A 271,824-nucleotide genomic window follows, 5' to 3' on the forward strand; every position below is an offset into this window, starting at 1 on the left:
CAAAGGCATTGCTGGGTCAGCACAGACTCTGGGAATGACCTTTTTCTCAGGGGTGGGAAGTCTGTGGGGCCCTCTAGAAGCTGGACTCTGATTCCCATTGGTCTCAGCCAGTATGGCCAGTGGTCAGGGGTGAGGGAAGGGGTAAAAAGTTAGCCTAACCCTCTCTCTATAATTGAAGCACAATATGCTGTGGGTGAGGGAAAATGGAGGAAACTTTGCAGGTATCTCGGGCATAGTGGGTCCGGGCGCATATTCTTGGTTTATCGTAGTGTCTGCAGCAGAGAAGCTTAAACTTTTGAGGAGCTGTTCCCTGCCAACGGCCACCTCCTGATGGGTTTTGAATTCGGGACCCCGAGTGTGAAGTCCAGCATTTGCAGGGTTGTTGTTTTTTAAAATATTATTAAATGCTGGCGCATGTTCTTCTTCCTGAGATGCGTTATTTTCAGGAGAAAATCGGATAGGGGGTTATTTCTCCATTATGGTGCTTCAGTTACCAGAAATGCGAGGGGGTGGCCTCCGATTCTGACGAAGCCACTAGAATGTTCCTCGTAGGGCAGAGTCTATGCAGGGTCTCGCTTTATGGAAGGGGACTCAGAAGGCTACAGAGCATTGCTTGGCACGCTGTTAACGTGATTAGCTCTCCTATAAAACAGCGTTGAATAGTTTGGCGAGTGTAACTGTTGCGTTTAGAGCCTCACTGTTGGGTACAGCGAGTTTGCATTTCCTAAGTCTCCTCTTTCCACCTGGTGCTCTGATCTGGTTCCCTTGTTTCGTTGCCTTCTTTGGGAAATAATTTGGGGACCTTGAATTCTTCAGCCTTTTTAGCGGGGTCTATCCAGTGGCTACTCCCCTTCATTCAGCACAGCATTGCTGCATACAATTCTGCGCTGCCAGTCCTTTCCTTCCTTCCGGATTTTGCTATATGGCCCCGAAATTCCTTCATTTCAAATACGTCCCTTGAGGTCATTTCCCTAGATTAAGAGTGCCTATCACTGTTAGCCAGGAGGGTGGGATGCGTACAACTAGGTCGTCATCTCTCTGATCTCGCCTCTCTACCTTTTCGTAAGAGCCGTAGATGGCGTGGGAATCTTGATGCATGCCATTATTCTAGACAAAAAACTAGAAGTCTCCCAGATGCTGCTGGACTACAGTTCCCATCAGCCTTGGCTATGGGCTGGGGCTGATGGGAGCTGGAGTTGCAACATCTGAAAGGCCCCGGGCTCCTCAGCTGAAGAAGCTATTGCTGAGTTTCACCCTGTGAACGAGGCTGTGCACTCTTATGCGGCTGAATGCAAAAAGCCCCAGCTGCCCATTTAGGACGAGGGTGATCTTTCAGCAGGGGAAGAGGACAGGAGATAGGAAGGGTTATTAAATGCCCTTTCTCCCCTTCGCCCCCCTGACGGCCTGAAAGGGGAGGGGGGCACAGAATCCCTTGCCTGGGACTTAAAGATGCATTCAAAGCCATTTGTAACTATGCTCCTCTGTCGCCAGAATCCGCTCCGTGGCTTTCCTTCACCTCCATGAGGACTAGAGACGGAAACTGTGTATGCCTCTGTTTGAGGGCTGTATCCCAGCAAGCTGTTTCTGCATTTGAAGCAGCCATATTCTGCCATGTGGCTTTAACAGCTTGCTGGACTTTCTTTCTGGGTGTTTTTGGCTTTTTTAACAAGCCATGGGGCCAAGCCATCATCGCCGCCACCACCCCACCGCTTTCTAAAGCGCTCTGGTTTGCTGTACACCGGGAACAGAGGTGCCTTTCTAAGCTTCATCCATCTCTCTCTCTCTCTCTCTCTCTCTCTCTCTCTCTCTCTCTCTCTCTCTCCCTCCTCTGTATTTGGCATGTTCTCTAATGCTGCCAAGCGTAGAGCTAATTTGCTACTAATTGCATCAATTATGTTATTAGCAACACAGCAGTAATATTGAGATCCTGCCATCCTGAGTTTTGGCCTGGGCTGACGGAAAACATAAACAGCCTTAATTCCCCTTGAAACTCTTCTGGGGCCCTGCCTGCCTTCCTTCCTTCCTGGGCCCCTTAAAGCCACCAGCAGAGAGCTTCACAGAAAGCAGGGTGAAATTTCTCCAGCTGGTAGTGCCTTTAAGCTGGCATCCTCGCTGAGCTCTGCCAACCCCACAAAGCCAGGAGGAATGGCAGGATTCCCTCTGGGTCCTATCTTCCCCTCTGCCTTCCAGGTCCTCCAGGGCGCTCTCTTGCCTGTGTACCCAACTGCAATCTATGGAGCCATGGCAATGGCTATTTCCTGCCTTTGGGACTGGAGAGAGACGCCCCCAAGCCATATCGCTGCCAGTGGCTTTGAGTGTCTTCCCAGCCACTGTTGCACCAAGGAATTGAACCCTGGGGGAAGGGAACATGCAGAAAGAAGGTGCTTTAGTCACTAAGTGACTCCTCTGGAGATTATCCAACTATCTTGGATGCAAAAGGGGTAGGGGGTATTGGAGGCTTAGCCCTGGCTTATTAGGGGTGTTTGTGAGGTGCATCCTTTGGCTTCCTCCCATATCAGTTGCGTCCTTGAATTCACCCAGAGAGAGAAGCGTTTGCAGCAAGGGAGCGAGGGGAACCAGCCCATCACCTCTTAAGTGCCCGTAGCCCAGCTCCCTCTCCTAGAAACCCCATGGTGTGGGACAGTTTTCCTCCGCACCATATCTTGCCTGCCGTACAAAGAAAGTCTAATCCCATGGCTCTCAAGAAACGGAATTCAGAGAGTAGGGCTCGGTTCTAAGTAGCAAACTTGCGTCCCCATCGAAGCTGGGACAGAGATTCTGGATGAATCAGGAGGGAAGGGCCGGGTTTAAGAAAGGAAATAGCGTGTCTCCTGGGGAAACTTAAAATTATTTTGCAAGGGGCTGGCTTGGGAAAGGGGGGGGGTGTTTGTAATCCAGCGAGATAACTTATTGTGCCTTTGTCTTACGCTAAAACATGGGGAGATAGAGGCTTAGTACCTCCACAAAGCTCTGCTGTCTGCTATAATCCCCTTGAACATCCACCAACCATGTTAGGAGGCAGAATGTTTCTATTGTGTATTCGAGGGATGCGGATGTTGTGGTGATGGGTACCAGCCCTTCATAGCAAGCATCCAATAAAGGACCCGTCCACCTAACACGGAAAACTCATGTTCCAAAGGTGATCTCCACGCTGCCCACTGCTTAACTTCATCGCCTGCCTGGCCCCCAGTTTGATCTGCCGTTCCTCTATGTAAAAGTGCTTTGTAAATAAGTGAAAATAAAATCAGGATGCGGGTTGGGAGGGAGAGAGAAGGTAAACTTGCCTGGTCTTGTATATAAGCATTCAGACGGTTGCTGGAAACCATCAGTTAAAAAAAAAAAAAAGCGCAAATTGTTATTCGTCAGAGAAATCGCAGGGCAGCTAACCCTGCCTCTCCCCAGACCATTTGTAAAAGCTAGAGAATGCATGCGTTGTTTTCCCTCCCCTCCCTGAGCGTACGCACAAGCAATCTCTTATATGACGCACACTTTAAAATATAGGATGGGGTTCACCTAAGGAGCAGCATCAGCACAAGCCTTGTACAAGGGCGTGAACTTGTGCAACAGGACTTTCCCCTCCCCTGGCATCTTCCAATATTGACTGGGGGGCGCTTCAGGAGAGGGGTCCCCCCCCAAAAAATGGGCCCCCCCCCAATAATTCCATCTGGCAAGGTTAGTGTTTGTGCTGATGAGACATTCGCCATTGTGGGGTGTTGAGTTCCACCCATGGTGTAAAACTACTTTTTGGAAATGTAAAGTAGGGGATCCATTTAGTGTTTTGCATGTGTGTGTGTTTCCCTACCTCCAATTTTTGGTTTCCTGTGGCCTCTTGCTTTTTTACTTTTTTTTTTAAAAAAAGTGGGGGCAACAGAATCGTAGGCCTTTCTGCTATTGGATGAAAAGCTGCCCTGAAAAGGCCCTCTGAATTTAAGTCTCCAGTCACTGTAGATTGTAAAAAGATGAAGAAAAAGATGGTCTTCTGCTGGTTAAAGATCCGGCCATTAATGCTATGCATCTCATGACCCACACATTGGAACTCTCTACTTAGTATGTTTCTCACTAGTATTTATTGTTTAAACCAGTATGTCATTACAACAATTATACTATAAATAAAAGAAGACAGAAACTATGTTATCAGCAGTCTCAGTCTCTCTCTCTCCCTCTCCCTGTATTTGTGTTTAAACCACTAGCATCCACAAAACGATACACATTTTTTCTCCTGGTTTTGTAAGAGGTGGACTATAATCAATAAAAAATCAGGTATAGTAACATCTTAACATCTCACTCTAAAATAAACTTAGCAAATGTTTTCTGCAACCTTTGAACAACCGCAAGCCTGACTGTAAGAAATTTGTGTTGGCTAGGCAGCACGCAGCATTGCAAATACTTCTATTAGGCTTCGGAATATAAAGAACAATAAAATAACTAGTGACAGCATTTTTACCCTACAGGCGCCAGAGGTAAACAGATGCTGTTCTACCAGTATAGTTTGGTATCTCAGCAGCAAAAATGCCTTGTGAAAAGGACCGTCTCTTAGAAAGCACAAACGGGGGGAGAATAATGAGTTCTGAATTGTCCCTAGATCTTTTTGAGAATATGCACATGGGTACGGGCCAAAGCAAAAGCCAACTCCTTTGCACCTTGTGGGATTCAATCTAACACCAACATTTGCTTTTTGCGATTATGCCCTGCTGTTCTGCTGACGCACAACTTCAGCTGCTCCCAGCAATTCTTGGGAAGCCGATGTGAAGGAAGTCCTGAATTGGTTGTAATGTTTCAGGTACAGAGCCCTGGCCGCTAGCCGAAAAGGACGCCTGGCAAAGCGTCTGCACACACACGCGGAGCGGTTTGTGCTTGCGATTTAGCGCTTCTGTGCATGCGCGAGCGACAAACCCAGAAGTAACCTGTTCCGGTACTTCCGGGTTTGCTGCGGACGTTCGCTGGAATGGATGCTAGACAAGGCGGACGTTCGCGGAGGTATTATTGCAGTGATTAGGCCAAAAGTTGGATCAGAGACCCGCGGTACAATGGTACCTTGGGTTAAGTATTTAATTCGTTCCAGAGGTCTGTTCTTAACCTGAAGCACCACTTTAGCTAATGGGCCCTCCTGCTGCCGCCGCCACACGATTTCTGTTCTCATCCTGAAGCAAAGTTCTTAACCTGAGGTCTATTTCTGAGTTAGCGGAGTCTGTAATCTGAAGCGTATGTAACCTGAAGTGTATGTAACCCACTGTACCACTGTAGTATAATGCACTGTAGTATATAATGCTCCTTAGGAAAACATTGGGTACTAATAAATATTTGTCCGATACAAAACATGTCCATAGTAAACTTAGTTTTTTTTTAAACTACTGGCTTGTATTCCCAGCTTTGTAGGGAAAGTTTTGACACCTTCACAAACAATATTTTGCAATGCTCATCACATCCTGGCAGATCCCCATTGAACCCATTTCACAGATATGGAATTGAGGCTGCAATGGTTGTGCAGCCTCACAAGATGCAATGGGCCCTCGTCAGAATCCGAACTTTGAATTCTGCTCTGCAAAAGACAGATTCCCATTGCAAAACCTCCAATGGTGGACCTGAGCAAAGAATTGGGACCCTGTGCATGTGTTTACTTCCAAGTATACCAACTTAATAAAACCGGAGCACATATTTGTTACGAAAGCTCCCCCCTTCTCTGAAAAACACAAGAAGACCTCACTTGTGTGGAATGTTCTTTTCCACAAATACATGACTATCATTTGTGAACTTGAAAGATAAAATGGCAGTGACAGCTAAAGAACCCAACAGACTGTTTGCAAATTCACACTGTTGTCCCTGTTCTGAAAAGTGATACTTTACTGAGGGGAGTTGCAGTGAGCTTAGTTTGTGAGCTGTCGGATCTCTGGTTCATGTAATCTTAGCCATGCACTCCCTTGATGAGTTTGAGTGAACATTTCTTTCAGCCTCAGCCCTACCTATGTGAGAATTCCAGAGATAATTTGTGAAATGCTTCGTGCCCCCAAATGATGTATTGACAAAAGTTAAGAAATCTGGCAATTTCCAGACAGAATCTTATAGCAGGTCATGCATGCTCTCTGCCTGCCTCATGTTGGGCAGGCAATTAAGAACGTGAATCTCACCTAGGGAAGCATATCTAACTTTTAAATTACAGAAATCTAGGCAAGTCCAGTCAAAGCAGTCTGAAAATAAAGGGATGCCCTCTAGTGGTTGAATTCTGTAGTTTAATGGTTTTGCATATCTTTCCTGCGAGAGCTGAGCTTAGGAATTCGGCCTTGAATGTTTTAATATACGGTACCTCCAGCTTTTCCCCAGTAGTGATGTATGGAAGTGAGAGCTGGACCATAAAGAAGGCTGATCGCCAAAGAATTGATGCTTTTGAATTATGGTGCTGGAGGAGACTCTTGAGAGTCCCATGGACTGCAAGAAAATCAAACCTCTCCATTCTGAAGGAAATCACCCTGAGTGCTCACTGGAAGGACAGATCCTGAAGCTGAGACTCCAATACTTTGGCCACCTCATGAGAAGAGAAGACTCCCTGGAAAAGACTCTGATGTTGGGAAAGATGGAGGGCACAAGGAGAAGGGGACGACACAGGACGAGATGGTTGGACAGCGTTCTCAAAGCAACCAGCATGAGTTTGACCAAGCTGCGGGAAGCAGTGGAAGACAGGAGTGCCTGGCGCGCTCTGGTCCATGGGGTTACGAAGAGTCGGACACGAATAAACAACAACAACAAACCTCCAGCTTGCCTGACCTAGTGAGTCCCCTGGATCTCTGTGTGACTTCCCCAATACACATGCATTTTAATCAGACTGCAAAACTAGAAGGACGTCATCCTTTTATCATCCTTGTTCCAAGGGCAAACAGAGAACCACCATATCGGGTGGCTAAGAATTGTGCCCAAGGCAATGCAAGATAGGCAGGTCAGATCATGGAATTGGACCTAGAACTCTGGCACATATGATTACCCACTAAAAAGTGAAAGTGATGGGGGGGATGGGTTTGTGGGAGAGCCCCTGTTTGCATATACTGTGGGGTTTTGTTTACTAGATAAATCTTAAGCTCTTGCAGATACGTAGTTTGTGGGGGTTTTCCTGTTGTATTTTGCTGCTGTGTTTAGTTTGCTAATTTGTGTTTTGATAGATGGACCCCTGTCGCTTTTGTTCTTGGTTTTATATTTGTAAGCCACTTTGAGCAACTGCCATGGGGTGGGGAGGGGAAGCAGCATATAAATGTTAATAATAACAACACCGTATTTTCCTGTGTATAAGATGATGTTTTTTGCTAAAAAAAAAAATTCAGGCAAAATTTTGGGGTTGTATTATATATGGATAGTGAATGTAGAGGGGGGATGAGCGGGTGATCGGCGGCAGCGAATGGGCGATCAGCAGCTGTGGCAAGAGGGTGATCAGTGGTGGTAATCTCCCCCCCCCCCCCAAAATGTATAGGGGTCGCCTTATACATTGGGTCATCTTATACACAGAAAAATACAGTGGTGGTAATAATAATAATAATAATAATAATAATAATAATAATAATAATAATAATAACAACTCACCCTGTATAGACTTACCCTACACAGCTACTTTAAAACTGCACTCTTGTACAGTGGTACCCTGGTTTACGAACTTAATTCGTTCCGGGAGTCCGTTCTTAAACCAAAACCATTCTTAAACTGAGGTGCGCTTTCCCTAATGAGGCCTCCCACCGCCGGTGCCCTTCCACTGTTTGGCTTCCGTTCTTAGACCAAGGTAAAGTTCTCAAACCGGGACACTATTTCCGGTTTTGCCGAGTTTGTAAACCGAATTGTTCTTATACTGGATCATTCTTAAACCGGACTGTTCTTAAACCGAGGTACCACTGTACACACTTACCTAGGAGTAAGCCCCATCGGATTCTGAGGAGACATGGTCATGCAGTATGTCTTTCATCACTGGCAAAATGAAGGAAGAACATGGTAATGTCATGGTAAGACCTTATCCTAGCAACTAGGATTGCGATCTCTGCAGTTGGGACGGGTGTTAAATGGGGTTAAAGAAGAGTGAGAGTCAATTAGGGAGAGAAATTTTGGTGCGGTGCTTGGAAGAGGAGAAGAGAAGAGGCGGTGAAAAACTGGAGAGGAAGTGGTCTGGCAAAGAAGGAAAAGGAGAGAAGGGAACAAACCAATTAAGAGTAGGCAGCAGAAAGTAAAGTGAGCTCCAACCAGCCGAGAAGACAAGGCAGAAGCTGCTACCCAAACAGTAGCCATTATCAGACATCATAACCTACCTCAGGGGTTCCCAAACTGTGTCCTCAAGCTTCATTCAGCCGGTGTTTGGATTTGCGACTGAACACGGCAGATGGCACATCCATTGCATTAAATACTCTCATTGATTTTTGATAGCCTTTTGATTGATTGTTTCTTATATATTGCCTGGCACTTATAAAATATATAAGAAATGAAAGAAGCCATCAAAACACAATTAAAGATTGTGTAGCAGCTAGCATAGCACGTTACAATCACTACCAGAGGGAGAAAAATCATTAAGTGGTCCAGAAAGACCCTCAGCAATTTTCAAGAAGTCCGTGGGAAAAAGAGGTCTGAGAAACCACTGACTTACAGAGTCGGTGGAAGAAGATTGGAAGAAATTTAAAGTTTATTTACAGAAACATTGCAAAATTAAGGAATGTTAGAAGGATGTTGGAATGAAGTTATGTGGTTTTAGCAGAAATGTTATAAAGGTTTAAGTAAAAATAGATTGCTAATTGGTGAGAATGTAAAGTTATATTATATTAAGATAAATTATTAGGACAAAAACAAAGATGGAAAGGATTTGCTGAAATAGCTAATTGAACTAGAATACAAAAAAAGTGAGGTGTGAGGAGGTCAAAGAAACAAGCAAATGAAAGATAAGTTATGGAAGGTTTGTTTTTTAATTGTTTCTATTTTTCTCTTTTCTCTATTTTATTTTTTATTGTGATGTGTTGTCTTGTTTTTGCTTAATTTGGTATTTTTTCTTTTTGTAACCTTTAAAACTTCAATAAATATTATTTTTTTTTTTAAAAGAGAAACCACTGACTTACTTCACAACATTGACCCAATTAGCCAAGCATTTCTCTGAGCCCAGTGACTGGTAATTGATTTAGGGTTGGGACATTATTTATTAATAGTTACAGTTGCTCATTTATTGGATGAGTCTAGTTGTTCTCTAATTTTATGAGATGCTTTGATGCCCTTTGACTCTTTAAGTGATTGGTGAAGATCCGTCCTGCCTCTTTCCCGATAGCAAGAGCCTTGAACTGTTTACTTTCCCTTCCCACTTCCTATAAACCCTTCGTCTCCATCTGCTAGGACAGGGGTCAGCAACCTTTTTTAGCCGTGGGCCGGTCCACTGTCCCTCAGACCATGTGGTGGGCCAGACTATATTTTGAAAAAAATAAATGAACGAATTCCTATGCCCCACAAATAACCCAGAGGTGCATTTTAAATAAAAGCACACATTCTACTCATGTAAAAACACCAGGCAGGCCCCACAAATAACCCAGAGATGCATTTTAAATAAAAGGACACATTCTACTCATGTAAAAACACGCCGATTCCCAGACCGTCCCTGGGCCGGATTGAGAAGGCAATTGGGCCACATCTGGCCTGCAGGCCTTAGGTTGCCTACCCCTGTGCTAGGGTCTCAGGACAAACCTGGGCACCTGAACCACAGAGATATTTGGGCCCCAAATCTGACCCACATCAGGCATCCTTTTAGATAAGGACACGGTTCAGCTCAGAGACATGCCTCTAGTGCTTTTACTGCTCTGATCTCCTTCGCACATGCAGTGGCGTAGCGTGGGTTGTCAGCACCCGGGGCAAGGCAAGTAATTTGCGCCCCCTAACCCGTGGATTTGCGCCCTCTAACCCGTGGATTTGCGCCCCTAACCCTAACCCCAAGATGTTGCGCCCAGTGCGGCTGGCCCCCCCTGCACCCCCCACACTACGCCACTGCGCACATGGTCCCTATAATGCAGGCATAGGCAAACACAACCCTCCAGATGTTTCGAGACTACAATTCCCATCATCCCTGACCACTGGTCCTGTTAGCTAGGGATGATGGGAGTTGTAGTCCCAAAACATCTGGAGGGCCAAGTTTGCCTATGCCTGCTATAATGGATAGGATATCCAGTGTTGGTGGTTGTTATTATTTTTTCTTCTTAAAAATAATTTTATTAGGATTTATGAAGAGAAAAACAAAGCTTAATATCAGTTTTTTTGTGCAAAGTGAAAACATTGATCTAAATACAGTAAGAACATAGAAAAAAAGACAGAAAAAGAAAAGCAGGAAAAATAGAATAGAATATTTCTTTTAAAATATCTATTTCGGAGGGGAGAGGTAGAATGGTAGTCACTATGTGACATTCTGAATGTGTATGTTTATGTCCTTTCCCAGTTCTAAAATGTAAATAATTGAAAATTTAAATATCCCTCTCTGTGGGTTTTTTTTGTGTGTTTCTTTTGCGGTGAGCATGTCCAAACCGATTTATTTTTTTATCATGACAGCCAAGTACAATATTTGTCCTAAATCCATAAAAATAAAAATTCTTAAAAATATTCAAAATTAAAAGCTTCTTATTAATATGGGGGAGATTCCCCTTCCCATCATAGAATAAAGTCTGCAGCTGGTTCTAACAGCTGTACCCCAACCAATACTGTTCAAGCGCGAGCCAGGAACACTTAGTACTATTTGTATGTGGAATCATCCACGTCACAACTTTTCGGCTGCAGCTCTGCAGGAATGGCAGATGCAGCCTTCGCTAATCCCTTCCCTCCGAGAGCACAGGACCAAAAGAGAAAACTCATCCCATTTGTTAATCCCGCTGTCCGTCTGCTGGCTTGCTCTACAGAGCTCATCTCTGCACATACAAATGCAAGCACGGTGGGTACCCTTTTGCCTTCCTGACCTACCTGCACTTCATCCAAGCGGCAGACAACGCCTGCTTGCCCTGGCTGCTCATCCCTATGGGCTGACAAACCCACATCAGATCAAGTCCCTGCCGGGTTTCTAGACGAAGCCACTGGGAGCTCCTCCACCAAAGGGATTACAACCATGTTCTCTGCACACAATTCATCATCAAATTCAGCTGCTGTAAAGTCTTGAATGACCATGCATGTGCTTCCATGTACTTGCACCTCCCTGCCATCGCGTTTCAATCAAGCCCTACATTTTATCTGAGGCTTGGATTGGCACAGGGACAAAATGAAACTGCCTTGAACTCTTAGTGTTGTTGTAGTTTCCACGCCTGTATGTTATATGGCTTTATGGGCCTTATATATGTACTGCCAGAGCACTTCCTCTTTTTTAAATGTACAGGGGTATATTCTCCACCTCCGGTCTTCGAGTGAGTGAAGTTCCGTGAGGATAGTTTATCTGGAATGTTTCTTCACTGACGTACAATTTATTTAGGACATTTACAGTGTGTCCTCCCTCCCTTCTATCGTGGAATAATAATAATGATAATAATTTTTTATTTATATCCTGCCCTCCCCAGCCGAAGCCGGGCTCAGGGCGGCTAACAACAATAAAATAATACAACATTCTAAAATAATTTCATTATAAAATTAATTCAAATCAAATTGATGGCAACCATTGGGCTAGAGTTCTGTGAAGATTGCCAAAGGAGGGAGTCAGGCTGTGCCCTGGCCAAAGGCCTGGTGGAACAGCTCTGTCTTGCAGGCCCTGTGGAAAGATGTCAGGTCCCGCAGGGCCCTAGTCTCTTGTGGCAGAGCGTTCCACCAGATCGGAGCCACAACCGAAAAAGCCCTGGCTCTGGATGAGGCCAGCCTAAACTCTCTGTGGCCTGGGACCTCCAAGATGTTTTTGTTTGCAGACCGTAAGGTCCTCCATGGGGCGCACCAGGAGAGGCAGTCCTGTAGGTACAAGGGTCCTAGGCCGTATAGGGCTTTAAAGGTTAAAACCAGCACCTTAAACCTGATCCTGTACTCCACCGGGAGCCAGTGCAGCTGGAATAGCACTGGGTGAATGTGATCTCGCAGTGAGGACCCCGTAAGGAGTCTCGCTGCAGCATTCTGCACCCGCTGGAGTTTCTGGGTCAGTCTCAAGGGCAGCAGTACAGTGGAACCTTGGTTCTCGAATGGCTTAGTTGCAGAACAAATCGGCTGCCGAATGCCGCAAACCCAGAAGTAATTTTTCCGGTTTGTGAATGTTTTCCGGAAGCCGAATGTCCGACACGGCTTCCACTTGAGTGCAGGAAGCTCCTGTAGCCAATTGGAAGCTGCGCTTTGGTTTTCGAACGGTTTCGGGAGTTGAATGGACTCCCGGAACGGATTAAGTTCGAGAACCAAGGTTCCACTGTACAAGGTTTCTCTAGCAGTCTCCCTCCAAGCACTCAGCAGGCCCAGAGCACTTTAGCTTCAGCAAGGTTGCTGCGGCAAGGGACTTCAGACCACAAAACATCAGGTAATGAGGACATGTCCATCTGAAACCCCTGGCTATTGCAAGGACCGTGTGCTCTTTCAGTCCCAATCAATTTCAATTCCTTCCAAGTGTGAAAAGACACCAACCACTTGTTCTGTTTCGTAACTGACTAAATTTTAGCCACTAATATAATAAAAAGGTAAAGGGACCCCTGACCATTAGGTCTAGTCGTGACCGACTCTGGGGTTGTGGCACTCATCTCGCTTTATTGGCCGAGGGAGCCGGCGTACAGCTTCCGGGTCATGTGGCCAGCATGACTAAGCCTCTTCTGGCGAACCAGAGCAGCGCACGGAAACGCCGTTTACCTTCCCACTGGACCGGTACCTATTTATCTACTTGTACTTTTACGTGCTTTCGAACTGCTAGGTTGGCAGGACACTAATATAATACTCGGATGCATATGCAGAGCAGGGGAAAATAAGCTTGCTCCGTCCTCAATGTAACAACCTTTTCGATATTTGAAGATGGCTATCATGTTCCGTCTAAGTCTCCTCTTCTGCAGGCTAAACATACCCAACTCCCTCACCCGTTCCTCAAAAGGCTTGGCTTCCAGACCGTTGATCATCTTGGTCGCCCTCCTCTGCACACGTTCCAGCTTGTCAACATCCTTCTAAAATTGCAGTGCTCAGAATTGGACACAGTACTCCAGGTGTGAGCTGACCAAGACAGAATAGAGTAGAACTATTACTTTCCTTGATCTGGACATTATACTACTGTTGATTAAGCCTAGAATAAGATTAGGTTTTTTTGCTGCTGCATCACACTATTGACTCATGTTAAACTTGTGGTCTACTAAGACCCCTAGATCCTTTTCACGTGTTCCTCATCTTATATTTGTGCAGCTGGTTCTTGCTGCCTAAGTGTAGAACCTTACATTTGTCCCTGTTGAAATTCATTTTGTTTGGGCCCAGTTCTCGGATCTGTTAAGGTCATCTTGAACCCCAATTTGGTCTTCTGTGGCATTAGCTACTCTTCCCAGTTTTGTGTCATCTGCAAATTTGATGAGCATTCCCTCAATTCCTTTGTTCAAGTTGTTTATAAAGACGTTGAACAACAACGGGCCCTAGACAGAACCCTGTGGCACGCCACTTGTCACTTGACAAGGAACCATTAATGAGTGCTCTTTGGGTTTGGTCAGTCAACCAGCTACAAATCCACCTTAGAAGTACCTCATCCAGTCCACATTTCCCAACTTCTCTGCAACAATATCATGGGGGGCTTTGTCAACAGCTTTACTAAACTCAAGATACACTGCATCCACAGCATTCCCCTGATTCACCAAGTTTGTAACTTTGTCAAAAAAAAAGAGAGAAATGGTTAATGGTTTTTTTAAAAAGGTATATTCCGTCTTTCCCCTCCACAAAGGAGTTGCCCAAAACAGATTGTTGGCTAAGAAGAAAACCCAAAGCAGCCTACAAAAATAATAACAAACACAACAACAACTGCAATCCAACCATTAAAACACAAACTACTGAACTAAAAATAATTGTTACTTTCAGCATCTTTCCCTTTAGCTCAGGTATGGAGAACCTTTGCCTCTCCAGAAGTTGCTGAGCTACAACTCCCATCACTCCTGGTCATTTAGTATGCTTGCTGGGACTGATGGAAGTTTTAGTTGCACACGTCTACTCTGGATCTTCCCTCAGCTAAATCTGTCTGTCTCCTTCAACCTGTCTTTCTGTGCAGGCAGCAGTGTCTATAGGCCTAGTCAAACAAGTATCCCACCCTCCTCTCAGGGGATCAATAACAGGCTGCTATCTAATTCTCCCAAAGCATTATGGCAGGGGAGCTGAACCATATGCCACTGGTGGGAAGGTGCAACCACAAATGTGAATTTTAAGATGGGCAAGTTGTTTCTACACTGTTTCTTCCATTTAAGGAAACAAGGATGTAGTCAAACCAAGCAAAAACACTTGGGCCAGTGAGGGATGTGGTCTGGGGAGAGGGTATGTGGCCTGAGGAGTGTCCCAGAGGCCAGACGAAAAAGGCCTGGAGGGTTGCATTTGGCCTGAGGTTCCTTATCCTTGCATTATGGGAACCAAGCAGATCCAAAAGATTCCAGGGATGAACCATATGAACTGGCTATGTGTCCTGGGGGGGGGGGGAGCCGTGAGTCCACAAACCCCTTAAATCAGGCAGTTAGTAGGCGATGACAATGGCTTACTAGCCATGCCACCAGCCACATAAGATCACCAGAATCCTGCCCTTTGCAGAGAGGCAAATCCAATGTGTTTCCTTTAAACGATGTGTTAGGCCCAAAACTATCTGGGACGACCCTAAGGTTGACCTGGAAACGATGAAGTCCGGAGCAAAACCAGAGGCAGGATCTGCCCAGATGCTAAGGTCCTCTAACAACACAAAGGTGGGAGTTTTGGAGAATCCACTGAGCCCGAATGGCACACAGATAGCATCCCCAGCTGGCCTGTCCCCAGAAACACACCACACAAGCCAGCCACTGTTGACACCCATTATCAATATTCTGCCTATTCTCTTTATCAGGCAGTTCCATAAGAGAATGCAGTTTCTGTATTTTGAGTGGCGGGGACTTTTTGTAGGAGGGCTCTTATTAACGCAAAAAAGATGCCGTGAATAGGGAATTTGTGGCTGTACCTTTTTAGTTGTTGAGAGTCTTGGGATATGAAATATCCTAAAGAGCGCCCTAAAAACATCTTGTGACACTGAGATAAAACGCAGACAAATGCTCAAATGGTTCAGGATAGCAAGTGAAAGGAAGATCAGTACATTTTGGGGGGCTTAAATAAAATATTGGGGGGCCCAGGTAAGCTCCATCTCGTTAAATAATCGATCACATGACACTTGCCATTTGAATGACAATGCCCATCAACTTGGGGGGGCTGTCCCCCTCAAATATTTTATTGGCTCCTATGTTAGGGGAGATCCAGTTAACATCGAAAGCATCCCGCCTGCGCTAGCCGGCTACTTCACACCGGGAGAGTAAGCCCAGACAAACTCACCTGCTTTCAACAGCGGCAGCGACGAAAACCCCGAAATGGAAACTATATACAGTACATATATATTTAGATAGGGAACACTTTCCAAATACGAATCCAAAGGGATTATATAACCAGCTGCGCCAGTTTGTCGCATCTGTGCGACCGTGCAGGGAGAAAAACGGGCAGGAAGGAGGAATGCAAAGCGCTGCACGGGTTAGGGAGGTCGGGGAAGAAAATAAAAATTGCTTTCCTCCCGGAACAGGGAACGCGGGACGCGAGATGTTCCAGGTCAACCTGACACTTCGAATCAGCTTCACAGCCCAGGGAAGACCTTGCGGGGCAACCGGGGGTCAAAGCTGAGAAGGTGTGTATTAACCGATTCTGGTGAGTCATTTTGCAAGATTCCCAACAGGTCCGCTGGAATCGTGTTTCGGGGATCCGGGCGCGGAGTGGCGGTGGGGGAAAAGAGAGATCGGGGAGCTCGGTGCCGCTGGGGGGCGCAGCGGGACCTCACTTGAGCAAAGGTTACAGCGCGAGTCCTGAAGGCATGTGCCCGGGCGCGGGAGCGAGCGCCCCCTTCAGAGACCCACAAGAACCCTCCACCGCTCGCGCGCCCCGCTGAGAAAAGTGCTGTGCTGCCTTTTTTATTATTTTATTTTAAGGTATTTATTTTTTATTATTTGCTTCCCGGTCACCCCCATGCCGTGCAACGAGCGGAATCGCGGCTTCCTCTCCCCTTGCAAGGATTGCACCTGTCCCGCGATCCCTTGCACCCTCGCGGAGGGTGGGGAAGGAAGAGCCCTCTGAACCCGTCCCACGTGCTTTCGCAGCCACCCGGCCCGGGCACGGGAGGGTTAAAGTCGGCGAAGTGATCCGCAGCCGAGCGTGCGCTGAGGCTCCGTACGGGCGCATCTCTCACTTCCCCAAAAGCCATTGCTGCGTGCCCTTCCGCCATCGGGTTCCTAACACAAAATAAGTGCCCGCTCCCTCCTTTTTTTCCCCCTTTCCCTTCCTCCCCTCTTCCGTCCCCCCCGCCGTCTCGAGGCAAAGGCGAAGGGGTGGCTTCAGACCGGATCTCGCCCAGGATCCCCTCTGCCTTTTCCGAGGGGGAGAAGAGGCGTCCGGAGAGAAGGAAGGGGGACAAGTCCCTGACTCCGGGATCCCACCCTCCCCTCGCGCAGAAAGAGGAGGAGGGAGGGGGAGGTTAAGCAAACCCGGAGCTGGCCCAGCAGGACCTACTTTCCTCTCTGAAAATGGCTGCCTCGGTGAACACTTTCTGTTCCATTCCTTGAAGCCCTTCGTTGTGGGTGGGTGCGGGGGGGCGGAAGCCGAGCGGGGGGGTGTTAGAGACCAGCCAGCGATGCTGCTTCGGAGCCCCCTCCTCCTCTGAAGCTGAGGATTAGGGTGCAAACGGGGGGGAGAAGGGGAGAAGTTTAGCGGGGGGAAGAGAAAAGAAAGGAAGAGGAGAGAGCGAAACAGGAAAAGAAAGAGAGGAGGCCTGGAACAGAAGGTAGGGAGGAGGCTAACAGCGGGAGGGTTGAGGTGGTGGTGGTGGGGAGAGACGAGAAGACCCCTCCCCAGCCGAAACAAGGGTGTGTTGGTTGCAAGCCACCCTTCCGAGGGAGGCTGCGGCCGGGCGTGTTTAAGCTCTGTTCCGTGTAGCAAATAATAAGAAACGAGGATGGTGAGCTGAGGCTCCGGGTTAGTTTTAGTTGCGTGTGTCTTGCCGGGAAAGAGAATCTGCGCGGCGGGGGAGAGGCGAGGAAAAGTATGAACGTTCCATCGGGAGGGAAACTCTGAACGTTCTATTTCAGGCCCCCCCCCCCGTCCACTCTCCTCCATTCGCTCTCTTTCTCCCTCCCCCCACCCCCCGGGAGCCTTCAACGTTCCATCCGGCCTAGAAGTGAGTGTTCGAAACGTTCTGTTCGGGGCGCCTCCTGCTAAGAGCAAGGGGGTAAGCGGGAGGGTGCAAGGGGCGGGCAGGCGGTGGTGGTGGGGGGACGGGGGACCCCGAGAGAGAATCCCGGAGGCAGAAGTGAGCGAGGGGACGCGCCGGCAGAAAGGCCTTCTCCGTCGGATGCGGCTGCTTGAAGATCAAAGGCAAAACCGGAGCTCCCTTTGTGTGTCGTCCTAGGGATCTTGCTGCTTCGCTCTTCCCTTTGGGCTGATTTTGGAACCCTGAACTGCCGTGGTGGAAGGAAGCAAAGCTCACCCGTCCCCTACTCTCCAAAGGGGGCTGGGCAGTCTCTTTTTTCCTGAGTGGAGAGAGCCTCGGATATTGGAACTAGCATCCTTCCCAAACCTTTTTGTTTTGTTTTGTTTTGCTTGTTTTATCCCCCCTTCGCTCTCCGGGTGGCTGTAAATAAAAGTCCAGCAGAAATATATATCTATATATAGTTTTTTTTGTTTTGTTTTTTTAAAGGAAGGGAACAAATGCAAACCCTTCCTTTTCCTCCCTTCGTGATTTTTTGGATAATGATTTCTGCTATATCTTGCCGATGGATTTTGCCGGGTGAGGATTTCTGGATCGCCTTGTAGAAGAGAGGTAGGTGAGGACTCCCCATTTTCCTAGATCTAGAAAAAGGCAAGCGGAAGACAAGCTCTAATCTCCTGGCCTTTTTTGAATGTCAAATGTACTGAGGGTGCATTTATGTCGGAATTTTATGTGGCATTCTGGTGCATGAGAAATTCTGTTGTGTAAAAGCAGTTGGGCAAGGGAAGGCGGTGGAGGGCCGCTGGTAGCAAGCCTACTGAATACATTCCCCCCCACCCAAGAGCCTAGGCCTCTGTGTTTCTTTCGCCTTTATAAATTAGCGATTGGGAAGGGGGAAATGGTTTTCACATCCTTCCTGTTGGGAAGAACAGAGCTGCCTTAATTTTGGGTCAAAGGAGGACGTATTCATTTCTTTCCCTTGCCCTAAGAAACACAAGTATCTATTGGTATGTTTTGCACAATGATGGAATCCGCAGGGAACTGTATTTGTTTGGGACCAAATCTGACTTCTCTTCTTGAATTGTGCTAAAGGGGGATGGAGGGGGGGGAGTGTTTGTTAACAACTCATTAGAGCTTTGTCGTTATTACCCCCCTCCCTTTGCCAGCTTTCCTTCCCAAGCGTCCCCCATTCCCCCCCCCACTTACATTCAGTTTCACTTGGGATTAAAAGGCAGCTTTAATTTGGTAGATTGCAAGGAGAGACAACGTCACATTACAAATAGGTGTTTCTCTCGACAGGACTGTTGCATTGTGAGGTTTCTGGAAAATGGAGGGCTCTCTAAGGCCCCAGTCTGATTGCAAATGTTCCTTACACCAACACCCCCCTTTTAAAATGTAGGGGGCTTCTTTCTTTTGAATTAGGTTAGGGTACTGCATTCTCTCTCCTATAAACATACAAAGTGGCAAGGCCTACTTTGCCCAGAACGCAGCTTGCATGGGATTATGGAGGAGTCCAGAGGGATTTGCTGAGAGATTGGGGGGGGGGGGATGTTGAAGAGGAGAATTGTGTTGGCATATTCTCTCTCTCCCTGCCAGTGTTCTTCTAGGTCTAGGTGATAGCATGCTTGGAGACAAAGCTGGGATCGGGGGTGGGGTGGGCAGGGTTGGTGCTGGCCATGGCATCGCAAAACAACTCTTTTTTTAAGATGCTGAGATCCATATATGCAGTTGGCTGCTGTTGAGGAGCAATTGCAGAGGTGATCAGAATTTCCTGTTCTGTTATAAGGGGGCCTGGGGAGGGTGGCAGAGTCTGGCCGGTGAGTTTTGTCCCTCAGTGAAATACAGACACCTTCCTTCACCCTGTGGCTGTCAGAGAGGGGACTTTGTGGGCCACACCTGTTGCACACACTCTAAACCAGTTGCCTCTCCGAAGAAGAGCAGAACTTCTCATTTTCTTGACAGTGGGGAGAGACAGAGAGCAGCTGAATGGCAACTGGCTTTGCGGAGGGCAGTGATACATGTGTGGCCCCTTTCATGCACAGGTGGGCAACCTCAGGCCCTTCAGAGGCTGCTGAGACTGCGGCTCCCGTTTCCACTTCTGACCATGGGCCTTGCTGTCTGGCTCCAATGGGTTTGGGGAGTCCAGCAACATCTGGAGGGATGCCTCTCCCCCGCTCTGGTTTAATAAGACATTCCACATCAAAGGGCAAAGCTCACCTGCAGTGTGCTGCACGATCCAGATGGTGGTTTAAAATCCTGTTATTTACATTATTTAGTTACATAAATATATATATTTTCAGCGAAGACAGTGCTCCTACCCGGGATTGCTGGATCTTTGATCTTGCTGCACATATCTTGTTGCAGCAAACTCTGCAAAGGGTGTGTTTTTGCAGCTGTGGGAGATTTGCAGTTGTCACTGATATTTGGCTACCCAAATAATTACAGGACTTTCTTATTGTGTGATGTTGCCTCAAATGGTGATAATAGAACCAGAACTTCTTGCAAGGGGAAGGACTTCTGTGTTTGCATCAGTTGCACTTGGGACTTCCAAAATGAATTCCTCACACGCTTTAACCCTTATTGCTTAAGAAGCTCTTTATATCATTTGATTTCCTTGTGTAACTGCTGAGTTGTAATGATAATTGCAAGAAGAGATAAGAGATGGATTTGCCCCTATTGCCTCACTGTCAGCCACCAGCTTTCATTGAGGATCAAAAACAGCCGTAACCAAAGTGTCCAGTAAGACTCCTTGCCCTAAAACAAAAATATTTTTGAATTTCTCAAGAAAACCAGCAACTCCTACCTTATTTTTGTGACTACAGGCCTTGCCTCAATCCAGACCTGTTAAAGCTGTATGTATGCGTGTACACTAAAATCTAGGGTCCCCAAGATCAGCTGTTGAGGCAGAAAGTTTGAGCTGAAGCCTAAAGATCTTGTTGGTAAATGGTCACTGTTCTGTTAACCAGGCAAGAACTGATGAGCAGGATCCTAGTATCTCAACTTTACTGGGCCAATCCAGATGTTTCAGATTGCCTGGCAGTAGCAGGGCCTTGTGTTACTCTCCATTCCCACCTGTGCCTGTTGAGAGCGCCGAAGGCTAAGCGTTTGCAGATCTAGGTGGTTTGCTATGCCATGTATGTCTTACTTTCTGGTTCAAGCCCTGGGATCCCTGATTCATAGATCCCACCATGAGGGTTTTGTCTTTGTTCCAGGCCTCATCTGCTGGGTCTTTCAAACTTGGCCACTGCAAACACCTGTTGCCCCATTATAGAATTTTGCACAGATTACAGCAACCGTATATCCTCCCCCCCCCTTTAATGGGTTTTTAATTTATTTTGCTTTCCCCATTTTGTAAGTTTTGGCGGTGAGTGAGGGTGGTTTGCTTCTTCATCTTAATTGATTTCCGTGAGCCTATAGAATGGATTGCCCTTTTCATTTTATTTATTTAATTTTTTCCCAGATAAGGCAGAGGTAGATTTGACAAGGGACAAGAGCTGCTTGGCAAGGCTAAATAGGAAATTAGAATCGACACCCAGTGCTTTGTCCAGTGATGTGTTTTGCCTTTTTTTGGTCGGCAAAAGTGTACCATAGAAAGGGCTAGAGAGAACAAATGGATTTGGCTTGAGATTTGAGGAGATTCTAAATTCTGTTTTAGCACTTATTTTTCAGTGTGGCTAAATGGATTTGAGGGGAAGTTTTGGCCCCTCCAGTCAAAGTCCTAGCTTACATGGCCAGGGATTGGGGATGATGCGAGTTACAGTTCAACAATTACTGGAAGGCCACAGGTTCCCCACCAATGGGCTATGTCAGTGCTAAAACCAGCTAATAGTTGTGGCTTCTCATCTCTCCCTTTCCTATGGGGAGATGAAGGCAGGGGATTTCAGTTTTGTGTTGAAGATCTTGTCACCACGGTGTCACAGTTTCTAGTTTTCTGTAGTGATGGGGGCAAGGGGGGGAGCTGTGAGGTTTATACTAGCTGAAGTATGGAGTGTAGACGTGTTGGTGTCTAACTTTATTTGTAAAATGCCACAAATAAATAAATAAGCCAGGCTCCAATTGGCTTCTTAAACAAAGCTTACAGTTGCCAGAATGGAATACTGAGTTGCCATCTTTTGACCCCGATGGCTCGAACGTCGTATTTTTCAATAACGACTTTTTGGTTCCTGAAATTTTCTGATTGTGCAGATGCAATATAATGGACAGAATTCGACAGGGTGTGCTGCTAGTGTGTGAAAACGGTCAAGATCCAAGGACTCCCTCAGGCACGCACCTCCGGGTGAGCGAGACCTTCCTGGTGCCCAGGCATCTTTGCTTGGTCGCAAGTGGCCGATAAAGCAATTTAAATTTTTTAAAATGTATTTGCGTGGAGGCAAAAGCATAAGGCTTGGCACCTCAAGTGATGCTCGGGACAAAAGAGCGTTCCTTAAGTGGGGTGCCACCACTGTAGAGGCCATTTCTCTGATTACCACTCACCTCAAGAGGTTAGCTGTCCAGAGAAAAGCCTTTGGAGACAAATCTTGGGCAAGTTTTGTGTGGGAGTTGGCATTGTGTGTGAGCACTTTAAAAAACAACAATGTTTGCTTGTGATTTAACTCTAGATTTGATGCCCTAATCCGAACATCAAGGATCAGGAGTTGCACAGTCTTTGGTCTTCTTTAAACCACCTGGCTGGATTTCCAGACCAGTTTTTGTAGGGGAGTCTTTGGAGAAGCAGCAGGAGTATAATGCAGGAGGTTTTTGAACCTTTTTGAGTCCCTTGACCAACTACATTCTTTCTGTGGTACCCCTGTGGGGCTCAGGAGCCCCAGTCACCCCTTGCTCGCGGAGCCAGCAGCCCCTCACCCATTTTTGAACACCCTCCCATGTGGGTGCAGTGGCGTAGCGTGGGGGGTGCTGGGGGGGCCGGCCGCACCGGGCGCAACATCTGGGGGTTAGGGTTAGGGGGCGCAAATCCACGGGTTAGGGGGCGCAAATTACTTGCCTTGCCCCGGGTGCTGACAACCCACGCTACGCCACTGGTGGAGTGTTCCCTCAGCCTCCTCTCCTCTCTCCTGGCCAGCCCCAGAGGCACCATTCGCCTGCGGTGCTTGTAGCCAGGGCTGCTGCTGCAAAAAACAGCTGTGTAGGCCTTTGGGAGGCAGAGATACAAGAGGGCATCAGAGGAGGGAGGGGGGGAAAGAGGGATACAGGCCAGTGTTGCCTGTGACACCCCTGACCATCATTCAAGGCACCCCAGGGTTACAGCACACTGGTTGAAACCCCCTGGTGTAATGTAAAGCATGTGCATGGTTGAGTCTTGTGGGCTGTAGTTTGTGTATAGACTTGCGGTGCAGGGGACTCTCAGCAAAGAGATTTCTGAGTACAGTGGTACCTCGGATTACATATGCTTCAGGTTACAGACGCTTCAGGTTACAGACTCCGCTAACCCAGAAATAGTACCTCAGGTTAAGAACTTTGCTTCAGGATGAGAACAGAAATTGTGTTTGGGCAGCGCAGCGGCAGCTGGAGGCCCCATTAGCTAAAGTGATGGTTCAGGTTAAGAATGGACCTCCGGAATGAATTAAGTACTTAACCCGAGGTACCACTGTACCAGAACTGAAGAGAGCTCAACAGTCCTTCCACGCAAAGTTCCATTTTTGCTTATCCCAAGCTTTCTTAATTTCATTGGTCTAATACAGGTGTGTGTGTGTGTGTGTGTGTGTGTGTGTGTGGTCATATTTTTTTTTGAAATAGTTAAAAAACTGGGAGTTGGAAATCGTTGGCGATCTATTGCATGTCATTCTGTAGCTATTGCATGTCATCAATCTTACTGTTTGCCCGTTCCTGACACAAAGGCGTATGTGGCTGAGGCAGAGGTTTCTTCTTTTCCTCGTAGGCCTGAAAGACGTGACTTGCTTTTTTGCACTGTAATTTTTATTATCCTCCAGTCATAGATATGAATCCTAGATGCCCTTTGACATGGTGGCTCTGAGAACCATCACTGTGCCATACCCAATATCCCCATTTTTCTTCAAAGTCAATAAAAACTCCTGTCCTATTGTGAGGCTATATGAAAATACTTAATACTCTGTGCTGCTGAAAGGGACATACATAAGTCATTAAAAGATATATTTTCAGTCACATGCAGCGTTCAAAATTTGCCAGGCGTCTTTTGCACCTGGCTATCAGTGGCACTGTGGGTTAAACCACAGAGCCTAGGACTTGCCGATCAGAAGGTCGGCGGTTCGAATCCCCGCGACGGGGTGAGCTCCCATTGCTCAGTCCCAGCTCCTGCCCATCTAGCAGTTTGAAAGCACGTCAAAGTGCAAGTAGATAAATAGGTACCGCTCCGGCGGGAAGGTAAACGGCGTTTCCGTGTGCTGCTCTGGTTCGCCAGAAGCGGCTTAGTCATGCTGGCCACATGACCCGGAAGCTGTATGCTGGCTCCCTTGGCCAATAAAGCGAGATGAGCACCGCAACCCCAGAGTTGTTCACGACTGGACCTAATGGTCAGGGGTCCCTTTACCTTTACTATCGGCCACATGTGACCAAGAAGATGCCCAGGTGCCAGGATGCCATCGAACGCCTCTACCATCTGGAGGTGCATGTCTGGGGATCCTTGGATCTTGACTGTTTTCACACACTAGCAGTACATTCTGTAGAATTTTATTCATTATATTGTATCTGCACAATCGGAATGAATTTCAGGAACCAAAAAGTCCTATTGAAAAATACGACTTTTGAACCGTCTGGCCCCAAAATGGCAACTAGGTAAGGCATCCCGTTTTAGCGACTGTAACCCTTGTTTAAGGAGCCATTTGGCACCTAGCTTATATATCTGAGTTTCTAACACTGGTCGTGTGTTAAGGTCAACCCAACATCTTCGGTATGAAACAGATAAAGTGTTAAACATTGCAAATTGGCAGACTGCGTGCTTGAACAAACCCTGTTTTAATCCTTAAAGCAAGTTGTGATCTATAAAGGCCGCTTCACATATTGCATAAATGGTTTTCGTGTAGTCGGTCCACAACATACGTAGTTATGTTGTCACAGAAGATTGCTGAAACTCTTTCATCAGCGCCTTGATAATGCAATCCTGTGTGTTTCTGCTTGCAGGTATTTCTCATTGCATTCAATAGGCCTTGCTTCCAGTTTACAGTTGCAGCCTGAGTGCATTTGCTACTGTGTTGGCAAAAGTTGGCACTGCAGAAAGAACCAAGGCATATATAGATAGTTTTATTTGTATGCTCAAATGTTTAAATGTACCGTATTTTTCGCTCTATAAGACGCACAGACCACAAGATACACCTAGTTTTTGGAGGAGGAAAACAAGAAAAAAAAAATATTCTGAATCTCAGAAGCCAGAACAGCAAGAGGGATCGCTGCGCAGTGAAAGCAGCAATCCCTCTTGCTGTTCTGGCTTCTGGGATAGCTGTGCAGCCTGCATTCGCTCCATAAGACGCACACACATTTCCCCTTACTTTTTAGGAGGGAAAAAGTAAGTCTTATAGAGCAAAAAATACGGTATGTTCAAGCCTTTGCTCAAGGTGGCTTGCGGCATGAGAATAAAAATCACCTAACTACAAATGTAACAATATTATTAAATGTAACAAAATTATTAAAAATCAATAAATAAAACATGAAAAGTATATAGCCAAATTAAACAATTTCCACATAAATCATACTAAGATCTAAAATAAAGATACAAAGATTAGTATCAATTACAGCAGCAGCAACACCCAGCCTAAGAGTCTGTTCCGCAACCTCAGATTTTGTAGCTGGAGTCAGTCCGGGCCCCGGCTTCCCAGGCCAGGTGGGGAAAGGCCTGCAAGGCGGGGAGCAGGTCTTCCAGGACTCGCAACCAAGATAAGTTTACTTGTTACTAGCAGCGTTGAAGCTGTTGGTCAGTTAGATTAATTTATTTAAGAGCTTTGGATCGGTCAAAAAGTGACCCCTAATTAATCATCCATCAGATTATTAGAAATGGTTTAATTATTTTTAATGCAAGGACCTCACCAAAATGTAAGGAGGGAACGCTTCCTCTTTCAAAGATGGTTTGTGATGTGGTACGTCAACATGTTTGCGTCATCCATAAAATGATGGAAAAATTATTTTTTTCCCCAGGACGAGTTTATATTTATTCAAGGATACGAAGGTGTGTTTTATTAAGAAGCATCTATTTCCATCAGCTAAAGACTTCTTTAACTGTGTGGTGGCCTTCCTAGAAGCTATTTTAGGCTATGGAGGTTTTGTGCAAAAGACAGCTCCAGTATTGCAGTTTACAGTCTAAGAAGCGAGGCAGGTCCAGGCTGGGGGGGGGGGGGCAAAACAGGCATTTTTTCTCTTTTCCCCCCTTCCATTAAACTTGGCAAGGGGAAGGCTGGATCTTTGGGGTTGAGGTTCCCAGGAGGGGCAGGTTTTGTGTATCCTTCTTCTCTTCCCTGTGCTTTGGGGAAGTTTTCCTCTGTGTCATTCCCACATGGGTAAGAATTAAGCTTCCCCTTTTGGAAAATGTCGCTGTCTGCCTTCTTTAATGGAAGATCTGAACCTGGATTTTGGGAACAAGGCTTAAGTAATTTTGAGAAGCATCATCCTATATAAGCACCCCCACAAAGGTTGCCTTACACCCGATCTATCCATTTCCCCATCTAACCCAGCAGTGCATACTCTGACTGACAGCAGCACTTCAAGATCTCAGGCACATGGCCCTTCGCAGTGAATGCTCTCTTTATCTTTTCAGCAAGGGGTGCCCAAGGATTGACTCTGGGCAATGCAAGTCCTCTATCATTGAGTCATGATCCCTCCTCTGTTTGTTAGCAAAACACCCTGCTAGAAATTTCGTTGCTAAATTCTGTGCCAACAATGGCCTTTGGAAGTCAGACTGTGCTCACAGGCCACATTCACACCATCTATTTAAAGTGCTGTGGTATCACCTTATAAACAGTCACTGCTTCCCCCAAAGAATTCTGGGAGCTGTCGTTTGTTAAGGGTGCTGAGAGCTGTTGGCAGACTCCCGTTGCCCATCAAAAAGAGTTCCCATAGTTCCTTGGGAAGAGGGGATTGATGGTTAAACCACCCTGGGAATTGTAGCTCTAGGAGGAGAATAGGGGTCTCCTAAGAACTCTGAGCACCTTTAACAAACTACAGCTCCTAGAATTCTTTGGGGAAGAATTGCAATGATAAAGATGAGTGTGTTACCGAAGATGCTGTTTTTGTTTCAAACAATTCCGATAATCAAAGGGGCGGCAATATTTAAAGAGTGGCAAAGAGCAAGGTGTATCTGGCAGGGTAAGAAGCCGAGAATAAAATTCAAGTTATTGACTGATGCGAAAGATAGAGGAGGCTTCGCCCTGCCAGACCTGAAATGATATTAGGAACATTTAAAGTGGTATCATAGCACTTTAAATGTGTAGTGCTAATGTGCTCATTGTTTTCTGGTGGTTCTAAGAGATGCTTTGATTCAGGCAATGAATGTATGGTGTAGGGCAGTCTATTATTATTATTATTATTATTATTATTATTATTATTATTATTATACCACCCTATACCCAGAGGTTTCAGGGCGGTTCACAGAAAAGATCAACATAAAAACCACAATATATATAATCAAAATAAAAACAACAACCCAATAACAGCCCCCACTACTGTTGTCGGGTGATCGCTCCCTGCACCCTTGTGGTGTAAGCTCTCTCTAAGTCTTTTGGATGTGCTCTGCTGTTCTTGGAGATGTTAGTAGACAAGATGGCGATTCAGGTAGGTAGAGCTTTGAATTTTATAGGCTGAATTCGGTATCTTATATTCTGCCCCAAAGAATATACTAAGGATATATAGATATAGCAAGGATTAGGAGTCTATTGCATTCCAGGTATTGCTGGACTACAAATCCCATCATCTCAGCCATGCTTGGCTGAGGGGAGGTGGAATGCAGCATCTAGAAAACCACACAAGTCCTCCCTTTCTGAGCTATAGAGAGACACTGCACTGATTTTTAAATACGGTCGTACCTTGGTTCTTGAACATAATGCGTTCTGGGAGTCCACTCAACTCCTGAAACCATTCAAAAACCAAAGTGTGTCTACCGATTGGCTGCAGGAGTATCCTGCAGCCAATCAGAAGCTGCGGAAGTCGCGCCGGATTTTCAGTTTCTGAAAACCATTCAAAAACCGTAAACTTCGCTTCTGTGTTTTGATCGTTTGGGAGCCGATTTGTTTGGGAGTCCAGGCGTTTGAGATCCAAGGTACTACCGTAAAGGAATCAAAGGTATTACATTGAGGCTGAAGTCCTCACACATTACCTGGGAGGAAGCTGCCTAGACACAGTGGGAGTTGCTTCCAAATCAACCTGTATGGGATTGTGCTGTGTGTAGCTCAACCTTGAGAGAGTGAAGAAAACTTGAATTCAAGAAGACTTTTTGATGTTTTATGGAACCTTTGATTCCGGAACAGAACCCGGTCCTGGTTCCCGTTAACTTCCTTTGCTCCAACTTACCGTGTCCTTGAACGGGTTGTGATCCCAAAGAGAATCCGGTTTTCTGCCATCTGATGGAAGGACAGACATTGCTAGCGGAGGAGTTTCTGGGCAGAAGTGAGCAATAGTCTTTCGTTCTTCAGGCAAAGCAATGATATGTCTTATCAGCAGGGATGCCATATTTTGAAGAGCGAAAAAAAGAGGATGTTGCGATGACTCTCATTTTAAATCCCCCTACTATATGTAGGCTGTAGAAGCTGTGATATATTGCTGAGGGTGGGGGGCAAGAGAAGAGAAGAGGAAAGCAAGTCTTCAACCACCAATTATGTCTATGTCTCATCCAGGAAGTATAGCCAGAAGCATTTTGTCAAATTAAAAAAACCCACCCAGACAGAAATTTTACCCCTGAAAAAGAGGATGTGTCCTGGGAAAAGAGGACACATGACAAGCCTGGTTCGCTGAAATTTAGGCTCTCCCTTTTCTGTTATACCGTTAAACACCAAAGAGAATGTGAATGAGTCAATAAAGGCAGTGATCTTCATTCCTTTCCGACCTGGGATCCACCATTAACCCCAAGCGCCAATATTCACAATACAGTGGTACCTCGGGTTACATACTTAATTCGTTCTGGAGGTCCGTTCTTAACCTGAAGCACCACTTTAGCTAATAGGGCCTCCTGCTGCCGCTGCACTGCCGGAGCACGATTTCTGTTCTCATCCTGAAGCAAAGTTATTAACCCAAGGTACTATTTCTGGGTTAGCGGAGTCTGTAACCTGAAGCATATGTAACCTGAGGTACCACTGTATGTTTAACCATGTGCCAGTGTTTTGCCCCATGTGTCTATCTTTAGGTCTCGTTCTCTCCCACCCCCCATTTTCTCTTGAATTTGAAAAAGCAAAAGGCGTTATTGGCGTGGCCCACTTTTGTGTGGAGTGTTCCTCAGATTGTGGGTCATAACCACCAGCTGAAGTCCAATGGCTTGGCTCCTGTACACAAGGGGGATATCCTTTGGTTATAAAAGAATGTAGCATTCCCTAACCTGGTTCCCTCTTTGGGTCTCAGAGGTTGACTGGTGCGTGGGGCAGTTCTGGACACCTGTCCTGCCTGCTGAGCATACCAGGAGGGGCAGGTGAGTTTGCCTACTGACACGCCACTGATGTGAGCCCAGCTGCACGATGCCACAGATTCCAACTTTCTCCAGCCCCAGCGATGAGGAGTTTTAGTGCAACATCTCTGGGGTTGGGTCCAAATTGGGGAAGTCTAGGATAATGCGTCCACCTGCACACCCGCTTGCTAGTTTGCTAGGGCTCAGAAGTCTCACAATGCAAGTGAGAATATCTTGTGCGAATTCACAAGGTGAAACTGAGAAATCCACCTTGACAGGGAGAGCCAACATATTCTAGATTGATGGAGGGCAGCTCTTGGGCTTGGGCAGGGGAAAAGATGGATGCCTTCTTAAAGGGTTAAAAGACTTCTCTCCAGGGAAGGGGACTACCATTTGCAGGAGACAGAGGTTCCGCAGACGCTATGGCAACAGGTTCCAGCCACCAGGGAGCAGACATCTTCTGAAGGGGAGGCCAGAAAGTGAGGAGCACTGTCAGTTGGGTCAGAAAGTTGGAAGTGGTGCAATTTGGTCAGGAGAAAGAGGAGACACAGTCTGGCCTCCTCTTCTCCGCTGGAAGTGGGGTGGCCTAGCTGGAAGCAAATGAAGGTTTTGGAGTCTCCCTCGTTCCTGGACTGAAAAGTAAAGATTTGGAGAAAGTCACCTTCTTCCCTCCAGAATGACTTTAAGCAGGAGCTCCTAAATGCATATTCCATAGTGAGCCCCTTTGGGTGTCTTGTTCTAACTCGGCAATAGGCCACCCCCAAAACAGAGGAACGGGAGGCTTAGTTGAGGAGGAGCACCCAGAGTCCTGAACCTTAGGCCTGGCCCTTCCTTTAATCACCTTTGCTTAACTTCTGGCCCAAAACGCCACTTTTGGATTTGTCGCGTGGCCTCCTTTTTGGTGGGTGGTTCCGGATGCAGTCCCTGGTTCTCCTGGGAGCTTGTTGTCTTGTGGCTACTTTCATGCGTCCCTATTTTCTCTTTTGAACCTGGCAGATTATAGAGAGGCCTTTTCTCAGACATCTTACTAGATGTTTGCTGTTGCCACAGCTGCTTTCTACCCCTCTGAATGTTTTGAGTGAGGTCAGTCTGTGTAAATGTCAGTGGACCTCTTCCTGCTTTACAGGATGATGATGACAATGACGATGATATTTCTATGCCACCCATCTGACTGGGTTCCCCCAGCCACCCTGGGCGGCTCCCAACAGAATATTAAGAACACAACAAAACATCAGACAATAAAAACTTCCCTATACAGGGCTGCCTTCACATGTCTCTTAAAAGACATATGTTTATTTCCTTGACATCTGATGGGGTTGCATGGGTTGGGTGCCACTACTGAGAAGGCCCTAGGCCTGGTTCCCTGCAACCTCGCTTCTTGCCATGAGGGAACCACCAGATGTCCAGGCTGCCCCAGATAATTCTTTGATGACTTATTCCACTTAGGGAGTGAGTAAAGTACAGTGGTACCTCGGGATAAGTACTTAATTCGTTCTGGAGGTCCATTCTTAACCTGAAGCACCACTTTAGCTAATGGGGCCTCCTGCTGCTGCCACGCCCCCGGAGCACGATTTCTGTTCTCATCCTGAAGCAAAGTTCTTAACCCGAGGTAATATTTCTGGGTTAGCGGAGTCTGTAACCTGAAGCGTCTGTAACCTGAAGCGTATGTAACCCGAGGTACCACTGTATTCAGTAAAGCTCCGTGTGATCTGGGGTGTGTGTGGTACTTAATTTTGAGGGGAGTAACGAATTTGGATTCTGCATGAATTCAGTGGGGCTATTTTTACTACATATTGGGGGAGTGTATGTGACGCTTTGGAGAATCCTTTACACTGTAAGAAACACTGGGTTTTCTTGGTTGCCCCAAAATAACTTTGGGCTGGGCCCGTCAAGGACAGCGGTGAAACCCGTTAAGGGTTTTGCCAAGGAATCAGGTGGGGAGGCCTCACGGGAGGCCTCAAATGTCACATGGTTGCAATAATTTAGAAGGCCATTTCTAAATGGAATTGCAGAATGATATCTGAAGGCCATTGGCAACCAAAGAGATGCAAGTGTGCCCACCAGTGCCCCCTTCACACACGCCCCCCCCCCCGAAAATATATTTTGATTGGATAAGATTCTTGTTGCTTACAGAGTTTGGATTTGGTAAATCCAGAGGTTCTGTCTGTCGCTGTTCATCGGAAGAGACTAGGTACTGAAAAACCTGAATTAATGGAGCGTTTCTGTGTCACTATTGATGTGCGATCAGATTCCCCACCCCCCTTTAAAGTGCTCCGTGTGACCTTTAATATTGCCAGCATTTGCACAGACTGCTCTTCGCTTTTGCTTCCTGTGTTTCCGTGGGGCGAGAACTCTGGTTTGTTTTTAAAAACGGGGTTGGGTGGTTTTGCAGTTACTTTTAGTACTGTTGCTGGTTTGGGAAATTGAATCTTGGCTTTGTTTTGGATTTATTCAATGCCGCTGTAGTGAAATTTTGGAGTGACGGCCACAGGATTGAAAAGAGATGCAAAATCTCTGCTCCCTTAAAACCCCATAGCCTTCAAAACCCACTTGCACAGGTGGTGATCTAGACATGTATTTACATCGCTCGAGGTTTCTGTATCTTCTGTGTTGGTTGTGCAACATGGAGCAATTGCACCTTTGTACAAGGGGCTTGTGAGATCTGGTTTTATGGTCATAGCTTTTGAATTAATGAGCGGGGGAGGGAAGCATTTCCATGTCAACAAGGCCAGGCCTCTCATCACTAGACCTTAAAATTTATTTTCTTTTCTGCTTGGGCTGGAAGAAAGCTAAACACTGGAATTACAAAGTTGTTAAATTCCTGTTAACATTTGACAGTAAAGAGATAAAATACCCTGTGCGCCATAGAGCTGGGTGTTTTTGCTAGGATAATGCTTATTACAGTTTAATTTTAGACGCCTTTTTGCAGAGGCTTCAAGGAGTCGAAGTGTGTTAAGAAATTGGGAAGCAAATTGTCGAAGTATTTAGAGCCTGACATCATTTTCAGTTAACTGGAGATGTTAACCATCGTTAGGGTGTCCCAAATCTTAAAACACCATCCTGTGATATTGGGGTGGAGGTGTTTTATTTTTCCAGTGTATTTGAAATAAAGCTGCTGTTAAATTAATCAAATATATTCAAATTGGGTGGGGGCGGGAGGAAGAGAGAGAGAGGTGCTCTAACAATATTGTTAGAGGTTCCAAAGGGATGGAATATCCTTTGATATATGTGATTTGTACCCACTGCCTTTTGTGTTTTACAGCAAGCTCCACTGCCCCAATTATTGGGGGGGGGGGGGAGGAGAGAGAGAGAGAGTTCACTGTGCCACAATTTCCCCAGTGTAACTTAGAATAGTCTGAGGATTTCCTACAGCTCCGGACCCCGATGCTCTTCGGTTAGGCAGAAGCCATTTTACCTATTCCCATTTGTTGGAAAAATGAGAGAGTTCTTGGAAATGGGAGTTTGGGGGCGGGGTAGAGAGAAGCAGGCTTGCTTGTTTTTACGTTACCTGAGCTTAATTGGGGGGGGGGGGATAGTTGCATTTATTACAATCTGGAGAAAGTTGTTTTTCCCATTTTATTCCTAATGTTGGCCCTCTTTGATGCATAGTGAAGTTTAGCAGTGTGCAAGCAGAAATTCTTAGGATGCTATTGATCTGGGCATCTAGTAGGTCACTGCCCTCCTCCTCTCCTGGCTCTTGCACAGCCTCTTCTGCCTGCCTCCATCCCTCCCAGAGCCCCAGTGCTTGCCTCCAAGAGCCATTGATTCAGGAAGAGGAGTAGATCTTACAAAACAAGTGCATGTAAATGCAGATTCTGTGCCTTGAGTGCAGAACCTGGTGTGTGTCAACATGTGAAGTTTTCCTTTCTTTCATTTGTTGGGCTTTCAGTCTCGTCTTAAATGCATTTGTTGTTTCCCCATGTTTAACAGTTTTTAATGATCTTATGTGTACAGTCGTACCTTGGTTCTTGAACGGAATCCGTTCTGGAAGTTCGTTTGACTTCCGAAAATGTTCAAAAATCAAGGCGCGGCTTCCGATTGGCTGCAGGAGCTTCCTGTACTCAAGCGGAAGCTGCGTCAGATGTTGGGCTTCCATAAAAGTTCGCAAACTGGAACACTTCCGAGTTTGCGGCGTTCGAGATCCAAGGTACAACTGTACATCGCTTTGAGATGGTGGTTTGGAAGGTGGTTAATAAATTGATAGTAACAGTAAATAATGGGGCTTGACCACAACATGGCTTATGTGGCACCGTTTAAACCCTAGTGAGAGGCTAAGAAGAAAACAGGGCTGGGGAGAAGGAAGTTTCCTGAACTGTTTTCCTTCTTGCCTAGGTCTCTTGGATACAGGATGGATGATCAGAAGCCACCTGGTGAGGACAAAGACTCTGACACACCAGGTAGGTGCCTCAGTTTGGCGTCTGTTGATGAGTAGTTTGCCTCCACAAGAGGTTCAGATTCTGTGGTCACGAGAGAGGAGAGATCTCCAGAGCTCTCCTCTGCTTTCAAGAACACAGCCTTCCAACCTACCCAAGTGACGCTGACAGAACACCCCCCACATACACTAAGTAAAAGAATGTGTTTTATCACACCTCCCTCTCCTTCCTGTCTTTCCCCCTAACCTTACACAGTGGTACCTCAGTTCTTGAACGTCTCCGTTGACTAATATTTTGGTTTTCGAGTGCCGTAAACCTGGAAATAAATGCTTCAGTTTTCAAACACTTTTCGGAAGACAGACATGCCGCGCGGCTTCCGTTTTGAGTTTTCCGTATTGGGTTTTCCGTTTTCGAACTTGAATGGTCTTCCAGAACGGATTACATTTGGAAACAGAGGTACCACTGTACTGCATGCAACGCTAATGTCTCACAACAAATGTAATTGATCTGTATAAAACACAACCTGAACAAAAGAGACAATGGAAGTGCATTTGTAAACCATGAAAATCTTTAATAAAAATTACTTAATTTTTTTAAAAAGTCTTTATTCCAGCAAGCATTTTCACCAAAGCCTGGTTTTATAGTTTTCATCCAATTTTTATCTTTTCTGTCTTTTTATTTCTTGATAGATAAATTGTTTAAATGAATGAGGAAAGGTAAAGATAAAGGACCCCTGGGTGGTGCTGTGGTCTAAATCACTGAGCCTCTAGGGCTTGCCGATCGGAAGGTCAGTGGTTCAAATCCCTGCAACAGGGTGAGCCCCCGTTGCTCTGCCCCAGCTCCTGCCAACCTAGCAGTTTGAAAGTACACCAGTGCAAGTAGATAATTAGGTACCGCTGTGGCGGAAAGGTAAACGGCGTTTCCGTGCACTCTGGTTTCCGTCGCGGTGTTCCATTGCACCAGAAGCGGTTTAGTCATGCTGGCCACATGACCCGGAAAGCTGTCTGTGGGCAAACGCCGCCTCCCTCAACCTGAAAGCGAGATGAGTGCCGCAACCCCATAGTCGCCTTTGACTGGACTTAACCGTCCAGGGGTCCTTTACCTTTTTACAAGAGAAAAGGCCAACTCAAATAATAAAAGAGTTTTTGTCAGAAACCAAGGATTGGCCATTTTCATATTTTTAAGGAAATGTAACACCAAAAAAAGAAGAAAAAGAATACAGCCTTCCAGAATTAAACACAACAGAGTGGTAGTTTTTCTTGCCTTTGCAGTCTAGGGAGGAACTATGGGTGACACAGAATATTGGGCTGCCGTTGAACACAGGAGCAGTGTGCTGAGTTCCCTCTCCGATGTGCAGTTTTGCTGGCTGTGCGCCTTGACATCATGGCAGTGTGCGATAATCCCACCTCTGTCGGCCATCATTGACTGCACTCTAGGGAGGCCACGAATCACCCCTTGTAGCCACATCAGAACACATTGGAGTAGATGCTATGCATGGGAGAACTCAACATGCGGCCGTCTTTTTGTGTGTGTCGCAAACCAATGTTTTCATTTGTTTAGCAACTTGCAAATCTTGTTAACCTGAGAGATTGACGTTAAAATGACGGATGAGCGTCAGAGCGGAAGACTACCTACATTCTGCTCTCTCCCAAATAGAAATAAAACCAGCATCAACAGAAATATAAATATACGCGTTATGAAATAGTGTTGCGTTTTAAAGTACACGTCATCCATCTGTATCTATGTAGGCTTGGTAAAGCAAATAAAAAATCAGCAGGAGCCTTAAAAACAGTAGAGTCAATGCGCCTGCCTAATCTCAATCAGCAGGGAATTCCAGAGTGAGGAAATATGAAATATTGCCTTTGTGCAAGTATGGAAAAAACATTACGTGGCATTTTGCAAAAGTGCCAGCTCTGCAGGTTGAAGCTGTCAGGTGAACATATTATGGTAAACTGGTCTTGAGCTGGGTCTCATTTCTGTCAGCGGTATCAGTATTGGTGTCAAACTTTTATTTTAGTCACAGACCAGCGTAAAATAAAACATGCAGATAAACGGAACACATAAGACTTAAAACAGGCAAGGGATAAAAACTAGTAGGTGGTTATATCTAAAGGTAAAGAGACCTCTGACCATTAGGTCCAGTCGTGGCCGACTCTGGGGTTGCGGTGCTCATCTCACTTTATTGGCTGAGGGAGCCGGCGTACAGCTTCCGGATCATGTGGCCAGCATGACTAAGCCGCTTCTGGCAAACCAGAGCAGCGCACGGAAATGCTGTTTACCTTCCCGCCAGAGCAGTACCTATTTATCTACTTGCAATTTGACGTGCTTTCGAACTGCTAGGTTGGCAGGAGCAGGGACTGAGCAACGGGAGCTCACCCCGTTGCAGGGATTCGAACTGCCAACCTTCTGATCGGCAAGTCCTAGGCTCTGGTTTAACCCACAGCACCACCTGCATCCCATATATAACTTAAAAAGATAGAAACAAGGACAAACGGTTAAAAGCGACTTTAAAGGAGGGAGCATGAAGGAGCACGGGTCTTGCATTTTGGGCCTACCATCCTTCGACGAATATCCATAATAGCAGCACAAAATCTAGTAACTGAGTATGTAACATCTGGGTTTTCATCTTGAAGTAGCAGGGAGACATTAAGTTGTTCTGTGCGACCTGGAAATTTATGTTAGTGTAGGCAAGATGAACTTAGCTCGTATATCTGTATGGTACTGGCAGTGAAAAAAGGCATGTTCCATCGCTTCTCAGCCTTTTGGCTAAGATCAAGCGTAGCATCTATTCCTGTCAGCAATTGTGCTTGATAATGCATATATTCCCCCTAGACACATGAAGGTCTGTGGTGGGGTGGGGCGGGACCCAGAAAAATGTGGAGGGAGGGGAGATTTCCTCCCCCCCCAATCATTTCCCCCCTCGAGCCTTCATCTCTCGTATCACTCCTCTGTGAAGTCCTCAGTTTGGGCAGGGAAAGTGACACGAGCGATGCACTTCCTACCCGGTTGCCCGGCTTTTTACAAAATACCCTCTTTCAGCAGCAGATGGAATTGTGTCCTTGGAGGAGCAGGGCAGCGTGGAAGCTGATCCTTTGAAGCCACCAGAAGAAGGCCCTGCAAAAGAGGCATTGGAAGAAGTGGAAGCGAAAGCAGGGCCACCCCCGACCTGCAGGTGGGAGACCTTCGGCGGTGTTTCCCCCCCCCTTCCTTCACTTGGAGCTCTTTTCTTCTGAATGGGGAGGCTCTCGAGGGTTCAAGGTTAACAAACCGTAGTAGGAGAATCCGGGGAAGAATTTGAAGGGGAATCCGGAGCCTTTGCTTGGCATCGGATGGGCACAGAGCATAGCTGTCAACCGTCCCTTATTTGGCGGGAAAGTCCTTTATCCCAGCGCCGTGTCCCGCTGCTGTCCCTTATTGATGATGTCCCTTAAATTTCCCGGGTTTCAAAGGAAGCAGCTCCTCTCCTTCCCTCCCTGCCGGCCAGGGAGGAGGGAGGCTCCAACTGTGTTGCTTGGCTGCGTTGCTCACCCAATAAGGAGTCTAAGCATGACTGGGGGGTGGAGCTTGCATGCCTTGTGCCGATCAAATCGGCCGTGTTGCCTGGGGACTTGCCTTTGCTCAGTGCTTCCCAGCGGAGAGGTGACGGTGATTTTCCATTCTGCATCCCCTTTGCCGGGTTGCTGCGCTGTGGGAACCACTGCTTGAGGCTTCGTTTGGCTGTTGGCTGGGCTTTCTGCCTTTGGTTCGGAGGGTCTCAGAAGTCGAACATACCTGTGCTGGGAAAATCCCTTATTATGGCTGCTGAGCCCTTATTTTCGAGGCTGCTGGTCCCTTATTTTCAAATCTGTAAGTTGACAGCTATGGTACAGATAGTCCATCATGGATGCCCAAATGGGACTGGAGGACAAGAAGGCCTGGATCCTGCATGCTTCCAGATCAAAGTGGCCCCTTGTGATATTTTGGGTGGGAGCACCCTTGCGGGTTGGAAGGGGGCAGATTTTCCTTGCAACGGTGAGCACATTCTCATCTCCTCCTTCCTCCCACCCTCCCAGCTCCCCACCCAAGCGCTGCGCATTCTGCAACTGCAGCAAGTGGAGCCTTCACGGGCAGCGAGAGCTGTTGCGCTTTGATCCGGCGCCTGGCTGGGCGGATGAGCTTTCGGAGCCGCAGGAAGGGAAGCAGCCTGGCTCGGCAGAGGCTGGAGGCGACGACCTGACCCTGATTGGCTTTGCGGATGGTGTGGCAGTGCGAGAGGTGTTTGAGCCAACAGGTGAGCCCAGGAGGTGCTGAGGAACCTGGGCCTAGCCTGGCACCCCTCCACCTTACCCCAGCGCCATTATGCCCTTGACAAAGCTCCCTTTCCTGATGTCTCTGTGCAGCCTAGAAATCTTATTTTTATATAAAGAAAATCTTTATTAATTTTCACATAGACAAATATACATTACATATAATACAAAAGACGATACAAATGAATAAAAACAATAAAGTAAAAAAAGAAAAACATAATCAAACACAGTATATTACGCTTAAATAACAAATTAAAATATGTAACTTCCAATAATTCTCATTATACTAATGTTATCTGTATTCCTTGCACAGATTCATATTATTTTATTTTGTATATAGATATATAATCCACTGTTATGTTTTGAATAATTCTTGGTTATCGGTATCACTCTATTTCTGCAAGTATCTTATTCATACAGTACATTTTTAAGTATTCTTTATATATTTTCTATTCCCTAAATACCTTTTGGTTTGGCATTCCTCTAAGTTTCCCAGTCAATTTTGCTAGTTGCAGGTATTCTATCATAAGAATTTGCCACTCTGTGATCGTTGGTAAGGTTTCGTTTTTCCAATTTCTTGCCACTATTATTCTGGCTGCTGTAACTGCGTACATAAACAATGGTCTTATATATTTTTTTATTTCCATTGGTAGTATTCCTAATAGAAAAATTTCTGGTTTTTTAGAAATGTAAATTTGAATACATTTTTAAATTCACTGTAAATGTTGTTCCAAAATTCACAGATATCTTAAAAGCTGGTTTGCTTCTGATTTAGCAATACATCCCTCTTTCTTTTTTATCAGGAGGGCTTAGGTTAGAGTAAATCGGGAGGGTTAGGGTTTGCAGACTTGAATCTTTTGTTTTTCTTTTTGTACTGGTGTGGTAAGAATTTACTTCTGCAGCACCGTGTTCATTACCCAGGTGAGGGAACGCACCACAGAACCAAGGAAATAAAATGGGTCCAGCACCTGGGAGGGACTGCGTGTTTATTGAAGCTGTTGCAATAGGACAGCCTTGCCAACCAGCTGTTCATGAATGCTTGCACACAAATGCATGCACACGCAGGAACACAAACTGGGTACCTTGCCAACCCGAGATGCCATGCATTTATTAAAGCTATTGCAGTAGGACAGCCTTGCCAACCTGAGATGCACACATGCACACAGATACACAAAACCAGGGACCTAGTAGTGACTTGAGAGCATACACTTAGACTTAAAGAGCAGATTAACTCCTGGAGCTAAGCACACATGCTTAGATGTTAGATATAGCTGCCGAGACCATATAGCACTGGTCTTGAAACTCCTACATTGGCTCCCAGTACGTTTCCGGGCACAATTCAAAGTGTTGGTGCTGACCTTTAAAGCTCTAAATGTCCACAGCCCAGTATACCTGAAGGAACATCTCCACCCCCATCGTTCTGCCCGGACACTGAGGTCCAGCTCTGAGGGCCTTCGGGCGGTTCCCTCCCTGCGAGAAGTGAGGTTACAGGGGACCAGGCAGAGGGCCTTCTCTGTAGTGGTGCCCACCCTGTGGAACACCCTCCCATCAGATGTCCAGAAAATAAACAACTATCTGACTTCTAGAAGACATCTGAATGCAGCCCTGTTTAGGGGTGTTTTTAAGGATTGATGTTCTGTTGAGTTTTTAATATTCTGTTGGGAGCCACTCAAAGTGTCTGGGGAAACCCAGCCAGACGGGCGGGAAACAAACAAACAAATACCTTTACTACTACTATACTATTATTACTACTACTACTATTACAGTATTGGCCCGAATATAATCCGCACCTGAATATAAGCTGCACCTTTCAAATTCAAGGGGGCGGGGAGAAAAAAAGACAATACCCGAATATAAACCACTCACGTAAAAATTCCACAGGCAGTCATACCTGTTCTGTTTCAGCAGCGATATCGTAAAAGCCAATTTTTGTAAGGTCGCAAATTTAAGCTGCACTTTAACTTTTCATGGTCGGAATTTTTTGGGGGAAATGAGGCTTATATTCAAGCCAGTACGGTGTTGTTGTTATTAATCCTAATTCCCCAGGCTCCTGAGTGTGTGCCTGTGATGAGATTTGCTTTGCTGTCCTGTTGACTGTTTTCCTCTTCCTGTTTATGCAGGTCACTTCTGGGCTCATCACTGGTGCGTGGTGTGGTCGGCCGGAGACTTGCGTTCGGAAGGGTCATGGTTGAGCCTCGTGAACAAAGCTGTCATCTCAGGGATTGCACAGGTTTGTCGGGGCTCAGCTGTATTGGGAGGGCTAGCTCTTGTGTGGGGTGGGCCAGGAATATATGGGGTGCGCTAGGACAGTCCTCCCAGAGCAACGTCCTAGGCAAAGCTCTAGGAACCGCTTTCCTCACGGAGCACAGAATACACCCTTAAGAGATACTATAATCCTCTGAAGGGATGCGGGTGGTGCTGTGGTCTAAACCGCTGAGCCTCTTGGGCTTGCCAATCAGAAGGTCAGCGGTTTGAATCCCTGTGATGGGGTGAGCTCCTGTCCCAGCTCCTGCCAACCTAGCAGTTCAAAAGCAGACCAGTGCAAGTAGATAAATAGGTACCACTGTGGCAGGAAGATAAATTGTGTTTCTGTGTGCTCTGGCTTCCATCACAGTGTCCTGTTGCACCAGAAGCGGTTTAGTCATGCTGGCCACATGACCCAGAAAGCTGTCTGTGGACAAACACTGGCTCCCTCGGCCTGAAAGCGAGATGAATGCCGCAACCCCATATTCGCCTTTAACTGGACTGAACCGTCCAGGGATCCTTTACCTTTACCTACCTTATAATCTTACATTGCAGGGGATTGGACTGGATGACCCTCAGGGTCCCTTCCAACTCTGCAATTCTATGATTCTTTTGAAATACATTTCCTCACCCTCAAGTTACATCCTGATGCAGTCCTTAAATATGTTGGGAATTAGTAACCTGTGGGGTTTCCCCTCCCGTTGTCTGGGGAAAGGACCAGAGACAAATTCTTCGTGCCCTAATTCCTGCTGCAGCAGATCCTGTTGAAGGAGCAGAATAGCACCCTGGTCATAAGAAACGGCTGCCACATGCCTGGAATTTCTTGGACGTAGCCAGGATTCGGTTGTCATAAACAGCATCCGGGCAGAAATGGCTGAGATGTACGGGAAAATCCAGATGTAGGGCAATCCATGTCGGGAGTGTCGATTTTGGTGAATTTCCTTAAAAATAGCTCCAAAACTACATTTTAAAAAAAGAGATTTTTGCAGAAAAAGCTCAACGTCTTTTTTGTCAGGGTTTTTACTTTTTGAAATATGACAACCCTAGCATAAGAGAAGTTAAACTGTAATAGCCATATTTGCTAGAATGGTTGCGACTTGAGAGTGAATACAGTGGTACCTCGGGTTACATACACTTCAGGTTACAGACTCTGCTAACCCAGAAATAGTACCTCGGGTTAAGAACTTTGCTTCAGGATGAGAACAGAAATCGTGCTCCTGCGGCGTGGCAGCAGTGGGAGGCCCCATTAACTAAAGTGGCGCTTCAGGTTAAGAACAGTTTCAGGTTAAGAACGGACCTCCGGAATTAATTAAGTTCTTAACCCAAGGTACCACTGCACTGGAATCCAGTGATTAAAACGCAAAGTTTCATTCAACATGTAGCTACCAAGTGGACACTCCTCAACCCTCAAGTATACTTTCGCGTGAGGACCAGAGAATTGCACAAAGCCTCTCACCCCTTTTCACCCTCTGACCAACGGAGCACAAACATGCCAAACCTTCCTCCTTTTTTTCTCCCGGAAAACACTCCTGAATCCCGGCTGTGTTGCATTGCATTCACACTAGGTTGGCGAATCCAACTTTCTCCCAGTTTGTGGCTTTCGTTTCATTAGCAGAAGCTTGAGATTTTTTGTTTTTAAGTGTTATTCCCCAAAGCCCTTGCCGGTCCCCCCCCCTTTCTTTTTTGCAGCGACTGAGGACCTGGAAGGGAAGCTCTGGGAACAATAAAGAGCTCAGGAATGCTTTCAGGATAATTAGGCTGTGTGTATACACCGGGGCTGGCAGACTTCAGCCTCGCGGGATCCACTTTGTTTTTTTACTAGAACCCCCAAAACCCACCAGACCCAAGCCTGGTACAAAAGGCATGTACTTAGAATTAAAGAGGATGAGCCTAGGGATTTGGTTATAGTAGCAGAACTGAAGGAAGCTTTCAGTTCTCCTGCGTATTCCCACCTTTCTCCATTTCATCAGTATAATTTAATGTGGGTGGTATTTTGTTATTAAACGAGTTGAAAATCCTTGCCGGCCTACTGGAAATCAACCAGAGATCTGCCATTAGATCCCTGTCCACTTCCTGTCCACTCCTGCTCTACAGCCTCTTTAGGTTTGCCTTGGACCAGGCTAGAGATCTGACAGCTGGACAAGAAGTTTGTGTTTAAATGAGTTGATGCGACTGGGTACCAGCCCTGCACAAAAGTGAATTCCAGTTTTGGAAACTGCTGTGCAGCGCAGGTGAAGGTCGGGTGGGTGCTCAGAAGCGTCCAGGTCCCACAGGCAATTTGCCAGAGTGAATTAAGCAGGTCTCTCGATCTTAAGGGACGCGGGTGGCGCTGTGGGTTAAACCACAGAGCCTAGGACTTGCCGATCAGAAGGTTGGCGGTTCGAATCCCCGTGACGGGGTGAGCTCCCGTTGCTCAGTCCCTGCTCCTGCCAACCTAGCAGTTCAAAAGCACACCAGTGCAAGTAGATAAATAGGTACTGCTCCGGTGGGAAGGTAAACAGCATTTCCGTGCGCTGCTCTGGTTCGCCAGAAGCGGCTTAGTCATGCTGGCCACATGACCCAGAAGCTGTATGCCAGCTCCCTTGGCCAATAAAGCGAGATGAGCGCCGCAACCCCAGAGTCGGCCATGACTGGACCTAATGGTCAGGGGTCCCTTTACCTTTACCTCGATCTTAAAGGTGGCTGTTCCTCAGCCATAGTCTGAACAATGAGTGGTTCCTGTCTTTGGTGGCAGCTGTATCTCAGCTCTGGGTGTTCTGACCTATCTAAGGCTCCCATTCTCTGCAGGAAGAGAAGTTCTCCCCACCCCCTCTTTCTGAACCTGTGTTTATTTTATATCCTTTATCAGAAAATTTAAAAAGTACAAAAGTACAAGTGCATAGAGTAAGATGAGATGCAGAGAAGAAGAAACAAGAATTAGTACCCATATAGAAAACAAAACAACAACACCAAAAAAAAAAAGAAAAAAAGATATGGCCTGGCTTTCAATTTGAACTTAGCCTGATCTTTTATTCCCCTTCCTTCCCTCCCCCTCCCCTTTTTATGAAGATTACCCGCTCTGGATCCCACAGGTAATTCTCTCCTGGTCTCCCCGCTGGCCCAAATAGGACTAATTTAGCCAGCTAGCCCTGGTGATCCTCTAATGTTCATTGGATGGATTTCCCCCCAAATTGATTTTTGAATTCTGAATTTATTGTTATCCATGTTTTATACTGTATTTTATTCTGTGGTTTTTTTTTGTTGCATTAATTAAGTGTTTTAAATTTGTTGTTAGGCACCCTGAGCCCGGTTTTCTGAACCGGGAAGGGCGGAGTATAAATAAAAAATTATTTAATTATTATATTTATTACGAAAAGGGGGAAGGGGATGTTATTGTAGTTAACCAGGCCTTATTAGGGTATTTATGAAAAATGAACCTCTTTTTGAACCCGCGACGTCGTCTTCTTCCTTCCAGAAATGTGAACACTGTAAGAGACGGGGTGCTACCATTCCGTGCCATGCAGAGGGGTGCCAGCGCCACTATCACTTCCCCTGCGCGGCGACTAGTGGCTGCTTCCAGTCTATGAAGAGCTTGAAGCTGCTCTGTCCTGAGCACCTGGACCAGGCAGTACAGATGGGTAAGTGTTGGCGGTGTGGCTTTCTGGAATGGGAGCCTTTTCTATCCCAGTGATTCTGTGAGCAGCATGGTACTTAAACAGAAGTGTGTGGTTTTTTGTTTTTGCTTTTTAAAATGCTTCATTGAAATTAGAGAAAAGTAACATTTAACAAAATTACCCATAGAAACATTGTATCATGTTCTTCTTAAGATTCCCATGACTTCCAGTCAGTTTTCCCCCTTCCTCCCTCCCCTGTAACCCCTCCCCCCAAAAAATTGTTCTCTCTTCAAATATTTAACCATGTGCACAGATTATTCATTCTAATTTGGACGCTTGGGTTGGCTTCCCCCTGTGCTATCTAATTCCTATAACTTGTCCATTTATTCAAAAAAAAAAAAACCTGACATTTGTTTTCCCATGTATCTTCCGTCATTACCTGTTCAAATATATCAGATTGTATATATTCAAAAACATAGTCATTCCGTTTTTCCATTGTCCATTTATCCTTTTCTTTCCATCCTGTTGCAATAACGAGCATACCAGCTAAGATCATCATTTTATACCAATCCTGCTCTTTTCTTTGTATTTAACCATTCCCCAGTATTCCTGAGATAAGCATTTCTCTATTGACTTCTATCTCAACCTGAAATACATCGGAAATAACCTTTATAATCTTTTGCCAATATTCCTTTACACAAATACACTCCCACCACGTATGTTCATATACCCCTAACTCTTGACCGCACTTAAACAGAAGTGATCTTTAGCAGGTAGAGCAGCTGGGGCCTGGAACCTGGGATTCTGAGCGGTTATCTCTGGATTTGCAGGGTCAAGAAAAGGGAGGCCCGTGTGTGTGTTTGTGTGTGTGTGTTTCTCAAATGTAGCTTTCTCTCCAGCTGTCGTTGGACTACAACTCCCATCATCCCTAGCTGCAGCGAGGCTCCTCACAGGGTCTCTGCCATGGGAGCATATTCACACAATGCTTTTCCAGCTGCACTGGCTCCCGGTGGAGTACAGGGTCTGATTTAAGGTGCTGGTTTTGACCTTTAAGCCCTTCACGGCCTCGTACCTACGGGACTGCCTCTTCTGGTATGCCCCACGGAGAGCCTCAAGGTCCATAACTAGCAACACCCTAGAGGTCCCAGGCCCTAAGGAAGTCAGATTAGCCTCAACCAGAGGCAGGGCCTTCTCAACACTGGCTCCAGCCTGGTGGAACGCTCTGCCTCATGAGACCAGGGCCTGTAAGACAGAGTAGTTCCACCTGACATTTGGCTTGGAGCCAATTTGATTCCCTCCCCCTCTTTCTTTTTCCTCTTTCCTTTCTCCTCCTGTGATGAGGCTGCTTTTTAATATTTTATTGTTTCAATATTTTAATGTTGTATTTTAATCTTGTTTTTAGGTTTTATTCATTATTATTGCTTGTTAGCCGCCTTGAGCCCAGCCTTGCCTGGGGAGGGCGGGGTATAAATAAAAATTATTATTATTAGCTAACAGGTCAGGGATGATGGGAGTTGTAGTCCAACAACTGGGACCTAAATTTGAGAAAAACAGTGTTGTTTGTGTTTGCTGCTGCTGGACTCTGGGCCAATGAGGGAGATGGTTTGGTGGATTTCGTCCCAGAGTGCCCTTCTTCCCTCCTTACAGAGGACTCTCGCTGCATGGTGTGTGACGCCCCCGGGGAGTTGCGCGACCTACTCTTCTGCACTAGCTGTGGCCTGCACTACCACGGCGCATGCTTGGAGATCACGGTGACGCCACGCAAGCGCTCGGGCTGGCAATGTCACGAATGCAAAGTTTGCCAAACCTGCAGGTGAGTGTGAAAAAGCCCCTCGGAGGCGGGGATGGGAGGGGGGGACCCCTGTTGAGCACCCCAGAAAGGCCTGTTGCCAGGGATGCCTCGATTCACTGGTCGCCTGTGGCATCTCTCCTTTGCAGGCTGTCTGGGGAGGACAGCAGGATGCTCGTGTGTGAAGCTTGCGAGAAATGCTACCACACCTATTGCTTGAAGCCAGCCATCGAGAGCCTTCCCACCGACTCCTGGAAGTGCAAAGTAAGTCCCTGCGCACGAGTCTGAGCTGAAAAACCAAAAACTCAGTGTTGAGGTAATTCAAGTTGCCCTTTGCAAAGAGAGTGAGTTCTGCAATCTCTTCAGTATTAAGGAAATGGGCCTATACAGTGGTACCTTGGGTTACATACGCTTCAGGTTGCATACGCTTCAGGTTACAGACTCTGCTAACCCAAAAATAGTACCTCGGGTTAAGAACTTTGTTTCAGGATGAGAACAGAAATCGTGCTCTGGCGGCGCGGCAGCAGCAGGAGGCCCCATTAGCTAAAGTGGTTCTTCAGGTTAAGAACAGTTTCAAGTTAAGAACAGACCTCAAGAACAAATACAGTTCTTAACCTGAGGTGCCACTGTATTTGCTTTACAGTCAAATCTCATGTTACGTTTGCTTCATGTTTCGTTTTTTCAGGTTGTGTCCTGCGGCGACCCGGAAGTACTGGAAAGGGTTATTTCCGGGTTTTGCTGCTTGCGCATGCGCAGTAGCCCTAAATTGCGCTTTGCGCATGCACACAAGCCCTAAATCACGCTGCGCACCTGCGCAGATACGGCGCTTCAGATTGCGGGCTTTTCATGTTGCGAATAGGCCTCTGGAACGGATCCCGTTCGCAACCAGAGGTACCACTGTACTCTGTTTCCAACAGACATGGGGTGAGGGGAAGTTGCCAACTGAAGGCCAGTTGAAATGCTATTCGGCCTCCCCTGTGTTTCTGAGGCATCCATTACCTAGGGACTTGCCTTTTTCCTTTTAAAAAATGATGGCATGTTTTCATGGCGGTAGATTCTGTACTGAGCCGACGCTTGGAACAGAATGCCCATAGCCCTGCCCGCCCGCAAGGAATCCTCCACCACTTGCTTTCACATAGCGATACAGTGGTACCTCGGGTTACATACGCTTCAGGTTACATAAACTTCAGGTTACAGACTCCGCTAATCCAGAAATATTACCTCGGGTTAAGAACTTTGCTTCAGGATGAGAACAGAAATCGTGCAGCAGCGGGAGGCCCCATTAGCTAAAGTGGTGCTTCAGGTTAAGAACTGTTTCAGGTTAACAACAGACCTTCGGAACGAATTAAATACTTAATCCGAGGTACCTTGTACAGTGGTACCTTGTTTCTTGAACTTAATCCATTCCGGGAGTCAGTTTGACTCCCGAAACTGTTCGAAAACCAAGGCGTGGCTTCCAGTTGTCTGCAGGAGCTTCCTGCACTCAAGCGGAAGCTGCGTGGGACATTCAGCTTCCAAAAATCATTCGCAAACTGGAACACCTCCGGGTTTGCAGCATTCGAGAGCTGATTTGTTAGGGAGCCAAGCCATTCGAGTACAGTGGTACCTCGGGTTACATACGCTTCAGGTAACAGACTCCGCTAACCCAGAAATAGTGCTTCAGGTTAAGAACTTTACCTCAGGAAGAGAACAGAAATTGTGTTCTGGCGGCGCGGCGGCAGCAGGAGGCCCCATTAGCTAAAGTGGTGCTTAAGGTTAAAAACAGTTTCAGGTTAAGAACGGACCTCCAGAACAAATTAAGTACTTAACCCGAGGTACCACTGTACCAAGGTACCACTGTATTCTGGAAGAAGTCGAATGCCAGCCTTGGGCATTTCTTTCCCCATTTCTTCTTCTGTGTTCCTCTCTAGTTATGGCAGCCACAATTCAACATTAGCCTTCAGAGAACTAAACAAAACCTTGGTGATTTTCTCTGAACTAACCTAATATTTTTTATACCGCTGTGACCAAGTCCAGGGCCTCTTAGTTTCTATGAATTGTTAGCATTCAACACATACAAACAAAACAAAAACAATTGCTAACAGTACAACCCTAAGTAGATTTGCTCAGGTACTAGTCCCACAGTGTTCAGTGTTCAATGTTTAAGGTTGCAGGCAAAATTTGGAAGCTGGTTGATAATAACTTCAGGTTACTCGTTACCCCAGAGACGGCTCACCTGTGGCCCTGCAGATGTTTAGGATTCCAGCTCCTATCAGACTTAGGCAGTCTGCTCAGGGATGATGAGCATTGTATTCCATTAACATCTGGAGGTGCACAGCTTAACAACCCCTGATTTATCTGCTTTAAACCCATATCATGCTCTGGTAAGGCTATGAGGAGACTGGCAGCACCCCATTCCTGCTTTTAAAATAACCACAGTTATTCAGTCGCGTCTGAAAAGGACAAACCGTGGTTAACGTTAACCATGATTGATTGAAACGAGCTAGGATCAAACCATCTGGCATCACAGATTGTAGTTTCAACTAACCACAGTTACTGTAGCGGTAAACTCTGGTTATTTCAAACCACCCAGCCCTGCGTCTCACCCCCGCCCTTTCCAGCTTTTCCAGTTTAGTGTCTGCAGTCTTGGGGCAAGCAGGTAAGATTTTGGCAGTGTCGGAAAGGCCCTCGGCTTCCTTTCCCCTCTCCTGAGTGCCCATCTCTCTTCCTCTTCCTCCAGAGCTGCCGTGTTTGTTCTGACTGTGGCTTCCGCCCTTCTGCCCTGGATCCCAGCAGCCAGTGGTACGAGAACTACTCTCTCTGTGAAGGATGTCAAGAGCAACGTCGCAAGAGCGCAAGTAGCACGGAGGCCGTACAGCACAGCCAGGAGTGAGTAGCTTAGGTTGGGGAAATAATAATGGGTGTCCCAGCTCACAGTGTAGGCTGGGGTATCCCCTGAAATCGCTGATGTTAAGCGTGACTGTAGTAGGTAGGTAAAGGTAAAGGGACCCCTGGCTATTAGGTCCAGTCGTGGCCGACTCTGGGGTTGCGGCGTTCATCTCGCTTTACTGGCCAAGGCGTACAGCTTCCGGGTCATGTGGCCAGCATGACTAAGCCGCTTCTGGCGAACCAGAGCAGCGCAGGAAACGCCGTTTACCTTCCCGCCGGAGTGGTACCTACTGATCTACTTGCGCATGACGTGCTTTCGAACTGCTAGGTTGGCAGGAGCAGGGACTGAGCAACGGGAGCTCACCCCGTCGAGGGGATTCGAACCGCCGACCTTCTGATCGGCAAGTCCTAGGCTCTGTGGTTTAACCCACAGCGCCATCCGAGTCCCTCTGACTGTAGTGGGACTCAGTGGTAAATGGGAGGTCTCAGGCTCGCACATTGCCTCTGCCCCAAAACTCATCAGGGGGCCTTGGGGAAGCCACTGCCTCCCACCCCTGCAATTTTCACAATTGCCTACCTCTCAGGGTTGTTGTAGAGATTATTGAACACTTCTTAAATTCTAAGGATAGCAACTTCTGGTCTCAACTGGCCTTTTTCTTTTCAACGAACCAGGCAAACTGCCCCAGCCAGCAGCAGCAGCAGCAGCAGCAGCAGCCTCATCACAGCAGATAAGCCAGTGTCCCCCAAACCACTGGAGGAAGCTTGTGCAGCCAGCAAGGAGCAAGCGGAAAGCAGCTGCTGCAGCAGTTTGCACCAAGAAGAGCAGGTGCCTTTGGGTTGTGATGAGAAACCGACTGGTGAGTTGATCTTTGCTTACACACACACACACACACCCACCCACACCCCCTTGCGTTTTGTTAGAAGATTGTGGGTTTTTGGTTTTGCCAAATGATCAACAGCTGATACTGTCTTAGCAGGGGGAGAAATATATTTTAAACTGTTTTTGTTTTGATTTATTTATGTGTTTAGTTTAATGGGATTGGGTTGGGGTTTATATTATTTGTATACTGTATTGTATTGTGGTGTTTTTTCACTTTTTTGTTTTCTTTCTTTCTTATTTTGCCTTTAAATTTTCTTTTTCTCTTCTTTTTTTGTAACCTTTAAAAGCAATAAATATTATTTTATTTTAAAAAAAGAGAGAGAAATATCTGTGCATACCTTCCATAACTTGTAGCTCAACTTGTGAGCTATCTTGTCCACACTTTTATCATGAACGCCAGTTGCATTTTACAGCTGTTTGCAAGCACCCTAAAACAACAGAGAGTCTTGTGGCAACTTAAAATAGAGTTGGAATCAGGCTTGTGGGAAACAATTTCTTTTTATTAGGACCCTAATAGATATAATCATAATCATAAATATCAACAACAAAATATTTATATGCCACCCATCTGAAAGGGTTGCCCCAGCCACTCTGGGTGGCTCCCAACAAAAATAATAATAAAAACACGATAAAATATCAAACAGTAAAAACTTCCCTAAACAGGGCTGCCTTCAGATGTCTTCTAAAAGTCACATAGTTGCTTATTTCCTTGACATCTAATGGGAGGGCGTTCCACAGGGCGCACGCCACTACCGAGAAGGCCCTCTGCCTGGTTCCCTGTAACCTCACATCTCGCAATAAGCGAACCGCCAAGAGGCCTTCAGAGCTGGATCTCAGCATCCGGACTGGATGATGGGGGTGGAGATGCACCTTCAGCCATCCAGCAGCCAGAGCCTGGTGGAAATGAAGGAATGAGAGAATTCTGAGCCCGGGACTTGGTTTGAGCATCAGAACCGAGCTAGCTGTCGTTTTGCGCACAAATCTGCTCCCAGTTATTGCAAGTGTTCTTAGTTTCTGCAGTGGAACTAAAAGGGGGGGGGGTGAGGGTACGTCACGGAGCGGATTTGAACTTGTTTGCAAGGACCGTTTGAACGAGCTGTCCCCTTGTGTCTTTTCCAGAAGCAGACAAGCCGTTAGAGCTGTCCGATGTTGATCCGGAAGCCCCTGCAGGGCAGGAGCAGATGGAAGTAGAGACGCCATTAGAACCTGAGAAGGCCCCCTCTCCGCCACCCCCTCCCCCAGTGCCACCAGGTGAGCTAAAATAGTGTTGCCGTATTTCAAACAGTGGAAATCCAGACAGAAAAGTTGTTGAGCTATTTATTTTATTTTATTTTTTTTGCAAACTTGTTGAGCTTTGAGGGGTGGGACACAGTTGTTGAACTTCTGTTGGTTTTGCCCTAAGCTGTGCTTTTTGGGCGAAAACACAAAGGAAAATAGAAGCTATTTTTGAGCAAAAATTGGTAAAAAAACTGGCACTGCCGACGTGGATTTTCCTGGACGCTCGTCCGATTTCCACCCGGACACTGTTGCCGATTGCGGTATTCCGGGTTTGTCCAGGAAATACCAGACATATGGCAACCCTAGCTAAAGGGCCATAGCCATAAAGCAGGTTATGTATCAAGTATTGTCTGTATGCGCACACATTCTTCTTGTTGTACCTCAACATTATCTTGTCGAAGTCAGCAGTGTAGATATTGCTGCACCCCACAGTCCAGTTGTACAACATTGAGCCGTGTGTTAGGACTGGTGCATAATTCTTTTTTTTAAAAAAAAATTCAATTTCTTTTAAAATACAATCAGATCAAATCTCACATATCGATTGGCTTCCCATCCATTCTTCCATGGTGTTCCTTTAGTCCCTTATAAAGCTGCCATGTTACTTACATTTTATCCATTATATAGTTACTTCTAAATTATTAAACTACAAATTCTCATCTGGTGCCATAATTCAAATCCTTTTTAACATAACCAAATTGTGGTTTTAATATAACCACGATTAAAAATAATAATAATAATAATAATAATAATAATAATAATAATAATCACAAAATACTTTCATTCTTCAAGAATTATTTTTCTCATTTTGTTCTCTTAATTCTCACAGTTTGTGTAGCTATCTAAACATGTTCATCATCTTCACAAACCAGGGACTTTTTTATCTTTCCATTTTTGCACATCGACTATTCTTGCCATCGCCACAGCGCACATGAACAGATTAAACAGTTCCTCCGAAAGCTCTAGTCCAGTTAATACCTAACAGAAAGGCCTCAGGTTTCTTTGGAATAATCACTTTAAATGTTTTTTTCTAAAAAACTTATTACAGTCATACCTTGGAAGTCGAATGGAAGTCCATTCGACTTCCAAAATGTTCAGAAACCAAAGCACGGCTTCTGATTAGCTGCAGGAATAGTTTGCAAACCGGAACAGTCACTTCCGGGTTTGCGGTGTTTGGGAGCCAAAACATTAGAGAACTAAGCTGTTTGAAAACCAAGGTACGACGGTATAAATCATTTCCCAATAGCCTTTTGCCTTTCTTTTTTTTAAATATATATTTATTAATTTAAAATAAATACATTTATGAAAAAAGATGTACATACAAGTACTGTAAACAAACATACAATCAAACAAACAAACAAACAAACAAACAAATAACAAAAGCAAACAAACCACCACACTATAAGATGTAAGAAGATTAATATAATTATCATCATATGTACTCCTGGTATTGAACACAATTATAAAATTTATAGAAAAGAAATTTAAAACTGACTTCCAATTAATCTCATTCATTAATTTCTAAGGCTAAAGGACTGGTGCACGATTCTGATCTTGTTGGTCTCTGCTTAGGCTGAGGAACGCTGCTTCCCTTTTCCTATGTCTGGGAATGGCTCTTTCCTGCCAAAGGCTTATATGTCTCCCCTCCTGCTCCCTCGCTCTCCCCTTCCAGATCCAGCCTCACCCTCCCACCCCGAGGAGCCCCCGCTCGGTGCCAAAGAGCATCCTGCTTTTGAGTTGCCGCCCGCAGAGCCAGAACCCACAGAGAGCCATACTGAGGCGGCACCCCCAGCCCCGGAAGGGCAGGCCTCTCCAGCAAGCCCTCGGCCTGGCTCACTCAAAGCTGCTTCCCCCCAAGCCGCCGAGGAAGGAGAAGCCCACGAGGAGCCCATGGACACGGGGGTCGAGAGCCTGGCGCTGGACAACCCCGCCGGCGGCCGAGTACAGCCTAGCCAAGAGGACGAAGAGGATGAGGAGGAAGAAGAGGACGAGGAGGCCGGAGGGGCAGCTCCGGCGCCCAAGATGGAGCTGGAGGAGAGATTATCCCCTCCGCTGAGCGAGGCAGAGGCTCCGGACGAGGACGGGCCTGCTGCGTTGGGGCCTGAGCCCCCCGAGGAGAGCCTCGGCTTTGCCCGCGAACCCAAGCGCTCCCCTTCGCCCGTGGAGGCGGAGTTGCTGGGGGGCACCCCGATGGAGGCCTACGGGGCTGGCCACCCGCAGGAGGGAGGGGCGAGCGGGGAGGAGGAGGCCGGGCCGGCGCCCTTGAGGCCCCACCACTTGGTGAAGTCGGATATCGTGAACGAGATCTCGAACCTGAGCCAAGGCGACGCCAGCAGCTTCCCGGGCTCGGAGCTCCAGTTCGCCTCGCCGTACCACGAAGGCGGCGGCTCCATGTCCCTGGAGATGGCCGGCCTGACCTCCACAGATGTCAGCCTCCAGAGGGACGACGGGGCCTCCTTGCCGCCGGGCGAGATGGACGACTCCTTGCCTTTTGACATGAAAGGGGAGTGTGAGAAGGGGCGGCGGCGGAGCTCCCCGGCCCGTTCCCGCGTCAAGCAGGTAACCCGAAGGCCCGTTGTCTCCTTCCTTCCTTCCCCTCTGAGTAGCCCCCCCGTCCCTGTCAGAGGTGGGGAGTACCAGAACAAATGGGCGGCCATGTTGTTTGAATGTTCCCTGGTGTGTGCATCTATGTTCTCCCCTCTCTCTGTCATTTTATTTTTGACCCTCTCTCTCACTCTGTTTCCTTCTGGTCGTAGGGTCGCAGCAGCAGTTTTCCCGGGAGGAGACGGCCTCGGGGAGGGTCCCACACAGGCCGAGGGCGGGGCCGATCACGGTTGAAATCCACCACTTCTTCCATCGAGACATTGGCGGTAGGGGCAGCTTTAGCAGGCAGGAGAACGCTCGGGGAGCGGGAGGGGAAGGGGCTCGAGTGGTTTGCCCTCCTCCCCAGGGCAGGAGAAGCCATAGCGGCGGTACGTAGGGAGGTTGGCCTCTAGAGCTGGGCGATAGATCGGTATCATCATCCAAATCCAGTTTGAAGTCCATATCGAGGCATCATTTTCATCCTTTTAGACCTGGCGATATATCACGAATCATGATGTGTGTTAGGGCTGGGTGATAATAGCGTTCAAAACTGGTTTGAAGTCCATGTTGTGATACTGGTTTCATAATTTTTGACCTGGCAGTGTATCATGAATTTCGCGTGTGCGTTTGTGTGCTATTAAAAATCACGATGTGGGAAAAACCACGAAGCCAGCCATAGCTCCATCCTTATTTCAGACATTGTGATATATCAGCATATCACAATGTTTAGCTGGTGATATATTGCAGTGTCGAAAACCAGGCCCTGCTGTTCGCCTCTGCATAGTTCCATCCTTATTTCAGATATTGTGATATAGCGATATATCACAATTGTTTAGCTGGTGATATATTGCAATGCTGGAAACCAGATATCGCCCAGTCCTATTGGCCTCCCCAAAGGCGGCATTTCAGGCAGCGGATAGCCCCCCCCCCCCCCCGTTTGGATAGATGCGTGGTTCTGGTCTCAAGACGAGAGCACCCCCTTTCCTGCAGCTCCCAGTTAGTGCACCTTGGCTGGGGCCGTATCCTTATCCATAGTGCTTGGAGGCAGTGGGTCCGACCTTCCCCTCCCCTCCCTTTCATTTGAATGGATTGTCGAATCGTTCCCTCACGACGTAGGCTTGCCATATTCTATCAGTGATGGGGCTTCTCTCCCTTTAAGTGCTTCAAAGCGGGGCATTGTTCAGCAGATGTAGTTTTCCCTCTTGCCGCGACGCTGAGAAGCTGCACCTGTGGAATCTCTGCCTTCCTCTGTGCTCTTAAAAGGGTAGGAATTCTGTCCCTTTTGGAGCATGGTCGACCTACCAGGAATTATTAGCCAGTGGGGATATTTGTGGGTGGTGGGGCATATAAACGGGAGGGCTGGGGGTTATACACAGAATCTGGCAAGGGGACTGTAGGCCTTCTCCCCTGCAGCACGGGCAGCGATTCAAGGGTGTAGCTGGTAGGCTGAGGAGACTGTAGCTTTGTGCGTCTGCATTTCCCCCTCTTGTGTGTCGGGAGCAGCGAAAGACGGCAGTTTCACCTCGTCCCTTTGGTCCCTTCCCTTCCAAGCTCGCTGATATCGACAGCTCCCCGAGCAAGGAGGATGATGACGATGACGACGACACGATGCAGAACACGGTGGTGCTCTTCTCCAACACGGACAAGTTTGTGCTGATGCAGGTGGGTACAGACACGAGGGCGGCAAACGTCTGACAGTTTTCTGATTGCACCAATTTCAATGGATGTGAGCGGTGAGTTTCTCCTGGAGCAGCTAGTTGGGGCTTGCAAAGAGCGTAGACTTTGGGCTGTCCCACAGCCAGGTGCATCTGTTGACTGGTTCCTAGCCGCCCCAAGAGGATAACAGTTTGCCTTTCTAGCTGAAACTCTGGCTCCTTCTAATAAGAAGCCCCACAGACAGCTGTAGCTCAAGGATGGGGGCACAGTGGGTGTTGTTGAACTACAACACCCATCACCCCAAATGTTTGGTTGGAGTCAAGCGAGATCTGGGGGTTGCCCAGCCCTGCTGTAGCTGGTAGCACCCAGCTGAAGTCAACAATGGGGTACATCTTTGAAACCTAGATTTCACCTAGTATGGATAGGCCTTGAACTTGCTTATTGCTGAAAGTCCTGTGGCTCAGGTGTGTTACACCTTTTGCCAAGATTCCTTTTGGTGGATAGCTGCGAACAATAAGCTTTATTCCTTTTGCCCCGGCTGGGAGCTTGCAAATTCATTAAAATTATTCAGTCACTTTAAAAGAAAAGGAAAGCTAAGAGTGTTTATAAAGTATCGGTTAGCAGCCTTAGATTACTTCTTTTAGGGAGGGGGGCGAATTGTGGTTGCATGTTACCTTGCATCTGTAGAACGGTTGGAATATTTATATTAAAAAATGGAGGTTGTTTCTCTGAGGCATTGCAAGGCCTCTTTTAACATGCCTCTCCCTCCTTGACAGGATATGTGTGTGGTGTGTGGTAGCTTTGGCCGTGGTGCTGAGGGCCACCTCCTGGCGTGCTCCCAGTGCTCTCAATGTTACCATCCTTACTGCGTCAACAGCAAGGTAAGGCCTGCTCTGTGTGAGGGAGCACCCCCTCTCCCCATTATTATTTTTAAAATAATGATTCCTCTCTTAAAGGACCCACGGCTTCTCACCGTGCTCAATTCTTGAGCTAAATATGTCCCGTGTTGCCTGATAATCTGATAATCTAATCTAATAGAGTGTGACACTCCTAATTTAGATGTTAGTGGAATTTGGTGGGGCGGACCCATCTGAGAGGCTTGGCTTTTGTTTCTTTCCTTTCAAGTGGTTGGGGGGGTCATTGAATATGTGTGCATAGGGACAACAGTCATGCAGGAATGGGTGTAGGAAGGAAGTAGGAAGCTGAACCTGCAACTGTCCTGATCTATGAACACCCTGTTTTCTCTCCTGGGATCTGAAGTGTATGGAATCTGCAAAGTTTGGTTCCTGACAAGGAAACGGCAAGCTCTTATAGGTTAATTTACACAGGAGGAGGAGTTGTCATTTTGCCCTATTCTCAGCAACAACGAAAAAAGGGATGTGGATGCTGCTGTGGTCTAAACCACTGAGCCTTTTGGGCTTGCCAATCAGAAGGTCAATGGTTTGAATCCCTATGACGGTGTGAGCTCCCGTTGCTCTGTCCCAGCTCCTGCCAACCTAGCAGTTCAAAAGCACACCAGTGCAAGTAGATAGATAGGTACCACTGCGGTGGGAAGGTAAACGGCGTTTCCGTGTGCTCTGGCTTCCATGACAGTTCTCCGTGTGCCAGAAGCAGTTTAGTCATGCTGGCCACATGACCTGGAAAGCTGTCTGCGGACAAATGCCAGCTCCCTGGGCCTGAAAGCGAGATGAGCACCTCAACCCCATAGTCGCCTTTGACTGCACTTAACCGTCCAGCGGTCCTTTACCTTTACCCTATTCTCAGCAACCTTGCCCAGGTAGCAGGCCTGAGATTGACACTCCCGTAGGGGAGGCAGCTGTTCTAAAGAGCCATAGAGGAATCAGGCTTGACGAAGAAGGGTTGTGCACACAACCACAGCTCTCCTCGCATCTCCGTAAGCACTCAGGGCTCCCCCCCTTTTTTAAACATCTTTGTTCCTTCTTCCCCCCTTTTTAAAAAGATTACCAAGGTGATGCTGCTAAAGGGCTGGCGCTGCGTGGAATGCATTGTGTGCGAGGTTTGTGGCAAAGCGTCGGACCCGTCCCGCCTGCTGCTCTGCGATGATTGTGACATCAGCTACCACACGTATTGCCTGGACCCGCCTCTCAACACCGTGCCCAAGGGCGGCTGGAAGTGTAAATGGTGAGAGAGACGACATAAGACTGCTTTCAAGGGGCAGCGCCCTGTGTGCGGCAAAGAAAATCAAGAGAGCTGGCTCTCTTGTTTTCGACTTCTCATGTCGGAATGAATTCAATTCCCTGTATTTTGGCCATGCTGTTTTTGCTGCAGTTAAACAAATAACAGAAAAGAAGAGGCTCGGCACTGCCGTTTTGGTTTTGAACTCTGATGGTGTATCTAACAAATAATAATCTGACTGAGGGAATTACAGGAATGTGCAGTCCTTTTTTCCTGGGGGGACGCATACCCCTAAACATTTTGTGAATCTAAGTTTGTCCTCTTTGAGGGGCGGTATTTCAGTATGAGTAGGAAAATGAGAGTACCCCTAAACATTTTTTTTAAGAAAAAAAAAGCGCTGGGAATGTGACTTATGCTAAGCATAGGTTCTTTGAACAATTTTATATTGTAAGATGTTACACAGCAGATGTGACCTATTGATTTCTTTTTTTATATAAACATCTGAAATATTTATTAAACACATTTCACAAAATTTTACAACAATATACAGTGGTGCCTTGGGTTACATACGCTTCAGGTTACAGACTCCGCTAACCCAGAAATAGTACCTCAGGTTAAGAACTTTGCTTCAGGATGGGAACACAAATCACACAGAGGCGGTGCGGCAGCAGCTGGAAGCCCCATTAGCCAAAGTGGTGCTTCAGGTTAAGAACAGTTTCAGGTTAAGAACAGACCTCCGGAACGAATTAAGTACTTAACCCAAGGTACCACTGTTCTATATTACAATTTATATCTCGTCCCATATATATATATATTTTTAAAAAAGAATGCACTGGTTTTGTATTGGCTGCACTCGGTTGCAGTTCATGTGCTGGCACTTATCCGTAGAGCCCTAAATGGCATAGAGCCAAGATATTGGAAGGATGGCCTCTTTCCGAATGACCCTGCCCATAGATTGAGATCACCTTCTGAGGCCCTGCTGCATTCCTCACTGCTAAAAGGTTCGGTTGTGGGAACGCGAGACGCAGCCTTTTCTGTGGTTGCACCCAGGCTATGGAAATCCCTCCCAAAGGTGGTTAGGCTGGCCCTATCCCGGAAGACTTGCAAGCAGGCAGCAAAAAGACACTTTTTTAAAAAATAAAATTTTTATTAAGGTTTTTGCATTACAAAAAATAAAGAAAAAGAAAAAATACAAAATACAAAATAAAAATTGTTAAAAACAAAAAGACACTTGTTATCCTGCTTTGTTTTTAATCATTTTTGGTGTGAGGTTGAAGGTTTAAAACCCCACTCTTCTTGGTCTTTCAATCCTCTGTTTTACTTTTGTTATCGTTTAAGCTAGCTTTGTCCTATTTTCTGCCTCAGTGGCGTTGGTGTCCTTGTTAGAATCGAAAGGTCGTACAGAAACGTATTATTTAATAAATCAAAAGCAGGTTGTGCTCTTGCTCAAGGTAGAGTTGAATGTACAGTGGTACCTCGGGTTACATACGCTTCAGGTTACAGACTCCGCTAATACAGAAATACTGTAGTACCTCAGGTTAAGAACTTTGCTTCAGGATGAGAACAGAAATCGTGAGATAAAAAGAAAGGATTGTAAATTCTTTCAATATGCAGTGACAGCCACAAGAGTGTTACTGGCCCAAAAATGGAAACAACAGGAAATACCGACAGTGGAAGACTGGAGAATGACTATGCGGAGTTGGACAAATTGACAGGGAAGATTAGATATTTAAGAGACCAAAAGTTCACCGAGGACTGGGGGAAATTTGTGGAATATCTGGAAAATATAAGTGAGGGACAGATAACGCTAGAGGGATTTAAAGAAGCACTGTGAAAAATTAAGAAGTATTGTCTAAAGGGAATAGAAAGAAAGATATAAATAATGTCAATATAAACCTAAGGAATGCGTAATTTAAATAATGACTATGGATGATTTACGGAAAAGCTGAAGGAAGTCCAGAAAAAGAAGAATTTGTGAAAAATTCGATGTGAAATTAATACGTGTTTTTGTTTTTGTTGTAAACCAATAAAAATTATTATTAAAAAAAAGAGAACAGAAATCGTGCTCTGGTGGTGCAGCAGCAGCAGGAGGTCCCATTAGCTAAAGTGGTGCTTCAGGTTAAGAACAGTTTCAGGTTAAGAATAGGTCTCCGGAATGAATTAAGTACTTAACCCGAGGTACCACTGTATGTGATTATAGGTCACATTCAAGTTGAGTAATTCTGGCCTGCCGTTCCTAGGGCATCTGCGTTGTTTTTGGTTCGGGGCGGGGGGATAGATTGGATTGCAGAATCGGTGTTGATTCCTTGCCCCCACCCCTCTTTGACAGGTGCGTATGCTGCGTGCAGTGTGGGGCAGTCTCTCCTGGCTTCCACTGCGAATGGCAGAACAACTACACCCACTGTGCTCCCTGCGCCAGCCTTGTCACCTGCCCCATCTGCCATGTGAAGTATGTGGAGGACGACCTCTTGATCCAGTGCCAGCACTGTGAGAGGTAAGCCCCAGTTTTCCTTAACCCACCCGGTATTTCACTATTGGCCATTGTAATCTTCACGTCAACAGATGCAGGCAACGTTGGATACCGCCTGTAAGTGGCTGACTCTCCCCCTGTACATTTCCATCTTGCGGGGGGAGAGGGAGGGCAAGGTTTTGAGATGTCGGAGAATTCCCTTCCCCAGACTTAATCTGCAAACTCTCTCCGTATGTGCGTTGAAACCCTTTTGTGTGCTTCCCAGGTGGATGCATGCCGTGTGTGACAACCTATTCACAGAGGAAGAAGTCGAACAGGCAGCAGACGAAGGATTTGACTGTACCTCCTGCCAGCCCTATGTGGTCAAGCCCGTTGGTGAGTTCTGGACAGGTGTGAGACCTGCGAACCAAATTCATTTCAGAAAGATGCATCAGCAATTGCAACAGCAAGTCTCATTGCAGAAGCCTGCCCTGGTGTTATTTCCTCGCAGTTTTGAGTGCCAGGGTTTCAGACAGTGATCTTTTTATGCTTCCCCCTGGGGCTGGGCGACATATCAGTCAATTGCCCCAAACCAGTTTGAAGTCCGTATTATGATACCGGTTTTCATAGCTTTTGACCTGGCAACATATTGTGAATCCCGATGTGTCTTAGGGCTGGGCAATATATCATCCAAAACCGGTTTCACGTCCATATCGTGATATTGGTTCATAATTCTTGACCTGGCAACAGAACACGAATCATGCGCTGTGTGCTCCATGAAAAAAACACCATGTGGGGGAAAAGCATGAAGCCTTCCAGCGCTGTGGTCTAAACCACTGAGCCTCTTGGGCTTGCCGATCAGAAGGTCGGCGGTTCGAATCCCCGCGACGGGGTGAGCTCCCGTTGCTCTGTCCCTGCTCCTGCCAACCTAGCAGTTTGAAAGCATGTCAAAGTGCAAGTAGATAAATAGGTACCACTGCAGCGGGAAGGTAAATGGCGTTTCCATGCGCTCTGGCTTCTGTCACGGTGTTCCGTTGCACCAGAAGCAGTTTAGTCATTCCGGCCACATTACCCGGAAAGTTGTCTGTGGACAAACACCAGCTCCCTCGGCCTGAAAGTGAAATGAGCGCCGCAACCCCATAGTCGCCTGTGACTGGACTTAACCGTCCAGGGGTCTTTTACCTACATAGTACCACCCTAAACATTGTGATATATCAGTACATCACAATGTTTAGTTGGTGATATATCACGATGGGGAAAACCAGGTATCACCCAGCCCTACTTCCCACAATTCCTCCAGCATAGTGTTGCTGCAATGAATTGTGGGAAGCTGCCGCTCCTAGCTGCTACCACCTAGTGCGCATTAGTGTGCAGCCACTTCTGCTGTCCACCCTTACAGCTCTCAGATGACTAAAGCCATCAAGGGGCCCACTAACCCACCAAGGACACTGTGCCAGCGGGACCCTCAAATCCTGAGCTGGCTCAGGGGAGGATTCCATGATGTTCAAAATTTGAGAGGGCAGCTTAGGTCTACTTCCTTTCTGCTTCCCTTATGCATAATAATAATAATAATAATAATACAGGTTGAGTATTCCTGTGGTTCTATATCCTGAACCACACCACCCACACAGAAGAGGGATGTGTCGGAATACTTGATTTGCAGGTGTTCAGGAAATCTTTACGGGGAAAACACTTAAGGGTGCATAAAGACCCCAAACATCCCCGTAATCACTGAATGGCAAGGAATGTCGAGAAATAATAAAATGGACGACAGAGTGTGGGTTGAGGGAATAGAATGGAGAAGCTCAAAGAGGAGGACCATGAAACATAGATATATACAAAGGGAACATAGAACCATCTCTGTGTTTGGATAGGCTGCTTCCTAGTTTAGCAGTTTCCCAGCGTCATGGAAAAGAGAGCTGCCCTAGACAGCAGTTGAGGAAGCCAAGAATTGGATGTGGAATAGTGTAACCCGGGATTGTCAACCTGGTCTCTACCGCCCATTAGTGGTTGTTTCAGGAATCTAGGTGGGCAGTAGGGGGTTCTATGCTACAAGCTGAATCTTCCTTCCATCGAGCACTGGTGGACAGTAAGGAAATTTGACTACCCCTTGTATAACCTGTAGGCTTGCCCTCCAAATGTTGGTGTGCAAGAGATTCCCATTGTCAGTTAATGGTAGCTGCTTCTTTTGAAATGGAAATCGGAACAAGTAGATAAGCCATTGCTGCATGAGGACTGCAGCAATATATTTTGGGGTGGGTGGGTGTGAAACAGTGGAAGATACGTGGGGCAAAGGGGCTGAGGATGGCAGTCAGCTGGATGTGGTAGAGAGGTTTGTGGATATTATGGCGCAATGTAATACCACTGAGATTGCTTGGGGTTGGGTGTAGAAAAGATATGGCTGTATTTCAGGCGCATGGGGAATGCAGGTGAAGGAGCAGATTAAGGGTAAAAGGTTGAGTGAATAAATGATGCACTTTTTTTGGGGGGGTTATCCTATTATTATTATTTTCAATTTTATACATTTCAATAATTTTACAATCATTTCAGCATTTCAAAGCTCGACTTCCTTCCCCCTCTTTCTGCAGTTCCTTAAATAAATTTCCAACATTTTCTGTATATCCAAATTAACTTAATTTTCTCGTTTATCCATCTACTTTAAGTAGATACTCTTATAAAGAAAGAATTATGCGTCCTAAATGTTGTGGGAAGTACACACAGACACAAAATACTGAATACATACCCTTTCTAACATCCCTTTTTGGGGGTCTCTCTCTCTCTATCTCTATTTAAAGTTCCGGTCCCCCCTCCAGAAATTATTCCAGTGAAGATCAAGGAGCCAGGTAAGTTTCTTTCTCATTCGTGCTCTATAATCTCAGGCACTGCACCCAGATACCGTGCTGATCTTATTTCTGAGTCTGGAATAAATGTAGGATTGGGTCCTTCTGAATTACTGTGGGGGGGGGGGGTGTCAAAAAAGAAAAAGGGGGGTTATGTAGTAGATGAAAGGAGGGGAAGAAATTAATGCTCAGGCTGGTTCTCTACAAAGATGCATGGTGGCACCATGCTGGTTTGGCCCTGCCTGCCAAGTTTCACCCTCTCCCCCACAGAGCCCCAGTATTTTCGCTTTGAAGGCGTCTGGCTGACAGAGACGGGCATGGCGGTGTTGCGGAACTTGTCCTTGTCGCCACTGCACAAGCGCCGGCCGCGCAAGACCCCAACGACGCCAACAACGCCACGGCCACTGGGTGCGCTCAATGGCGAAGGTGTCCTGGATGGGGTTGACCCCTTGGGCCCCGAAGAGAAAAAGGAGGGCGACGTGGAGGGAGACGAGATCCTGAAAGCTGAAGGTTTGTTCCATCCCCACCACCTTCAAGGGAGTGTGGGGTAAAGTATTGTGGAGGGAAGTTCTTAATTGTTTGGTACTTTAGTCTGCCCAGAATGGCTGGGGCAACGCAGTGTGAGGCTTCAGGGAATTGACTTCCTCCCCCTTGGCAGTAGATAAGCAGAACAAAGGAAATTGAGTCTTCTTACCAGTTAGAATCTTTAATAACCCCAGCAAGAGACAACAGAACGCAACTCTCTACCATGGCAGTGCTCCCAATTAAGGTCACTCCCCTCTCCGTCCCTATTAATCTGCGTCACTCCTACGTCTTGTAACCTGAGTTTGTACCCTCTGTGCTTTCTGTTCTGCCACTTTCTCAGCTCTCCTTGACCTTGGGGAGAGTGGATGAATGCTTTCCAGAGACAGTGAATCTGTTAACTCTCTCTCTCTCCCCCAGTGTTTTTTCTGGTAGCTGTTCCCCATCCAGTATTTCCCAGCTTCTGCCTTCTGAACTATGCCCCTCTGCAAACCACTGTTCCAAATCTATACCGTCCTCCTGCTCATGGGAAGATGCAGGATTAGGATCAAGAGGAGGGGGTGACTCCCACCATTCTCCCTCAGTGCAGCCCTCCTCAGCATGGTCCCTGACACCCAGTCAGATGAGCGGCAAGCAAGCAAACAACAAAAACAAATATTGTTAATATTAATATTAAAGCTCCAGTATACTTATACTGCGAGGGACGCGGGTGGGGCTGTGGGTTAAACCACAGAGCCTAGGACTTGCTGATCAGAAGGTCGGTGCTTCAAATCCCCACAACGCGGTGAGTTCCTGTTCCTCAGTCCCAGCTCCTGCCAACCTAGCAGTTCAAAAGCACGTCAAAGTGCAAGTAGATAAATAGGTACCGCTCCGGCGGGAAGGTAAATGGTGTTTCCATGCGCTGCTCTGGTTTGCCAGAAGCGGCTTAGTCATGCTGGCCACATGACCCAGAAGCTGTAGGCCGGCTCCTTCGGCCAATAAAGCAAGATGAGCGCCACAACCCCAGAGTCGGCCACGACTGGACCTAATGGTCATGGGTCCCTTTACCTTTTATACCTATACTGCAGTACTGATTTGGATGACAATATAGTCAGTACTGCCAACCCTGGCTGGTGATACAAGTTAGAATGCGGTTCTCTGGGGGCTTGGGCTCTAAGTTACTTCCTCGCGCAATGAAGAACGGGCGCTCTCCAAACTGGTGGTTTTGGGGAGGTGGAATCTGGGTCTTATTACTGAGCCACAGTTCCTCCTCTTCCAAACTTGGTAAAAAAAAAACCCAACATGATAGATCAACGACTGCTTGTAATCTGTATTACGTAATCTCTTGAGAATTAATATGTTTATAGCTTAGTCATAATCTGGGAGACAGCACAGGTGTCCTGTTCCAGACATTGACTAGTGTGGGAAAGTTGTTGTTGTGATGGAGCGTATATGATGCAGAAATCTAGGTGATGGTCGTTAATTGTGGGGTAGAAGCAGATTTGGGGTGCCTTTGTAGATCAAGTTGTCCGAAGTCCCGTATTACAAGAAACTGATAGCCCAGAAGTGTTGCTTTTACGGACCTTGGAACTATTTGGGGAGGAATACAGGGGGAGACACTATCTGGTAACCTTCCACAAAGTGTTCCTGTGTTGGCAAGTTTTGTGTGTGTGTGTGTGTGTGTGTGTACATGTGCAAATGTATGTGAGAGTTCAGTTAGGTGCCTGTGCACAACATACAAAGGCGCATGCGTGATGGAACAGAAGGGAGGACTGGTGCTCGTGCGGAATCATATTCCATGGGGAAAATTATACTGAGGTTCCTTTTGCTAAGGAATATTGCATTCACCCATATTCTCATTCCTTGTCCGCTTGCAGTCAGCGTCGAACACATGGAGTGCGAGATCAAATTGGAAGCCCCTGCTACCCCGGAGAGGGAAGCTGCAGCCGAGGCCGATTTGGCGAAGGGTCTTCTGGAAGACTCTGAGGAGGTTAAGAAGCGGAAGCGGAAGCCATATCGCCCAGGTGAGTGTTGTGTGCCTGGGCCAGGCCCACGGAGGAGAAATGGTCCCTTCTCATCTTGTTGACTCATCTCTCCCCTGCCCTGGGACAGGTATCGGAGGGTTCATGGTTCGGCAGCGGAAATCCCACACCCGCTTGAAAAAGGGCTCGGCCGCCTTGGCAGAAGCCTCTCGTGAGTCAACAGGAGCTGAGGGGCATCCAGAGGAGGGTAAGGGCATTGCTTGTATATGTTGTTCCCCTGTATTCATTGTGGCGCTGTGGGTTAAACCACAGAGCCTAGGGCTTGCTGATCAGAAGATCAGCGGTTCGAATCCCGTTGAGCTCCCGTTGCTTGGTCCCTGCTCCTGCCAACCTAGCAGTTCAAAAGCATGTCAAAGTGCAAGTAGATCAACAGGTACCGCTCTGGCGGAAAGGTAGACGGCGTTTCTGTGCGCTGCTCTGGTTTGCCAGAAGCGGTTTAGTCATGTTGGCCACATGACCCAGAAAACAGCTGTATGCCGGCTCCCTCAGCCAATAAAGCGAGATGAGCGTCACAACCCCATCTCTGATGAGCCCCATCCAGCAGCTGTCAGGGATGATGGGGGTTGATCTATTTTTTAAAAAAATCATTTTTTAATTAGTTTTACATAAAGATTGTACATACAAAACAAAACAACAACAAAAACCAGGAAAAGGTTTTCTTGAACCTTCAGACCTCCCTCCCTCCATCCCTCCATAGGTTCTGTTTCTAAATTTTATTCCCATATCTTTTACTGTAGTCTGTCTATTGTATATCCATCATATCCAGAGTTCATGTTACTTTACAAGTGCAGTCATATTCCTGCCAATGATTTCAACTGCTTACAGTGGCCTCTCGGATATGTTAAAAAGTTATTCCAGTCTTGGTTTTCCTGGTTTCTGATATTTCCCGTCAGACTTGCCATTTCAGCATATTCCATCAGTTTGGTCTGCCATTCTTCTGTGGTCGGTACTTTTTCTTTTTTCCATCTCTGGGCTAAAAGCATCCTTGCTGCTGTCATTGCATACATAAACAGTCTTTTCTTTTCCTTTTTTAAATAAATCTTTATTAAAATAAAAACATACAATGAAGGTAGGTATAACAAAGTTATGTACAAAAAACCCCATCACGACGTAAAAACAAGAAAAAATTTGAAAAAAGAAAAGAGAAACAAAGATTTATACATCATGTTCATCAAATACATTTTTATTTGACATTCTTTTCTTTTCTTATGGTAGTTCCACACCTATACTTCCTAACAAAAAAGCCTCTGGTTTTTTGACAAAAGTTATCTTAAACCTTTTTTTTCAATTGTATATTATTTCCCAGAATGCTTTTACCACCCTACATGACCACCACATACGATAGAAAGCACCTTCTTTCTTTTTACATTTCCAACACACATTTGAACTGGTTCTGCACATTTTTGCTGCTTTACTAGGTGTCAAATGCCAACAGCACATCATTTTCATAGAATTTTCTTTCAACGGGCAGCAGGCTGTCAGTTTCAAATCCGATGGGGGTGGTGGTCTAGCCCAGTCTGGAGGGGGCCGCAGGTTCCCCACCGCAGCCGTAAAAGTAGCCTGAGATCCCGCTGGTTCGCTCCCTGCTCCCACCCTTGCTTATCTGAAATTAAAAAGACGCTCATATCTGCTCAAACTTGCCTCCACGCCAGGGGCTCAACCCAACCCGCCTGCTGAAGTCCCCGCGGAGGGCATCGTTGAGCAGGGGGTGGTTGAGGGTGACGAGAAGAAGAAACGGCGAGGCAGGAAGAAGAGCAAGCTGGAGGACATGTTCCCTGCCTACCTTCAGGTAAGGGGGACATGCAGGTTGATTGGTTACCTTCGTGGACTGGGGGAGAAAACGCTTCTCTCTTAAGTGCGGCCGGGTGCTGTTTTGCTTCTCGGTTTCCTTCTGAAGCTCTGCTGCCCAAACTGGGAAGGGGAGGAAGTTCTGGACAGTTGTGCGGTGAGATGTTTGGCTGCAGACTGAAGGTTCGCAAAAGCAGAGTAGAATAATAGAATCTTCAGAGTTGGGTGGGACCTCCTGGGTCACCTAGTCCAGCCCCCTGCAATGCAGGAATCTCGGCTAAATCATCCAGGACAGATGGCCAGCCAACCTCTGCTTAAAAACTTCCAAGGAGAGTCCGCAGCCTCCCAAGGTAGACCGTTCCACTGTCAGAAAGCTCTTGCTCTTATTAGAGTTGCTGAATAATAATTATATAAGTGAGGTACAGGCTGCAGTGAGGTACAGATCCCTAACCCAAAATGTATAATATTGATTGAATTCATATACAGTGGTACCTCTAGTTACGAACTTAATTCCTTCCGTAGGTCCGTACCGCCCTGTACCAGGAGGCCTCAGGGTGGTTCACAGAACAGAAATAAAATATGCAACCACAATACAGTCATACCTCGGGTTACAGACACTTCGGGTTGTGCGATTTCGGGTTGCGTACCACGCCGAACCCGGAAGTACCGGAATGGGTTACTTCTGGGTTTCGGCGCATGCGCAAAAGTGCTACATCGTGCTATGCACAGAAGCGCCAAATCGTAACCTGCGCAGACGTGGCTCTGCGGGTTGCGAACGTGCTTCCCGCACGGATCACGTTCACAACCCGAGTGTCCACTGTATATATATCATCAAAATAAAAACAGCAACCCAATGACAGTATAGTGTCATAATTGGGCTGTAGAATCTTGTCTTTTGGCAATTTATCTTTAAAAGACTGCTATGGAGAATGAGGCTAGCAACACCTTGCCATTTGTGTGAGTTGCTGCTGCTGCTAATCAATAATACTGTGTCAAGCCTACAGATACAATTTCATTCTTGCAGTTCAATCCCAAGGCTGGGTGTGGGGGGGTGGGTCTGGCAAGCGCAGAATAGAGGGAGAAGAAATAGGATTTAATTTTGCCTAATACAGTGGAACCTTGGTTCTCGAATTTAATCCGTCCTGGGAGTCCGTTCGACTCCCGAAACCGTTTGAAAACCAAGGCGCGGCTTCCGATTGGCTGCGTCGGCTTCCCAAAAACATTTGCAAACTGGAACACTTCTGGGTTTGTGGCATTGGGGAGCCAATATGTTCTAGAGCTAAGCTGTTCAAGAACCAAGGTACCACTGTATGAGCAAATAGCGTTTGGGTGTGTGCTTTTGTTCATTTTGGGCCAGGCAGGTTGGAGGTTAGCTTTCCAGGGAGGCCCAGTTTTTTTACTCAGAAAATCCCATCTCATTCTGTTTCTTCTGTTCCTTCTCCCACCTCTTTTGACAGGAAGCCTTTTTTGGAAAGGCCCTCCTAGACCTGAGCAGAAAGGCACTCCTGGCAGCTGGCGGTGTGGGTGGGGATGGAACTGCCCACCCTCCCGTTGGCCAGGGGGCTCCCAGGCCCAAGGTGGATTGCAGCATGCCTCAGAAAGGGCCGGTGGATGGGAAAGACCCTTCGGTTCAGCCCAAAGGTATGAGCTGTGCTTATTTGACTTGTCAGTGACTTGAAACGTAATGGTCTCCAAGTCCAAGGACAGAACATTTAGAGACATAAGCTGAAATAACTTACCAGACACTCCTGAGATTCAAAAGAAGCAGGAGCAATTAAAAAAAATGCCAACATTCTGCTACCTGAGCTTCAGCTCAGCCAAGTTACACAGCTTTGTGTAACCTAAGAGGTGAGGAACTGGATTCAGTACCCAGGCTTTACCCTCAAAAAGCAGATCTCTAGTTGATTGCAGTAGATTTATTAGAATAGATTTAGCTTTTTTATTTTTGCTGTATCACACTGTTGACTATAGAAAGCTTGAGGTCCACCGAGACCCCTAGATCCTTTTCACAGGTACTGCTAGTAAACCAGGTATCCTCTATCCTATATTTGTGCATCTTGTTCTTCCTGCCTAAGTGCAGGACCTTACCTTTGCCCCTCACCAGTTGGAGAGCAGTCAAAACTTTCCTGGGGCACTTCACGATAACCAAACAACAGACAAGGCTTGATCCCAGATTGATGGGTGTCTAGCCACATACGCCTCAGTCGTTTGCCCCGGCGTCAGATTAAAGCGTTCAGCGAATCCATTGGTCTGCTGGCAGTAAGCAGAAGATGCTCGCTCCAGCTGCCCACCACATCTTTGGGGTCAGCTTGGCCGTGAGTCCCAGACCTTGGTTCGATAAAAAACCCTCTTCTTCCAGGGGATGAATGTGTTGACGGCAGGGAGGCAGTAGCCCCGGAAAACAACTTGAAAACTGCTGATGCCAAGACTGAAAATACCGGTGAGTACGAGTTCTTCAGAAGAACGTAAAAGCTGGGGGGGGGGGGTATGCTTCTGCTTTATGAGGGGGCAGTGCTAGGTTGCTAGGAAGAACACGAAGCAGCTCCTTTTAGCACATTTAGTCCTATGTTAATCTGCACAGTGTAATGCAATTGTGGTTTAGGTAACAGTAAAGGACCCCTGGACGGTTAAGTCCAGTCACAGTTGACTATGTCAAAGGTGGGAATGCGGGTGGCGCTGTGATCTAAACCACTGAGCCTCTTGGACCTGCCAGTCAGAAGGTTGGCGGATCTAATCCCCATGGCGGAGTTGCTCTGCCCCAGCCCCTGCCAACCTAGCAGTTCGAAAGCAGACTAGTGCAAGTAGATAAATAGGTACCACTGCGACGGGAAGGTAAACGGCATTTCCATGTGTTCTGCCTTCCGTCACGGTGTCTCATTGCACCAGAAGCGGTTTAGTCATGCTGGCCACATGACTGTCTGTGGACAAACGCCGGCCCCCTTGGCCTGAAAGCAAGATGAGCGCCGCAACCCCATAGTTGCCTTTGACTGGACTTAACCGTCCAGGGGTCCTTTACCTTTTTTACCTTTAGTTGTAATTTGCTTTGCTAAAATCTCAAAAGTCAACCAGAGCGGGGTTAAGTCTTGTCTCCCCGAACCCTGATAATGCTCTGGGTTTTTAGGTCTTGTGTATATGAGGTGAATAAATTTTGTGGCTGTGTATAAACGAGCTCATATTTTAATTGGCATGTTCAAAACCCTATGATTTCCCTTGTCTAAATCCAGTTGTGGCAGACTGACCGTAGAAGGTGCCAGGGAGGGACTTGTCCTTGTTCTGAAGTGACAACTTCCTTGCACTTTTGAGAATCTCGAATTGCCCTGTGTTGGGTCAAACATGTTGGTCCACCTGTCTCAGTATGGTGTACCCCAGATTCTATTGAACCTCTTACTCCTAACTGCACACTCCAGGTCTCCCCCACCAAAGCCATTTGCCTTGTCCAAAACCGGGTTGGGGAATTGCTGTTAATGCCCTGGGAAGGAAGTACTGCTTTAAAATGCTGCTAAAATAAACCTTAAAATGAAAACCGGAAATGTGATGCAAGTTTTAAAACATACCAATAAACTGCATCCCCAAATCCACCATATCCAGTAAAATAAATTTTCACGTATTTCCAGTGTTGACGTAATTTTATAATAATTGGAATTATGTAGTGTGCTCTGGTGTTCTCCTCCCTTCTTCTTTTGATTCCGTCGGGAAGGCAACACACAGCCAAAGGAGTCACTTAGGGAAGCACCGCCCATATCATGTTGCCAGCAGCCCAACCTCATTGGGAGGAATTTTCCGCTGATGCAAAAAGGAGCAGAGATCAGTCGAGAGAGCCTCGTATCAGAGCACCTGATTCTTGCCATTGCTAATGGTCCCTCCCTTTTTGAAATAATTTTTATTTGATTCTACCAATACAAATTAATTACAACACCAAATACACATCCATAAAATGAGATTTCTCTGAATCTCGAGACTCCCCACCCCGTGGGTTCTATTGCCAACCTTCCCAACTGCATATTATTTCATTGTCTATGTTTTGTACCTATCCATATCGTCCATAGTGTTTGTTACAAGCGAGATTAAAACCCTGCTAACGTTTTCAACTTCTCACAGTGATCTCCTAAATAAATTATAAACTTTCCCCATTCTTTTTTGAATTTCTTGCCTTCTTGGTCTCTGAGTTTCCCGGTCAGTTTTGCCATTTCACCATAGTCTAACAGCTTAGTTTGCCTTTCCTATCTGGTAGGGACTTTTCCTTCTTTCCATCTCTGGGCTAGTAGCATCCGTGCTGCTGTTGTCGTATACATAGTCTTTTCTGTTCCTTTGGAATGTCGGTACCTATAATTCCTAATAGAAAGGCTTCTGGTTTTTTTACTTGCCACGTCAGAAGGGAGTGCCTCGCTTCCTTGGCCTATGTCAGCTGCCACGGTAATGATGCCAAGCTGCAAGCGAGGTGGGAGCAAAGTTACCTGGGTTTCTTCCCATATTGCTGCACGTGTAGCGAGGCGGGTTTATCTCCCTGCTTCCAGCGGAGGAGATGATCCTTCCCGACGCGTTTTTGGGAGCGCAGTCACCTTCCCTGTCCCTGCGCTGATGGGCTTGGCGGCGGTCTTCTTGTTTTTGCTCCTGCAGGCACAGAAGAGCAGATGGTGCCCAAGACCTCTCCAGACCCTACAGGTGCCGAGAACCCAGCCACACCCCCGGGGGAGGGGGTGCTCAGCTCCGACCTTGACAAAATCCCTACTGAAGGTCAGGCGGGCCCTTTGAATAGACCCTTCTGCCCCCCATCTCCCTGCCAAGGATCTACCCCTCCGTGGAGAGCAAGGGAGAGGCCGGGAAGCCCCGGCTTCCTCTCCGCTCTAGAATGGGGGGTAGATGCTAGCGGCTACGAAAAAGAAGCACGGTCGCTGCTCCATAACCGGCGCACCTCTCTCTCTATTTTAACCACCCCTGCTTGCAATTCAGCCTGCCCTTACTGGAGACCGACGGGTTCTGCCACCCAGCTGAGGTGGTTGCTCTCTTGGATGGGCTTTTGCCGCCTGTCGTTCCACTGTGGCTTTCCCGCCCCCTTTTCCCAACAGAGCTGCCCAAAATGGAGAGCAAGGACGTCCAGCAGCTCTTCAAAGACGTCCTGGGGTCTGCGGAGCGAGAGCAGCAACAGCAGCAGCAGCAGCTCAACTGCATTGGGGCGGAAGCTGAGGCCGGAGGCCTTCGGGACCCGAGCCGCTCGCAGCTGGGCCAGAGGCCTTTCCTGCAAGGTGAGCTTCCACGCCCAGGTTGGTGGGCCACGGGTCACATTTTCCTCTCTGTCTCTCCCGCCCCCTTCAGATGTTTTGCTTAATGTTACTTTTATGTTCCGGGACACGGGTGGCGCTGTGGATTAAACTACAGAGCCCAGGACTTACCGATCAGAAGGTCGGCGGTTCGAATCCCCGCAACGGGGTGAGCTCCCGTTGCTCGGTCCCTGCTCCTGCCAACCTAGCAGTTCGAAAGCACGTCAAAGTGCAAGTAGATAAATAGGTACCACTCCGGAGGGAAGGTAAACGGCTTTTCCATGCGCTGCTCTGGTTCGCCAGAAGCGGCTTAGTCATGCTGTACGCTGGCTCCCTCGGCCAATAAAGCAAGATGAGCGCTGCAACCCCAGAGTCGGTCATGACTGGACCTAATGGTCAGGGGGCCCTTTACCTTTACTTTTATGTTGCTTAGTATTGAAAAATATCTAAGCCACATACAAATATAAAAGAAATTTCACAGAAGTGGTGATGCAACATAAAAACCAGCTCAGCTTTCTTTCTATCTGCTCTGTATATTGTGACGGGTGGCACTGTAGTCTAAACCACTGAGCCTTTGGGGCTTGCCAATCAGAAGGTTAGCAGTTTGAATCCCCGCGATGGAGTGAGCTCCCGTTGCTCTGTCCCAGTTCCTGCCAACCTAGCAGTTCAAAAACACGCCAGTGCAAGGAGATAAATAGGTACCCCTGTGGCGGGAAGGTAAACGGCGATTCTGTGCTCTCTGGTTTCCGTCACAGTGTTCTGTTGCACCAGAAGCGGTTTAGTCATGCTGGCCACATGACCCGGAAAGCTGTCTGCGGACAAACGCTGGCTCTCTCAGCCTAAAAAGCAAGATGAGCGCCGTAACCCCATGGTCGCCTTTGACTGGACTTAACTGTCCAGGGGTCCTTTACTTGTTTACCTTACATTGTGATGTCCAAAAGTATTGGTGTTTTAGTTTCACTTTTGGACTTAGGCAGCCGTTATACTCAAGACCTTTTCAATAATATCAGCCAGCCGTAGCTATAGTACATCGCTAGGGCTGGTAGATGGAAGGAAGTTATTTCAACTTGGCTGGTAAATAGGAAGTGGGTATTTGCATGTGGTATATGAGAATTTTATTCAAGTAACCAGGCAAGGCAAGTTTTTGGGTGGTTTGAGTGGTGGTGGTTTTGTTGCTACATCATAAGTGTTCAAATGGGTTGTTTGTTTTTTGCGGGCTTTTTAGCACTTCAGCCACTTCAGCCCAAAGCACCTGCACTTTGTGTGCTTGGAAGGCTTTGTTTTTTGTGAAAGGGCTGCGGTTCGGTGGTAGATTGTGTGCCTTTTGTACCGACGGTTCCAGGTTTGATCCCCGGCGGGACTGGCAACACCTCTTGCGTGAAACTGCTGCTGGACAGAAAGCAGTGTGTCTTTGGGGTTGTGGGTGTTTTGGTGCACTGCCAAAATAAGCTTGAAAGAAGCCTTGAAGCACGGCCTTGAAACGCATCCTTGAGGCACGCTTGGCAACATCTGCTTAGCAACCAGAATTCTGGCCGTCCACAGGTGTCCTTATCAGGGCTAGTCTGGAGGAGGAGAGATGCAGTAGTGTGAGAGGCAGTCAGTGATGGTCCGTGAGCCTGTCTCTGGCCGGATACCTGAAGGGAGGAGAGATCTGTATATCGCTCGGCTGCTTATTTTATACGTAGACCCATTGCGCTATATGCAACTTGTGAATAATAAAAGACTTTAGAGGAGAATTGGGAAGGGGAGGGTGTTATTCCTGTCTTGGGAATTTACCGGACTCTGCTGCTGCGAAGATGCAGGGAGACTTTCTGAGTTGCTTCTGCTGAGACGAAGAAAGGAACCCGTTGAGAGTTTGCAGCGCACCCTAACAGTGGGGAGGAGAAGCACCTCCAGCTCTGTGATCCATCTCTTCTTGTTTCTAGGTGGCGCCGGGGTCTCCCTTGGGCCACTTCAACCCGCTGTGCCGATGGAGACCTACTCAGGGGTTTGCCAGTCCCCATTTCTTGATAGCAGGTAGGTCACCCGCACTGGCGTCTTCTCTCTTAGACCACCGGCGGTGGAGCCTTCTGGAAGTTGCTGGGCTCCAACTCATTCTTGATCTTGTTTGTGATGGCTGGGGTGGTGGTGGAAGTTGGGCTCCAACCGCACCTGGAAGGATTCCCCCCACCCCTTGGGTTTAGGCACCGCTCCTATTCCATTCAAAGGGACGCGGGTGGCGTTGTGGGTTAAACCACAGAGCCTAGGACTTGCCGATCAGAAGGTCGTGGTTCGAATCCCCGCGACAGGGTGAGCTCCCGTTGCTCGGTCCCTGCTCCTGCCAACCTAGCAGTTTGAAAGCACGCCAAAGTGCAAGTAGATAAATAGGTACCGCTCTGGCGGGAAGGTAAGCGGCGTTTCTGTGCGCTGCTCTGGTTCGCCACAAGCGGCTTAGTCATGCTGGCCACATGACCCGGAAGCTGTACGCCGGCTACCTCAGCCAATAAAGCGAGATGAGCGCCCCAACCCCAGAGTCGTTTATGACTTGACCCAATGGTCAGGGGTCCCTTTACCCTTTACCTTTACCTATTCCGGTATCCCTAAATCTTTTATCCAACATGCATTGTGTTTCTCTCCTTCCTCCCCCCTCGCCCATGTAGGGAGAGGAGTGGCTTCTTTAGCCCAGAGCAGTGTGAGCCAGAGAGCCCTTGGGCCAGCAGCTCTGCGGCGTCCACCCCCACCACGCCCACCACGGAGGGGGAGAGCGACGGGCTGTCGTACAACCAGCGGAGCTTGCAGCGCTGGGAGAAAGATGAAGAGCTGGGAGAGCTCTCCACCATCTCGCCCGTCCTCTATGCCAACATGAACTTCCCCAACCTCAAGCAAGACTACCCAGGTGGGTGGCTTTTTCTTTTCCTTTCTTTCTCTCTCTTTCTCTCTCCTCCCTGTTTAGAGAAGTTTTTAATGACTGATGTTATAATGTATTTTCAATCTTTTGTTGGAAGCCGACCAGAGTGGGTGTGGAAACCCAGCCAGATGGGCAGAGTATAAATAATAAATTATTATATTATTAATATCCTGCCCACTTTCTCTCCTGTGGCATAACAACAACAACTTATTACAGTGGTACCTCGGGTTACATGCGCTTCAGGTTACACACGCTTCAGCTTACAGACTCCACTAACTCAGAAATATTACCTTGGGTTAAGAACTTTGCTTCTGGATGAGAACAGAAATCGTGCAGTGGCGGCGCAGTGGCAGCAAGAGGCCCCATTAGCTAAAGTGGTGCTTCAGGTTAAGAACAGTTTCAGGTTAAGAACGGACCTCTGGAAGGAATTAAGTTCTTAACCTGAGGTACCACTGTATTTATACCCCGCCCATCTGACTGAGTTTTCCCAGCCACTCTAAATAATAATAATAATAATAATAATAATTATTATTATTATTATTAAATAAATAAAGCGCTAGAATATCAAATATTAAAAACTTCCCTAAACAGGGCTGCCTTCAGATGTCTGCTAAAAGTCAAATAGTTGTTTATTTCATTGACATCTGATGGGAGGGCGTTCCACAGGGTGGGTACCACTCCTTAGAAGGCCCACTTCCTGGTTCCTTGTACAGTGGTACCTCGAGTTACATACGCTTTAGGTTGCATACACTTCAGTTTACAGACTCCGCTAACCCAGAAATATTGCTTCAGGTTAAGAACTTTGATTCAGGATGAGAACAGAAATTGTGCTCCGGCGGCGCGGCAGCAGCAGGCAGCAGCAGGAGGCCCCATTAGCTAAAATGGTGCTTCAGGTTAAGAACAGTTTCAGGTTAAGTACGGATCTCCGGAACGAATTAAGTACTTAACCCGAGGTACCACTGTAACTTCGCTTCTCGCAGTGAGGGAACAGCCAGAAGGCCCCCGGAGCTGGACTTCAGTGTCCAGGCTTGAATGATAGGGCCGTTCAGGGCTTTAAAGGTCAGCATCTTGGCGGCCACTCCCAGTCACCAGTCTAGCTGCCTAGACTGATGATGCTATTATTTCATGTGCTGCCCATCTGACTGGGTTTCCCCAGTCACTCTGGGCAGCTTCCAGCACATACAAAAACGTAACAAAACTTCCCGATAAACTTCCCTAAACAGGGCTGCCTTCAGATGTCTTCTAAAAGTCAGAGAGTTGTTTATTTCCTTGACATGTGAAGGGAGGGCGCTCTGCAGGGAGGGTGCCACTGCTGAGAAGGCCCTCTTGGTTCCCTGTAGCTTCATGTCTCGCAGTGAGGGAACCGCCAGAAGGCCATAGGAGCTGAACCTCACTGTCCGGACTTGATGATGGATTTGCACAGATTTGCATGTGGGTCTTGAAACCACACTGGCCTTTCTAGAAGCTTCTGTCTGTCACTTTGCCTTCTTTCCCTCAGCTTTATATCAAACCGGTGTTCAAAATCTCTGGACTTGGAAGGTCTTGGGCCTGCGTGTAAGCCTTGTTCTCTCTCCTCCTTTTTCCCCATCCCTCCACAGATTGGTCCAGCCGTTGCAAGCAGATCATGAAGCTCTGGAGAAAGGTGCCGGCCCCAGACAAAGCCCCATACTTGGTACGTGGCCCCTGAATACAGGATTCAGTTTAATTTCAAGGGGATGGCCTCCTGTTTGTAAGAAGAATTAAATTAATTCGCACTCTGCAAATTACTCTGCAAGTCACAGTCCTTGGCCTGAAAGCGAGATGAGCGCCACAACCCCATAGTCGCCTTTGACTGGACTTAACCGTCCAGGGGTCCTTTACCTTTTTAAAAGTTATTTTTATCTTATACATTGGTACCTCGGGTTACAAACGCTTCAGGTTACAAACACCACTAACCCAGAAGTAGTACCTCGGGTTGAGAATTTTACCTCAGGATGAGAACCGAAATCTCATGGCAGCAGCAAGAGGCTCCATTAGCAAAAGCGCGCCTCAGGTTAAGAACGGTTTCGGGTTAAGAACGGACCTCCGGAACGAATTAAGTTCATAACCCGAGGTATCACTCTATGTAAAATCAAAGTGAAATGATGACACTTTTTTTAAAAAAAGTGGCCAATTATGTGATTTAGGAAAGGAGCATTCATCCAACCTTGGGTGGGGGTGTTTTTCCTGCCAACCTTTCTCATTTTGGGTTTTTCTCTGCAGCAAAAGGCCAAAGATAACCGGGCAGCCCATCGCATCAACAAGGTGCAGAAGGTAAGCCAAGGGCAGTGGCGTAATCAGTAGATAGGGTAGCATGGGCTGAGCAGGAAAACCCAATGGGGAAGCTGTGCCAGAACCACCGTGTAATTGTCTGTGGAACTAGTTCCTACGCCAAGAAAAATCTAAATTGTTTGTGTGGCCTTCGTGTGTAGGATTCTTATGTGATAGGTTTTCTTGTTAATCAGTTCAGAAGCCTTGATAGCAGAGAGACAGGAGTTAGAAATACATACGTGGGATTTTTTGTCTTTAAGGGCCCCCCCCCCCAGATTCTTTGCATTGCTGCAACAGACTAGCACAGGTACTTTTCTGGAACCCCTGTAAAGAGGGCAGAAACTCTAGGTCCTCTCTGAGGTTCCTTTGGGTGCATCTCAGATGATTTCCCTCCTGTCCCTGAGAGCAGAATATATCCCATGACCTGGGTTTCCCCCCGTTTCTTCCCTTTTCACCGTGTGTGTGAGAAGGTGTCACCAAATGGGTGTCTTGTGTGCTCGGGTGTTGACGGCGCCCTTTTGACGCTCCGCCTCTTCCTCTGTCTTTCTCAGCAAGCCGAGAGCCAGATCAACAAGCAGACCAAAGTCGAGGTGCTGCGCAGGCCAGACCGGCCGGCCCTACACTTGCGCATCCCGCCCCAGCAGGGGGCGCTGCCCACCGCGGCCCCCCAGCCGCCTCCTCCGCTGCCCCCTCCTCCTACCGCCGCCTCTGTGCCAGGGCAGCCGCTCTACGTCAGCAACACCGCAGCTCTGCCCAGCGGGTCCGGCGGCGTCGAGTCGCCCAGCGAGCTCTTCCTCAAGCTCCCCTCTTCTGCCGCCAGTGCCCAGCCCCCCGCTCCAGTGCCTTTGCACGAGCCCTACGGCGTGGCCTGCCCCCCGCCGGATTCAGGTTTCCCCTCTCCCTCCTCGGTGGGCCAGAGCCCGACAGTGCCTGCTGGCTTTGCTTCGTCCTCGTCCTCCTCCTCTTCCTCCGGACAGTCTCCGCTCCTACCGAACCCTCGCCCGGCCCCACAGCCCGGGGACTTCCAGCCCACCCCTCCGGGGACCCCGAGGCACAAGCCTTCCACGCCAGACCACTTCCTCAAGCCCCGCTGCCCCACCGGGTCCTTGGAGAACCTATCGGTGCCCGGGAGCCCTCAGCGGTCCGCCCTGCTTCTCTCGCCTCCGCCTTTTGGGGAGCTGAAGAAAGGGTTGGACATCAAGAAGGAAGAGGCCGGGCCGGGGATCTGCTCCCCCAGCTATGGCTGCAGCTACGGCGACTCGCCGTCCGGTGCTCACCACCTGGCCGAAATGAAGGCTCCGGATGTTTTCAAGGCCCCGCTCACTCCCCGCCAGTCTCAGGTCGAGCCGCAGAGCCCGGGCTTGGGGCACCGGCCTCCCGACGCCCACCCTCTGGCCGCGTCTCCCCCCAGCCAGGCTGACCTCTACCGCCAGTCGCCGTACCCGGACCCCTACGCTCAGCCTCCCCTGACGCCGAGGCCTCAGCCCCCACCCCCGGAAAGCTGCTGTGCCCTGCCACCCCGCTCCTTGCCCTCCGACCCTTTCTCCCGCGTCCCCGCTAGCCCCCAGTCCCAGTCCAGCTCCCAGTCTCCCCTCACGCCCCGGCCGCTCTCCAATGAGGCCTTCTGCCAGTCCCCGGTGACCCCCCGCTTCCAGTCCCCGGACCCCTACTCCCGCCCCCCTTCACGGCCACAGTCGCGGGACCCCTTCGCGCCCCTGCACAAACCCCCTCGCCCCCAGATGCCGGAGGCCGGCTTCAAGCCCATGCCCGGCTCCCATAATACCCTTGCCTCCGGGGGCTTCCCGGCAGGGCCGCCCTCCTCCGAAGCCCCCCCTAAGCCTGGCCCACAGCCCCAATTTGCTCGCTCCCCTGGGGCAAGCGTCTTCCCGAGCACTCAGGCCCAGCAGATGCGCTTCACCTTCCCACCCAGCGAACCACTCAAGAGCTCCCCTTCCCACGGCATCAACAGCCATTTTGCCCCCGGCAAGCCCCAGAGCACCAGCTATGTCTCCTCACCGGGGTTCCACCAAGCTGGCAGCCCCCTCGGCCCTGGCAAGGGCACCGCGGACTCCTACAATGTCTCTCCGCTGCGCCCGCCCTCAGCTCTGCCCCAGCCGCCGCCGCCGCCTCAACAAGATGGCTCCTTGGCCTACCTGCCGCGGACAGGCCTGGTGCCTCCAGGCGACAAGAGGGAAGAGGGAGCGGTCGGAGCTGCCAACCGGGAGCTGCAGGAACTGCCAGCCAGCCAGGAGGGGACGATGGGCAGCAATGCCACCCAGACAGAGATGGAGAAAGTTCGGCAGGTAAGCAGGGCTGCTACTTGGCTTCAGGTACGATATGATAATCTTTATTGTCATTGTCCCATACAGAACAACGAAATTGAAAACAATCTACAGCAGACATTCAAAAACCAAGAAGCCTGCTATCCTAGCTATCCCAGCCTGGTTAGCCCCTTAAAAACTCTGATACCCCATAACTGAAAATGGGAGAATCTGGTGCTTAGAATGATAGAGGAGACAAAACAGGGTTTTGTTTTGTTTTTTAAATTATAATAGCAAATGTAAGAGGAACAAACAAACAAAGGATAAGTTTAGAAGAAAGTTACTATTAAGTTAATTTGGAGATGGTATTTAATACCGGTAAGATTAAATCAACTAAACCAGGAATATTTGGTGTTATGTTGGAAGGGATGCCAAGAAACCGGACAAGGATTTTTTATTTAAAATTTACGTTTAAAATTGGTGGGCATCTTATACACGGATAGTGCGTTGGGGGGACGTGTGATTGGTATCTCAACAGCTCTGGGCAATCTCCCCCCATTTTCTGAATTTGGAGTCCCCCAACTGACACATGTGGTGGGGGGGGGGCGTGTAAATAAGCACAATTTTTTTTGCAAAGGGTGTTTAAAGAGATAACAGAAATCAGAAAAAAAAGCTGACTGAAAGTCCAGGGGTAGTATTGTCAATTTACGATGGGGTGGAAGGCTCACAGGCCAGGAAGAACTTGCTCACAAATTTATCTACAGCTGCACGAGTTATAGCTAGGAAGTGGAAGGGGCAAGGGAAATATAAAATGCAAGAATGGTATGAAGGGGTGCGGGATGTAACTATTAATGGTAAATTAACATGTGCTATTAAGGCAAGATGGGGAATATGTGGGAGAAATTATTTTGAGGAGAGGTGGAAAGTATTTGTAGAATCTGTACTGTTAAAACGGTAAGGGGTCAAACCATCGCAAGAGGTGTTGAAATTTTGGGAGGCTGGATAGTTACGATGGAATGGTGTCTCGTGGGCGGTGGTGCAATTATTTATTTATTTATTTATTATTACTTTGTCAAAATAAAAAAGTAATAATAAAAGGGAAAGAGAGAGAAAATAACATAAAACACAGCCAGCTTACATTAAGAACACAATGACCACCAATGCATCCATCTTAAATTAAACAGGTAAGTTGGCGTAAGCCCTTCAAATGTCTAAATAGGTTATTTCCTGTAATGGAATAGGGTACTTGGCCTTTAAGCTCGAGTGAAACCCTCCCATAGAATAAGTAGAAGTTTGGGATCGAGATGGGGAGGTCATGGGACAGGCAGGCCCATGCCTTGTAGCATCCTTTTCTCTACGGGGGCAGGCCTGATCCTGGAGCAGAAACTGGGCCAAGGCCTGAATCCTGAGAACATTTTGATGTCTTGTGATATCATTTCATAAAGCAGGCAACCCTTGAATGCAGGCCAGCGTTGCCCTCATATTGCAGATTACAGGAACTAGGGCTGAGAGAGAGGCCAGTCTTAACTACAGTGAGCTTACTCAGTTTTTTAGCTAAGGGTAAGGTTCAAACCGGGACGCGGGTGGCGCTGTGGGTAAAACCTCAGCGCCTAGGACTTGCCAATCGCATGGTCGGCGGTTCAAATCCCTGCGGCGGGGTGCACTCCCGTCGTTCGGTCCCAGCGCCTGCCAACCTAGCAGTTCGAAAGCACCCCCGGGTGCAAGTAGATAAATAGGGACCGCTTACCAGCGGGAAGGTAAACGGCGTTCCGTGTGCTGCGCTGGCTCGCCAGATGCAGCTTGTCATGCTGGCCACGTGACCCGGAAGTGTCTGCGGACAGCGCTGGCTCCCGGCCTCTAGACTGAGATGAGCGCACAACCCTAGAGTCTGGCAAGACTGGCCCGTACGGGCAGGGGTACCTTTACCTTTACCTTTTTTAAGGTTCAAACCAGGGAGTACCCAGCTGCAGTTTGGATGCTATGCCATGCTAATCCTCCAATGGGTTGTCAGCCACAAATTCACTAGGTTCCGTCCCTAAACCCTAATGACGGCAATGATCTGAATTTGGTATACAGTATATTTCATTCTTTGCATCTTAAATGATGATGATGATGATTGACCTAGTGACACAAAGTTCTTCGTGAAAACAGCTGAGCTTCACATTACATCAAGTGCATTTGTACGATCGTCAAACGCCATTGATTTGACACTCTTTTATCAGAGTCTCCCACACTTTCCCCAGCCATTCTGGTTTTGAAGGCTTCTCCTTACATTTCCAGCGATGAGCAAAAACCATTCTATCTCATTCATGACCACCCAATGTTTCTTTCTAAGAGCAAGGGTGCAGACCTAATCCCACTTAACACGGGAGTAAAGCTCCCTTGAAGTCAGTAGGAATGAACTCTTGAGTAGCCAGGGTTCTGATTGCACAGTAAATCTGGAGTAACATTTAAGAAGGCCCAGAAATGCATTAACATTAGTAAGGGGTGATATTGCTTGAAGTTGCACAATCATTTTTTGCAAAACATGTGATGAGCGTTTGGTAACATGGCAACCACATGTGGAAGCAGCCTGCTTTTTGTGTGCGTGTTTTTTTTGGCACCGTATCAACTACGTCCAGCTTTTGAAATCTTAGGTTCAGAGGTATTAAGTGCCATCGCATTGCCATTTTCATACCATTCTCTCTCAATGTTGAGCTCGCAATAAACTGAATTCCTGGTCCCGAAATAACACCTCAGAGGGATGCAGGTGGCGCTGTGGTGTAAACCACTGAGCCTAGGACTTGCCAATCGGAAGGTCGGTGGTTTGAATCCCTGCGGCGGGGTGAGCTCCCGTTGCTCAGTCCCGGCTCCTGCCAACCTAGCAGTTCAAAAGCACACCAGTGCAAGTAGATAGATAGGTACCGCTCCGGCAGGAAGGTAAACAGCATTTCCGTGCGGTGCTCTGGTTTCGCCAGAAGTGGCTTAGTCATGCTGGCCACATGACCCGGAAGCTGTACACCAGCTCCCTTGGCCAATAAAGCGAGATGAGCGTCGCAACCTCAGAGTCATTTGCGACTGGACTTAACTGTCAGGGGTCCCTTTACCTTTAAATAATACCTCACACCTGCAGCACTATTGCATATTAAAGCAGAACATATTTTAGAAAAGATTTGCATACATAATCAGTTTTTAGGAATATGTTGGATTCCTGAGAAGTGGATGTTTTCTGACTTGTGTGATTGCCTAAATTGTTTACATAAATATTTTCATAAACCAAAAAACTGAATACAGAACCCTGGCCCTTTAACCACCTGCACACTGCAGGCCAGACTGGCTATATATTACGATTTGATTTACTTGCACCCTGTTTGGCTTATAGATCCTGCTCCTTCCAATTAATCATTGCTTGCCTGGCCTGTACTTATTTTCCTTTGTGGTGCCACACTTTGGGCTGCCTTGATGTACAGTCCGGCTGCCCCTTTTGAGACCCTCAGACTAACAGCCTGCTCCCTCTCTCTCCGGTTACCTCCCATCAGCGGCAGAGACTCCGCGAGTTCCTCATCCGCCAGCAGATCCAGAGGAACAACTTGAGGCAAGAGAAGGAAAGTGCGGCCGCAGCCGCCAACAACGCCCAGGCGTCGTGGAACCCGGAGAGTGGCGGGCAGGCCTTTGAGCAGATGAACCGGAGCATGACTCCTTATCCAGCAGTGCAGGTAACGCGTGAGGCCGGGGCATATTATGGGTTTCTTAGAGAGGCCCTCTACCTCCCCACCCCACCCCCCAGAAATAAACTATGCTGTCAAAAAAGCAACTGACATCCACATGGGTCTGTCTTCCCCTCTCCCTTTTCCCAGGACAAAGGAATGCTTGGCAGCCTGGGGGGCACCCCAGTGGGGAGCAAACTTCCCAGTGGAGTGATGGGGCAAGGGCCCTACGTGCAGGACGAGCGACTTGCCCGCCCCCCTCCATCAGCGACCCCTTCTACCATGGATATCAATGGCAGGTGAGTCGTGTGGTGCCATTTAGGAGACCAGACTACAGGGGCTGGATAACCAAGGGCAGGTTCTCTGTCGGTGTGCGATCCTCCCATGGAGACCTTGCTCTGACCTGTTTTACAGTGGTACCTCTGGTTACATACTTAATTCGTTCCGGAGGTCCGTTTTTAACCTGAAACTGTTCTTAACTGGAAGCACCACTTTAGCTAATGGGGCCTCCTGCTGCCGCTGTGCCGCCGGAGCACGAGTTCTGTTCTCATCCTGAAGCAAAGTTCTTAACCCGAGGTACTATTTCTGGGTTAGCGGAGTCTGTAACCTGAAGCGTATGTAACCCGAGGTACCACTGTACTGCATTCACCTGAGGCAGATTATCAGTGTTTCCCAACCCTGGGTCTCCAGCTGCTTTTGGACTACAACTCCCATCATCCCTAGCTAGCAGTACCAGTGGTCAGGGATGGTGGGAAATGTAGTCCGAAAACAGCTAGAGACCAAAGGTTGGGAAACACTGGATTAGATTCCCATGCTTTGCTTGGAAACAAAGGGTGCCTGCAGGAGTAATTCCTCTGGAGCGTGTGTACCATTGATGAACGAAACGTGACAGGCCCCTGCCCCAGAGAGCTTACAGTGTTGGCCGTGAAAGAAGGGAAAGATGACAAAGGGCTACCCTAAAAGATCAGAACTTCCCCAGAGCAGAGTAGGCCAGGTGGTTGACAGCAGCTCAGGGAACTTCACTAAAGGTTACAAGCCATAGCTTGGTCAGTAGAGGATCTTAATCTCAGGGTTATGGGTTCGAGTTCCACACTGGGTAAGAAGATTCCTCGTCGCAAGGGGTGACCAACTTTCCAGTTATTTGATTCCGTGTGCCTGACAGGCTGTTGTCTTGGAGGCGGGAGGTGCAATTGCAGGCCATGTGGCCTTACTTCAGTAGGCAAATGTGGTTTGTTTGGGAAGGGTGTCCCCATTGTGGTTTTCAAGCAGCGTGGAAAGTGGCCTTCTGTCAGAAGTGATTATGAGGCACCTCTACCTGAGAGTCCCCACTTGTGTCCCATAGCTGACATTTATCTCTCTCTCTCCTTCTTTGTTCCTTCCTCTTCCAGGTCTTCGGTGGCTGCCGCGCAGCCATTTTATCCCCGCGGTGTCTTCCAAGCCCCGTCTCCACAGCAGCAGATGTGGCAGCAGCAGCAACAGCAGCAGCAAGCTGTGTCCATGCGTCTCTCTGTCCCTTCGCGCTTCCCCCAGCCCCCCACCCAAGACTTGAGCCGGCAAGCCCTAGCAGGCCTTGCCCCACGCCTGCCAGGCCCCGGAGAGCAGATTCAAGCCTCGACCAGCTCTCTGGGAGCCCAGTTCATTGAGCTGAGGCACAACATCCAGAAGGGAGTGCTTGGGAGCGGTGCAGGGCCCCCCTTTGTCCAGCAGAACCCACAGGCTCGAACCAGATTCTTCATACCCGGGAATGACGGTGCCAGCCAGGCTTTGAAATCTCCCGTTATGCCCATGCAGGCTCCTGTCCTGGGAAGCCAAGGCCTGCAAGCCCAGAAGATGTCTGTCCCTATGTCATCCTCTCCTCAGCAGGGGGCAGAGATGAGCAACAACCACCATCCCCATGCCAAGGCTGTGTCCCAGTTGATCCTGCCCCCTGGAAACTTGGAGATGCAACACATCCCGCCCCGACCTCTCTCCTCATCCGGCCCTAAAGATGTGCCCATTACCTCAGCTGCCACTGATGCTGCCCCAGCTGCTGGCAGGAATCAGCTAGGCCTGGCCGGCAGGCAGCTACCCTGTGAGGTGCCGGTGGAGCCGGACTTAGACGACGACTTTGATTCCCACAAAGACCTGGAGGACGACGACGACTTGGCCAACTTGAGCCTGGACCCGGACGTCGCCAAAGGCGACGACGACCTGGGGAACCTGGATAACTTGGAAACCAATGACCCGCACCTCGACGACCTGCTGAATGGAGATGAGTTTGACTTGTTGGCCTACACCGACCCGGAACTGGACACCGGGGACAAGAAGGACATCTTCAACGAGCACCTGCGGTTGGTGGAGTCGGCCAACGAGAAGGCCGAGCGGGAAGATCTGCTCAAGAAGGAGCCCTCGGCCGGACCCTACCCCAAGGAAACGCCCTCGGCCGGCGTCGGGAAGCCAGGTGAGCCAAGGGCACCATCGATGCCCAGAGATGAGGTGCCCAAGGCGAAAGAAGGGCTCGGCCTGCTCCACGTTCCCTGCCCATCCTCTGCCTCAGGGGTGCCACCGCCCTCCCCCATCCTTTCAACGCTCAAGGCCCACAGCGACGTGCTAGATAGTAAGCTGGTCAGCCTGCCAGCCGATATCAAACCCAAGATAGAGGAAGGCTGCCTGAAGCCGTCGCCTTGCCAGTTCAACACCGGCGCCCCAGAGAAGCTTCCTATCAAGTCTGAAGGGGCCGAGAAAATGGCAGCTGCCTTGGCGGTCAACATCAAACCCGGCCAGGGCCTCATGAGCCCCGGCGGAGTCCGGCTGGGCATGACGTCGTTCCACGGCAACAGCCACACTTCCATCTCCGACAAGGTCCTCTACGGTGCCCCCGGCCGGCCGCCGCTGGTCCCCGTGCAGATGGCCAACGCCGGCAACTCCATCCTGGAGAAGTTTGAGCTGGACGGAGGGCCCCTGAGCCTGGCCAACTCTCAGCAGCATTCTCCTGCTGATGACCTCGACAAGATGGAGAGCTCGCTGGTGGCCAGCGAGCTGCCTCTGTTGATCGAAGACCTGCTGGAGCACGAGAAGAAGGAGCTGCAGAAGAAGCAGCAGATGTCAGCCCAGATGCCCGGGGGCTCCCAGCAGCACCTCCAGGCTCACACCATGTTGGCTCACTCGGCTCCCCCTCCCCAGTCTCACGACGGGCAGTTGGTGAGCTCCCAGCAGCAGCTGCAATTGGGCATGGTGGCCAGGCAGCAAGGGATGGTGGCCAACCAGCAGCTGATGCAACAGCAGCAGCAGCAGCAGCAGCGACTGGCTGGTCCCCAGCAAGGTCAAGTCCTGGCCCCGCATATGGGGGTGGCTCAGAACCAGGCTCATATGCTTGCCGCCCAACATAGCATCCAGGCAGCGCATGGCCAGCAGAACCAACAGCAGGTCTTGGCCCAGAAGCCCATGCCGGGGGTCCAGCAGCAACAGCAACAGATGATGGGGCTCAAGCCACAGCAAGTCGTGATGCAACAACAACAACAACAGCAGCAGCAGCAGCAGCAATTGGCTAACAGCTTCTTCCCAGATACAGGTAGAGTTATGAGACGGCTTTTGTTCACCAGCCTCTTGTTTTTACCAGGGCGGTGTGAGTTTTTATGGATAGGATTGAGTGGAGCTTAAAACAAAGGTTTAGGATTTGGCACTTCATTGACTGGACGGGCCTGTCTGGAAAGGAGGACTCTAGATCAGGCCTAGGCAAACTCGGCCCTCCAGATGTTTTGGGACTACAACTCCCGTCATCACCAGCTAACAGGACCAGTGGTCAGGGATGATGGGAGTTGTACAGTGGTACCTCAGGTTAAGAACTTAATTCGTTCTGGAGGTCTGTTCTTAACCTGAAACTGTTCTTAACCTGAGGTATCACTTTAGCTAATGGTGCCTCCCGCTGCTGCCGCCGCACCAGTGTTGCACGATTTCTGTTCTCATCCTGAGGTAAAGTTCTTAACCCAAGGTACTATTTCTGGGTTAGCGTCTGTAACCTGAAGCGTCTGGAACCCGAGGTACCACTGTAGTCCCAAAACATCTGGATGGTCGAGTTTGCCTATGCCTGCTCTAGATATATAATGAAATAAAAAGGATGTTTAAAATAACCTTTGTAAAAAAAAAACAACCTAGAAGCTTTTCTTTTGGGAATTACAGGGACAGAACTACCTAAAATTTATAGAAACTTATTCATGTATGCTGCTACAGCGGCAAGAATGTTACCCGCCCCAAAATGGAAAGAAGCAGAGGTCCCAGCAAAGGAAGAATGGGTACAAAAACTTATGGAATATGCAGAAATGGTGAAACTTACCGGAAGAATAAGAAATCAAGAGAACATATTTTAAAAATAAAAGAATGGAAATGGTTTATTGAATATTTACAGATAAATTACCGTATTTTTTGCTCTATAAGACTCACTTTTTCCCTCCTAAAAAGTAAGGGGAAATGTGTGTGCGTCTTATGGAGCGAATGCAGGCTGCGCAGCTATCCCAGAAGCCAGAACAGCAAGAGGGATTGCTGCTTTCACTGCGCAGCGATCCCTCTTGCTGTTCTGGCTTCTGAGATTCAGAATATTTTTTTTCTTGTTTTCCTCCTCCAAAAACTAGGTGCGTCTTGTGGTCTGGTGCATCTTATAGAGCGAAAAATACGGTATAAACAGATAAAAACATTGGGAGGATTATTGTAATAAGCTGCAGTTTCATAAGTGTATATATTTAAAAAAGATGAATAAATGAGTAAATTAAGTTAATTTGGATATGCAGAAGATATGAAAAACAAATTTAAGGAACCGCAGAAAGAGGGAGAAGGAAGTCAAGTTTTGAAATGTCAAAATGATTGTAAAATTAGTGAAATGTATAAACTTGAAAAGTACAAAATAAAAATACGTAAAATGGAAAGAAGGAGATGGAGGCTGAGCAGTTTGCATCTCCCACAGATGCACCAGCTGTTGACTTAAAGCAGTGTTTCCCAGGCTTGGTTCTCCTGCTGTATTCGGACTACAGTTCCCATCATCCCTGAACACTGGTGTTGCTAGCTAGGGATGATGGGAGTTGTAGTCCCCCCCCAAAAAAAAATCTGGAGGCCTAAGCTTGGGAAACACTGACTTAAAAAGGAACTGCGCAGCCATGAACACGTTGGCTCGCTGGTAGCCTTCCTCCTGGTTGTGCCTCGGCCCCACATTCTAGGAGATTATGGTTTCAAGGGGCCAGCTGTGTGCTGGCAGATCTCACGCAGCAAACGAATGAGGCTTGGTTGTGAAGCGGCCATGTCTGGCCTGATCACTTCTTGATCTCCTCCCCTCCCACAGATCTGGATAAATTTGCTACCGAGGACATCATGGACCCCATCGCCAAGGCCAAGATGGTGGCTCTGAAGGGTATCAAAAAAGTCATGGCGCAGGGCACCATTGGAGTGGCTCCGAGCATGAATCGGTAAGTACCCCGGGCAGGAGGCCCAGGAGCCTGGATAATGTGTAGTTCGCTTTTGCTTTCGTTTAGCTCAGAGGGCCTTGCTCCGGACTCTGGATTTAAGGTTTTCTGGAGTCTGCTTCTCAGGCCAACACTGGCTCCCTTCATTCTGTTCCCCTTCTTCCCCCAGGCAACAAGTCTCCTTGCTGGCTCAGAGGTTGTCCGGAGCGTCGTCTTCATCTGAAATGCAGAACCACACCCTGCCTGGCTCTGGAGGACAGGTGAGCAGGGATTTGGCAGGCCCTCTTCAGTTTCCCCACACTTTTTTAACGGATGGGTTTGGGGAGTGCTGGCTCTTTTGGTTGTGGGATCGGGGGGGGGGGGGACTGTGGCAGGTACCACTGCAGATATTCTGATTCTTTCAAATCCCTTGCAGGAACGGAGCAATGACCCAGCACAAGCTCGACCAAACCCACCCACTTTTGCACAAGGTGTCATCAGTGAGTAGTTGGCAGAAACCAGTCCTGAAAGGGCTGTGGTGTTGCTTTTCCTTGGGTAATGCTCCTGCCCACCTGGGCTTTTTGCATACATGGCCTCATAAGCCATCTATTCCACATTGCTTAGATCTGGATTAAGGACTTCCTCCTGCTTCCAATCGCAATTCCTAAACTGGTAGCGTTTTGCTGACAGCAGAGGGTGAACTCTGTTCTCTTTGTTAGTGCTTTTTAACCACCTGGCAGCTTTGGATAATAACAAAGAACAGATAAGTTGTGTGTGTTGTTGAACGTGCAAGAAAGTACAGTGGAACCTCGGTTTTCGAACGTAATGAGTTCCGGAAGACCGTTCAACTTCTGAAATGTCCGAAAACTGAAAGCAGAATCGTCAGTACAATAGGGAAACTCAAAATGGTAGCCACGTGGCATGTTCGGCTTCCGAAAATTGTTCAAAAAACGAAGCAGTTACTTCCGGGTTTTTGGCGTTCAGGTTCAGAAATGTTTGTCTATGGAGACGTTCGAGAACCGAGGTTCTACTGTGGTTGCGTTGCAACGGAGAGGCTCTGAGTTGCAGCAGATGCAAGCTCCCATGTTGCAGGCAGGATAGATTGCATTTCAGGGGCGCATGGGTTGTTGTAGCCATGCATGGTGAAGAATCGCTGGCGAGGCTGGTTCTGTGATTGGGTGAAAGGTTGCAGGAATGAAGATGTGCCTTTTGTGGCTCCAGCACAAAATTGGGGATGTCAGTGGAGGTTATTGGGTTTTTTTTGTTTTGATTATGTATTTTGTGCTTTTATATTGTGCTTTTATCTTGCAAACCACCCTGAGACCTGAGAGTATAGGGTGGCATACAGATTTAGTAAAAAATAATAACAATTTATCCGTGGGTTGCAAGTTCTGCAGAATCTCAGAGTCTGAGGACTGGAGGGCCTTGCATAGCCTTCGTGGGCTAGTACGGAAATTATTAAGTGCCAGAGGCAAGGCGTTTCAACTTTTCCTCTATGTCTGCCAAAGTATATGGCCTGACCTGTCTTGCATGTCTCCAGCTTCCAAAACCCAGTGTTTCTCATCCCCCCCCCACTCCCCCCCAGATGAAGCTGATCAGCGCCAGTACGAAGACTGGCTCCTCCATACGCAGCAACTCCTCCAGATGCAGCTGAAGGTGCTGGAGGAGCAGATAGGGGTGCACCGCAAGTCCCGCAAGGCCCTGTGCGCCAAGCAGCGGACGGCGAAAAAGGCCGGCCGGGAGTTCCCCGAGGCTGATGCCGAGAAGCTCAAGCTGGTGACGGAGCAGCAGAGCAAGATTCAGAAGCAGTTGGATCAGGTAAAGCACCCAGATTAGCTTGCGTCCGTTTTAAGTCCAAAGGCCACTGCTCTCGGCACGACCGAGAAAACTAAAAAGGGGTCTGTGGAGGACCGGAGGACTCGCGATGGAGGCAAAACGAACCCCACCCCGCAGTGGTTTCCTGGCTCTTCCTGAGTGATGAGATGCTAGGAGGGAGAGAGTCAGGTCTTGCATTAGCACAGGGTGCTGGAGTCGGGGAGGTGCTAAGGAAGAAATGTGGGTGGCCAAATCAGGACACGGGTGGCGCTGTGGTCTAAACCACTGAGCCTCTTGGGCTTGCCGATGGGAAGGTTGGCTGTTCGAATCCCCGCAACGGGGTAAGCTCCAGTAGCTCTGTCCCAGCTCCTGCCAGCCTAGCAGTTCAAAAGCACACCAGTGCAAGTAGACAAATAGGTACCCCTGTGGCGGGAAGGTAAACAGCATTTCCATGCGCTCTGGCTTCTGTCACAGTGTCCCGTTGTTCCAGAAGTGGTTTAGTCACGCTGGCCACATGACCTGGAAAGCTGTCTGTGGGCAAACACCAGCTCCCTCAGCCTGAAAGAGAGATGAGCGCCACACCCCATAGTCGCCTTAACTGCCCCAGGGTCTTTCACCTTTTACCAGCAGTCCATGACACCTGGTAGGGATGGAATATTCACCTGGGCAAGGGGTGGGTGGGAGAGATTGGAGGAGTCTATCTGCTCTGTGCAAGTTTCTGTGCATTTTATGCTTCGGCAGAAATGTCGGGTCTTAAGAAGCATCCAAGTATCCTCAGCTGTCCAAATTCCCTTTTTCTAAAAAACCTTGGGGAAGAGCTGTAGGTCCATGGAAGAACATCTGCTCCCCCTGCAGGAAGGTTCCAGATTCTACCCCCAACATCTCTATGTGGGACTGTGTGAGACTCCTGCCTGAATGGGGTTCCCCTGCCTGCCAGTCAGTGTAGAGAATATTTGGCCAGATGGACCCAGTGGTCTAATTCAGGCGGGGGAAAGCAGATTCCCACATTCCTGTGAGTTTCCAATTCTTATAAAACATGCTTTTGCTGCCGGGCTGGTTTTCAGCATCACAATATATCACCAGCTAAAGATCTCAGTACAGTGGAGCCTCAGGTTACGTTACCTTCGGGTAACGTAACTTTCAGGTTGCGAGCACGGTGTATACTTTCGGGTTTTGCCGCATGCGCAGAAGCGGTGCCTCTATATGCGGACTTTTCGTGGTACGTACGTACTCCCGGAATGAATCTGGAGGGTCCACTGTATATCACAAGTGTCTGATAAAAGGATGGAGACATTGACGGGCTTCACATTTTCTCCTGCATTGTGATTTTTGCATGGCGCGCGCACAAATACACACACACCATGATTTGTGATATATTGCCAAGTCAGAAATTATGAAACTGATACCATAATCTGGACTTCAAACCGGTTTCGGGCGGTACAGTGGCACCTCGGGCAGCTGTTCTTAACCTGAAGCACCACTTTAGCTAATGGGGCCTCCTGCTGCTTCCGCGCCACCGGAGCACGATTTCTGTTCTCATCCTGAAGCAAAGTTCTTAACCCGAGGTACTATTTGTGGGTTAGCGGCGTCTGTAACCTGAAGCGTACATATATAACCCGAAGCATATGTACCCTGAGGTACCACTGAATTGTTACAATAAAAAAAATGGCTCCCTTTCCCATATGGGGTGTTCCGGAGCCCGTATAGAGTCCTTAAGTGGGTTTCCTAATGGTAGGAGAAAACAGGTGCACCCCTCCTTGTTGTTTGCTGCGCTTACGTTGCCTCTGCCACCTCTTTCTCTCTGACAGGTTCGGAAGCAGCAGAAGGAACACACCAACCTCATGGCTGAGTACCGCAACAAGCAGCAGCAGCACCAGCAGCAAAGCTCCGCCGTCTTGGCCCTCAGCCCCTCGCAAAGCCCCCGCCTGATGGCCAAGCTCCCTGGCCAGCTCCTCTCCGCGCACGGCCTCCAGCCGGGGCCGCAGGGTCTAGCAGGCCAGGCCGGCTTGCGCCTCCCTCAGGCCGCTGCCGTGGCTGTGCAGCAGGGTTTACCCTTTATGGGAGGGCAGCAGCAGCAACAGCAGCAGCCATCGGGCGCTTCGGCCCCCAACAGCTTCTTCTCCAGCAACCGCCTGTTGCAGGAGCGGCAGATTCAGCAGCAGCGGCTGCAGCTGGCGCAGAAGCTGCAGCAGCAGCAGCAGAACCTCATAGGGCAAGTGTCCATGCAGCAGCAGCAGCAGCAGCAGCAAAGTCACATGGGACAAATGGCAATGCAGCAGCAGCAAAGCCTTATGGGGCAGATCTCGGTGCAGCAGCAGCAGCAGCAAAGCACGATGGGTCAGGTGGGCTTGATGAGCCAGCCCCCGCCTCCGCCACCCACGCCCCAGCCGAGCCAGAATCTGCTCCCCAAGCAGCAAGGACTGCTGGGAAACCAGGCGGGAGTCCTGGTCCAGCAGCTCTCTCCGCAGCAACAGCAGCAGCAGCAAGCCATGCTGGGACACTCAATGCTGCAGCATCAGGGCGTGATGGGGCACCCGGCATCCCAGAGGCAAATGTTGTTGGCCCCACAGCAGCAGCAGCAGGGGCAGCAGCACCGAGTGCCTCAGCAGCTGGTGCAGCAGGCGCAGGGCATGATGGGGCATCGGCTACTTTTGTCACCGCAGCAGCAGCAGCAACCAGGGCAGCAGCAGAGGACGTTGCTGAGCCAGCAACAGCACCAGCTTCTCCTGGGCCAGGGGCCGGCTTCCCAGCAGGGCGCCCTGAGCCAGGGGCCGGGCGTGGGCGCCGAACCTCTCCAGCACTTTGCGCAGCACGGGTCTCTGAACCAGCAGCTGCACTCCTCGACTCAGGGAATGCAGACAGCCCAGCAGCAGCAGCAGCAGGGGTTGGCTGTCAAGGAGCAGCAAGGAGGGCCAGAAGGCGGCACGGCCATGCTGCCTCCCGAAGGGGCGGACGGTGCATTGCAACAGCAGCTAAGACCCCACATGGTGGGCCCAGAGATGGGAGGGCAGCTGCAGATGAGCACTCAAGAGCAGCAGCAGCAGCAGGGGCTGAGCGGCCACGGGGCTCCTCTTCCGGAGCAGCCGTCTCAGCTGATGCTCCAGCAGCACGGGGAGCAGCAGAAGCAGTCAGCTGAGCTGGGCCAAGCCCAGCACTTGCTCTTGGGCCCCCAGCAGCAGAACATGCTGGGCTCCCTGCAGCTACGGATGCAGCAGCAAAACAGCCACTTGCAGCAGCAGCAGCAGCAGCAAAGCAGCCACTTGCAGCAGCAGCAGCAGCAGCAAAGCAGCCACCTGCAGCAGCAGCAGCAACAACAACAACAGAACAACCTCCTCCAGCAGCCATTGCGTTCTCACCTGCCTATAGACGGCATTCTGCAGCAAGAGCTGTCGCAGCAGCAGCAGCAACAGCACCATCGAGATGCAACTCAGGGCCCCCATTTGCTCAACCAGCAGATGGAGCAGCAAGGCCAAGTGCAAAGGATGATGGGACAGAACCTGGAGCAGCCTTCCAAAGGTTTGCCGGGACAGCACCACCTCCAGCAGCAGCAGCAGCAGCAACAACAGCAGCAGCAACAACGCCTTCAGAGCCCAGCCGGGCCCTCGAAAACACCAGGGCTGATGATGCAGCAGCAGCAGCAGCAGCAACAACAACAACAACAACAAAGCATGATGCTGCAGCAGTCCTCCCCGCAAGGACAAAGCATCCTGTCCAGCCCTGTGATGGGCCAGATCCGTGCCCAGCTGCAGGGCGTCATCTCCAAAAACCCTCAGCTGCGGAACCTGACTCCGCAGCAGCAGCAGCAGCTGCAGGCCCTGCTAATGCAGAGGCACCAGCAGAACCTGCTGCAGCAGCAGCAGAACCAGGTGCTGCGGCAAGCCAGTCCCTACCCGGGGCAGGCGGCCCCCGAGCAAGGCCAGCAAGCTGCTCAGCACCTCTCCCTGCCGGGCGCTGTGGGGCAGCAGCCGCAGAGGCAGCCACCCCTGGCGGTCTTCCAGATTCGTCCGGACCAGGGTTTCGGTGCCTCGGTGGAGCAGCAGCAGCAGCAGAGGGTCCCGGTGAGCCAGCAATCCGCTGTCTGTCCCCAGCAGCAGGGGATGGTGAGGCTCCCCACCCCTCAGGCTCCCTCTGTCCCCTTGAGCGTTGCCGGCATGGCATCTGGGCAGCAGACGCCACTGCAGCATCCGAGCCCTCCAGAGCCAAAGAGACCGTCTCCTTTGCTCTTGGCTAAAAGCCCTGAGCAGCAGACGCCGCCACAGCAGCAGCAGCAGCAGACTCCCACCCAGAGGCACCAGCCTCCTACTCCCAGCTCCCTGCTGCTCTCCACCCCAACACCCCCAAGCGCGGGAGAAGTGACTCCCGGGACGTGCAGCCTCCGAGACTCCGAGTGCCACACCACCAAAGAGGCCACAGAGACTGGCACGGCCAACGGGCAGGTGGTAGAAGCTGCTTCTCCCTTGGCGGGAAGGGTGCCCCCGCCGCCAGGAGACCTTCCCCTTGTTTGCATCAAACAGGAGCCCAAGGAGGAAGCCTCCCAGTGTGCCCTGATGAGTGGAACCCAGCCCGTCAAGCGGGAGGCGAACGGGGACCCTGTCTTGGCCCCTTCCGCCGCCGTTCCAGCAACCACCAACAGCCTCACCCGCACCGAAGCCGGACACCTCTTGCTGCAGAAGCTGCTGCGGGCCAAGAACGTCACTCTTGCGACGCAGCGCTCAGGCGATGTCAACGGGCACGTGGATGGCAAGATCGCCGGGGCGGAGGGCCGGTTGCAGCCGGTGCCAGATGTGCGAGAGGTAAGAGTGCAGGGAAGGAGGAGGAACGGCGGGCAGGGACGTCAGAGGGGGCGTTGGGTTGGATTTCACTTAGGAGGGGGAGCATTCGGAAATAAATCTAATAATAATAACAACTGCTACTACTTACTGCTACTACAACAAATTTATTATTTATACCCCGCCCATCTGCCTGGGTTTCCCCAGCCACTCTGGGCAGCTCCCAACAGAATATTATTAATAATTTTTAAAAAATGATCAAACATTAAAAGCTTCCCTAAACAGGGCTGCCTTCAGATGTCTTCTAAAAGTCAGATAGTTGTTATTTCCTTGACATCTGATGGGAAGGTGTTCCACAGGGCGGGTGCCACTACCGAGAAGGCCCTCTGCCTGGTTCCCTGTAAACTCACTTCTCGCAGTGAGGGAACCGCCAGAAGACCCTCGGAGCTGGACCTCAGTGTCCGGGCAGAACAATGGGGGTGGAGACCCTCCTTCAGGTATACAGGGCCAAGGCCTTTTAGGGCTTTAAAGGTCAGCACCAACACTTTGAATTGAGCTCAGAAACGTACTGGGAGCCAGTGTAGGTCTTTCAGGGCCTACATTGCCATCAGTCTGGTATGGTCCATAATTTCTCCCCCTCACTGTGTGTATAGAGTGGATCAGCTCAGATTTGGAGGTGGATCTCTACTGGGAGCATTAGGAAGGGGATCTTGGATAACTCCAGGCAGGGTAGGCATATGATCCGAGGCAGCAATGCAGAAATTCACTTTTCCTCTTGTCTCGTTTTCTCTCCTCTCCCTTTTTGGGGTGTTCCCTGCAGGACGCGCTGGCAGCCAAGAAGCCCCCACCGCCAAAGCCCAAGCGGTCCCAGAAAGCCGGGGAGCGAGTCGCCAACTCTCGCAAGAAGCTGCGCAAAGAGGACGGAGTGAAATCCAACGAGGCCCTGATGAAACAGCTCAAGCAGGTACTCTGCGCTATGCAGCTGCTGTGGGAGGGCTGGGTAGCCTTTTAAAAAATAAAATAAAATAACTGATTTATTGGTATTTATTCATAGATACAGTGGTACCTTGGTTCTCAAACTTAATCCGTTCCGGAAGTCTGTTCCAAAACCAAAGCGTTCCAAAACCAAGGCGTGCTTTCCCATAGAAAGTAATGCAAAATGAATTAATCCATTCCAGACTTTTAAAAACAACCCCTAAAACAGCAATTTAACATGAATTTTACTGTTTAACGACACCATTGAGCCATAAAATGAAAGCAATAATCAATATACCATACTATAAAGAAAACAGTATTGTAGATGATTAAAATTAATTTTTTTCTTACCTGCACTGATGATAGTCATTGTTTGGACCGGGGGGGGGGGGGGCTTTTATCCATTTCCGCAGTAACACAATCAATCAGTAGCTGAAATGGGTTCCACACAGTCGCAAAAACATTTTAATCAAAAAAGCCCAAAAAACAAAACCGCAAATTAAATAGCAAAAACAAAAGCGCCGAACTTAATCCGTTCCAGGGGTCTGTTTGACTTCCGAAATGTTCGAAAACCAATTTTGGGAGGTTGGATAGTTACAATGGAATGATCTCGGTGGTGGGGTGCACATTTTAATTCTTATTTATTTATGATTATTGCTTTGTCAAAATAAAATAGAAAGGGGGGGGGGAGAGAACTCTGCGAGGGAAGGGGTTTGTGCACGTCTACTGGCATGCCCGGCGCAGCCAGACCTCTCTGGATCCCCCTGGGCCGGGGTCTGTAGGAGAAGACATCTCCTTGCACAGGGATGTGCCGGTGTGTGAAACTGCCGACTGCCTTGACCCAGTTCTGTCTCTTCCACCGCCTCTCAGGAGCTCTCCTTGTTGCCTCTGATGGAGCCCGTCATCACAGCCAACTTCAACCTCTTCCCCCCCTTTGGGAGCAGCCCGGTCAACGGCAAGAGCCAGCTGAAGGGCTCCTTTGGTAACGCCGCCTTGGACAGCATTCCGGACTATTACTCCCAGCTTCTCACCAAGGTAAGGACCGCCAGCCCCTGATCTCGTTTCGGCACACTTGGCAGGAGGTAGGGCTGCCCTGGATGGGAAGCCTCCCTGGGTGTCACCTCGAGCCGCCTTGCACCAGGGCTTCTCTTCCCCGAAGGAAACGCGAGAGCTGGAAGAAAAGCACCTGTTAAAAGTGTGGTGTTTACTGTAGCAATGTCATGGTGAATACCGGTACCTCTTTTCCAGAAGAAAAGCACTAGTAGTAGTAGTAGTAGTAGTAGCGTGGTACCTCTGGATGCGAACGGGATCCGTTCGCTGCTTCCGCGCATGTGCGTGATGTCATTTTGAGCGTATGCGCGAGCGGCGAAGCCCAGAAGTAATGCGCTCCGTTACTTCCGGGTCGCCACGGAGCGTAACCTGAAAACACTCAACCTGAAGCATATTCAACCTGAGGTATGACTGTAGTAGTAGAAGTAAATAAATAAAAATAAAATTAATTAAAATTAAAATAAAATAATAATTTATTATTTATACCCCACCCATCTGGCTAGGTTTTCCCAGCCACTCTGGGCAGCTCCCAACAGAATATTAATAATATTTTTTTAAAAAACGAGCAAACATTAAAAACTTCCCTAAACAGGGCTTCCTTCAGATGTCTTCTAAAAGTCAGATAGTTGTTTATTTCCTTGACATCTGATGGGAGGGTGTTCCACAGGGCGGGCACCACTACCGAGAAGGCCCTCTGTCTAGTTCCCTGTAGCTTTGCTTCTCGCAGTGAGGGAACCGCCAGAAGGCCCTCAGAACTGGACCTCAGTGTCCAGGCTGAGCGATGGGGTGGAGATGCTCCTTCAGGTATACTGGGCTGAGGCCGTTTAGGGCTTTCAAGGTCAGCACCAACACTTTGAATTGTGCTTGGAAACGTACTGGGAGCCAATGTAGGTCTTTTAGGACTGGTGTTATGTGGTCACGGTGGTCACTCCCAGCGACCCATCTAGCTGGTTGTACCCCACCCCCTGTTCAGTGCATGAGAATTTCCAGGGTGACTGACAGAAGAGACAAGAACAACCAGAAATAATAAAACAACTTAATGGCAATGATTACAGAGCCAAGGAAGGCAAGCTAATAAAACCGCACTACGTAAAACTAGGTCGGCTGCGGTTTAAAAGGTCTGGGGAATTAAAAATGTCTCCGCATCAAAGTAGGGGCCAGGCAGGCCTTCCCGGGGAGAGCACTCTTTGTCCATATAAGCCAAGTTGTTGAACAACTCTGGAAGCTGTGTTGACAGGCAGCCTATAAACCTTTTAGATATATTTAATGGTTGGTATAATTCACACTGTTTATAGGCTGCCCCATGACAAAAAGTTGTTAGGCTCCAGGCAAAAACTTTCCTTTTTAACCAGGCCTTTGGTTGATCTGATTTATATCCTATCCCCTTTTAAAATGTGGTGTTTTTTTGTGGGGGGTGGCGCTATTGGGTTGTTGCTTTTATTTTTATTAGGCATTTTGTGTTTTTATATCTTGATTTTATTCTGTGAACCGCTCTGAGACCCCCAGGTATAGGGCGATATATAAATTAAGTTAATAAGAATAATCCGGGTGGCTCCCCCCTCAAAAAAAGAAGCTGTTTATGGAAATATGGGTTTTGGTGAGGTGACCTAAAGCGCCTCAGGTTTGGGGGTGGGGTGGGGGCTCTGCTGGATACAGACTCCTCTGATCTCTTTCTAGAACAATCTGAGCAACCCACCAACCCCACCTTCTTCGCTGCCTCCCACACCGCCCCCCTCGGTGCAGCAAAAGCTGGTGAATGGGGTCCTGTCTTCCGAGGAGCTGACAGAGCAGCCCAAGGAGCCGGTGCTTCCCCATGAGCACGAAGGGCAAAAGGGTAAGTTAGCCCCACAGCTGAGGAGAAGAAGTGCTGCCAGGTTCCGGAACCTCTGGCGCTCTTCAGCATCCTCGAAGCGCATATGCATGTAGGCCCCTGTTCAGGTTTTGGATGGGGGGGCTGCTCCAAGCTTCCCAGTGGAAGTTAAAAGAAACCGGTGAGGCCAAAATGATTTGGGTTGAATTCATGATACATTCGTACCTCGGAAGTCGAAACGGAATGCGTTCCGGAAGTCCCTTCGACTTCCGAAAACGTTCGGAAACCAAAGCGCGGCTTCTGATTGGCTGCAGGGAGCTCCTGCAGCCAATCGGATGTCCGGGTTCCAAAGAACGTTTGCAAATGGGAACACTCACTTCCAAAACATTTGAGAACTAAGTTGTTAGAAAACCAAGGTACGACTGTATTGATGGCTGCTGCCTTGTGGGCTACTGAGAGAGCTGCATTCATTGGCGCAGAGACTCTAAAGGGTTGTTGACTCTAAAGGAATGTTGTTGTTGTTGTTGTTGTTAAAGTCACATTTAAAACTACTTAGTTTTACTTAATGGTGGCTGCTGAGTCTTTTATACTTTTTAGGTGTTTAGTATGTCTGGATTACCCATGTTTTATATATTTTTTTCTCTTTTATGATTTTATTGTCTAATTTATGCCAATAGAGGCTGAATGAATATAGGATCTAGCTTTTAATGATAACATGTGTTATTAAGGGAAAGCGGGAAATATTCAGGAGATATTATTTTGAGGAGATATGGAAGGTGTTTGTAGAATCTGTACTGTTAAAACGGAAAAGGATCAAACTATCGCAAGAAGTGTTGAAATTTTGGGAGGCTGGATCGTTACAATGGAATGGTCTCGAGGAGAGGGGGTGCACATTTTTATTCTTATTTATTCTTATTACTTAGTTTAAAAAAAATTAATTTTTTTTTTTTAAAAAAACACAAGGCTGAATGAATGAACTCTAAAAGGGTAGTGGAAAGAGCGTGTGGCAGGCAGCCACCAAAGCTGTTCCAGCTGCCAAGCTTGGGCTTGAAATGGATTTGAATTTGGATCAAGATAAAATTCGTCCAACTCAGTCGTATCTGGAATTGGACACCCGCCCACTTGAGGACCTTGTCCAAAATGGGGAAATTTGCAGCCAGTCGATGCTTACTTGCATCCGTGTGGGTCCATGTTCAGGCATGGACATGTGGCTGCCTCCGTTAAGGGGTCTGGGATCACTCCTCCTTGTAGCAAGAGACAGATTATCTCCCAGAACCAGCCAGTCCTCTGCTTGGCCGGTCTGATGTTAAGCAGCCTAAGAAAGGTAAGCGTTAAGTTTGGCCTGCGATAGGCTGCAAGCCTCCGAGCCTCTTGCCCACAGCACGAGGCTGCAACAAGCTGGAATTGATCCAGCGAAGCCATGATTAGAATTCCACCCCCCCCCCCGTCCCTATAGCATCCTGACATGTTAAACCTTGAGTTTTCTGCCTCACGTTTGCAGACGCTCCCCCTGTGGAAGTGAAAAGCTTAGATCTCCTCGCAGCTCTGCCCACACCGCCACACAACCAGACCGAAGATGTCAGGTAAGGATGGAGCTGGAGGATGGAACCAACTTGACCACGGGGCATCCTGAACCTCTGTTTCATGGGGTTTTCCCCCAAAATGGAAGCTATAGCATTAACTGTTGCATTTGGGAGGAGAAGCTTTTCCTCTCTGAGATCTAGCTTGGGTGAAGTTTTGTCGGGAAGTATGGAAGACTGATAATCTACTTCACCTGCGTTGCGTCACCTGCCTGCATCACCTCCCATCTACCTCAACATAGATGTTGGGAATTGTTTTTTTCCCCAATTTTTTTAATTAATTTTCACAAAATTATAAACAAACAAAACACACAAACAAACATAAATCATAACCTTATTAAAGTTAGACTTATTAACATTGTTAAGTGACTTCTTCGCTTCCCCTTGGTTGAATTTCCAGGCATATCCTTATAACGGCTTTCCAAGTCCTAATTCTTATAAACCTAACTTAGTTCAGGATGTTGGTAATTGTTGACCACCATGTTCAACTTCGAGCACTTACTGAAGACGTTTTTAAAATTCCAGCAGGCTTTTTAATAGCTCTCCGATTTAATAGTTTTAACTCACTTTTAGTTTTTATTGCATTGGGTCTTTTGTACACCAGTTAAGAGACAGCTGTGGTTAAGCAGTATAAAGGGTTGAAATAAACAAAAACCAGACAAAAATTGTAGGCTTAGAAACAGTAGTCCAAAGAAGTATAGTTGGTCAGTGGTCCTTGTTTGCTCTGGGAGAAGCAGGAGGAGAAGGAGGATGATCATCATTACAGTGGTACCTCTAGTTACGAACTTACTTTGTTCCGGAGGTCCGTTTTTAACCTGAAACTGTTCTTAACTAGAGGTGCGCTTTCGTTAATGGGGCCTCTTGCTGCCGCTGCGCTGCTGGCACACAATTTCCGTTCTCATCTTGGGGCAAAGTTCTCAACTCGAGGTAACTCTTCCAGGTTAGCAGTTTGTAACCTGAGGCGTTTGTAACCTGAGGCGTTTGTAACTCAAGGTACCACTATATTCTTAATCTATAATCTCACATCATCCCTAGGACCCAGGGGTCGGGGATGATAGGAATTGTAGTCCCAAAACAGCTGAGGACCCACGTTTGGGAAACCCTTGCATCTCATCTTCCTGGAATCGTGAGGATGGCTGGGGAACCTGTGGCCCTGGAGATGCATGACCAGTGGTCAAGGATGATGGGAACTGTAGTCTGGTGGCATTTGGAGGGCCACAGGTCCCCCACCCCACCCCTGACCTAGGGTGTGGTTCAGGCTGGGTTACCGCAGTCCCACCTCTTTCAGAAGCCATGGCAACGGTGGCAGCACTGTTCTGAGGTCCTGCCCGATTTCCTTCCAGGATGGAGAGCGACGAGGAGAGTGACTCCCCTGACAGCATCGTCCCAGCCTCATCCCCCGAGAGTGTCCTGAGCGAAGAGGTGCCACGCTTTCCCCTGCTGTCGGGAGCCAAGCCAGAGGTGGAAGAGAGACCCCTCTCTCCAGTCATCCCCATCATCCCAAAGGCCAGCATCCCAGGTTTGTGGGGGACAGAGAAGATGCTCAAGGGAATGGGCTGCCGCAGCATCTAAACTCTGACGCTGTCTTTGGAGGTCAGATGAAGAACCTTATCCCAAAAGGCATGGACCACACTGTGAAACCACTAAACTACCCCCCCCCCCCCGGATTCGGCACTTGCCTTATCATCACTAGATTTGACCCCAAATTCTACCCTTAAATCTAAAGAATTAATTTCCTTCCTATTCACAGCAGACCGGCTAGTTATTGCCCAGCGATGGAAGGAAACCTCTAATATGCCAATTGAGGCTTGGGTTAATAATAATCTGGAGGTTTGCTTTCTCACATACCAGTGGTGACTAATCAAAGGCATCTCCAAAAAAGATACCTTTGACACGATTTGGCCTCCTTTTCTTCACTTTTATTGAAGAAGGACAGGATATTTCAATGTCATCATTATCACAGAGGTGTCTGGGGGGAGGGTATATTGATTGAAAATGTTTAGTAAACCAGACCGGTAGTTGAGCTCCTATTGAGGATATTCGGCAAGGCAACATGACAGTGATGTGGGATGGAGGATTAGAGTGATCATTCTGTGATAATACGGCAGTGGACAAAGCTGTATTATAACTTTTGAATAAATGTTTGAAAAAAACTGCTGCTGTTGTCCTATGGAGAAGGTGCCCATCACTTTAGGTCAGGGAGAAGGAACCTGAGAGCCACATTCCTTCTTGGGCAGCCTTCCGGGGGCCGGATGCAGAAGTTGGGCAAAGCAACTGGTGAAACTTTGTACAACGGACCCGAGTCCAGGCAGGGAAATAAGGAACACTGTCCCACTGCAAGGGCACCCTGCAGCCAGGCAAAAGAGGCGCATAAAAATGTGTTCTGCCCTCGGGCCCGAGATTCCCCATCCCTGCTTGATGCCTGAGGTCCCTTCTATGATTCTAGGCTCTCCAACGGCAGATGTAGCTCTTCTCGGGTACTGTTGGCAACAGACATCTTGATTCTAAGAGGGAAACAGGGTCTGATTTGAGTGCTGGGTAGCCCTGTGCTTTCTAAGGTGATAAAGGTAAAGGTAGAGGGACCCCTGGCCATTAGGTCCAGTCGTGGCTGACTCTGGGGTTGTGGCGCTCATCTCGCTTTATTGGCCGAGGGAGCTGGCGTACAGCTTCCAGGTCATGTGGCCAGCATGACGATAAGCCGCTTCTGGCGAACCAGAGCAGTGCACGGAAACACCGTTTACCTTCCCGCTGGAGTGGTACCTATTTATCTACTTGCACTTTGAACTGCTAGGTTGGCAGGAGCAGGGACTGAGCAACGGGAGCTCACCCCGTCACGGGGATTTGAACCGCCGACCTTCTGATCTGCAAGTTCTAGGCTCTGTAGTTTAACCCACAGCGCCACCCGCGTCCTTTTCTAAGGTGATACAAAGTGCTAATTATACTTGTGTGTGTGTGTTTGGCTCTTGCCATTGTCTCCCCCTTGCCTCCCGCTTCTCAGCTTTCCCAGATGCCAAGCCTTATGGGACCTTGGAGCAAGTGGGAAAGGGGACTCCAGGCACGTCCTGGGAGAAAGCCAAGGGCAGCGAGGTCTCTGTCATGCTCACTGTCTCTGCAGCTGCCGCCAAGGTAGGGAGCCACCACAGAAAAGCCCCCGACCCAAGGGCAAGGCTTCACAATTGTTTCAGGGGTGATAAATATTCTGACGTGGTGGTGCTTTTTACCACGTCTTGTTTCGCATAGGGCAGGACTAATGTCTGGATGGGGGCGGAGTCTTGAAATTTTCATGCGCAGGCAAACCTAGCCAGACATTTAATTTGATTAGGTGTAGCTGGTTTTTATCGATACATTGATAAATTGGGGGGGAGGGTTATGTGCTGAATGTCTTGTGCTGCTACTTTAAAAATGAATGTTTAATGTGAATGGCTTGGAGGTTCTTTTAATTAAGCAGCAAATCTTGCTAAATAAAAAATAAATTTCTGGAGAGCCACTGGATAAGTTGTTTGGACGCAAAGGCAGAGCTGGGATAAACCATGTTGCTTGGTTTCCCAGCGGTCAGAGCCGAGCAGTAAATTTCTCCCCAGTTTTCAACACCGGCATTGAATTTGCACATGTTACGTGGAGACTGCAGCACATGTGTTTGCGCCAGCAGTCCCCACCAGATCGCATGCAAGAGATCTGCAACTTTCCTTCTTGCATCCCCTTCCCCCTCAGACAATATGCTGATACACAATTCAGGTTTTCAGCTGCGAGTCACTGAGGAGAGATTGAATGATACACTAGCAGCGTGAGACTTACATCCAGAAGCAAAACATAGGAATGTGATAAACTGCATTGTGACAAAACATTGGTCTGTCTTGCTCAGCATTGTCTACACCAGTGTTTGCAAAACTTGGCCCTCCAGCTGTTTTTGGACTACAACTCCCATCATCCCTGACTACTGGTCCCGGTAGCTGGGGATGGTGGGAGTTGTAATCCAAAAACAACTGGAGGGCTGGCAGTGGCTCCCAGACTGCAGATGCTGACAGTCCTTGCGGGGATTGAGTTTGGGATTGAAGTTTAAGGGAAGGCTCGGCTGAATCTTTCTCAGTCCACTGTCTGGGATGCTGAAGCAATGGTGTGCAGTGGTGGTTGTGCAAAATGCGGCTAGGTGAGCTTACCCCGCAAAGGTTTGGGGCAGCTCGGCTGCCCACCGCTCCTTCCTGACTCTTCCCATGTTCCCCCAGAACCTGAACGGTGTCATGGTGGCAGTGGCAGAGCTGTTGAGCATGAAGATCCCCAGTTCTTACGAAGTGCTGTTTCCGGACAGCCCCATGCGAGCTGCTGCCAGCGAGCCCAGAAAAGTCGATGCTGACGCGCAGGGTAAGTAGCCAAACTTCAGGAGATCGTGGACGCATATGTGCACTCGAGGTTTCTGTGCCCCTGGCTGTAAGTACCTGTTTAAAAGGTCTCTCCTCCCCCCCCTTTCCCCTTAGGCAAAGAGAAGCCAGCGGCTCCCAAGGGCCCCGAAGGAGGGCCAGAATGGCTGAAGCAGTTTGATGCAATGCTGCCTGGCTACAGTCTCAAGAACGAGCTGGACATCTTGACGCTGCTCAAACAGGTGGGAAAGGGTCGGGGGTGGGAGCTTTCCCAGAATGCTTTTCTCCCTATGCACTTGGCAGGTTTGACCACTGGATGATGATGATGATGATGAAGAATTTAATTTGTATACTGCCCTGTACCTGCAGGTCTCAGGGCAGTTCATAGCATAAAACCACAATATGAAAACACAAAATACATTACCAGAACAGAAACCAGAACAGAAATCAGGGGGATTAGCTGGAGGTCTTGGCACAACGCCCCTTCCAGTGTCATTTCTCTTCATCTCCCCCTCCCTCCTTTTAAATTCTGTCTCATTTTGCATTTTTTCCAATACCACCTCTCTCTCTTTTTAATCTTCCTTTAGTTTTGGGAAGGTGTAGTAACTGGGCCCTAGATTCCTACCTGCCCCAGTACCCCATAGGTGTCTTGGAAAGTGGAAGAGAAAGAAATTGGGAGTGGGGCAGGAGAAGAGGACTACAGTGGTATCCCGGGTTACAGACGCTTCAGGTTACAGACTCCACTAACCCAGAAATAGTACCTTGGGTTAAGAACTTTGCTTCAGGTTGAGAACGGAAAACGCACAGCAGCGGCAGTGGGAGCCCCATTAGCTAAAGTGGTATCTCAGGTTAAGAACAGTTTCAGGTTAATAACAGTCCTCCAGAATGAATTAAGTTCTTAACCCGAGGTACCACACTGGTACCTCTGGTTACGTACTTAATTTGTTCCGTTCTTAACCTGAAGCACCACTCTAGCTAATGGGGCTTGCCACGCCGCCGTACGATTTCTGTTCTCATCCTGAAGCAAAGTTCTTAACCCAAGGTACTATTTCTGGGTTAGCGGAGTCTGTAACCTCAAGCGTATGTAACCCGAGGTACCACTGTACGCACATATTTCCCCCCATCTCAAACACCAGGACTTAAGGGCTGTAACAATTACCTGTGGAATGAGGACAATGTTGATCCACCTCAGCTTGCCTTTCAAAACATCCAATTTGCTCTAGCAATCCATAATTTCAGTGATGCGCCTGATTTAAAGTTCTAACACTATTCCCTGTGTGAGTGTACACCCCTCCCTCGCTGAGCTCCATTTGGTTTTCCCTAATGATCCGCCTGTGGCTGATCCACTCCCCCAGCTCTGTAGAAAAGAAGGAAGCAACGGATGCACTGTTGATCAGCTGTTGGCAAAGTGGCACAGGTGTAATAATGGAGGAGCAGCACCTGTATGGCATCTGCAAAGCGTGCAGCTGTGGCCGTGTCTCTAGTGCCAAGCTGCATGGGCAATCTATCCGGAAGATAAATTGTATTTTGAGGAGTTAGTGATCTGACACGGCTGCTCTACCTGCCTCTGTTCCTTCCCTGCCTCTTGTTAAGTTCTTTGATGGCATGAATGTCCTAATCAGTTGGGAGGAAGTGCAGGGTACCTTCTTTGATATTGGGCATTGTTTTGAGAAAGTGAGGCATTGGGACGCGGGTGTCGCTGTGGTCTAAACCACAGAGCCTAGGGCTTGCCGATCGGAAGGTTGCGGTTCAAATCCCCGCGATGGGGTGAGCTCCCGTTGTTCGGTCCCTGCTCCTGCCCACCTAGCAGTTCAGAAGCACGTCAAAGTGCAAGTAGATAAATAGGTACCGCTCTGGCGGGAAGGTAAATGGCGTTTCCGTGCGCTGCTCTGGTTCGCCAGAAGTGGCTTAGTCATGCTGGCCACATGACCCGGAAGCTGTACGCCGGCTCCCTCGGCCGTATGGGAGATGAGCGCACAACCTCAGAGTCGTCCGTGACTGGACCTAATGGTCAGGCGTACCTTTACCTTTTTAGCCAGTCGGGCAAGCCACACAGGCTAGCTATCTATAAATCGGATGGTTGTGGGCAGAGTTTTAGAGAGAAGCCCGTGCACAGACTGATCAGCCGTGGGGCCGTGCAAACTGAGGCTACCTGGGGGAGTCACTTTGCCACTTTTTGACGGCTTCCAAGTGGCAGATTGAAGTGCTTGCTTGGTATGTATCTTTATATTGCTTGCTGCTTAGAATAAAATCTTTAATCATCTAACTCACTTGTGTTTTGTATAACAATCGTACCTTGGTTTTCAAACAGCCTGGTTCTCGAATGCTTTGGCTCCCAAACGATCGAAACCCAGAAGTGAGTGTTCTGGTTTTCGAACGTTCTTTTGGAAGCTGAACGTCCGATGGGGCTTCCGATTGGCTGCGGGAGCTTCCTGCAGCCAATCGGAAGCTGCGCTTTGGTTTTCGAACACTTTGGAAGTCACTTTGACTTCCAAGGTACGGCTGTACTTCTGAATCTCATTTTAAAAGAACCACCTTGCCTTTGGCACGACACAGGCCTACTGGTTTGCAGCCTGAGACCACCGCCTCTCAAAATGCTTTTTCCTTTCTCTCTTCCAGGACAGTCCCACCCCGGAAAAGGCCGCCCAGCACTGCTACATCCACAACGTTGCCAACTTGGATGTGCGGCAGCTGCTGACCCTTCCCGAGGAACCCTCTCCGCCCCTCTCCCCGTTCGCGCCCTCCCCGCCCAGCCCCCCCAGGGTCCCCGAGCCAGTCCCCGAGCCCGAAGCGCCGCCCTTGCCCGCTCCGTCCCCTCCGCCGCCTCCGCCCTCCTCCCCCAAGGAGGAAGCCCCCCAGTCCCCGCCCAAAACCAAGCCCCGCTCGCGGCCCCTGGAAGACGGCGAGGAGAACAAGCCGCGCCTGAAGAAGTGGAAGGGGGTGCGCTGGAAACGGCTGCGCTTCCTCATCACCATCCAGAAGGGCGGCGCCAAGCGGGACGGGGACCGGGAGATCGCGGACTTTGTCGAGCGCCTGGCTGCCACCCTGCGCCCCGACAAAGTGCCGCGGGACTTGCGGAAGTGCTGCTTCTGCCACGAGGAGGGCGACGGCGCCACCGACGGGCCGGCGCGCCTGCTCAACCTGGACCTGGACCTTTGGGTGCACCTCAACTGCGCCCTGTGGTCCACGGAGGTGTACGAGACCCAGGGCGGGGCGCTCATCAACGTGGAGGTGGCGCTGCACCGGGGCCTGCTCACCAAGTGCACCCTCTGCCAGAAGACGGGCGCCACCAACAGCTGCAACCGCATCCGCTGCCCCAACGTCTACCACTTCGCCTGCGCCATCCGGGCCAAGTGCATGTTCTTTAAGGACAAGACCATGCTCTGCCCCATGCACAAGCTCAAGGGCCCCTGCGACCAGGAGCTGAGCACCTTCACCGTCTTCCGGCGCGTCTACATTGAGCGCGACGAGGTCAAGCAGATCGCCAGCATCATCCAGCGAGGCGAGCGCCTCCACATGTTCCGGGTGGGGGGTCTCGTCTTCCACGCCATCGGGCAGCTGCTGCCCCACCAGATGGCCGACTTCCACAGCGTCACGGCGCTCTACCCGGTGGGCTACGAGGCCACCCGCATCTACTGGAGCCTGCGCACCAACAACCGGCGCTGCTGCTACCGCTGCACCATCTGCGAGAACAACGGCCGGCCGGAGTTTGTGGTGCAAGTCATGGAGCAGGGCTTGGAGGATTTGGTCTTCACGGACTCCTCGCCGCAGGGTAGGGGTCCGCTCAGTCCTCTCGCTGTCGAGAACAACCGCCAGGTCCGTTTCTCCGGAAAGATAGCTAGAATTCTGGATGCCGGGCTGAAGTGAGCTTCTGGCGTGCCGGGGATGCCATTCCTCTGCCCAGAAATGCGTTGCGCAAACAGTGTTGGCTTTGCTTCCGTCAGCCTCCTCGCAATGCATCTTTCCTGCTTTGTCAAGCTTCAGGGTTTAGAAATTAGAGAGCAGTTCATTGTGTAAATAACTACAGGTAGGATAGTGGGCAAAAGGAAGTAGAGCAGCATCCCCCTCTGCAAAAACTGCCATCTCCAAATTTTAATTTTTGAGGACACGCAGAATCCAGCGAGGTCCAAATGCCCTCTCTCTTGTTAAATTCAAGGTGAAAAAGTATGTTTAGAAATAAGCCTTTTCTCCCCCCAATCTGCATCCTGTATCTCAAAAATCCATAGCACGTGACACACAGGCTGCGTCTTAAATATTTTTCACCCAAACTCCAAAATCAGGCAGTCGAACACAACAGACTTTTATAATACCAACATTTTACAGGTAGATCCGTTGGCCACAGAGGGAGGTGTTACGCAGCTATAGACTCACACAGCCTGAAATGTAGCGAGGTGGGAATTGCCCCTCCTCACTCCAAACGCCACTGTCCTGCAGCACTGTAACTTATTGTCACGGCGCTGTCAGACATTAGATCTTTATTGTCAAAAGCACCAAGTTAGGAAAAGACATGTTCATCAGCCCTGCGTCTCTCAGCTATTCTAAGTGTGCACCCAATGAGGCAGCTGCCGCAACAGAGAGACCCCGTCCCGAACCTCAGCATATGTATCTTCCCCACCTGAGATGTGCACAAGCAGGCAGAGACTATGCCTGTATCTGCTCCTCCGTCTTCAGTCCTCTTCTGGTCCTGGGAGCCAGTGTAGCCAGAGAGATTCTCCCCCAGATCAATGATTCCTTCTTCCATCAGTCTCCAACCACCCTTCTTCCGATGCCCACTGATCAATGCCCAGCCAGTCCTATTATTATTATTATTATTATTATTATTATTATTATTATTATTATTAGTGAAATACGCTACATAAACCAGCATGCCCACTTTTTAAAAATGGCATACTAAAAGATGATTCATATTTCATATTCACTGGAGCCATGTATCAGAACACAAGCTTAAAGGTCCAGGCTTCCTTCACTGGGACCTCCAGGAAGAACTGGGGAACAGATCCTGCCTGAAACCACGGAGAGCCACTGCAATGCAGGGTAGACAGTGCTGAGCTAGATGGAGCTCTGTATAAGGAAGCTTCCCATGGGCATAGGAGTTTCTAGGAATGGAAGGTGGAGCTGTTGTACTCTGTTTCTGCTTGTAGGCTTTCTCAACGGCCATCGGGTTGACTGCTGTGAGAGCGGGATGTTGGACCAGATTGGCTTTTAGTCTGACCTATCTTACGTTACAACAGAAGATCTTACATTTTCATTGTTAAGAGGACGGACCAGGGCAGTGTAAAGTGGTGTAGAGCCAGTGGAGGAAAATACAGAGAAACCTTGCTGCAGGCCCACTGTTAGCCAAGTGCCCAGGAACTTACGATAATCTTTGTCATTGTTCCCATACAGAACAACGAAATTGAAAAAATCTACATCAGACATTCAAAAACCAACAAGCCTGCTATCCCAGCCTGGTTAACCCCCTAAAAACCCTGATACCCCATAATTAAATACAATATACTCCCACAGAGACTACCTTACACTGCATTTAAAACCAAAATCGCATTTGGATAAAACTGTTTCTCCGGCAGCTAGTCCTAGTCTTTATAACCCTGTACCTTCTTCCAGAAGGCAGAAGCTGAAAGAGAACATTTCCGGGGTGCGTACTATCCTGCACTATCTCTTAGGCTGCCGGCAAACAAGGAACAGTTACCAGATGTTGCCATGTACTCTGCATTTTGCATAGTTTCTTGAAGTCACTTGGAAGTCGCAGGGTTAGATGACTGCAGCAAGGCAAGACGTTTTGATAAGTTTGCAGCCCGGGTTGCCCACAAACCAGATAGGTTGCCCATCTTCTCGGGCAAGTTTTAAAAATTACCCTTCTTTGGTTACAGCGGTATGGAACCGAATCATCGAACCGGTGGCCTTGATGCGCAAGGAAGCGGACATGCTGCGGCTCTTCCCTGAATATCTCAAGGGAGAAGAGCTCTTTGGCTTGACAGTGCACGCTGTGCTGCGAATCGCGGAGTCTGTATGTATCCAACACGAGGAACCGGAACCCTGGTGTTTTGGTGGTGGCGGCGGTAGTAATGGGTGGGGAAGGGGCTTTCCATGAGTTGGGTTCCAGGGGGGTGGGGGAGGTTGAAGCCATCTGTCCACAGAACTGCTGGTCATCACCTCTTGAGCCTAAAGCTGCGATCAGCTTGGGTATTAGATGTGCCAACCTTGCTGTATAGCAACGTTTCCCAAACTCTGCCCTCCAGATGTTTTTGGGACTACAACTCCCACCATCCCTAGCTAGCAAGACCAGCTGTCAGGGATGATGGGAATTGTAGTCCGAAAACAGCCGGAGACCCAAATTTGGGAAACGCTGCTGTAGTCTCCATATATGTATATATATATATATAACCGGTTGAATTTCTTAATGCATTGTGAATGGATTTGCACTAGGAACCCCTTAAATGTTCTAGTTACGTGTAGGTAGCTGTGTTGGTCTGCCGTAGTCGATAAAAAAAAAATTCCTTCCAGTAGCACCTTAGAGGCCAACTATTCCACCACCCTTCTGAGTAATACCCCTCCCCACCCTCTCACTATATATAAGGGTCTGGTGACTTCTGTTTTAGTGTATCTGAAGAAGTGTGCATGCACACGAAAGCTCATACCAATAACAAACTTAGCTGGTCTCTAAGGTGCTACTGGAAGGAATTTTAAAAATTCTGTTTCCCCTTAAATGTGTTTGGGTTTGGTTTTTCTTTCGGGGCGGGGTGGACTGGGCTGTGTCAGCACCGTGTTCCGGGTGGTGAAGGTGTGCCTGTAACATGAGGATTTGAGAAGTGGGTCCCTTTCCTTTCCAGCTGCCTGGTGTTGAGAGCTGCCAGAACTACATGTTCCGCTATGGGCGCCACCCACTCATGGAGCTTCCACTCATGATCAACCCCACTGGCTGCGCCCGGTCGGAGCCCAAAATCCTCACGCACTACAAACGGTGAGCAGAACGGACCCCAGACATCACTTGCTGGGTGGACAACACAGGCCACTCTTGAGACAGCAGCACAAAGCTAAATAAATTTATTATTTATTGAATTTATATACCAACCTATTCCCAGAGGCCTTAGGGAGGTTCACAGAATAAAATCAAAATGTAAAATACAGAATCAAAATAAAAGCAGCAACCCAACAACACCCCTCCCACAATAAAACCACATTTGAAAAGGGCATAGGATGTCAATTGGATCAACCTGGTTAAAAAGGAACGTTTTTGCCTGGCACCTAAAGGTGTATAATGCAGGCACCAGGCGAACTTTCCTGAGGAGAGCATTCCACAGACGGGGGCCACTGCAGAGAAGGCCCGTCCTTGTGTTGCCACTCTCCGGAGGAGGCACACACCGAAGGGCCTCAGAAGATGATCTCAGGGTCTGGATAGGTTCATATGGAAAGAGGCGGTCCTTGAGGTATTGCGGTCCTGAGCCATTTAAGGCTTTATAGGTCAAAACCAGCACTTTGAATTGGGCCTGGAAACACACTGGTAGCCAGTGCAGTCGGACCAGGATTGGTGCGATATGCTCAAACTGTATTGCTCTGGTGAATTCTGCAGCAGCTGAAGTTTCCGAACCGTCTTCAGAGACAGCCCTACGTATAACGCATTGCAGTAATCGAACCTTGAGGTTACCAGAGCATAGGCAGCAGCAGTTAGGCCCTCCGTGTCCAGATAGGGGCGTAGCTGGGCCACCAGCCGAAGCTGATGGAAGGCACTCCGGGCCACTGAGGCCACCTGAGCCTCGAGCGACAGCAAAGGGTTCCCGACATCCAGTTAAAAAAGGATGGGGTGATGTGAAAGGCCTCAGATTTGAGGCTTTGGACAGCTGCTTGCTTCCTTTCCAGGGGGTTTGACGTTGACCTCTTTTCTCCTTCCCTGCCCCATGCCTTTTGAAGGCCCCACACTCTGAACAGCACCAGCATGTCCAAGGCCTACCAGAGCACGTTCACGGGTGAAACCAACACGCCATACAGCAAGCAGTTTGTGCACTCCAAGTCCTCCCAGTACCGACGCCTCAAGACGGAATGGAAGAACAACGTCTATCTGGCCCGCTCCCGCATCCAAGGGCTCGGACTCTACGCTGCCAAGGATCTAGAAAAGCACACGATGGTCATTGAGTACATTGGCACCATCATCCGCAACGAGGTGGCCAACCGGCGAGAGAAGATCTACGAGGAGCAGGTGGGGGAAGAAGCGAGGCCTTGGGTGGAGAGAGGTGTGGGTGGAAACGTCTCGACCTCTAGCCAGTGGCTGGGGTTCTTGCCTTGGGGGGACTGGAAGAGGGACTGAGGTTTAAATGCCCTTCTGGTTTGTTCCAGAGCTGTGCTCCTTGACAGTAGCAAGGAATTGGGTATCATAGAACTGTACAGTGGTACCTCGGGTTACAGACGCTTCAGGTTACAGGTATTTCAGGTTACAGACACCGCTAACCCAGAAATAGTACCTCGGGTTCAGAACTTTACCTCAGGATGAGAATAGTAATCGTGCGGCGGCAGTGCAGTGGGAGGCCCTATTAGCTAAAGTGGTACCTCAGGTTAAGAACAGTTTCAGGTTAAGAACGGACCTCCGGAACAAATTAAGTTCTTAACCTGAGGTACTGTATAGAGTTGGAAATGATCCCAAAGTGCCGTCTAGTCATCTAGGGAAGGGCTTTATGTGGGTGGATTGTGTGTATCCAGAGCATAGCAGGCATGGGTGGTGCTGTGGTCAAAACCACTAAGCCTCTTGGGCTTGCCGATCGGAAGGTTGGAGGTTTGAATCCCCATGACAGGGTGAGCTCCTGTTGCTCTGTCCCAGCTCCTGCCAACCTAGCAGTTCGAAAGCACACCAGTGCAAGTAGATAAATAGGTACCACTGTGGTGGGAAGGTAAACAGCATTTCTGTGCGCTCTGGCTTTCGTCACGGTGTCCTGTTGCGCCAGTTGCTGGCCACACGACTCAGAAAGCTGTCTGTGGACAAACGCCATTTCCCTTGGCCTGAAAGCGAGATGAGCGCTGCAACCCCATAGTTGCCTTTGACTGGATTTAATCATCCAGGGGTCCTTTACCTTTTACCATTTCTTTCGTCCCATAGGACGCACCTAGTTTTTTGGGGGGGAAATAAAGGAAAAAATTTTTTCCTTCATTTCCCCCCCAAAACCAGGTCGGGGAAACCGAACCAGGTTGAGGAACAGCGGGATGGCAGCGCTGCGCCTCCCTGCTGTCCCCCGAGCTTGTGGGGCTGGCCGATGTCTGCCCGGTGAACGGGGTGCTCTGCTTCAGGGTGCCCTGCGCGCCGGGCGGCAGGCTGCTATCCGCAGCCTAGACAGCCCTGCGGGAACTCCCGCAGGGCTGCCTAGGCTGCAGATGTCTTCCTGAAGCCTGGAGAGCGAGAGGGGTCGGTGCGCACCGACCCCTCTCGCTCTCCAAGCTTCAGCGAAAGCCTGCATTGCCCCATAGGACGCACCCAGATTTCCCCTTCATTTTTGGAGGGGAAAAAGTGCGTCCTATAGGGCGAAGAATACGGTACCTACTAAGGAATACTGGACTGAGGTCTGAGAGATCTTCCGTGGACTCGCCTTGTGGTGGTTCTCTCTCGAATTGTTTCTCCATTTGTTAAATGGGGGAAGGTAGCAATTATAAACAGCTCAGTCTTATTTCAGGTATTCACTGCTTTTGCATGTGTTTTACTCACCAGTTTTACTTCTGTCCCCTTTCCACGTTCATTGGCTTAAAAAAAACAACAACATTGAAAAACGAGGACAAAATTATTCTTTAAGTTTCTTATTTCTTAACTTATTTTCTCCCAAAGTATGTATTCTAATACATTCTTTGAGACAACAGTGATGTTGAGGAACTTTGAATACCGGTGGGTTACTGAAGTTCAGGCCTCCTTCACCTTAGCCTTGGAGGTGCAGATAGGGCCAGTTCATATTTGGAATTCGCAGTTATCAAATTCCTCAAGCATCCCTAGTCCCAGCTTACCTTACAGGGTCATTCTGAAGGTGCACAGGACAGAGAAGTTGCAGATTTAGCCTCTTCTTCCATTGGCTTTTGGTTTGGTTTGTTTTTTAAGATTTCCACATCACAGTGCTACAGTTAGAGTTGAAATAACACAGGGCAAATTTGTCTCTTCGGTGCAACTCTGAAATGTACATAGCCTAGCATGTGACACACACATACACACTTGACATGCTGAAATACAGAGCACAACAGCAAGCTAAAATAAACCATTAGCTTGTAACCTAGCAAGCTAAAACAAGCTAAAACCATTCGCTTGTACCCAGCTGAGAGCAAAGGCATGAAGCACTGGTTTCTGAATACACAATATAATCAATCTTTCTCTCTCCATTTCCCCTCTTGTCCAGAACCGAGGGATCTACATGTTCCGTATCAACAATGAGCATGTCATTGATGCCACACTGACAGGTGGCCCTGCCAGGTGAGTGAAGCTGTGCCATGGCATTTCATTGCATCCAAAGCCAAAGCTCTTGTTAGCCCATCACAGACTTTGATGTTCAGGGTGGGTTGATTTTTAATGGGCAGTGATTTAAGTCGTACTGCAATTCATAGCGTTTTCTGAATAAAGACGCATAGTTATTAGCTATCGAAGCAAAATACACTCATTGACAACTAACCAGAGGCTTTTTCCCAGATGGGAAACCTGGGCCCTCCAATTCCCATTGACTTCATCCAGTAGAGGGTGCTGGCAGGTGTGGTTCAGCAACATTTAGAGGGGCCAAATAGTTGCAGCCATCAACTGGATTTTGTTTAAAACAAGATCATTTCAAAGGGAAGGGTGGGCAAAGCATTCCAATACTCTACTGGCTGGGGGAAAGGTAGAAGGACAGCTCAATTGTAGCTTCTTTTAGCCTTTCTATTTTCCCTCCCACCCTTTCCCATGATCTTCAGTGGCACAGGATTTACTACACTAGCTCCACTGGAATAGCTCCAGGCACTTTTAACTTGGACAGCTCAGTCGATAAGAGCATGAGACTCTTAACCTCAGGGTTGTGGCAAAAGGATTCCTGCATTACAGGGGGTTGAACCAGACGACCCTTGCGGTCCCTTCTACAATTCTATTAATCTGTGGGATAGCTATAGGCACAATTTGAGGGGCATTTCAGGAAAACGGAAGGGGTTTATGATCCTGGAGATCTGTAGCCTCCAAAACGCCTCTTTCCCAACTCCGCTGCTGGTGGGACAGTTTTCTGGGGAGGCCTCTGGGGCCAACCTCCTTCTCCATAGCATCCTTTAGTCCCGCAGGGCTGAGCAGAACATTGTTCCCTCAGCAGATCTTAAAGAAACAGCACACCACCAGCTTGTTATCATTGAGTTCTCAGTCTGTCAGGACCTGATGATCGATAAGCTAGTTTGGAAGAAAGAAGAATGTCTTGCCCAAAGCTGAAAAATTGTGGAACTTGGCTAGGGAACACAGGAGACAGCAGGCAGGCTAAGAGGCGATGCAAACCGCTACAGTATAGGAGAGGAGCCTTGAATAATGGTCAGGGGTTCCACGGGCAGCACTGGCCTCTGTTCCTCTTTCCTCCCCTCCTTCCTCTGATGTCCTCTCGCATCTCTGCCTCCCAAAGGCTTGCACGGCTGTTTGTTGCAGCAGCCCTGGCTATAAGCTCTGCAGGCCTCTGGGGCTGGCCCGGGGGTGCGGGTTGCCAGGAACTGAGGCAGCCTCAGAGAGTAAGCAAGCAATCAAGCAAGCAGGGATAGGAGCCCAGCCAGGCAGCCCACCAGCCCTTGCTGTTGGGAATGGACAGACAAGTCACGGGCCGTTATTATTACTGTTATTTATTATTTATACCCCGCCCATCTGGCTGGGTTTCCCCAACCACTCTGGGCGGCTTTCAACAAAACACTAAAATACAATAACCTATTAAAAATTAAAAGCTTCCCTAAACAGGGCTGCCTTCAGATGTCTTTTAAAAGTTTGGTAGTTATTTTTCTCTTTGACATTTGGTGGGAGGGCGTTCCGCAGGGCGGGTGCCACTACCGAGAAGGCCCTCTGCCTGGTTGGCTTGTGGGGCAGTGTAAGGAGGCACCTCTTTTTGGGATGGGGAAGCAGCTCAGAGACTAGGGGCGGCGGCAGCAGCAGCCGCTGACCAGAGGAATCCCTAGGACAGGAGGCTGAGGGAACACTCCACAAGGGAGGGTGTTTGAAAAAGGGTTAAGAGGCCGCCAGTTCTGCAAGGAGGGCTTGACACAACTGGGCTTCTGAGCCCCACAGGGGTGCTGCAGAAAGAATGTAGTTGATCAAGGGAGCCGTGGACTCAAAAAGGTTGAGAACCTCTGCTGTAGGGTATTTCTCAGCCAGGGCTACAGCTTCCCAGCCCTCTTTTCACTAATGAATACTTAGTTCTCTTGAAGATTAAGAATAGAATTGTGCTGTCGTCGTCCTGGCCGGTTCAGCTCCCCCAAATTCCAGATGAAAAGTTGGGTTCCTAAAGGGCCTAATTCTGTGGTGCTGTGGGGTTAAGGGTCCAGGTGCATGATGCCTATCTCCCCCTCTTCTGCTGCCCCCACTCAGGTACATCAATCACTCCTGCGCACCCAACTGTGTGGCTGAGGTGGTGACTTTTGACAAGGAGGACAAGATCATAATCATCTCGAGCCGCCGGATACCTAAGGGAGAGGAGGTGAGGATTGAATTGTGCTGGGTTGGGGGAAGGGCTGGTGGTGGAGCAAGGCCTAGTTTGGGCGAAGAAAATACCTGTGGGGAAACCCGATGCTGCGCCATGCTTTTGTCCTTGGAGCATTCTTCGAGTCCATTCGCTATGAGATGCTTCCATCATGGGACTTGCCATGGCGTGCCCAGGAATCTCCCAGCTAAGCAGTGACCCAAAACTGCTTAATGTCACCATGTGCCCTCAGACCAAGCCTTGGAGACCAGGGAAACTTGCCTAAACTCCTTCTGGGTTAGTGCATAGAAAGCATTGCCCTTGCACACTAGCACACCTTACTTAAGCTGGAAAAGAGGGGGCAAGAACAGGCAAGCAGTTTGGATGGCCTCTCCTTCAATGCCTGTGTGTGCCGCATGGCCTTCCTTTTACGTTTTACATGCCTGACACGGGTGGCGCTGTGAGTTAAACCACAGAGCCTAGGACTTGCCAATCGGAAGGTCGGCGGTTCGAATCCCCGCAACGAGGTGAGCTCCCGTTGCTCCTGCCAACCTAGCAGTTTGAAAGCACGTCAAAGTGCAAGTAGATAAATAGGTACCGCTCCGGCAGGAAGGTAAACGGTGTTTCTGAGCGCTGCTCTGGTTTGCCAGAAGCGGCTTAGTCATGCTGGCCACATTGACCCGGAAGCTGTACGCCAGCTCCCTTGGCCAGTAAAGCAAGATGAGCACCGCAACCCCAGAGTCGGCCACAACTGGACCTAATGGTCAGGGGTACCTTTACCTTTATGTAACTGTTAGATCTCCCTGCCGTGGTGGTCGTGGGACACTGCGCGACAGCAGCAGCAACTAGGCAAGAGCCAGCCTGCTTTTTCCTCTCACAGGCTAAAAGAGTAGTCCGTAGGTCTCACCATAGAAACATATTGTGTAGGCACATCCCTGCGTTTTGTAATCTGTGCCAGCATCGGACTGACTCTGGTTCACTGTCTTCGACAAGTGTGTGCATCGTGAGCTACAAAAGGCCAAACCCTGCTGCTGTAGCCTAGCGAGCACGCACAAACCTGAGAAAATTAGTGTAGTCCGGTGAATAGTGTGTTATACTATGAATTCAAGCCTCTATTCTACCGGCAGTTCCTTGCGTTGGTGCCGTATCTGTAAGATGAGAATTGCATACCTCGTTCACACGGTGCTTTTTGTGTTGAAGAGTACATCTCCCCAACTGTTCTGGTTGGGTGAAGGGATGCAGAGATATCCTAAAGTGCTTGTGGCTGGAAATGTTCCTGTTAGGTTGACAGAAGCAGCCTGAGCAATTGGGTAGGGCAGACCCCCCCCCCTTGTTCTTTAATGTTGAGCAAGGGATTACATCTCAGTGATAGGCCCCATGCTTTGCATAGAGAAGGTTCAATCCCTGGCGTCTCCAGTTATAAAAGCATCACCAGGTGATGGAAAGACAATTTGCTGGAGAGCCACAGCCTGCCAGCCCAGCTTCCTAAGTTACACATAGGGCTGTCTCTGAAGACCGTTTAGTAGAAGCTTCAGCCGGTGCAGAATTCAGCGGCCACATTGCTCACTGGGACAAGATGGTTTGAGCATATCGCATTGATCCTGGACCGATTACACTGGCTGCCAATTAGCTTCAGCTGATTTTGACCTATAAAGGACAGCAATACCTCAAGGGCTGCCTCTTCATCATCTGAGGCCCTTCATTGCCACCTCCACGAGGTCCGGAGGGTGGCAACATGAGAACGGGCCTTTTCTGTAGTGGCTCCCCGTTTGTGGAATGCTCTCCCCAGGGAGGTTTGCCTGGCGCCTTCATTATATATTTTTAGGTGCCAGGCAAAAACATTCCTCTTCAACCAGACCTTGGGCTGATCAATATCCTACAGCCTTTTAAATGCATGGGGGGTATTGTTTTGTTGTTTTGGTTTAATTATTCACTTCCTGTTTTGGTTTATTGATTTTTTTTATCTTGTATTTTATTCCGCGAACCGCCCTGGGATGAAGGGCGGAAAACAAATTTTTAAAATATTAGTAATAAGTTCCACCTTAACCAAGGCATAGAAGTCATATGAAAAGGAAGGCGAGTCCAAACTCCACTTCCTCCCATTATTGCTGCCATCTTGATGAGGAGATAAAACAGTGTAGAGATTTTGTTCAACTCTAGTCACTTGTTGCAACTCACGTGGCCATCGCGGGAATGAACCCAATGGATGGCAGTGACGTATTTGACGTTAAAAGCGCCTCAAGGATTAATCCTCGGTTCTCTTCCGATGTCCTCCTCCCTCAGCTGACCTATGACTACCAGTTTGATTTTGAAGACGATCAGCACAAAATCCCATGCCATTGTGGAGCCTGGAACTGCAGGAAATGGATGAACTAAACCCCAAGGAGGCTCTTCGGACAAAGCAAAGGGGGAGACCCCGACTGCTCGGCACAAGAGGCTCTGCACAGAGAGGAGGTGCTGCTGCTGTACCAGCTCTCCTAACCCTCCTTCGGCACAGGGAAATCACCGGGGGGGGGGGGAACGAGGCATGTTTGGAAGCCACCAACATGCTGGTGGGGCAGCTGGGGCCCAAGGCAAGAGAGGGGCGATGTCAGCATATCTGCCACTGCTTGCCAGTCTTGGCTATGGTATTATCATCAAGCTGGCTGCTTTCAGCTGTCAGGCTCAGCGGCCTCCTCTTCCAGACAAGGCGACCTGCTTCTCCCCAGCAGAAAGGAGCAGCCACGGAGCAGCCCCATCTGGGGCGGGGAACTGACAAACTGGCAACTCAGGGTTTTCTTTTAGTTTTTCTTTTGCTTTTTTTAAAAAAATAAAAATAAATTCTTTCGAGGCCGAAATGGGGAGCGCCCTTCCGCCCCCCGTGCACCTGTAAATAACGGGCTTCAGAAATACTATACTGGGAGGAGACTGGGGCATTCTTTCTAGCAGAGCTGGGGGGAAAGCAGGGCTGCAGCATGGCAATTGGATCCCCGGGGAAGAATTTGTAATTCCCTCCCCCCACCCCCTTGTGTGTGTGTGTGTGTTTCTTTAAGGATTTTTTGTGTGCGAGAGAGATTTCTTCTTTTTTTAAAAGTCTACTATCTATTGCTTGCTAATCTACCAAGGTAAACAAGAGGCTTCAAAGAGACTCAATAGCTTGACAATCCACCTTCCAGAGCCCACTGCCCCCGCCCCCCCCCCCAGCTCTGGATTTTGTATACATTTAGATGTCGGATTTGAAAGGGGGAGGGGAGAGAAAGTGTGTGTAAATAATGTGCTTTTTTTTTTTGGATTGAGAAAAAAGTACTTTTTTTCCAGCGGAAAGCAGGTGTCGGCTTGCCGAAGCTGGAAACAGGCCCTTCCTCTGCCCCACCTTGCCCACCCTCCCTGCGCGAGGAGCATTCGCACTTGAACCTACCTCATTTGAAGTGTTAGACTTTGCTATTTTCTGTTTTCTAATGTGAGCCCCTCGCTGTGCCACCCTTCTGCTTTTTGAGCCCTCTTCCCTAAGTACGGAGAGCCACAGCTCCCCTGGCAGACATGGGAATGCATTTCCAGGAGGAGGTGGGAAGCTTTTTTATTATCTGGGGTCGTTCCTCTTTTCCCCCCACCAAAAAAAACCCTCAAACCAAAAACAGTACCCAGTCGCCTGACAACCTTCCGGACTGAATTGCTGAACCGAGCGCTGTCTGCTTTCCTGCCCCAGCAACCAAGAAGGGGGCAGGGGACCCCACAAGGCTTGAATGTGCCAACGTGATGGAGAACGCAAGATCTCCTGGTCCAGCAATGCCAATCTCAGCACATCTCTCCTGTAGAGCCCAACCCATTTTGCCGACGAGGGAAAGGGGGGGGGGAGTGCTTGACGAGAGAGCCGATGGCTAAGGGGGCCCAGCTGTGATATTTTTGGGTTGGGGGAAGAGTTGGCCAAACCCATTGCCCTAGAGACCCCCAGTTCCCAATTGTTTCCCATGATCAACTTGCTGCTCTGAAGACTCTCTTATGTTTGTGTGTGTGCTTGTGTGCGCGTGAGAGAGAGAGAGATGTTGGCACATTGCAGAGTTTGGGATTATTTATCTATTTATATATATTGTGTATATATTTGAACTAGCATGGGGAGGAATGCTCCGGCTGCCGGGTTTTCCTCGACTGCCGGGTGGGTTTTCACAGACCACCCCATTTCCCCTCCACTGGGCAGGAAGGAACTAGAGGGCAGAACGTGTTTATGGACAAAACGTAGGGTGGGAAGGGGAACATGTAAAGAGCCCGTTTTTTATCCTTTCTCTGTGTGTATATAGATGACTATTTTTCCTTTTCCTTTTTAAAGAAGAAATCAATTTATAACCAGTATCTTGAGAGCCATCTGCCTAGCGCCATCTCCCCCCCCCCCCCCAGCGTAGGGAGATTCTGTATTAATAGAAGGCAAAATGTGGGCATTATACAGGGGAGACACACACACACACACAAAACCCGGGGGAAAAGAGAGAAACCCACACACAGGGTCTCCCTGCTGTTGAAATGACTTTGCAAGACAGCTGTACCCTTGAACCTAAGTTGGTATTGTGGGGAGGGGGTGAGAGTTGCAGGGTCTTTACTGATAAGGCTCTCTCAACTTAACTTTGTACAGTTGAGGCCTTTTAACGCACAATTGCACCATTTCCCCTCTCCCCCACCCCCCCAAAAACACTATAACAAACACTCTCTCTCTCTCCAAATGCCTGTAAGAGTGGCATTGAGTGATTAACCGAGGCCACATCTCACATTCTCTCGCCGGATCCAACAGACAAGGCAGAGAGAGAACGTGGCAATAAGACTTTCATAGCGGGGGCAAGGTGGGGCATGTAAAATCAGGGTTTGTGTGTAAGAATATCTTTTTTTTGAACTTGTTGGCAAGGTGAGAACCATGTTCTTGAGTGAAAAAGCTGCTTCTGCTAACCGTTCAAAGCTATGACGGTTAAAAACAGTGGGAGGTGGGGTAGGGAAATTTCAAATATTAAAAGTAGTAATTAAAATTGTATATAAGATGGCATTTGTGTAGAGAAGGGGGGAGTTTTTATCAGTAACAAAACCACTGGACATTGTTTGAAAATAAAGGTTTGAGTTAAAGCCAGTATACATATTTTTTTTGTCTCTTCGGATTTGTTTTGTGTGTCATTTCCATTAATTTGGAAGGCTGTAAAGATGTAAAAAAAAATAAATTTTAAAAATTGCTACAAAGGTTTAAAAGCTTGAGAGAGATTTTAAAAAAATGATAAAGTGACTGAATATAATAGATTGTCAAGATTTTTTTGGATGACGGTTAAGAGTTTAAGATAATCCTGTAGATTTTAGCTGATGAAGAAAGACTATACAGTTTTTAATTTTTATATAAACTATAACCCGGTCTGGAAGCTAAAACTTTTTTAAAGTTCTCTGCCTGTATAATCGCATTTGACGCCTTGTCCCATACTTCTGTTTACAGTTGCACATATTATATATATTAAGTTTTAACCCTTTTATGAACCCAAAATAATCACTTTTTTAAAAAATAAAGTGTGGACTTTGTGAGGAATTATATTTTGTGTTTTGGGGTTTCATTACTTTGTGTGCGTGATTTCTGTGTAGCAAAGTTGTCCGTGATGAGAACAAAGGGTTGAAAACAAAACATAAATACTCCTTTAAAAAATAAAATAAAAGCAAACACGAAAGCACCCTTGTACGTGGCTTGTTTTCTACCAGGTGGTAGCTTTGAAATGTTTCTAATTTACCTTCAAAGTTGCGAAAGAACTGGCTCCCAGTTTTGCTTCTCTCTAAGGTTTTTTAAAGGAAGAAATAAAACCCTAAAATGCATTTAAAGTAATTGGGTCTTGGTTTAAATTAGTTTAAATTTAAATCCACATTCTCAGTAGATGGGTGGAGATCTCATCTTGGTGAGTCCAACCATAAGATAAGAGTCCTTCTACACATGTGATATCTAAGATTTGCAGCTTCTGTGTGTGCCTGTGTCCCCTTTCCCCATGCTTTCTTGTTCTGCCATTAATCTTGTGACCACAGGTGTGGCTCAAGGTATTTTGGGGAGTGGGAACCATCTTAAAAGCAAGTTTTGTTTATTATTGATATTGCCTATCCTCCAAAATCCTGCCTATGTTTGGCCTCCTGAAACAAAAACCAATATCTGGGCCGCAGGCTGTAGGATATATGGAAACATATAAACTTTTGGAGTTACTCTAAACTAGGGCTGATTTGACTATGAGGAAGGTGTGCGCGTATATAAAGAATTAGCATTGCTGCAACTATATGATGTGCATACTCCAGCTGCAGCCTTCTGTGTAGCAGAAAATAGGCAGCTTGGTGCAGTTTCACCAGCCACACAATACTCCCCATTCTTCACAAGAAAAATCTAGCAAGGCAGAGCCATTAATGCAATGATTTTGTCGTCACTTGCAAGGAAATCCATAGTCCATCCCAGGGGTTAGCAACCTTTTTCAGCCATGGGCCAGTCCACCGTCCCTCAGACCATGTGGTGGGCTAGACTATATTTTTTTTTGGGGGGGGGGGGAATGAACAAATTCCTATGCCCCACAAATAACCTGGAGATGCATTTTAAATAAAAGGGCACATTCTACTCATGTCAAAACACGCCGATTCCCGGACCATCCATGGGCTGGATTGAGAAGGCGATTGGGCCACATCTGGCCCCCGGGCCTTAGGTTGCCTATCCCTGGTCCATCCCAATACAGTGGTACCTCGGGTTAAGCACTTAATTCGTTCCGGAGGTCCGCTCTTAACCTGAAACAGTTATTAACCTGAAGACCACTTTAGCTAATGGGGCCTCCTGCTGCTGCCACGCCGCCGGAGCACGATTTCTGTTCTCATCCTGAGGTACTATTTCTGGGTTAGTGGAGTCTGTAACCTGAAGCTTATGTAACCTGAAGCGTATGTAACCCGAGGTACCACTGTACTAGCATCTGTCCACTGCTGGGGGAAGAATGTTTTTAGAAATTCAATGCAAGTTGTTAACAGGCCCCCTTTTCAGATGTTAACATTCACTACCATGTACTGTGTACATCAAGTTGTCTTGGTTGGGTTCAACCCCTTGTTGAATGCAACAATACTGTGCCAGCGACTCAACAGCTCCCTGAGTGGGGGGGGCGGGCAGTCATAAAAGGAAAATTTGGCAAGGCTAAAAGACAGGCTTTCTGTATTTGAAATCCACATTGCCTGGATTGTTGCCTATCTGGACCACCCTCGTTTGAGAACGGGGAGCTTTTAACTTTGTGGTTCTGATCAACCACAGCATTTTTGCGCTCCGGTCTCCCCCAGCCCTGGAGGCACGCTGGGAAAACAGATGGCACTGGAGGCCTGCACTGTGCTATGCAGGCACCCAGCCTCTCCGATAAGAGATTAGGAGGACAGAAGCAGAATGGAACGTTGACAAAGCTGTATTTTTAATTGACTGCTGCACCACTAGCACGGTCTTGCATTTCTCCTTTATAACCAGAAGGATTAGAAACCGCTTTTGAAAACAGAAGCCAGGTTATGTGGTGGACTCAAGGATTTGCACTTGAGTGGTAATGAACCAAAAAAAGGGAATCATGGAGCAGAATCATGAACTACAGTCATCGCAGCATGACAGTCCACTTCTTTCGTAAGAGTTCCCCAGCCCTCCCACCCTGAAAACAACAACCCCATAAACACTTTGGTGTGACAGAATTCTATAAAAACAGAAAAGGTTTACACAGAACAGCTTTATCTCCCAGAAGCTCATCTCAGGCACCCATTAGAAGCAGCTCAAGTAGAAGTCTTGCAGGGGACGTCCTGGAGATTTCATGCCCTCCTAAGGATTCAGTCTTTTCCACCAGAAGAGGTGCCGGTCTAATTGTAGACTAGCCGCATGGAGAATGGGTTCTATCCCGTAGCAAGAAGCAAAACTCAATACTGCTTAGCTCTGTGGACAGCTGACGCTCTCCCTGCTAGCCCACCCCACAAGTTAATGCGAGGTTCTCTAGAGCTTCAGATGATGTGACTGCAGCATTGCCATCAGGATTTTGCAGTTAAGAGCTGTTTCTTTCGGGAAGAGTCAATATTCCGACTGCTTTCAATACTTGTTGATGCCAAAGATGCGCACGCCATGGAACAGGGGTAGTTTGGGCAAGAGGACGCTCAGCAAGGAGCTAGTGTTGATTATGAAGTGCACAGGGTCATATTTGGTATAAAAGCTGGTCAAGATGTAGCTAAAGGGAAAGAAACGTGCTGTTTTTAGCTGCATGAAAAGTGTCAAAGCTTTGCTGCTTAAGTAAAAGACAAAGCAGTGCAAACGAAGCCATTCCTGGTACTTACAGGACAATTGGTGAGATGCTTAGGAATTTGCGAGAGGACGTCCACTGTGTGCCATAGTCAATCTGCTCCCAGTGTGTGAGGAGGCGATCCTTGCCCTGGTCTGGTGTTTCAAAGGGGGTTCCTTTCACTGTGTGTAGAAGCCAATACATTGCCTGGTGGGGGACAGGGTGGAAAATAAGTGAATTAAGATTGTAGCCTTTCTTCTCTCTCCCTAGGACAGCAGGAAAGAGGACATCAGCTCAGATTATTGTGTAGCTCAGATTGAAAGGAATAGTTGAGCAATTTCCATACAGTGGTATCTTGGTTTAAAAACAGCTTTAGTTTATGAACAACTCGGATTAAGAATGCTGCAAACCCAGAAGTAGGTGTTTTGGTTTGTAAACTTTGCCTTGGAAGCAGAACATGTTTTGCTTCCTGTTGAGTGTGTTCCATTTGTAAATTGAGTCCCCCGCTGCTATGGGAAAGCACGCCTTGGATTAAGAATGCTTTGGTTTAAGAACAGACTTCTGGAACGGATCAAGTTTGTAAACCAAGGTACCACTGTATTGGTATTGGTCCAAACATAAGCTGCATCCTTAAAATGAGATCACTTCAATGATGCAAGAGCACAATAACAGGTCACACTCTGAGTTTTATACAAGCCAGCTTTGGAGGGTGAAAGCAAGGCCTATATTCAGGCCTATATGGAAGAAGGTTCGACGTACAATGACAAGTTTTGTCGCATGATCTGTGATAACAATCAATAATTCTCTGCTTGTAGAAAATCCCTAGGATCTGTAGCACGGATAGGGAATATTTTTTCAGCCTAAAGGCTGTCAGGAACTGCGTTGCAGGGGTGTGGAGACAACAACACACAAAGCAGGCAGGGAAGCCATGGTTGGAATTCTTACCTTTGTACAACAAGCTAGTTTCTACACACACACATTCATTTCTTACCCCGATCCAAGCAAGCAAGGATCCCTATCAGAATACAAACACACATTCCACCCAGGCAATAACAGTCAAGAAGGGTGTGAAGCAGAGTCACTGAAAGGTGTGTCTGGGAAGGTGTTATAACACAAAGAGTCCCCAGAGTTTGAGGCCCACCACCACCAACCCAGAGAATGCATTAAAGGCTCAGGTGCAAAAAAATAGCCTTAAAGAACTTAAGTTCACGAGCTGATAAAAAGTTATAACCTACCAAGTTGTGGATGACATTGGTCAGGGTCCAAACCACAGGAACGCTAAAGAAGGGGATGCTGAGAAGAATGATGTGGAGAAGAACCACCGAGATGCTATAAGCCAGCCAAATGCCTTTGCTGTTCATCACTCGGGTGTTGGGGTTCACCTCACTGTGGGCCACGCCAACATTCATGCTGAAGAGGAAAAACAATATGCTGGATGCAGAGATACTGTACAGTGGTACCTCGGGTTACATACACTTCAGGTTATATACGCTTCAGGTTACAGACTCCGCTAACCCAGAAATAGTACCTTGGGTTAAGAACTTTGCTTCAGGATGAGAACAGAAATTGTGCTCTGGCAGCGCAACAGCAGCAGGAGGCCCCATTAGGTAAAGTGGTGCTTCAGGTTAAGAACAGTTTCAGGTTAAGAACGGACCTCCAGAACGAATTAAGTATGTAACCAGAGGTACCACTGTACATTATATATTATTTCATTTGAATCTGTAAAATAGAAAATGCAGAAATACACATACACAGAGTTGTTTCACGTACCACATTGCCACCAACTACAAAAAGGTGTTTCTTTCAAGCCTAATTTTGGGGAGCCGGAGAGAAAAGAAGCTAAGGAAAGCCTCTTTGGGCGCATGCGAGCCTACAGGTGCCACACTTCTTCCGTTTTTTAGCAGCCGAGGAAACTGCCTCATTAGTCCTATGGTGAAGTGCTTGCTGGGTAAGGCAAGAAGGTCCCTGGTCCTGCCCCAGACATCTCCAAGAAGGGCCCCACCCCCTGCCTGGATCCTTAACTACCATAGCCTCGGCCCTGTATACCTGAAGGAGCATCTTCACCCCCCCCCATCATTCAGCCCAGACAGGGAGGTCCACCTCCGAGGAGCTCCTGGCAGTTCCCTCACTGCGAGAAGCGAGGTTACAGGGAACCAACAAGAGGACCTTCTAGGGAGTGGCACCCCAGCTCCTGCCAACCTAGCAGTTCAAAAACATGCCAGTGCAGGGAAGATAAACGGCATTTCTGTGCGCTCTGGCTTTTGTGACAGTATCCCGTTGCATCAGAAATGGTTTAGTCATGCTGGCCACATGACCTGGAAAGCTGTGTGCCGGCTCCCAGGGCCTGAAAAGCGAGATGAGTGCCGCAACCCCATAGTTGCCTTTGAATGGACTTAACCTTCCAGAGGTCCTTTACGTTTCTTACCTTCCTACAGAAGGCCCTATAAATCACTATACAGTGGTACCTTCGGTTAAGTACTTAATTCGTTCCGGAGGTCCGTTCTTAAGCTGAAACTGTTCTTAACCTGAAGCACCACTTTACCTAATGGGGCCTCCTGCTGCCGCCGGAGCACGATTTCTGTTCTCATCCTGAAGCAAAGTTCTTAACCTGAGGTACTATTTCTGGGTTAGCGGAGTCTGTAACATGAAGCATATGTAATCCGAGGTACCACTGTACAACCTTCAGAAGACATCTGTATGAGGAAGTTCTTAATGATTGATGTTTTATTATGTTTCTGTATACAGTGGTACCTCGGGTTACATACGCTTCGGGTTACATACGCTTCAGGATGAGAACAGAAATCATGCGGCGGCAGCAGGAGGCTCCATTAGCTAAAGTGGTGCTTCGGGTTAAGAACAGTTTCAGGTTAAGTACGGACTTACGGAACGAATTAAGTACTTAACCCGAGGTACCACTGGATGCTGGATGCCGCCCATAGTGGCTGGGGCGACTCAGTCAGATGGGCTGGGTACAAATTAATTAATTAATAATAATTAGTGCAGAGCCGACACTAAGCTCACGTGGGCCAGTAACAAGGCGGTTCCCTGCGAAGCCCTTGTTTATCACCAGGAAGGACACCTAGGAACTCGAGACACCGCCTCACCCAAGACCCACAACGGAGACCTATAGGAGACCTACGCGGCTGGTTCCGCGGCGGTGGCGTCTCTTCTTAGCGCGGGAGGGACAAGGCGAGGCACCCGAAAGCGGCGCTTCTTCCTGCTTTTGCTTCCGCAGGCAGGCGGTCTCCAGGAAACGATTCCTCGTCCCCGCCCTCCACTGCCAATCAGCCAATAGGGCAGGCGCTCCGGTCCTTCCCCATTGGCTATTCTTTACCGCCGCTCTTCGCCTCTCTCCCCCCGTTTCGCTGTTAAAAAAAACCACACACGAGCCAATGAGCGAGGCGGATGTTAGGGAAGCGTCAAAGTTCATGGGAAAGCAAGGCCCGGATTGGGCGGCAGGGCCTGAGCGGGCACGCACGGTTTGCCGTCGGGGCGCGAGGGAGGAGGCCGCTGAGGGAGGGGAAAAGCGAAGGGAAGATGGCGGCGGAAACAGTGGAGCTGCACAAGTTGAAGGTACCGAGGCCGGGTCTGAGCGGGTGGGGCGGACTCCTCATACTCTGAGGGAACAGCGCTTGGCGTTCTCCTTCTCCTCCTTCGCCTCACTCCAGGCTGGCGGCGGCGGCAACACTGAGGGGAAAATCCTGAGGGAGCTGCCTTTCCCCCCCTCAGGCTCCGTGTGGGGTTTTGCGCCGTCAGACCAACCGGGCCGCCGAGTTCTCGCGAGGGCGGGAAAAGAGTCGCGGCGGTTCCCGTCGCTCCGCGCTCCCCTCTGAGGCCGGCTGGACCTGCGGGCATCGCGCCATACCTGCAGGAAGGGGCAGCGCTCTCCTCGCCCACGTTGGTTCGCGGTAGCTGCGTAGCCCGAGCTGAACGCCCTGATGCCTGTGGGATATAGGAGCGCGAGAGAAAACTCTCCCCTCCCGTGGTTTCCAGCAATGGTGGTCGGAAGCATTGCTGCCTCAAATTGTGGAGTAAAGGAGCAAACTCTTCGGTCTCCCCCCCCCAAAAAAAATTTTTTTGAGAGTGCCTGGAGGGATAGATAGATATATACATACAGTGGTACCTCGGGTTACATACGCTTGAGGTAACATAACGCTTCAGGTTACAGACTCCGTTAACCCAGAAATAGTACCTCGGGTTAAGAACTTTGCTTCAGGATGAGAACAGAAATTGTGCTCCGGCTGCGCAGCAGCAACAGGAGGCCCCATTAGCTAAAGTGGTGCTTCAGGTTAAGAACAGTTTCAGGTTAAGAATGGACCTCCGGAACAAATTAAGTACTTCGCCTGAGGTACCACTGTATACCACACACACACAATATACATAGATAGATAGATACACACACTTATATACATACACACATAAATATATAGACATATATACAAACATGTATATATACGCACACATATATACAGGATGCGGGTGGTGTTGTGGTCTAAACCACTGAGCCTTGGGCTTGCCGATCAAAAGGTTGGCAGTCCGAATCCCTGCAACAGGGTGAGCTCCCGTTGCCCTGTCCCAACCTAGCAGTTCGAAAGCACACCAAAAAGTGCAAGTAGATAAATAGGTACCACTCCGGCGGGTAATGGCGTTTCCACGCGCTGCTCTGGTGTCAGTGTTCTGTTGCACCAGAAGTGGCTTAGTCATGCTGGCCACATGACCCGGAAAAACTCTGCGGAGTGGACAAACGATGCCTCCCTCGGCCTGTAAAGCAAGATGAGCACTGCAACTCAGAGTCATTCACAATTCGACTTAACCGTCAGGGGTCCCTTTACCTTTTACCTTGGTTTTTGAATGTCTCCGTTGACGAACATTCGGTTTTCGAATGCCATAAACCAAGAAGAAAATGCTTCAGTTTTTGAACATGCCTCGGAAGTCGAACATGCCAGGCGGCTTCCGCTGAGGCCTGCCTGTTGGCTATTGAGTTTTCAGTTTTCGAACGTTTCAGAACTCAAACAGCAGGGGACCTGGGTGCCCGAGCACCCACAAAATTCCCCATGAAGGGGGCTGGGCACCCTCAAATGTTGGTGCTAGTAGCCATTGATAGTCGTCTCCTCCCCGGATTTGTGTAATCTTTCAGTAAAAGTTGGAAGCATATCATTGTTGATTTACTTCAGTTAGTAAGTCATTTGGAATGAATAGTTCTCAAAGTGGCTGATAGCTAATTCTTAACAATTCAGTACAAAGCAGTGCTCTCTCATTTTAGTAGTGGAGGATGTTATGTAAACCATTGAGCCTCTTGGGCTTGCCAGTTGGAAAGTTGGCGGTTCAAATCTCCATGATGGAGTGAGTTCCTGTTGCTCTGTCCCAGCTCCTGCCAGCCTAGCATTTTGAAAGCACATGAGTGCAAGTAGATAAAGAGATACCACTGCTGCAGGAAGGTAAACTGTATTTCCGTGCACTCTGGTTTCTGTCACGGTGTTCCGTTGCACCAGAATCAGTTTAGGCATGCTGGCCACATGACCCGGAAAGCTGTCTGTGGACAAATGCCGGTTCCCTCAGGTTGAAAGCGAGGTGAGTGCTGCAAAGCCCATAGTCACCATTGACAAGACTTAACCACCCAGGGGTCCTTTACCTTACCTGTCTTCCATAGGTTATTGGACGACAGCTCCTCTGTCATCCCTGACCACTAGCCATGCTTGCTGGGGCTAATGGAAGTTGTAACCCAGCAACATTTGAAGGGGTACCAGGCGAGGGTCTATGTTAACTCCTCTTCCCTAGCTCTCTGGTAGCAAGTCTAGCAGGAAATGGCCCTGTCCCAATAGCTCTCCAAATAAGAAACTGGGGGGAGGAAGTCAGCCACAAGCAGGTATTTGTATAAAAATGTGTGTTCCTGTGAAATTACATAATGAAAGTTGAATGTGTTTGAATGAAAGTCTCAACCTGGACCAGTAGAACACTTCATTTTACAAATGATCTTTTAAAAGCCTATTTCTTCTCTTGTCCTTTAGTTACTCAGTGAAGCATGAGCCTCTCTAGGATTAAGGCTGCAAACCTTTGCCCACTTATATAAGAATCAGTACAACCTGAATATAGTGGAACTTGCTTTGATAAATCCACTTTATACAATTCAGTCCCATTTCCCTCTCAGTTTGCATGCTGAACTTTCTGTCATTGCTGCCCCTGGTTCTGGGCAACCAGTATTGCCCTCCCACTTTCTAGGTTGATGCTTCCTGTCACAAAATGCTTGTGTAAAGTTGCAGATATAAATGTGGGGAACCAGGAACTTCACAGTATGAAATAAATGTTTCCCCTTGTATGCTTGTTATTATTCATTCAAAGCATCCCCACCTCAGCCAGAAAAGTTCCCAGGGCAGCTTATATAAGATCATGCTTATATACTTCCCATGTTTATATACTTCATAAATTATTGAAGCAATCTGAAAACCTTGTGGCCCCTTGGTAGGCCCTTATGAGCACCATGACTCCTGGTGATGGCAGCTGTGGTGTGGAAGGTAGGCACACAGCCCAAAAGGATGTAATAACACAGTACAACTACAAATTTATAGAAGATGTGGTGGAGCAGCATAGAATTGTGATGGTTGCCACCAGTAATGTTACTCTTGCGCAAAGTTGGAGCAGTTGGAGGTGCAATGGGTAACTTAGTGAGATCTCATTTTCCCAGGAGCAAAATATTACTATGTGCATTTAGAGAGAAGTCTTCCTTGAGGAAAACTAGTCTCATGAATAAAGTTCTAAGGTGTCTAGGCCAATTAAAGCTTAACTTCATAAGTCAACTTTATTAACTATTGTGAGACTGAGAGTCTTCTATTTTTGGTCTTGTTTTTACTGCAGATTCCTACAGACTTTCTTTATAAATGTTATAAAATGAGTGTTGAAAAAAATCTAAATAAACCATGTGACCTTATTAAAAAACACAGCCGTAGCTTGTTCAAAACCTTTCACCATTTAATATCTATCCATTATGATTATTGCATTTTTGTACATGTTTCCTTCCTAATCTGTAGGAAGCCACACTTTCTTTATTAAGGCAAAGTCTCTTCTACTTTACAGCTAGCTGAGCTGAAGCAGGAATGTTTAGCCCGAGGTCTGGAGGCAAAAGGAAACAAACAGGATCTCATCAATAGACTTCAGGCCTATCTTGAGCAGCATGGTAGGTTCCTACACTGCATTCTTTCTACACTACCAAGATCCTTCTAACAAGATAGAGCAGAGTCCAGCAGAGGTTACCTTAAATATTTAAACAAATGTGTAGCTTTTTGGATGTTCATTGTGAAACTTTACAGTCAAAGGTTCCCTGTACTTCAGTTTATTAATTGCTCTTCATATAAAGTTCTGAAATGATTAAGCAAGACATAGGCCACTTTCTAATGTCATGCTAAACCGTGGTTTAATGTTAAGTGAACAAGCTTCTGGCTCAAGTGCTCGCCTCTCTGTTTCTGGCATGGCCAAGAGAAGGAGTTGGAGGATTTTGCTTACATTTTTCATTAATTGCGTTTTTGCATTTTGTTCAATCTCATGGATGCGTTTTTGGCAGGACCCTCACAATTCCCTTCAGAATCTTCGCCAGTGACAGATACAAGGAAAAGAAACATGAGCTGGCGTGGTGTAGTGGTTAAGAGCGGTAGTCTCGTAATCTGGGGAACCAGGTTCATGTCTCTGCTCCTCCACATGCAGCTGCTGGGTGACCTTGGGCCAGTCACACTTCTTTGAAGTCTCTCAGCCCCACTCACCTCACAGAGTGTTTGTTGTGGGGGAGGAAGGGAAAGGAGATTGTTAGCTGCTTGGAGACTCCTTCGGGTAGTGATAAAGCGGGATATCAAATCCAAACTCTTCTCTTCTTCTTCTCTCTAGTACCAGCAGTGGTCAGGAGAAATGTTTCTAGAACTAAGAGAGACAGGTTCAAACCCCCCACCCCAACTACGTGTTCACAGGTTTTATTTTCAGTAAAAGGCACAACTGACATGGATAAATACTCATACTGTTTAAGACACTGTTTTAGAACAGAAACCTTTTGGAATGTAAGGATAAAGTGCATGTCTGCAAAGGAAGCAACTACTAATATAAAACGCTTTATCATGGTGGTCAATAACATTGCATTGAAAGCAGAAAAGGGGGATTTGAATTCTGCTCCAGGCAGATACTGGAATCCACTCTAGCCCAAAGTACACTACTGCTGTTGTATGCCACACAGGTCTACCCACTAATTTCCTGGTGGCCTGGGCAGCACAGCCACAATGCTGGGCTTGTGACCGTCTACTAGTCCAGGTAGGAAACTTCTGTGATTCATTTCAGAGCTCAACCTCCTGGCTCCTCAGTCTTGTTTCCTGCCAAGCTCAGCAGATGTCCTCTGTCTTCTTAGACCTTAACATTTTTCTTGGCTTTTTTTTTTTCTTTTTTCCAGCGTTCGGACCCACTAATTACCCTGTTGGTATCTTTTCATCCAACATCAATGAGTGATGAGGCCCAATCATACACCATAGCTAAATAGCTTAAGGCCTTAGATTCAGCATATTCCTGCTCCTAGGCAAGTGATGGCCCATTCAACTAGAGCTACAGCCACCATAGTGGTCTGGCAACTAATGTCAACATTAGAGGGCAGTCCCCTCTGCTGTTACCAGACATTATAAAGGGGATGCCTGCACTTCTGCAGAAGCAGCCCTTTGGAAGGTGTGTCCTTCAGATAATAGCTAGACCATAGGGAGTGGATTCAATATCTGCTCAAAGGAACACATGCTCTGGTAGGTCCCAGCATAGTGGCATTGTAGTCCAGGCTGCCAGGAAAATGTAACTTTGGTCACTTACTATGATATGGGCCTTTTTTGGCAACAGGGTTCACCCTATATTCCGCTGCTCTCTCAAGAGGTGGTCATATAAATTGTTATCAGAGCAGTTTAGTATATGCTTATTACTACTACTACTATTATTATTATACATAATACCAGCTATGTTCAATACACTGTACACAATTAAATTAAGAAATTCTACCCTGAAGTTGTACAGTCTAGAACAACAATCATAAACAATACAACAAAAATCAGTAGTTTAGAACGCATAGTTCACAAGCCATTAAAATTGAAGTGCTTTCCAATGACATTGTTAGGTTTCCCAGTTGTGTTGCAGATCCTACAGTTTTTAGAGCTTGACCAGAAGGGAAAACTGAGGAGCTAGGAGGAGCACTGAAACAAATCATGTTTCTTGCCTGAGCTGGCAGAGGAACACAAACCTAGAATAGTGACTATGTAACCTTCTGCTAATAGTAAGTCACTAACATTACATTTGATACCCAAAAATCATTTCAAAAAGTAGAAAGCCAATGGAAAAAGCTAGCCTGGCAAGAGAAAATTAGAACCCCTGTGTCACTTTTTCTTAGCAACCAGAGACATGGAAGTTTTCAGAGGCAGCAAGTTGTTTCCAGAAAATGGAAGTCAGCAAAATGAAAACAAAAAGGAATTTAAATTTGCGCATATTACAGTCACAAAAATGCAAGTATAATATAACAGATCCAAGAAAATAATTTGAGGAACATATTACTGAAAATATTAATGCCAGCAATTAAAAACAGGAGACTAGTTAGGAAGGCAGTTGGATCACTAGAGGACCAAGGAATTAAAGTTTTATTAAAGGATAAGGTGGCTGCTGAAAAACTGACAAATTATGTAGCTGATGACCCACTGAATTTGTATTCCATAGGTAAAACCATGCTCAAGATAGCTTACAGCATGAAAGCTTACATAATTACAAACATAACAAATGTAGTCAAATAAAACACATCAAAAAGTTCACAACCATAATTGCACAATTTCCACATAAATAATTATAAGATCTAAAAATTAAAATACAAAAAATTAATATTAACAACAGTAACAACAAAAACCCAGCAACTGACCCCACCCTGCCAAACAATACCCCCCAGAAATCCATTCAGAAGCCTCAGCTTTTGTAGCTGTAGTTGGTCAGGACCCTGCTGTCCCAAGCCAGGTGGAAAAGACTAACAAGGCAGGGAGCAGGTCTTCCAGGACTCACAGCCAAGATGTTTGAAGTCTTTTAAAATCACCCTCTATATAAGAGAACTGAAAAACATTGAAAGTAACCACCTTTTTTTAAAAAGGCATTTCAGAGTGGTTAACTTAAATCTTTGTTCTGATAAATTGGTGGGAAGTGTTTGAAGACGGGTCCCCTGGCTGTGCCGGGATGATATGGGATTAGGGGGCCAACTCCCATCTCTTGTGAGGGCGCAATTAGTGTCAGTGCCTTCCGTCAAGAGTTTGGGTGTAATCCTCGACGCCTCCCTTTCTATGGAGGTGCAGGTTGCAGCTACAACAAAGGCGGCATTTTTCCATCTTCACTGTGCTAAGCAGTTGGTCCCTTACCTCTCTCGCCCTGATCTCGCCACTGTGATCCATGCGATGGTCACATCCAGGCTTCATTATTGTAACTCACTCTATGCGAGGCTGCCCTTGAAATTGACGCAGAAACTAGCGGGTGCAAAATGCCGTGGTGAGACTCCTTATGGGGTCTTCACCGTGGGATGACATTCATCCACTGCTATACCAGCTACACTGGCTCCCAGTGGAGTACAAGATCAGGTTTAAGGTGCTGGTTTTAACCTTTAAAGCCCTATACGGCCTAGGACCCTCGTACCTATGGGACCGCCTCTCCTGATACGCCCCACGGAGGGCCTTATGGTCTGCAAATAATAACACTTTGGAGATCCCAGGCCTCAGAGAGATTAGGCTGGCCTCAACCAGGGCCAGGGCCTTTTCGGCCTTGGCCCCGACCTGGTGGAATGCTCTGCCACAAGAGATCAGGGCCCTGCGGGATTTGACATCTTTCCGCAGGGCCTGCAAGACCGAGTTCCGCCAGGCCTTTGGTCAGGACTCAGTCTGACTATCCTTTTCTTTGTATAAGAACTAATATGAAAGAGGCCTCCCAGCATTCTCACAGGCCCATCCATTTAAGATCAGTGTAAACAGTTGAGCTGATGAGCACTTACTGTTCCCAACCAAGCCCTGCGGAAAGCCATCTAATTAGACTTTAATTTGATTTGACCTGTTTTTAGGAGGTAATTTAATTATTGCTTGATTTTATACTAATGTTATACAGTGGACGCTCAGGCTGCAAACGTGATCCGTGCGGGATGCACGTTCGCAACCCGCAGCGGCACGTCTGCGCACGCGCAGGTTGCGATTCGGCACTTCTGCGCATGCACAAAGTGCGATTTAGCGCTTCTGCACATGTGTGACTGCCGAAACCCGGAAGTAACCCATTCCGGTACTTCCAGGTTTCAGTGGTCCGTAACCTGAAAAAACACAACCTGAAGCGTCTGTAACCCGAGGTATGACTGTATATCTGATGGTAGCCACCCTGAGCCCGACTTTGGTCGGGGAGGGTGGGATATAAATAAAAGTTTTTATTTATTTATTTATTTTGTTGTTATTTGGTCACTTCACTGCTCACCCCTAATTCCAGGTCATTTATGAACAAATTAAAAAGCACCAATCCCAACACAGATCCTTGGGGGATCCCACTTCTTATACTCCATTGTGAGAGCTAGCTTTTCCATTCTAGGAATAGTTATGAAAGGGATAAAAAAAAAGTATTCATGCAAATCTGTGGTGGAGCCACACAGGTATGGTCTCCACTTCTCAAAAAAGGTACTGTAGAACTAGAAGAGTAGTAGAAAACGACAATGAAGAAGAAGAAGAGTTTGGATTTGATATCCCGCTTTATCACTACCCAAAGGAGTCTCAAAGCGGCTAACATTCTCCTTTCCCTTCCTCCCCCACAACAAACACTCTGTGAGGTGAGTGGGGCTGAGAGACTTCAGAGAAGTGTGACTAGCCCAAGGTCACCCAGCAGCTGTATGTGGAGGAGCGGAGACACGAACCCGGTTCACCAGATAACGAGTCTACCGCTCTTAACCACTACAGCACACTGAAAATTATCAGGGAGCTGGTGTAACTCCCCCATGTAGAAAGGCTATAATGTTCGGGGCTGTTTCGTTTAGAATAATGAGTAAGGGGAGACAAGACAGAGGGATATAAAATTATGTATGGTGTAAAGCAGGGGTGGGCAAATCCCAAGAGACTGCGATCTACTCACAGAGTTATAAACTGGCAGTGATCTACCCCCTTTTGGTGGGTTCAGGTCAAAGTTGTTCAGCTTTTTTTAGGAAGGAAAGCCTTGTTTTTTGGGGTTCAGGTCAAAGTTGTTCAGCTTTTTTTAGGGAGTAGGAAAGCCTCATTTTTGGGGGGGTGCAGGGCAAAAATGTTGAACCAGTGATCTACCAGTGACCTACCTCAGACATCCAGTGATCTACCGGTAGATCATGATCTACCTATTGGACGTGCCTGGTGTAAAGAAATTGGATGGATAAAAACTTTTCTCCCTCGATATATCTGAATCATAGAATTGTAGAGTTGGGAGCTCAAATGTCATCTAGTCAAACTCTCACAATGCAGGAATTTCTGTTAGATCGTACATAACATATCCTTTTCACATGTACAGTGGTACCTCTGGATGCGAACGGGATCCGTTCCGGAGCCCCATTCGCATCCTGAGTAAAACGTAAGACACGACTGCGCGGGTCACATTTTGCCGCTTCCGCGCATGCATGTGGCATCATTTTGAGTGTCTGTGCATGCGCAAGCGGTGAAACCCGGAAGTAACGCACTCCGTTACGTCTGGGTCGCTGCGGAGCGTAACTTGAAAATGCTCAACCTGAAGCACATTTAACCCGAGGTATGACTTTACTAGAATCATAAAATCATAGACTTGTAGAGTTGGATTGTACCATGAGGGTCATATAGTCCAACCCCTTGCAATGCAGGAGTCTTTTGCCCAACATGGGGCTCGAACCCACAACCGGCTGAGCTATCCCAGCAAAACTACTGGCAATCCACGTATCCCCTATCTTATATTTATGCAGCTGGATATTCCTGCCTAAGCGTAGAAATTTACATTTGTTCCTATTGAAATTACTTTGGTTAGTTTTGGCCCAGTTCTCCAATCTGTTAAGGTCATCTTGAATCTTAATTCTGTCTTCAGTGGCATTGGCTACCCCTTCCAGTTCTGTTTCTTCTGCAAATTTGATGAGCATCCCCTCAAAACCTTCATCCAGGTCGTTTAGAAATATGCTGAACAACAACATCCAATGAGGGTGAATGGTGGGAAATTCAAGACAAAAGGAAATACACCTTTGCACATGCCAGCACATTTTCAGTTCATGACACGGCTGGTATCCTGCCTCTGTCCCTTTCCTCCACACTCTCAGCTCCATAATACCTCTAGTCAGTGCTTTTTTTCTGGGTGGACGCAGGGGGATACGTACCCCTAAACATTTTGTGAATCTAAGTTTGGCCTCGTTGAGGGGCAGTATTTCAATATGAGTAAGAAAATGAGAGTACCCCTAAACACTTTTTTAAAGAAAAAAGTGCTGCCTCTAGTGCTATACAATGCTTTATAGCAGGCATGTCCAACTCCCAAGAGACTGTGATCTACTCCCAGTATAAAAAAACTGGCAGTGATTACCCATTGTCATTGGAGGGAAGAGGAGCATGGGTGGGGTGGGTGGATTGCCCAGAGCTATTGAACTTTTTTTAGGAGGGAAGTGCCCAGAGTTGGTTTTGGGGGGAGGATTGCACAGAGTTTTTAAGCTCCCCCCCTAACTTTTTGCACATGATAAGGATCCTGCGATCTACCAGGATCAGCCAGGGATCTACCGGTAGATCATGCTCTACTGGTTGGACATCCCTGCTTTATAGTAATCCAGATGGGAAACTCTCAGAACATGGATCATCACTATGGCTAGGCAAACTTTGTCCATGAACAGTTGCAGCGGGCAAACTAGCCAAAGCTGCCAAAAGACCCTGTGAGCCACTGAGACCACCTGGGCCACAAGTGACAATGCTAGATCAAGGAATATCCCCAAGCTGCGTTACTGCTTTTTCAAGGAGTGTGTAGCCTCATCCAGAACAGAATAATCACCAGTGTTGCTTGTGTTTGCCATTCATTTTCTGATGCCTTTCCATAGAGTGTCACATAATAATAATAATAATAATAATTTATTTGTACCCCGCCCATCTGGTTGGGTTTCCCCAGCCACTCTGGGCGGCTTCCAACATAGATGAACTTTGTCTCTCCTTGTGGAGGTGGTGAGACACTACTAGTCTAGGAGAGAAAATTCGAGTACAGATGAGTGCAGCCTCACACCCTTCTTCTCTTCTGCCTTGCAGTTTAAATTAAAGATTGGTTTACAGCGTGTTCCTTCAATGAGAATCACTTCTAAATTTACTTTTTTAGGATTGCAATGGAATGACCTCTTATGGGATGAAGTTTGACCTGTAAGGCCATTTCCCCCAAATTCTGCCCACTGATGATGTCAGCTAGGGCAGGGCTTCTTGCGTGTTCAGTGAAAGCAAGCAGACCTGAGTTTATTCTTCATCGCTGTGCAATGCAGGCATCAGCTGTAAGAGGGACTTCTCTGTCACACAGCGATAAAGAAGCAGGCACTTGTTTTGCAGTACTGTACTTTACTGTACCCTAATACACCAGTGTGGTGTAGTGGTTAAACCCAGTGGACTCGTAATCTGGTGAACTGGGTTTGATTCCCCGCTGCTCCACATGCAGCTGCTGGGTGACCTTGGGCTAGTCACTCTTCTCTGAAGTCTCTCAGCCTCACTCACTTCACATAGTGTTTGTTGTGGGGGAGGAAGGGAAAGGAGATTGTTAGCCGCTTTGAGACTCCTTAGGGTAGTGATAAAGCGGGATATCAAATCCAAACTCTTCTTCTAACTTTGAGGTTGTTTTGGTTATTTTAATTTAATAATATGAAACTAAAATAGAAGCTTTTGTCTTGATGGAGACTACTAAGATCTTTGTACACACAACATGTAAAATATACTTTAGTAATTTTTCATTTCCCCTTGATTTCTTGTAGCTGAGGAGGAGGCAAATGAAGAGGATGTCTTAGGAGAAGAAACAGAGGTAAATTATAGTTCAGTGTCAGACAGTTATTTAATTATGTAGTTCATGTAACTTGTATTATGTTCCATCCTGATCTTGGCTGCTCTTTTATCTTTTTGTTTTTGGTAATAGGATGCATAGCGATAAGGATCCATGTCACAAGTGTATTTGAACTGTTCATCATTTGAACTAGTTTAATTAAAAGCTCTTTTGGGTAAATGTCTTTAGTAGGCAATTGTTTATAAAATATATAATTAGGAATATATCCAGCACTGATGTTAAATGATGCTCATGATTAGGAAGCCATAGAGAATATATTGATTGTAGAATTGGAGATGTGCAACTGTGTTCATTTGAGATTTTTGAATGAAGTGTCTGGTAACCAGCTACAAATCTTTAATAAAATATGTACTTTTTGTCACTTGTAGATCCAGAACTAGAAGGGTGACATGTAAGGTCTTTTGCATCCACTACAGTTTTCTGTGTGGAAGAGAGGAGCTTGTTTTCAAGTGATTTTGCTGAGATGGTTTATATGTGAAGAGCGAGCAAGGCTGTTGCAGGGCGGAGGGGGTTTGCTGAAATGCTCAGTGATTCTAAGTAATGTATATTCTGTGCTACAGTTTCCTGTACTGCAAATGTACACATTAAACGGTGGTTGAGTTTGAATTTATCATTCTCCATACAACTGTTTTTACTATTTGTGGTTACTAAAATATTGCTTTGCTAAGAAATTAGTTTTTAGCAAGATGCATAAAATGGGAAACCTGGGTTTGTATTTTATTAACTTTAAGGTTAACTGAAGTTATAAAATAGTCAAGGAATTGAATGTTTGTTTATTACCACTGTGTCCCAGTATTAGTGTGGGAGTGCACACTGAAATTACCCAGGGTTTCTTTCATGATTACAAAGCTTGTATTTAATTAAGGTTGCAAAAAACTGAATCCAGCCTGCCAATAGTCTGAAAGAGAATGAATTTTACGTAGTATTTCTAAGTTCAAGCAACACTGAGTAATAACGTTTCTGATTCCAGTTCTAGATTAGTTTTTTGTTTTGTTTTGTCTTGTTTTTAGAATGTAGACTGCTTAGACCCATAAAGTGCAGTGTAATCTTGCGTGTCCCAGTTGCTTCTCAAAAATTCAAATTATTTGGACGATCAGGCTTATATATACAGTAAACATGATTGCTGTTCATGCTGACATAAAATACTGTATATCTGGATAACTGGACATTTTTCAGCATTGGGGCTTTGGAACACATTTGTGCTCAGAAACATTGATGGTTTACATCAGTCCAATAAATAAACTATGATGCCCATAACATAATTTGGACTTCACCCAAAGAGTATTACATTCAGTTCTGAATTTAGCTTTCTAAAAGGCATAAGAACCACCCCCTAACTATTTACACAAATAAGTACAGTTGCACTTGTAACTTTTACAATTGTGCTCCACTGATGCGCAAAATGGTCACGGCCTGTATGTAAATTTGCCCACAAGACTTTGCAAGGTTGGGATTCTATTCATGTTTAAGGTCCCATTGAACTCTGGTTCCTATGTCCAATAAGATTTGCATCGTATCAGATGGTTATCTGCAGTTCTCATTAACATCTTTTGTGAGGCTTATATTCATTTTGTTCTCTAGGTTTACCTCTCTCCTTGTTGACTGTTTATGTTGCAGGAGGAAGAACAGAAGCCCACAGATGCTCCTATCAAAGAGGAAGTAGCTATTGAGAAATCAACTGAAGTGTAATTATCTGCCCTTCATAAACTAGAACGTATTGGTCAAACATTAATGTGTTTGTTTACCTTCAGTATTTGTGTGCGACCTGACCACTGAGACTTTGTCATTGTATGAATCTGTAACTCTATAGATGAATGGATGACTAGTGGTGGCTAGGGATTACATGTTGAATACTTTGGCTTTTTTGGAAATCACAAACCAGAAGGCTAGCTAAAAGTTAAAATTAAATATAAACCCGTTTGGAGTTGACAAAGTCCCATATTATTTTATAGAACATCCAAGTTATTGGACATCTTTGCATGTAGGGATTTACTCTATCATCCTTGCCATGTCTATGGCAATCCAACCTCAAAATCTCTTAAGGCTATATATATTTTGAACTTAATAAAGAAGTAAGAATTTTTCACCAATATAATAAAAATGTTGCACCATGGAAAGCTACATTTTGTAACCTAAGTAGTTTTACCATATCTCTCCCCCCACCCCCAGCATTACCTCCCTAGTCTCTTGTCAGTATATTGTCTTTCTTTCTCTCTCTCTCTCTCTCTCTCTCTCTCTCTCTCTCTCTCAACAGAGAATCTCACATTCGGTTCTTGTTAGCCTTTGTAGGTGTAAGAAGAATTGTTAGAGCCATCTTGGCGTTAGTAAAGACAAAGCAAAAGTACACAGTTTAGCTTGCAAAGCTCATTCTCATTCCACATCAAGGAATAGGCAAGTTGTAAAAAAGAAAAGGGCCACCTGTGTCAACGACATGCTTTAAAGGCTAAAATAGAGAAGCAAATTGCCCATTTGTCCCTTGTGCCATTCATCAGCTAAACATTTGAAGGGGTATGCAGCCTACTCCTGACCCTTATGCACACAAACTGTGCAGGGAAAAGAGGTCAAGGAGGGTGAACTACCACCGCCCCTAGCAATTACGCTGCATCTCCTAACGGATTGCCTCACATTTTGAGATGCGCGGTTTTAAGATAGATAAAATGTAGCAGGCCTGTGTGTTTCATGAGCAGATCCCATATCCTTGCTCTTCTAGCTGCTTTCAGCTTCCTTATCAGACTGAACCAGATGCACAAGGATTTCTTGATATAGTAATTGCATGCAGTGGCCTGAATTACCTGAGGGCACAGTTTTCACATTCGCTAGGTGTATTTCTTTATTAATTGTTTGGAATATTTTCACTTTGCTTTTCATCCCCATAGCGCTCTCAAGGCAGCTTACAGGGAAAAGATGATAAAACAACTTATTGAACCAGCAAAATCCTTTGTAACAAAAGTATTTTGTTCTCAATTATTAGAAGGTAATTCGAATAAAGTACTCTATTTGTCCCAATTCATATTTAGACCTTTTTCTGGCTAATTCTTCCAGCTGTAGAAATTAGGTACATTTTTATCAGATGGCAAAATAGAGCTGAGGAGAAGACAAGTGATTGTTTGGGAGAATAAGGTGCTGCTACCATAATTTGCATTATGGCGTTCCCTGCTCTGTTTTATGTATACATTGTGCCTTTCTTGGCAGCAAAGTCATTGGAATGTAGAAGCACTGAATTCAGTGGGGCTCACCCACAGATAACAGGTTAGGATTGTAGTCTTAGTAGCTTGAATATTTTATGCCAGTGGCATTTGTGCATAATGTGAAAGGGTGAGTACAGTTCTAAGGGAATAAGTTCTTAGTTCAAGTTATGGCTGTATTCATGGTGCAATGAGAAAAAATTATCTGGATCATTGCCTTCATTTTCTGTGCAAATATATGTGAAAATTCCCATTGAATGAAAATTACAAGCTTGAGTTTCTAACCATCATTCCCATAGATACCAGTAAGGTGTTGCTATCTACTCTATATTTATTGGGATTTTTTATTTGAATGACTGTTGTTGCAGTATATTTGTACATAACCCTGATCTACTAGCAATTAGTAGCTACCAAAAAAAGCATACAATTTGACCAAATCCTATGCTGTACAGCTGAATTTTCAGTTTGGAGACCACGATTATGTGAATTTTAGTGTAGTGGCTGTTCCTAGGCAGCAGGGGGTGCCCTTTCTCCGCATCACAAACAGAAGGCAGCAAACAGTGCTGCAGGGGTAACAAGTCCCTGGTTCCTGTTCTGAATTGCTTCCTGTGAAAAAGTCATTAAACCATTACTACCTTTCAGGGCATAAAATAGAAAAACTGTCCAGGAATCCTGAACAAAAGCCATCCATTTCTCTAAATGAGAGACCTTAATGAGTCAGGCTATGACCCACTGTTTTATGGGAGCTGTTTGGAGGAGGATGCTGCTGTTTCATTTAGCCTGGGAACTTCCGAACTTTGCATCTTCTTCCTTTGTTTTCTTTTGCAAACCTCAACCCTGTTTTCAGAGCATAAACTTCCAAGCACGCCCACTCCATTATATTTTTGTTTGAGTTGTTTACTGGCTCCCATTGCACATTGTTAAAGAAGTGTGTGTTTGAAATGGAGCTATAGCTGACCTGGCCAAAAGTCAACCATAGCTGTCCCATGAACTACAACACAGCAGTCCCTTTGTGAATATGTGGTCATAAAAGAATAAAGATCTGACGGCATATAGCATAAGCTTGAGGTTTCTGGTTGGGGTTGACTGTTCATCGTAAGTGGTTTATACCAGTTATACTATGCGAATTATTACATGCTAAATAGGACCTCATTTATCTAACTGCTGTAGAACGCATCTAACTATTTGAATATGTAATTCAAACTTCAGATAAAGAGTCCAGTTTACATTGGCATGTGGTTCGTCATCTTCATACTTTGCCTATTCCCTTTATTCTTCCTATCCTTTCAAGTTGAACGGCATCTGTTTCATACAGAGTTGAAGATAATTTCATTCTTTTCAAGGTTGTACAAATAATTGGGGTTTACACAGAGGCTAAATATGAGGATTGTCACCATACAAGCAGAAAGTGACTACCAAGCTCCACATTTGTTCCATTGGTCCTGCACCTTGCTAGAGCAGAGATGGAACCCATGAGTTGATTAAAGGTTTGCCCTTATCAAGACAGCACACTTTCCTTTACACAGTCAAATTCTTTCTTTTGTACCCCCGGTTCTCTTTATAATATATATCCATGCATACATTAATTGACTCATGGAGTACTATGTGAACTGCAGACTCGTTCAGTTTCAGCACGTGCTGTTACTGTTGCCTGTCTCTTCCTGGTTAGAAACTATATAGTCTGTAAGCAATCATGTTTCTTGTTGGTTTCTGAGCATGTACAAAATCTAAATTAACAAACTGGATGACCATCCACCAGGCCATTAGGCACACAGATCCCATTTAGTGATTTCATCTTTTATTCCATCTTCAAATCTAATTTTTTACAATGTATTTTGTATCATTTTCCTGTTACTTAGGTCTCATTCAATATATATGTATGTTTCTAACTTGTTATCATATCAGTTAATGCAATATGCAACTTTCCCTAATTGATACTACATTTTCCAGGGTTTCTTTGCCAATGTAATTTCTTACTAAATCCCTACATTTATATTAAAGAAAATATTGTTTATGACCACATAAAATTAATTCTGAGGAAGTTTGGATTTCATAATCAGTTATCTCTTATTCCCCCACCCCACCCATTTTTTAAAATTTTATTAATCAGTACCATCAGATGCTGATTTTTAATGTCTCCTTATCCTGGTATTGCCAGTATTTCACTGAATTGTGTCAATATAGCTTCCTATTTTTTAAAGAGGTATATTATTGAAGTAGAACACCTCTTATTAAAATAGTGTTTACTGAGCATTTTTCAAATATAAATTATTGTTACACTGACAACAGCTTTAGGGAAGACAGGACAGACTTCTGGAGCTCAAACAGAAACTGCAGTCATAGTCAAATGTTCTTCAAATACCACTTGCAGGAAATAGTTCAGACTTGGCTACAGATTAAATTGTTGAAAATAGACACAGTTGATATGTTATTTATGCTTCAGTCTGTCAATTTATCTTCCTCTAGAGGTGCAGAGAAGAAGGTGGTGAAAATTGCCTCAGAAATTCCACAAACGGAGGTAAGGTTTTTTCTTTTTTCAATTATTTTCATCTGAGTTTAACAACTAGGCTCCCACATTTGGAAATAGTGTTTTGTCTCCACCATAATTTTAGCACATGTAGCTCAGATTCGGCCAGTGTTTTATAGCGTATGTTACTGAGTTTTTCTGTTTCTAGTCTGCTGTTGGTCTGCTATTACCAGGTTGTTCACCTTCCTCTCTCCTCTGCTTTTGGGCACTAGAAAGAGATATTGGGAGCATCTGCTTCCCATTGTAAACAAACCACAGTTCTCACAAAGCATCGTTTAAACAAAACACAGTTCCTGGAGTTCAGCCATCATGGAGAATGTTGGCTTGTTTACTGTGGAAAGATGTGGAACGGGGACTGCTTGAGCCATTTTACATAGCAGGAAGCAATATCCCCCCCCATTTCCTCTGAACTGCTTCTGTATACTAAAGTCATAGGTACATTCACATTAACACTAAGCCATGTATTAGTGCTATGCAGTTGAGCCCAAGTATGTTTCTCTCCTTCCCCTGCTTTTACATGACAAGGAGAAGGACGTCAGCAAAGTTTAGCTTTACTTTTAAAGAACCTGGCTTAATATTACATTTGAACCAGGGATTCTTATTTGAAACAGACTCTTGTCAGTTCTTAACCAGCTTCAGACCATAGGCTATGAAGTTGGTTTGTTCAACTATCTGTTTAGCTTAAACCAGGGTTCTTGGTTCAAATGTAATGTTAAAGAGTGAAATAAACTCTGCTGAAGTCATCTTTCTGGCCATGAAGGAAGAGGAAAGGGTTGAGGGAAACGTGTAAACATTACACCATGCTTGGGTTTATACAGGCTAAGCCATGGTCCAGCACAGCAGTAGCCAACACTGTGCCTGCCAGAAATTGTGAACTGCAACTCTGATCAATCCTGGCACTATATTGGCTACCCCTTGTGCTACGCTATCAGAGAGTTGGAAGGAGGGACTTTGATCACTGCAGATGGTGACAGCAGTCACAAAATTAAAAGACGCCTGCTTCTTGGGAGAAAAGCAATGACAAACCTAGACAGCATCTTAAAAAGCAGAGACATCGCCAACAAAGGTCCGTATAGTTAAAGCTATGGTTTTCCCAGTAGTGATGTATGGAAGTGAGACCTGGACCATAAAGAAGGCTGATCGCCGAAGAATTGATGCTTTTGAATTATGGTGCTGGAAGAGACTTTTGAGAGTCCCATGGACTGCAAGAAGATCAAACCTATCCATTCTGAAGGAAATCAGCCCTGAGTGCTCACTGGAAGGACAGATCGTGAAGCTGAGGCTCAAATACTTTGGCTACCTCATGAGAAGAGAAGACTCCCTGGAAAAGACCCTGATGTTGGGAAAGATGGAGGGCACAAGGAGAAGGGGACGACAGAGGACGAGATGGTTGGACAGTGTTCTCCAACCTACCAGCATGAGTTTGACCAAACTGCGGGAGACAGTGGAAGACAGGAGTGCCTGGCATGCTCTGATCCATGGGGTCACGAAGAGTCGGGTACGACTAAACAACAAGTCTAATCTCCTGCCAATGCAGGAATACCCTACTATTGCATCACTGATAAGCAGCTTTCCCCACTTCTGCCTAAAAACTGAAAAGGTTAGCTTTGGATTCAGTAGTTGTAGTTTGTACTGTGTCTTATTAGCCTTAATTCTCCTATGCCACATATATCTGTTGCAGTAGTCTCTATTAGCTTTATGATGTGTAGCTCTATTGCAGTTAGTAAATGAATGCAGCCTGTGTTATCTTTTGGCTTGCATTGGCAAGAGAGATCACTAGACCAGTTTTGGAGAACTGATTACTTATTATTTCGCAGTGTGAGATGAAATGTATTTGCTATGCCTCCATATCTGCCCTTCAAATTGTTCTCTTCTCATTCTGTGGCTCTTTCTCCACACTCGTGTTAGGAACCGCTTCCAACATTAAAGGAGATATGGACACGTCTGTAATTCTGTCTCTTATACAGAGTTTGGCCTTCTTCCAAGGGAGCAAAGGGTTCTGTGGATAAACCTGGCATACACTTTCTCTCTTACATCTGTTTGGCTTCCTTAATCCTTTATTTTCATCACTTTCCACTGCGCTCTCTCTAACTGAGGAAGCTGATATGAAAACACAAGTCTGTCTCCCTGCTGTTCAACTGTCACCTTCAAGATCTAATCTGCCTGTAAGCTGACCACAGCAATTGAGGACTGATGTCACAAATCATGGATTATTACTTTGGTGGGGCAAGTAACCAGAAACAATAAATAGAAAATTATCTGAAATGGAGCTGGTACTGAAAGAGTGACGTCTTCTAAACTTTGTGGGAAGCCTTCATCAAGGGATCATTAAATTATTCTACTTGCGTCTTCTTTTGCTCCCTCTGCTTTCGATTTGCAAGTCTGCCAAACTCCATTCTTTCTCAAATCCCTTGATGTTTGATGAAACTTTTAAACTTTATAATGTAAATACCTTCCAAACTCAATTGACGTACCCAATGCATCATGACCTTCTCAGAGCAACAGGGTTTTATTTTCAGCACTGTCGTTAAGGGTGCTGCACTTGAACTGCTTTCAGGTCACATAAGGAATTGAGATTCTTCTCAACTTGTAGAAAACCTCACTTTAGTGAACAAGTTTACTATTTGCAAGAATTAGCAATGGGTTGTGCTGTCCAATGAAGGGTTCGTGCATTTCTTAGGTTGACAGTAGGTGTCAGGGAACTGCCATCAGAGCCAGAGGCGGAGGGAAGGCTCCAGAGTGATGCCGGAGAGGGTCCCAGTAGGGAGAGAGGCAGCCCATCTGCTGGGGAAGGAAATCAGTGTAACACCAGTGGAGAAGGGGGGCAGATGGGGGAATCGGAGAGGAGGCTCCAGGACTCCTCACCGGAGACCAGTGGGGAGAGCACGGGTACTCCGCTGCTCACACCCTCCCTGCGCAGAAGACTTCCGCGCAGGGAGAGTAGGAGGAGACTTGGCGTCAAAGAACTTCTTTGCTGGAAGAAGTTCAAGAAATGCCCACTGACAGATTCTGCCAGCGATTGAGACAGCCACGAAGTGAGAGGCTGTCCAGGCAGAAAGGGTTCAACCAGGCAACCTAGCCAGGAGTGGCGGCAACTTGCGCACGAGCAACCCCCTAGAACCATTACAGCAGGTTATACCATGAACTGTTTTAATTTGATTGTCATAGATACGTTGCTGCATCTATGAAGTTTTTAGCCATTAGGAATGAAGCTATCTTCTATTCATGCAGAAATACTTTATATGTTGGGCTTTCTGCATGTTTCATACAGTTATTTATTGTAAGTAACTGTATTTCTATGTCTGATCATCTTTCATTTACGCCACAAACGAACGTACGTTGAATCATGTGTTCCATGCAAAATTATTTATTTGTGAAAAGTAGCCTTTTTATGAGCCTATGACAGCAAATGTTCTTGGACTCCTGCCATGTTGTGTAAAACAATTTTGCTTTTCATTTGTAAGAGAGATTTTATCTTAACTTCTGATGAAGTTCTGTTTTGCATGTTTCCAGATCAGCTGTGATCTGTTTGAGCTGTCACTTGCTTTCTGCAGCTAGGTGGGGAAATAAGTTGCTCATTTTGTATTCATGCCGGGGCTGCTATTCCTGTGACTTCTGGGCAGAGCTTTTTCTGGTTGAAATGTGCAACATTACTGCCAACATCTATTTCAGCTGCCCTGGTTGTGTATGTGTCTGAAGCAGGTACACATATCCCTTCATAGTAGCTAAGATAGGAATAGCCAATACAGCGCCCTTCTGATGCTGCTCAACTCCTATCAGCCCCAGCCAACATGGCGAATTTAATGGATGATGGTAGTTGTAATCCTGCAACATCTGTGGCACACCACATTGGCGACCTCTGAGCTAAACGTTCTTCTAAATACTGATGGCTATAGCAATGGGCATGAGGTTACATACCATATATTGTGTTGGCTAATGAGAAACCGGGCTTCTGAACAGAAGCATGCTTATTGGAACAGCCATTTGCACTATTGTGTCTCTCTCTTGTTAAGCGATTGGCATTGTGTTCTTGGTAGTTTAAAATTTCGCCTACCTCAATATGCTCTTAGCAACAAAGATGGATCATTTCATATCTACCAATAGAAACATAGGTTTACTGGGTGTTTACCACTTACTCTGTGTCCATATTGTCAGAGTTGTCATAACCTCTGGCTCATTAAAACATGTTGATTGTTGCATCAGGAGAAACAGTCAGAGATTCTCAAGTACAGATAGGAAATAGAAGTTGATAGTCTCAGTGTTTGGATGGACCTGGTGGTCTCTCACCACAACAATTGCCCTGCTTCCATAGCATATTTTCTTCCAAATCTTGGAATAAGCAGAAAAGTTTAATAGATAGGTGCAGGTGGGAATATACTTATGACTACTCATAAATCTGGGAAAAATTGCATTGTTTTTCTATATTGCCTACCATATTTGTATTTCTTTATCTTCTACTTTAGAGAATGCAGAAACGGGCAGAGAGGTTCAATGTACCTGTGAGTTTGGAGAGTAAGAAGGCTGCACGAGCAGCGCGGTAAGTCTTTATTTATTGCCATTATTTGTTTTCTGTGACTGCTTTTTAACCATTGTGCAGATCAAAGTTTATTATAGATGCATTGTGCAACGGATATGTTCTAGTTGTCTGCAGTGACTACCTTTGGAATTTGAGTTGTGGATAACCAAAAATGGCTTCATTGCTTTGTAGAGATGCTTGTTTGAACCCTGAAAACTTTGCATGGCTTAAATAGAATTTCACAGTTGTCCTCATACTTCCGTAGCCTATCCAGAGTATTAAATCTTAGTCTTTCTTCTAAGAGAAACTGTTTCATAGACTAAGTAACAATGGAAGATAGAAAGGGAATGGGGAAATATCCAATATAATATTTTAGAAAAACAAAAGCAGGGCGTAGTAGATTTCTCTCATAATGTGCTTTTCCAGGTAGAAGTCTGTCTCCCCCCAGAAGATGTTAAAATTACCATAAAATCTATGAACAACTGGTTGTATGGTTAGTTCTTTTCACATGCTTTGAAATTTTAAGACAATTCTCAAATCAGACAAATTATTATCATAAATTAAGTAATATCCCATGTTTTCACTTCTGTGCTGCTATTCATGAGCAACACAAATGGTTGTGAAAGGGATTAAAAAATGAGGAAAATTCCATACACAGGTGTGTTTAACCTTACCATCTGCTGATAAGATACCTTGCTCTTCATATCAAGAAAAGTACATTGAAGACTTGTGAAAGATCCAGAGCTTTAAACATCCGATTATTAAACAATGTGTAATGGCAAGTAATATGCTACAACGAAGAATAACCCACAATTTCCCTTTTGGACCATCTGTTCTGCTTGATTGGTGATTATCTTGTGAACAAGGCAGAAATGCTATGTAGATCCAACTTCGATTGCTGATCTGATTCAATCTAGTAGTCTAGGTATGTCATGGCAGATTTACAAGGTAATTCGCAACTTAACTTGTATTAAAATTGTTTTCTAATCTATGTCATGGTTGAGAGACCCAAAACCTCAGAGTCCCTAACCAGGGTTTCTCTCTTCTCCACAGGTTTGGTATGCCTGCAGCTTCAACTAAAGGTATGTGATTCTTGAAGCAGTATCTCATATTTTTGCCTTCCTTTGAATGATTGTGACCATTTTTCTTCCAACCATGCTGTAAAAACAGGGTTGAAAATGAAGTTTCATTGTTTTTGTACCCTTACAAATACATTAGCAACATGGTTCCAGCCATGGTTATTCACTGGATTTTTAATCTCCTTGCAAGATCCTCTTGCTGATAAATTAATATAACTTAATCTTTTTTATGGAATTACATAGTAAATCCCAGAATAACCTGGATTTGGAAATACCATGTTTTTACTAAGCCACTGGAAATCCAACCCGTGGCATCGTTATGAACTAAATGCAATGGATTCTGCAGGACTCTGAAGGGCCAAAGCAAGGACCAAAAGCTGTAGATGCAAGTGACAAAATTATTATTTGTCCCAGTGCTTAACTCTGGATTAACAATTAGAATGTATGTTTGTATTTCTGTTGGAGGAAAAATCATTTTAGAATTAAGGTGGTAACACATAGTACCAGCATGGACTTTCTAGAGAGTTGGTGTAGGCCACAGAACAGGGCAGACCCCTGATGGAGTAACTGGCAGATACTAAAAGTCCCACTGAGCTCAGTGAGGCTTGTACTTTGGGACCTGGATATAGGATTGCAATCTTAAGAAAGTTCACAGAGAGAAAGTTTCCTTCCCATCACATTTTGTTAAGGTGGGGCTCCCCAAGCTTCCTTGAGAAGCTTTTCGGAGATTGCAGGAAAGAGGAGAGAACAGGAAACATTTATTCTGCTAATGCCCTATTAATTTTAGAATCTAAGCCATTATATATTCTAATAAAAATTTCCACTTCAAGCATATTTTGAGTCCCTTTTGGCTTTAAAACCACTACTTTGATTCTAACCACTTTTTAGATTTACTATTTAGGCAATCGGAAGAAAGCTCGATTCAAATATGATAATTTAAAATGGTTTTTGTTCCCTATTTCAGGTCTTGTGACAGAAAGTAAGACTACAGTAAGTAGCTACTTTGCTTACAGTTATAGCTGGCTTGGTTTTACAATGGTACTTCATTCATTAAAACTTGCTAGTGAATCCACCCGGGGGGGGGGGGGGACTGACAGACAAAAACAGTATCTGAAAACAATGCTCTTTAGTGAGTGGGCGCCTCAAGACAAGCATATAATTTTTGTTTGGATCCAGTTCTTTGAAATATTTTGCTTTCTTTTTTCACTTTTTGTGGTTCTTTGGTGCCTAATGGAGTAGAAGATGAGATGCATATTGTATGTCTATTGTGTTCTTTATTCCATTGCTAAAAGCAATTCTATCGTATTAGGAAATCAGGCATATTAATTGGTTTTCTTCCACGTACAACTTCAGATTCTGTTCTAGTTCAAAGGTACTAAACCAGGCAAGAAGCCTTGCTGGTTTTGCCCCCCCCCCCCCATTTTCCCTTCTCCTTGGCTTCCCCATATTCATTCTGCCACAAAGTCCATATCCAACAGATCTGTCCATTCTTTTTTGGTCCATCAGATGAAAAACTGGTTCATTCTCTGGTTGCCTCCTCCATTAACTACTGCTAATTTGTTCTATTTGACCTTGCTTTGTCACATCTCACTATCTAAAAAGCTGTTGCCCAAATTCATTTCTTCACTTCTCTTTTTATTAAGTTATATGACACATCTACTCAAATCCCTTCAATCACTTCCTCCCCCCCATTCTGCACCAATGCCTTGCCATTGCCATCAAACGTAACAGATTTGCCTCATCTTGTGTTTCTTCTGGCACATCTTTGCTTATGACCTTCGTTGACAACAGTCAGTTCTTGAAAAGTCTTTATTTTCCTTCATGTGTCTCTTCACTTTCTCCCTTACCTCTATGCCTGGAAGTTGCTCCTTCCCACTGCCACCTCTCCACCACTACCTTCCCTCCCCTTCAAGCTTCTTTCCTCTGTGAAGCTTTTGGCTTAACCCTATAGTTGTCACTTCCAGCCAAAATGATGTCTAAGTGTGGGCATTTGTTCATATTCATCCTCCGATAAGACATGCCTCTTCTATTGTCAAAATTTAGATTGTCAATTCTTTGCGATAGGAGCCTGACTCCTTTTGACTTATTAATCTACAACACGGCTACACTTTTAGAACGTGTTGCTTATGTTACTTTGCAAAGCACTGTGTGCACTACTGATAATAGTATTAAGAACAAAGGGCTAGTTGCCCTGCTAATTTAGGCAGTGTTTCTTGAGGATCGTTCTAGTAGAACAAATGCTAGTTTCAGTCTTCTGTTCTGCTGCTTACTTGGGAAGTACTTTGACAATATCATGAAATAGATTCCCACCTAAAGATTCCAGGGTCCCTCATAGTATAAATCTTTGCAATATATGCTCATTTAGCAACTATTAGATATTCCTCATAAAGGATGCTATGTTGCTTGAAATAGCTTTAAGGGAACTATGCAAAACTTCCCTAATGTAAATTTCTTGGCCAAATTAGGACTGAAACGGAATGTAGAGAACTTTAAAAAAAAAGAGTTTTATCACACCCACACCCAAAAAAGAAAAGTCTGTTTCAGTTATTTTTGAAATGGGCAATCAAGCAGGGGTGCAGATTGGCCTCCTTTAAAGTTGGCAACTGCAGACTTTCAACTTTATCTGCAGGGCTGCCATTACACCCCATAGCAATTTGCTAAGAGAGGAGAATGACACTGCTGCCTGTCATGTCCTTAAAAGTGCTGTTGTAGCACTTTAAAAGAATTTATCTGCAAAGCAGTGCCCAGCAAGATTCCTTCTTGCCTCCCAGTGAGAACATTGCCAAGAGAAAGAGACGGATCCCAATTTTACAGAGAATTTCTTGCTCCCCAATATGTCACTGGGGGGGACGGGACACAGCGCAAGCTGCTAAAACATTCAGCTCATGCCAAGTGCTTCTTAATTCTGAATGTAATTAGACATGGCATCTTCTCAAATCTGAGATGGTGCTGAAATTTGGTGAAAATATATATTTTCTTTTTGATACTTTCCTGTGTTTATCTTTAAGAGTTGAATGGTATATACATGTTGCTATAGAGTTCAAAATGCAAATCAGATCCCAAAAAATCACAATACGTTAAACATGATTTATTGAAGATACACAAAACACAATTGTCTTGGCAACAACAGATGTGATGGCTCCATTTTTACTGTTGTCAACACATTTTAAAATAGAAGAATCAGTCTTCTTTAAAATCCCTCTACTAAAACACTAGCACAAATCCTTCTTAGAAGCAGTTTGCAGTAAAATTCTGAACTTCTGGATGCCATCTTCTTATTCTCCTTCCCTCCGTAATTGGTAAGAGGGGTTGCTGCAGTATAGAAAGAGGATTTTTATTAGGGTTAAGCAAATCCATCAATACAAACACTAAATTTCAGATCTCTTCCATTTTCCTTGGCATAAGTGCATATTGTCTTTAGGATTCCTTAATCTAAGAATATGAGTGGAGATTATATTAAACTGTTTCCTGTGACTTTTCTAGGTAAATATAGACAAATTAAAGGAAAGGGCTCAGAGATTTGGCTTGAATGTCTCCACAGCCTCCAAAAAGGTAAGGTTCCAGGGCAAGCACTACTAGAGCAATAAATATTTGAAAAACTGCAGCATATATATCACTTAATCCTGTAATCCTACTTGTTTTATCTTACTTGCTTTGATGAAACTTCCTGGTCGATCAAGGATCTTAATCTCCCCTATCATCAGACTATCTCCAAGCCCAATTTATAGAATTAAAGGGTTTGTGTTAAGAGATCATGCAGCAGTGCTTTATTGCTGAATTAGGAACATATGGCTTTCTAATTTCTTTTTCTTTCTTTTTTTAGCATAGGTTTCTTACTAATTTTGGGGTAATATTACTTGGGACCAGTCCTTTTAGAACAGAATAATTGAAATGTTCACTTGTGTCTTGGTCCCCCTCCCCACTACCCTGGCTAAGGAATGAGGCTGCCCACAGTGTTGCAGAAAGCTTTCCAATTTAGATTTCACCCAAAGTCTGGACTGTACCACTTCAGATTGCTGGAGGGTTTCTACAGACAGAAAGCTAATACAACACGGAGAAGACTAAGCTAGAGCCCTTCTCACTACTATCTAATTTTTTGTGTGGAAAGCTTATTTAACTTATTTTAATTTCCGCATCTGGGAATATTCAGTCATATGATTCCCAGCCCCTGCAGTGCACCCCAAGCAGCTTTAGCACATAGTGAGAACTAAGCTCTAGTTCTCTGGGTTCTATCTGCCACCAAGTTCAGGACCCAGCATTCCCAATATTGACTTGGGTTCATTATGCTTCCAATAAAAAAAGCATAATGTCTGAAAGAAGTTAGGATCAGTTCAATGGTGGCCAGAAATCCTTCAGCTGAAATTGTTAGAACAGGTGATGTTGCTAAAATCTTTCCCAAATAATTTTCTGCGTTACAGATGAGAGACATGAGGAAAGGGGGGGGGGGGCGTATCTAGATCTGGAAACTGATATTAGGCTGAGCTGTTACTCTCTGTGGGCCTGAAACCTGCTGACAGTTCTCCAGTTCAGTACCACCATAGAAGAAAACAGGATTTGGGAATGGGGGGGAGGGGAGAGAGAATGCTGTATATTGATTATTTCAGACTTGGAAATATTCTTCTGGAAAAAGCCTCGTGAATGAGGAAGGCTGTCATTTTGTCTTAACCCCTTACCAGATAAACTATTCCATCCCTCGTGGGATTTGCACATTTAATGCATTCCGTTCTGCAGTAAGGCACTAAACCTGGCACCAGGGGGTTAAACCATGTAGAAAATAACTGGAGGTGGAGGCCATTTTCCTCCCCACCCTCTGCTCTGGGGGAAGGGTGAAATCATGCAAGTGCATTAAAGCTGGAATATGTGGAGGGGCAGGTCAGGGTGAGAGGCTGCTCAAACATCATTAACCCTGTCACCAGGAGTGCACATTTTTCAGGAAGAATATATGCTTTGTCAGCATTTATGGCCAAGTTTCCTTTTGAGCGGAATTGTTTAGATGACGATTCATAAGAATTGCAATCTCTCTCTAAAGAGCTTCCCACAACTATTCCCTGTTCAGTACTTGACAAAGTAAAAGTGCTAAATATTAATTTGAATGCTGTTAAAGAATACAAACGAAGCTAGCTTCATCAGAGAATTGATCCTCTTTATACATGGGGAGAAAATACCAATAGGAGAATGGCATATCCAAGGTCAGAAATTGATTGCTAGGTTCGGTCTGGAAATCTATGTTTCTGTGCATCTGTATTCTTTAAACACTAACATTTTGTCTCCAGTTCTGGTTTTCCTTGCATATATGAGGCAGAGTGACAAGCAATAACATTATGATGATTTGTCTTGAGATTTGTTGTGATCTTCTATTAGGAAGTAGAGTTCAGAGGCTTAGAAGTGTTTTCTCTCTCTCTCTGAAGAGCACTCGTGAATTCTATTGAGGAATATTGTTGGTTGCTTCAATTAGCCACTGGTATTGTGTTTCCCACCTGGGTGTTCTTTATAGCTTTTCATTACAGAGTAGCCTGGTTGCATGGGTCTTTGCAGATTTTTAACACCACGCATTGCAGCAAAAACTTTACAGTAAACCATTGTCTCTGGAGCCACATTTCATTTCCCATTCAAATTGGTTTTGAACAAGAGAGGTGGGGGAAGAGGAATATAGCCAAGGGCAATTTCAAGCCTGCTGGGATCAGGGGAGCAAACCTAGATCTGAGTAAGAGGCTCTCCATCTAATCTGTAGCTTTGAACCCACTGCCACTGTAGAATCTATTCTGTTAAAAACATCTCTTCCTAAAAGATAACAAAGCTCCTACTAGTACAGTAGAATAGAGGTGGTGACTGTCGCTGTCTAGTATAATAGATGTGGCAGGTGCTTGCTTGTTTTTTCTGTCAGCACGGAGCCATCAAATTAATTTTTAAAATAAATCAAGAAAGCATTTTCCTCTCCAGAACTAATCACACCCCCTCCCCATGCTCTCAAGGGAAGCCTCCTTTTAAAATTTAGCCTCTGACCTGAGGCTGCTATCCCTTGATTTCTGCAAGTTACACTTAAACTGCTCCCTTCCCTTGTAAATTTCCCCTCTGTAGCAGCTGCTCCCTGTACCACTCTGAACCTCTGGCTTCCCAGTGGGAGAGCTGATAGCTGCAGGCTTCAGTGCTGCAGAAGGCTGAGCGGGTTGCTTGCATCGTAACGCAAAAGCGCATTCTCAGAGGGCTTGCTTTTTCTTTTTATGCATGAAACAAGGTTGTAGGTATCCAGCAGAGAGAGTATTACCACAAAACAGAAGCTTGGGGCTCTTTCAGAGAGCCTTTGGCTTAGCATAAATGTTCCTTTCTGCATTGCATTATTTGGTGCCATTCCCAGTCGGAACAGATGACTAAAATAATTTGTGCTCCACATTAGCTAATGTAAGGGTCTTGTTCTGTTTTACAAGTAGCTAATTAACCTGCAGCCTGTCAGAGGTTTGAGCTAGGGAGGTAAAGTACCAGCACGTCAAAGTCACACTGCAAATGGAGCAAAAATTGCAAGGATCAAACCTCAAACACATTAGCACCAGCTTCTCCCAACTCTCAAATGTGGGTTTTAAGTCGAAAAGAAACAAAAGACTCAGTGCTCTACTTGAAACTTTGAGGCCTCTGCTTAAACCCAAAAAGTTAACAGTGCTTGGAAAACAAGTAGGAATCTCTTTAGAAATGCAGTAATACCCAAATTTGTCATAACTGGACCTATTGTACAATCATATGATACCACTTAATAAACCAGCTGCAAAGTGTATTGCATTTTTACACCTCTGATGTGACAGAGCTTATGGTTAACATTCAGAAATTTGAGTCTTTCTCCATTCATTTTTGTCAATAAATTACAATAGGTATCCTACATGGATTAAAAAAAAAAATCCTACATGGATTGCTTTGTTCTTTTTCCTGTTTGTAGTGGGAAAAGGGCAATCCTTTTTTAAACTTGGCATGTGTATAAGATTGATGAAAGTTGTAGTTTGATTGCAAATGAGTAGTAGCACATAGATTGACAAAGTAATTGTTAACCAGTAAAAGTTTAAAAGTGAATTTTGGTCAAACTTAATGTAGCTTAATTCTTTTTAGTGAAGGCTTATTATAGAGGCAGAAGGGAACAGTTTGTTTTTCTAAAATGGGCTTAGCAAAGCTCATTTTTCATAATGTGGTTTTGGGAAGGCAAATAGGGTGGCAGTTTTGTGCATATATAATGAGAAAGCAGTTGGCTTAACAGTTTACACTTTCAAAAAGTTCAGAGCAGTATGCTGAGGAAGGATTCTTTTCCTGGATTGTTCTTTTCCTTGCAATATTTTCAAATACATCCCACCAGTTCCCATATGGAAAAATATTAACCAATAGGAAACAAGAGCAGGGGGAAAGTGCTGCAAAAGATCTGATGACCATTTAAGCTAATCTTCTCCTAACGTAGGGTTTTATAACTATTAACTGAAATCCATGCTACCAATTAATACCCTTTTCCTCAAAGTACTATACTTCAAGCAGAGAACACAGCAGCAGCACTCTTTCCAAAATTGTCAGTAATATTTACTATTGTATTATGAATTGATCTTGTTCACACATAACTCTAAGCCGAACTTTGGTTTAGTGTAAACAAGCAAACGTGTGGGGTCCTGGATTGGAGATTGCAGCCACTTGGCTCCTTTTCCAGTCATTTTGCTGCTGCGCTGAGGTAAGCCATTGGACAGACCTTGACTACAGATCATAGTTTATCCGGATAGAGCTACACCACAAGCCTGGGTTCAGATGAGGAGCTAAGTCAAAGCCACATCTTAACATTTCAGTAGCAGAGTGTTCCAAAGAGATTAAGGCAGTTGCAACTTCTTCTCCACGAGCCTTTTTGTTTGTGCTAAACCATGGTTTGGCTTAGTGTTATGTGGGAACCAGACCGTTTTATCTCACTCGTCCCTTAGAAAGCTGAAAATGGCTAACATGGGACATGGCACCTTATCCAAACACTGATCAGGTTCCAGGCTGCCAAGCTTCAGCCATGCTATGGTTCTGAGTACTCCTATAGCATTCAAAGCAGGTCTTGATCTAGTAACACACTACTGCAGAAGATAGCAGGAAAATTAATTGCAGCATTTGCTTCTTAAGCTCAAACAAGCTGAAAAGGAAATATTTATCCTGAAAAGGAGCTATGTTGCTATAGAACCACACTGATTTTGTGGTCTGGGAGCTTTCTGAACGTTAGACAAGATTTTTGTTACAATATAAGAGCATCAGGATCCAGCCATTTTATTACTTCCAAAGGATGAGATATCTTGGTTTTCTTGGGAGCAAACCAGGCTCTGTCCAAGGTGGTTACATGGTTGGAAGGCTTTGCCAGCAACTTCGTAGTCATTCTCTGTTGCTCTTACATTTCCCCTTACGTTTACAAGCTGCACATGGTTTCCTCATACAATGTTACCCCTATTCCCATATATCCTGAGAAATATTCCATACCTTTTCGCAGGTTTCAACTCAAACTCTTATTTCCTTTTTCACTTTTGTCTGTGCAGTTTCTGTAAAAATGTAATATTTATTGGTTTTCAAATCTGGACCAGTTCCCATCTTCCTTGACCATTGACCCTACTGATTTGGGCTGATGGGAGTTGGAGTTTAACAACATCCAAAAGGTCACAGGTTAGCCACCCTGTCTAGTGCACTTGTCTTCACAATGGAACATGGTTCTGAGTAAACATGTATAAGCTTGTGCTGTCAGGTTACACAAATGGGTTGAACCCTGACTAAAATGGGTCACGCAAGTGGCAGCACTACCATTCTTCCCTTCCGCCTTTGTGGTGGTGGTGTTTATAACTTTGGGGGTGGGGGGAGAGAGAAGGAGAAAAACAGTGTTTTAAAAGGAAGAGGGAATGGATAAGGAAGAGAAAAAAGGGGAAAGGCAGTAAATTAAAACAAAAAAAGGAAAAGGGGGCACCTTCATGATGGGGCTAAAGGTTCAAAGATTGAAAGATTTCTGGTCTGTTACCTTCTTGATGTGCTCTCCTTTGAAGCCATCATTTGTCCGCTACACAATATTACGATAACTAGAGCATTCAGTGCCAATTTACTGCAGGAAACCACCTCCCACTTCAGCTGCCTTTTGCCCCAGAATGTAGTTTACTGCACCTTTGGGGACAAATAGCAGCCAAGGAGGGGGTGATTTCCAGCAAGAAACTGGTCCAGGTGCTGTCCAGATTATGAGCATGTTCAGGACTGCAACCCCACAGTTCCTTATTCTTCAAAATAAAAATGGCTGTTCAGGCACCATTTTTAAAAAGTATGAATTTTGGTACATCTAGCTTGGCCCTCGGCTTGCCAATGTGTGTAGATTTTCTTTTACAAATCCAAGGGGAGGGAGAGGCTGCATAAGTTCTCCATTCAAGAGGCTTTATATTAGAACCTAATTCACATATGAAAGAGATTGTATCTAGAATTTGGGTTTGCATTTTGTCTCTTTGGAGAAATTCCACTGGGAAGAATCATAATATGAGGCATACTGGTTCAAAGCTAATGCTGTATTCAGAATTGCTTCTGAGCCTCCAGTTCTAACTCACTAGGTAATAAGCCCCAGTAAACACATTGGGCCTTACTTGTGAGTAAACATGTATAAGCGGATGTTGTCATTCTCACTGAAATGGCATTTTTATTAGTATTTTTAGATTGGCTTGCATGCCATATATGCAAATCAGCAGATTGCACACTTTGAACCTGACTTCCAAATGTAAAGTATGAATCTGTTCTAAAGTAAAGCATCTACAGTATACGCATATCCAGTGTAGTGGGTTGCCCTTGATATGCTCCCCCCTCCCTGCCGCCTTGAAATGATGTCACTGTGCTCCAAGTTGAGTAGTCATGAATGTAGGCCTGTTGATTTTAGAATAATGGGAAGTGACAAGGTGAAGAATAGTGCTGGCAGTCATGGACATTTCAACACAGGGATGCTGAAAGCAAGGCCACTCCTCCCCCACGCTCTGGGTTGTTTATAAGAAGAGTCCAGTGGCTTGTGCCAGGCTACACTGATCACATAGGTTGTATAGTTTGCAGGGCCTAATAAAGGATGGGTGTCTTCTGTCTCTCAATATATAGTCTAACCATTTCACTCAATAATCTATTAGGCATGGCTGAAAAAGTAGGCAGGTCTTTACTCTCATAAAATATATTATTTCACAATTGCAGCCCCAGTTTTTGAAGGCATTGTATTTCCTAGAAATATGTTAACCGGAGTGATACTGTCTCTCAGGTTTCCCAAATACTGCCTTTCCTAATCTCAAGCTTAGCTTCAATAAAAATGATTACATATTCAGAGTTAAAGCCCTTTAAGGCTCTAAGCAAATTAAACCAGTTAGAAATAGTCAAGCTGGATAAATGTCCAATAAATGTTTTGCAACTTCTGTCAGAAGCTGACCCTTCACCCTGACCCCCATTCCCTTGTTCCTATTTTTCTGTTATTCCTTGTATCTAGTCCACATTCTCTGTGTCTCTTTTTTAAATGAAATGCTGGATCTGGCCCTGTGGTCCACCTACATTTGGTTGAAGCTAGTTCTGGAACAGGTAGTATTGATGTCTGTGCATTGCACTCATACCTACCGCTCTCTAATAAAATTTCTGCACTCTAGTATGTTGAAGTGATAATTTATTGCCTCTGTTACTCTTACCTCTTCCTTTCCTTCCCTCTTTCTGTCTTCCCTCTACCCTAGATGAAATTTTGATTGTAATCTTTATGGCACTGGGACTTTGTTGTTCTAAATATCCATAACTTCAGTATTGAGTGGTTCTTATGACTGAAGTAGAGAAATGAAGTATTATTGTCACTTTTTTTCCACGCAAAAGTGACTCAAAACGACTTATAGAAACATTAAAAACAATAGTAAAAACAACCTAAAATTCTCACCAATCATATGTATAAATTCTATGGTTGGAACACATTCAAAATGTCCCTATAGGAATCAGTGGAATTCATCAATGCATTATGCAAATGCTTGCCTAACAAACGATTTCCTGCAAATGCATTATGTTTGGATAGCAAGACCTGTGTGTGTAGTAATTTAATGAATTAGTCAAGCCTTCCACACCCAAATCACACCAACACTAATGTCACCAGTTTTAATCAACTTTCTGATAATAAGCATGATTTTGTGTCCTGTGATGTGTTGCACAGTCTTCACTTGAGTGAATGAAGTTCTGGAGAACAATAGACAACGACACTAGTGATACTACTCTGCAAAGGGTCACTTGTCTTGGCTTTCCTGGCAGGTGCTTTTCTGAGCAACCTTCAGCTTGAAGGTTGAACCTTCAGCCATGTCTTCTAACAATGTAGTTGGAAGTCATATCTGGCTATATAATTCTGTGGCTGATGCCAAACCAACCAGTGTTCTCCAGTACATGTCTCTGAGGAAAGCTTTGAATGTGGTTGTAGCAGATACCAAGAAGAAATCCAAGCCCATATACATGGGAGAGAAAACAATGAACAAACAGCCTCAGCTGTTTTGTGCCTACAAAAAACCTTTCTGTTCCAATCAACCTCTCAGTCATTCCCATCCAGTTAGCAGCAGCAATCTAAGTATGACCAATACTGATTTTCCAGCACAACCCTATGCTCAATTATCCTGTATGAGACTCATCCCATGAGATTTGGAAGGGGTCCATGACAGACTGTTGGGATCTGGAGAGTGGGAAAAGGGTATTTTGCAGAATTTTTGCAAGATCCCCAGGGAGAGCAGTTCAGTACCACCATCAGCTATCGATAAACCAGGTCCTCCTCTAAATACCAAGATATGTTTTCAGCCTTTTTTTACTATCTCAAAAAACACACACACCAGGGACCACGCTCCTCATCTTGGAGCCAAAGATGGTCAATCATCACCTTCCAAAGTAAATTTTTTTGCATAGAGATCTTGCACTTCATCCTAGCATGCCTCAGACTCAATTATTATCTGATATCCATTCATCTGAAGAGGCTTATTAAATGTCCCAGTCAAACCAGGGCATCATAGTTTCCTTTGCTTCGCCTATAGCAGGGATAGGGAACCTGCCCCTCCCTGTTTGTTCAACTACAACCCCAGCAAGCATGGACAATGGTTTGAGATGGTGGGAGTTGGAAGTCCAACAATATCTGGAGTGCCACAGGTTTCTCATCCCTGAGCTACAGTGAAGAACAATTGCATTTTCCAAACTCTTCATTTTCATCTCCTCTCCACTCCCAGAGTCTTTATAAAGATCCTATTGGCACAGAACCAAAGGAATGAATATCTAGCCATATCTGGACAATCTTCTAGTCTGATCATCCTCTAAATCCTAGTGCTGTCCAGGATGATGACCAGGATGATGTATACTCTGCAAGAACACAGTTTCATCATCAACAAAATGAAGAACACTTTGATTATATCTTGCAGATAGCCAAGTCACCGGAAGCTTTTTAACAACAAAGTTATGGTTGAGACCTCAGTCTCATCTACAGTCTCCAGATTTGGGGGACTGATTATTTGCATGTATTTCAGACATTTCTTCTAGGATACCCACTGCAAATAACCAACAACCTCAACCTGGAGACGACTCAGATAGTGGGTATCATTGACTCATCTGAGCCAGGAGATTCCTATTCAGGAGTCCATCCAAGTGCTCTTGACAACATATCCCAGTCTGAAAATTTGAGGTGCACACTGCAAAGGTGTACAGCACCAAGACCTGTGGTCTCCAGAAACAATTTAATTGAACATCAGTTCCCTAGAACTTTGGGCAATCATACTGGCACTGCGGCATTTCTTCCATCTTCTACCAGGACATTAGGTACTCATCAATGTAGTAGCAAATGCCTATCAGTACATTTTCAATACTCCTTAAGGAAACCACCTCCCTGTTATTTTATACAGAGAAATGTCTTCAGTTCATCAAGACAGAACATCTTTGGCTTGGCTGCCAAAGCTAGATACTGCAAAGTGGTCTCTAGGCCAATTAGTGTTTCACAAATGATTGCTCAGAAAAGCCATCATGAAACTGTTCGCTGGTTCCTCAAAATCAGCTGCCTAGATTCACATCAAGTTTCTTAATGTGGGAGAATCTGCAGTTGTGGACATCCTATCAGCAGACTGGTTCAGAAAGTGTTATATGCTTCACAGATTCTACCTCTCATTTCTACCTCTCATCTCATACAAGTACAGTGGTACCTCAGGTTACATACGCTTCAGGTTACATAAGCTTCAGGTTACAGACTCCGCTAATCCAGAAATAGTACCTCGGATTAAGAACTTTGCTTCAGGATGAGAACAGAACTCGTGCTCTGGCTGCACAGCAGCAGCGGGAGGCCCCATTAGCTAAAGTGGTGCTTCAGGTTAAGAACAGTTTCAGGTTAAGAACGGACCTCCAAACGAATTAAGTACTTAACCCGAGGTACCAATGTACTTAGGAAGATTAAGGACCTGCAGGCTATGGTGCTACTGATTCCAGCAAATTGACTAAGACACTTGTAATTCTCCAGTGTAGTGAAGCTGTTGCCAACGGACCCATGGATTCCTACCAGCCAGCAGGCATCTCCTACATCAGTACCCCATTCTTCATTAAGATACGGAATTCCAGGTTATATAGAAATTGAGCGAATCTTCCAACTCACTAAGTTATGCATCTAGGTGAGAAACACCTTGTTTGTATCAAGACATTCCTTCACCATTAAACTTCATAAGCTTATTTGGAGAACCTTTGTCCTGGTGTCTACAATCAAATAAGAGTCTAGACACTGCAGGATCTAGGGAAATCTTGAACTGCCACAAGACAATCTTAAGCATTTGAAACTTGGATTTGAACATAGTCTCTGCCCCCCTCCCCAAGTTATCACCCAATACATTAGTTCATTTTACCCTTCTCACTTCTTCTGCAGTATGCTAGAGTTCTCAGCATTTTCTTGAAAGCCTTAATCAGATTGAGCTTTGAACCATTCACTGCTGTTTCAATCAAAATTTGACTCTGAAAATCATTTTTCTCATGGTGTATCTGAGCTGGGAACCTTCTCTTTAAATAAGGATCTGTATATTTCTCATTAGGATAAAATGGTATTGTGGCCTGGTAGAAGGGCCTATCACCATACTCAGCTGTCCTCCTTCCCTCAAGAAGAAAATAAATTCATTGGTTAGTAAGAATTTCTGTTTATTACAAAGAGCAGACTCTTGTAGACCTGGGGAGAGTTATTTTTTATTTGAAACCTTAATAAATATACCAATTTAAAATCCTGTTTCAGGTCTGATTTACTATCCAAATCTTTGCAGGTTGTTTCTCTGTTAAACCTTGTAACCAGACCTTTTTCAGCTGGAATGTGTCGGAGCACAGTTCTGGCACCTCTTATATGGACACAATTGCAGGCCAGCATTCCCCCTGCCCATTTATTGCCTTTACGTACTGCTGAGAAGCCCGAAACAAACATTTCAAATCAAAAAGGAAGCAAGCCAGCGTATCCGAGTCTACTTTTTTTTTATAAAAAATCTATGACTCCACCCAGCTCTTAGCTGCAATTGGTCAAACTACGGGGCAGGGCCAATTCATATTTCCTTTTCTTCAGTCCGTCTTTTATGGAGCCGTTTTAAGCTTTCCAGCCAGGCCTCTACCATTGCACACACATGCGTTTGCACAAGGGCCCATCTGTTGAATCTAAGAAAACGAGGGAGGCAGGGGTGCATTTATTTGACATAGTGTTTTGAATGTTCTTCCATTGTTAACAGTTGGAGGTTTTCCATTTTGAACTCCCAATGATTTTCGTAACTAAATTTTTGTCCATTAGACTTTGTGATCTCTTTGATTCCAGAAGCTGTATTATTCTTGCTGATATACTCTAGAATAACTTCATTTGACATCTTTAACATATATCACCAGGAATAAAGCAAGTATAGTTCTGCAGATAAGCTTTCAAAGACCTTAGCAATTAACTCAATCCAGATATTGCAAACATTGAACGCCTTCCTTTTCAGCCACTCAAAATAGCACTCTCTCCAGATGTGTGGTCCAAATACCTGTGAGTGATTTCTCAGCATATTAGAGCTGTGTCTCCCATCAAGCCTATCTAGGAGAAAGTAACTTGGGGGGGGGGGAGAGACCAAAATGCAAAAATATAAGATGGATCCTTCTGTGTTTCAAAGAGGTTTGAATGGTGCTTGCTTCTTAGCTATGTATTTCCAATAGTCCTGGTGATATCATTGTTCAGTGTTAAGGACTATACTATTATTAATGTTTATATCATTCCCCCCACTTACAATACATGATATTTTAAAAATAAATGATGAGAGAGTTGTGAAGGGTCAGCAGGGCTCCTGATCTTTCCTTTCTCCACGGTGCCATTTGAAAAGGATTTTGAGTCCCTAACAAACCTTTAGGGAGTAGTGGAAAGGTTGCTTAAAACGAAAACAATGGCAAGGGGTACTCAGCGACCTCACTCTGTCCAGTCATCTGGTTCTTCATTTGTCCCTGCTGTGAAACAGAACTTATCTTTTGTCTGTAACACAAATACATCTTTTCCCCCCACCCCCCCTTTCCTTTCTATTATAGTTCAATCAATGATGTCATTATGTGTGCCATTCAGAAACTGTTGAACCACTTGGCTGCAGGAATTTGGAGGAGCAACTGGGAGAGAATAGAGAACTGTGCTCTCACTCCGAGTCTTCAAGGGTCTATTCTGATTTTAACAAAAAAAAACCTGAAGTCACATTTCTTTTTTTAACTCCTGTTCACCGTGAAAAACAAAAGTAATCTAAAGTAAGGGGAATGCATACATGAGGTCAGTTCAGTGCAAGCCAACCGCAATGCTTTTCTTTGGCATGAATAATCAAGCCTTTTAAGAGTTCTAATTTACACCACAAACATTTTCCAGGGATTTATAATAGTGCTTTCTTGCTCAATAAAAATGCCAGCATCTCTGGAATTTGTGCCATTGTTCATAATTTTCCTTCTGTACCTCATTAAACTGTTTCAGTTTGATTAAACAGTTGTCTAGTGCTGATGGGGAAAGGAGGCACCCATGTAGCTCAGGACCTGGAGATCTACTTGCTATATGTTGCTGTAGCATCTGATTAAAACCCCATAACATATTTTGATTATTAGCACAGGTTTCATTATTAGTAAAACTAAGTAGCATCCCTCATCTGTTTCAGTTTAGAGGCATGTGTTGATAATTAGTAATAAAATCTATTCAAGATAAAAGTAGCTTTTTCAGATCTTTGGCGGAGATCCAAAGATCCTGCTGGATGTGACAGGCATTTCTGTTTATGGGTGGGGTGTAGTCCTGAAATACTGTTCTAGAGGGTTCTCTAACCTTCTGCGCTAGTTGAGGTATGTGCAAAGGGCTGCAGACGGTGGGAGGTATTGAATACCTTCCATTCTTGCAGTGGAATCCAAGTCTTTGAAAGCAGTCCTAGAACTTCTTTTATTTTAGAAAATATACAGTAATACATTGTTAATTCATAAAGCAGCTAAATATAAACTAAAACCTTTTAATGATACTCTGTAGGAATCTGATCCAAAGCTTATAAAATCAGCAGTCTCCAGAATCTTATGGAGATTGTTTTTGTTGTTCTATCCATGCACATGATACTTTATAAAGAATGAGAGGCTCCTGCCCCAAGGGACCTAACATTTTAGAAACAAAAGAAGGGGAGAAAAATTGAGTAATGGAGGTAAGCAGAGGAAGAATATGTGGTATTTCAGATTAAGCACATTTAGTCTTAGTTACAGTAGGTTATTGGGGAAATACAGTTCCTGTTCTCACTTTTGAGATGTTCTTCTACAGCTCTTTAGAGAAGCGCATTTGGTATCAGTACAGATCAGGCTTGAAGCTTTGAAATGTGAGGTCTTTCTTCTGAAGTTGGTGTTATGTTCAATATAGCTCGGTCCAGATTACCTGAAGGAGCGTCTCCACCTCCATCGTTCTGCCCGGACACTGAGGTCCAGCGCCAAGGGCCTTCTGGCGGTTCCCTCACTGCGAGAAGCAAAGTTACAGGGAACCAGGCAGAGGGCCTTCTCGGTAGTGGCACCCGCCCTGTGGAACGCCCTCCCACCAGATGTCAAAGAGAAAAATAACTACCAAACTTTTAGAAGACATCTGAAGGCAGCCCTGTTTAGGGAAGCTTTTAATGTTTAATAGGTTATTGTATTTTAGTGTTTTGTTGGAAACCACCCAGAGTGGCTGGGGAAACCCAGCCAGATGGGCAGGGTATAAATAATAATAATAATAATTATTATTATTATTATTATTATTATTACCTTTATTCCAGAATTGCAGATATTGTTATCTTGGTTAGTCCTCTGTATATCGAAAACCATTACCTTCTAGTTGGTGGGCTGTGCACAGGAACAAACTTTGGTTATAGCTTGTGGTTAGTGAGGAGATAACTTCATCACAAGTCCTAGTTGTCTCACTCGTACGTTAAGCTTAGCCTGGTGTAGAAGCAAAAATGACTTCTCTCCGGGAGTCCACACACTTCTACGGTCCCAGTAACCCAATGTTTGGCTTAGCTTGTCATGAAAACCAGCCCTACTCTTTCTCTTCTGTGCATAGCTGATGCTGGCTTGTTTGGTGAGCTCTATAAATTGCTGTAATAAAAGGTTTACTGAGAATTTTATGATTAGTAATGCTCTTCTTAAACTGAGATATGAAATATTTAGTGAGAGATTTTATAATAGCTTTTTAACCCAATATGATGTGAACTTCCCAAAAAGTGGGCTTGCAGTAAGCAAAATTTTACAGTCATAAGAATATTCTTATATTATTAACTGTTCGCTTATCATTAAGCAATATCCACTACCTGGGAGTAAGCTCTATTGAACTTGGGGGAACTTATTTCTGTGCAGTCCATTGAACAGCAGTGAGACAATGTGATAAACAGCTCGCTAACCCCAAATTAATTTATTTTATTTGAAAGATGCCCTGGTTTTCCACTAATGGTCAGGAGATCATTAATGTAAGACTATTTACATAAAAAAATACATGAGAAAAATAAAACTGAGCAAAATTCACTAGTCATGACAGAGAAGTAGAAATAGCTTGTAGTGTTCTGTTTGCACTCCAACCATTGACAGTGAGATTTTGACAGTAAGGAAATACAATTTGACATTTGAAATAAGGGAGAAAAGACTTCTTCATATTATTTGTGAGGACAGTAAATATTGGTTCTTCAGCTCTGCTTACTGAAACTTCTGTTTAACTGTGTTGTTTAAAAAGCTGTAGCTCTAGTCCATTTCTAATCACTGACATCATCTAGTGATCCTCTGTTCATACATTTTCATCTAAAACCTTATTCAGTCAATTCCCATTACCCTGGATGAGAACTGGGAATCAGTTGTGAATATGTAACCAGTTGTGATTCTGTATATGCATTGGCTATGTACACAAAAGTCTGCTCCCACACATAATTTCCTTTGCTGGGTCAGGCTAATTGTGGACATGTACATAGAATGCAATAGGTGAAGCTACCTAACTATATCCTTTGAACACTGTTAAATGCGTGATCTGATCCTCTGAGGAAGGAGAAGTTTTCTAAGTTTCTTCTGGAGAAAGGCTAGTGTTTGTGGTAGTTGAATGTATCCATCATTACCTGGAATATTTTTGAATCTTGAAAAGGCTACATTATGTTATTAAAAAGCTCACAAAAGCCTTTCACTTTTTCACTCTGCACCTGAGATGTGTCTCTTTCAGTCTGCCATGTGGCATTCCTTATATGTATGCTTCATCCTCTGACGTCTAGGTCAAAGAATGCTTTTCAACTTCAGAATTAAACTGGGAGTTGCAGGTGTGCTCTTAACACATGGCTGTGACTTTTTTTGTTCCTCACTCCCCTGCTGATCCCGTTTGGAGCAAGCATAAACTTTTATCTGTGAAGGCCCCTGGTATTTTGACACAGAGAGCTTTCAGAACTGCTGGCTCTCAGAACTTTGCCCTTTAACAAATTCAACACCTCAAACAATTCTGATCTCTTAAGCTTTCTCTCTTCCCTGGCTTGTATTTATTCTTTAAGCAAAAAGAGTCAAGTAAAGAAGAAACAGTCCTGGTGGATCTGCACTGCCTTTCATTTCCTTTTTTATTTATTTTTTGCTATGATGCCAACGCTGACCTGTGTATTTGATGTAGAGATCTGTGTAACTTGAAAATTTGTGTCAACTAAATCCAAAAGATGATACAGTTGTGCAAAGGTGCATTGACAGTGAAACTTAATTCTTTTTTCTATCGGATTAGATACATTATCAGATTTTGTTACTGACTCTGCTTTTGTTTTATTAGTTTTATCATCTTGTAGTCTTCAAAATAGGGGTGTGATGACCCTGCAGCGGATATAGAGTTGAATATTGATTATCATCATTGCCTTGACATCTTGCATTATGTGTTACTTAGCATCATGGTGTGGTAAACTACAGCAGTTTGCCCTTTCTTTGTATCAAATTGTAGGACGAGCCTGCCAGCTGTCTGTTGTATAGAAACATAAACATAACCTTATTTAACACTAGTTCACATCTGTAGGTTCATTTCTAAACAACACTTTTGGGGCTCTGAAAAGAGATTGTTTCAGTGTCATCACATCCTTCTACAACTACATCAAGTTCTTGGTGAAACATGACTTATTAGAGGATGGGAAGAACTGCTCAGTGTTTGACTTTCTCTTGGGCTTTGAGATTAAAGAGCTGTGTTGATTTGACTGACTAGTCCTGAAAGGGGGGAGATTAATCACATATTCTTTGGGCCTTTTGTGAGAAGCAGAGTGGGAAGGTAAGTGGTATTGGAGTCTATAAAACTAACAGCTCCTTGATTGTGCCTCTGCCATTGATCACAGTGCATGTGTAATGTGTAACTGAGCAAGTTTAATACTTGGCAAAATATCATTCTAGGGCTGTAAAAGGGAGAGTGGTGTCACAATATGATTATATTGAAACTTTTCAGTTTCCTGTTGTTTCATTGCCCCTACTATTTGCTGCTGAGCATCATTCGCGTAGTTGATGCACACAGACACAGAATAGAGTCCACTAGGGAAAAGAGCAAGAAGATATAAATATGTTGGGATGAATTTCAAAAAGGTGGTGGGTGACAGCTGTGCATCCCAGGATTAGAGTGTTTTGAAGAACAAAACTATCAGTTGCTGTCATTCACCCTCTGGGTATGAAATTGGAAGCCAGCTACTCATGAGTGTTTCATAACCTTTACCTTTTGGAGGTCAAGGCCATGTCATCATTAATCTACCATCGCCTGAAAGCCTGGAGGCTCTGCTTTTCATCCTGCCATCCGTCATGCTGCAGTGGAGATACAGGAGTGGTGACCAGAAGGGTTCATTTTTATATAAATGCCCTCCCACCGGCTTGTAAAATGCAATTCATGATAATGTCATGCTTATTTTTATTTTTTTTAAAAAAGGGACACCTGAAGAAATTAACAGGCCACAGGTTTAAAGCAAAAAAAGGATAGTTCTCTCTCTCTCCCCCCCCCCCCCCCGTTCCCTGCTATCACATATGCTTGCAGAGTACACAATTGATCTATTGAACCTGTTTTCATAGTGTTGACTTGACCAGCTGGTATGAAGGGCTGAAAAAACCCATGATTTATCCCTCTGTAGCTATTTACCATAGACATGCAGATAAATACACAGTGTATTCCTAAACCTTAGACTCTGGAAGTTTAGAGAGGAACATAATGAGTGGGGAAAGTGTATAGCATCTGAATTCAGAACTGCCTGTTATTAAATATACGATACCAAGCCTCATACATCACTTACAGGCATGCTGTATTTGTATTGCTCCTGTCTTCAATTGTATCCTAGAACTCAATTCTGGTATGTGAGAGGGTTCATCTGAAAAATTCTGCATTGCTTTCTCCTGTGGACCTTTTCTTAATTGAAAGCATCCTGTCATTTGTTGCCTGATATCTTTCAGTTGTGTACTTCCTCAAGGTAACTTACTATATTTTCATATTCAGACATTGTCTTAGAGATGAGGCTAGGAAAACTCGATTGCTTTGTAGTTTGCTGTATGAGTCTGTCCAGCTGCATTAGTCAACTTACGGAGGCCTTTCCCTAGCACTGCTTCATTTTTTTAATCCTCCTTTCACTTCAAAGGAACGTAAAGACTCATCCCTCTGTATATTGAAAAGAGATAAATAGTTAAAAGCACCTACACTATGATCCAAAAAAAAATTGCACTTCACAAAGAGGGATCCTCTTAAAGCTAATGACGAAAAGAATTCTTGCATAGTGTCCTAGGACGCTGTGAGAGCCAGAAATGTAGCTCTTTATTTTAAGAAAGATTACCCAAAGATGCAATGAAGGCAAATCCCTCAATTGATATTAGCCAAGCAGATTGAAAGATGTATCTGCATGCTTAGAATGTTGATTAGTATCAAGGAGGGTGTGATGGAGATTGATTGCTCTGTATTTGCCTTCACCTAACTCTGAATTGTATAGTACTGGTAAAAGCCAGGTATTGGCATCTAAGGATACTTTGATCTAGGTAAAAGGTAAAGGTACTCCTGCCCGTACGGGGCAGTCTTGACAGACTCTTGGGTTGTGTGCTCATCTCACTCTATAGGCCGGGAGCCAACGCTGTCCGCAGACACTTCCGGGTCACGTGGCCAGCGTGACGAAGCTGCTCCAGCGAACCGGCACCAGAGCAGCACACAGAACGCCATTTACCTTCCCGCTAGAAAGCAGTACCTATTTATCTACTTGCACTTAATTGTGCTTTCAAACTGCTAGGTGGGCAGGAGCTGGGACCAAACGATGGGAGCTCACCCCGCCGCGGGGATTCGATTCCCGATACTTTGATCTGGCACAGTACAATATATTTTAGGCTCTTTTGGTGCAGCGATTGAAGCTTTTTAACTATGGAAAGTTGTTATACAAATAAAACGAGGTCTTTTGCTTACTATGTTGTGTGAACCATGCCTAAGGAGGCTTGCAACAAATGTAACAAAAATTGTCAAGGGATAAATAAAACACATCAAAAAGTATTCAAACAAATCTGACATTAAATCATGTTATAAAAATATAGATACAAAAAATTAATATCAATAGCAGCAACAACCATCCCCGCCCCCAAAAAACAATTCCCCAACCTAAGAGTCTCTTCAGCAGCCTCAGCTTCTGTAGGATGTAATTCAAACTAGAATATTTCATCATTGCAATAATTCAAGGTTCTCACCACACATTGCGCTCCAATATTTCAAAATCTGGCTCTAACAAATGAGTGGTCCTGCTGAACCTGAACATTCAGAGGTTTACCTGCTCTCTGGACAAGTCATTCTTACCTAGGGCATCACAGAGCAGCTTATTTTCATTTTGGAATGAAAGAGGCATACAGTAAGTGTGGGTTGACTCTTTCTATTGCCCAAGAAGTCAAGGAGCCATGCAATCTGGTATTGTAGTCTTCACCCCACTTGGTTCTCTGCCTTTACCCAAGATAGAGCCTCCTCTTACTTCAGCATTTGTACTTGCCTTCCAGCTAGTCTTTATTTCAAATTTCAACTTATTTCATTCTCTTTGTCGTCTTCCTCTTTTCATTCATAGAGATTTAAAATTTATTATTTGTCTTTTCTGCTTACTCTTTTCCTATCTCCCTTCCTTATGGGTTAATTGGGAAGACACTGCTTTCTCAACAAAATGGCACCATTTTGTTCACGTGGTCAGACCCACTAAATCTGAGACAATGATCTGCAGCTGCTTAACAACCTCGCAGTAGTGCATGCATCTCCAGGGGGAAAGCCCTATTCCTCCACACGTATATCCCAGCCTTGCCAAGATCTGCTGCCATCACAAAATCTGTGAAAACCTCCTGTCTGAATTTGTCCTTTCTAACTACTGTTGCCATAAGGACTTAACAGGAGAGTAAACAACTGCAGAACCCCAAAGGCACCAACCATCCTTCCATCTCAGGTGATGAGGGAAATGGGGCAGCCAGGGCACCGTACAAACAGGGTCCTCCTGTTAGGGGCCATCTTGGAAAGGAATTCTCTCCACAATTGCAGACTATCTGTACCGGAGAGTGAGTCTCCCAAGCAACCAGCTAAACAAAGGCCTTCATAAACAAAAGACATTCAACATTCATCAGATGAATCTGACCCGGGCTCACCTATATATCACCTGCAGGCTTTGAGTGAAATCCCAGCCTCTTGCAGAAAGTTGCCTTCTAAGGCCCCCATCACAGATAACACATCTGCTACTCCCATTGCTACTGTTCCTGCTGATAGACAAAGGGATCTGGAGCATCAGGGTAACCTGGAGAGAACTGGGAGTTGCCCAATGAACAGCCCACACCAGACTTTTTCATAATGATGAGCTAATCCATTCTGAAAGATGCTACAAGAGATTGGGCTTCTGAGGACACTCTTAGATCACGAAGCTTCTGGGGATCCAAAGTGCTGCCTTTTGTTCCTCTTAGATATTTGCAAAGATTGGAGCTCCTCATTCCCAGAAGTAAGTTCTGATGGTGGCTGTTTAATGGGAAGGTGCTTAGCTGACTGACTGGCTATTCTGACAGCCAATAAAAGGTACTTTGTGATAAAAAAATCAAGTTAATAAATGCTACTCTCATGAATGTATACAATTTTTTAATTTTTGTTTCCATATTTATTTGGATAGTTTTCTATCCCACTTTCTCCCTAAAAAAATGGAGGTGCCCAGAACAGCTACCTAGGCAAAGAATAAAAGAATGCAATAAGCAATATTTGAATAAAACATTTATTAAAAATAAAAAAGGCAGTACTGTAGTAAAAAAAAACTAAACATATATCCAAAGGTTATCAAGACTAAGATTCCCCACCTGCTATTAAGCTGCCTCCTTGGTTGATACTTTATATGCCCATTTGGGATACACTAATTGTTTATTGCACAAGCTACAACTCTTTGAAGGCAAAACCACTGTCAGATATCCCTTCCATAAATATAGCCCAGGCATCCCCAACCTGTGGCCCTCCACATGTTTTGGCCTACAGCTCCCATGATCCCTAGCTAACAGGACCAGTGGTCAGGGATGATGGGAATTGTAGTCCAAAACATTTGGAGGGCCAAAGGTTGGGGATGCCTGATGCCTATCTAGCTTGTGCCCCATACTTGATTTTTTACTCTATGCACCTGTACCCTATTTTCACTCTTACTCACCCAGGACATGGATTCAACATCTGTATTCTAGTCATTTGGATATAATTATGCCAGAACCACAAACAAGTACTGCTGAGCCTTTTTAAGGAGATGCCATTTCAGTAAAGGAGAGCAGCGGATCTTTATGCTAGATCATGGGTAGGCAAACTAAGGCCCACGGGCCGGATCTGGCCCAGTCGCCTTCTAAATCAGCATACGGTCCAGGAATCAGCATTTTTTACATGAGTAGGATGTGTCCTTTTATTTAAAATGCATCTCTGGGTTATTTGTGGGGCTTGCCTGCTGTTTTTACATGAGTAGGATGTGTGCTTTTATTTAAAATGCATCTCTGGGTTATTTGTAGGGCATAGGAATTCGTTCATTCCCCCCCCCCCAAAAAAAATATATAGTCTGGCCCCCCACAGGTCTGAGGGACAGTGGACCGGCCCCCTGCTGAAAAAGTTTGCTGACCCCTGTGCTAGATAAACAAAGGGGTGAAGATCCAATGGAGCCCCCGCCCTAGCAAAGCTGCAGTAGAGGTATCGTCCAGCCATTGGCCTAATGTGGGTTTTCCTTCCTTTTTTATGCAATGGAAACCACTCCTAAAATATAAGAGGCAACTTTTTCTCTTCTGCCCTCCCCACTTCTAGATGACCAAAATCCAGTAAGTCAGATCCTTCTTGGGGCCACCCAAAGAGTATCCCTGCCTTTATCTGCTGCTTTAAAGGGCTTGAAAGCATCTGTCTCTGCTCTGCACCAACACCTGTTCTCAGTCACTCTCCACTCCCACAAAACGATCCAGTGGCATGGCACAACAGCTGGAGGTCCTGCTTAGCCGCTGGTTCTTAATAGCAACAGTGAAGGAAAGCAGAACTTCGAATCATAGAATTGTAGATTTGGAAAGGACCCCGAGGATCAACGAGGATTGAATCCGCAACCTTGGCGCTATCAGCACCACACTCACTCTCCCAACTGAGCTAACCTGGTTTTCCTAAACAGCCAAGTTATATAACCTGCAGCTTCTCTCTCCAGTGGCTGTCCACAAAACTCGCCACAGAAAGATGTGTGAAAGTGCAGTGGAGCAATCCGTTTCATTTGTATTTGAAACCAAAGTTTTTTGTTTCAGTTCCTGCCTGTGCTCCCCCCAAGTATATGTTTTTCTCCAAGTAATGCAAGTTCTGTGCTTATTTTACAAATGGTGTGTATTTGTGTGCACACAAAAATTTGCATCGTTTTGCTTACAAGTCTGTATGTAGTAAAACATTTTGGAACTTTTCAGGAAGAGCAGAATAATAAGGAGAGAGAGGTGTGGAGATAGTTATAGAGAAGTAGGAGTCATGGGACAAGCATAGGAGATGTGTGCAGATAACACCCCCCTTCAAAAAAAAACCCCAGGCTTGTGGCCAATGAAATCCTTTGTCTACCTCCTCCGTTTACTTAGCTTTTTGTCTGTGTTTTCTAAGCATTTCTTCTCAGGCAAAAGAGCGAGAACTCTTTTTTAAAAAATGATTCTGTGAGTTGACTGTATTTTTTTCTGATGCGGAGCTTCTTAATCCATGTACCTTGCAGTAAAATATTCATGCAACTTCAAACATTGTGATTGCACAGGGTTTTGTTTTGTTTTGCTATTTACAAAGATTTCATTTTTTAAAGTGTGAAGTATCTTGGGATGCCTGGCTGTGTACTAGATCTCAGATTTGAGAATCCTACCTGAATAAAATAAAATAAAATAAAAACACTTTACATGGGAAACCTTTTGTACCTTGGATCCTTCTCTAAATCTTTCTACGTGAGTAGTAAAATAAGAAAACCTGGAAATCACCAGCTTCAAGAAATATATCTGTCACTTCGCAGGAAAGGTCAGCTTCCACCCCCCACTTCACATACACAAATGCCCATGTGCATATTTGAGCATGCCCCAGGGCTCTAGCAGAGCTTGATAGATGCTGAGATAGCAGTGTTTTGATAGAGGTAATTTTCCTCAGATGGGTTTCAGCACCCCATGAATCAAAACCTGTCAGAGAGGAGCTAAAGATGGAGTGAAGTTTATTGTAAGCGTGTTTGCATCTGACACTGGTGTGCTAGGGGGTCAAGTGAGTGAGATCATTAGAACCGTGTTGATTTAGTGGAATTGTTACACACTTTCCCTTCAGGCAATGAGTGGGGGGGGTGGAGTGATTATAGGGAGTTACTGGAAAAATAAATAAAAACCTCAGTTCACTACAGTCTCTTACATACTCCACAACATCCGTTCATCCATTTAAAGTTGCTGTTTGGCTATTCCCCCTCCCACCCTGCCCCACCCCCTGGTCAAATTGCCTTTAGGGCACAGAGATACTGACTTGCTTACTATCAATGATTTAAGTAGGGAATGTAGTTTTTCCATGGTTAGCTGAACCAGCTGCATTGGAATATGCATAAATTGCAGGCTGCAGTTACTACTAAGAACTTTCGCTGTCTTCACTAACTGGAAGATGGTAAGACGGATGCAGAAGACTGTGTGCCCTGGTATGCTTTGATATTAAGAGGGCGTAATCAAGCCATATATTTTGCAGGTAAAATCCACATTGCACTAATCCACAGGTTAACATGCAGGTTAATCTCAGGCAATAGTAGTGTATAACATATGAGTGGCTATGCATATATCTTTTTTTATTTACATAGGAAAGGAAGCCACTGCAGATATCATCTGACCAATTCTTGTGCCCTTAGGGGGAAAAAATGGCATCTTTGCTGCTGTTCACAAACATTAATGCACAGTTTAAAATAACCCTTGGGAATACCATTAAGTGCTGGCTATATTTTTATGCTGTTCCAAGTTTCCTGTGTTCCCCAGCATTATATGTTAACACTCAAAAGAAGAAAAAATATTGAAAACAGAAAAATGCATATTGAAGTAGCATATTTATATAAGGTAACTGAACAATGATGAGCACGAATGTTACTGGTTCTCTGGTTTCGTCAGCCCATAGTACAATTTAGATATTTAAGCTTCACAACAGCTGTACTATAAAAAGTTGGTATTCTGTCTTTGTTAAACCAATCTTTCAAGGTGTTTACAATCCATTGGGGGGGCGGGTCTCAGGAACTCCTGCATTTCTAGTACCTCTATGTGTATGGCATGCAAGAAGGTACAACAGCTCAGAATTCACACCCATCTCTCTGTGCTACATATGAGGAGTTCTCATCAGCCTCCTTTTGTTAGCTATACCAAATATTGTGTATCTGGGGCTCATCAGGATCACTTGACAATTTGGGTTCAAAGACTGGCAGCCACTTTGTTACCCCAAGTCATCTTTGAGGCTGATTCCAAAAAACCTAAAAGAAGCTCTAGATTCTGTTATTTTTTATTTTATTTTTATTTTTTGGCATTCTAACTGCTGGTGTGAGTGCCAGCCAGACTACTGTAGACCAAAAGGTGTGTCATGTTTGTGAAGGTCATGTAATAACATTTAATATAAAATAATTGTATCATATTTATAATGGCCTTCATTTGTCAGGAAAAGAAGGTTTAGTAGATGTGTTGGAGTGGAAAATTCATTGTGAAAAGTATCCTGTGGCCAGAGAAATGGCAAACCTGCAAAGTTAGACAGTAACTGTTACGAAGTGTTACAAATGCGCAGAAAGCGTATCTGCATGCTGTTATGGTGACAACTGCCCCTGAGAAACTTCTGCATTTTTAATTAAACATTTCAGTTGTCCCTGTTGCCACAACAGATGAAGTTGTCATAATTAATAAAGCTGAGCCTGGTTGCTATGGTGTCATTGATGTAAGGGATTGACATAATCAAGGCAGTCCCACCACTCGCTGAGGAGGTGTTGAGCGCAACTACTGTGACAAAAGTTGCCTGCTGCACCAGTGATGTCATTGGGCTTGCTTTGTGAATTGATTGATATTTTGTTTCGCATTTGTTTTAACAGTGCTGCCTGTCATGGCTTGACCGATTAATATCAATTAATCAAAGCTGAACAAATCATCCTTATTTGTACAGATGTAATGTGGAGGAAAGGGAGGCTTTATATAGTCATAGGAAGAGTTCTATCCTGGTTTTTTTTTATTCTCACAAGTCAAGTCATTTTAATACAATCCAGCTTGAAAGCAAGGTTCAAAGTGCTTAATGGATGTGGGAAACTGTGCATTCAGCTAGGAGTTCATAGAGACCAGCAATGCAGTTAAAGGTTTTAGCTTGTTTCATTTCTCATTTCCACCATTCTGCTGATTCTTGCATCCTCAAGCATGATGGTTGTGAAAGCCTATCATTACCCCAATGCCTCTCATGGCCAGCACTGCTGGATAATCAAATAGGGCAGAGGGGAGGTTGTAAATGTGTTTTGTGAGCAGGTGAGGAGAATTACAGGAATAGAGGAAGGTAATTGGACAGTCTTTTGCTGCTGAAAATAGCACAAGAGAACTCCCATGGCAAATGGATGAGGTGGAGGTTCTTAAAAGGTAATGATGGCTTGATTATTACTGTAGACCAAGGCCACCAGCATGGTTAAAGGTTAAGAGAGTAAAAAAGCCTCAAGCTTATGGAAAATCAACAGAAGAAATCTGAAGTACCTGAATAAGCCAACATTTATTTCATAATTGAAATGGAATTTATGAAGATAAGCTCAGTGCCGTACAGGTCAACTTAATGAAAATGTTTCCATTAGAATGGGCGAAAAATGAATTAAAAGATGACCTTTTAAGAAAGGGGAAATTAAAATGGTGGAGAAGATGCATTTTATATATGTAAGCTAGCTTTTATATTTCGTATACTGCAAAATACCATATATGTTCTTAAGTCTTGTGCAGTAGTACCTAAAGAATGAGTATCTGCCATGTGTTCGGATCACTTAATCAAATGACTTTCTATTCACATTAACAAGATAACAATATCCTAAAGCAGATTTAACAAGCTGCCTCAGTGATGACTGTGAACTACTATAATGAGAACAGCCTTAAATTGCATGTTGTGTTTTCTTAATGTTCTGTAAATCAGAACTTTGTTAGATAGCAAAGCAGATTCTGGGTTTTCTGTCCTTCAGCCTGTGTGTAACAATTCCACTAAATCAACACTGTTCTAATGATCTCACTCACTTGACCCCCTAACACACCAGTGTCAGATGCCAAAAAATGCTTGAATCAGATTATCTATATCTACATACAGAACACTAAACCATGGTTTATTTAACACCAAGTCAATGATCCCCGGAAACCTGAGCAAAGAATTGGGCTCATTTGCTTTCCTTTCCTTTGCACAAGGGGTTATTGAGCTGATTTGCTCAGCTGAACATTGTGTGCAAACTGGAATCTCTGGTAAGTTCATTACCCCAAGCCAGGATTCTTTGAAAGCAAACTAAATAAACTAAACCCACATCTTACACACATTTAACTTGTATGCATTCAGCTTTATGCACTTGGCAAAAAAGTAAGGGGAAAAAATGGGAGGAAAGGGGTGAGTGTCTGAGAAAAGAGACTTTGACAACCCTGCCCACCATTGTGTTTTGACTATACAGTATGAGATTTTGGCTTTAAGCGCGATTCTTGGAACATCGCCCCCTGTAAGCTGCTGGCTTACTGTACAGCAGAAACAGAAGTGGGGAGGGGAAAACATGAGCTTTGCTCAGAGTTGTGGAGGCTCACTCATGTAAGCACTGAACCATGGTTTAGCATAATGCGTGAAGCAAAAATACTGTGACCTGATTCACACATCATGGTAAGCAAAACTGACTTACTGGGGGGTCACTCAAACATGTGACTGCTTAGTTCCTCCCCTGTCTTTTATACCACCAACCTGCACTGAGCTAAGCCAGGGTTTGGCTTAACATGCCATTATTATAATGTAGGCTTACTATTAAGCTCTCCACTTGCTAACCACGTGCTATATCTAAGATTTGTCCTTTGAAGTTTTTCAAATAAACAAACAAATATGGCTAGGAAAGAGAAACAGAGAGAGCTAGCACATAGAGTGTTGCATAGTGGTTTTCAAGGTGGAAGAATACATTTGAAGCTATTCCAAATGCCAGTCCCAGTTTATAATGACTAAGATTTACACAGTCAGTGTCACAACAGCAGAAGTGATGAGCATCAGGAGAGAGGAATAAAGAAGAGAAGTATCTGAAGTAAGAGTAAATGCTCCCTGGAAAATTATTTACACGGCTGTTTTAGTTCTGTATGTACTACATAATAAGGATATGTCATAGAAGCACCATCTTTGGGCAAGCCTGAGACTAGAAAATTAAAATATAAGGACATCTAGCTTGTTCAGAGACCTGGCCTCCTGTTCCATGAACTTCATAAAGACACATATTCTCCATCCAGAGAAGGGTTTCAACTATTATCGGAATAACAGTTAATTCTGAAAACTATGTTCTTCTTTAAATTCCCTTCCAGCAAATGGTTCTATGAGACTAAGAAAGAAGCAGAATCACCAACTAGAATGATTTTATTGGGTGATACAGACAACTTAACATTTTCTCCCTTCTTTTTTGTATAGACGGAAGATGATGAAAAGCTCAAAAAAAGAAAGGAGAGGTTTGGTATTGTAACAAGCTCGGCTGGGGCAGCAACCACAGAAGATGCAGAGGTAACGTCAAACCAAAGCTGATAAGGGGCATGTTCTATTATTATAATGGTGTGGATAGAAGCTGAGGATTTGTGATGAATTGTGAAAGAATGCCAAACACTCCACAAGATGGCACTGTGTCTCTTTTATCCTGTTCTCTGCCCCCACCCCCATGGTCCCACTAAACTATCCTAGGTGGTCATATAATACTTCAGATACTCCATCAATGAGCGACCTCAGAAATTGCTTCTTTTCCACTTCAAAGATAATCAGGTCATTACTGTGCTTTGTGCGGGGAGGGGGGTATTTTCGGGGGGGGGGGGAATAATCTATATTGCTTCAGATTTTTCTATCACTATCTTGATGAGAAAGAGGAGGCTATAAGTTTATAGTTGCTAACTTTATCCTCATAACAACCCCTGTGAATTGTCCAAGACCACCCAGTTAGTTGGAACTGGAAGTGAGTTGGAACTGGAATCTGGGTCATCAGGTCCAAACCCAGCTTTCTATCCATTGCAGAGGTAGCATGGTGATTTTCAGTTTGATATGAAACAAATACCATGCTGGGTGTATGGAACATTATCTACCTGCCTCTATATACCACTAAAAAAAAACCTGCCTACTGAAATCAATGGCAAGGAGAACGGTCTAAATAAACGTCCAGCAAAATCGAGATTTTGATGTTGTAGATTTTACAAGCTTGAACCCCACACTTGGCTTCTTTATTTTTGCACCATGCTGTAAGTTTATTCACCTCACGAAAATGTCACAGAAGGGTACTGAAGGAATCCAATGTTGTTTTATAATAGCAGTTTGTTTATTTATTTTGTACAATAACAATTTCATTTTTTAATAAATTTGTTAGTCTTTAAGGTGTCACAAGACCGACTGATTCTGCTGCAAGTGACTGACATAGCTATGTCTCTGTATAAAATTATTTTGTTTCCTGTTGAAACCTAGGGGTTTCCCCCGGACATTTCATAGTTATTCTAACACTTCGGTAGTTCTTTCCTCATGTCACATTTTGCAAATTCTTTGTGGCAAGAATCTATCGTCTTATGTGTCTTTTGATCCCTTCTTTGAACTATTTGCCTAATTTTAATCCTCCTACTCTAGCATGACAATTCTTTGTTTCTGTAAATCCATATTCATGCTAATTGTGATTGGTATTGAGCCATAATGCCCATCACAAGGGGTCTTGTTTTGCCTATGGAATGGAAGCAGTATTTGGGTCCCTGATTCCTCCTCCTTTGAGGAATCCTGAATATTCTATGCAGGAAGTTTATTTTCTTTGGCATCTTGTATGGGGTTCAGATATGGCTTGGTGCTTTTTGTTTTTGCCAGATGCTATGCAAGCATTGCGCTACAAAATGAAGTAGCAGCTGTAGAATGATCCCCCTGTTCAATTTGAGCGAAGGGGGTGGCTGGGCTCTGGTCTGAGGGATTCCATGCTTTTCCGTTAGGTCACTTAGAGAGTGTGCCTGAAACAAAAAGGTCTTTTTCTAGTATTGTATATGCTGAATGGCACCTTTCCCCTGGAGATTCTTGATTAGGACTTCTGCTACCCCCTAGGCTATTTATCCTGGTAAAAATTAAGATTTATATGCCCCTGGTGTATTAACTTGGAGGCATATCTCAGAGACGCATGAGTATATTTAATGCATTTGACTGTGTCCCTCTCGCCTTCCTCATGAATAGAAGAGTGTTAACCCTTTGGCCTTTTACATTTCCCACCTCCCCATTGCCTGGAAGGCTTTCCAGGCCTGTAAAGTGGTCATTGTTCCAAGCATAGCTCTCTTGTATAACCCAGCAAGATGAAGCAACCACCAGGCCACTGTATCTCATGCTTTTACAGCTTAATTTCTGACTCTGGTTGGAGGCCCTGTTGCAATTGCAGTGCCCCTTGTGAAATTTGATATGAAAAATGCTTTCTTAAACCAACACTGTGACACTTCTTATAGACTTTCTACCTTTCCTTCTGCCAAAACACATGCTCAGCATTGCCATTCCCCTTGTTCTTGATTTTCTCTCTCTTTAATCCCTATTTGCAGGCAAAGAAGAGAAAAAGAGCAGAACGTTTTGGCATCGTCTGATGATCCTTCCTCTTAGCCTTTACTTGTTTGGGATGTATCTTTTATACATTCTTGTTCTTCGTCCCTAATGAGGAATATAATTTTCTCCCCCACACAAATCTTGGCTTTGTATTTTAAAACGAGCTCTTCATTTGGGCTTTCCCCTCACCCCTCCCTGGCAGACTTGTAAAAGAAACAAATTTCAGAGCCTAGAATAAAAGTGTTCTGTTTGTGTATGTAACAATTTGAATTCTCTGGCAAATTCTCTCGTTAGCCACTTGTAACCAAACTATGCCTCCAACTTGCTTCCTCTCTGTACAGATGAAAGCAGCTGCACAAAATAAAGGGATTTGCAAAATATGAGGAATATTAATATTTTTGTCACATTATTGAACTCCAGTTGAAGTAGTACGTAAACCCAGAGCTGTCTGAACCTTCCCTGTAATTTTACAAAGCCGTTCATTGTCTCTTTATTTCAATTCTCACATTGCCCATGGCTCAGAAATAGTCTTCCTCTTCTATGTCTACTGTTTAGTAAAATAACTCAAAAAGTTCATCTTTCTCACCTGACTGACCCCAATCTGAAACTGTTTTTATACTTAAAAGTATTTATCTCCTTGGGTTCTGCTAAAAGTTCTCTAACATTAGGTCTTAGGAAGTCATATGATGTCAGCCTTACATCTATATGGGTCATATATTATTGTCAGCATTAGTCCTTTTTTTAATGCCTTGTGCAGCTATTATGTATTCTAAATGATGTTTTTAGCCCATATAATGGGATGAATTGTATCAGACTGTGACTGGCTGCAGTATAGAGCATCCCAGGATGCAGAAAGTGAAAAACTTTACCATGAATTTCTGAAAGGTCACTTACTGCAAATGCTGATAATTTCCTTCTCTGAAAGTAGCATCAAAAAGCTCTAAGATTATAGCTGTGGAAAGAATTGTTGTAAAATGTAATGTTCAAGTTCAGTGTTTTTACACTACTTTCATTTCCCAGGTGGATTTTCAAATTGCACTGTTTTTTTGTTTCTCTTTTGAGTCAAAATGCTTCTAGTTGCAATTTAATAAAGATAACAAATTGGAGAAAGCCTCTGTCCTTTCACATTGTTGCATCTCATTTTCTTCCAAATAACTTATTCATGCTTGTTTCAGAAGTGCAGGGCTATCTCACCAAAAATATACCTCTGACCAAGTGATTCCATCTTTATTCCTGTTTTACTTCGTATAGCCAAAACCCCTTTTTACAGGTATATTTCATATTTTATATAGGGAAGAAGTTACTAGACTTTTTCTATGTACTAAAGGTATCCTTTCCTGTTTGTGTCTGGATTTATATACTGTTATTGGGTTGGCTTTTGGAATGAATGTTGTTCCATTTGTGCTCTTGAGTATGTGTGTTGGGGGGGTGTTTTATCCTAATTTTTCATTCAAAGGTGAATGGCTTTTTTTTTTGATCCAACACACAACTCCTTTCTTTTGTGTATAATACAGATTAAACAATGCATTTAAAAGCCATTAGCTGACTCTTGTTGATTTTATACTGAATTCATTAAATGTTGTGTGTTTTATTTGTGCTTTTCCAGTGTGCTTGTACTTTCATTATTCATGCCATCTCCGAGCAATTTTCTAATGATCTGGTCCTGAGGTCGTATAGTATCAGTTCAACACCCTAATTTCTCAAAATGAATATTGTGATTTTATTTTATATGTTTAGTTTTGTAATATGTGTTTTCTACTCATAAGATTTTGGCAGTTTGATTACTTGGTTGAAATGTTTTGTAGCTTATGATGAAACCAGAACTGCATTGCATTCCTGGTTTCATAATAAAACTGCTTCTTTACGGCAATACTTGTATCTTGCTCTTTGAGGGATCAGAGCATAACTGAATGTACCTTTTGTGTTTACATCTACTGGCATGCAAGTTTACAAAACTGCAGCTAAGGGAACATGTAATGGTCTTGCTTAATTAGTTCTCAGTGTGGAGTTTTAACTGTAGAAAATGCATAATTCTGATTATTCGTTTTCAATACCACACTTGAGTTTCAGTTAATCATAGGATTTTTCTCATATATTCTGGTTATTTCTGTTTATCCAACTTGCACCAAATGAAAGAAGAGAGAAGGAGTGCACAAGTTCCCCCCTTCTGAAAGCAGTACTATAGCAACCGAGGTAACATCATTTGGGGGTTTTTTTCTAAAATATGTATACATATCGCTAAGAAATTATATGTTTAAGTTTATGAAACAGCTTGAAGTTATTAGCCATAATAAATTTTGTTGATGTTTAGGGTGCTACGAGATTCTTAGGTTTTGCTGCAAGAAACTAACATGGCTACCCATCTGGAAATAGTTACTAGTTAAGTTCCTAAAGAAAGGTGCAGATAATATTTATATAATTGTACAGTCTTATCTAGCAAAGCTTAATTGTTGTGGTTGGAATGGATCTTGTCCTTGCTATATAGTTTGCAGAGAAATAAATCTCAAAGAGGCATTTATCATTGTGCATCCACCTTCATATTTATTCTTAGCTCAACAAAAACAAAACTAGGGCCCAGAGTAATCACATCTTATTTTTTCTTTTTCACATTTATTCATTCAAATAATTACTCCCTCCTAGTTCTGTACTCAATTGTTAATTCCCACTCCACACAAGGGTGCTGTAAGGAGGGGTGCTATTGACTCTTAACTATTCATTAACCACTCTGGTGGTAGAGTATAAAAGGACAGTTACGGCATTAATCTACATTAATTAATTTTGGGTGTGCACTCCTAATAATTTGTCGAAGGGACATACACCAGTTTTGAGGCAAAGAAGGCAATGGCTCCGATTCTCACACTGAATTGGCTTTGGTGCGCAGTATTCATATTGTCTGCTTTGTGTTTCACAGAAGTATTAAAATGCCTGTAAATCATGGCAGCAGCTGCTAGAAAACAAACATCCTGTTTTGTTCAGGTATCACCAAATGGAAAGCTAGTTGCCTACATGAACTCAAACACTTGTGTAGATAGAATCCAAGAAATATTCAGCCTAGATCAAATTCTAGTAACTGCTACGATCTTGCCACACATTTAAGGATAGTGTTGCTATTGTAACAGTTCATTATTCCGTAAGTTTCATTCTTGTTCATTAAAAAACAAATAGGAAAGCTAAGTCCTGGGAATTAAATGCAGGCCTCTCTGTCCAGCCCTTCGGACTCTCTGCAATCTGCACCCTATTTTCCAATGCAACACCCATCAGTGGCCTTGATGCATACCCTCTTCAACTGTTCTGGCCTGGCAGGAAGTTATTCTTGAACTGACTGTGCATCCTTACTTGTCTGAATAGATGGGGGTATAGAAACCTCTGACTTTTGCATGGCTGGAATGTAGTCTACTGTACAGAGGGAAGAGCTGTGTCCCTTGCTGCACCCATCTTATTTGCCCCTGGCTATGTCCATAAATTGGGATGCGGGTGGCGTTTTGTGTTAAACCACAGAACCTAGGACTTGCCAATCAGAAGGTCGGCAGTTCGAATCCCCGTGACGGGGTGAGCTCCCGTTGCTCGGTCCCTGCTCCTGCCAACCTAGCAGTTTGAAAGCACATCAAGTGCAAGTAGATAAATAGGTACCACTCCGGCGGGAAGGTAAACGGCGTTTCTGTGTGCTGCTCTAGTCATGCTGGCCACATGACCCTGAAGCTGTCTGCGGACAAGCGCTGGCTCCCTCGGCCAATAAAGCGAGATGAGCGCCGCAACCCCAGAGTCAGTCACAACTGGACCTAATGGTCAGGGGTCCCTTTACCTTATGTCCATAAACAGTGTGCTGCCTCGAGAAGGTTGCTCAGGAGGGATTGTGGCCCTTGGGCTGCAAAAGCTTCTCCACTCTGCTGATTTAAAGAGTTTTTGTCCCACTCTCCAGCCAAAAATAGCTCCCAGACCAGTTTATGAATATCAGTATTAAGACAGTCCCAGGGCTGATGCTTACAATCTAAAAGTATGTAAAAGGAAAATTGGAAGAGTGAAGGAAAAAAGCAAACTCATGCACTAGTTCTTTAGTTACACAGTTCTTATAACAACCAGCTGGAACAGAAAACAGTACAAGGAGATGATGAGCCAAAAATTACTTATCTCTCAGCTGGGCCAGTTTAATGGCTCTGTTTCCCACCTCTTCCTCTGTCTACTCTGCTCAATCTTTGGATGGAATTGCTTTTGTCAGGTGGCAGTTGATGGAGGGAAAACCCTAATAGCTGCTTCTAATCCAGTGGTTAGGGTTTTGCTAACACGGGCTTCCTCAAACTTGGCCCTCTGGATGTTTTGGGCCTACAACTCCCATGATCCCTAGCTAGCCGGACCAGTGGTCTGGGATGATGGGAATTGTAGTCCCAAAACTGCTGGAGGGCCGAGTTTGAGGACGCCTGTGCTAACACTTGTTTAATCTCTGCAACTGCTGCTTCTAAATCAGTGGAGGCAATTCTATTGTTTCTCCGTTACAGGACATAGATGAATGAATATACAAGCATCTTAGAAAAATCCCTTTATTATACTGAACCAAAGGCCCATTGGTGGCAGTTGTTAATTGAGAACGAAATGGGTGGTATTCAGCTAAGTTTTACTCAGAGTAGAGCAATACAGTGGTACCTCGGGTTACATACGCTTCAGGTTATATACACTTCAGGTTACAAACGCCGCTAACCCAGAAATATTACCTCAGGTTAAGAACTTTGCTTTAGGATGAGAACAGAAATCGTGCAGTGGTGGCACAGCAGCAGCAGGAGGCCCCATTAGCTAAAGTGGTGCTTCAGGTTAAGAACAGTTTCAGGTTAAGAACGGACCTCCAGAACGAATTAAGTACTTAACCCGAAGTACCAATGTAGTTATGTTCATTAATTTCAAAGTTAGGTCCATTAATTTCAGTGGATCTACTCTGACTAAAATTTAGTTGAAACAGAACAGCTGCCGTCCAGGTTAACTATTCGAAATAAAAGATAAATATAAATATACACAGAAAACACAAGCAGCTGATTTAAAAAGGATGGCTTGATATCTTCTTATAGGTCCATCTACACTTTGCCCATGCCCCCCATTTCAGTGCTTTAAATAAAAATACTTTTTGGAATATGTTGCTTATCAGTCATATCTACTGTCCTATAATAATGGTATAGTCATAACTCCTGTTCCCCACCTCCTTTACTTACCTAGCAACCTTCTGTACCCTTCAAGGGTAACTGTCCCTCCGTATTTATTCTCCCTGCCTTGTGCCCCACTCCTGCATTGGGAGAAGGGTTTTATTAGAGAGGACACTATCTTTCCAAGGGTATGTATTGCCCCTTCTTCAGCAAAGGGGTGGGTGGGGGTGAAATCATTCTAATCAAACTGTGTTTAAAACACTACCTAATTTATTTTTCCTCTCTAAGCTGGGGGCTGCTCGTGACTAATTTGAGCTGAATAGGCAGATAGAAAAAGCATCAGGCATACAATGAGCGGCAGAAAGTGTGGGAAAACTAGCGAAAGAAAGGGATGGCCGAGCCTTGCAGCGTGAGAGCTAAGGAAGGCCGTGTAGCACCCAAATTCAGCATGAAGTCACTTTTCAACAGTAGACGCTTGGGCTCTAAATGCAAGTAGGACTATAGGTCAGGGAGGGGGAAAATGGAAATTTGTGTTAAGTTTGCACAATGTAAACGGGAGAAGGGATCTTGTGTGTGCGTGCGTGCGTGCATCCCTTCACAAAGAAATACAAACACATGTTCTTCCCAATTGCAATGTCCTCTTCTCCCCAGTGGCCTCTTGCCCCTGAGCCCTCTGTGGGTGGGTTTGAAAATCTTTCTCCTGTTTAAATTCAGGAAAATAAGAAAACAAAGGGAGAGGGGGAGCCTGGAAGTGTGTGCCAGTGAGGAGTTAATAAAGAGAAATGTGTCGTCCTCCCTGCCCCCAGTCCCGCTGCTCTTTTAAATATTTATAGAGACACAGCGAAATTTTATTTCTAGAGGCGGGGAAATCAAGTGACCTCTCACCTGAAGCTCTGACCTCTTGAAACTCAGATTATTTCCCCTCTGCCAGGGGAGGAGTTAGAAAGGATTGGTCAGTTTCATGCCAGCTGTGAGATGAACTGCTTCCTTGTGCTCAGAGTTGTCGTTTCTCTTTCATGTCAGCCACTTTCCACATTGCCTCTACTGATCCCAAGAAGCAGAATGGTTGCTGTAGTTTAAAATGGTCTGGTTATTTCCACATCAAATTTCTCCTGGAATAGGCACTGGTCTTGTTAATTACACCATGCTCGCATCTCTACCGATGCATTTAACAAATTGGGGTAAATAGTAGAAGTACTCTATAGAAGCAATGTCATTTGGTTTTACTACACCTGGTAGCATATCATTTAAGGCGTCCAGAAGATGCATTATGCGATCTATCTGTGATAGAAAGGCCTTTGGTTTTGGGTAGTTGACAAATATCAATATCAAATCCCATCCTTTTCCCTGGACCAAGGTTTGCCAGGCAACTGAGTTACCCTATAATATGTCACAATCAATGTTATGGATCATATCTTCTCTAATATCTATACTTCCAGATGTTTTCCTTCCAGGGTTCAGGGGTGCTCCTTCTATTGCTTCATTTGTTTTGATACCCCGCTCCTGGATTTATTCCTCAGATAGTAACTGGATCTCTGTTCTGTTTGGTCCCTGCTTCGGGATTTCTTCCTCAGATATTGACTGGATCTCTGTTGTGTTTGGCCCCACTTTGCTTTCCTCTTTGTTTGTGGGGCAAGTTTGTTTGGGCCGGTTGTGGATGTTGTTGGAATCAATTTATACAGTTTCTGCCACTGTTTTTTTCTAACACAATGGTGGGGTAAATAATGTTTTTGTATTATCACTTATTAACAAGGTGATAAGGGAATGTCATCCACAAATGTACGTTAGCTTTGGGAATGAATATTAGACAACAGAGGAAAATATTCAGTGCTCTGCAAGAATTAAGGCAGAGTTCATAAGTGTGCTGGATATGACCATATATGTTACTTTTGAGAGTTGGAAGGGGTTCTGTGGGCCAGCTAGTCCAACCCTATATAATGCAGGGATCTCAAGTAGATCATGCAAGTGATACAAGTCTCACCCTGAAGTCAACCAAACACTGGTTAGTACACATAATCATGCCTACCATGAGACCACAATGAGGGCCATTTTGCAGCCTGTGTGCATTCCTTAGCAGCTGCCCAGCAGAGCTACTTCAAATTATCAAGAGATGACTGGCTCCCATTGTGGTGGAGGGACCTCTCGAACATTTGAAGACCCCCTGTGGTCAGCTGACTGCACATTTTGAGGATACCGTCCCTCAACTTCAGAGTGACTTTGACTCTGCAGTTGTTGCAGTTCCAACCAGGTCCTAAGCTGAATCCCTGGCGTCTCCACCTCCATCATTCTGCCCGGACACTGAGGTCCAGTGCCATGGGCCTTCTGGTGGTTCCCTTGCTGCGAGAAGCCAAGTTATAAGGAACCAGGCAGAGGGCCTTCTCGGTAGTGGCACCTGCCTTGTGGAACACCCTCCCACCAGATGTCAAAGAGAAAAATAACTACCAAACTTTTAGAAGACATCTGAAGGCAGCCCTGTTTAGGGAAGCTTTTAATGTTTAATAGGCTATTGTATTTTAGTATTTTGTTGGAAGCTGCCCAGAGTAGCTGGGGAAACCCAGCCAGATGGGCGGGGTATAAATAATAATAATAATAATAATTATTATTATTATTATTATTATTATTATTATTATCTCCAGTTTAAAAAATTTGTGGGCCACAAATTCAGGTGCTTCTGTGCTGCTGTTTGAAGGCATTTATTAAATTTATATACCGCCCTTCCTCCCAAAGGAGTCCAGGGCATACCTCGAATGAGAAGATGCCCTTTTCTGTGCATGCTTCCTGGCCACATTATCTCCCATGAGCAAGTCAGGTGGAAGCCAATCATGCTTTCTTGCTCCGTGTTTTAATTACTGTGGGCATTTGTATGAGGGCAGACTTGTTATGCGGCAGCAAAGAGGAAGGCTAGAAAGCCTATATTATGTCATAGCTGGCACAAGTTTTGGCCCTGGTTTGTGGGTGGCCGTCAGCACGAAGCATGGCCATCACTATCACTGTTCTCATTTGTCCAGTCTTTCCTCAGATTGTGCTCCTATCTATCCCCCATATCCATACAGACACTCTCTCCCTTTAAATTAGGTCAGCTAGTCACCAAGCAGAAGCAGGTGATACAGACATGACCAGAACAATAGCAATTGCTCATTAAACTTTCAACATCTCCCTTCACAACAAACATGCACATCCAAGCAGAAACTTTTCGGTCCTGATAGTCTTGCTATCACCACAATAGATGCTTTCCTCCAAGTGAGGGGCATAAAATAAGTTCCAGAGGCATGATTGTTTGTATAAGTTCAGGTCCTATCTGGAAAGCCACTCTTGGCTATATTACTTTCTTCTGAGGAAGGTGTTGCATTGTGGAAAGCATGATGGGAAGAAAGCACCTGCTAGTGTTGACGATTTGTACTGGGAGTAGCAGGATTGGTGCTTAAATTTATAGGCAGATGCAATCCATCCATTTGGATGAAGCAGAATATATGCATCTAAATAATGTGTATAAAACATCTCAGAATTAAGAAATAATTTTTCCTGGCCAAACTGTCAGAGCAGCCTCACCTCCAATGTGTTCCCCAATGTGCTTAAACCCATATGCAACCCCTAAAAGTGGCAATGGGTCCAAGCACGGCAGAAGTTGGTTCTTGGGAATATTTCAGGGGAAAATGGCACTGGCTTGATATATAGAAAGCATCAAGTTTCAGTCAGTAGGTTTTCCAACCCTTTCATTTATTTGCTACTAATAAAGACATCTTGTCATGAGACTTAACCTATATGTTTTCAATCTGAGCTAAAAGTTGCGGTGTTGCTGTTGGCACTCTTATATTCCTGAGTAGTGTGTATTTGTTTTTTGAGTCAAGTATTTTCTGATTTACTTCCAACATTCACCTTCATCAAGAAACCTGCCTCTCCAAGTTCTGCCCATCATTTTAGAGGAGTCTTTTTTGTGCATTTGATTTTAGCTGCAGTGTTTCATGATACTAGAGGGGGGAAATTAAATCCCCCCTCTTTTCTCTTGCTGAAGGTTGTGAATGCTGTGTTGCAGTTTCCCCCTATCTTTATTATGTGAAAGTCTCTGGATACTTGTCTTCATTTCCCCAAGACTCCCAAGATTTGTGCAGTGTCATAAAACCACGAGTTTTAATTTTCTAGCTGCTAAACTCTAGTTTCATTCTGCCTCTTCTCAGATTTAATTTTTGCTTCTGTAGCTTTCTTGCAGACCAGATAACGTTTTTATAGCATCTCTTCCAACCTTGCTTGCTGAGATACCACATCCTATTTTATCTAAGTTGCCTCCTCCTCTTGCTCTAAATGATCAAGGATCTTGTCAAAGCATTTCTGCAGGGCTGCAAAGTTTTCCCCTAAAATATCTTTTGAGTTATGGGACCTAATTTCTCCACCAGTCTGACACTGCAAATGCACATGATCAGTCTATTATTCAGTTGATTGTGAGTATCTCAGTTATTTTAAAAGGTTGTTCTCTCTCTTCAACTGTGGCTTATCTTTGTGTTATCCAATCTTTCCCAATTTCATTTTTCTGAGCCATATTAGAAATGTACCTTTCCACAGCATTATTACGCCTTTTATACCTCTGTGGTTTGCTTAGTGGGTCCCGTCCCCCCATTTTATTGTTGAAAGTATCATCATTAAATGATAGAAAGCACAAGTAGACCCTCAGATGTCTCTGTCACCCAGTTTAACATTCTTGTTCAGCTTTCCACATTTTCAGTAAGCTGGATTCCATCTAATCTATCAGTGGGTTAGTGGCATCCTTTGCCTGGTGCTCCTGATTCAGTTTCAGATAAATGCCTTTTCTTTCATTCAGCTGAGGTTGCGGTATTTCCTGACTAATTTTAAACTTTTAATATTTATAGTCCACCTTTCCTTTAAGGAGTTTTGTGGTGGCATACATGGTTTTTCCTCCTCCTCTCCATTTTATTCTCACCACAACCCAGAATAATATACTATGAAAACTTACCGTAAGTCAACATCAACCAGCAAGGAATATCATTCCCAGCAGGCCCTGACCTTGCTTCCCTATCCTGCTTAACTGATCTGAGCTTTGGGCATCCATATCCTGTTCATGTCCCTACTTGTAAAGGCCCCAGAGAATATTGAGGCTAGTCAAACAGAAACAGACATTTTCAGAATTATTTATTAAATTTATATTCTGCTCTTCTTCCCAAAAGAGCCCAGAATGGACTTGAATCGTTTCTTTTTAAAGCCTTATACAGTTGGTATGTTCATTGTTACCCACAAACATTAATTTACTATTAATATACAGTACAATTAATAAGAGGAAGTGAAATACAAAACTATGAAATACTGTGACAGGTTAATGTATAAAATATCGGCCTTGTTTATTGATCCTGCTTTTCTTGGTTACATGCCACCCATGACCAGGGTTGTTCTTCAATAATAATAATAAAGGAAGTCCTTCTTGTCTCTTTGGTTTGTCCACAGCTATACCAGCTGAACACGTGTGTGTCCCCTCCTTTTCTCTTTCTTTCTTTGTCATCCCTCTGCCTCTCCCTCTTCTCCACAGATCTTCTCGTTCTCCTTTTTTTTCAATCAATTCCAATGGAATCTGCAGGGTCCATGTGTGCCGCTCACCCTTAACAATACATAACAATAAATTCCAATAGGGTGTTCCCATTTTATCAGCTCTTCAAGCTGCTGAATTCTTAGAAAATGCAGAGCTTTAGTCAGTTGTTTCCTACCCACAGTAAAGAAATCACTGGCAAGTAAGCTGCACAAACTGAAAATACAAGTGCAGTTGACAGAGAATCACCTTAAAAATATGTGAGATCTTAAATAAAAGGTTTCCATTATTGAGTTAGGAAGAAAAGCACACAACTAATGGAATAGAGACAAAATTTAGGATAGAGATGAAACATTGGAGAGTTAGTTTTAAAATATTTTTGTTAAGATTTGTGAACCTTTAGGAGTGGACTTGTACAACATCTAACATACATTAATAAATGAGGAGAAGATGGGGAAACTGCAGAAAAAGCACAAATAGGTGTCTCTAAGGAAACATGGACTAGGTTGCTGCTAAGAGTCCATATGTCAGTGGTTCACGAGAACTTAAACATTGCCTTACTTGATCAGATGAAAGACCTGTATATTCAGCATTCTGACTCCATTGGCAGTCAGGCAGTTGCCTTAGGAAGATTCATAAGCAGGGCATGGTGGTGATAGCATATATTGTTGCTTGTCCCAGCATCTGGTAATTAGAAGATGCTATCTTTGAACACATGGGTAATAAATCATAGATAAATCTGTCCTCTGTGAATTTGCACTTATCCTCTACAAACATATTTGAACCAAACAATTACTTACAGGAGCTAGTACCGTGTTGTGTACTGGATTATTATTTATATGTTGCAGATGGAAGGAAGATTTATAAAATTCACAGGGAGATTGTCTTGGAAATTCCTTCCTCTGAAGACTACTTTTAGCAGTGTTATTTAATGTCTGTGGAATATCTTTTGGAAAGGCTCTGTAGATTGTATACATTGGTTTGGATGTAATCTGCATGTGTGTTCTAAAGTGTCCTGGAAATTCTGTGGATGCAAAATATCACATGAAGAAGGCTCTCCAGAATATCTGGTTGAGGAAGAGCAAGCATTTTGAACTAAGTTGTTTGAGGAAACCTAAGAGTGGGATGCGAGTGGTGCTGTGGTCTAAACCACTGAGCCTAGGGCTTGCCAATCGGAAGGTCAGCGGTTCAAATCCCCGTGACAGGGTGAGGTCCCGTTTCTCGGTCCCTGCTCTGCCAACCTAGCAGTTTGAAAGCACGTGCAAGTAGATAAATAGGTATCGCTCTAGCAGGAAGGTAAACGGTGTTTCCGTGTGCTGCTCTGGTTCGCCAGAAGTGGCTTAGTCATGCTGGCCACATGACCCGGAAGCTGTACGCTGGCTCCCTCGGCCAGTAAAGCGAGATGAGCGCCGCAACCCCAGAGTCATCTGCGACTGGACCTAACAGTCAGGGATCCCTTTACCTTTTATCTAAGAGTCAGCTTAATGAAGTTGGCTGATTTGAGCTGCTTAGAGATTGGGACATATTTATTTGGTCATACACAGGTGCTTAATGAAATAAACCTGTGTTTTCAGAGCCTTCCTTATCTTGAACTGCCACAACTACTTCCCTCTATCCTGCTTTACCAAGCAACTTCAGTTCGCCAAGCCCTTTCACCCAGACAACACATGTAGCCAGCAAGCTAGGGTTGCTGTGATCGGTTTCATGTCCATGTGTGTATATATTCACACCACTTCCTCTGATTGGGGCAATGTAATTAGCTCTTGCATTCTCAGCATACCTGTCACCTCCTAATGAGGGCTCCATAAAACAACATCCCATGATCCAGTTTCCTGCAGCACTTCTGGCCAGTTGTAAATCTCAGCTTTTACAATTTTGGGACAGCAAAACAGATGGAATAACTTTTTTGTTTGCGGGTCTGCCTTTCGGGACAGTATTTGATTTCCTTTGTATAATCTGCATTCTTTAAATAAAATAAAGATAAATAATAAAAGTAAAATTATCAGTGCTTTACTAGATCCTACATAGCACTCAGACATGCACAGTTCTGTCCAGGACCTTGCCTACATGGTTACAGGGATAAAGGTAAAATTCTGAAGGAGAGAAGAATGGTGTGGATTATTGCACCAAATAGGATACATCCTTCCTCTATGTATGTCATTGTGAAGAATCATGTAGCGTTAGGGCTAAGGCAGTGATTATTAGATGTGTATACTTCCTGATCCAAGGACATAAACCCACCACACTTGCCAAACATGTTTTGTTTGACTTGGATTGGGATCTTTCCGATTTGGACAGAACAGTCAGAAGAGTGCAGTTCTATTCAGTCCTGTGTTTAGCAAAGTGTTGGGGTTAGGCGAAGGTTCATTTGCCTAGTAAGAATCATTCAAATCTCACCTTGAAAGGTATTTGAAAGGCATTGGGGGGGGTGGAGTTCTTTTTTCCAGGTGCCTTCCCTTTAGGGTTACACAGAGTGGATCAAAATGAATGGGAAGGATAAGTTAACACTGGCGTGATCGGTAGTGACTTTAAGTGTGAAGCATTAAGGGCTATTTGGGAGAGCTGTTTTTTCCTGTTTGTTTACTTTTATACTGCCCCCCCCCCCCCGATTTTGACAACGTTGTCTGGTTCTTTATGAGGTGGCACCAGGTCAGCAACTGGAATGCCCATCTTCCATTTCAGTCTGAACTTCTCAGTGTGTCATTCTTTCTTGGGAGCACTGCACTCTGCTTTCTTTTCTAGGAATAGCTACAACCCTGGGTTTTATTAATAATGTTTGCTTTAGCTTGCACTGTGCTGTCCCTGTCTAGAATGCCGGACTTGATTATTTTGGGGTCTGGTTGTGCATTCTCCATGTGAAAGTGATGGCTTATTAGCGATGGTACATTCTGTGGGAAGAAAGGACTTGCTGACATTCTAACCATCTCCACAACTTGGATGAGAGAACTAAATGAATTGCTGCCACTCTTTCCCAAGTTTCAGTGTTTGTCACAAAACATGAGAAAACGGTGCTAGATGAACGAGCGCTAACTAAATCTCATCAGTGGAGCAATTTACCATCAATAAATTTAGATGCTATGGCGGTATAGAAGCATTTCCAAAGGTGACTGCTTAAAATCACTTAGTGGTTGTATTAAACACCTTAAATCACTTATAATAGTGATCGTATTAAACAGCTGGTGCCAGCAAGGATAATCTGCATATAAATACAGGCTTTCCACAGCATCCTTTTTTGGATTGCATCTCTTGCACACAACCCACTACTTAGGGCTGCACATAACCTTGATTGCCACTCTTAGAGCTGACAGCCTTGACAATCATCCATTTGTACAGGGGAATGGACTGAAGTCAGCTCCCCTTTTCTCTCCCAGCAGGTGATCAGCGCACTCTCAGAGTTTGACACCACCATCTGTCCAGCAGGCCCATGCACGGCAATCCTTGTGCATGATAGCCTGTGTATAGCTCATTGCTCTGGACTAGAGTATGTGATTTAGAGCTGTAGAACGGATGCAAAGTAGATCTAAAAAAATAATAGTCATGGGCTAAATGATATTAGAATATCATTTTAATAAGGCATTGACCCATTTTGATTTTTGCGACACATGCCAGATAAGCACTTAGGAATGATGGAAATGCTATTTAAATTATATACATATAGTGCTTAAATGGTATGTTAGTATTAGGGTTTTTTTTCCTGTGACAGCATTCCCCAATGTGGTGTCCTCTGGATGTTTTGGCATACAGCTCTTTTGATTCCAGACTACTGGGTAGTTGTAGTTCAAGCAATCAGGAGAGCACATTAGGGAAGGATGACCTAGAGAATCAAAAGTAATTCAGTTTCAGTTTAGGTTCCAATCCTCAGTGGGTTTTTCTTTTAGAGCTTATCAACAAAAATGAGAAACTCTGATTTCCATCCTCTGTCCACCTTTAAGGTGATCAGAGTTCCTTTCTCTCTCACAATGCAATCCTGTGCATGTTTACTTGGAAAAGTCCTGTTGTGTTTTTGTCATAAATGTGTTCAGGATTGCAGCCTTAATCTGGGAACAAGGACTAGGAGGAAACAATTGCGAAAGGCTGTTTTGGAATATTTCTCAGTTATATAGTTTGATGATTCAGTGTTAGGGCATGTAAGAAAAAAATGAGAGGCATTAGGGAACATTTTTTGATCCTGTCCAAGAATTCGCTAGGGGCTAGGAATCATAAGGCTGTTTTTTAAAAATAAGGATAGGTCCCCTGTGTTCTGATCGCAAGCATGCTTTAGCATAATCAGATTGCTCCAGTGATATGAATGGTATGGTGCCCAGTAAGATGGTGTTGGAGAGTAAACAAGGGAAACTGAGAGCTAAGACCTTTGGACTCTTTGTTTCTTGCTGTTTAAAAAAAACTTAATGGGGAGAAAGAAGTTGCTAGGAATATGGAATAATGGAATATGGAATAACGAAGGTTTCAAAATAAGGTGTGTCTCCTTCTTCCAGCATCCTTGTAGCTTCTTGTAACTGATTCAAGAATCATATCAACGCCAGCTCTCCAGGGGAAGTATAACGTATGGTTCTGGGAACCATACATAGCTCCAGCCTTGCACATGTGTGCAAACTTTCTATTCTAATATTTTCCTTCTTAGGAATAGAACCAAAGATATCCCAAAGTATAATACAGTAACTCAGCCTCAAATTGTACATAATGGCTTTGCTGGACACTCAAATACAGGGATTCTTGAGCTATAAACTTTTTAAGATTTAAAACTCTGCCAGTGCATTAAAAGAAGAAAATGCTTTTTGCTATATATATTTATTGTACAAAAAAAATCTAAAAAAGGACAAAGAGAAATTGGAACAGAAGCAATGGTTATGATATACTGGACAGACTAAAGCCAGTTACAGAACAAATTTAGTTTATACAACACAGAAGAGAAATATAGCCAAGGCAATCCTTATTTGTGTTTGCTTTCCTCTAATTTTCTTTTTCTAAGATGTATGTGAAATAACAGCTGTTACAAGATCCAGTTGTTCTGACCCCAGTTCCTCATAAATGAGTGCCATCTTAATTTAATTTTTGTGTTTTCAGTCAGTAACCCCTATGGGGCAGGAGAGATTAGAAAATATGTGCAATGGTGGATTTTTGGCAAAGCGAACAGCTAGGAGCTTGTTCAACTGAGAGAGGAATACTGTTTTCACGGTAAAAGGTCTGTGACATAATTCTTAACTAACTCTAAATTTGTTAAGTGAAACAGACCATAACTGTGTCAATTTGATAAATGGCAATGAAACCATGTAAAAAAACAGCATAAAAAATAGGGTATGATATGGCATGATTTTTGAAGGCAGCAAAATGCCAGCAGAATTAGATTGGTTTATTTTTTCCAATAAATAGGTACAGTGGTACCTTGGTTTACGAACTTAATCCGTTCCGGAAGCCCGTTCTTAAACCAAGGCGTGCTTTCCCATAGCAGCGGGGGACTCAGTTTACAAATGGAACACACTCAACAGGAAGCGAAACATGTTCTGCTTCCAAGGCAAAGTTCACAAACCAAAACACCTACTTCCAGGTTTGCAGCTTTCTTAATCCAAGTTGTTCATAAACTAAGCCGGTCTTAAACCAAGGTACCCCATTGTACTGAAAAATTTACAGAGAAGTCCTAACACTCAGATCCACTGGCTGGAGGGGTTAGGATTAGGCAGAGGTGCCTCTCTATCAGCAAAGAAGCATTCTGCTTCTAGGCAGATCACTTCAGCAGTGGGGGCTCTCACCAGGCCCATGGAATGCTGCATGGACACTGCAGAGTGGAGATGGGGTTGGGGTGAATTTGAGTCTACTAGGTTGAAGTCCCCTTCATTCTCTTGAAAGAGGCCCAACGATCTGGTTCTCTCCACCTATGTCAGCCTAAAGCTGGTATAAATAATTTCCCCCCACTGGAATCAATGGGTGGTGTGGTTTTTTTTAAAAAATCCACCACTTCACACCCCACCCCACTTAGAGTAACTATCAGTCATTTCTGTGCCTTTACATTTTCCTTATTTCTGGATTCTGTAATTAAGTCTCATACTACTGGTATAAAAGATTCCCTGTTCCACAGATTATACAGAGATAAAGCTAATTTGCCTCAAAGTTACACCAAAATTGATGCCGAAGCTTACAGAAGAGTTAAATAGTTTTAAGAGCAAGCCCTTTAGTACTAAGTATTATGCCATCCATTCTCCTGTTGACACATTCTTGACTCACAGGCAACAGCAAAAAACTGTCTTTCTAGGACTCCTCTTTTCCCCATAAATGAGGCACAATCTGTAATTGTGCTAAAAGTCTAACTTCAGCCTCTTCTCCCAGACTTAATTATTTGGCATGGGTTCTTCTCGCTCGTCCATGACAACTTGGGGGAAACTAAAGCTAGCTGGACATTGGTTGGCTAATTCTAAACTATTAAAGATCTTCAGAAAGATTTGATAGCAAGAAGAAGTACATAAATGGCCAGTAGATGTTTATTTCACTGAGAAATCAGCTAGTGAGTTAGTTTGCCCTATGAGCATTGTATTCAGTAGCATGGCAATAACAAGACACTTTGTGGCTTGGAAGTCAGATATAACAATGTGTGGTTGCTGAGATGGCAGAACTACGCAGTGTATTGCCTTCGGCAGGAAAGGATTCGACACCAAGATTCATATGCACTAATCTTCACACACAGCCATTACAAAAAGAGAAAGCACAGACATAAAAGTATCTCTTCTTGAGCTCTAGGGTGTGTCACAAAAGGGAAAGCCCATCCTAGTCTCTTTAAATTTTCTTTAACCTTCTATAGTGCAAATGGTACCTTAGCCCAAAGCAGTCTTTCAATACAGACAATTTTTACAGTGAACATTCAGCATTTTTAAGTCCAGATGCTTTGCTTCACTCCTGCAAAGTCTCTGAGGCCTCCTCAAATGTCCTGATAGGATAGCCTCTTGCTTCCAAAGTGAACTGGTATCCCTTTTGTAGAGAAAGGCAGCCATTCAAGATGTTGGTGGATAGGTGTGAATGGGACACACACTGCCCCAATACAACAGAAGTCCCTGTTGATTAACACCAGCCATGGACCTAAAACCAACTTGCACCTTTTGGGGAAACTAAAATGACTATATGGCACGATGCATGCTATAGTGGCATTAGCTTTCCTCTCAGAATCCCAGTTTCCCTTCATTGGCAGTCAGTCTCAAGACAGCCAATGGGTTTCCATCTGGAAAGGTTGAGATGACAGCTATGCACGTCCCACATGCAGGACTGGAGTGAAAAGCTCTGAACTCTTATTTTTTTATATTTTAATTTTTTTTATATATTTTTACATTTTTATTTTGTTGTTCAAGTGCTGTGTTTGGTCATGTGATCAAAACAAACAAACAAAAACAATCTTAACCAGTGAATGGCCTTTTGGTCATGTGATTTAAAAAATACTTTGCCTGTGTCACTGTCATCCTCAAACTCATTTCTTCATTTCATACCCACAGGCACATGCGCTCACATGCTCACACTCGCGCTCACACTCACTCATACACCCCTATGACATTTATGCACAGTAACATCAACAAAAAAGTTAATAATAATAATATACTTGTAGGACTGATATTTACATGCATACATCCAAAAATAGCCATGCCTGTTTGCCTTTTGTGAGTCAAATTACCCAAAGCAAAATACTATCCCATCAAAGGAGCCACTTGTAGCAGGTGAATTGGAATTATCTTTCTAGTTTAGCACCATTGGGCAGTAAAAGGGTAGGGTGGGGAATCAAACCACCCAAATCCCAGAAAGAAAACATCCACGTTTCAGGTGAGACCTCCCCATCTATTTTGTGTACCGTACTTAATGGGTAGGCTGCATTAGTGTTCAACAGGAAAAGAACGGTAAAATGGACTGTATCATTGCAGTCCTAAGCGCACTTACCCTCAGGTAAGCATTACTGAACATAGCAGGGCTTATTTCTGAATAAGCGTTCATGGGATCAGGTTGCATGCCTCTCAAAACAATCCTTAAAGGCATTTGTTCTACTGGGACTTTTATCTCCACATGTGAGATTTAGGAATAGATTCTCCATCACTCTTCAGATACTCTATTATCAGGAATGGGGAACCTTTGGCCCTCCAGGTGATGATGGACTACAGCTCCCATGATCCTTGACCATTAACCATGCTTGCTGGGTTATAAGAACCAGGAGTCTATGTGGAGGGCCCTGGGGTCCCCGTGTCTGCTCTATATTAATGAGGTACGCATTAACCAAAACACAATGAACTGGCCTTGGTAAGAAAATAATAGATTATGAAAAAAATGTTCTCCAGTTATCAGCCATTCCCTCAACAATCCCTTCTGATCATAGTCTCTGTGATGTACAAATGCATCTAATGAGCTACTTGTACGCATATCCCAATACAGTGATTCCATCCCAATACAATTAATTGCATATTCTGTGTTAACCCTAAACTTCAGCTATTTTCAGCTAACCATTTTGAATGTCTGCTGTTATAACAAGTTTTTAAAATGTGTCCTGTTTCTCTACTGACTATGCAAGCAAGTCACAGCAATGAACTGTTTTTTGGAAAACTACACTGCATTCAAAAATAGACATTTGGAGATGTCCCATTGGAAGAAGCCCAACTCCTAGGGATCCAATTTGACCATGATCATCTCAGTTTCCACAATGATGTGTCTATATCCCTCCACCCCCTACAGCTGCTCAAAGCCACCAACAGGAAATTATATTTAATGAAAAATAGTCTTGTCGTACACTTCCCCCCTCTGCGTCTCGCAACAGGGAAGAGTTGTGTAGTGCAAAGTATGTGGCCCTGTGCCATAGCAGTTCAACTAAGAACAACTTCTTAAAGCAAGATTAAAATTAAGTATCTGATAACATAACAGCAAAATAAACCCTAGCTGGTCTTGGCAGATTTCAAACTGGGTTCTAGGAAAGAGCATTTTTCTGGAACATTTGTTGCGACGGTCCTCTCTGAATGGATATTTTGTGTAATAATATCTGCTAGATATTAGATAGCTGAGTGAGGTAATATGCCACAGCAGTGAGGATTATCACATTGATTCATGCTTTTCCTATCACAGATTAACAGTCATCTGCATGTTATTGTCAAATTCCTTTTTCAACTCAAACATTCTGATTTCAATCCCAGAAACAAAACTCAAGCCTGCTTATTGATTTTAAAACAAACTGCACAACTATCTTCCTACTCTGTTTTTATAGAATAGTGCCAGATATAACGGTCTGAGAATATGACACTGCTAACCTGAAATCTCACTTCTATACACTTCCCTCTTTTCAGCTTCCAACCACAATTCCTTCTAAAACAATAACAGAACACATAACTCTGTTTTATGCGTAACATAAAACCAGTGATGTGGCCACCGCAACTGAATTCGAACTCATGTTCTACTTCTTTTTATACTTCCAGAAGCAGAGAGGCAAGGGGCTGGAAGACAAGAGTTGTAACAGGATACTAGCTAGAATTGCCTCCTGTACACTGTAAGACCAGTTCAAGACCCCCTTTGCTTTCTAAGCATGCATAGATACTGTACACTTATACAGTTTAGAAAGCAAACATGAAAGTTGCATCCTTTGGACAAAAAGTAACACTGAGTTTCTCAAACCCCTAGTCCTTTATCAAAGCCAGTGTGTCATCTATCAGTAACTTGGCTCTTTAGAAAGCACAGCCTCATTAAACTAGTGAAGCATGCTGTTGCCAGTGTGAATTGGATTTTCATGGTTCAGAAACATCAGGTCTGTTGGACTGAGGAGGCTGCAGGCACAGTCCTCCTGAATCTGTTAAGAAAATGGCTTCATCAACACTGTCCTGATTGTCAAATTGACCTTGCTGCCAGAGTGGGTAATGATAACAGTGGTGTTTGCATACCTAAGTGCTGGCTGGGGAGGAACAATAAAGATCCAGTAAGAAAAGCAACTGTATTTCAACTAACGTTAGAAGCGGAATAATGTCAAATGTTCTTTGTATTAAGGAATGAACTAGATGGGGAAAGAGACCGGTACCTGATTATTTCTTTTCCTTTAAAAGTCATTTCCCTTTTCTGTACCTCTTCACCAATCTCTAGTGGAGGGCCTTAGCTCCTTAACTCACAAGCTGATCAATATGTTATCTATCTATCTATCATCTAGCTATGATAGATAGATAGATAGATAGATAGATAGATAGATAGATAGATAGATAGATAGATAGACAGACAGACAGACAGACAGACAGACAGACAGACAGATATCTCCTGCTGTTCTGCAAAGAAGAAGTGTCATGCCCTAAATATCACTTGGTAAAGTCAATGGCATCAATCAAGGAATCCCATCTCACATCTTTTCTTTCAACCCTCTGGTCCTATTTTCTTTCACAGTTCAAGGAGAGATCCTACAAAGCTAATATTTTCCAAAGGGAAAAGCAGAGGCATGAAGTAGAGGTAACTGTGCTTGATTAAAGTATTGCTGAACAAGTGACTTCTTTAGTACATCTGGCAAAGGCCCACAGCAATGGAATCCTTCAGAGAAAGAACAAGAACAAATGAAATCGATCATCATTTCCCATTGCATCAAAAGGACTAGTGACACTTCTTCAAATACCAGATTCTCTGCAGACTTCCAGAGAAAGCTGTTCCGATCAATCACAACAATTAGAGATTTATTTCTTTTGATTCCTCAGGAACTGGAGAGAAAAAAGAATGGCATTGCTCTACATCACCATGTAGCAACTGCTCAGATTCCCCATTAATAAAAAATACCAATTCCACTCATGTCAAATTGCTGGGATATAATTTTGTTAGATAAATCTCATAGTAAAAAAACATGTAGTAAGTACACTTCTCTTCCCTCAGCTTTTTATTCTAAATACAGTATATTTAAACTAATTTGAAACTAGCAAGATATGCCCTTCATATTTCAGATAATCTCTTTTGTGATGTTTGGTTGCACACTATGAAGGAAACTATAATTTAGTTTCTTTTCTTTTTAATCTAACGATCTACCCAAAATACAAGCTGCAGAAAAAGGAAATGAAGGTAACAAATACAGCATATTGAGAACTTAAATGCTTTGGAGTCACCTGAAAGAATCCAGGTGACCCCAAACTGTTGAGGAACGAAGGATTCCTGGGTTAAATCCAGTCATGGGCTTCCATCTGCAGAGCTGCTGTCCTGTATATACTTAAGCTAGCTAGTTCATTTGCACAAAGTTAAGTTAACGTAATTTAGCATAAGAAAATGTAAGTTTGAGTGCTTTGAAAAAGAGTGAAGCGCTTCAGTCTATAAGTGCTAGAGAGGGGCAGTGTAGCGCAAAAAAGAGAGCTGATCTCTGTGCAACCTTGAGCAAGGGACTGTTCCCTTTTTTGTATTTTAGGGTTTAAACCCATGAGAAGTGCTAAGATTTTGCTTAGCTAGGGCAGCATTGAACCCCCTAGCAACAGGGTAGAGGCAGGGTAGGGAGTTAAGATTTTCCGCAGCGTCTCATCCTATGCACCTTCACCCAAGCCTTCATTCAAAGTTTGCCCAACATTCTGGTACCCTGTAACTTCAGATCAGGAAGGCAAAGATACCAGAGTATGTATCGACCTACAAAAGGACCAAAATTTGTCCATACAAGAATTGAACTGGGTGGTGATGTACACAGCTTCTTTAATACAGTAAGTGCTAGATTTGGAAAGGTGGTAATCTGTAGGATGAATTAGTTCCTGGTGGTCTAATCTGATTCTTTATCCATAAAAAAGCAACTTCAGGAGAAGTCGAGTGACATAGTTTAGCTGCTTTCATGCAATAGAACAGCTGTAATTCTGGCAAACAAGTTGATGGTTGGCTCAAAAGAGTCTTGCTAAAAAATTTGAACAAACACTTGGCTCCAGTGTCTGCTACAGACTCCCCTCCAGTCCATCACCCCCACACCCAGGTTCCAGACCCATGACAGAAATTTCTGAAGGGTTGCATCATGCCACACAGCAGCTCGCTAGACAGCCCAAGCAGAGAAGTGGAGAAACAAGCCCTAAAGCAGCAGGAGCAGCTGAACTCTGGAGAAACAGGGATTCTGATTTCATACTGTCATGAAAATAGCAGAAGGGAAGTAAAGACGCCACAATGGTATGAGTAGTCTGAGCCTGACTGTTTGTTCCAGTTTGGCGCAATAAGGCATTGTCTACTTCAGAGAGAATTCTCATTTGCTCTTTCCCCTTCCTTCATTAAGCAACTGCAAATTCTGCACCTCAGATTTATTGGAGAAATTATGAACAACCTGCAGAAGCAAACCCTTGCATGAATAGAATTCATACTTTGACCTCACAAATAGAGGTGCGTAAGTCTACTTTCCAAATGCCATAAATAACCTGGGGCCACCTACTCACTATAAGAGCTTTCCTACACCTAACTTTTCCCCTATTTGAATATAGAAATACTTCTGCAAGAAACAAAGTTCACTATATATGCCATTTCATCTGCCTAAGTGCTTCAGCTTTTGAGAACAATATTTCAATGGCTCCTTCAGTCTATAATTTGGCTGCTTATTTGAACAAGTGAGTTCCCCTCCCCCCCAAACAGACTAGATTCAATCTTTTGTCCCATCACAGATGGAAAATTTACAGGGAATGGTTGAATTGTGGTGACCATCAAACAGCAACAATTTCTAATTCACATAGGATGTGAACCACTAACTAATGGGTTGCTTTGTTGGCTCCAAATTGCAGTACAGCATTAGTCACTTGGACTGAAAATCCACACTGGAATCAATACCTTGACTCCACATTTAGAGCCATTATAGGTAACACCACAATTACCAAGACCTTATACTCCCCTAAGAGCTTCTCCTATTTAAACTTTTATATCCTCCTTTGATTCTAAGAATCGTAAGCCATGGATATGAAATCCATTATAACCCAACATCTTCCCAAGGCTGTCAACTCAAAGGAGGCCAGTGACAATATCTACAACCAATTTGGCATTTTCAAGTAACTTACATCTGTCTGGGGACATCAATGTAGAGGCTTCAGCAGGCATTCTATCTGACCCTTCTGTGCCAGTTTCTAAACCTAGAAATCAAGCTCAAATATGGCATTTGCTAAATGCCCAGTGTTTGGCTAGTGTTTCATCATCTGAAGAGCAATGATCTTTTCAATATACTGTTGGAAAAAAGTAACACCAACTCTGGATTAAATACATTCTGTGGCATAAAAACAATTAGAGACCATTGCATCTCTTTTTATGAGTTAATGTATAATTTCCCTATGTTATCCTGGGCTTTGTTGCCTCAAATAGTAGGAAGCAGAATTGCACTGTGCTTCTTGGTTAGGGAAAGGAAGGTCACACTGTAGTTTCATGGAAGGCTATAGACAGGTTAAGGATCTACATAAGTGCATTTTCAAATAAAAAGAGCATTGATACAACAGTGAAGGTGAAGAGGAGCCAGACACAGCAACACACTCATGTGACTGCTGTGTTATTAAAAACTGCCTAACACCAACAAGCCATTTTCCCCAGAGATGGGGAACTTGCAGTCCCTAAGATGCTATTAGACTTCACATCCCATCAGCCTCAGCTGTCAAGGATGATAGGAGTAGTGGCCCAACATCATCTTGGAGGGACACGGGCTCCCCATTCCTGCTCTAGCCATTAGAAACAATTCTTGCAAGTGGCCAAATCATATTTGTGTGTCCAGTTCAGTTAGCAAAGAAAACCATTAGTTCTGTATATACATGGGACAGGTGGGGACCTTCATCACTGAAACATTAAACAAAAGTTATGCTTAAAGGAAAGCTCCAATGCAGAGAATGATTCAATAAATAAAGGAAATAGTTCTCCTCTACTGCATCTTTGACAGACTCCTACCCTGCAAGTGAAAACCCTTGGTGGTATAAGTCAAATTATGCCAGAGGAGTAAAAGGGGACAGAGATCCTTTGTCCTCACATGAACAAGACTCTTTTCCCCACTACTTCCAAGATGAACTTAGGTTAAGTACATGTTAAGCTAACAGCAACTTTGAATTCAATGAGTTGAGTTTACAGTTTCCTAAGGACACCAACACTGAAGGATATCAACTTTGAAGTGGATAGTGTCAGTCTGTATGAGGGATACTGAAACTAAGGAGGTGGACTTACACCCAAGGCAGATGGAATTAATTTTTTCCACCGATTGGACAGCTCCTCCAACACCCGTCTAAGTCTACGGACTACACTTCTACTTCATCACCTTGGAACTATGCATCAGAGAAAAACATTGCAAGTGGACTCTAGTTTCTGTTTCTTGAGCGTCTCCTCTCTTTTAAGGGAGTCTGTCTCACAAAAGGCAGGCAGGTTCAGCAACCCTCAAAGTCCCACATCATATTCACCCTCCCACCCACCCCAAAAAATGCCAAATATTCCCCAAGCTGGCTGTCCCTTTCTCTGTCTTTCTTCATCTTAATACAAAATATTTACCTCTTTTTTCCCTCTTTATCTCTATAGCTCCATACAACATTTTATTTAACTTAACAATCACAATCTAGGAAGCTTTCACTGTTTGTAAACGGGTTGAAGAGCCTCTCTCTTTCTGATGAACTTTTCCCACTTTGTAATCATTTTTACTCTCAGATTGAGAGAGAAAGGGGGTTGGGAAGAAAAACAATACCAGTAAAAGTAAAGCTTGAGCAATGATGGGTCAAACAAAGGGTTTTGGAAGAGAAGAGGTCATTTCAGATCTGCCTCAGCGAGGAAAGTATTGATCCAAGCCAACTCATTCACTCTCCAGTAACGTGACGTCTGTTTTGATTATTGCACAGTGCATGATGTCACTTCAGAGATTTTCAATACAATTCTATCCATCTTGTTCTTTTCCCACAATTATTTTCTCTCCAGAAATGTTTTAAAATGATCAGGAATGGATTCATCAGTGTCAGGATGCATCATCGAAGCAGGAATCCAGGGGGATCATGAGGAAGGAGTGACAGGACAGGCAGAGGGTTTAAGAGCATCCACACCTGTCAACAACCATGCCAGGGATTTTGCCATAGATTATCTGCTGTTTGTCATTGAAGTACAGCATGTTGATGGGAGACATCTTGGTGGGTGTGCAGCAAGGCCCGGCTGAGCCCCGGGGATTGGCCTGCTGCACCAGATGGGTATGAGGATATTTCTGCATGAACATATACTCGCACTGGCCTGAACAATAGTTGGCTTTGTACCGCTTGGGGGCGATAATCCAATCCCAGCCGAAGGCCTCAAAATCAACAGTCAGTGGGTAGCGGCAGCAACGGGACTCAGTTGAGTGCTCGTCGCAGTCTAGTCCCAGGTTCCTCCGGGACCGTTTGTTGTTCTCCAGCACGCGTAGCTCCATGAAAGGGTGCTGGGGGTGGGAATGGAAGGGAGAAAACAAAAGAGTTACGTGTTTATGTGTGCAATGTCTATTTGCCCACATCAGAAAGACAGAGATAACTAGCCCCATAGCAGGAGCCCCGCTCACAAGGATAGTTTTGAAGCACACCATTTCCATTAATTATCATCAGCCCACAACCCATCTTTCCAGCCCCATCTGTCCTATTGCTCTGTATATCTTTTAAAACCACATATTTATCTCCTTAGCCATATCCCAGCTCTGTCCAGCTCGAGTCCTTATCTGTCCTTCCAAGACAAGCCATCTTTTCTCCAATCCTAACAATACTTATCACAGCGTACAGTAATTTATCCAATTCCCAGTAGGAGCCTAGAGTATTGCTTTCCCTTTAGAAAGCCAGGCACAGGCTGACCATGTACACCTCCTTCCCTCCCTCGCTCCCTCTCTCGCTCCCTCTCTCTCTCTCTACGTTCCTTTAAAAAATTCAACAAGAGAGAATGCAATATATGGGCTGCTGACCCATCACCTGCTGCCAGAAAAAAAAATGAGGTGCACAGTGTGACAAGAGAGACCAAGAGATCAATTTGTAGGTAGTGGGTGAAGATGTGAAATAAAGGGAGCTCGATAAGGAATATGTGCGTGTCTTTATGTGATTTTTCAAACCATCTGCATATAGCAAGGTTTCAGTTAATCAGGTATGTTTTGGCAGAGTAATTATACCTAACAGAATAAGCTTCAAGGGACAAGTAAGAGATTAAAGATAATAAAAGGGGAGGGGGAAATAAACCAAGAAGATATATTTTTATGAAGGTAAAAATGGGGGGGGAAACAACCTTCAACGCTATTTGAATCTTAGTAAATTACTAAGCGTCTGTTTACATGAAAGACTATCTTAAGGCTAACAGAATAAGATTGAATCATGAATGTATGTATCCAATAAACTGTAACATGCAAACTCCTTCAGAAAATCAGTGAATTAAGATACCACTTCAAAATGTAATATCCTGCCAATAACAAATATTTTGCTGAATTCTGGATATTTTACAGGAGGTGGTCTGAGTGTTAGTGAGACTTCAGAGCTAGCACAAATAGGAATTCTGCTGTCTTAAGTTACATAATGTTCAGCCTTTGTGAAGTACAGAAGGTAGATGGTGGTTTTATCTGTTGGAGAGCAGTGAGAGTTGTGCCAGTTACCTTAACATGGTTATTCCAGACCTGTTGATGGGCTATTTACACAAGTGGAGGCCAGTAATATCAAAACGTACAATGATCTTGCTGTTTATTTAAAGACCAGCTAAGTGGAGAGATGCTTGCAAGTAAGACTTAATACTATGATTTGGCATGTAAGCACACCCCTACCCTATGTGCAGTACAATAGTATTACAGCCCTCAATGAACTTGTAGGAGGCAGGAGGAGTTACAAGCAAGAGGGCAAACCAATAGGTATGGAAGGGAAAACGCTTCCTTTCTCCCAGTAAAGCTTCCCAACATGTAGCTCACTGGTGACCTTGTACGTATGCAACAAAACAGTGAATCAGGGGCACTTGGGCCATCACTAGTTCTGAAAGACTGCTTCTTCTACTAATCTTCCACTTACTCACTTCAGCACTGCTTACTGTAATGCTACAACAGGGAACTGAGGCATGTTCTCAGTTCCTGACGTCAGCAAACACCTGCAGCTTGGGTGAGCTTTGTGGGAAATGTATTTCTTTGGCCTCCAGCTCTACGTTAGAAGCTAGGATGGAGAGAGAAGAAAAGCGATGCTCCTATTTACCCACCAGGCCTTCAGCACCAGGCCCAAGAGAGGTGACGGCCAAGTCATTGCCATTGGGATCAAAAGCGTTGATCTCGATACCCCAGTTGTTCTGAGGCTGCTTGAACCAGTTCTGCAGTACATGCTTGAAGTCAATGCTCTGCCAGTGGCCAATGCGGGAATTCAGGTCAATCTTGAGTGAGCGGATACGAATATGGCGGCTCCCATCCTCCGTCACTGGTTTGAGACGCAGGATCTGTAGGTAGACCGTGGAGGTATGCTGAACAGGCCGCAGGTACACCCACAGCTGTGCCTTTACCACCTTGGTGAACATGATCTTGGGGCTGAAGTTGAAGAAACAGCAGTGCGGGTTGCCTTCAATCTGTACCACAGGGTCCGCTGGCAGAGAAAGACAGAGAGAGAAGCAGTGAGCAGAATTTCTTCACAACCTATTTCCCAGTGCTCTGGTCAGGAGATTCTGCCTAAGGAGCCATTCACAGATCTGTTTATCACATGTGTGTATGAAAGTACTTTCTTGTTGATTGAACACAGTGCCTGTCAGTGGAGGTAGTCTTGTACACAAATAAGAGGCCCTCAACTGGTTGTGTAAATCAGCCTCAAGTACAGTGAATATTAAACTCTCCAGTCAGGTAGTCTTTTTTCAAGATACAACTCTCTATAGATCTGAAGCTAAAAAATAAAAGCAATTAAGAGACCCCCTTCTTGTGTATCCTAACAAATAAGGGAAGAATAAAGAGGTACAGTGGTACCTCGGGTTACATACGCTTCAGGTTACATACACTTCAGGTTACAGACTCTGCTAACCCAGAAATAGTGCTTCAGGTTAAGAACTTTGCTTCAGGATGAGAACAGAAATTGTGCTCCGGCAGTGCGGCAGCAGCAGGAGGCCCCATTAGCTAAAGTGGTGCTTCAGGTTAAGAACAGTTTCAGGTTAAGAACGGACCTCCAGAACGAATTAAGTACTTAACCCGAGGTACCACTGTACACTGATTCTTAGTTGGGAAACTGGCAGCCATGAAAATGGGGCACTAAAATCAGGGGGTGGTAACGTCAAAAGGGCTTGGGTGAGAAGGGTCACGATACAGGCAGCAACCATTTAATGTAGGGGTTCTGTCGGCAGAGCACACAAAAGTATGCCTCACCCCATTACACCCCCCTTCCACCTTCTTCTGGGTCCAAAAGGACCCACACATTGGCAATTACGTGTCAACTGGGTGCATCTAAAATGGCACTACCTTATGTAAAAAAGGTTATGCAGCCTAGTAAAGTCAATAGCCTTCCAATGGACAGAAACTACTTTTTCTAGTGACTTCTCCTTTGCAGCCATTCCCACATCATTACTGAGGATTCCCCCAGCCCTTCAAAACTTATTTTAAGGGGGGCGGGTTTACAAACAATTCTTTACAGTTGAACCCTTTCCAATAAAATATTAATACCAAGAATTAAAATATTAATACCAAGAATAAAATGTGCATCACAGGAAACCAAATCCAAGAGGGTGTGAACATGGTTAATGAGAAGAACTAAAGAAGTTATCAAAGTCTTCCTTCAGAAAATGGAAATCACATCCAAATGAGAACAAAGAGGAACACACGCTTTGTCAAAATAAATGCAAGCAGACAAGAAAAGGTGCAAAAAAGGGAAAGAATTCAAAGAGCATCCCTCAAAAAATTAAGACCAGTGATAAAAAATTATATAACTGCATTAGAAGCAAGCCATACTAAAGCCTGATTTGGCACCACCATTTTTCTCAAGGCTAAGTTGATCCACCAGTTAGCATCCAGCACTGTTCCAACATCGTAAACTTCTTGCCCTTTCTCCCTTCAGCACTCCTTTCTTAAGGCTGACTTCAACTAACCTCTACTCAGAGTAGGCCCACTGAAATTAGTGGAAGCTAAGTTATTCATGGCCATTAACTTGAATGAGTCTACTCTAAATAACAATTAGTTTAAAACAACCCTTTGTAGCCACTACCAGCTACAGGTGTGATGTGCCAGAATGTTTGTGGGGTTTTTAAAAAAAAAAAATTCACATGACCATAGAAAGCTAACTTATACCAAGTCAGATCATTGGTCCATCTCACTCAGTAATGTCAACAGTATTTCACAGGGAGACACCAGGGATTCAACCTGGGATCTTTTGCACACATAGCATATGCTCTACGACAGAGCTACAGCCCTTTAATATTTTTTAAATAAATGTCCACTCCTAAGGCTTCATTTTGGAACCAGATTTTTCTACTACCTCTTTACTGTTTTCATAGGGTGGCATTCAACTGATGAACCCCATCAGCAGAAGTCCTATGTAAGGATTTCCATTTGCACAATGGGGCTTTCTCTCCCATGCCCCCCTCCTAAAAATGGCTTGCAGAGTCAGGAGCACCCCTAGAAAAGCAAGGAGAGGAGATTGTTCTCTGGCAAACTGAAATGCTTGCCCTGATCAAACAATTCCCTTATCACAAAATTGAATTCCTTCAATAGTCAAGCCCACCACTCACTCGGACCGTGACTGATATGGTTGTTGTTGTTTATTATTATTATTAGTAGTAGTAATAGTAGTAGTAGTATTTCTACAGCTCCCTTTGTCATAAGATCTCAAGGCGTTTCACAGAATAACATGATAAAAACAAGTAAATAAGTAAAACAAAACAGCAGACAATAACCCCCTTTCTCCCACAGACACATTTAAAAGGCTATAGAATATAGAATAGAAATTAAAAGACGCCTGCTTCTTGGGAGAAGGGCAATGACAGGCCTAGACAGCATCTTGAGAAGTAGAGACATCACCTTGCCAACAAAGGTTCGTATAGTTAAAGCTATGGTTTTCCCAGTAGTGATGTATGGAAGTGAGAGCTGGACCATAAAGAAGGCTGATCGCCGAAGAATTGATGCTTTTGAAATATGGTGCTGGAGGAGACTCTTGAAAGTCCCATGGACTGCAAGAAGATCAAACCTCTCCATACTGAAGGAAATCAACCCTGAGTGCTCACTGGAAGGACAGATTGTGAAGCTGAGGCTCCAGTACTTTGGCCACCTCATGAGAAGAGAAGACTCCCTGGAGAAGACCCTGATGTTGGGAAAGATGGAGGGCACAAGGAGAAGGGGACGGCAGAGGACAAGATGGTTGGATAGTGTTTTCGAGGTTACCAGCATGAATTTGACCAAACTGCGGGAGGCAGTGGAGGACAGGAGTGCCTGGCGTTCTCTGGTCCATGGGGTCACGAAGAGTCGGACACGACTAAACGACTAAACAACAACAACAACAAAGAATATTAATTGGCCAAAGGTCTGGTTAAAGAGGAACGTTTTTGCCTGGCACTAAAAAATATATAATGACGGCGCCTGATGATCCTCCCTGGGGAGAGCATTCCACAAATGGGGTGCCACTACAGAGATAGCCCGTTCTCGTGTTGTCACCCTCCGGACCTCATGTGGGTAGAGGCACAGCAAGAAGGGCCTCAGATGATATATGTAGCTTTAGGTCACCTGTTAAGGGCTAGCCCTCACAAAGCAGCTTATACAAGCAAATAATAAAATATAAAACAACCATTTCAAGCTAGCTGCTTAGGGCTTTGGCCCAACTGGCCAGAATTTGCTTCCTTTCAGCTCCATACTTTCCTTTCTGAGTCAGGCCCCTCAGGGCTAATACGGCTCGGGCATGGGGGCTGTCTTGCAGGATTTCCCTCACCTTTTAGCCTCAGTACTGCTGCTAGCCAGCGGAACCTCTCTGCGTCACTGCATTTGCCTTCCTTCCTTTGGTGGCTCACTCACCGTGGCAGTTATAGGCACAATGGAGAGGGGTGGCCAGCTCCCAGTCCCTCTCCTCTCCTCACCAAACAGGTGCTGTGTCACAGAACAGCAAGAGACATCTGCTATGACCCCAAGGTCTCTCTCCTGGTCAGTTCAGACCCCCGTGAGTGCATATTTGAAATTAAGATTTCTTGTGCTAATATGCATCACCTTACATTCATTTACACTGACTGACTTACATGAATGACCAATAGTTTAAAAGCATATCTAACTTCTGATGCAAAGTAGAGTAAACCTTGAATCCAATAAATATACAAGGTTTTGTGTATTTTGCCTCCTAAAGGGATCGTGTTTCATTTCACTAGAGATGCCACCAGCCTTTTGGGTTCTGCGTTCTACAGTATCCTGCAAAATAATACACAGGGCAGCTATCAGGACTATCACATAATCCTTAGCATAGTTAACAATGCTAAGGATTTAAGTGGGTTAAACCACAGAGCCTGGGGCTTGCCGATCAGAAGGTCGGCGGTTCGAATCCCTGCGACGGGGTGCACTCCCGTTGCTCAGTCCCTGCTCCTGCCAACCTAGCAGTTCGAAAGCATGTCAAAGTGCAAGTAGATAAATAGGTACTGCTCCAGCGGGAAGGTAAACGGCGTTTCCGTGTGCTGCTCTGGTTCGCCAGAAGCGGCTTAGTCATGCTGGCCACATGACCTGGAAGCTGTACGCCGGCTCCCTCAGCCAGTAAAGCGAGATGAGCGCTGCAACCCCAGAGTCGGCCACGACTGGACCTAAGGGTCAGGGGTACCTTTATCTTTACCTTTACTTATTTGAACACAGTCTGATTCCTGTACCTTTTTTGTGTGAGTGTGGGTTGTTTTTTAGTCTCAACCTTTCTTCTGATTTCATTGTACCCATTTTAGCACACTATTGTGTTTTGGTTAGCTCCAAGCTCAGCTGGAAGAATGAGAAACCAGATTGTCATTTGGAAACCGCCTTTCTCCTACTGAAGCTTAGGCACCACTGCAACACGTCCCTTTTTATTCTTTCATTTTCCTCGATGGTAAATTGGTAGTCTGATGCTGAGGAAGTGTTTAATTGATGTTAGTTAACCTGCTTCTTTGCTATTTTCACCCTTCAAACATAAAATGAATAGTGTATGAATTGTTAGATTCTTTCAAAATAGAGACTTTGTTTGGGCTCCAGTAAAAAGGGATGGTTCCTATTCCAGACTATCAGAACTATTTCAGTGCTGAGCCAAGGACAGCAGTCAGAATAGTGTGTGTCTATATACCCAGTCCTCTGTCCGCTTCAGTAACACAATGTGTGACAGGGCAGGAGATTGGAAAGAAGACAGCCTGTCTTTGACTTGTGCGTATGTCTATAGATGGAATTACTTAAGAACTAGATAATATAAATGGGCCCAGTGGTGACTGCTAGCCATGCTAGCAAGAATTTCAGGACCCATGTTAGCCATAGTGTCTCTCTAGCGGCTGGCTGCTGGGGTGAATTTTGCCACTGCCGCCTGCTAACAAGCTTTGCCACGTATCTGGTGAGTCAATGAGAGAAGGACAAAAATGTTAACTTGGATGCACAACTGATCTGACCCTGTGCATGGTGCTTCTTATTCTTGGGATGAAGGCAGAGAAATTGTGGGTTCAATGGGCCACAGTTATGTGGCCTCTAAAATGAGGTCTAACTCTAGCATAAGACTCACGTGTTACTTAACCCAGCACTCAGAAAATTCATCCAAATCTATACACATTCTCGGCCCATGTCTATCCATATTAATACTTTGTTGCTTGTCCTAAACAAGTCATACAAAAAAGGACAACTGGTCCCATACCATAGGATGTAGTCAATGCAGTGCTGAGTCACTAGTTTCACCAATAAAAGGATTTCTCATAGTGTAACAGAATGTAATCCTTTCCTCCCCCTATGTGCCCCCTAAATCTGTTCTAAGTGTTTCCCCAACCTTCTGAAGCACATTTGGGGATGGAGTGGGGGGTCTCAATTGCACTAGCACTTAGTTGAATACCACCCCATGTCTCTAATGAATGCCACCTCTGAATGCTTAAACAAGGCTTATAAGACAGCAGGGTATTCTTTCAGTCCCAGTATTGATCATTTCTACCCTCCGGTAATCAAATAATCCTGGATTTCTTTAACAAGCTTTGGTCCCAGCACAGATTCTTGGAGCACCTTGCTATTTGTGGAATATACATATGTATTTTTCCTTGCTGTTTCTGAATCTATTATTAGTGATTGATCCATGAGAAGCTTTTCTATATTGACAGTGTTATTTCATTGCCCTTTGTGATTTGGAAATTGCTTTCATTATGGTATGGTGTTATGCGGATGCCTTCAGCACAGTCGGCTCTGAAGGTACTTTTACAGTTTCCTCCCTTTGAACATTCTTAATTCTTCAGCACTGGCATGTCCTTTCCCATTTTGGCACATCCCTATTTTCAGAATGTCAGCATTTATATAATGGTTTAGCTGTTGTTGTCTATGGCCTATAGTCCTAATCTAGTCACTCATCCAGTCCACTGCAACCCACACTCCTTTCCCCCTTGCAATGACATGCTGTGATTGCTCCTGTTAAACTTAAACTTTCCACCCGTCCTTTTGTCCATAGTCCTAGGTAGTTTATCACAAAGCACATTCAGCTTTCCTTTCAACCGCCTACCTCTGAGACAGAATTGGACATTTGAGAAGAACCAGGTTTATCAGCAAACATAGGGTTGCCAGATCCTGTCTTTAAAAGTTTGAGTGCAACAGGAGAGTTGCTCTGCCAGTCTCCTTTGCCCACATCTCCTGCCTGCTGTAGTAGGGAAAGCTTCAGTTTATTCTAGAGTAAGTGGGGAAGGAAAGTGCCAACCTGGCAGCACTTTTTGAAAGTTAACCAGGTTTATTTCTAAGCACACGTCATTGCAGATTAAGCTAGGATAGAGACAAATCACTCACCCAGACTTCAGTATGAATAGATAAAAAGTGAACTGGTGAGATTCAGAGACCTCCACAAAAGCAGTACAGCACATGGAATAGATGTTCCTGTACATGCTGAATGAACAGGCCAGGTACAGTATTTACAGCTGATAGCATTTCCCTTACCTGCCCACCCACACCCAGTTCAACATGTATGTATTTGGAGGAGCAGCACAAATACACACAAACATTCAAGAGAACAGGCAACAGAATAAGAGGGTAGCGCACAGTCAAATCAGAGAAGGGTAGCTCAAATAGTAGGCAGAAGATGGGATTTACTGTGAGAGAGGAATCTTTCACCTTTAAAAAGCTTATTTATGAATATAGCTGCATGGTTCCTTACAAAACAGCTATACAAAATATGAAGTGATCTTTTCTCTATGCTTTTGTTTAGCTAAAAGTTAAACATGCTTCTTCAGTTGATAGTGATGGCTTCATTCACTGCTTGAGCAGTGGCTCTACTAAGCACACCCTACTTATTTGGGAATGAACTGGAACAATAGGTAAAGGTAAAGGGACCCCTGACCATTAGGTCCAGTCATGACCGACTCTGGGGTTGTGACGCTCATCTCGCTTTATTGGCCGAGGGAGCCGGCGTACAGCTTCCGGGTCATGTGGCCAGCATGACTAAGCCGCTTCTGGCAAACCAGAGCAGTGCACAGAAACGCCGTTTACCTTCCCGCCGGAGCGGTACCTATTTATCTACTTGCACTTTTTGGTGTGCTTTCAAACTGCTAGGTTGGCAGGAGCAGGGACCGAGCAACGGGAGCTCACCCCGTCGCGGGGATTCGAACCGCCGACCTTCTGGTCGGCAAGTCCTAGGCTCTGTGGTTTAACCCACAACGCCACACGCCTCCCAAACAATAGTTTGGCATATTTGAGCATAGGCAGATTACAAGTCTGAGAAGAAGGAGCTTTTGAGGGAACCACATTTGTCTTTTAGGAGAACTGATGGTGCTTTAAAGTAGGGGCAGAAAAACTTTCAGCCCAAGGGTCACATGCCAGGGGCAGATGAGGCCAGTGAAAACAGTAGGTGGGGCAACAAAGAAAATAATGCCTTTGTAGAGTAGACTAATTTCTACATACGCACACATCCCCTTCACTTCCTTCCATCTAGACCAGGGTTTCCCAAAGTTGGGTCTCCAGCTGTTTTTGGACTACAATTCCCATCATTCCCTGATCCTGCTAGCTAGGGATGATGGGAGTTGTAGTCCAAAAACAACAGGAGACCCAACTTTGGGAAACCCTGGTCTAGGCAAAAAAGAGGCATTATTAGAGTTCAGTGATACACTTCAGTCAGGCAAAACAAACCAAGCCTGAGGCATGTTCTAAACACCAAAGAAAGAGACCTGGAGAGCCACCTTCCCTGGTTTGAAGCAGTGCTAGAACACTCTACTGCTTGGAATAGTGTGGAGGACCAAACTTGCTCTTGGGGGAGGAGAATATACATACTCTGTATGGGCAGGTCATCTGTTATTATATAAGCTGCCCTGAGCTTTACAAGAGTAGTAGGATATACATAGATGTTATACATTGAAGTACATGCATCTGTAATACCCTATATAGCAGGGGTCAGCAAACTTTTTCAGCAGGAGGCCGGTCCACTATCCCTCAGACCTTGTGGGGGGCTGGATTATATGGGGGGGTTGAACAAATTCCTATGCCCTACAAATAACCCAGAGATGCATTTTAAATAAAAGCACACGTTCTACTCATGTAAAAACACCAGGCAAGCCCCACAAATAACCCAGAGATGCATTTTAAATAAAAGGACACATTCTACTCATGTAAAAACACACTGATTTCCAGACTGTCCACGGACTGGATTTAGAAGGCAATTGGGCCGGATCCGGCCTCCGGGCCTTAGTTTGCCTACCCATGCTATATAGGATTAGTGCGATACACAGGCCACTCCTGCAGAAGTCAGTGCCTCAGCAGATAGGATAATTCCCTCACTGCATAAAGAATTGAATTGACACTTCCGTTGAATTCCTACAACAAGCAAACCAATACGTATGTCGCAAGTCAAGCAGCGAAGCTCAGGCGGGGTGTGGGGGGAATACACATAGCAAAGATCTCGCCTACCCTCCACTCAGAAAGAATGGCTAGGAAGAATAATAGAGGATGATCGCCATCTAAACAGGCAAACTGGGGATTGAGAGAGAGTCGTTTTGCCATTCGCATAGGCTAAGGGGTGCGAGAAGGAGGCACTTCCCCCTCTTCCCAGCTCCAGCCAGCAGCTCCCAGTGGCCAACCCCCTCCCACTCCTCTCTGTTCACAGACATCTGGGTTACATTGAGCTAGGAGTGCCCCTTTGCCCCTGCCTGGTGCACCCCGCTCCGTTTAATCACCCCCAGCTGCATGTGCCATGAACTGCAGGCCCTGCTAACACGCCAAGGTCATGACACGGAGTGGCTGCCTCACCCTGCGCAGCCAACCAGGAGCAAAGGCTTCTGCTAACAAATGCCCAAGGCAATTTGCTGTGCACAAGTCCCAAATTAATGCTGTGCTCCCTTGGGAACTCCTCTCTCTACCCCAGTCTCTGCCAGTTCTTAAAGTGACAGAAAACCTCTCCCCCTCCCCTCAGTGTTTTCGGCCTAGCTATGCAAAACCCTCCGCACAACTGCAGACGTTGCGCAGACTAAGGTGGAAAGGGCAATTATGAGATTGGGGCTGGGAAAGCACACAATCTAGCCTTCAAAGCAAAAGCATGCTGGCTTATTATGTCCAGGTCCCCCAAGTTTGATGTGAAATTCTGTCGTTTGTTATGTGGAAGCCTCTAGTTAAGTCAAACTTGTCTGTGAGTGTAAGTCAATAGCTAACATAAAGCTACTCTCTGTTCCAGTGGTTCATCTTCTCTGTCTTCTCATTGGCAATTAATGTGCCCCACCCAGAATTTACCAGGGCGCTGTCCATGGTTCTGTGCCCTGACAGTAGCCATTCCCCACCTGCCAATAGGGAAGAGAGGGGAAAGATTATGCAATAGGGCAGTGCTACTTTCCACTATGGGTAAACAGTCAGAACTGGATGCTCTGCTTCTTCTCACTTTTCTCCATGCCTTCATTACATCCAAGTTCGTAATAACCTTCACCTATTTTTAGTCATTTATGAAAGCTTTCTTACTCAACTCACTCCAAGTGGGACTGTAGAATTGTCTTCAGCTCTCATCTGGAGTGTGGTCTCCACCCCATCCACTCCTGCAGTCTGTTTAAATGTTGTGACCTGATCCTGCAAGCACTCAGACACTGACTGCTTTACAGACAGAAATTGAGAAGAGAATGTTTATGTCTCTTGTAGCTACTTATTAGATGCACCTGTTTGTTGTTTTATTTCGGTAAATTTAGACCCCATCCTTCTGTTGTAATACAGTATTCAGAGTTGTTAACATTGAAGTTGATAACAGCGATGAAAATTAATTTATAAAACCTCTAATCCAATAGATTAAAGAGGTGGATAAGACAGAACACTGCAAAGGAAAACAATTTAAGACAAAATGTCAGCCTATTAAGAATCATCCAACTCACCAAATCAAATGCGTGCCAGAATAAAAACATCTTAACTAGGTGGCAAAAAGCCAAGAAAAAGGGGCCCAAATGAACCTTCCAAGACGGAATTCCCTAATCTGGATGTAACCACAAAAAGGCCTCTTCTGCATCCCTACCAGTCATGCCTCCCGCCGTAATCAATTGGGATGTGGAAAAGAAGAGACTTCCTAACACTTCCTGTGTCCTCTATGTATCCTGGGCCCCCATCATTTAGAACTTTGTTGCTGAACATGACTGGATACTGCTCTTATGATATGGACATTTCTTTTCCAACCCTTCTTCACTCTTTCCCAAAATACACATGCCACAGCCAGAGCAATGGAAACCATTGAACACCATGCTTCCACAGAAACTTTTTTTAATAAAGTTTCATTTATCTAGTTACCATTCCTACTATTCACAGGCAATTTGAAGCTATTATTCTTATTATTCTTATTCTTATTATCTGTTCTTTGTTTAAAAGTTTCAGTACCAGAGCAGGGAGCACTTCTATAGAGTCTGGCTGCTCTGTGAGAGGAAACACTGGAGGATATTATGATTTTCAGCATCCTGGTCACATATATGGTCTCTACCAATCAGAGATGGGCTACAAGAGGCAAATAGGATCAGTATAGAGCCCCACATCTTGTTTCTGCTGCTGCACAAGTGAGGCGAGATTGAATACACAATAATTTCCACAGAGATCTCCAAGTCTATTCATCCTAACATGCACACTCTGAATTCTACGAACCCTAGCAATGGTCCTTATTTCCAATGAAGAACTTGCCTCCTCTACAGGCATTCTGTTCCACAGGCTAGTTCCTTCTGGTAAATAGTTGGCTGTTGTTTTTAAGTGGAGTTCATTTTGATTCAACGGTTGTTTTCTATTTTTCCTCCCTCTTATATATTTAAACTTTCCCTGGTAGCTAAATAGATAGAACTTAACATATCCTTCCAGCTTACTTTAGGTTCTATTGCTAATCATTCCCACTAATCATTCTTTTGCTAATCATTCCCGCTTGTCTCTCTGTGTAGCATTGTTCTAAGTATCTGGATAGGAAACATAGTTCTAAGAATTTATTGGAATCTCTCTGTTCTGTGTATGCTATGAACATGTATTCTTTGTCCAGTTCTTAGGCACCTAGCATAATTTTAAAGCACCGGTCCTGCTGCACTGAGTTAAATCAATATTTAGAATACTTAGGTTCCAGTGCCACATTTCTAAATGGCAGGGTTATTGGGGGTTTTTTTAAAAAAAAATCCTGGTACATTCATTGCCTCCAGAACCGGGTTAAGAATACAGGATGTCTCTTCTAAAACATATTGAGGTTTCACGTATCTTTAACCCTTAATGAGCCATGTGTTCAGCTTTGAGAGCATTCAAAACACACGAAGCCTCTCACTTCCTGATCTGTCCTGTCCTGCTTCTGAATTATTCTACAATGTCCTGCTTTTCACACTAAAAATTCCCATATTATTAATTCCCATATTATTAATTTCTCTATAGATGGGAACATTACCACCACTCCCTTTTTTTTCTGACGGATGATCAATTAGTATGCTTTGAGACGGAAGAATGGGCATACTTCAGGTTCTGTGATGGAAAACATCCATGAATTTTCACCACAGAAAGAGTTCTAGTTTGGCTGGTGCCCTACTCTATCAGTTACTCAATTTAACAGGTAATCAAGCCCTACCCACTGCTGCCCAGGTGGTCATCCAAGGATGAGGTGGTACTACAGCAACACACTAGGAAGCCATAGTCATCTTGCTGACATGACACACATACTTGTAAAATCCTATACAGTCATTCCTTAATGGATAGTCACTAATATAGTCTACCATACACTAGACTAGAGTAACTGAGTGATCTGGACTGCACTAATCAGCTTAATATATGCAGTGGCGTAGCGTGGGTTGTCAGCACCCGGGGCAAGGAAAGTAATTTGTGCCCCCTAACCCGTGGATTTTAGTAGGGGCAGAGAACTGCGAGTGTGAGCGCCCCCCCCAAGATGTTGCACCCGGTGCGGCCGGCCCCCCCTGCACCCCCACGCTACGCCACTGAATATATGCAACTGTGGTGGAGTCATTGTAATACAGTGGTACCTTGGGTTAAGAACTTAATTCGTTCTGGAGGTCCGTTCTTAACCTGAAACTGTTCTTAACCTGAGGTGCCTCTTTAGCTTATGGGGCCTCCCACTGCCGCTGGCACTCGATTTCCGTTCTCATCCTGAGGTAAAGTTCTTAACCTGAGGTACTATTTCTGGGTTAGGAGAGTCTGTAACCTGAAGCATCTGTAACCCGAGGTACCACTGTACTGCTAGTATTCTAGTGGTATCAACTGCTGTCAATTCTTCTAATGCAGGCTTCCTCAACCTCGGCCCTCCAGATGTTTTGAGACTACAATTCCCATCATCCCTGACCACTGGTCCTGCTAGCTAGGGATCATGGGAGTTGTAGGCCAAAAACATCTGGAAGGCCGAGGATGAGGAATCCTGTTCTAATGTTTCCAGTTACCAGAGAAGGCAATTGTAATTCCTAATTGTTACTAGTGGTGCTGCATTTGAGAGCATTTCCACAGCTCTCTCTGATCTCCTGTGCTTCATTAGTGAAAAGGGAATAACTACATTAAATATAGTTATATCCCTTCTGGGGGGAAATTAGGTAATGGTACTTTACAACTGCATTGATTTCAGTGCAACCTCGGCAGGAACTCCATGTAAATCCAATTCAAAACATTATATGCTGCTGCACCACTAACCTGGAAGAATTTGGTACATAGTTGCACACACACAAAATGCTATTAGGCATTCTTAGCACTGAAATTTTGTATATTATCTTGTAAACAGCCTGTAACTAATGTGGGTATCTTATTTACCATCCTAAAATATCAGCACAGCAGTTAGTTTTTGTCTGATTTTGACATATTTCCCTTATTCAGCAACTTCTTACAAATGTCTGAAGTCACAACTCAGCCCATCCCTTACAGTTCCCAATTCCCTGTTATACCAGCGCTGAGTGTCCCTGGCTTTCTTGCTGCAAAATCCCAACTTTACATTTTCCAGCAAAACTGCCACTTTGAAAATGATCTACTCAGAAAGTAGTGATGCCTGCAAGTAGATTTGAAGTCACTGTTGTGTTAGACTTACTCCAAGCTGTCAGAATGCAGTACTAAAGGGGGGGTAGCGTTTGGTGGATTTCACACTGTCACACACCCCCAGTCTCCCTTCAAGGTACTTCATTAACTTCCCCTCCCCACCACCAATGCCCAAACGAAAGGTCATCAGGGGTCATGGGTAGCCAATAAATGGTTTAGAACCCAATTATCCTTCCCTAGTTTCTTGTCTATGGGTGGGGGAAATGTAAGCTTTAGATTAAAAAAGGGGGGAGGACAGGACAGAAGGAGTGAGGAGAGGGGAACCAGAAAGGTTTATGGCCCCACTGCCTATAAAACCTTCCCTTCCTTCTGTTCAGGAACCATAAAAATACTCACACACACAATTGCTCCATGAAAGAGTGTCAGGAGCAAAAATCATAACTGCCATCAAGGAAAAAGGGAGTGAGGATGAATGATAAAGATTCTAGGAGATGGAATCTGTGGGTCAAATGGATTGGCTCCAGCCAATCCAGTAAGCCTACAAGCAAGGGGAATTATTCCAGATGGCCAATTAAAATCAGATTGGACTACCCTTGTCAATTTCAATCTGGGTGGTGTGTGCACGCTGGCTTTATTTTTGCAGGGGGGGGTGCGTTGGAGGGAGCAAGTTGTTAAATGGAAAGAGATGGTTGTGGGGAGCAGCAGCAAACGTTTAACACAGAAAAAAGCCCCAGCGTGTCGCCGATTTTATGGGCAGTAAAATTTCAAAGCCATCCAAGTCTATTAATGCTGGAGAAGGAAATTTCTCAATGAGCTGTAGAATTGGCCAGGAGGGAAGTCCTTCTCCCTACTGCGATTCCTCACACTTGTGCCCCCCACACCCTCCCATCCAACACCCCTTCCTTCCGCTCTGCCTTCACACACTCCAGACCATACGCTGCCTCCCCTCCCAGTTGGCATCAGCTCAAGTGAACATTTTGAGTCATAGATCTTTACAGAATTCTTCCTTTGGTAGAAACAGTGGCGTTATAGTTCCAAGACATGTGCACATTCATGCTACAGTGCAGCCTCCTGTACATGCTCACCCTTCAGTCTCACAATGTAAATGTATTCTTTGGGGGGGGGCAGAGATTTTCTGCTGATGTGGAAACATAGAAAATTCCACATACAGGCAGCTGTGAGTTCCAGTTCCAACATTAATTATTCCCTACTCATCCTGATACAAATATATGGATCAGCAATATGGTAGCAATACTTTGCCCACCTCTCACATCTCCTCTGAGAATCCTGGATCTGTTAACTTTAAACTTACTTTCAGAGCCCACTATCATGTCGCAAGCACTGATGGCCATCCTCTTTACATGACTGCATAGGCGTTCCTATAGTCAAATACCTTCCTTCTAAACCTCTGCATGTCTTCCTTACGAGGCTCCTAGAGCAGTTGTTGTTTTTTAAATCTGGTGGCCATTTTGTCTCTTGTTCAGAGGCCAGATTTTCTTTTTCAGCCATTCAATCTCCCGAGTTGATTTCAAGTCCAGCGGTTCGGTGTGAATCACCCCTTCTGAGAATTGGATGGCTTTCGGTGTTCTGATTTCCTTAACCACCTCAGTAGTGTTCTGGAGGCAGCCTGACATAGCAGCCAAGTCCAATGTAGAGGCTTGACCCACCATTTTAGATCTCTCACTTCTAAAAACAACCACTTTCTGGATGGCCAGTATGTGCCATTTATGCAAATAACTCGCCGAATAGTGCTCAGGCTTTGTAAATAAATCTCTATATATTGTGGGGTCAAATCAGTCCAATTTGAGAGCCAGCAGTGGGTGGCTCTTTCTTCTGGGAGCCTCACAACCACAATGCTTTCATCCAGTGCTATTTTTCTAGAAAAAGAATTGCCACAACACACCGTGAACACCTCTCTTGTCCAATCATAGCTCCTCTTACATAATCAAGTTTCTCTATCCCTCCCAAAGAGTGCAAGAGGACAGTTAGAACATCAGAATTCTTACTGTATTCTTTGACACTATAGTTATTTCAGTGAAGCAGAAAAAGATTATGTTTGTAGAGTTGTTAACACAGGCACTTATTTGGAACACAGGAAAATAAACCTAACTGGTCTAAGCCCCAGTAAGCCAGTGATTGATAACTGAAGTCTATGAGCCACACCCAATTGGACTGTGCCAACTGGCCCACTGGTCTTGATAAGTCTCCTCACACAGACCTGAGCCCTTCAGTGTAATAAAATAATACTGGTGTCTGGAAATGCCGTTGTTTGCCATATTGTAGTGAGATGCAGGGCAAAGCATGACATAGTGCCTAGGAATCATAAAGATATTCCAGGAAGGATTTTGCCCATTGCTTCTAACCTTCAAGCTACAGCCTCTATGTGGCTTTAATGTCAGATTTAATGTCATGAATCTTGTTGCCGTAAGCTCAGAAATACATCAAGCCTACCTAAGAACCACTGAGAACCACTTAATGTTGCCTATGATTTAGTTCTAGCAGTTTCACTAACTGTCCTAACTTTTGAGAATATAACTTGAGCTGAAGCAGGTTCAGCTTCTAATAAACACCAACCAAATTATTTTTTATGCCAGTTCTGTGCTGCTGCCCAGACAGTAAAAGGGTTAGGATGCTCTGATCCTTCTAGGATCTAGGTGCTTAAGTAATTGATGATTAGCAATAAGATTTGTCTTGTCAAGCAATATGCCTAAATAATCAAGAGTTAACCATTTCCACCACAGCAGCAGCAGCAAATACCCAGCATCCAGCACAGATAGATAATGAGATTGCTCTCTAACGGGAAATTGTTTTGTTGTGGCCTCTCTTGTCACTCTCGCCTTTTGAGTCAGCATCCAAACACATATCCTTTGCTCTCTATACTTGATTGAGTCCCAATTTCCGCTAGACACAAGCTCATGATGACCCCACCATGACTGACTAATGAATCCTGATTCTCCATCCAGTATATACTTATCCAATGTTAGACCTCTGTGTGGATGGCCTCCAGGTTCTCTGTCCTAAAAAACTGTATGGACAAGAAGATACCATCAGACTTTTGATATCGCAGGCTTCCTGGAAATTGCTGTTCCAAAGGGAAAGGCTCATCAAAAAGGATCATGTATCCCAGTTGTGATGGCAGAACCTTGTGTATTCAAGAAAACAAAGATGCTTTCCTTGAACAGCTGCAAACTTGTAAATAATTATTTAACCTCACACAGTCTTGAAGAAGCAAGGTAGGGATCTGGTAATTGTGGCAATGCAGAAACCAAATGACAAACCAAAAAATGTACACAGAAACAAATAGATATATATGGATTAAAATAAAGAATAAATTTAGTAATCTGTATAATTTACATTGTCGGAAGTAAGCCTTGATGCACTCTAGAACACAGTCTGCTCTCTGCATTGTGTTCTGCATAGGGCTGTGGCATGTCCTGAATGCACGTATGCAAACCGCACATGTACACAGATACAAAATAAAAGGGAAAGCAAGAGGACAAAACTGTCCCCGTTGAGATACCACTCCAGAAGCCACACAATACTTCAGAAGAATCTATGATCCAGTTGCAAGCAACAGCAAGGATGATGGAAGAAAGGAACAGACTAACTTGTTCTAACTTGGCATGTCCAAAGACAAGGAGATGGAATCACAGAGGCCATAATGACAAAAAAAGCATACCTATGAAATGTTATTTGTGAAGGGATCCCTTATGTACTAAACCTTCAGCAGTAGAACTTTAAACCCTGAAGAATAAGATACCCCATATTGAATAGTCAATTCAACTCAAACAATACATATCTCCATCTCTTTTTTTCACAGCTATATATGAAAGGAAAAAACAAACTTATCTGGAAGATCTTTTGGACATTGGGGGGAAGCAAGTCAGTGTTAGAATAGAGCAGGCTTCCTCAGCCTCGGCCCTCCAGATGTTTTTGGCCTACAACTCCCATGATCCCTAGCTAGCAGAACCAGTGGTCAGGGATGATGGGAATTGTAGTCTCAAAACATCTGGAGGGCCGAGGTTGAGGAAGCCTGCTATTGAATAGAGTAATATCTATGAACAAGGATGTGGTGGTAGAATGTTCCTCCTAAAAGTCAGACAGCTAAGGATTTTAATCAGGATTGCTTTGGGTCAACATCGCCTTACAATATTGCAAGCAGGTTATTTATCATTCATTGTTATTTATTTCATTTCTATCCCATCCTTCATCACAAAATGATCCCAAGGCAGATTACATCAAGGCAACAAATAAAACCAGTATTACAGAGTCATAAAAATCATTCCAACTATTCAGCATAGTTAATCACCTATGTTCACAGCCCCCCACACTTATTTACACCCTTGAGCTTTGACAGGTAATTCCACCCACAGAAAAGAAGGACCAAGCTCACTGTATCACCACTGTGTGTGATGAGACCTTGTACACCCAAGATTTGTCCTAAACTATACCAAACAAGGGACGTGGGTGGCGTTGTGGGTTAAACCACAGGGCCTAGGACTTGCCGATCAGAAGGTTGGTGGTTCGAATCCCCACGATGGAGTGAGCTCCCGTTGCTCGGTCCCTGCTCCTGCCAACCTAGCAGTTCGAAAGCACGTCAAAGTGCAAGTAGATAAATAGGTACCACTCCAGCGGGAAGGTAAACGGTGTTTCTTTCCGTGCGCTGCTCTGGTTCGCCAGAAGCGGCTTAGTCATGCTGGCCACATGACCTGGAAGCTGTACGCCGGCTCCCTGGGCCAATAAAGCGAGATGAGCAGCGCAACCCCAGAGTCGGTCACGACTGGACCTAATGGTCAGGGGTCCCTTTACCTTTATACCAAACAAGCACAGCAAACAGTTGGTTGCTTTGCTCTTTCCATCCTTCCACAAGGAGGCATGTGAAGCTATTCTGCCCATGATGGAGGCAGAAGTTCCATCCTTGGGTACATATCGCATCCTACCGGACTTCTCCAGAAAAAATGAGAACTTCATATGCCTTTGCAAGAGTTAGGGTTAGATCAAGATGGACCAAACAGGCTTTCTTTCTAATACTACCTCAAATCCTATTCCAGTTTTCAGTGTCATTAAGAAATATATAGGGAAACTAAACGAGATCAAGGCTGGAGTCAGAGAAATTTTCAAGGTAGACTGGCAGCTCTATTTATGTAGGAGATTGCATGAACAACTTTCTCTAACTATGGTTGAGTTGCTGATGTACTACTTACTTTACATGAGGCCATTCCCACACTTCAAACATGAGATGGCATTGCTCTAAATTTAGTGATGAATATGGACAAAGTGTATTGCAAGTACTTCATTATGTTTGGTAGTACTCCTTACCTGTCAATTCTTGCTCACTTCACCATCAGGTTACCTAAGCTTTTGCCTCATAGTGATTTCACTAATGATTCCTTAGCCTGAATATCTGGCTAATAGCCAGTGAAGTCATTATGATTATCCTCTGGCAGATATTGATTTCAAAGAAGAAACATTACATGTCTCTTTGAACTTTCTTGAGCTAATATAATCAGCACAAATTGCTACAGAAGCTTAAAACCAGCTTATTTAGTGCTGGGTCATTTTTGCTGCGATATTTCTGCTGGTTGTTGTAAAATACGTTTGGGTTAAGGAAGTCAGAGGAAAAGAATATTACACTGATCAATAGTAACCACAATTCTTCTGTTTTACCCTCTAAGCTCAGATACACTCCAACTTCTCTCCGCTCTCAGTTCACCAGAAATTGGGATTTAAGAGTTAGTTCTGATGATCCAGCCATGAATGTTTATGGTATGGGCAGACAATGGATTTAGAGACATTTAACAGTTCTGAGATGAGTTCCCTACCATAATCAAAGACTGGTTTTATGTATCTGCCTTTCTGGAATTAAAATTATTAATTAGGTAAGGATTATAAGTCAGCTTGCATATTAAAATGCTAACAAACATATTACAAATCTAACAAGAAGTTGATGAGGTTGTACATACTGTATAGGTAATTCTTCCATGTGGTTCCTGGCTGGAGTCAAATAGGTCTGTTCTGGTTCTTGAAATTTAAGGGTCAAAAAACCCTCACATCTATATAAGAATTTACAAGATGGGTGTACAGTGTGCTCTAACTCAAGTGTTGCTACTATTTAGCATTCAGTGAATACCACTAGCATTCTGAGTGCTGGAAAATTGGCTGAGTTACCATTATATTTAGCATCCAGAAAAGTATTGTCGTGCGGTTACCATTCAGAATCTCAGCTCTCCCTTAGTGCTGTCATTGCATTCTACACTGACATGCAGCCTCATTGAAAACTGGAACTAGAGAGGACCAGAGTATGACTCAAGATGCAGTGGCGTAGCGTGGGGGGTGCAGGGGGGCCCGGCCGCACCGGGCGCAACATCTGGGGGTTAGAGGGCGCAAATCCATGGGTTAGGGGGCGCAAATTACTTGCCTTGCCCCGGGTGCTGATAACCCACGCTACGCCACTGTCAAGATGTGCGTCACTGATCAGTGCTGATAGCTCCAATCCTGCAAAAGTTAGTCATCATGGTCAAGTTTCACTAAAAGCAATAGAAAATTAAGTAATTTGCAATTAACTTGTTCCATTGGTTTCAATGGAGCTTTGTGATATCAAGCTTTAGCTGGATAGGAGCTGATAGTTCACACATGCGGTTATCTTTTTTTTTTTAATCAATGTAATATAAGGAAATTCTAAGTTCTGTTCCTCGGGATCCATGATGACTCCTTCACACAGGAGAATCATTGCTTGACTTGCAGTTAACAAATGGACGTGTGTGTTTGAATTAGTTACAAGAGAGATATGCTAAATCAAGTTTTAAGCAGTTGTGGAGCCAGTTGTATGTAGAGATTTCATATAGGACCACCTGTCATATGAAGAATGGTTGGGCATTACACTCCAGGATAATGATGCCTTGTAGCTAGGTAGCTAGTCTTGTCTATACTTGCTCTTCTCTCCAGGCTCCCATGCACCCCACAACTTTTGAAAGACTGAGTGAGTGAAGCTTAGATTTTGTTACCCCTAAAGGTACCGCTTCTGAGGTTCCAAGGACTCACTCTTCAGATAGAATGCACGTGCTGTTTGCTGCACCGCAGCAAGTCAGCTGTGGTACAAAAAAAGTACCTGCTGCTATCCAATCAGTAATATCTGCTTAGCCATATGTTTAGGATTTGGCCCTCTCCCCTACCTGTGGCTATATACAATGGCTGAATGTGCTTTACTGTGCTAGACTGCTGGCGCTAAGCAAATGGTTCTGGGCTGTCACCCTCATTGAGCCTCACAGAAAGCTAAGAGCTGCTTGAAAATAAATACAGTGGTACCTTGGGTTAAGTACTTAATTCGTTCCGGAGGTCCGTTCTTAACCTGAAACTGTTCTTAACCTGAAGCTAATGGGGCCTCCTGCTGCTGCTCTGCCACCGGAGCACGATTTCTGTTCTCATCCTGAAGCAAAGTTATTAACCTGAGGTAATATTTATGGGTTAGCGGAGTCTGTAACCTGAAGCATATGTAACCTGAAGCGTATGTAACCCAAGGTACCACTGTATAATTATTCCGGGATGGAGGGGAGCCACAAAATTTAACATTTGTTTAAAAATACCTGAAGGAATAGCACAAGATCTTGTGTGCCCATTTTGTGTCCCTGTTCAGTTGGCCCTGGGGGCAAATGTCCCTACTGCTCCAAGTGAACAGTGTGGCTCCTGTCACACAGAGATTTTAACAGAAAGCTTGACATTCTTTCTATCTTCCACCCACAGGCCACACTACCCATGTCACTTCTTATGTTCTAATGTTCTTATGTTTCAAAGTGGATAAATAAGAGGCCTTCGTTCCAAATAACTGCATGCCCAGAACAAAAAACAAAAAAAATCTGGCAGTGCTCACTCCAGAGTTGGTTTCAAACACCAAGCCCTGACACATGCGGTGATGCCCCAAGTTTTGAAATATGCCAGAGGTTCCCAGAGGTTGAATATTGCTGTTGGGTTTTCACATTCAGCCCACTTACAAATAAACTTGGCAAGAGGACACAGCAGCAAGAAATATTGCACAGCACTTAGGCCCAAGCTGTCACCACCCCCTGGCGACTCTGTTTTCCCAAAACACTAAGAAACATTTATTTTTAACTGGGTTTTGTTTTGTTTTTTTGCACAAAAGGGGGGGAAATGCCATCCATGTGAGTCTACAATAAATGAGAGAAGCACAAAGGGCCATGGATCTTGGCAGATCTGGAAAAGGAAGAGGGAGGGAGTGTGTGTGCATGCTCAGGGAGGCAGCTGGATATTCCAAAGCCTCGGGCTGGGCAAACTTCTCGAGCTGTTTGCAGCTGGCGAAAGGCAACCTCACAAAAGGGATTACGCCTTCACTTGGCAGGGGGAGAAAAAGGAGCCACACTCTCTCCAGAGCTGAGAAATGCCGTTTCCCCCTTTCTACTTGCAAGAGAGCTGGAGTGGCAGACCGCTTTCAGAATCATGACACCTTTGGCAGCAGCGCTTCGGGGCCAGAGCCTCTCCATGACCTCTCCTAGGTTTATTTGGCTTTGGCAAGGGGGTGGGGGAGTACTTTTCATGCAACGCCAACCTATGCGCGCGCGCGCACACACCCCCACCGCCTTCTTTTCCAAAGCCCCAGCTCGGAAATCCACAGAAGATCCGCAAAGAGCACAGCGACAAAGCTCACCGCTAAGACGAGTTTGCACAATAATACTCCAAACGCAAAAGGCTCGATGGAGCCACTCTACACAAAGCAGACCTTTCCTTCTTCAGACGCAGCCGGTTGGCAAAGAACTTTGCACAACTTAAAAGCGACGGTGGGGCTTTTTGGGGGGGGGGGCGATAACCTCATTGCATTTCCCCTTTCTTCTTTTTTTTTGCAAATAGAGGAAAGGGAGCCGAAGGTATCTTTGAGGGCAGGGAGATGATGATACCTTTTAATGTGCACCAACACAGGAACAACCAACCATTCAGGTCAGTCCCCTCCCGGCCATTGCTCTCGACTTGTTCAGCATGGAATAAAGCAGCTCATGGAGAGAGTCTGAGAAATATTGCCAGCGCTGTGGAGGAGGAGGAGGAGGAGGCGGCTGAGGATGCCTCCTGAACACCTGGTCAGCGCGCATCCCCCTCCACATACAGAAGAGCAACCAATCTGGGCTCAGGGGTCCCTGAGGATGGCAGCGCTGCCTGTTCTCTCAGAGTGATTTATTCCTCGCTGAAATAAACAATAAGCTCCGGGACTTGCAGAGGCGATGTGGGGTGGCCAGGCGAGAAGCCTGCTTTCTTCCTTCGCTCGGCGCCCCCACCTCATCCCACCCCCCCAAAAAAAACCCCCCCAGATACCGCTAAAGTTGCGTTTTCCATGCACCCAAAGACCCCCTTAGCGCGGCCGTGCCTCCTTAACAAAGAACTTACTTTCTTGTGCCATGCTGATGACAGTCTCGGTGGTGGCATGGTACTCGTCTTCCTCCAGATAGTCATCGTGCTGGAAGGAGTCCCCTTGGAAGTCGTGCAAGTCCAAGATCTGCTGCAGCGGAGGCGCTTTGGGCAACAACTGGTTGACCACCTCTCGGGTGATGTTGGGCGCCTCTTTGAGCCTCAGCTTGCTGAGGATCTGCGACTTGATGCTCTCCAGCCTCATCTCCTTGCTGTGCTTCCGCCACAGACACACCGGGCAGCCCTGGTCCTCTGCCTCTGTCACCAAGGGGACTCCCACCGTGGGCGCTTTATCCGCCCCTCGCTCCGCCGGCTCCCCCGCGCAGAACTCCAAGGACAGCACCAGGCAGCAGAAGAGCACACGAGACCTGGGCACCCGCATGGTGGGCGAGCTGCGCGGTGCACCCTCCCGCCCCCCGCCCGCACCAAACCCCGGTCCTTTCTCTTGCAAACAAACAAAAAAAATCGCCCTGCTTTGGCCGTGCAGGGGGGATGGGGAGGGATGGCGAGCCGCAGCTGCTGGGTGCTGGTTGTTGTTGGTGGTGCTGCTGCTGCTGCTCTTCTGATGGCTAGAAGTTCTTTGGGTTGGAGATGGTGGGTGACTTGCTGGTTGGGGAAAAGGAAAGGCCGGGGTGGGGGGGGGAGAGGGGAAAAAAAAGGACTCTCCTTTTATATCCCAACTGAACTGTGTCGTAAAAAGCCTTGATTGGCTGCGGAGGCAACAAAAGATCTCCTGGCAAAAGGGCTGTCACCAAAGGGGGAAAAGCGAGCGAGGAGTTCTGCGCGCTCGTCTCGTGTAAGCGCGGAGCAGTCCAGCCTCGCTCGCCTCTGTGTGTCAAACCTTTTAAGCGCTGGCAGCTCTCTTTGAAAGCCGGAGGGGAGGGGGCGCCCCGGGGGGCGTGGGGCGTGGGGAAGAGGGATCTGACAGCCCCTTAAAGACACAAAGTCCCCTTTGCGCAGCCACCTTCCCCCCTTCTGGTTACCTTCCCCGGGAGGCAAATTGCGAGGTGGTTTTAATAATGCATCTGGCAGGGGAGGGGCTGCTGGGAGCGTCCAGCGGGGAGGGGGCGGCTCGGGCGCCTTTGGGAGTCGAGCAAGGGCTGCTGAGCCGCGTCGGGTTCAGAGGTGGCCATTTAAGCAACGAGGAGACTTAAGAGGAGAGGCATTGCTGCCGACCCTCTCTCCTTTTCCTCCTCCTACTCGGTTCCGATCCTCGCCTGGCACTTCCTTATAGTTGCCCACTTTGGACAGGTTAAGCTCTCCTTTTCATCCAGGGAGAGTTTCTCTCTCTCTCCCTCTCTCTCTTTCTCTCTCTCTCTCCACACATCCCTTTCATTCTCATTTCTGGGACGTTTGACAGTTTCTAAGTGCCCCCGGACCATCTAAATCCCCGATCGATGTGACGGTTTCTAGATCCCTCCTTTCTCTCTCTCCGGGTCGCGGGCGCTCTGACAGTCCTTAAGTGCCCCCCTCCCCACTCGGGCACAGCAAGACCCGCGCTCCTCCGCTGCAAGAGAGAGAGAGAGAGAGAGAGAGAGAGAGAGAGAGAGAGAGAGAGAGAGAGATTCGTTTTCTGCCAAGCGAGCAGTTTTCTTTCTGCCTTTCTCCCCGGCTCTGGCGTCGCAGCTGTCACCCACTCAATAACCCTCCGCTGCCCTTTCGCGTTAATGCACTGCAGCTCCTTGCTTTGCATGCTGGAGCGCTGCTGCCTCTTTCCCTTTCACAAGTTACAATCGCATCTCCAAGCAGGGCGCTGCTAACCGGGGCTGCGCCTGGGGGTGGGTAGCTGGGGGAGGCTGCTTTTTGGCAGGTCCCGAGCCCGGCTCCAACCAGGAGCCACGTGCGGTTTTGTTGCCTTTTTTCCCGCGGTGTTGTTTTTGGCCGTCTGATAAAAGGCGAGCGAGCGAGCGAGCGGGGGAGGTGCGTTTCTTTCTCTCTCTCTCTCTCTCTCTCTCTCTCTCTCTCTCTCTCTCTCTCTCTCTCTCTCTTTTTCCGAGGGCAAGCGCTGCACCTTCCGCCCCAGGGTTCATCGACTGCCTTTCCAGGGCTCTAGAGACCCCTCGCTTGTGTCAGCGAATCTCCCGAGCGAGCATATCTCTCTCTCTCTCTCTCTCTCTCTCTCTCTCTCTCTCTCTCTCTCTCTCTCTCTCTCTCTCTCTCTCTCTCATTCTCCGCGCCCCCCCCCCCTTTTGCAGGCAGCCCACCCCGCCCTGCTCCGCTCTGCTGGGCACAGTCAAAGCCTCCAGGGTCAAGGGAGCGTAGCAGGGGGGAGCTGGCCAGGTGAGACGCCTATTAATGAGGTGGGCGGTATAGCCGAGGACAGCGAGCGAGAAAGGAGGAGGAAGGAGGCCAAGGACAGCGAGCGAAAGGCGATCCTCCCTCTTCCTGGGGGAAAAAAAAGAGGGAAATAAAGTGGGGAAAGGAAGTTCGATTTAACGTTTCCAACAGATGCGGGCCACCCGCTTAAACAGCGCCTGTTCTCCTTTACTAAACGACTCTTTTCCTTTTCCCCTTCAGAAAAAAAAAAGACTGGTTCGCGGTTCCAAGGGAAAGCTATTGCACTCAAGGCGATCCTCCTAAACCCCCACTGTCCCTGAAATGCGCTTTCCCTTAATGAGCCGGAAAGCGATTCTTGTTTGAATGATTCGTTTCCGTGTCCGCGCCCCGCCCCAGGGTGAATTCAGACGGCCGTTTAGCCAAGCGGTAACTTTAGCGCTTTCCCTGTAGTGATGTTTTCCCAGTAGTGTTGTATGGAAGTGAGAGCTGGACCATAAAGAAGGCTGTTCGCCGAAGAACTGATGCTTTTGAATTATGGTGCTGCTGGAGGAGACTCTTGAGAGTCCCATGGACTGCAAGAAGATCAAACCTCTCCATTCTGAAGGAAATCAGCCCTGAGTGCTCACGGGAAGCACAGATCCTGAAGCTGAGGTTCCAATACTTTGGCCACCTCATGAGAAGAGAAGACTCTCTGGAAAAGACCCTGATGTTGGGAAAGATGGAGGGCACAAGGAGAAGGGACGACAGAGGACGAGATGGTTGGACAGTGTTCTCGAAGCTACGAACATGAGTTTGACCAAGCTGCAGGAGGCGGTGGACGACAGGGGTTTCTGGCGTGCTCTGGTCCATGGGGTCACAAAGAGTTGGACATGACTAAACAGCTAAACAACAACAACAACTTTAGCGCTGTGGGGTTCGGATAACCAAGTGGTCAGATGGTCATCTTTATGGTCTTGCCAGGTGATGAGCAAGCATCTGCACCTGGTCAGGAATCCGAGGAAGCAGGGAGCCTAAGTCTCCAAGGGAGTCAGAATCTCCCCCTCTTTCTCAGAGTAACACAGACTCTCATCTTACCAAGTGTTAACCAGCAATTGCCAGTGAACGGATCATTCCTGGTGTCTGAAGGACCTGGCAAAAATAGTCAATTTTACAACCTCGGGAGGTTTGGGGCTGTTTACAATAATGTGTGCATCAGGTGTATTTGTTTTGGTAAGGGATGGGAAGTACATTTAAGCCAGTGTGCACATGTCCCTTCCTTTCTTCCCACCCCACAAAAAGGTATTTAATAGTCACAGCTTGACACTCAGTCTATGCAGCTTAAGAGTCTACTTTCAACAATAACCAAAAAGGTACAAGACAAAAATGGACTGATTTCCCCTACTGTAGTTTACAAACTGCTCAGTCTTCTTTCTTTTTTAAAAGGGAGGAAAGCAGGAAAGGAAAATGACTCTGGAGATCCTCACTTTAAGCAGGAGCACAGTTTCATGTCTCTAATATGCATTAGTCACTCGGTGCATAGAATTAATGTGTCCAATATGTAAACCCTGGGCTTTTTTCAGCCAGAACTCAGTTTTGTCACCTCTTTGTCCAGTGGGCACCATTGCCATTCGAAGAGAATGAGGCAAGCATTCATGGTGAGTTCTGGCACCTCTTTTTTCTAGAAAAATTGTGACAAAACACACTGCTTAACACATGATCAAATGTAATCTGAAATAAAGGAACAATGGCCTGCATAGCTTGCACAAGTAGCATTATAGAGCTTTCCCAAAGTATTGCAGCTTGAGATTGGAAGCTGCAGTCCTATACAAATTTACCTGGATGTGATTCATTCATAATTTCTCTGGACAAAAGAAGCAGATTATAATTTCATCTGTAGCAGTCTGTAACAGTTGTAAACTGAAGGAACTGTAGCAGCACAGGAGAGGAGCATACACACATTCCTTAAGGAGCATGTCCTGAGATTCCAAAGTACAGTGGTACCTCTGGTTACGTACTTAATTCGTTCCGGAGCTCCATTCTTAACCTGAAGCTGTTCTTAACCTGAAGCACCACTTTAGCTAATGAGGCCTCCTGCTGCTGCTGCACTGCTGCCCGATTTCTGTTCTCATCCTGAAGCAAAGTTCTTAACCCGAGGTACTATTTCTGGGTTAGCGGAGTCTGTAACCTGAAGCGTATGTAACCTGAAGCGTATGTAACCTGAAGCATATGTAATCCGAGGTACCACTGTAACCATTTTGAATATGCAGAATGTCTTAGTTTAATATAACCCCATACAGTAACCACGTAAAACAGAGGGGAAAGCTCTTGCATCTCTAATAGCTGTGTAGAAGGAAAGGGCATTTCAGCAGGTGGATAGCTTACATAAATAGGCAACACGGATTAGAATTTGCACCTTGACCCTAAACTTGCATCATCAAAAGAGAGCTGTTAAAGGTTTATCCCTTGTCAACAATTCTCAGCATGCAATTTTGGAGCTTCCTGTGACTATGTCCCCTGAAATTGTTAAGCCTCATGTTCTTCATGATTCACTTCCAACTCACTTCTGGCCATGGCGACATGTTTATTTTATATAAAGGAATCTAATATGCCATACTTTACCTGGAAGGGTCATAAGTCAGTGGCAGTTCGCCTACTTTGCAAGCAGAAGTTCCCATATTTAGTAGCATCTCCAAGTAGGACTGGGAAAATATTCCTGTCTGAAACCCTGGAGAGTGAGTTACTTCCAATTAGTGTGGACAATAATTGCCCAATGGTCTGGCTCACTTTATTTTAATGCTTTTTGGCCCTGACAAGCCACTATTGCTCACCCACCTGTTTGTGCCTAACTGGATTCTTTGTTTATCCTTCCATGTTGCCATTGGGATCTTCAACCTTTACTCAAAACTGGGTACTCATTTGCTTATGAGCAGCAGAAGCATATGCAATAAAGACCATACATCCTTTTCATCACCTGGCTTGGAAGCTGCTTAGTTAAATGGCTGGCCCATTACACAGAGAATGGGGGACCTACTGAACTGAACTCCAAATCCCATTGAGCCCCAGTCAGCATGGCCAGAGATCAGAGGTGATGAGAGCTGTAGTCCAACAAACATCTGGAAGACCACAAGTTCCCCATCCCTACATTTGACTAAATGGCTTTCCTTTGAGATGTATGAGCAGAACATCTTGCATATACACCACATGCATAAAGCACAAGGGATGGCTCAAAAGACAGAAATAGTTCCCCCTGCATGTAATGGGCACTTTATAGGATCCATTGACACACACAATACGTAAATTTAATCAAGAGGGGTTGGCTTTCTTCAAGCCAATACAATCTTAAGCTGCGAGTTGAAAAGTACCTATGCTGGTTTCCAGGTGTTTTCAGATCAAAAAGCTCTGGGCAAATACATACTTGTGTACAGTAATCCAAGAGTGCCCATAAAGTCTTAATGATATTTAGAAATACAATTTCTAAATATGGTATGGTGTGGTGTAGTGGTTAAGAGCGGTAGTCTTGTAATCTGGGGAACCAGGTTCGCGTCTCCGCTCCTCCACATGCAGCTGCTGGGACCTTGAGCTAGTCACACTTCCTTGAAGTCTCTCAGCCCCACTCACCTCACAGAGTGTTTGTTGTGGGGGAGGAAGGGAAAGGAGAATGTTAGCCGCTTTGAGACTCCTTAAAGGGAGTGAAAGGCGGGATATCAAATCCAAACTCTTCTTCTTCTTCTTCTTCTTCTTCTTCTTCTTCTTCTTCTTCTTCTTCTTCTTCTTCTTCTGACTATAACACCACTGCTTAATAGGCCATCTATGAAGTTATTTAATTCTGCTCTGGGTGGTTGCCATTTACATCAATACTGCTGACGTTTTATTATTGGAGACTTAATAGACTATCCTAGAAGCCCAATGACATGCTTTATGTTCCTCTGCTTTAATATGTGTCCATTTTACTTTATTTTTTGAAGGCTATAACTCAGCTGCCTTTAATGGGTTTTTCTTAAAAAAACAAATAATCAGCCAGATTATACTAGCCTGATACTCAGAGATTTAAAGAAATAAAAAAGGTGTTGTACAGCCTTTCAGCCCCACAAGTCCGTGGAAGTCTTTCCACTCCCCAAACTGGCACCAGATAGCTTGCACATGTTCTTTTTGGATGTCAGGGCCCTAACCCCAGCAACAGAATGGGCCATGGATGTGCTAAATGCAACTGTGCGTGATGATATGTTCAGTGGCGTAGCGTGGGTTGTCAGCACCCGGGGCAAGGCAAGTAATTTGCACCCCCTAACCCGTGGATTTTAGCACTCAAGTCTCTTCCACCAGATGTTGCGGCCGGCCCCCCTGCACCCCCCACGCTACACCACTGGATATGTTGCCTGCTGAACTTAAAGAGGTGCTAGTACACCCACCCTGGACCCAATGGACTATAACAACTATGGACCCAGCACCAGCACCCATTTCTTGGCAAGGCGATGAAGAAGAAAGTGGTTGTGGAGCAACTGAAGGTATTATTGGATGGACTTCTGGATATACTCCAATCTGGGTTCAGACCCAGTGTTGGATTGCCCTGGTGGATTACCTTTATCATGAGAGAGACACCCTATTCCTTCTGCTTGACCATTCAGTGGCTATTGTCTTGAACTGGCGCTGTGGGATTGGGATTGGTGGCACTGTATTACAGCACCTCTGTTCTTACCTTCAGCACCATGTTCACAGAGTGCTTGTTGGCCTCCTGGCCTTCGGTTCCACAAAAGTCTATTCTCTCTCTTCAGTGCTATTTAACACCAATATGAAGCTGTTGGGAGCAGTCATTGGGAGTTTTGGAGCAAGGTGTTATTAGTACTCTCTTAGGACTGGCAGCCCAATTTCTCCAGAACATCTGAATCAGGAAAGGCTATGAAAGGTCTGGGCTGGTGTCTGTCTGGTTCACCAGCTACAATTGTGCCTGGACAGGGATAGCCTGACCACTATAGACCATGCACTGGTAATCCATGAGACTGGATTACTGCAATGCACTTTGTGTGAGGCTGCCCTTGGGCCTGGTCTGGAAGCTCTAGCTGGTTCAGAATATGGTAGCTAAAGTGCTGATGAGACAACATGTGACACCATTGTTAAAGCATTTGTACTGGCTGCCCATCTAATACCAAGACAAGTTCAGGATTCTTGTATCAATGTATGAAGCCCTTAAAAAATTAGACCAAGGGTACCTTAGGTTCCGGGACGCGGGTGGCGCTGTGGGTTAAACCACACAGCCTAGGACTTGCCAATCAGAAGGTCGCGGTTTGAATCCCCATGATAAGGTGAGCTCCCGTTGCTCGGTCCCTGCTCCTGCCAACCTAGCAGTTCGAAAGCACCTTAAAGTGCAAGTAGATAAATAGGTACCACTCTGGCGGGAAGGTAAACGGCGTTTCTGTGCACTGCTCTGGTTTGCCAGAAGCGGCTTAGTCATGCTGGCCACATGACCCGGAAGCTGTACGCCGGCTCCCTCGGCCAATAAAGCGAGATGAGCGCCACAACCCCAGAGTTGGCCACGACTGGACCTAATGGTCAGGCGGCCCTTTACATTTACCTTAGGGACCACTGAGCCCTTATATTCCAGCTCAGTCATCACGATCATCTGCAGAAGCGTTGCTAGTCACCCGCTGACTTGGTGAGGTTGATCTGACAGCAATAAGAAACCCAGCCTCTGTAATGGTTAGCTGATGATCTCTGATTTTAAACGTTCACATGGTTTTTATTGTATATAGATATCCTTGTAAACTGCTATGATTTTTTTTAATGATATAGCCGTATATAAATATTTTTTTATAAATTTATAAGTAAACTCTAAGGCATAAGAAAGCTCTTTCTCAGTTCTTTGCTGCCTGAAGAACAGCAGCCGTGCTGTATCAAGCCCAGAGCCATTAAAAGAGAATTAGGAGAGGAATGCCACCTTCATATACATAGAACCCTAAAGATTGATGAGCCCATCTCAGTTCTTTGCCATCCGGCTCCGCAAACTATCAAGCTCAGTTTTAAAAAGGTCAGATATAGTATGCTTTATATCTCCTTTGGCTAACAGAGTGTGTCAGCTGAGCACAGGAGAAGGCTTCACCACTGATTTGCGTTAATGTCCATTGTGTTGAAAATTGCTCAGTCACAACAACCATGGAATCTCTTGTCCCAAATAATAAAAGATCACAAAATATAAACAGTACAACCCCCCCCCAACCCAGCTTCTCAGTTATCCCATTTATTGTGCGTTTCAAATGCTTAGTTCCAAATCCTAATGTCTCTGGATAAATCCCTTCATTGGAGCTGCTGTTATAAACCCCTATTAATATTGGTATTTCTCATTAAAAGGAAACAAACTCCATGGTAAGTCACATTTGCAGAGTACCTGAGATAGAGTGGAGGAAACTGTTGCCCACAACCCTATTTCTAATACTGTTTGCACCTGCAAAAGCTTAGGGCAGGCATACTGCTTCATTTCCAATTAGTGTTATGTCTTGTAATTTCCTACTGAAACCCTGTACCTTTTTATTCTGCAAATCTTCCAGTTTATTTTTTGTCCTGCTTTTGGTTGCACTATAGAGGAAAACACTCCTCCAAACACGAATGCAATAACATCGGGGAAACCTCAGCATGGGTAGGCAAACTAAGGCCTGTGGGCCGAATCCGGCCCAATCGCCTTCTAAATCCAGCCTGCGGATGGTCCAGGAATCAGCGTGTTTTTACATGAGTAGAATGTGTTTTTTTATTTAAAATGCATCTCTGGGTTATTTGTGTGTGGGGCCTGCCTGGTGTTTTTACATGAGTAGAATGTGTGCTTTTATTTAAAATGCATCTCTGGATTATCTGTGGGGAATTAGTTAATTTTTTCCCTCCAAAATATAGTCCGGCCCCCCACAAGGTCTGAGGGACAGTGGACCGGCCCCCTGCTGAAAAAGTTTGCTGACCCCTGCTCTAGAGTAAAATAATCTCTACTTGTATGTACTTCCATATATTGTTGTGGGGGAGAAAGCAAGCCCACCTGCACCTAACAGTAGCAGGGCTGTTCTATATTGAGAAAAAACTAAATGGAGGGGAATGTAATTTTGGCTATGTAGATATGGGGAGGGGTCTGCTCTTCTAAGTAGCCTTTTCATTTGTGCTGTTGACAAGGATGTACCGTACATCCCTCTCCGCATCTGGTTGCTATCTGGTGCTGACAGGTTTTCACTTATCACTCTGATTTTGTTGAACGATATATCTATTTCTAAGTCCATTTTAAAGGACTGTGCTGCTGTTGGACTGTGTGAGTCTGTCTACTTCCTACAACTGGAGACAAAGGCCATCCATAGTTAAATTCAGGACTGGTCCAAGACAATTTGCTGCCTGAAGTGAAGGACAAGATGCCCTTCCAGAGAGGGATGCCAACTGGATTAGCAGTTGTGTCATACTTCAGTATTGGCTGTCTTCACCATACCTGAGAGCAGTAGGGTAGCTTAGGGGTGAAGAGACAGAGCAGAATGTGTAGCACCTTAACCCTCCCCCCACAACATTTCCCCACAACTTGCCACCTGAGACAACCACCTCATTCTACCTAAAGGTAGCACTACCCCTGGAGAATTTTGGCAGATGGATACATGAGACTGGGCCTTTAGTGTGGTGGCACCAGGATTGTAGAACTCGCTACCATTACATTCTCTCCTTGTGTAGTTTTAGACATTTACTGAATGTTGTTGTTCAGGTCAGCTTAGTGAGTTTGATAGCCTTTAATTTGCTGCTCTTGTGTTTTAAGTTTAAATCATTGTTAAAACTGAGCTGTTTTTAATGTGTGTCTTTTATTTACACACTTTAATTGTTTTAATCCTGTGTGATGGCTGTGATGTATTTATCTTTTTGCAAGCGGCTTTGCATACTTGGGTAGAAAAGCAGAATTAAAACGAAAAAAACCAAACAATTAAACACAGTTATATTCATCCAAATCCCACCAATTAACTGGAGGTATTTTCTGACTGGCGGTTTTTACCCTGAGCCACTGGTAGGCATGATTTGTTGACCATAATTACAGCTGGACTGCAGGTCAAGAGGAGCAGGGGTCACTACAAAATTATTCGGGGGGGGGGGAAGGAGGAGGAAAGAAATACAAAATTGGGGAGATTTACAATAGTGACAAATAATGAGGAGTTTGTTGTAATTTGTTCTGTCCAAACCAACATTTGATGAAGGGGTGGTATTTCTTTAAAACGTCTGCGGTCTCTGTCATTTACTTTTCTAACAAGCAGCTTTGAAAGGGTTAGGAAACAATGAATCCCTTAAGTCTAGGTTAGCAAGTCACAACCCTGAAGCTTGAGGAATGGGAACTAACTCAGCACAGGAGGGATGTAGAGGCTTCCAAACAGTAGAGGATCAGCTACAAAGAGCTACAAAGCACAGGCCTGCCCACCACTGCTCTATGCAATAATTTTTTTGCTAAACTAGCCACTGGAAATTGGAATATATTTTGATAAACAACACACACACACACACACACACACACACACACACACACACACAGGGCAATTATTTCCAAGCCCTGCATCTCCATAACAGATCATATCTCTCTCTCTCTCTCTCTCTCTCTCTCTCTCTCTCTCTCTCTCTCTCCCATAATGCTAAGGATTCCCAGCAAAACTGAGGGCCCATAGACCTTAATCACACAACACAAGCTGTGGTATTCACTGCCACATGATGTGGTGGTGGCCAGTCTTATAAGCCATTAAAATATTTTACATTTTTGTAAAATTGTAGAGTTGGCATAGAAGGGACTCCAAGGTGAATCTGGTTCTGCCACCTGACATGCAAGAATCTCATCTAAAGCATCCATGACAGATGGCCATCCAACCTCTGCTTAAAAACCTCCAAAGAAGGAGAGTCCACAACTTCCAGAAGGAACAGCTCTTACTGCCAGAAAGTTCCTCCTGATGTTTAGTCGGAATCTCCTTTCTTGTAACTTGAAGCCATTGGTTCCAAGTCCTACCCTCCAGGGTAGGAGAAAACAAGCTTGTTCCCTCTTCCATGTGACAGCCCTTGAGATAGATGGCTATCCTCTCTCCTCTCAGACTCCTGTTTTCCAAGCTAAACATACCCAGCTCCTTCAGCCTCATGGAGGATGAATCTAGAAGTGGCTACTAGTCCTGATGGCTGGATATGGAACCTCTAGATTCAGAAGTACTATTGCTTGGGAGCAAAAGTGGGAGAGGGCTATTGGGCTCATGTCCTGCTTGCAGGCCTCTCATAAGACACCTGGTTGGCCACTTTGGGAATGAGGATGCTGTACCTCGGGTTACAGATGCTTCAGGTTACAGACTCCGCTAACCCAGAAATAGTACCTCGGGTTAAGAACTTTGCTTCAGGATGAGAACAGAAATCGTGCTCTGGTGGCGCGGCAGCAGCAGGAGGCCCCATTAGCTAAAGTGGTGCTTCAGGTTAAGAACGGACCTCCAGAACGAATTAAGTACTTAACCTGAGGTACCACTGTACTGACTTTTGGGTTGATCCAGTAGGGCTTTTTCTTACATTCTTTTGGAGATATTATTATTATTATTATTATTATTATTATTATTATTATTATTTATTTATACCCCGCCCATCTGGCTGGGTTCCCCCAGCCACTCTGGGCGGCTTCCAATAAAACACTAAATTACTATAACCTATTAAACTTTAAAAGCTTCCCTAAACAGGGCTGCCTTCAGATGTCTTCTAAAAGTTTGGTAGTTATTTTTCTCTTTGATATCTGGTGGGAGGGTGTTCCACAGGACGGGTGCCACTACAGTACCGAGAAGGCCCTCTGCCTGGTTCCCTGTAACTTGGCTTCTCGCAGCGAGGGAACCGCCAGAAGGCCCTCGGCGCTGGACCTCAGTGTCCGAGCAGAACAATGGAGGTGGAGATGATCCTTCAGGTATACTGGACCGAGGCCGTTTAGGGCTTTAAAGGTCAGCACCAACACTGACCATATTGAGCTGTCAAGACTTGCCCTGCCTTGCAACAGAGTAAAGCTAACCCTACTAGTGATGGTTGTGGAACAGCAAAATGTCTCAGGTGCTGACTTCTAGTCTATCATGCTATCTATCAAGGATAGATATAAAATATCTCTGCTTTATATTTTCTCTGCATAACATGAAAAGCTCTCTTTCCACACATGCTCTAGAACCTATGGAGGATCATAATCCATGTAACATACTGGTGCATAGGAATTTGTATTAGAGTGATATTTATCAGTATTATTATATTCCTATCTGCATTAGAAATTTCCCTGTGGAGTTGACGTAACATAAACAATACAAAAACAATTAAGAAACCAATACAATAAATCTGAACAATTGTAGCACTGTACAGTGGTACCTCGGGTTACATACACTTCAGGTTACATACACTTCAGGTTACAGACTCTGCTAACCCAGAAATAGTACCTCGGGTTAAGAACTTTGCTTCAGGATGAGAACAGAAATCGTGTTCCGGCGGCACAGCGGCAGCGGGAGGCCCCATTAGCTAAAGTGGTGCTTCAGGTTAAGAACAGTTTAAGGTTATGAACGGACCTCCAGAACGAATTAAGTACTTAACCTGAGGTACCACGGTACACAGATTTGAAAGGCAGGAATATTTCAATATCTTTTGATAAGGGAAAGAAAAAACTTAAAATGGTTTGATGGGAAGCTGCTGCCCTACAGCCATTTCTTTGCCTACTGATGCTTTGTGTTACAAATAATACATAGGTACACTGTTAGCGATGGAAAGAGTTTGGCCCATCACAAAGAACACAGCATAATATGCAATTGAGGGCTAGCTGATGTACATGCTAAATTGGCCTAATCCTGAAAGGCATCTTAATACACGAGCATCACATACACAAGGAGGGAATGTGAGCTATGTGTCATGGAGAGGAGAGAACAAGCCTATAGTCATGACAGAGGGAAGGTTAGATAATCTGAATTAATACGTACCCCAAAAGGATAGCACCAGATTCCTGGCTGAAGCTCATTAAATGAAATGTTTACCAAAGGTAATAGATAGTTGTTGTTGTTTAGCTGTTTAGTCATGTCCGACTCTTCATGACCCCATGGACCAGAGCACACCAGGCACTCCTGTTTTCCACTGCCTCCTGCAGTTTGGTCAAACTCATGCTGGTAGCTTCAAGAACACTGTCCAACCATCTCGTCCTCTGTCGTCCCCTTCTCCTTGTGCCCTCCATCTTCCCCAACATCAGGGTCTTTTCCAGGGAGTCTTCTCTTCTCATGAGTGGCCAAAGTATTGGAGCCTCAGCTTCACAATCTGTCCTTCCAGTGAGCACTCAGGGCTGATTTCCTTCAGAATGGATAGGTTTGATCTTCTTGCAGTCCATGGGACTCTCAAGAGTCTCCTCCAGCACCATAATTCAAAAGCATCAATTCTTCGATAGTAGTCGCCTGAATTGGTAGGGAGAATTCCCGAAGAAGAAAACAGCAGAGTATTGATTTGGGACCGGAGGGAATAGGAATTCCTTGATTGACTCACCTAGACAATGACAAGCCCTAAGGCTCCTGCCCCTCTGGCTTAACGATCCATCTTTGAAGGGCAAAACCCCCAGGTTGAATGCCAGAGGCACAAAACTGCCGTTGCAGCACCAGTTTATAGGGATATTGGTCGAGTTTACAGTTCTGCAGTGATGGTGAGAAGCCAGGCTTCTGGGTCCTGACCTTGGTTATACCTCAAGCAACACTGTGGTCAGATATTTTTCTGGGTGTAAGCAAAGGAAAATCTGGATTGTGGGGTAACACCACAAAAAATACCTCAACTATTTTCAGATCACTCTGAAAAGGTGAAGGGCATGGGGTTGTCGGATGTAGAGCTCTTGGAGCGGAGAGTAGATTTAGATAAAAATAATGGGGCCAGGCATGCTGTCTGCATAGTGTTGCCCTGGATGGATCTGGGATCTGTAATGGGAACTAGGATTTCTGATTGCTTTCATGTATGAAGAGGGTGAGGGAGCAGCAGGGCAAAGTTATTTCCCAAGGAGCTGGGGGTCAATACCACAATAGGTAGAAGTCAATACAGATGCGGTGATGGTCATAGAGCTGGTGAGAAGAAATATGGTTAAACACCCCCAAAATGCTTTGCTTTTAAAAAAGACACACACATTCAGGCAAATGCATCAATTGAATAATGCCTGCCTACATGTTTGATAACCATTTACCGTCATTATCTGAGAGTGTTAAGGTATAAGGCTCCCTATGCAGTTCCATTTATTGTTCGCCAACATCACATGTTCATTTGCACCAATTCCTTTTTTAATGAATATTTATTGAATTTTATAACAAATAATAATACAAATCTCATTCATCATGTTATATACAATTATTCTCCCTCCCCTCCTCTGGACTTCCCTCATTTCCCCCTCTGCTGAGTTATTTGGTTTTATTTATTGTATCCTGCTTTCCCTACACAAAAATAAAATCCCTTATCATTTCTCTAAAATATCTGTTACTCAAATGAAATTGTGATAAACATTTACCACCATTATCTGAGAGTGTTAAGGCATAAGCTCTCTATGCAGTTCCATTTATAGTTCGCCAACATCACATGTTCATTTGCACCAATTCTAGTCTTCATTTTTTAAAATTTTATTTTACCAGTTTACCTGGGAGAGAAAACAAGGTGAAAGGCCAGTCATGTACAATAAGCCCGCAACCTGCGCACATTTAACTTGTGCACATTCAGCTTTATGCACTTGGCAAAAAAGAAAAAAGAAAAATAAGTAGAAAAGGAAAAAATACTTTTGCATTCCCACCCCCCGTCAGATTGCACCAAATGAGTTTTGACTATGCGCGATTTTGGCTTTAGGCTTGATCTCCCGAACGTAACCCCCCACGTAAATTGTGGGCTTGCTGTACCGGACGCTCCATTTCAGGATCTCCATGTGAAAAATCAATGTTACATTGGCCACATCAGGTATGAAGGCTAATTTGAATAAGCGATTTGTTTTTGTGTCTTGGCACTGCAATTTCCCATTCCCAGTGCCTTCGGGAATGACATTTCTCCGATTCACTTTGCGTTCCAGAAATACATGGTTTGCACCAACGATGAGGTGATGGGGATAGATAGGATAGATAGGAGGAACAGATATTGTCATTGTTCCTTGCTTGTGAACTGCCCTGTGGCATCTGACTGGCGACTGGGGGGAGACAAAACGCGAAACTATCATAACCGTTGGTCAGAGCCAGCATGGTCACCCTGCTTTTCTTGTTTCTGTGCCAACCACAAGGGCTTATGGGGAAACCCTTTGCAACAGCAGTTCTAGAGAACTTCCTTTAACTCATAAGGCCTCTCTGTCCCAACCCCATTTAAAAAAAAAAATTTTTTTGCTTCATCTATCATCTAACTTATTCTAGTTGAGCTGTAGTGCAGCTTTAGGACTGCCATCCTAAAGCTTCAACAGAAATCTTAATATAGCCCTAATATAGTACCTTGGGGGGGAAGCATGATGTATATTCGGGGGGGGGGGATAATACTATAAAGAAAGATATCCCATGAGGTGTGTAGCCATTTGGTGCTACACCAGCACAGTGGCAACAGAATGGAGTAGCCTGATAAAAGGTCATGGCTAGCTGGAACCCTGAATCAGAGAACTTTGCACTGCAGCTTTTTGTTGCAGGTCCTGCTTGAATTTTATATTCTCTGCACATCCTAGGTCCATAGTATATGATATACGTCACCTTATTTTTCACTCTATAAGACGCACCAGACTACAAGACGCACCTAGTTTTTGGAGGAGGAAAACAAGAAAAAAAATATTCTGAATCCCAGAAGCCAGAACAGCAAGAGGGATTGCTGCGCAGTGAAAGCAGCAATCCCTCTTGCTGTTCTGGCTTCTGGGATAGCTGTGCAGCCTGCATTCGCTCCATAAGATGCACACACATTTCCCCTTACTTTTTAGGAGAGAAAAAGTGAGTCTTATAAAGCAAAAAATACAGTAACTTGTTTACTGAATAAAGGTAAAGGTAAAGGGACCCCTCATCATTAGGTCCAGTCGTGACTGACTCTGGGGTTGCGGCGCTCATCTTGCTTTATTGGCTGAGGGAGCCAGTGTACAGCTTCTGGAGCAGTGCATGGAAACGCCGTTTACCTTCCCGCCAGAGCGGTACCTATTTATCTACTTGCACTTTTGACGTGCTTTCGAACTGCTAGGTTGGCAGGAGCTGGGACAGAGCAATGGGAGCTCACCCAGTCGCGGGGATTCGAACTGCCAACCTTCTGACCAGCAAGTCCTAGGTTCTGTGGTTTAACCCACAGCGCCACCTGCGTCGCTACTGGTATCTTTTACAAGTATGTCTCTTATGTCCGTGAATCTGTCTGTCCAGTTTTCCTCCTAAGCCAATTTGTCAGCATGTGGGTGGGAAAAGTACCGTTGCTGGAAAGCAGGCGGGGAACAGAACCTGCAACATTTCACTCCCACCTACACAAATGCCTCTTCCTCTTAGGAATGACGTGAGGGGACAATCGCCACTTTCTCCTGCGTTTTAGGAAGGCGCTCGGGTCCTTTGACGCCGGCAGCAATTGCCTTGATCCCAACCCCCTATCCCAACTCTGTTTGCATACCTACAAATCAAATATTTGGATGCCTGGTGTTACTTCACACTAAGGAAAGGGAAAGAAGACTATCATCTGCAGGTCTGGAAGCAAGGGTCTTGATCGCGCGTATATCAAAGTGTTGGTGCTGACCTTTAAAGCCCTAAACGGCCTCAGTCCTGTATACCTGAAGGAGCGTCTCCACCCCCATCGTTCTGCCCAGACACTGAGGTCCAGCTCCGAGGGCCTTCTGGCGGTTCCCTCACTGCGAGATGTGAGGTTGCAGGGAACCAGGCAGAGGGCCTTCTCGGTAGTGGCACCCGCCCTGTGGAACGCCCTTGCATCAGATGTCAAGGCAATAAGCAACTATCTGATATTTAGAAGACATCTGAAGGCAGCCCTGTTTAGGGAAGTTTTTAACGTCTAATGCTGTATTGTGTTGTTAATATTTGGTTGGGAGCCACCCAGAGTGGCTGTGGAAACCCAGCCAGATGAGTGGGGTATAAATAATAAATTTATTATTATTATTATTATTATTATTATTATTATTATTATTATTATTATAAATGCAGATTGGAAGGTGAACAATAACTGGCGCATGTCTTCTCTGTTGCGAAGGCTTTTTGCCAGCTGTATACGATATCCACCAAAAGAAGCCAGCTGTTAGCATGCAGAGGCTTGGGTCCACACTGGTTTGTGAACAGATCTGCCACTTCCACAGTTCAGCTCTCACAGAAAAGGTGGTAGCTAAGGCTTCCTTGGGACAGCCTTGGGCTGGGAGCTATTACATTCCCTGCCTACCCAGTGAAGTTTTAGCAATAGTCAACACCCTCCTACTGTATCTAATAGGCCAAGTGGGTCATAGGAGTAGCAGGTGTTTGGGGATATATGAGACACCGACAGGCAGCCTACCTTAGAATGGTACTTACTTTGAACAAGGGGGGCAAGGAGCCTAAAAACCTACTTGTAACACCTGCCTCCTAATCCCAGCAAGGGAGAAAATTGAAGGTGTTCAGTGATTCATGTTATACATTATACCAGGCTTCCTCAAACCTGGCCCTTCAGATGTTTTGAGACTACAGTTCCCATCATCCCTGACCACTGGTCCTGCTAGCTAAGGATCATGGGAGTTGTAGGCCAAAGACATCTGGAGGGCCGAGTTTGAGGAAGCCTGCATTATTCAGTATACATTCAAGGAGCCTACGTACACGTAAGAAATAAGATTCTATTGGCATGTAATTTACAATATGAGAAGCCTGAGCGGCAGGTCCCAGCAGAATTATTGGAGCAACTCTACGGAGAAAGTAGGTCAGCTGGCTTTAAAAGTGCTAGCAGGAGTTGGGAGAGACCCTCATACAACTACAGCAACAGTCTATCTCCTCGTGCGCTGCAAAGAAATTTAAGCAATGAAAGTGGGTGAAGTGACAGAATTCAGCCCTGGTGGGTCAAATCCAGCTGCGCCCTAGAATTAAGCAAGTGTTTCGATCGTGGCTTAATGTACTACACCCCCCAGAATGCCTTTGAACACGTTTGTTTCCATCACCATCTTTTTCAAATCTTCGTGATTAAGAGTGAAACCGCTATTAGTAAGAAAGGAAAAGAACCTTCTTAGTGAAGTATAAATATGCCATTTGATCTCCGCCTTGATGAAACTGGTAGGAACACTGAGCTCTTCTTCTTCCGCTGGTTTCTGTCACTGCTCTTCAGCCTTGACTCTCCAGGTGTTACTGGACTAAAACTTCTATCCTCCCCAGTCAGTTTAGCCAGTTATAGGGGTGATGGAAGATGTAGTCCAGAGTTTCCCAAACTTGGGTCTCCAGCCGTTTTTGGACTACGACTATGGGACTTTTAGTCCAAAAACAGCTGGAGACCCAAGTTTGGGAAACCCTGATGTAGTCCAACTTCTGAGGACCCAAGGACTGATGAACAGAGTTCTATATTTCTTGTTTCTTCCTGCACCACCCTGCTGTGACTATCAACTACTTATTTTTTGAAAGGGGAGTCTTGGTCTATCTCAAACCTCACGTTAAGGGTAGCCAAATTCTGTGCGATTGCCATAAAACCTAGGGAACAAGCTGTGCTATCATAATAATTAAGGTTTTAAATGATAATTTTAGGTTATATGTTAGTGACTAAGTTTTAATTTATATATTTTTTAACTGTTGCTATATCTGTATTGTCCCTGTCATACCTAATTGCAAATTCAAATGTATCCCTATCATGTTTTATGACTTCCTTGATATTGTATGTGGGCTGGAACTGGTCTGTGACCGAAATAATAAAATTCAATTCTATCGCAAACCTGCTAATTATAATTTCACTGCACTTCTCAATGAATGTTTCTGGCTCTTGGCTGTCACCTCCACACCCATGATGGCAGACATAAATAGAAACAAGTAGCTCCACAGATCTGTGCACTGCAAAATGTTTCTGAAGTCTAATAGCACATGCACTTGCTGCAGAGCCAATTCAGTGAATTACACACTCTGACAAGGTACTTTTGAACGCAGGAAATTCTCCTTTAATACTGCTACATTGATGCCATTGGTCTGTTGCAGTTCTGTTTAGCTTCCATGTGTGTCTTGGTAAGTTTTGTTGGGGACTTCATAAAAGTGGGTCCGTGGTGAGGCAGGATATTAACTAAAACATTTATAAAAATAAAGGAGTCTCTTGCAGGACCTAACGTTTGATTCAGGGGACAGCTTCGAGATACCTTTGTGTAGTTTCATTTTCCTATAATAGGTTTTAGAGCACCACCTTCTGGAGAACTTCAGTGGTTGCATGCTGCAACCACCTGTTTACGGAGCTACCAACTGACAAAACAAGAAGTACTGAAATGCAGAATCTCAGTTCAATTTGCTCTTTTAACCAAGAGAAAGCAACATCAAAAGCCAGCCACTAAACTGATGCAATCAGCATCCATAAACTGCATTTTTTTAAAACAGACTTACAATGTAAACCTATGCATCTCTGCCCAGAAGTTAAGTTCACTGACTCCAATTAATCTAACTTCCAGGTAAGTACTACAGAACTGCAGCCTTAGTCTGCACTGGACTGGGTTGCTTCTAGTTTAAGATAATGTATGGCTTGTACAAAAGAAAACCTAGCCAAGATGAAAAGATAACCCAAAAGAGAAAAGGATCAGGCAGAGAAATAATAGCTCAGGTGAGGCCTTGACAAACACACAGCGTCCTGTTTTGGAGACCTAGGATAGCAACTGAGTCTCATTAGACCAAGGAAAGGAATAGCAGGAAGTCAAGGGGAGCCACTGAGCCACCCTGACCCCTAGGGCAGAGAACATCACGGGCCAAGCCTTCTCCAAGAAGTTGCAGGATGTGATCTGGTACTTTAGCATGAACAAACAGCTTGCATTAGAGATCATCCTGTTTTTTCTTCTCCCTTGGGGCTTGCAAGAATTCACGCCAGGCATCTATGTTTGAATGCCGTGAGTCCAGTCAAACAGAAATGAGGATGAAATAAGCAAGGGCAGATGGCAGAGACATGTAGACAAGAGAGACTTGCAGAGAAGTGGCAAAGGTAATGAGATACAGCAATAGCAGGGTGTGGTGAAGATACTGGGCTTAAAGCACATCCTAGCGCTAGCACTTTCTCTCCTTTGCTGGTAAGCCAACAGGCTGCTAAAAAGCTCTGTCACAGGGAGAGAAATTAGCTGCCCATTCGATCAGCGAGATGCAATGATTCAGGGACTTCCTTGCACTTTTCCCTCAGCTGCTTGGAGCTCAACCCACAAGCCCTAAGGAGGAGGAGAGAATCATGGGATAACTGCTTCTCTACCATTATGAAAGTAGTAGTGGATTTGCTGTACTCCTCCCTTGCAAGCAAGGACGTAGGGTAGCAAAATACCACCACTTAATCATTATTTAATGGAAGAGTAGGGTATAACTCTCGCTCTCAGGTGTTACTCTTTTCAGCCTCCTTAATTAGGCCTACAGAACTGTACTGAAGTTATTATTATTCTTAATTAAATTTATATACCGCCCTTCACAAACTTTCTAACAATTCCTGGATTTATACGCAAGTCCTTAGACACATACTTCAATTAGTCCAATGGCAGTGTGTGTAACTGCGTATGTGCCTCCTAAATTTTAATAAACTGGATCTAGAGCTTATAAGTACAGCTATTTGCACAGCTTCATCTGTCAGTTAATGTCATTAGTTTCCACCATAAGACAAATCCAGGGATAACATTAATCCTCTCCTTTAAATGACGGAGGGAAAGCAAAGCAAGAAATTCCGAAAATGTGTAGCTGCATTGTGAAAGGAAAAGGTAATAATGACTCTCCAAGGTCAAGATTCTCCAAGGCATTTATATTTATAGAAAGGGGAATACACATGGTATTAAATATATGTATGTACATACAAATCTGAACTTTTTTAAAAAAGTAACCTTCAATAAAACAAGTTTGGACAGTTAAGAGCCAACTGTCCATGCTAAATCTTGGGGGTTTAATCCACCAGTTTCTTAACTGATTTGATCAAAGTCCTTGGACAGCAGAGGCAAACAGCATGTATTTCCCAGGATCAGGGAAGAGCAAACCAAGCACTTTAGAAAGACAGGAACCTGGTTCTGTCCAAGAGTCACTTTGCATCCAAAGCCAGATGTGACCATTTGCTTTATGGGGTGGTGCAGAACACCTCCTTTCAGTAGTCTTGCAACAGAACTGTGGAACCTTTTTTGACTCAACGTAGAAGCAAAAAGACCATTTGGTATAATCCTGAGTATCTGCATCATATCTGGGCAGCTCCTGGAACAACTAAAGTGTATCTTCATCTCCTCCTAACTTTGGGGCCTAGATAAATCTTTTGCATGGTAAGCACTGAATTAATATTTTCTAGCAAGGATATTTACCGGAGGAGGGGGGAGATTCCCTTGACCCTCTTCTTGTATAGTTTGTAGGACACCCAGCATGGGGGTAAGAATTTAATTCCCAGTCTTGCACAGCAATAAGATATATGCTTCTTTTCTACATGTTGCCTTAATATTACCATCAGCCAAGCCAAGTCTTTCCTGGGCAACTAGGGACCCTCTAAGGCTCACCTTTTCTCCAAGTCTCAGGTGACTTAGGAGGGGGTCTGATAGTGTGACAATTGGAGTAAAGCAGAGGTTACAGTCCAAGCGTCCTTGTGGACCAAAAGTGAAGAATCAGCTAACGTTATTGGTGGTAGTCATACTCCTGCTGAAGGGGGGAAACGCTCAACAATTACAGAAGCATCTCATTGAGAAAGTCACCTTAAAGGAGATCCCATGGCTCTAGGCAGGCTGCTCCATCCCAACACCTGTCCATGCCACATCTTCATGATGACACTTCCAGGAAGCCGTCTGTCGGAGCTCTTTGGTATCACGGGATCAGTGTCGACAATTGCAGTGGAAAGACGAGGGTCTTTTTCCAGCTGGAAGTTACCGGGTTATGGATTACTCCAGAGGAGCCTGAATCATCTGGATTTTTGACACTAACCAGAACACACTTTTTTCCCTTTTGAAACAGCCCTTTTGCTACCTGATGTAGAAAGCCTGGCATCCAAGCAGGCCTAGGAGATTTCACTCCCAACTCTCATGGAGTCCTCAGCGCTGAAAAGGGCGCCGCACTTTCTTCCGCCGTTTCTGCTTCGAATCTCCCTTCTGGGAGGTACTGTCCACCTTTGATGGAGGGGCAGGAGGGGTTGGCACGCTCCCCGGGGACGGCGGTTGGGGCGTGCTGAAAAAGTTCCCGTTAGGCATTTGTCCGTGGTTCCCTTGGAAGATGCGGTTGAAGAAATCCTGCAGTTCTGCAGCTGAAGCAGGGCTGCCGTCTGAAGCAGCTCTTTCGAAGGGGATGGGGAGAGCAGAGGAAAGGAAGAACAAATGCTACCATCAGATCCAGCACTGACTGCCACAGACCAAGATGCTTGGCTTAACAGTAAAAGCAGAAGGTGGAAGGTACGCTTTGGAGCTCTCAACTGTGTCAGAACCCTCTTCACCACATGCAAAAGGTGCCCAATTTCTATATGGATTCAATGGGACCAGTTTCAGCACAGGTTATGAGGACTCTAGGGTCCAGAATCTAGTCTCTGGGTATTAAATACTCTACACTCAAGTTGCTGTACTAAAGCGTATCAACCTATTGAAAAAGGCCAGAACTAGCACTGCTCATGCACAGGAGTTAGAGACAAGTTATCCTGGAACACCTTATGACTGTGACTAACCCGTAAAGGTAAAGGGACCCCTGACCATTAGGTCCAGTTGTGACCGATTCTGGGGTTGCAGTGCTCATCTCACTTTATTGGCCGAGGGAGCCGGCGTACAGCTTCCGGGTCATGTGGCCAGCATGGCTAAGCTGCTTCTGGAGAACCAGAGCAGCGCACGGAAACACCGTTTATCTACTTGCACTTTGATGTGCTTTCGAACTGCTAGGTTGGGAAGAGCTGGGACTTAGCAATGGGAGCTCACCCCATCGCGGGGATTCGAACTGCCGACCTTCTGATTTTAACCCACAGTGCCACCCGCGTCCTGCGTGACTAACCCATAAAAGCTGGCAACTGCAATGAAAAATGTGTTCCAAATTTCCAATGAATTGGGGGGGGGGGCAGGGAAGTAGTCCTAGACTCACGAGCTGCAGACAGAAAGAAAACTGAACAACTGTTAGCTAAATACTTAGAACTAAGATGAGTTGTTCCCTACCTGTGCATACAGGCTGTTTTAACACAACCACCACTGGCAAGCCATGTTGTGTACAGGACATCAGGACCCAGATCATCTCTATGCAGAAGAGCTCTGATTGTGCCCAGCACTCCCCCCTGTATTTATATAGGAGCTGGACCACTTGTGGCCTCTTGTATGTACGGAACAGATCCACTCCCCACATTGTACTGAATGGGAATCCTCACTCACAGAATATAGTACACAGGTCTCTGGATGCGGTTCACAGAGCCTAGTATCACTTTAAAAGTTAAGGAAGGACTCATCCATGTGCAGACTAGGGGGCAGAACATTTTTTAAGGGGAACAAATAAACAACATCATTCATCACTGACCTCTGCCGTCCTCCTGAGCCCCTTGATCCAAAAGATATGTGATATGGAACACGGTGTGTGTCTGGGGAGATTCCTACTCGCTGACAACCAGCCCATTCTGCACATTAAAAAGGAAAGAAGTAAACTATGAGATGGTGAGAGGTATTTGCCTCTCAGAGAAAGCAGGAATGCCATTAGAATCCGAGCTCCTGCCTTTAAAACAGTAACCGCAATCCCAGTAGCAGCATGATTTATCATTCACAGGGCACCCCATCCAACTATTTAAATATCCTTCTCAAGGGGTCCTTCTTTGGGGGTCAAAGTTGTCACTGTGTTTTGAATGAGAGGTGTGTTTGTTTGCAGTAAGCATGCCCGCTGCACAAAATGCAGAGCTGCCCAGATTTAAGGTTCAAAATCTACACAGCAGACCACCCATGCTGAACAGAATAGAAGGTGCCAATAAAGACCTTAGCATCTATTCCATGAATGGCAGGTATCCAATGGGAGGAAAGGGGAATATAGTTCTAAAACCCCATTTAACCACCTTCCTTTCACTTCCATTCCCACTTGTCCAGAAGTGTGGAGCCATTACCTGTGATGTCGTAAACCTTTCCATCCATCATGGCAAAATACGTGATCTTCAGCCCTAGCATACTGGATTCGGCCCAGAAGTCTCCCTCCTCAGCCGCATGAAGCTTGCTACATTCTGCACAGTAGCGAGCATTCAGTGGGTCACGATCCATCTCAAACCGCCTGCAGCAACAAAGAGTTTATCAGAGACCAGAGAGCACGGGTGGGTGTGTGCCTGATTTTCTAGAGTTTGGAACCTTTAAAACTCTCCTCCCCATCCAATGTTTCTTCATTTCAGAGGGGGCTGAGATTCTGCATCCAAAAATGGTTAGAAGAATCAGTAGCCCTAAGAAGAGGGAATGGTAGCCAAGCCATGAATGAGAGCATCACCTCTCCAAGCTGTTGGAAACCTTCCCAGCTGTTTTTCTTATGCTTTAACTCAGTGTTTCCCAACCTTGGATCTCCAGCTGTTTTTGGACTACAAATCCCATGATCCCTAGCTAGCAAGATCAATGGTCAGGGATGATGGGAATTGTAGTCTGAAAAAACAGCTGGAGACCAAAGGTTGGGAAACACTGCTTTAACTTCTCCAGCTACTGCCCACATTCCCAAGCTTTTCCATGGGTGCTTAGAACCGTTTTTCTTATCAAATAAAGATAGTATACAGTCGCTCTGCCACATGGCTTTGCTGCAGCAATGGCCAGCAAGAACTGAGATACTGCACACTCTGGAAAGCAGACATGCTCTCGCTATTATTGCACCCGGCCTGAAATAATGGTGGGGCCATTAAGGAGATAACGGCAGCTGGCCACTTACCTGTGCTTCCCCTGACACTTGTTACACATCATTGTATTCATGGCTTCTTTTAGGTCATCCTGAAGCTTAGAAAGGAACTCGTTCATTGACTTGGTCAGCTCTGTCTCTGCCATTCGCTTGCTTGAAAAGAGCAACAAGGGAAGTCAGAAGCCAATGGCGGTAGCATCAGTGCAAGAACGAAACCTGGACAATGCCAGACTAAGGCTGTGATACTAAGCACTTTAAAGCAAAAGAACTTTCTTCTAGGTGATGACAGCTAGGACCAGGCAGTAAGAAATAAGTGCTGTATGCTGAAGCAATATTAGCCCCCCCCCCAGCCACTTGTCTAACTTATATGCCACTCTGTCGCTGCATTTACACTGGTGACTTCAAAGCTAGGTACTCCTAAATATAACTGATGCAGATACTTTCTGCTTCTCATATTGGGAAACCTTCCAGGGTTTTAAACAAGCAGGAACACTTTCATAAAATGTCAAAGCATTGTGGGATATACAGGGAACTTGAAAGGACTATAGTGTGCTCAGTAAACAAAATGTTACCCAACGTATTCCCAGATACTCCCTGGCAGCGTAGCATGGGCTTCAGTCAGATCACACAGCAAACACATGATTGTTATTTCAGCCTTGCATTTGACGCAACTCCGTCTAAGTCCAAATATGTGTGTATCCTTCGCTGTATCCAGTTTCTCATGAGGTGACAGAAATGGCTAGGAGTTTTATTTAAATCATGCTGCTATTCCTGAGAGTGTGTCTGCATCCTCCAACAGAACATACTCGACTCTGGAGGACTCTGTGCCAGACCAAAATGCAAGGACAATAATGTAAGTCAGGCTTACTCAACCTCGGTCCTCCAGATGTTTTTGGCCTACAACTCCCATGATCCCTAGCTAGCAGGACCAGTGGACAGGGATGATGGGAATTGTAGTTTCAAAAACATTTGGAGGGCCGAGGTTGAGGAAGCCTGATATAAATAGACCTGAGACTGTTCCTTCCTAGGTAGCAGGTAACTTCAGATCTTAACAGTTAAAAAAAACCCTTACCGATTAATCTACTCACATTTGAATGATTAGCCTGCTAAACAATTGATTACGTCTACATACAGGGAAAACAGTTGTAAAAAAAGCACACTTCATGTTTTGATGATGCACCTGTATATCACAGCCTGCAACATTTTCGAGGCAGAATCCCCTTTCTGCCTCATATAGTGCAGAGGTGGAAAATGTCTCTTCTAAGTGCCCACCATCCTCATTTTTTACGAAGCCTTATTGTTGCTGCTGTTGTTACTTTTAAAAGATCTATTGCCCAATTAACTGGAAGTAACTTGGGTCAACTAAATGACATCTAGACCTTCCACACGCTTCCCACTGGAGCTGTGTTGCAAATCTAAATCTAAGCCTACTTACTCAAAAGCCAGTCTCACAAAACAGTGGCTCTTTCAAGCCAGCATGTTGAAGCTGGTTTTTAGAGTTCCAAACTTTTCTACAAGAGCTGGGAGTCAAAGCAGTGCAGCGGCTGCTTGGCCTCAGTCAGTACCTCTAACTCCTCTGGGTCTTCTCCTCAGAAGGCCTTTAGGCCAAGAGAACACTCTGCACGCTTATCTCCAGCACTCTTATCTAGTTATAGATAACGCCCTTGCACAATTGCCAGGTGGAGAGGAGTTCGGTTTCTTTTTTCTACTAATTTGGATACATTAATTTACTACAATTCACAGAGGATGGGGGTAGTCTAGTGATAATACAATTCTTTCAATTAGATATAGATATATATAGATATAGATTAGATATAGGGACGCGGGTGGTGCTGTGGGTTAAACCACAGAGCCTAGGACTTGCCAATCAGAAGGTTGGCGGTTCGAATCCCCTGAGAGGGGGTGAGCTCCCGTTGGTCAGTCCCTGCTCCTGCCAACCTAGCAGTTCAAAAGCACGTCAAAGTGCAAGTAGATAAATAGGTACCGCTCCAGTGGGAAGGTAAACGGCGTTTCCGTGCGCTGCTCTGGTTCGCCAGAAGCGGCTTAGTCATGCTGGCCACATGACCCGGAAGCTGTACGCTGGCTCCCTCGGCCAATAAAGCGAGATGAGTGTCGCAACCCCAGAGTCGGCCACGACTGGACCTAATGGTCAGGGGTCCCTTTATCTTCAATTAGATAAAGGATAAGGTGCCACCACAGTATTGGCCTTTACCTCTAACGGAGGGCAAAAGCAGAGGTCAACACAAGCAGCAGTTAGAGGTACAAGCTCATTTTCAAAACCATTTATCCTGAGCATCTGTATCCAGCTGTGAATACTTGTGCTCCTGTGCATATTAATAGTGCGTTAGAGATGCACTTACTCCTAAACAACCCCATGATGGGCACTCAGGAGGGCTTGACTGGCTATTTGTAGGAGAGTTAATAATTTAAGAGAATCATACCCCGCCTTTCGATTTTCTTTACAGGGCAGCATTTTGCATACATCTGGAACATTTAAATAACTCTTGGTCACAAGATGAGGCCTATGACCAGGGCCTCATTTGCAGTGCATCTTCCTGCCCATTAAATATGGTCTTACTTTGAGAGCAGCACCCTCCCAGTCCACAGGTAATGTGGACTCGTGATTCCAAAACATTGTGGCCAAATGGATTTCAGTCCACTCACATTTCATATTCCTTCCTCCTCTCTGGATTGCTGACAATATCCCAGGCTGCCCGCAGTACCTTGAAGGCCTCTTCTGCTCGCGGATGCTTATTCTTGTCTGGATGAACCTGTGTAACACCCCACCCCATCCCAAAAACAAACAGAAAGTCAGAAAATGCCTATATTGTGGCATCAATAGCATTTAGTTTTTTCAGCCCATGGGAAAAGCACATCATATACATGAACGAAGTAATCCTTTTTATTTATATATTTAATTTGTATTTTCCCAAGGTTTCAGTATATACATGCATATTCTGCATATTTTTATCCATCTATTCCCTTTAGACTTCCCACCCCACCGTGGCTTCCTGTTTTTCCTTTTTATGCTGCATATCCTTAGCCAGGAAATTACCACCCATTATTGTTCTGTTTGTTAACCTAGTTTGTAATTACTGCTCCATAATAATAAAATAATAAAAATAATAATTTATTACTTATATTCCGCCCATCTGGCTGGGTTTCCCCAGCCACTCTGGGCGGCTTCCAAAAGGATATTAAGAACACAATAAAACATCAAACATTAAAAACTTCCCTAAACAGGGCTGCCTTCAGATGCCTTCTGAAAGTCAAAGAGTTGTTTATTTCCTTGACATCTGCTTATATGTCAATTCCTACATGCAGATTTATTTGGTTGCTGTACCTCTTTAGATCATCTATACATAATTCCCATTCCTCCCTCAGCTGTGTTTCTCCCTGACCTCTAATTTTTGTTGTCATGCTGGCCAATTCTATATACTCTGCCAATTTCTTTATTCATTAACTCAGTAATTCTAACAGGGACCTTGTAATGTAGACCGGCATTATCATCCACATATCCCATGACAGAATAAGAGTGGCAGAAACTTGAACCAGGACTTCTGATTAATACAGGCATGTTTTCTTAATAACAGCATGTTTTCTGTTCAAAAGCTCCAATGTAGCCATACCCAATCATAACAAGGAATGAACAAGATACAACTACTTTTTGATTAAAACCAATCCTTGTCACAAATGAGGCCGGCCCCTGTGGTTAGTGAGACAGACTAGCAGTTCCCAGTGAAGACAGGGCCTGAAGTCTGAGTCCACTCCATGTCTGCCCATGGTCCCACATCAACATTGCACTACTGCAGTTCAGTGTTGCCCTTTTAACTCATTTTGGGATGGGCGAAAGGGAGCAGATTTGCATCCTTAAAGCTTCAGGCTGGTAATTTTCCAGCCCTAGGAACTAGGCGGAAAGTTTACCACCTGAAGGCATTAAGTCAAGACAGGTTTAACCTGGCTTCCCAGCATACTGCTGCTTGATACCTGAAGCAGAAAAACTAGCAGAGTGATTACTCATCAGAATGGCCTAGACAAGCAAGCTGCTGACAGTGATCATGCCAGCCTGATAAAAGAAAGGATTAGCAAAACTTTGTCCCTCCAAGTAGCACACTAATCTTGGAGGCCCTAGAGTGTGCAGCAGGGCATGGCAGATGAGGCAAGAGGAAGCAAAAGGACTGCTAAACCTACAAGCGAGAGACACTGTTGAACAAACTGGCTGCATAATATCCTCCGAACCTCCCCCTCCACACAAACCCACATTAAACTGCTAACTGTGCCAATCAGATGCAGAGGGGATCCCTGCCTGCACTGCTGCACCTCGAAGAAAACCAGCAGTAGCTTTGCAAATCTAGTGAACACAGCGGTATGGCACCCTTCTCAAGACACCCAATCGTCTTCCTCCAGCTCAAAAGGAATGTGCTCACCAGTACTGCCAAGTGCCGATAAGCTCTCTTCAGCTCAGCATCCGATGCAGTTGCCTCCAAGCGCAAGACCTGGAAAGGGTTCAGCTCTTCTTCGGGGGTATGTGCCATAGCCAGCAAGCGTGCCACCTCTTCACCAGGCTGGTATGGCTCAGATCCTCCAGGAGACCCATTATAAACAGTGTCCCCTGGCTGGCTGGTCCTTAATCCTTTGGGCATCCAAAGGAGGGTTTGCCACTTAAGCAGCAGGCCGGCTGCCCACTTGCAAGTCCTGCTTTCTTTAAAGAGGGCCCAAACTTGAGGCAGGTCAACGGCTGAGACAATCCAGGCTCCGTGACTGGTGTGGGCCAATCTACCCACGACACTGAAGAGGGCTGATTTAGAGACCCGCCAGCAGAGTCTCAGGCTACCCAGAAGAAGCATGAGCACCAGAAAGAGTATAGCACATAGCATCTTAAGCAGGCGGTAAGCTACACTAAGCCATGAGCCCAGCCACCACGTCACTTTCCTGCAGCCCAGCCTTGCATGCTGGATCCAAGTCCGCATGTTGGTTCGGATGGTATCCAGATCATGAGAGCTTAAGGAGCAGCACGAGTACAGGAGCTTCCCACCAGCTTCCACACCCTCGCCACACCTGTGGGTGACCTGCAAAATCAGGCTGATAAAGAGTTTGAAGCAGGAGACGCAGAAGGAAGCTAAGCCCTCCAGATGTTTGAGCAGCTGGACTTGGACGTCATGGTGCCGCCCACCGTCACTCCTCTTCCTGGCCTGCCTGTGCTTTCCCCCAGATAGTGCAAAACGCCCTTCGCCCTTGGCTGCAGAATGGTGCTTTTGCTGCCGGGCAAACTTCCTTCCACCGGGAGCCCGAGTACAGTCTGGGACCTCCTCCTTCGCCTTGGATGCTGCATCATCTTCAACGTCTTCCTCCTGACCTTGTGGTAACTTGGAAGGGCCTTTCTCCTTGGAGACCGAAAGCCAGTGCTGGCAAGTGAAACCACACAAGCCATTCCCCTTCTCTGAATAAGTTTCGGAGGGATCGGGGATATCTCCTTGACAATTACAAGAGCCAGCTTCACTGTAGCCAGCAAAGTGCAAGTTGCCGTTATCTTGATCGCTCCTTTTCTTCCAAGTGGTTTCGGTTCCTCTAGCACCCTCCTCCTCGCCCAAAATTCCAGCTTCTCCAGCAGCCTGCTCACAAGCCTCTGCCGCTTCCAAAACCAGCCCCTCTTTGCCGGGGCAACCTTCGCAACTGCAGCACTCTTGGGAGACCTGGCCGGCGGCTAGCAGGTCGCTTCCTGCATCGGCACCGCCTGAGACGGAGCTGCTCTCCTTCGCCATACAAGGGCCCAGAACAGTCCTGCCCAAATCAGGGCAAGCTGGCTTGCGTTCAGACAGATCTCCAGTCTCACACCCAGCGTCCTCCATGGCGTTGGGCTTCCAGGGTTGCTCTGGCCTCGACGAGTGGTTAAGTTACAGCCATCGTCGATCCCTCCGCCTGCAAAAAAGCAATATAATAGGACCAGGAGAGATTCAAAATCCAGGCGATACTTCTCAAAACCGCAGCACCAACCCGCCCCCACCCCACCCCACCCCACCCCCCAGTAATGGTTAACAGGAAGCGAGATCCCTACCACCCACTTCTAGGACTAGGGAGGTGGCAAAGGAAAGTGGGGGCCGCTCCATGCTTGGGGGGCGGGAAAGGACTCAAAACGTGGCCCCCCAAACGAAGGGGAGCAGGAGACACGAAAGAAAGCGGGGAGGACGGAATAGGGGGGGAAGCTTACCTGGTCCTGTTGCCCTGGCAACGAGAGGGGGCGCTACTTCCCCCTCCTCCTGCCCCCTCACTCCCTCTCTCCGCGAGCCTCCACTTCCGCCCGCCTATGTGTGACATCTCGTTCCCCGCCTTCTGCGTCCGGGTCAAGTGCGTGGGTGGGGGGGCGAGGCGCGTGGTAGCGTCATCGCCCGTCCCGGCCGCCTCGTTCTTTTTCTTAAAGGGCCCGAGCGCAAAATTCCGCTCAGCGCTGTCTTGCGGCAGCGCCTCCCTCCGACTCTTCCTGGATCAGAGTGGGGCGAGTTCGCCTGGCGCGGTTGCCTCGGACCGGTCAGGGGGCGGGAGGTGCTTGGGCCGCCGGTCGGCTGGCTGGCTTCTCTAATGGCAAAGGTGATCAGCCTTATCCCGGGTGCGCAAACTTCGTGCTCGTTGGATCGGCTCTGTTTTATTTTCTAGGAACTACAGATCCCTGCCAGCCACGCCCAGATCCAGAAGAGATCCAGTTAAGAGTGAAAGAACAACTGTGCCTCTGAGCACATTATGAGTCTAGGAATTCGTTTCACGCGCAAAAGTCCGCGCCTGGATAGGTTTCTTCGCTCTACATGGCAAATTTAGTGTGTGTGGGGGGATATTCTTCTTGTTGCTGTTTAGCAGCTGGGAGTCAGAAACCATTCCCAATCTTATAACATGTCACCCCAGGCATCAACCAGTCGATCTAGCTTCTGCCTACCCCTGATTATTTTTAATCTTGTTTGCATCGGTCTGCCTCGAGAGACATGCCAGGGCGGTGTGTATGGAGGTTCTGGGCTAGCCAGACTTTTAAAATATTTATATTTTACTAAGGTGATGTGATTTCAGTTAAAAGAAATAAAGTGATACAGGGGGGAGAAAAGAAGGAAGTGACAGGGAGAAAAACAACAACAGCAAAGATACGTATAAAATGTATATGCCAAAAAAAGCAATATACAGTATTCCCATACATTCTTGAATAAATTGGTATAGTGTTATTGTCCTAGTGCTTGTGTAAATGTTAATAGCCTACTACATTTTGTATAAACTCATTCCAAATGTTATCATATTTATCCCTTGCAGAGTCTGTGCCTGTAAGCAGTCCATTCATAAATTGCCAGTGATGTCATATCATCAGTCCATTGACTGAAGGGTATCATATCTTTATTTTTCCAATTCCTCAATATCAATCTCTTGGCCACCATTAGAACAAGGAAAATCCATTTCCGTTGTCCCGTTGATAATTTCCATACTGCTGGTATATAGTTCAATAGAATATTCTCTGCTGAAATATTTAACTTTTTCTGCACAGTCAGCCCTTTCTCCCAAAACCTGTTAAGTAAAGAACACTGTACAAACATGTGTTTCAGAGAGGCGTTGTTCTGGGCTACCCAGATGACAAGACCCCTCCCCCCTTCTCAGCCTTGCTGATGTGATCTGAAGGAAAGCAGAGCAATATATTTGGAACCACCTTGAATTTATCTGCCATCTCCAATACAGTACAGCAAGAAATCAATAGTGCTTGCTTCTGAACAAGCATACATACACTGGATCTAGCTGCAAGTTTTATTTCAGTCTGGTCAGTGCTGAATCAGTTAAAAGTAGAGGTGACCAAGACTCAACTGTCAGAACCATGCACTTAATCCTAGGAGGACAGTAGTGAGGGCAAAACACTGCAAAGAGTAGAGGCATTTTTTAGACAGAAAAACCTCCAGATAATACTAAAGCAGAATAGGTCACTGGGTCAGCATTTAAAGTACTGCTGAATGAGCTGACCTTGCTTGCCAAATACAGTGGTTCCATGACAAATGGATCAATGTGGAAAGAGCTCCCTGAGGGTGGAAGTTTGAATGTCACTGTGATAAAGCAAAGCATTTTTAAAATTAAGACCTGAAAAGCCTGAGGTATTGGATCAAAACTTGAGTTACTAAATCAATGTTCCCTGCAAGACATAGCTCCATTGTTAGCAAGATAATTTCCATTTTGTGGATTAAAACAAGTGGGCTTCAGTCTGCAAAAGCTTGTGCTGCAATAAATCTGTTTGTCTTTAGGGTGCCGCAAGACTCTTTTTCGATTTCATGATAAGAAAGGCATTCACTGATAGTGATCAGAAGTTTAAAATGGAACAAAGTCCCTGAAGCAAAGCAATAGGAAGCATTGTAATGTTTTTTGCTTTTTTAGCACATCATTTGAAATATGATCTGAGTGGTGCTGTGGTCTCTAAACCACTGAGCCTAGTGAGCTCCTGTTGCTCGGTCCCAGCTCCTGCCAACCTAGCAGTTTGAAAGCACATCAGAGTGCAAGTAGATAAATAGGTACCACTCCAGCAGGAAGGTAAACGGCGTTTCCGTGCACTGCTCTGGTTTTGTCAGAAGCAGCTTAGTCATGCTAGCCACATGACCCAGAAAGCTGTCTGAGGACAAACGTCGGTTCCCTCAGCCAGTAAAGCGAGCTGAGCACCGCGACCCCAGAGTCATTCGCGACTGGACTTATCTGTCAGGGTCCTTTACCTTTACAGTGGTACCTCGGGTTACATATGCTTCAGGTTACATACACTTCAGGTTACAAGCTCTGCTAACCCAAAAATAGTACCTCGGATTAAGAACTTTACCTCAGGATGAGAACAGAAATTGTGCAGCGGTGGCACAGCGGCAGTGGGAGGCCCCATTAGCTAAAGTGGTGCTTCAGGTTAAGAACAGATTCAGGTTAAGAACGGACCTCTGGAACGAATTAAGTACATAACCAGAGGTACCACTGCATACATCTGTAGCTACCCCAGTTTTCATGATTTGGACTTTACAGTGGATGAAGAAATGGAGACTCCCAAGATTAAAATAAAGAACTAGGCAGGGCAATTCTATAGCTTCCAAACTAGAGTGGTACTTTTGCTACCTGAAGATCAGCACAACCTACAGTAACCATGTCTATTCAAGAAGTCTTCTTGAATTTAATAGGGCTAACTCTTAGGTAAATGGAGTTAGGATTGCAGGATCCTGTACTTGCCCAGCAGAAAAGTTGAGAAGGAAAACACCACTACAAAAAGCAGAGAATGGAAACATGCTTCCGCAGGCTTCCAAGACTCATGCAAAGGCCTGGGCTGCAAGAGTTCTCTCCTGACTATATACTGAGGTCATCTAACAAAGCCATGCAAAGATTGGTTATGGAACTCCCTTCCCCTGGATATGTGCCCAGAACCTGAATATCAACTGGAAGCACTTGAGAATATTTTCATTTGGGCTGGCTTTTACCCAAGCCTGAGTCCTAAAAGACCATGCAGTCTTCCGAGGGAAATTGGTGCTTCAGGAAAAACATTATCTCATTCAAAGCTGCAAATGCTAATAATGTAAAGGGTTTTCAAATCAAGTTCCAGTTTTCACCAGCAGAGGACAATTCATCCCCTTTAAACTCCCCTCTCTCACAAGAGGCAACAGCTGGTAGATATGCATTGTTGCAAAGGAAATTGGCGTGGGCATGTCCTGGCTGGCATTGTGGCATCTGGGGAATGAGTTGGACCTTCGAAGCCAGGGGTATATCCTGTAACTTGAGGAAGCACAAACTCACCGAGAATGCAGATCTAGTGATTTGGGAGTCTGTGGGAGCAGCTTGGAAATTTGGCTGCCTTCGTAGAGCAAGGAACAATATTTTCCGCTCTTTTGGACACAAAATCTTCCCTACTACATTTCTGCTTGGGGTTTCATTAGATTCAGCCAGGTGTGTTTCCTCAATCCCCCAGACAACCCGCTTCCTTCCACGTCTTGGAGTTTCACAGCAGAATCTAGGACATAGCTGGATTAATTATTAGTTGGAATAAGCTATAGAATTGGGCCCTTACTGCAACTAAAATATCTAAGGATACTTGGACATAGCAGATGCGTAACATAAGATTACACTTCCCAAGAAGAAGGTAACCATACATGAAAAGTGTTTAACAGTATACTCAGTATAGTAAAAAGGTAAAAGTAAATGACCCCTGGACATTTAAGTCCAGTCAAAGGCGACTATCGGGTTGCAGCGCTCATCTTACTTTCAGGCCGAGGAAGCCGGCATTTGTCCACAGACAGCTTTCGGGGTCATGTGGACAGCATGACTAAACCGCTTCTGGTGCAACGGAACACTGTGATGGAAAGCAGAACACACAGAAACACTATTTACCTTCCCGCCACAGTGGTACCTATTTATCTACTTGCACTGGTGTGCTTTCAAACTGCTAGGTTGGCAGAAGCTAGGACAGAGCAATGGGAGCTCATCCCGTCGCAGGGATTCAAACCACCGACCTTCTGATTGGCAAGCCCAAGAGGCTCAATGGTTTAGACCACAGTGCCACCCGCTCCCCTTTGTCAGCATAGTAAACACATGCAGTATAGTCATACACATGCCTATTCATAAGACCCATTCAGTTCAATGGGACTTCTAGTTAAGAGGGCATAAGATTGCAGCCTAAAACATTGCTAATCTTATGATTTAACAGGGTAACCCTAGCTGTGTCTACTCAGAAGTAAATCGGATTGAATTTAATGAGGCCTTCTCTCAGGTAAGTAGGATTAGGTTTGCAGCCTTAGCCTGAAATCAGAATGGCAGAGACAGGGCTGGTTGGAAAATTACCGTATTTTTCGCCCTATAGGACGCATTTTTCCCCCTCCAAAAATGAAGGGGAAATGTGTGTGCGTCCTATGGGGCGAATGCAGGCTTTCGCTGAAGCTTGGAGAGCGAGGGGGTCGGTGCGCACCGACCCATCTCGCTCTCCAGGCTTCAGGAAGCCATCCGCTAGCCGTGGGAGACCCAGCTCTCCCAGGGCTAGCGGAGAGCTTGCCTGCACCCAGAAGCTTGGGGCGCGCTGAGCTCCACACGCCCCAAGCTTCGGGATTAGCGCAGAACACCTGGGGGGAAAATAAATTTGTTCCCCTTTATTTTCCCCCCAAAAAACTAGGTGTGTCCTATGGGCCGGTGCGTCCTATGGGGCGAAAAATACAGTATTTTGGAGGAAGCGGACCTGCTTATGAAAACATAAGATGGATGGATTTCTGGCCAGTTACTGATTTGAGAATGGCAGTGAAATGTACCAAGAACTTGGGTTGCAGAAGGACATCACAGGTTCTTAACTATAAATGTGTACTTTCCACATTGTTGGAAGAGGAACACACCACAAGTCCAGATTCTGATGTAATGGCAAACCAGTCTTACTGTGCCCATGTGTATTTCTGCAAGGTGGCAGGAAAATCAGGGGAGGAGTGAAGAGGCAGTGAGTTTTGCTCTGAATACCTGCTTGGTCATTCACACTAAACTATGGTTTGGCTTAGCACTACATGGGAACTGGGCCACTGAGAAACTAAGCCTTGGGGGGGGAAACTAGAGGATGGCAAATCATGATCAGATCTCTCTTTACATTTTTTTGTAAAAAGATGCCACAATTTGGTCTATTGACAGCAGTGCTGGGGCTGGGGAGATTCAATCTCGCAGCCTATATTTCTGATGAAAAATGAACACACACAAACCAGATTTAGGGGATACTTCTATGTCCCATAAATTTAGTCAGGTGTGGTGTGCTGGGTCGCACACACAGCCACCCAGAAACAACTTGATCATCATCCAAGCATGGCTCCCTTGTTTAATATGTCGTGGTGGTCCATTTCCCCTTTGCAGATTTTGGATGGTGTGCAGAACCCCTTTTACATGTGGTTCAGAAGCTGAGCTACAGTT

The 271,824-nt window shown here is 45.4% G+C and overlaps 5 protein-coding genes and 2 long non-coding RNA genes across 25 annotated transcripts; 2 read left to right on the forward strand and 5 right to left on the reverse strand.

Moving 5' to 3' along the window:
• Positions 1–15,433: 15,433 nt before the first annotated feature.
• On the forward strand, positions 15,434–122,639 carry KMT2D (lysine methyltransferase 2D). 16 transcript variants are annotated; one of them, XM_083727287.1, is made up of 56 exons: positions 16,739–16,933; positions 17,558–17,968; positions 33,240–33,304; positions 36,320–36,452; positions 37,333–37,550; positions 39,687–39,796; positions 43,265–43,427; positions 45,051–45,216; positions 45,342–45,456; positions 47,912–48,060; positions 48,733–48,917; positions 50,060–50,191; positions 51,888–52,774; positions 52,972–53,085; positions 54,350–54,460; positions 55,231–55,335; positions 56,415–56,596; positions 58,920–59,084; positions 59,326–59,435; positions 61,835–61,882; positions 62,150–62,389; positions 64,258–64,404; positions 64,493–64,609; positions 66,075–66,211; positions 67,668–67,851; positions 68,570–68,650; positions 70,828–70,944; positions 71,277–71,453; positions 73,394–73,484; positions 74,108–74,343; positions 75,954–76,027; positions 76,597–76,647; positions 77,196–78,947; positions 82,424–82,600; positions 82,742–82,890; positions 83,980–86,141; positions 87,900–88,023; positions 88,190–88,280; positions 88,436–88,499; positions 89,585–89,817; positions 91,623–94,607; positions 95,404–95,547; positions 96,429–96,593; positions 98,286–98,442; positions 99,920–100,001; positions 101,342–101,517; positions 102,997–103,124; positions 104,222–104,357; positions 104,471–104,595; positions 106,973–108,125; positions 110,224–110,360; positions 111,184–111,314; positions 112,262–112,547; positions 114,712–114,785; positions 116,883–116,991; positions 119,257–122,639. In XM_083727287.1, exons 3-56 carry the CDS (start codon positions 33,256–33,258, stop codon positions 119,347–119,349), a joined length of 15,627 nt encoding a protein of 5,208 aa, XP_083583413.1. In that variant the 5' UTR covers positions 16,739–16,933; positions 17,558–17,968; positions 33,240–33,255; the 3' UTR covers positions 119,350–122,639. The 16 variants fall into 16 exon arrangements, with proteins under 16 accessions (XP_083583415.1, XP_083583407.1, XP_083583416.1 ...); XM_083727289.1 differs by lacking the exons at positions 16,739–16,933; positions 17,558–17,968 and adding an exon at positions 15,434–15,787; XM_083727281.1 differs by lacking the exons at positions 16,739–16,933; positions 17,558–17,968 and adding an exon at positions 15,434–15,787 and having other exon boundaries at positions 36,323–36,452.
• On the reverse strand, positions 24,272–29,386 carry LOC310839307. 3 transcript variants are annotated; one of them, XR_014561414.1, is made up of 3 exons: positions 28,952–29,386; positions 27,824–28,909; positions 24,272–24,538 (listed from the first exon to the last, which is right to left on the reverse strand). It is a non-coding gene; the product is annotated as an uncharacterized lncRNA (long non-coding RNA). The 3 variants fall into 3 exon arrangements; XR_014561415.1 differs by having other exon boundaries at positions 27,824–28,072; positions 28,842–29,386; XR_014561416.1 differs by having other exon boundaries at positions 27,824–29,386.
• A 1,715-nt stretch (positions 122,640–124,354) lies between the features above and the next one.
• Positions 124,355–128,478, reverse strand: ORMDL2 (ORMDL sphingolipid biosynthesis regulator 2). The gene is made up of 4 exons (XM_083727869.1): positions 128,353–128,478; positions 126,449–126,623; positions 125,269–125,420; positions 124,355–125,162 (listed from the first exon to the last, which is right to left on the reverse strand). The coding sequence occupies exons 2-4, from the start codon at positions 126,620–126,622 to the stop codon at positions 125,027–125,029; spliced, it is 462 nt and encodes a 153-aa protein (XP_083583995.1). The 5' UTR covers position 126,623; positions 128,353–128,478; the 3' UTR covers positions 124,355–125,026.
• A 140-nt stretch (positions 128,479–128,618) lies between these two features.
• Positions 128,619–185,378, forward strand: SARNP (SAP domain containing ribonucleoprotein; the record flags this gene model as incomplete). 2 transcript variants are annotated; one of them, XM_083727841.1, is made up of 11 exons in its annotated part: positions 128,619–128,786; positions 132,285–132,384; positions 140,173–140,219; positions 141,876–141,943; positions 145,910–145,961; positions 150,434–150,507; positions 151,540–151,568; positions 152,530–152,555; positions 155,049–155,117; positions 182,137–182,226; positions 184,257–185,378. In XM_083727841.1, 11 exons carry the CDS (start codon positions 128,619–128,621, stop codon positions 184,296–184,298), a joined length of 765 nt encoding a protein of 254 aa, XP_083583967.1. In that variant the 3' UTR covers positions 184,299–185,378. The 2 variants fall into 2 exon arrangements, with proteins under 2 accessions (XP_083583967.1, XP_083583966.1); XM_083727840.1 differs by lacking the exon at positions 155,049–155,117 and having other exon boundaries at positions 128,655–128,786.
• LOC310839353 lies at positions 152,566–172,015 on the reverse strand. The gene is made up of 3 exons (XR_014561466.1): positions 168,870–172,015; positions 160,032–160,090; positions 152,566–154,877 (listed from the first exon to the last, which is right to left on the reverse strand). It is a non-coding gene; the product is annotated as an uncharacterized lncRNA (long non-coding RNA).
• A 23,998-nt stretch (positions 185,379–209,376) lies between the features above and the next one.
• On the reverse strand, positions 209,377–236,535 carry GDF11 (growth differentiation factor 11). The gene is made up of 3 exons (XM_083727699.1): positions 234,740–236,535; positions 212,002–212,375; positions 209,377–210,235 (listed from the first exon to the last, which is right to left on the reverse strand). The coding sequence occupies exons 1-3, from the start codon at positions 235,140–235,142 to the stop codon at positions 209,855–209,857; spliced, it is 1,158 nt and encodes a 385-aa protein (XP_083583825.1). The 5' UTR covers positions 235,143–236,535; the 3' UTR covers positions 209,377–209,854.
• Positions 236,536–255,874: 19,339 nt separating this feature from the next.
• On the reverse strand, positions 255,875–268,183 carry DNAJC14 (DnaJ heat shock protein family (Hsp40) member C14). The gene is made up of 7 exons (XM_083727528.1): positions 266,132–268,183; positions 264,351–265,842; positions 262,588–262,694; positions 259,957–260,076; positions 259,163–259,323; positions 258,592–258,688; positions 255,875–257,382 (listed from the first exon to the last, which is right to left on the reverse strand). The coding sequence occupies exons 2-7, from the start codon at positions 265,770–265,772 to the stop codon at positions 257,145–257,147; spliced, it is 2,145 nt and encodes a 714-aa protein (XP_083583654.1). The 5' UTR covers positions 265,773–265,842; positions 266,132–268,183; the 3' UTR covers positions 255,875–257,144.
• Positions 268,184–271,824: the final 3,641 nt, after the last annotated feature.

Source organism: Podarcis gaigeae (assembly GCF_964106915.1).
Source record: "Podarcis gaigeae genome assembly, chromosome: 2".
Lineage (NCBI taxonomy): Eukaryota > Metazoa > Chordata > Lepidosauria > Squamata > Lacertidae > Podarcis > Podarcis gaigeae.

What these genes read in the sequence shown, in the direction of transcription:
- ORMDL2 (XM_083727869.1), bottom strand. Translation starts at nt 126,622, where the DNA reads ATGAATGTTGGCGTGGCCCACAGTGAGGTGAACCCCAACACCCGAGTG. An exon ending in CCAATGTCATCCACAACTTG is followed by an intron (nt 125,421 to 126,448) that starts GTAGGTTATAAC and finishes GTCCCCCACCAG; the next exon opens with GCAATGTATTGGCTTCTACA. An exon ending in AGCATCTCACCAATTGTCCT is followed by an intron (nt 125,163 to 125,268) that starts GTAAGTACCAGG and finishes CTTTCCCTTTAG; the next exon opens with CTACATCTTGACCAGCTTTT.
- DNAJC14 (XM_083727528.1), bottom strand. Translation starts at nt 265,772, where the DNA reads ATGGAGGACGCTGGGTGTGAGACTGGAGATCTGTCTGAACGCAAGCCA. An exon ending in ATCGGCACTTGGCAGTACTG is followed by an intron (nt 262,695 to 264,350) that starts GTGAGCACATTC and finishes GGTGTTACACAG; the next exon opens with GTTCATCCAGACAAGAATAA. An exon ending in GGCTCAGGAGGACGGCAGAG is followed by an intron (nt 257,383 to 258,591) that starts GTCAGTGATGAA and finishes CCCCTTCGAAAG; the next exon opens with AGCTGCTTCAGACGGCAGCC.
- GDF11 (XM_083727699.1), bottom strand. Translation starts at nt 235,142, where the DNA reads ATGCGGGTGCCCAGGTCTCGTGTGCTCTTCTGCTGCCTGGTGCTGTCC. An exon ending in CATCAGCATGGCACAAGAAA is followed by an intron (nt 212,376 to 234,739) that starts GTAAGTTCTTTG and finishes TTTCTCTGCCAG; the next exon opens with CGGACCCTGTGGTACAGATT. An exon ending in GGCCTGGTGCTGAAGGCCTG is followed by an intron (nt 210,236 to 212,001) that starts GTGGGTAAATAG and finishes TCCCACCCCCAG; the next exon opens with CACCCTTTCATGGAGCTACG.
- KMT2D (XM_083727289.1), top strand. Translation starts at nt 33,256, where the DNA reads ATGGATGATCAGAAGCCACCTGGTGAGGACAAAGACTCTGACACACCA. An exon ending in AGAGGTGTTTGAGCCAACAG is followed by an intron (nt 37,551 to 39,686) that starts GTGAGCCCAGGA and finishes CTGTTTATGCAG; the next exon opens with GTCACTTCTGGGCTCATCAC. An exon ending in CGGTGCCAGATGTGCGAGAG is followed by an intron (nt 94,608 to 95,403) that starts GTAAGAGTGCAG and finishes TGTTCCCTGCAG; the next exon opens with GACGCGCTGGCAGCCAAGAA.